The sequence below is a fragment of the Euleptes europaea genome, chromosome 12 (assembly GCF_029931775.1).
Source record: "Euleptes europaea isolate rEulEur1 chromosome 12, rEulEur1.hap1, whole genome shotgun sequence".
Lineage (NCBI taxonomy): Eukaryota > Metazoa > Chordata > Lepidosauria > Squamata > Sphaerodactylidae > Euleptes > Euleptes europaea.
This window is the reverse complement of record NC_079323.1, coordinates 27,581,170-27,869,527: the sequence shown is the minus strand read 5'-3', so window position 1 is coordinate 27,869,527 and position 288,358 is coordinate 27,581,170. Positions and strand designations below refer to the sequence as shown.

The following is a 288,358-nucleotide window of genomic DNA, read 5'->3' as shown; positions in this document are numbered from 1 at the left end:
CCATTTAGAAGCAGCTGTCTCTGTTATAGGACCATTCTTAGTCTGCTCCCAACATTTTGTGAAACTTCCTAATGTTATGGAGTTGGTCGCTGCAGCAGCCGTTTTGTGGCAATGCCCAGTGCCCTTCCTCAAAATTTGAAAACTAACCACAGGGTCAACAAGGTTAGGGACCTCTGCTCTGCCTGGAGGATCCAAGACTCTGGGTAGAGTATGGATTCTGCCAATGAGAAATTAACACTAAACGACATTAAGCTAAAACAAAACGGCCTCTTGTGGCACCTTAAAGCTTAACAGATTTATTGTGGAATAAACTAGAGCACATTGCATCAGATGCGTGAAGTAAGACCTCAGTTGGCATATATAGGTATGGATGCATGGGGGGGGGGAATCATAAATGGAGGCAAAAGGCCATTCAATACAGTGAAGGACTGTGATTTCTATCGGAAATTCACATGTACAAATGGTCATAGAGGAAAGGGCACAGCTTAATGATAGAGCACCTGCTCTGTATACAGAAGGCCTATGACATCTCTCGTAAAAGGCTTTCAGGTTAGGGTTGCCAGGTCCCTCTTCGCCACCAGCGAGAGGTTTTGGGGGCACAGACTGAGGAAGGTGGGGTTCGGGGAGGGGAGGGACTTCAATACCATAGAGTCCAATTGCCAAAGCAACCATTTTCTCCAGGGGAACTGATCTCTATCAGGTGGAGATCAGTTGTAACAGCAGGAGATTCTCCAGCTAGTATAGGGTTGCCAGGTCTGTGTTCACCACCAGCGGGAGGTTTTTGGGGCGGAGCCTAAGGAGGGCGGGGTTTGGGGAGAGGCATTACTGGGGGTTGTTGGGGTGGAGACTGAGGAGGGCGGGGTTTGAAGAGGGGAGGGACTTCAATGCCATAAAGTCCAATGGCCAAAGCAGCCTTTTTCTCCAGGTGAACTAATCTCTATTGGCTGGAGGTCAATTGTAATAGCAGGAGATCTCCAGCCACCACCTGGAAGTTGGCAACCCTAAGCTAGCACCTCTATTTTAGGTACAAGGACTTTCTCAGTCTGAGATGCTGAAGAGTCACTCCATGTCACAGTAGACTGTGCTGAACTAGATGGATCAATGGTCAGGCTCAGTGTAAGCCAGTTTTATTTTATTTATTTTTTAAGACTATTGGTTGTCACATGTTTATCCTACTGTTACTTAGGCAAAATGCAGTGTTTTCCCCTGCTCCTATTTATCATCACAATTCCCCCCCCCCAAAAAAAAAAAACCTCTGGCTGTGAGGTGGATTAGGCTGAGAAACGGTATCTGCCCCAATAAGATTCCTGGTTGAGTGGGGAGTTGAATCGGAAAGTTCCAAGGCCTCACCTAACACTCTAATTCCTACAGCAAGCTGGCTCTGTAGCTACTTTTCTCTGCAACTACATCCCAGTCTCCACTCCCATGGTCTATTGGTTTCTGCATTGGATAGCAGTGGGATGTTGGGAGGAGATCATTCGAAGCTGCAGTGATTGATGACATTGGAAAATGAGCACATCTATCTGCGTGGCAAATGTGAAAGATATTCTCCAGAGGATAGAAGCATACGAGATGTATTTATATAGTAACTGGACACACATGAAAATAGAATTTTAACAAGCCTGCTTTGGAGTATTAATTGTAATAACAAAAGTGACTGGAATGATCTTTTACCAATCCAAGTTAGGTTGTTGTTGTTTTTAATTTGATGCATCTTAAACAATTTTGTTGGCCTAGATATTAAGCACTTTTCTTTTTTACTGAAAGGAAAATTAATACAGACTTCGCTAGGGGTGTACAGCTGTAATGAAATCACCATGAATTGAATTGTTTGCTGTAAAAGCCTAATCCAGAACTGAATTTTCCCCTTAAGCTGATTCACACATTACAGAGTACAGAAATTGGGTCTGGGGACTCTCCCACAGTGTCAGATGTAACACAGTCAGATGTGAGTTGCAAGTTTCCCTTGATTTCCATGTGTGGATGTGTGGAGTGCCCAATTCACATATGGAGGGGGGGGGCGCGTCAGCCTTCCACTCTGTGCCATTTTCCCCAGCCTGAAAAAATCCAGAGGAGCACTATTTGAGAGAAACCATGTATATGCTGGGATACACATGGGTTTCTCCGACAGGCCAAATAGTGCCAGACTATTGTCGAAGGCTTTCACGGTCAGAGTTCATTGGTTCTTGTAGGTTATCCGGGCTGTGTAACCGTGGTCTTGGAATTTTCTTGGAGAAACTTTTGAAAAAACATAACCTACAAACAGTGTTTAAACCCACCAAGAAAATACAACAAATGCTACGATCAGCAAAAGACAAAAGAGACCCCCTCACCTCTGCAGGAGTATATCGTATACCTTGCAGCTGTGGAGAAGTTTACATCGGGACCACAAAACGCAGCATACAAACAAGGATAAAAGAACATGAAAGATACTGCAGACTTGGCCAACCTGAGAAATCAGCAGTGGCTGAACATGGACTGACACAAACAGGACACAGGGTCTTATTCCAAGACACTGAAAGACTGGACAATTCTACCAACTATTTTGTCAGATTGCACAGAGAAGCCATTGAAATTCATAAACATCAGCACAACTTTAACAGAAAAGAGGAGAGTTTAAGAATGAATAAGGCTTGGCTTCCTGCCCTGAAAAACCTCCAGACAAAGACAACATTCAACAATAGCCATACAGCTTAGTTTTGGATTACACACATTAATAGATCACTTCAGGATACAATGGTTCCATATTAACATACCATACCCTCATTAGCACATTATCTTGATACTTACAGGACAATACTTTTGCAGGACAATACTCAGCTCAAACCCAACCCCTTTCTGACTATATATTACTCTTCCTACACCCTTGACACTGAGAGACACTGTCCTTCAGTGTTACTACTCTGAAGATGCCTGCCACAGTTGCTGGCGAAACGTCAGGAAAGAAAATTCCAAGACCACGGTTACACAGCCCGGATAACCTACAAGAACCAGTGCCAGACTGTTTCAAGTTGGGAAAATGATACAAAGGGAAAACTGGAGCTCCTTCTCCATATGTGCTCTGGTCCTGATCCAAATTGAGCACCACAAGCACAAAAATTGAGGAGAATCTACTACTCTCATCTGCCGAAGACAGGGAAAGAACCTCAGACCCAACCTGTGTAATGTGTCAATAATGTATAGATGATCACATATGGTTAGGGCTGCCAACCGCCAGATATTAGCTGGAGATCTCCTGCCATTACCACTGATCTCCAGCCAATAAAGATCAGTTCATCTGGAGAAAATGGCGACTTTGGAAGGTGGACTGTATGGCATTATACCCTACTGAAGTCCCTCCCCTCCCCAACCCCCACCCTCCTCAGGCTCTGCCCCCAAAAATCTCTAGGTATTTCCCAACCCGTAGCTGGCAACCCTAAATATGCTGAAAGGGGGGCATTGACTGTCTGAACGCATCCTCATCTGTTAATACCGGCTACCCACCTTCCCAAAATGTATTTGCATAGTTATTTATTTATTTAAAACATTTATAAGTCTGACATTCTTTCTGATTACTAAGGTCCAAGGCAGGTAACAGCAATAAAAATCACTATAAGATACCATAAGTCTTTTTAAAAAAACCAATAGATTTAAAATAACCAGCAGAGGAAAAATCCTTAAAAATAAAGTTCAACAGACGTAGCTGTCATTCAAGACGCCCACAGAGTAATCGCCTTGAGGAACCAAATGCTCTTCTAAAGAATTCTGTTTTACAAGCCCTCCAAAACTGCCTGCGATGTATAGATCTTCTAATTTCTTCTTGGAGGCTATTCCATAATATATTTGTACCTACACTTCCACCACCCCCCCCAAATAAATCTCCCTAATTTTCTCTCTCAGATGTTCTTTTTTTATTGCTGAGTACATCAAGCAGGAGGGAGCATCTAGGAAATAGGCTGCTTACTCCAACCCACTGGTGTAAAAATTAATTCCTCACTGCCAATTCATACTGTATGAAATGATACCAACCATTGGATAGACAATGTTCATTCTGGTTTTCTCGCCTGCTTCATTATGCAACAAGGTAATATGATGAAGAGAAAACCATTTGTGATAGCACTTTCCTATGTTCAGTTTAAATAATCACGCTGTAGTTGAAATCACATCCCATAAGGAACCTATCCATGGAGTCCACTCTAGATCTTGAAGTGTTAGCTTCTGAAAATATACACCCTACCTTGAAGGTGTGCGACAATGTCTTGGCCTGCGTCTATCACTGCAAGTATGTCATCAGAATCTGGCTTACAAAGATCAGGTCCTATGTTTGCATGAACTTGGGTCCCCTCTGACTCTCTCTTTCCCTTTTACCCTTCTGAGCTCTCATCTGCAAGACTTCTTTCAGAAAGTGAATCACTGAGCTCCTGCTCTCTCTCTGCTCATTGTGATACTGCCTGGTCTAATTTCTCCTGACGTTTCTCCCGTAACAGCAACAGCAGCACGTCAGGACTAATTAAACTATCTGGTGGTCGAATCCCAGAGAAGAACGTACATCTGCTCTGATCTGCTCCTACCGAAAAAGCTGGGGGAATCTTTCCCACATCAGGGAAGGGAAAGGAAAGGAGAAGACAGGGGAACAGCAAAGTAATGTCCCAGAAAAGAAGCTGCGTTCAACCGCCACAAAACAGACAGCAACCACAAAATAAGCAGCAAAGAAGCTCTGGGAGGAAAATCAGAGAGCCGGAATGTTCTTGTTGCTTTACTTAAAGACTCAGATGTACAAGAGCAATGTTCATCATGCAGTATATGCAAATTCTGCAAATCAAGTCTTATGTTACTGTCATTTCAGAGGGCAAATTGAGACAGGTTCCAACAATGAGGTACAATGTGTACTTCACATGAATCCTTGAAGGATAACACTAGAGTTCTTGCAAAACACAAAATCCCCAAAAGAGCAATACCTATCACCTCCCCGCACCACACACACACACATTCTTAGCAAGAGGGTGGGGTGTCCCACATCGCTAGGGCTGGCTTCCCTTAATGCTTAAGAAAAGTGTTCCTCACTGATATGGGAAGTGAGATCCACTTTTCCCTACTCTTTGGGGGGAAATGTCAGTGATGGACTTTATGAACATATGAAGCTGCAATATCAAGTCACTCCATTGGTTCTTCTAGCGCTCTATTGTTTTCCCTGACCACCTTGGGACCCAAAGGTTTCAGGCAGGCAACGATGTTTTCCAACCTCATCTACTCAAAATCCTTTCACTCGAACATTAGAGACCCAACCTGGGAACTTGTGCACACAAAGCATGCACACCGCCACTGAGCTATACCCAACTTTCTACCACACTTTCCCAAAATTCCACAATATTTGGGACCAAGAAACAGAACCACACCAGGTGGTGGAACCATGCCATAAGGAGAAAGCTTGATTCTTACTGGCTGGTATCTCCAGGGCCGGGTTTCTCCTGCAAACCAATAATGAACCCCTGTGCAAGTTGAAAGCTTATTTTTAAGATTAATCAGAGCCCTTTGCTATCAGTGAATCATGCCAATTAATCAGTTGAGATTGCAATCTATTTACAAGCCTGGTTTCCAGGAATACTTACTGAAGTGCATATAACAGAAGTGATTGAAAAGGCCACACCATGGAATGTGAACTTCGTAATATACAAAGGACAACTCAGTCTGGCAACTATAACCATTAGACTGGACAGAGGCCAAGGTGGATGCTGTAATATGAAAAATGTCTGTAACATTATCCATAAAAAGCATCTCTCTACATTAATTCACTGTCTGAAGAATGAACTGGGCACCAGGAATACAGACGTTCACCATCTCTGATGTCAACTAATCAGCGGTTGGTGCACATTTATGGTCTGCTTTCTTGAAGAGGTTTTTAAAATATCAGACTGAACATTGAGTTGGCTCATCAAATGCATCTTGGTTAGCTTTAGTCAGTCCCCACCCCCCCATATCATAGACACACACACCCCTGAAATCATACAGTGGTTCTACCTGATCTTATGCTCTGCATGCGCCCGAATAGAAGGGCTTTCATCTAGCCTAGCTATATATTATTTGTTAGATTCAAGTCCAGTAGCACTTTAGAGACCAAAAAGATTTTCAGGGTATAAGTTTTCAACAGTCAAAGCTCCCTTTGTCAGACATTGTTAGGATCTGATGAAGGGAGTTTTGACTCTTGAAAGCTCATACCCTGAAAATCTTGTTGTTCTCTAACGGGTTACTGGACTCGAATCTAGCTGTTTTACTCAGACCAACACAACAACCCTCTGAAGCTATTATTCTCTGCATTTTGGTTGTCCTTTAGAAGATTCTCTTACACAAATTATAGCCAAGTTTGAAGATCCCTGGGTGACAATGTCCACCTTACCAGTTTGAATGCTGTTCCATAAGGTCTCGGTTGCATAAGGAAAGAGGCTGTTGTGTCACTAATAGCAGGCAATAGGAATAATTACCATTTATGCCGCTGAAAAATGAGCCTCAAACCTGTACCGGAAATATTGATTTCATGTCCCGCTTTCAGTCATTTCAGGATATTTCCCATCAGCGTAAGTAAACAGACAACTGCAAGCAGATGAACTTATACCTTAATAGGAATAGATTACTCTACTCAGTCTACTGTCTCTTTAAGTCTAGCTTTTTCTTTTCCTTTCTCACCAAGTTGTTTTACAGTCACAAATGTTTTTGAGGACGTTTTTAAGAGAAGTAAGCCAGAGTAGCAATATATGTAGAAGGGACCTTTTTGCAATTTAAAACTTTTCTTATTTAAGCCGCTGTGTGAGCAGTCCTGCTTACGCTTCTTCCCAGCACAGAGGTCTCTAATCACCGGGTGATTTACCGATGTCCTCCCTGGGTAGTTAGCTTCTTGTCGGTTTGTAGCTTGGGAAAACTCAGCGTCTGTCTTTTGGTCCTAAAGAGGGTGGGGGAGGTCAACTCGCTCAATACAGCGCAAAGGTTGAGCAGTTAGTTTTCGGCAGCAAACACTTTCCTTTAACCTCTGCAAGCTTATGCCTGCTACTGAAGTTAAGTTAGTGTCAGTTATGTATCTCATGCAGCCCTAAATCCCCAAGATACAAAGTTCCGTAGCAGAGCTCACCTTTCTCACTCCCACACACCCAGCTCCGGCCAGAAGTCTCTGTCAACAAGTAGGATAGTTTTGATAGAAAACCAACCACAGCCACTATTAAATTCATTTATTACATTCATGCCCCTGCTTCAGGAACTCAGGCTAGAGTGGTTGGATTATCCCAAGTCATCCTCAGAACAAGAGAGAAGTGTGATATCATGGGGGGCGGGTGAGACGCTGAGAAAGATTTTAAGCTGAAACACATCCAGTGAATTTGAAGGTTACAAATATTGGTTTGTGCATACTCCTCACCAATCTACAGTTTGGAAAGAATATTGACTTTAATTTGATGTCGTTATTGATGGCATACATGTGATGCAGCCTCCCTCTTGTTCTTGTTCTACCCAGCTTTCTTTTAGAGAACCCTTTGTTTATTGTATGCTGTTTTGAGATCCGGGGGTGGAATGCTCTGCTGTTTAGCTAGTTTTTTCTGTGTTTGGTTTGATGGTTATTTTTAACTGATGGTAGCTGGTATGCCATGAGCCAACTTTTGAGAACTGAATATGGAAAGGCAATATACAGGTACATGTACATAGAATTTCCTTGTCTATCCAGACTTCACTCAACGTCACCGTTTTATATAAGGTGTGATTTGCTTTGTGGTTTATCATGCTAAAGATGCTGTCATCCCTGATCTAAAATTCAGACTTCTAGCATCTCGCTGCAGCACTAAGAGGACAGGCACATTACTGAATTGTGTGTGCATAACAGCTGGAATGGTATATGACTGTAGAGCTGGGTACCCAAGGTTGGGTGGAGAAGGCAAAATGATATAATAGAGAAATATTTTTATTTTAAGGTGCTTATATCAAAGTTAAAAACATTAAAAATGATAAAACACAGCACAATGGCAACTCTTAGGGTTGATAGACTTAAACCACACACCATACGTGTTTCAGCCAACACGCCTTCATCAGTGGTCAAATAAATACCCATACAATGCACACACAAGTAATATACAAACGTATCACCATATATAGATAACTTTATACAAGCCCAGAAGAAGAGTTGATCTTTATATGCTGACTTTCTCTACCACTTAAGGAAGAATCAAACCGGCTTACAATCACCTTCCCTTCTCCACAACAGACACCCTGTGAGGTAGGTGGGGCTGAGAGAGTATGACTAGCCCAAGGTCACCCAGTTGGCTTCATGCGTAGGAGAGGGGAAACAAATCCAGTTCACCAGATTAGTCTCTGCTGCTCATGTGAAGGAGCGGGAAATCAAAACCAGTTCTCCAGATCAGAGTCCACCACTCCAAACCACCGCTCTTAACCACTACACCAGGCATGTATGTGGGATACATAATAAATTTCAAATTAGAAAGCCCTCTAGGTAGAATACCTGTAAATTGTTCTATTCTGGCCTATATTAGTCTCTCATACAGAACGTGCATGCTAGTATCAACCTGGGTTGCTCTGACTGCCCCTTCTTGTTCCATTTGCATCTATTGAAGTCACTGGATTTCCTGGACAGGATACAGAAGAAATCATGTTGCTGCTTCCAAAGAGGCTGTCTCAGACATGACAGAATTTATTCAACTGAGAAGATTTAGATGAATAAGGAGAGGAAGTAGGCCATTATACTCCTAGTGTACAGGGACCAGGAAAATGAGGAGGGGCAATGAATTCTTTTTGAGATGCAGAATTCAATTTCTGAGGTGCATCAGGGTTGTTGTTGTTTTAAAAAAATAGTGATAGATTATTATTATTATTGACATATTTATACCTCATTTTTCTCCCCAGACAGGACCTTAACAAGCTTACAACATAATTTTAGGTGAAGATATATAGGACCTTTTGGGCCCACTGACAATAAAGCAAAGAAGCATGGACTTATGCCAAGCCTGGACTGGTTCAATCTAAAGTCCCTATATATACAAATACACAAACACAATATCACAACTAAACACAGTGAATCAGTTCCAAGCTTCACAAAAGGTGAGCAGATAGAGTAGCCTGATGCTCTTCTCTGGTTGAGGATTGATAGCAGTAGAACTTCCACCAAAGACTTGGAGAACTCCATAAGTATGGACTAAGTGAGTATCCTAGCAGATAATCTTCACCTTGCATCTCTGGAATGGAGGGATGGTAGCTCAATGGTAGTGCATCTGCTTTGCATGCACAAGGTCCCAGGTTCAATCCCTGGTGTCTCCAGTTAAAAGAGTTATGTAGTAGGTAACACAAAATACCAGCCTCAAGAGTTGCTGACAGAGACCGTAGACAATATTGACCTCAATAAACTAAGAGACTGGCTCAGTATAAAGGCATCTGACTTATTTAATCTTTATCATGTGGTTGACCATGACATCATTGTTCTGGCATACTCCAACACTTATGACCATCAGTGGTTTTATAACTGTCAAAACTGGGGAGGGGGCAGGGATTGCAGGAAATACTCAGTTGATTTTATTTCAAACAAAAGATATTGAGGAATCAGAATTTTTTTCCTTACAGGAGTGAATGGTAGCTATTAATTTATACAGGAGAGTTTTGAAAGGTAGCTTTAATTTTGCCTCTTGCCCTTATCATCCAAGTGCTGCAGACAAGGTGCAGATTATACCTCTTCTCAACTGACTGCAGCACAATTACTTGGACTGATACAATTTAATCTGAACCTTGGGAAACTGTTCCACCCAGTAGCTTGTACCACCCCTTTGATTGCATATGACCACTCTAGGAGCCCCGTGGCGCAGAGTGGTAAGCTGCAGTACTGCAGTCCAAGCTCTGCTCACGACCTGAGTTCGATCCCGACAGAAGTTGATTTCAGATAGCCAGCTCAAGGTTGACTCAGCCTTCTATCCTTCCAAGGTCGGTAAAATGAGTTCCCAGATTGCTGGGGGTAAAGGGAAGATGACTGGGGAAGGCACTGGCAAACCACCCCGTAAACAAAGTCTGCCTAGGAAACGTAGGGATGTGATGTCACCCCATGGGTCAGTGCTTGCACAGGGGACCTTTACCATTACTTTTTACTCTAGGTTCTCTGTCTTAGAACCCCTGAACACATCATAGAGAATGTGCATACATCCTGCGTGTACATGAACACACGTTTGTAGAACATGGGGAGGAGCTGTGGCTCAGTGGTAGAGCATCTGCTTGGCATGCAGAAGGTCCTAGGTTCAATCCCTGGCATCTCCAGTTAAAGGGACTAGGCAAGTAGGTGATGTGAAAGACCTCTACCTGAGACCCTGATGAACTACTGCCGGTCTGAGTAGACCATACTGACTTTGATGGACCAAGGGTCTGATTCAGTATAAGGCAGCTTCATGTGTTCATGTGCTTAGAAACAGCCAACCTACATTCACTTTAAAAATGAAGCCAGGGACTAGTACCTGGATAAACATGGGGTTTAAACCAGACCCCCTTTCTACATCAAGTCACAGTTAACTTATGGTGACCCCATGGGTTTTTCAAGGCAAGAGACACTCAGAGGTGGTTTGCCATTGTCTGCCTCTGCATTATGATGCTGGACTTCCTCAGTGGTCTCCCATCCAAATACTAACCAGGGCTGACGTTGCTTAGCTTCTGAGTTTGGGCTATCTTGGGCTAAACCAGCCCTACACATATTGAACATGACATAAGAATTATTGAACCTGCACTCAAAGAAAAATCATGTGTACATCACGTTTACAGAAGTCTTGTACATGTTACTGTGAATGTGCATGTATAGGGTTGCCAGATCCCTCTTCACCACCAGCACGAGGTTTTTGGGGTGGAGTTTGAGGAGAGCAGGGTTTGGGGAGGGGAGGGACTTCAATGCCATTGAGTCCAATTGCCAAAGGGGCCATTTTCTTCAGGTGAACTGATCTCTATGGGCTGGAGATCAGTTGTAATAGAAGGAGATCTCCAGCTAGTACCTGGAGGGTGGCAACCCTATTCATGTAGGCTGCCAGTGAACACAGGAAGAATGCTGCTAGATCAGACCCTGAAGCTCCTCATCTCAAGCATCCAGTTTCCAGCTGTGGCCAATCAGATGCCTCTGGATCCCTCCAGCGGAGCAAAAAGGCAACAGCCCTGTGAGTCCCCACTATCTGCTCCTACAGGAAGAAGAGTTGGATGCAAACTCTTTCAACAGGCAAGTCACACACCATGAAAATTCAGTTAATGTGTGCGTCAATTTTGCATGGTATTGCTCTTGTCAACCTCGAGAAGTACTTTGAATGTTGCTAATCTTTTGTCCCTTGGGATATTTCAGGAACCAAAAGACTGTTGCATCAAGCCTCCTTCCGCAGAAACTCATCTGTTTAGTCCACAATCCTGCCTGACTGTGACCAGCAGCATATGCTTGAGAAGATCCCCTGCAAACTCCTTCCACTTGGCAGATGGAGAATAAATTGCTCTTACAAGGAGTCAGATCTTAATCTGTAGTAGCTAGAGACTGGATTTTGCCCGAAGCATCTGTTTTTATATCATTTTCAACATTTGGTAGCATTAAAGCTCTAGTTATTGTCATTATCCATGGAGAAATCTGAGATCTGCCCTTAAATCACAGTACCTTCTCGGCGTTAACTACATCTGGTGGCAATGAGTTCCACAATTCAATTTGCTTTCACCACTTCTTAAAGCAGAACTCCCTCTAGAGGTCAGGGGTGGACTACTCACTACCCCAGCAGATTCAGCTCTGTGGGCAAACAAAGGGTTTCTTACAGCTTTGTACTGGCAACCATTTTAGGTGAACGCAGTGCTTCATCTCCTGTCGACATTCCTCACCACTAGCACCGTTTTGCTGAGAATTACAGCAGTCTGAAGAATGGCATATTTCAATATATAGCCATATCAAAACATGTGTTATCCTGCAAAATGGACTGACTGAGCACAATCTTTATTCATTTCAAAAACAATACAGCAGTGATGAGCTACTGGAGGCACACAGGCCCAAACCAGCCCACGGCTTACCACCAATAACTGGTTCACCACACTGAGGGAAGACGTTTTCTAGATCTAGGCTGCCTCCTCTCTACATTTGGCACAGAAAGAAATTAGGGTTGCCAGCTCCAGGTTGGGAAATACCTGGAGGTTTTTGGAGCGGAGCCTGAGGAGGGTGGGGTTTGGGGACGGGTGTGACTTCAATGGCCAAAATGGCCATTTTCTCCAGATGAACCGGTCACTATCAGCAGGAGATCAGTTGTAATAGCAGGAGATCGCCAGCTACTACCTGGAGGTTGGCAACCCTAAAAGGAATGGACGTCACAAGTGAAGAGATACCATGACACATGTTTTCTGAAGACCCCCCTGCCCCTGCTCTTCAACTAGATGTACTCAGTGGTCCTTTGATTTTACATTTGGCTGTTGATGGCTCCTCTAGAAAACGGAGCTGGCAACCATTCAAACTGTTTTCATAAATATATATTGTTTTTCATGAAGGCTCTTGCCAAACTCTCTTACCCCCCTTTGCTAGTTTTATTGCTTATTCCTTCATGTGGCCATCCCCCCCAATCACTCAACTTCCTACACCCCCAACTTTTCTTGTGACGGATATGAGAGAAAGAAGGGCCACCGTCCGCAGAAACGGCTCCCCCTCACCTTTGTTTCATCGTCTCTTTTTCTGCCCTAAGAGCAGTAGGAAATCTTTCCATTAGGAACGCAAGCCCGTCACATCTCGAAGACACAAAGGCAGAGCTAGGAGGGAGGTGACGGGGGCCGAGACAATGTATTTTTAGTCATTTTGATAAATTATGGAGACGTGGAGTTGATAATTTATTGAAGAAGGGAAACGGGGGACTCTATGTAAATGTTTTCAGATGAATAATTAATGTGGCTTTTGAACATCAGGGGGTCTTTAATTAAAGCCTCTGTTAAACAAGGCAAGGCAGAGGAGCCCAGCTTTATGCAGCGGCTAATTGCACCTTTCCCATGGAAAGAAATGCGGCGGTTCAGAAAGGAGGTGCGGTTTCCACCCATAAAGCAAGACAGATCCCACCAAGGGAGAATGCTGTGGTGCTCTTTGTTTGGGCTGGTAAGCTTAACGTTGGCATATGTGTAAGTTGCCTAGCTCCGGCAGGAGCCCAGAAAGGATAGGGCGCTTCAGAGGGTTGGAAGCGAAGCTGGTTGACTAACCAGCGTGTAGCTGAGCCTCTGCTACTCAGTGGCTGCCTGTCCCTGGTGGGGGTTTTCCTGATTTGATGGGATGCTGTTGTATTCAATCTGTCGGCGTGTCCCCGTGCTGGAGCGAAAGAGGCTGGTCCCATTAGGAATGAATTGGGCGGATAAGGCAATATCCAGCAGTGATGAAGCAAGATTGGTCAGCTTTAAAACTGTTCCTACAGTCCAGCATTTTCTAATGTTTCTTTACTGAGTGATGGCTGGGAAACAAATCTCCTGATGAAGATCAGAGTAGGGGAGAAGATGCAAATCCCCCCCCCCACCTCACTCACGCACACACCAATCTTCTAAGTCAAGGCACTGTTCTTACTGAGGGAAAGGCTAGTTTTAGCTGACAGGAAAGTTTGTGTGTTATTGCTTCTGGATAGGGTTCCCAGGTCCGTCTTTGCCACTGCTGGGAGGTTTTTGGGGCGGAGCCTGAGGTTCAGAGAAGGTGACTGGCCCAAGATCACCTAGGCCATTTATGAAGGGTATTTACTTTGCAGTCCCTGCTGGACTGCTTCAAGGCTTCTTTTGCATTATTCATTTTACTGACCTGCAGACATGACTTCGCTCTGGCCTCGTTCTTCCCCCGCAGTTCTAAGATCCTATTTTAGGATGAATTTAAATACTGCTTCGAGCCAAGAACAACGCAAATTCCTCCTATGTCCATGCATAGCTCTTAACTTCGGGGTTCTCCCCATTTTGGCTTCTCCCTCCGACGTGTCTGTCCCTCCCATCCAACCCCTTCCCTCAAAGCAAAGCACAAAAGAGGGAGTTAAACCTTCAGGAAATGTGCAGGAAGACATTGGAAAAGGCTGCAAAGATTGGAAGGCAGCTCCCAGCAGGGAGCTGTTGCAGAAAGGTGGGAATACCCAGCAAAAGCACACCCAGCCCCTTTAAGAGCTGACCCGCCCCCTCCGAGTTAAGTGCAACAAGGCTGCATTTTCAGGGGGAGGGACTCAGAAGCAGATTTCACTGGGGATGCCTAATTAATCACAAGGTACTCCTGGAACAGGGGTGGGGAACCTTCATGCATGCGATGTTTGAAAACTGTGCAGCAAACCAAACACAAATTTCCCCTACATAAAGGACCCTAGTGAGTTTCATTTCAAACATGGATGTCAACCTAGGTCTTCCAACAACTAATCCAGCACTCTAACTACTACACTGTGCAGGTTCTCTCCTTAGAGAGGACAATGGAAAATGGAATATAAGGAAAGAAGGTTCTCAAGGCTCCAGAATCTTAAATGGCATCCTTAACAGACACTCCATATTGGAAATCTTAAACCAAAGGAGAGGAAGAGGAATGAGAGCTGACAGAGGAGACAGAAGCCTCTGAAGCATAGTAGGCTCTGAGTAACATTGCAGATGCCCACAGGCCAGGATCAAAGAAGATGAAGAAGAGTTGGTTTGTGTATTCCGACTTTATCTACCACTTAAGGAAGAATCATACCGGCTTACAATAACCTTCCCTTCCCCTCACCACAACAGACACCCTGTGAGGTAGGTGGGGCTGAGAGAGCTCTAAGACAGCTGTGACTAGCCAAAAGTCACCCAGCTGGCTTTGTGTGTAGGAGTGGGGAAACCAACCCGGTCCACCAGATTAGCCTCCGCCGCTCATGTGGAGGAGTGGGGAATCAAACCCAGTTCTCCAGATCAGAGTCCACCGCTCCAAACCACCGCTCTTAACCACTATACCACGCTGGCTACCACAACAACTTCACTCATGTCAGCAGGGGTTTCTGTGGGTGCCAACCTGCAAACGAGTTAAATCGACAACTGCCCGTACATGTGCTTTCTCCATTGCGGCCAGCCCGAGGAGGTCAGGAAAGCTCCCACTCTACTGGCTTTTCACAACCTAAGCAAAACTGAACTATTCAAGAGGGTTTCCCTGCACAATTAGGGCTACACTGTACAAAATGGTTCACAAACTTGCTTGGATAAATCATTAGGTGTGTGTAAAGTGCCTTCAAGTTGCAGCTGACTTATGGCGACCCCTTTTTGGGAGGTTTTCATGGCAAGAGACGAACAGAGGTGGTTTGCCAGTGCCTTCCTCTGCACAGCAACCCTGGTATTCCTTGGTGGTCTCCCATCCAAATCCTAACCAGGGCTGACCCTGCTAAGCTTCTGAGATCTGACGAGATCAGGCTAGCCTGGGCCATCCAGGTCAGGGCAATCATTAGGTACTGTGGTCTATTCTGCTGCACATGCATTGGTTATTGAGTGTCCCATTTTGTTGACTGTACTGACTCATGTGTAATCCACCTAGAGTCCCTGTGAGAAAGGTGAACGATAAATAAATGAATAAATTTTAAACTGGCATAAATTTAAGCTATGATGAGCAAGGCTGTTAAGGATAAGACGTTTTGGATGACATTGATTCATAGGGTCGCCATGAGTCGGAAGCGACTTGATGGCACTGAACACAGCACACTGATAAATCCTGACACAACTAATGCCTTTTCAAAAAATTCAAATATGTCCAGGAATATTTTTACAACTTCATCTGTGAGTTTTCTCATTCCTGTCATATCAACACACATGAGGCTGCCTTATATTGAATCAGACCATCGGTTAGGGTTGCCAGGTCCCTCTTCAACACCAGCAGGAGGTTTTTGGGGTGGTGCCTGAGGAGGGCGGGGTTTGGGGAGGGACTTCAATGCCATACAGTCCAATGGCCAAAGTAGTCATTTTCTCCAGGTGAACTGATCTCTATCGGCTGGAGATCAGTTGTAATAGTAGGAGATCTCCAGCTAGTACCTGGAGGTTGGCAACCCTACCATCGGTCCATCAAAGTCAGTATTATCTATTCAGACTGGCAGCAGGTCTCCAGGGACTCAGGTCTGTCACATCACCTACTGCCTGGTCCTTTTTCACTAGAGATGCTGGGGACTGGACTTCCTGCATGCAAAGCAGATGCTCAGCTACTGAGGCCTGTCCTGCTCCCCCCCCCCCCCCGTTATCTGTGACTTTCACACTAATATATTTCTCAGAGATAGTTTACATGCCCCTTGGAGGAAGGTGAGAAAAATGTACTAAATGCACTAAATAAATGGTGGGAATTGGGTCATAGAGTAGATTTTACCTTTTTTACAATGTTTGAAGAGGGGCTTTTAAACCCCCAGACTGGCAAGTTGCTTTTAAGAGCTTACCCTGTCTCAAGCATACTTTTAAAAATCAAAGCAGGGAGCTAGAGGAACATTGTTTCCTATCAATTCCAGTTCATTTAAAGCACAGACCTTGGACAAAAGTCTTTTAGAGTTGAGCATCTGCTGCTCCCTACTGGTCAGCTGGGATAATACAACTAAAAAGGTTATGGAAGAGGAATTTTCAGACCCATAAGATTTATTTGGTTCTTGTAGGTTATCCGGGCTTTGTGACCATGGTCTTGGTATTTTCCCTCAGTGTCCCTCAGTGTTACTTCTCTGAAGGTGCCTGCCACAGCTGCTGGCGAAACGTCAGGAAAGAAAATACAAAGACCACGGTCACACAGCTCGGATAACCTACAAGAACCAATGAACTCTGACCGTGAAAGCCTTCGACAATACATAAGATTTCTGTTCAAAAGGGGAGAAAAAAACTCCAAACCTTGATCAACCTTGGCTGGTCATCAAATATTGGCAGACATCAAATATTTAAACCATTTGTTTAGCATAAATGCAGCAGATACATTAATCCCAATTCAAGTTAGTTGAGAGGAAGCAAAGAAAAAGTGAATTCTAAACTCTTGTAACAACAAATATTGTAAAAATATAAATGGTAATATGACTAGGTACTGAATATCTCTTTTTGACATGTATCTACAACTCTTCGGTTTTAATGAAAGCATTAATCTGTTTTTAGCATACAAACATTAAAGACAACTCTGCACCATCTTCTCTATGACAGCCCATCAAGTACTTGAAAATGGTTATCATATCATCTCTCTGTCGTCTCCTCTCCAGGCTAAACATGCCAAGCTTCTTCAACCTTTCCTCATAGGACTTGGTCTCCAGACCCCTCATCATCTTCATTGCTCATTCATTCCAGCTTGTCTACAGCTTGTTCTTAAATTGTGGCATCCAAAACTGAGCACAATACTATAGGTAAGGTCTAACCAGAGCACAGGGCGAGATCATTATGATGATAAAGCAATACCATCCCTTTGCGTGCTCTGGACACTGTACATATGTTGATACTGCCCAAAATCGCATTTGCCTTCTTGTCCTATAATTATGCATTTGATTTTTCCTACCTAAATGCAGAACTTTACATTTATCTCTGTTGAAATGCATTTTATTAATTTTGGCCCAGTTTTCCAGCCTGTCAAGATCATCCTGTTTCCTGGCTCTGTCTTCTACCATATTTTCTACCCCTCCCAATTTAGCATCATCTGCAAATTTAATAAGCATCCCCTCTATTCCTTCATCCAAATCATTTATAAAGATGTTGAACAACCCAGGGCCCAGGACAGATCCCTGAGGCACTCCACTTGTCACTCTTCTCCAAGAGGATGAAAAACCATTAAGAAGCACTCTTTGGGTGTGATCTGTCAACCAGTTACAGATCCACCTAATAGTAACAGGATCCAAACTACATTTTACCAACTTGTCAACAAGAATATTATGGTGAACCTTTATCAAAAGCCTTACTGGGGAGGGGATTTTTGCTGATTTCCTCCTGCTGCTGCAGACCTCCAGCTCTTCTCTTATGCAGATCCTGGAGGGTTTCTCTGGCTACCTGAGGTGGCATTGGGGCCGGGGGGGGGGGGCTGCAGCAAGAGGGGTAAGGTAAGGAAGTCACCCTCTGCTGACAGAAATTACGTTCCACAAGAGGAACTTTCTTGTGTCTCCCAGCTATGGAAAGCCAGTTTTAACAGAACTTCTCTTCATGTGTGTATTTTAAGAGAAGCTGTTCTCTAGAGCACTCTTATAGAGGCAAGCACTAAGTTAGAAGGGCAAGATGCAATACAGCAGTCACACAGCTGTCACACAGAAATGTCAGACTCCTTGAAATCTTTATGATGCTTCAGCATGACCTCTCTCTATGACAGCATCATTTCTCAGCTGTGCTTGACCTGGGTTCTAGAACTATGTGGTAGCCTTTCAAAAATTGAAAGTGGAAATACAGCTCAAGGCTGTGTATTGGTCCTGCCACCTGCAGAAGAGTGTATTGATAGGAATGATACCAGAAGACTCGGATAAGGTAAATGAGGCTTCTAGCTTTCCCTGTTTTTGTTTCCAGGTTCTGTGAGGCCTTCCATATGGTAACTGTTGATGTAAGAACACCTGATAAATCATGTATCTGTGAAGAGATGGACCATTCACCGCACGCATACAACATTTAGAAATAACATAACAATTAACTATGTACTAGATGCAAAAGGTTAGCTGAGCAGTCAGTGCAAGATTATGGGTTGGATCCAGCCACCTTTTTTGCTCAATCTTGCCCAGTTCCTCCTTGCTTCAGCCCTTGTCCCACACGGCTTCTGCACAAGTAGATCTCAACGTAACATTTTTGAGTGGTCAAAGAAGATCCCCCCCCTCCACTTCTTTCCCCTTGTCAAGTCGCAGCTGACTTATGGTGACCCTGTGGGGTTTTCAAGGCAAGACATGTTCAGAGGTTGTTTGCTATTGCCTGTCTCTGCATAGCAACCCTGGTATTCCTCAGTGGTCTCCCATCCAAATACTGACCAGGGCTTTCCCTGCTTTCTTTCCGAGATCTGACAAAATCAAGCTAGCCTGCCTATCCAGGTCAGGCCCTCCAGTTATTACCACCAGGGAAAAAAAGCTGGTTGGATCCAACACAATCTCCAGTCAACATTTGCAATAGTTACCACAAGCAGGCATGGGCAGAAGTCTTAAAAGAAGCCACCAGGTACATGGGATAGTTGATGGATAAGATTTCTGCCAGCTGCCCTGAGGCCATGAGAATGGGCCTGATTCAAACCTGAGTCTCTATGTTAACGCCTCAATTCTGGCAACACTATACGTACCTTTTTCTGCTGCATCTCATTGTGATTGCCCTTAACATTGTACATGTGGTACGCAAGCAAAATAGAAGACGATTGCGGCCATTTTTGCATGGTAATTAGCAGCGCGTTCCAGGCTAAATTGCCCCACATTTTTTGAATTTTGCACTCTGAACCGTCATTCCGGAAGTGACTGCAAAACCGGCACATACCTGCTTCGCAACTTAAGAGCCCATTTAACGTGGCCTTTGGTGTTTGCCCCAAAGAATCCCCTCAAGGAACCATGCAAAATAACAGCAGTGCTTTAGCTATGCACACGCTAATGGCTATGCAAACAGGAACGAAGGACCAGACGAGTGAAAAGGTGGAATTTCTCCTTTTGTGTCGGGACCGTGAATAGGCATTTTTAAAGTCGCATTTAAAAAAAGAGCTTTGAGCAAGCATCAAAACTGACCATGCATAAATGGCCTGTATTAACTTCACACACTGTAGGTATGCGTCTTGTACTCACTAATACGTACAGCAGCCCTTAGGTGTCCGACTGCACAAAGAAATGTTCAGATGAAAATATTGGCACCTCTTCACAATGACAAATAAATGCGTAAACAGCATTTCCTGTCATTCTTACACTAATTCCTATGCATTTGCCTTACAAATATTACTGGGTGACTGACACTTAATGTTAACTCAGCACCTACAAATACTCAAAAGAACTCCCCCATATATACATTAATGCTGTCACAATATAAATTGTAATATTCGGTTTTGTGTGCTAGGCGCTTGACTATAGGAATCAAATCTATTTCAGATACAATCTGAAGGGCCACCAATATCAGTCAGTTACTGCCAAAACCACAAAATGTTTTGTGGCACCTTAAGAACTAGAAGAAAAGTTGGTTTTTATACGCCAACTTTCTCAACCACTTAAAGGAGAATCAAACCGGTTTACAATCACCTTCCCCTCCCCACAACAGACACCCTGTGAGGTAGGTGAGGCTGAGAGAGAGCATGACTAGCCCAGGGTTACCCAGTTGGCTTCGTGTGTAGGAGTGGGGAAACAAATCCAGATCACCAGATTAGCCTCCGCCGCTCATGTGGAGGAGTGGGGAATCAAACCCAGTTCTCCAGATCAGACTCCACCACTCCAAACCACCGCTCTTAACCACTACACGATGCTGGCTCTCACTACTAGGTTTATCGTGGCATGAATACTATCAGGTTTATGGTGGTTTTGTGAGCCAGAGCCCACTTCCTGAAATTCCCAATATGTTACCTACCCACAGTTAACATTTCATGTAGGTGGTATACAGGCAAGAGTATACACCATGCATCTCAAGCAATGGGTTCTGACTCGCACAAAACCTTATGCCCTGATAAAGTTGCTAATCTTTAAGGTGCCACAAGAGACTTTTTTATTTCAGATAAACATACTCTATATTGAAGGCATGAGTTTCATTGGGAGTGTGCAGTGTTAAAGTACAACCTTTGTTGTATTTAATGTATTTCCCCCCCAAAAGGGTGAACCCAGGACCGAATAGAAAGATGCACTTTCATTTCCCAGTGCAGAACCTAGTTTTTCAAACCTTTCAAACTGCAAGTAAGTTTACCATAAGTTGGACTGTAGCCTCTAAGATCCCCGCAATGGAGATGAAATTCTAGGGCCAAACTAAACATAACGGTTTTTAAAGAGCTGGGTATGTTATTTGGCTTGCATTGTTATATTGTCTGGATTTTATTTGGAAACCTTCTTGATTGTACCTTGGACAGTGCAGTTTATAAATAAATACATACTATAAATATATGACATTCATATTTTGCCGCTTGTATCCGTTACTGTGTGAAAGGACATACACATCTCCGAATGCTTTGGAACATATAATCAATATGTTTGGCACATATCCACGGCATGTTTGGGAACATCAGTCTCCCATTCACACTTGACATGTTTAGGTGGAAAAACATGGGCAGCCACATGAAGTGTGAACAGGCTGTTAGCCATAGATTTGTTGATGCACACACATTCCAAAGCCGACAAGCCGAAGCAGCTACAAAAAAAAGTAGTTAATCCTAGAACGAAACCTTGCCCCTCCAGAATGACAGCATTTGTACAAATTCAAGCTATGTTAAAGGGAATCAATAATGAGATCTGGGGTTAGACTATCAATAAGCAATTGGGAAGCAGTGTCTGGTGAAAGATGTAATTCTGAAATGCTCCCACTCTTCTTTCCTCAGAACTTTATGAGAACTTATTTTCCCTTAACTTCATATCTAAAACGGTTTAATTGTCAGCTTCTATCAAAATAAATACTCCAGTCTTTTGTATATTGCCTCTAGGGCTCCAGATCTGAAGATACATTCTAGGAAGTAAGCCCCACTGCATAACATGGGACGTGCTTCTGAGTAGACATACATAGGTTTGCTCCCTAGATCTCTTACCCGTGTGTCATCAAGTCACAGCCGACTTATGGTGACCCCAGCAAAGACCTTTCAAGGCAAGTGAGAAGCAGAGGTGGTTTGCCATTGCCTTCCTCTGCAGGGTCTTCCTTGGAGGTCTTCCTTCAAAGTACTGACACTTCTTAGTTTCCAAGATCTGATGAGATCGGGCTATAACATGCTGTCTTCCCTCCCCTCTTACCCGTAAGACCATGAAAATACTAAGAAGGCTAAAGTAGTAACAAAGCCCTGCTTTTAACTCTGGACTTTTCATCATCTCTCTCACTTTTGTTATAGCAACACACTGTTCTGTTGTGCTTTGTAAAATGTAAACCATCAGTGAGATAAAGCTATCCCAATTTTAAGGACAAAGAAATACATTTCCTGATAAATAAAATATCCCAGGCTTTTTATCACAGTCCCAGATATTAGATATTGAGCCATTTTGCAGAAACAACCTTTAAAGAATTATACAAGTTGGTGACAATTATAAATTTAGAAAATTCACAACTTTGCATGTTTTTTTAATGTGTAGCTGAACTAATTCCTTTTCAATTTTTTTTCTTTTGTTGCCAGTTTTACCTATAATTCCTTTGAGTGACTAAGCATGACATTGATTTGCAAACATTTGTATGCCTTTTTCACAAATTCAATTCAGTTTTGTAGCTGCACAGTCGTGTTCGGTTTTTATTGTTGTTTTGGCAGAATTCCAGATAATACTGGAAATGAATCATCCTTAAAGTCCACTAATCCCTAGCAGTGATGCAGAATCCACTGCATTCATAATGTTACCAGGCTATGAGCCCACGATAATCCAGATGATCTAATTCTGAAACACCGTGAAAAGAGTTGAGTTTAGGACAAGCATGAAATAATAGCTACAATCCTATGCACATTTACAGCCTACAGTAATCCAGATTGTTATGTTCCAAAATCACTGAACAGGCTTGAACGCAGAGGGACCTGCTTCTGAGCAAACGTGAATAGGAACACACTGCAAGGTGGGTCAAGCAATCGGACTGCCATGTAAGAGAACGAAACACAATAGTAGCTTTTGGCCACTACTGGGAAATATCGCATTTCAACAACTACACAAATATCATATTCCTTAAATCAAGTATTTTTAAATTGCTGTTGTGCTTCCCGACCTCAATTTTCTTCAGCTCTCTTGGTGACACAGGTGAGAATTTCCTATTAGGGAGCAATAATCGCCTAATACTGTGTTGATGTGCCAGCAGTTTAAAAGACCGAAAAGGTGATGGCTGAAATCTGGGGAACAATAATTAGAGTTATAACAATACTGCACTGCGCGAGCTTTATCCTCTTCCGTGGTTTTCGTATCACAAGTGTATTATCAGATCCCAAGTTACCTCCTGATGTGGTAAAATGGTTCGTAGAGGAGGAGACCCAAGACCGTTGTTTGCAAGAAAACCGTTATTTATTCAGAGCAGCTGCTACCCAGAGCACTCTGTGTGTGTGTGTAAAGTGCCTTCAAGTCGCAGCCAATTTATGGGGACCCTTTTTTGAAGTTTTCATGGCAAGAGACTAACAGAGGTGGTCTGCCAGTGCCTTCCTCTGCACAGCAACCCTGGTATTCCTTGGGGTCTCCCATCAAAATACTAACCAGGGCTGACCCTGCTTAGCTTCTGAGATCTGACGAGATCAGGCTAGCCTGGGCCATCCAGATCAAATCTCTGAGCCCCGATTGTACTGAGGAAGGGATATTTATCCAAATTCAAGATATGACAACCCATCAACATTCAGGGTAAAGCTGATAGCACTCCAGACATGGAGGCGGCAGTATAGTAGCAGTTTCACCCAGTTCTTGTTATGGTTTACTTGTAACCCTCCATGACTCTTGCCCCAATTCCTTAGCACACAGAGATATCCTGCCCAGCAACAAGCTATTCCCTGGCTGTTTTAAAACATTTCAATACATTTGACAGAAAGGAAAAGAGATTATTGCAAATTGCTAAATCAGTGGATCCTCCATAGTCAGGGGAAGTCTACCCTGCTGCCTCGCTCCTCACACTGCCAGCAGATCTAAATAAGCACGAATCTGAGATTACAAACTGACTACTGTATTTTTTTTAATTTAAATGGGGTTTTATCATTGCATTTCTCGTTACAAAACTGATATAAGATAGAAGGGACGCACGATTCCTAACCCCCCCCTCCCACGTGGTGAGAGATTAAAGGCGCGGAAAGAAAGTTCCCCGGGCGGGCTCGCACACCTACCAATCAATCACGACCGTGCACGTGATTTCGTACGCTTCCTCCCACTGAGAAAACGTCCATCCAAGGCACCGATGCCCGGGGACCAATCACCTGGCTCAGAATCCTGTTTTCCCCACCCCTCTCTTTCCCTGGCCTACCCGCAACCGCGCAACCGAGAGGGAGGGGGGAGAGAGGAGGTAGAGCCGGTGAGCGGTCCCCATGGCAACCGTGGCGCTTTGCCCTCCTCTACCAGTCCCCTACGGGATGCGCGAGTCCCCTACGGATAGCGCCGAGAGGCAAAATAGAGCCTTGGGCAGGTGGGCGGTGAAACGCGTCGTGGCCCAGAGATGGCGGGTGTGTGTGTGTGTGGGGGGGAGGTCAGTCAAACCGTCGGGATGGGGACCGGGCTTGGGTCAATCAGCTAGGGTTGCCAACTTCCAGGTGGTATGAAAAAAATGCTACTCAGCTCACACAAATTATGCAGAAGTGCGATATTACTATATACAAGTGCAAGAAGCCAACAATGATAGGGATACAGACAGCGGAATATATACAAGGATAAAGTGTAGCTAACAGTGTAGCTACCAATGAAGATGGTCAATTTCAACCTGAGATCTCCAGCCACCACCTGGAAGTTTTTGCTTAGCAAAAAGAAGGACTAAATACTAAATAGACAAGCTGTATGAAAAAATAGTAGTCAGCTCACACAAATTATGCAGAAGTGCGATATTATTATATAGTCAAAAAGGGCAAGAGTCCAGTAGCACCTTAAAGACTAACAAAAATATTTTTAGTAGAAAAGAACAAGAGTCCAGTAGCACCTTAAAGACTAACAAAAATATTTTCTGGTAGGGGATGAGCTTTCGTGAGCCACAGCTCACTTCTTCAGAAGAAGTATCTGAAGAAGTGAGCTGTGGCTCACGAAAGCTCATCCCCTACCAGAAAATATTTTTGTTAGTCTTTAAGGTGCTACTGGACTCTTGCCCTTTTTGACTACTGCAAACAGACTAACACGGCTACCCACACTGGATATTATTATATACAAGTGCAAGAAGCCCACAATGATAAAGGATACATACAACGGAATATATACAAGGATAAAGTGTAGCTACCAATGAAGATGGTCAATTTCAACCTGAAATGTCCTTTAAAGGTAAGTACAATGACTTTTCATAATCTATTTTTTTTCTTCTTTAGAGGTGAAAAACCTGAAGCTTCCAGCTTTGACGTGGTCCAGCTCCGTCTATGCTTCAGTTTTTTCACCTCTAAAGAAGAAAATAGATCATGAAAAGTCATTGTACTTACCTTTAAAGGACATTTCAGGTTGAAATTGACCATTGGTAGCCTGTTAGCTACACTTTATCCTTGTATATATTCCGTTGTATGTATCCTTATCATTGTTGGCTTCTTGCACTTGTATCTAATAATATCGCACTTCTGCATAATTTGTGTGAGCTGAGTACTATTTTTTCATACAGCTTGTCTATTTAGTATTTGGTGCTTCTTTTTGCTAAGCAAAAACTTCCAGGTGGTGGCTGGAGATCTCCTGCTATTACAACTGACCAGCAGATAGAAATGGAGAGAAGGACCAATTTGGGCCATTGGACTCTATGGCACTGAAGTCGCTCCCCTCCTCAAACCCCATCCTCCTCAGGCTCCGCCTCCAAAATATTTCCCAACCTGGAAGTTGGTAACCCTAAAAACCAGCGCTCCTTAGAAGAAGCCCTGAACGCTCCTACCAGCCCCCACACCTTTCCCCACCCAGGGTAGACCAGGAAGGAGCCTGGGTAGTCAGGGAAGGGGACTAGAGCCTTGGTTGCAAGCCTGCTTCTTCCATCAGGTTCTTGGATCGGTCAGTCTCTCTCAGCCGATCCTACCTCTCAGGGTTGCTTTGACAATAAAACTGAGGAGGTAGAACTGTCCCCTGAGAATGCACGTATTCTTCTGCATATGCACATATTGGGAAACTGTGATTGGAACCCCATGGGGATGGTCCACGCACTGCTTGTACTGTGATTTCTACATGGATGCTTCATGAAGACATTTGTAGCCTCCTCATGCCTGAGTGTGGGAGGGAATAATGGCGGGGGGGGGGGAGAAAGGGTGTCATTTTGAGTTTGCATGTCTTTTTGCCATGTGAGCGTCGTCATGTGACCCCATGGGGATGGTCCATGCACTGCTTGTACTGTGATTTCTACAGGGATGCTTCATGAAGACATTTGTAGCCTCCTCATGCCCGGGTGTGGGAGGGAATAATGGGAAAAAGAAAGGGTGTCATTTTGAGTTTACATGTCTTTTTGCCATGTGAGCGTCATCATGTGACCTGACGGCACAATCCTTGTCTTCTCCATAAGCTAGAGGGAAGTAGGTGCCAGTGTCAGGTCAGGTACAGATTAGTTCTCAAGGTATGCCACATGAGTGTTTGTAACTCCTGGGAAAGAAAGAACCAGCTTGATACAGCTGTTAGTGAGCTGGTCTAGGATCTGGGAGGCCCAGGTTTGAATCCTACTCTGCTAAGAATGATATATGCCAAACAGATGCTGTACCATTGAGCCCCACCCCTAAAGATATATGAAGCTGCCTTATACTGAATCAGACCTTTGGTCCACTGAGGCCAGTATTGTCTACTCATGCTGGCAGCAGCTCTCCAGGTCTCAAGCAGAAGTCTTTCACATCACCTGCTACTTTATCCTTTTAACTGGAGATGCCAGGGTTTGAACCTGAGACCTTCTGTGTGCCAAACAGATGCTTGCTGGGTGAACTTGGACCAGTTACACTCTCAGCCTAACCTACTTTTCAGGGTTGTTAGGATAAAATGGAAGGGAGAGAATGATTTTGTAAGTTCGAGTCCCCATTGGGGAGAAATATCTAAATAAATAGAATCATGCAACTTCATCAGTAGTGCTGAAATGACCCTTTTCATTCCCCCCTGTACCCATCTTCTTTGTTGTGGCTCAGTGGTAGATCTTCTGCTTGGCATGCAGAAGGTCTTTGGTTCAATCCCTGGCATCCCTAGTTAAAAACCTCTATCAGAGACCCTGGAGAGCTACTGCCAGTCTGAGTAAACAATACTGACCCATATGGACCAAGGATCTGATTCATTATCAGGCAGCTTCATGTAATGAATCCTTATTCTTTGATTTTGGCACATATTGGGGTTTCCGTGCCAGTGTACAGACCCTGAGCTTATGAAATAAAGCCATTTTCCAGTTTTGCAAGCACCTTTTCTAGATTCACTAATATTTAAGAGTAAAATATAAAAATAATAGCCAGGACCTAAGCAAAGATCTCCACTGATGAAAAGACTTATCTGCAGCCTCCTGCTGCAGACCAAGATGCCCCCAGAAATCATCCTCTTAGGAGACAGAGGATCCCCAAAAACTGCATGGCTTTACCAGCTGTCTGATTGACCTATGAATAAAAAATTGTTTCTTGAAATATTCTACAAAATGAATTGGCCATTCTTGCAAAAAAAGTCAGATTGCAAACATTTTTCAGCTTCCCGGTGGGGAAAAAATTAGAAGCTTACAAACTCCAGATCACCTATTAAGGGTAGAAAATAAATGTGTGAAAGAAGTATTAGCATGCACTCTGCCCCCCTGTGTTCCAGTAAGGCAACTAGAACTGTTTGGCAGCTAGACACATGGATAAGTACGTGGAAAGTATGGAGAAGGCAGAAAGGAGGCTGATGGCTCTTCTACCTTCTTATAGTGTCAACAGCTCTAGATTAAAGTAAATCCCTGCATCATATAAAGTATAAAGACCATACATGTGTTTTCTGTAGCTAAACTACACCTTTCTTCTTTGCTGTATGTTGTAGCTACTCTCTGGAAGAGTTCTGATCACAGAAGTTCAGGCGGACTCTGAATTGCCTGTATCCTCATTTGAACCATTTGTGGCTACATCCTAAATACTCACTGTGGGATTGCCCATGGACCAGTCAGTAGAAGCTACCGATCCAGAAACTAAAGATGAGACTGCTATTATTGGGACTCCAAGCAGGTCCTTTCCTAATGCTGCAGAAACACTTGGAAATGTGCTTGTCCAGTCTGAAGTTCCAAATGTTCTTCCTGTGCCACTAGCAACTACAGTCAGATCAGCACATTTTATTGAGGTTGTGCCTACTTCCGATGAGCCACAGGGTGCTTTGGGCCAAGCATCAGAACCACAGGTTGCTTTGGATCAAGCATCGGAACCACAGGCTGCTTTGGATCAAGCATCGGAACTACAGGCTGCTTCAGACCAAGCACTGGAATCACAGGCTGCTTTGGGTCAAGCATCAGAAACACAGGCTACCAGTTCAGAGATGCAGTTCCTAGAGGAGATGGAGCCCATGCCTGAGGTGTACCAAGATCCTTTTGAGGTCTCACTTAGGTACATGGAAAAGCATAACATTATGCAGATATTTCAGGTGAACTTTCCCTCTTGTCCCTTTTCCTGTAGCTCCTTTAACTCTACTTGAACATTTGCAAGGGCAATCTGAGTTAATTCCACTTCCTTAGATTCTGTTTCCACTCCCAACAAGTCCCCATTTTAGACACAGATTTCTGGGAACTCAGAGTTCAGGCAGCACTGGGCAGGAATTTCTTTTGGGAACATCCACCCTTTTATCCAAGCCCCAGGGATGAGGGAATTGGCCAAAGGGATTAAAGATCAACAGGGCATAGAGGCAGATCATGAGAGGGAGGGCAGGAAGGTTTGCATCAGTGTTTGGCTCTCATGGCCCTTTCTTGCATGCCCAGGGTATGCCAGTCGCCACTTCAGGATCAGGAAGCAATATTCCTCCAGGCCAGATTGGGCAGAGATCTTGGAGGCTTTTTTTTTTTTTGCCATCTTCTGGGCATGGAGTGGGGATCACTGGGGGTGTGAGGGGGGAGGTAGTTGTGAATTTCATGCATTGTGCAGGGGGTTGGACTAGATGACCCTGGTGGTCCCTTCCAACTCTATGATTCTATGATCTCACACAGGTGGCTCTCTGGCTAGACGAGGTGATCAGACCATTAAAAGCCTTGCTTTTGATGCTAGGTAATTGGAGCAAGGTCCACCCATCTGTGCCTGGCCCATTTGTAGGGTTTGTCACAGTATGGAAGGCAGGCCTGAGAGCAATGCCATGGTGGGGCTCCCCGCCCCCGTGGGGGCCTGGACTACTGGTGGTGGTGCATATGACACTGTTGGCGTACCATAGTGAAGGGACACAGCTCAGTGGTAGAGCATGCAGAAGGTCCCAGGTTTAATCCCCAACATCTCCAGTTAAAGGGACTAGGCAAGGAGGTGATGTGAAAGACCTCTGCCTGAGACCCTGGAGAGCCGCTGCCAATCTGAGTAGACAATACTAACTTTGACAGACTGATGGTCTGATCAGTATAAGGCAGATTCATGTGTTCATGGACATGTGGGTTGGCTTTCAATCCCGGCGCTTGGTTTCTATACTGGAATTTACTTTTAAAACGGGTGGTTGAAGGATCTGATTTTAGGAAGACTGCTTGTGGGGGGCGGAAGCGAACTGAATGTAGGGCTGCCAACAACCCAGAGAAAATACTCCAAGGCAACATAAGAAGAGCCCTGCTGGATCAAGCTGGTGTTTCATGTAGTCCAGCATCCTATCTCACGCAGTGGCCAACCAGTTCCTCTGGAGGTCCAACAACAGGCCATAGAGGCCAAGGCTTTCCCCGATGTTTCCTCCTGGTGCAGATATTCAGAAGTTTGCTGCCTCTGAATGTGGAGGTTCCCTTTAGTCGCCATGGCTAGTAGGCACTGATAGTCCTATCCTCCATGAATCTGTGTAATCCCCTTTTAAAGCTGTCTATGCCTCTGGCCATCACTAAATCCTCTGGCAGCAAATTCCACATCTTAATCACTCATTGAGAGCCAGCGTGATGTAGTGGTTAAGAGTAGTGGTTTGGAGTGGTGGACTCTGATCTGGAGAACGGGGTTTGATTCTGCACTCCTCCACATGAACGACTGATGCTAATCTGGTGAACTGGATTTGTTTCCCCACTCCTACACCCAAAGCCAGCTGGGTGACATTGGGCTAGTCACACTCTCTCAGGCCCATATACCTCACAGGGTGTCTGTTGTAGGGAGGGGAAAGGAAGGTGATTGTAAGCTGGTTTGATTCTTCCTTAAGTGGTAGAGAAAGTTGGCATATAAAAACCAACTCTTCTTCTTCGTTGTGTAAAGAAGTATTTCCTTTTGTCTATCCTGAATGCACTGCCCATCAGCTTCAATAAATGCCCTCCAATACAATTAAAAATATAAAATATAAAAAATTATAGAAAAGCACCCCCCCCCCCAAAAAAAACCTCTAGTACCCATATTATACTCCTGGAGAACAGAAAATCACCTCTCCCCCCCACAAAAAAAAAAAAGCCTTGGACCGCAAACCAGCTTTCATATTAAGATGAAGCAAGAATAGCAGATTGAGACAAAATTGCAAATATGTAAAAAATATAACGTTTCCCAAATAAAGGACCCACTTATCTTAGAAGTGAAAGAGTAAGTTGGGAAATGCTCTCAAGCAAATCCTCCTGTAGGAATTCTCATTCACATTTTCCGATTGTTGTTTTTTAAATCACAGTTGTGGATGTTGCTAGATGGTTTAGAAAAAAACAGGATGTGGACTATTACATTTGGTGAGTTCACAACATAATATCCCCCCAATGTACAGCTTAAGGTTTTATTGTTTTTCAAGTGTCCCTTCAAAATCAGTTTTTAAAACTGGCATTTCAGAAATGTGTCCAGTTTCATTTCAGTTTATAATACTAGACTCTGCCTACCAGGAACTTCCACATGAAACCCTGGCTGAATCTAATGTCAGTTTCCATCATTTGTGTCAGGCTGAATGCAGAATGTGGTATGTAATTTTGAAACATTCAGAGTTCACACAGACCTGATCATCTGTATCCTGAGTACCAGAATGCCATGTTTGTCTACACAGCACTTGGACCTGACTGCAAATATGTTAATACCAAGAGAGGCCAGATTAAAGATAAAAAGAGCCTTAAAGAGAACATTTTTTTGACCAAGGCATGTCAACTGCTTTGAAAGCTGGGGGGGGGGGGGGGAAGAGATTATATGAAATGTTGGTGTTAACATACATTCTGATCAGTTTCATATTGCTTTCAGATTTTTTTTCTACTTCTGAGGTCATATGTATACTATAAATGTCAATATTGTACGAATTTCATTGTCATAGCGTCCCCCAAAGGGTTCTGAGCACTGTAGTTTGGTGAGGGGTCTGAATATTCTGTTATTTGTTGCATTGATATCTCACCTTTCTTCTCTCAAAAGTACAACTCCTAGGAAGATTCTCTTATGAGTACTGACTAGAGTATCTTTTGCAAGGGGCTGTGGCTCAGTGGAAGAACATTTGCTTGGTAGGTAGATGGTCCCTCCCACATTTAATCCCTGGCATCTCCAGTTAAAAGGGATCAGGTAGGAGGTGATGTGAAGGACCTGGAGACAACCTGGAGAGCTGCTGAGAGCCTGAGTAGACAATAGTGACTTGATGGACCTAGGGTCCGATTCAGTATAAGGCAGCTTCGTGTGTTCATTTGTTTAAGGCTGCTATTCTCTCTAACCATATTCTGGGACTGTTAGAGATGTACAGCGTCTTCTCCCCAAACTATAATTCCCGTGATTCTCTGTGTAGAGGGAAAGACAAAGCTCTGAATGCACCATTTAGATGCACTTGACTTGTAAGTATAAGTTATTTAAATTCCAAGTAGGAGGAATAAGTTGCAGTAATGTTTTGAAGGGCATCATATGAGGTCTTCATTTTACCCTTTTTGCAGTACATGAATGTGTCCCATCCGTTGTTCTCTGTGCAACTGCTAGTTACTCCTACAATTTGGCATTTCATGCATTTCAGGCCAACTCTGATTTGAATAACTACATCTAGATGTACAAATTACAAGCCGCCCCTGGCTTTGGCAGTAGACTTTGGCACCCTTTCAGTACTTGCCTTCAGGTGAGAAATGTAATGCCTCATCTTTCTGTTTCAATTAGGACATCACAGAGAACTTGGTGTACGAGAAGCCTGATGACCCTTTACAATTCATGTTGAATCAGGTATGTGGGCTTAGCAGGACACGGAGGGCCTGGTTTATAAGGCACCCAGCCTCTCTGAGCAAGCAGAGAGGGAACTGAAGCTGAGAATATATTTTTACTGTTGTAGGCTGAGAAGTAAGAATTGGTGGTATCAGAAGTGAATAAGTGTATTGGTCCACAATTGTATGTTGGAAGGGAAAGACGCTGACTGATGGAAGAGATGGTAGAGATATCACACACTTCTCATTTTAAGGGGAGGGTCTTTCTTTTAAAGCGCCAGCAAAATGCTAGTCATTGGGACAAGGTGGAGGAGAGCCATCAGGGGAGAGGGCAGTCTAATGAAGAGTCAGCGAAGGAAAATGCACACTAACAGGAGGATACAGGTAGAAATCAGGGTCTTAAAAAGATTGGTGGGAGATGAGCAAAGAGCATACAATAGCCTCATGGGATGAACAGAGCTAGGAAAATTTATTTGACTTCTATCTTGCCCTTTCCCGGCACAGCTGGGCTCATAGAATGTACAATTTATCAACATTGAAAGCATACAACATAAATACATATTAATATAAATCTACTTCTTAAAAACCAACCAACCTCGTTTGATGCCGTATCTGATCAGGCACACTCATTCAGTGTACCCAAGACCTACAGGCTACATGAAGACAGTGCTAGTCCTTGGGCTGATAATCCATAGTGGCAGGGTTGCCAGGTCCCGCCCCCCAGGCCACCAGCGAGGGATGGGAGGATAGAGTAGCCAAATCCAGGTTTCATGTAGCTTGTAGGTCTTGGGTACCCTGAATGAGTGCACCTGATCAGATATGGCGTCAAGCTAGGCAGAATGCAACTATCATGCTGAAGCAGACAAAAAAATGACATGCTGCTGGTGTGACCATACCAGTTCCTGCCACACAGGTGGGATGTGTAATCAAGAGACATTAAAGAGACACTAAAGTGCAGTAAGGGGCTAACTGCAGTCCAGGCCACAGGTAAAACAAGACCTCATCCTATAACTAAGTTTTCAAGGTTTGTCAATTAGCTGCTGTGGGGGGATCTACAATGACCGACTGAACTCTTTGGGATTTTTGCTGCCCTTTAGGTTCAGACTCTGATAAACCGCAGAGAAGAGGAAGAGTCAATGTACCGGTGAAATGAAAGTCTGCACACCACAAGAGACTGTCTTTGGGCTCCTTCGGTGCCTCATCCTGATGGCTTCAGCGTATTCCAACACTGCCCCTTTCTTATTTTCTCGTGTGCAAATTCTATCATTTTGAATGGTGTCAGTGGTAACCGATTTCCTGATTTCTTCCATGGTGGGTTTTGTGCTGGGTTATTTGGGAGGATAGACAATAACCAGTTTCTTAGGAGCACAGATGCTCCCATGCCTTGTAGGAAGCGCATCACCACTGATTCACTGTCCATCTCAGTCTAGGGTTGTAGTACTTAAACTGATTCACTGTCCATCTCAGTCTAGGGTTGTAGTACTTAAACATGTGAACATCATGCTTGCATTAGTAAGAGCCAGTCTACACAGTAGGCAACAGATTCAGCTAGCGTAGTTTTTGGTGGACTGGCCCGTCTCAGATGGGGATTCATGTGTTTAATGCTCCTCTATGGGAGAGGAAAGAACCCTTCTGTGCACACAAAAAGCTAACAGGATTCCAGTATGGTGGAGGGTGGTTCATCCGGAGGAGCTTTCACTCATAATCAGCCTCTGCATAGTGCAGACGTCCGTTCCCAGAAAATTTCAGTCCCGTGGATACATAGATCAGCTGTGGATATATAGATCAGCTGTAACATTTAGAAGGAAATGGTCTCAAGATCATTTTGTAGGACTCCAGCAGTAAGACTTCCTAACATCCAGTCAGATCTATAGTTCGTACTTTGATGTAAGGTTCTTTAGCCCCATTAAGAGAACTCTGTTGATTTTAGTTACAGACCTTTTGTTTAACTGGCCTGCGAGGTGGATGGGCATACTAGCTGTGCTATTATCAGAAGCTTTAGTAGTTTAAAATCTGACTTTAACTCTGTGCTTATCTAGAATTCTGCTTCTTAGAAAAAGTCTTTGGGGTTTCTGATTGTCTCTGGCATTTAGAGGTATAAATGGAAAGTGTATATATTTTTGCTGCCTTACCATGAAATGGTTAAACCCAGTTTGTAGCTTACCCCCCTCATTTGAGAGCTGTTATGAAGGGCGAAGGTAGTCTATTGAGTCTTCAGAATATGTGAGTCCGGGTGGGAAAATAATGAGCAAACCATTTTTTCTTGGGGTCTCTAAATGAATCCCACAATCTTCAATCTGATTCAAAATTCCAAGTAGGTCTCACATTTTTATAATCTATTTAAGCCTTTTGGAACACATTTAAATCCAAAATACTTCAGTTTAGTCTCTTGGACTGATGGCATTCACTTGCCAGCGAGGGTCTCTTTGCTGGTGGTGCTTTTTCCTATGTTTACACAATACGTAGGGATCAAATACTATCATAATTTGCAGGGGGGGGGGGTTAGGCCAAGAAATAGTTAATGGGTGTTTTTTTTCCTCTCTGAAACTTTGCGTGGAATTTAAGGATGGTTCTAGCTCTCTGAACGAAACCGCATTGCCACCTGTGTACAGCCACTGATCATGTGCATATAAAATCTTCGATTCTAGTGAATAAATTTCTTTTGCTAATGTAATCTGCTGTGTGTTATTCACTAGATGGAATGTCCGGTTTAGAGGCAATAGACTCTTTTCATCTTTCTGTTTTGGGGGGGTGGGGGTGGGATTCTGCTACCTGGATATTCAGGTCTAGAGTCAGGTTTTGTGTGTGTGTGTGTTGGTGGTTGTAAGAACTAGATTTTTCAGGTTCCAACCCATAACATTCCTATACAATTAAAAGCCCCAATACAATGAGAGACAAGGCAGCGGTGGCATTTCCTGCCTGTTTCCTCCCCAGCCCTGTTTTGTACTGCCTGTTAGCATACTACCTGTTTACTATTGCAAGGGGAGGGAGGATAGAATGGAAAAGGCTGCCACTGAATTGTCTCCCACTTTGTTGGGGGCTTTAAAAGTACAGAGGCATTCCCCCGGGTGCAACCTGGCATTGATTAAAAGCTCCAGGACATGAAGGCAACATTCAACAGCAGCATCTCCTGTAAGCTAAAACTGCCCTTCTCTCCCAATGCAGCGGGGTGCAACAAAAAGAGTCCCTTCTGCTGCATCAGACAGGAAAATACAATGGCAAAGGACCCTTTTGAGAAGTCGAGTGAGAAGCCCTGTCACTGCATAAGGTCTTGCTTTCCCAGAGTTTGTAAAACAGCAGTCAGACTCCAGGAGGAAAACTGGCAATATTGTCAGAAACTGACATAACTTTAACTTTGCTGTTTGTGACCAGTAGGTGGCAGAAAGAGGTCACAGAGCCTCTTACGGAAGGCGCTTTAAATGGGAAGGATCTGGATACACTGGGACAGTTAGACCAGGTCCGACTGCAAGCCGACAGGCAAACAGTTCATGTAACCCCTACCCGAAATGGTTGGCAGGCATTCAGTCCAACGCACTGTGAAATCCAGGCTTCGTTCAAGGATTACAAATGTCACAAATCACGGCAGTGAAACCTGTTTATGCCAAATCGGAGTAGTAGTTATGGCTTCGTTTCCTGTTCAGATGCCAAAAGAGGGTGAACGTTTCTCTATGATACTTAGCACTTACAGAGTGTTCTCGAGCGCTCACAGCCCTTCACATGTACTATCTTGGGAATCTTTACAACAATCCTGCAAGGAAGGCCAGTATTATCCTTGTAAATGAAAAGAAACATCAAAATAAAGACACCCCACCATGATGACGCTGATCATTATTAAGCTAGGGCCTTTTAAACACAAAACAAAACAGTAACTTTCTACAAATGCATGCTCATACTGCATTGCCAGAACTGACAAACAAGATTCCATACTTTTCCTCTGTAATGTTTCATGGCTGGGGGATCCTGTGTCAATTTCAGAAGCTATCAAGTGCTTTTTTGAGGGTTCCATCCTTCTGCAACAGAAGAAGCTGTGGAGGAGAGCAGATCAGAGCTGTAGCTATTCATCAGACTTCCCCCAACAGTGATGCACTTCGTTTTCTCCAGATTTTTCTTTGGCTTATACAGTGGATGATTGGACTGCATCTCCTTTTTGAACCCCCACCTGGTCTCCACAGTGCACTCCAGAAGCAAAATGTTTCCTTGACACATCTCCCCGATGGTTTTCTTGAACACATGTGAACACACATGAAGCTGCCTTATATTGAATCAGACCATCGGTCCATCAAGGTCACTATTTTCCACTCAACTCGCAGCGGCTCTCCAAGGTCTCAGGCAGAGGTCTTTCACATCACCTACTGCCTGATCCTTTTGAACTGGAGATGCTGAGGATCGAACCTGGGATCTTCTGCATGCAAAGCAGAGGCTTTCCCACGTATCCATGGCCCCTTCCTTCTTTGCTAGGGAAGGTCTGCCTCTCAATGATTGAACACATGCTTTGCATACAGAAGATCCCAGTTCAATCCCTGGTACTTCCAGAAAAGGTACTTGGGTAGCGGGTGCTGGAATAGACACCTCTCTGCCGGAGAACCACCTGCAATCATAGTAGACAATACTGAACTAGATAGGCCAATGGTCTGTGTCCGTCTAATGCAGCTATGTATGTTCTCCAGTAGGAAGGAACCTTTTCTTATAAGTATTTCTGTGCAACCAAGATTTGCCTTCTTTTGCATCCTATATATTTTGTTTGTTGTTCAGGCATTTTTCTGCTGAGCAGAATTTAATGTGGGACCAAGTTGGGGTCCCCCCCCCCAAAAAAAATCGTAGTAACTGAATCTGTAATTTCCTCCAAGAGTCCAAGCATAATCCTCTCCACAAGACTCCACTAGTTATAAATTGCCCACAGCCCAAAGACTGGTAAGGTAAGGGTATTCCCCTGTGCAAGCACCAGGTCATTCCTGACCCATGGGGTGATGTCACATCCCAACGTTTACTAGGCAGACTTTGTTTACAGGGTGGTTTGCCAGTGCCTTCCCCAGTCATCTTCCCTTTACCCCCAGCAAGCTGGGTACTCATTTAACCGACCTCGGAAGGATGGAAGGCTGAGTCAACCTTGAGCCGGCTACCTGAAACCGGCTTTGTGGGCAGAGCTTGGACTGCAGTACTGCAGCTTACCACTCTGCGCCATAGGGCTCTTCCCAAAGACTAGTTTATCTTTCAAGGAAAGAGCCAAAGATAATTTGTGGGTAGGCAGTTCTTGTAACTATGAAAAGGTTCTTGGTTTTTCCACTTTCTTCTCTTTCAGTGAATAATCTTTTTCCCACTTATTCACTGGAAAATAATTCTTATTTGGATTTATCAGAGTTGTCGTATTCTGATTTCATCCTCCAGAATTCCCAGACTGCATTCTGCTTCCATCTGAAAACACCAGCTTATTCTGTGACACAGAAATGACTATTTTTATGCGCAAGATTTTCAGGCAATGCCCGTGGTTGTCAGAAGCTAAGGTCTCCTAGCAGATCTGAGAAGGACTTGGCTGCGTTAATCTGTTGCAGCAAAGCAACAATTCAAAGGTTAGGAGTAGGGTTGCCAGCTGGCCAAGAAAAATAAAACGAGCAAGCGATACTTTTTCAGGGTAGGGTGATAAACATTATCACCTACTAATGCCTGCCCATCAGGCTTTTGGTCATGCATTAGATAGAAACCAGTTTTTTAAAAAGTGCTAATTTTATAGCACCTTGAAGACTAACAGGTGTGTCAAGGATACCGGGGTCTCCCTCCTTACTGAGCCGCAGCTCCGGGAACCCTCCCACCTTGTTTTGCCAGCAACCGAGTAACAAAACTCCCTCGGTAGCTGCCACCACCGTTGCTTAAGACTTAACTCAGGCTGAGGCCAAGGGCACCTCAGACTGACCCACACGGTTTAGAACCATGCCAATTTTATAGCACCTTGAAGATTAACAGGTGTGTCAAGGATACCGGGGTCTCCCTCCTTACTGTGCCGCAGCTCCGGGAACCCTCCCACCTTGTTTTGCCAGCGACCAGGTAACAAAACTCCCGCTGAATCCACTCAGCTCCCTCGGTAGCTGCCACCACCCTTGCTTAAGACTTAACTCAGGCTGAGTCCAAGGGCACCTCAGACTGACCCACACAGTTTAGAACCGTGCTAATTTTATAGCACCTTGAAGATTACCGTAACAGGTGGTTTGTCACATTTCACAAAGCAGGCTCTGGTCCATGAAATCTTATGCCACAATCAATCCATTTGTCCTTAAGGTGACCCAAGAAGACCGTTGGTCATTTTTCCCTGGCGATGTCTTCACTTGGGAGGAGGAGGAGTCATTCCGCAAGGCCCATATGGCCTTGCCACTGCCCTTGGTTAATATGCAGGAGCTGGTTATGCAGACAGGAAGACAGGGGTGATTAATCTCCAGGACTCTCGTTTCAAAGCAGTTTGGAAGCACCGGTGGAAAAATAACTGCCTGCTTTTGCTGTTGTATACATATCAAGCCTTCAGCTCTGGTTAGTTGTCTGTGGCTTTGGAGAGGTGCCACAGTTCAGTAATAAAGCTTACTGATGGCCCCAAATTCAATCCCAGTTAAACAATCTCCAGTTAACATTATCTTTAAAAAATAATTTTCTGCCGGAGGCTCTAGGGACCACCAGTGGTTTCACTTGGTAGAAGAAGAAGAGTTGTTTTTTATACCCTGCTTTTCTCTACCTTTTAAGGAGTCTCAAAGGGCTTACAATCCCCTTCCCCTCCCCACATTGTGAGGCAGGTGGGGAAGGTGTATAAATATCAAGTCTTCGGCTCTGGTTAGTCGTCTCTCAATGTCATGAAAGTGCAGCGCCGAGTTCACTCACTCACCGTAGGGAAGCGGAGCACATTCGTCGAAATTGCCCGCAAGATAGATTTTGAGTCTCTTCTTATCTGCTGCGTCCTTCTCTCTCTCCCCACCCCATCCCCAATTTTCTTATCTCTTTCACCTCTTCCGTGTACTGAGAAAGATCTATATTGTATCTGGTACCTGCAGTGTATCACATCATTTATTATCTCTGTCGCTATCGTGGCCGTTACCCGTACAAGATACATACAAATGTGCAACAGAGATAAGAGCACGGGGATCTGTTTGCTGCAGCGCAGATAATCAAGGAAAGCCTTCCATATCTGAAAAAAGAAGTTTTGCAGCACCTGTGAAGTCTCTCAAACTTATTAGACTATTTCAATGTGTTATTTCTTATTTAGTGCTTGAATTCTATGGAGGCTTACTCTTCCAAATGACCCCATCTTTTGCTAGTTTTCTCTATGAGCATAAAGTCTGCAAAGCCAACCCGACTTTCATATTATGGCTGGGTTCTTCAAGGCACTGTTTTCTACCCTTCCAGTTTTATACTACAAAAAAAGAAACTGGGCATCCAGTCTGTGGGCATGGAGAGGTGCCACAGTAGATGGTCCCATATTCAATCCCAATTAAACCATCTCCAGTTAACATGAACTTTAAAAAATAATTTTCTGCCGGAGACTCTAGGGACCACCAGTGGTTTAACTTGGTAGAAGAAGAAGAGTTGTTTTTTATACCCCGCTTTTCTCTACCTTTTAAGGAGTCCCAAAGGGCTTACAATCGCCTTCCCTTCCCCTCCCCACAACAGATACCTTGTGAGGCAGGTGGGGCTGAGAGAGTTCGGAAAGAACTGACTAGCCAAAGTCTTCGTGTGGAGGAGTGGGGAATCAAACCTGGTTCTCCAGATTAGAGTCGGCCGTTCTTAACCACTACGCCACACTGGTTCTCAAGACTTCATTCCTCCCCCAGATGAGGTAGTATGAGTGCATGACTAAGACTGTACAGCATGCAAGTATCAGGAAGACTGAGCAGCAGTCATAGGGAGAGGCCTGGCCCATTAATCCAAAGTGTCCTGGGCCAAAATATACAGCATGGTTTCCATCAATGCATCTGTCCACGTGTCTTACTTACGTTCGTGGCACCTGACAGAGGGGAAAGGAAACATAAAAATAGCTTGGTAGGGAAATTCCAACCAAGTTTGATGAAGCTGCATCCTGAAACTATTGGGGTTATGACAAGCATTTAAAAATAAGTTTTGGGCATGGTGTGTGTGTGGGGGGGGGGGTCACATCCAGCCCCCTGAACAAAATGGTGACCTTTCAGATCAAGTTTTAGAGTTATCTTAGGAGTATTTCCCAGTCTGCCAGTCTGACATGGAGAAGCTACAGTTTTTAGTGTCTTGTTTCATTAAAAACTGGAGGCCATGGGGCCTTCATTCTTCAAGCACTGAATGTCAGGGTTGCCAACCTCCAGGTACTAGCTGGAGATCTGCTATTACAACTGACCTCCAGCCAATAGAGATCTGTTCAACTGGAGAAAATGGCCGTTTTGGCCATTGGACTCTATGGCATTGAAGTTCCTCCCCTCCCCAAACCCTGCCCTCCTCAGGCTGCACCCCAAAAACCTCCCACTGGTGACAAAGAGGGACCAGGCAACCCTATCTACTCCTGACTCGCAGGAAGGCTGTCCGCTATCCACTGCATGCATAATAGGGTACTGCCTTTTCAGTTGCGATTCCTTTTGTGTGATGAATCAGAACAGCATCCCTGTTCACCAGGCAATGGACTTCCTTCTCCCCCCTGTCCCTGTCCAGAGAGGCCCAGGCCAATTCCAGGTTTTGAGGCCCATAGCCATTAAAAAAAAAAGTTTAAAATAACAACATGTGATATGCACAAAGACAAGCTGTGGAACTTGGCAAATACTAAAATGTCCAATAAGGATGCCAGCCTCAAGGTGGGACCTGGGCATCCCCCGGAATTACAGCTCATCTCCAGACTACAGAGATCAGTTCCCCTGGAGAAAATTGATGTTTTGGAGGGTGGACTCTATGGCATCGTATCCCAATGAGGTCCTTCTCCTCCCCAGGCTACATCCCCAAATCTCCAGGAGCTTCCCAGCCTAAATCTGGCAATCCTACCCCCTATACCCCGCTGGTAGCCAGGGGGTGCCTGGCAACCCTAGTGTCCAAATATGAGGCCTCTTTTGAGCTTGAGGCCCAAGCCAAAAGGACTGCCTGGCCCCTTTGATTGGCCCTGTCTTCCCACCCATTTTTTCAGAATATTTCTTTTTGGGTGTTTTATGTTCCACCTGCCCCCTTGTGCTGATTGCTTTCCCCTCTTCTATTTCTTCTCTTTCTATCCCTAACAATGTGGTCCTCTGGCTTTTGGATGGTTTTGTGGTTTCGTAGATGTTGAAGAAGCCAGCTTTCTTGATTGACATAGGTTTGCCAGGTCCCTCTTCGCCACCTGCGGGAGGTTTTGGGGGCGGACTTCAATGACTTCAATGCCATAGAGTCCAATGGCCAAAACAGCCATTTTCTCCAGTTGAACTGATCTCTATTGGCTGGAGGTCAGTTGTAATAGCAGGAGATCTCCAGGTAGTATCTGGAGGTTGGCAACTCTAGGACTAGAGAAAAATCCCTGTCCTTCGTCTCCCATATAGCAGGTGTATAGAAAGAATACCATGGAAATGTTTCCTGAAAAACAAAGAAACCCAGGGGGGGATGGGGGCCTAAGATTGTGTGTGTGTGTGTTAAGTGCCGTCAAGTCGCTTCCGACTCATGGTGACCCTATGAATGAAAGTCCTCCAAAATGTCCTATCTTTGACAGCCTTGCTCAGATCTTGCAAAATGAAGGCTGTGGCTTGCTTTATTGAGTCAGTCCATCTCTTGTTGGGTCTTCCTCTTTTCCTGCTGCCCTCAACTTTTCCTAGCAGATTGTACTGGAATCTAATGATTCAGGCTATTTGTATATCAGGTTGGACTCTATAATCTTTTTCTCCTTGGATAGCAGTTAGTGTTCTCACATCAACACTAACGGTAGATCAGGGACTGGAGAAAGCTGAGAGACCTTCGCTGAAAGACAGTCATTGTGACTTGTCAATGTGTATGAGCCTTCGACCACACCTCTCCTTCATCCCCATAAAGCAGAGCTGTGTTGTCTTTGGTGGGTGGAATTTACATATCTATAGAAGAACATGGTGACCTTTAAACGATGCAAGAAAATCATGCAAGGGTGTGTGTGGCTAAAGCCCTGGAATTCCTTATTCACCTAGAAAGGAGGCTACAGATTGCAATATTATCATGGTATTTGAGAGCCAGTGGAGTATAGCGGGTAGAGTAGGACTGACATGGTTAGGGAGTGGCTCTTCATTCTGCCATGAAACTTCCTGTGTAATAGTGGCACCATTCTACTCTCTCCTTGTGAGGATTAAATGGAAGTGGAGGGGAAATATGTGCTTCTCTGAGAGGGAGGGGTTTTTTTTGTAAGTGACCTCACCTGGCTTTGGTCATATATGTCTTAGTAAGATCTAGGTTAGACTACCGGAACATGCTCTATGTGAGGCTGTTTTTGAAAACAATTCATAAAACTTCATCTGGTACAGAAGACCGCAACCAGGATGTTACCTGGCATTCACCAGAAGGACCAGGTTTTCTCTGTTTTGTCGCAGTTACATTGGATCCCACTTTGTTTCCAGGCCCTATTGAATGCTGGTTAGGGTTGCCAGGTCCTTCTTTGCCACCCACGGGAGCCTTCCTGTGAGTCAGGAGTAGATAGGGTTACCAGGTCTTTCTTTGCCACATGAGGGAGGTTTTTGGGGCGGAGCTTGAGGAGAGAAGGGTTTGGGGAGGGACCATTGCCATAGAGGCCAATTGCCAAATTGGCCATTTTTCTCCAGGTGAACTGATCTTTTATCGGCTGGAGATCAGTTGTAATAGAAGGAGCTCTCCAGCTAGTACCTGGAGGTTAAACCGAAAAAACAACAACCTGTGCCAGTAATAAGTAACTTAAGACAAAAGGCAGCATGGAGGCTCATGTACTATTAACCAATCTACATTCAACAGTACTCTGTCTTATAACTGAAATTTATTTACAGACAACTTAGCAATACCTCTTTTCCTGCTGCCTTCAACTTTTCCTAGCATGATTGTCTTTTCCAGTGACTCTTGTCTTCTCATAATGTGACCAAAGTGCAATAGCTTTAGTTCAGTCATTTTAGCTTCTAGGGTCAGTTCAGGCTATAACCCACTGATTTTTTTTTTTTTTTGGCAGTCCACGGTATCCATAACACTCTCCTCCAACACCACATTTCAAAGGAATCTACTTTCTTCCTATCAGCTTTCTTCATTGTCTACCTTGTACTAACTACTAATCTTTGATGCTCAGTTGTGTCAGTAGGGCAGGTGACACAGCTCTACTGCTGAAGCAATGCATCTACACAAGATCACTTGTACACCTCCCTTCCATGTCTCTGGAGCTTGTGGAGGAGAATTTCCCAGTAAATTGTGCTTGGGGAGGGAACAGTCTCTCTTAATTGGTTGATTTGTCATAAGAGAGCCAACATGGTGTAGTGGTTAAGAGTGGTGGACTTTAATCTGGAGAACCGGGTTTTACTCCCCACTCCTCCACATGAGCAGCAGACTCTAACCTGGTGAACCGCATTTGTTTCCTCACTCCTGCACATGGGGACTGCTGGGTGACCTTGGGCCAGTCACAGTCCTCTCAGAACTCTCTCAGCCCCACCTACCTCACAAGGTGTCTGTTGTGGAGAGAGGAAGGGAAGACGATTGTATGCCAGTTTGAGACTCTTTAAAGGTAGAGAAAATAGGGGAATAAAAACCAACTCTTCTTCTTCTTCTTCTTCCAGAGCCTACTTTATCAGATGATAAGAGCAAAGATTCCAGTAGCACTTTGAAGACTAACAAAATTTCTGGCAGGGTATGAGCTCTCGTGAGTCACAGCTCGCTCCTTCAGATACTTTTATCAGATGTGCTTCAAGTGGACTAGCACCATGGCACGATTCCAGGGCCGGATTTAGGTTTGATGAGGCCCTAAGCTATTGAAGGTAATGGGGCCCTTTATATGTCCAGCTGTCCTTTGTCAACAACAAATTGTTGCTGTTTTTTATGTTGAATATTTACTATATGGTAATTTATGGACCTAATAGGTATCTAAAGCCATTTGCACATAACAAAATATGTATTTTATCAAAGTAATTGTTGAACTGAAATACAATTAAGAAGAAGTATATTAATAGTGAAATAATTATTATTTCCTTTAAATTTTTTGGGGGGCCCCAAGAGAGTAGGGCCCTAAGCTATAGCTTGTTTAGCTTATATGTAAATCCAGCACTGCATGATTCAGTCTTGTAAGCACACAACTCAACTCTTCTCTGTCCAAACCCAACTCATTGTTGTTTCCTTTGCGAGCCTGGACTTCTCCTTTATCCCATCAAGCCATCACGTTGTTCCCTTGATAAGCTAGTTTGGCAGAAAGCCGCCTCTTGCCAAACAATGCTGGCAGGAAAGACACGAATTCCATTCCATTCTCCACACCCTGCTGTGTTTAAAGCAGGGGATTTCATCTAAAAACCTGCCTGAAACCTTTGCAATATTGATATACTAGCAACAACCACTCCAAAACAGCAGGAGTGCCTCTCTTTGTGGCCACAACCCTAAACCATACAATTGTGATTCATCCCTTGCGGCTGATCAGATGACCTGGGTGAGTTGTGGTTTTGGGATTGTTGGTCCCCATTCATTGTACTGTTGGCCTCTCCACTCCCTTTTGTTTAGCAGCTTTCCCCACATGCGTGAGCTCATAGTGCCTAGTTCTGGAAAGCAAGGGGGTTCCCCATTTTGGAAAGAAGCAGAATGCCACTAGATATACTGCATGACCAGTTTGGAAACTCAGTGGTTTTAGACATAAGATTGGTCTAGGAGTGGCTACCCAGGACTAGACTCCTGGGCGGCAAGCTGCTTTCGTTAAAAGGCACTTTGAAAAGAGTGTGAGGTCCGGTTGCCAGATGTCCTCTGGCCACCGGCAGGGGATGTGGGGGTAGGGTTGCCAGATCCAGGTTGAGAAACTTCTGGAGATTTGGGAGTGGAGTCTGGGGAGAACAGAGACCGAAGTGGGGTTCAATGACATAGAGTCCTCCAATGAATCCATTTTCTCCAGAGGAACTGGTCTCGGTAGTTTGGAGATGAGCTGTAATTCCAGGGGGTCTCCAGGTCCCTCCTGGAGACTGGTGTCCCTAGTGTGGAACCTCAGCCTCACTGCCTCAGCTGTATGGTCACCAACTCCTGGTTTGGGAAATACCTGGAGATTTTGGGGGTGGAGCCTGGGGAGGGCTGGGTTTGGTGAGGGCAGGGACCTCTGCAGGGTATACTGCCGTGCAGTCCATCTTCCAAAGCAGCTATTTTCTCCAAGTGAACAAATCTCAATCGTCTGGAGATTAGTTGTAATTCCAGGAGATCTCCAGACCCCACCTGGAGGATGGCAAACCTACTCAGCTGACTTGCCAGCAAGTTCTACTGCTACAGATCCCTTCTGTCAGCTGGAGAAGGGCAAGTGGAACTTCTCAAGGAGCCAGACCAAATGTAGGGTTGCCAGGTCCCTCTTTGCCACCAGTGGGAGGTTTTTGAGGCAGAGCCTGAGGAGGGTGGGGTTTGGGGAGGGACTTCAATGCCATGCGGTCATTTTCTCCAGGTGAACTGATCTCTATCAGCTGGAGCAGAGGCGGATCTACTGTGAAACTAATGAAGCTGAAGCTTCAGGGCCTCTAATCCCAGAAGGCCCCCCTGAAGCAACTTTTTTTAATGAGTGAATTTCTCAACAAAATCGATGGAGTTTTTAAAGTGATAGAATCATAAGCCAATGGGTTGAAGTACTTAATGTTGACCTTAGAGTATGCTCTAACACCCATTTCTTATGGCCTCAAAATGTCCCTGTAATTGGTCAAATTTCAAAATTTTCTTGGGGGCTTGCAGTGCTCGAACCCCCAGCTGTAAGGGCTTACTGAGCTTGCCAGGATCTATTCACAGCCTACATTTGAGCAACTGGATTGTAAGATCCTTTGTTGGTGCATGGCTTAATAGTTCTGTAGTTTTATTTCATCACTGTATGGCCCATTTTCAAGGACTCCACCCCATCACTCTGTTCTCCACCATTTGAGCCTCGAGGTCCTTGCAAGGGCAGCAAGGCCCTTTGGACCTTGGTGGATGTTTCCCTATTGTTGCTGGTTGTGAAGGGCCCCCCATAACAGTTCAAGCTTCAGGGCCCCAAAAATGTAGGTCCGCCACTGAGCTGGAGATCAGTTCTAATAGCAGGAGATCTCCAGCTACTACCTGGAGGTTGGCAACCCTACCCAAAGGCCTTCTGCTGCTGAACCCTAAAGTGGGGAATACTTAACTGTCTGTAACAAACTCTAATTCCCCACTGTGACGATTAGAAACAATTCCAACTATGGGTATTTTCAATTTTGCTTTCCTGTTGATACCCCAGCACCACCTGTGGGGTTAAACTCTCTGTTCCTGTAGAATTTCTTTTACTCTTGTTAGTGACAGTATTTCTGTTGTGCTGGCACTTTTTGAAGGGGGGTGTGCTGTCACAGCAGAGAGAGATGTCTTTACCTGTTCTCTGAAATCCATTTTCTTGCCTCCTCCATAGGGTTGCCAACCTCCAGGTAATGCAAAACAATTCACAGTGCGATACAAGTAGACTTAGCAAAAATAATCAGCACTAGGCTCAGTTCTAAACATATATTCAAAAGAAGACAGTCAATACAACAAGTAGTGTGAGAAATATCTACAAGTGAGCAATAGTCAAACAGGGGAACATAGTACAACTAATATCAAAGAACAAGATCAAAGAACAATATATATACAAAAAAATCTATGTCTAATGTTTCCCTTTGAGTCCTTGAGACTTTCCTTTTATAATATCAGTCTTTGTAAGAGCTGGTCCAGGAAGTGGAACAAATTCTTTAAAGATTTGATTAGGTCCATGTCGAAAAACGGACTCCTTAATCCACTGGCCGTGTGCAGCGGGATTTCCAAGAGGACCGAGCTGGCACTAAATGTCAAACGGAACGGAAACGTCTTCCGGATAAAGGACACTTTCACCGATAATGGTTTCTTCAGCCTTGTTACTTTGTTATTGCTACATAGTAGCCTTAGTTTAGCTCTGGGGGCAAAGTCACGCTTTGTGGGTGTGCTTCATCTTTACCCCATGCCTCCTTGAGAATATTCTGAGTGTTTCCTCCACCTCAGTACCACCACAGTACGGAGACACTGAATAGCATTTCTGGCTACCCTTTAGCAGCTTTGTAGGAAGTACAGCTCCTGGTTAGAAGGGCTTTCATCTAGGCAAGCTATCTATTATTTGTTAGGGTTTGGGGTAGGGTCACCAGCTCTGGGTTGGGAAATACCTGGAGATTTTGGGGGTGGAGTCTGAGGAAGGTGGGGTTTGGTGAAGGGAGAGACCTCAGCAAGTTTCAATACCATAGAGTTGACCCTCTAAAGCAGCCATTTTATCCAGGGGAACTGATCTCTTTCTTCTGGAGATCGATTGTAATATCAGGAGATATGCTTTCATGAGCCAAAGCTCTGACATAGGGAGATTGGACTCTTAAGAGCTTATACCCTGAAAATCTTGTTGGTCTCTAGGTTGCTACTGGACACAAATTTAACTGTCCTACTGTAGACCAACATGGCTATCCTCTGATACTATTCCTAGAAAGCAGAAATTCAAGAAATGAAGTTTTTCCCAATCTCTTGGAGATACTGTGATTAGGGTTGCCAGGTCCCCACTCACCTTCGGCGGGAGGTTTCTCTTTAGTTGTGTGCGTGCGCGCGCCTACGCAGCACTTCCGGTTGTAAACCGGGGAGGGAGAGGAAAGGCTTCCCGGCTGGCGTGTGGGCCTTCAGAGGGCAGCCTGCTCGCCCTGGGGAGGGAGGGAGAGGAGAGGCTTCCCGGCTGGCACATGAGCCTGCACGTGCATGATTGCCCGCCAAGTCTACAGTTGCCAACTGCCAGGTAGTAGCAGGAGATCTCCTGCTAATTCAACTGATCTCCAGCTGATAGAGATCAGTTCACCTGGAGAAAAATGGCCGCTTTGGCGATTGAACTCTATGGCATTGAAGTCCCTCCCCTCCCCAAACCCCGCCCTCCTCAGGCTCCGCCCCAAATATCTCCCACCGGTGGCAAAGAGGGACCTGGCAACCCTACCGCCAACCCTCAGCTGGTCGGCGGACAGAGGGGCACTTTACCGGGGGGTTGCCCGCCACCAGTGGGCACCTGGCAACCCTAACTGTGATGGGATCGCTACATGTCAAGCAAATGTTAAGCATTGCCAAGAACAAGTTGGCCATCTCACCTTTGTGGGCACCTTGGCAGACAGTAATTCCATACATGGATATCATGTAGTAAAACAATGTTTAGCCTCGTGAATAATCTGAGTGTCCATCTGACAGTGTCCATGGATGCTGCATGAGTTGCCAGATGTCAGACCCTGCTCCTGGGCCTAAGTGGACATCAGTAAACAATGAAGCTTATCTCTATGATGACATTCAGAGCTTCATTCCCACTATTTGTAGAATTGAGACCTTGTTAAAAATACATGAGAAGATAAAGCTAGTTTTTCTTCTAATCAGTTGGGAGACCCTAAATGATACCCATGTCAGAAGTCATTTGGTCAGTTCAAAGGACTCAACAGACAGTGACTTTTTCTCAGTGGGTTTAATTGGCTGAAGCGATCTTTTAAATGCTTTCACATACATTGCGGTCATAACAAGTAAGTGGAGAGTCACAACTTTGACACATATCTGGACATTTGCAAGATCTCTTCAACACCCAAAACCATAGACAAAGTCTATTTTGTGGTATTGCTTTCATCATACAAATATTTGATTCATCCCTCTAATAAAGTCTGGTAAAATTACCCCACCTCCTTTTTCTTCCTTTTTTTTATTTAGTGTTACCAAAGAAAGGAAATCTGGAGGGGAGATGTAAGCTTACATTGTCCCTATCAATAGGTAAATAAAATGGCCTTAGACAGCAAATTGGGGGCACATTTAGAGGTTGATGAACCATCTGTTTTTTGGCAATTATAGATTGGGGCTTTCTCAGGTGCTAAAATGTTAGCAGGTCCCTCCCCAGCTCATGTTCCTTGTGAAAGGATAAAGTTACAGACCAAATACTCTTTCAAACTCTCTTCTGTGATTTTACTAAAGACAGCTGGATAGTTTTTTAACGCTCCCCACTAGGAGTACTGGGGAACTGATGTGGAGTCATTTCTGAGTTTGCTGAATCTCCAGAGTGTAGGCAGTGACCTTTCTTTACATTGGTACATGAGGAGGAGGTGGGAAAGAAAAGTGTTGGCCTTCTAACTGGCTGACAAAACACTTCCCATAGTTGTTCCTCCATGTCATCTGGCTGCACCAGATGAACTTCTGCCTGTTACATACCTGTTAAAAGTACTTGCAGCCTTCCAGAAAAAGATGAAAACTTGACTTTCAAATCAATGGAAAAATTGCCACTAAATAGAATATGTTCAGGTTCAATGCTGCTGCCTTGCCTACTGGCAGCCTGGCTTCTTCCTAGGCCTGTAGCACTCTGGGAATCCCCAGACAATGCTTTTCAAGGCATGGAGAGGAGCTCTATCACCTGCCAAGTCTGCTCATCAAGCTGCTGTTCAAGGCATATCACTGAAGGCAAAAAGTTAGCAACCCTGGATCTAGGGTTGCCAGGTGCCCACTGGTGGCGGGCAAACCCCCGGCAATTCACCCCTCTGCCCGCCGACCACCTGAGGGTCGGCGGGCAAATGTGTGAGCACATGTCACTTCTGGTTTAGAACCGGAAGTTCCACCTTGCAAGGGGGCTTAGTCCTCTTAGTTTGAGCGGTAAAGGGCCTCCAGCTGGAGGAGAGGTGGGACCTGGCAACCCTACCTGGATCCCTCCTAGAGCAGTCACAACAATTACTTAGAAGTTATATAACTGGTTGCACCAACAGAAGTGTTAACTATTGATACAACACAGGCAATTTCCATGTCAAGATAGTATACACCAGTGCTCCAGTCTTGGTGTGTCTAGGTTTTTTCCCCCCTAGAATTTTGAGAACGGAGAGTAGGTGTTACCACAAAACGGCCATCATTGGGTGCTGTGGCCAATCATAAAATGTTGGTATGCTTCAAGCCAAATGTTCTCCTATAATGGAGGCTATTTCTGCATGAATGCTTCCTGGAGATGCAAAGGTTATGCCTTTTTTTCACCAGCGCAATGGAGGAAGGCTAGGACTGGCAGTGGCTATTTTCTTTGGGAAAGAAATAAGTGGGTGCCAAAAAACCTATTGGTGGGTACCATGTTGGGAATAACTGATGTTCATATGTAGCAGTTAAATGTCCATATATTTAATTCATAGACTCATAGAGTTGGAAGGGACCACCAGGGTCATCTAGTCCAACCCCCTGCACAATGCAGGAAATTCACAACTACCTCCCCCACACAAACCCAATGGCCCCTACTCCATGCCCAGAAGATGGCCAAGATGCCTTCCCTAAGGTCATAGAATCAGCATTGCTGACAGATGGCCATCTAGCCTCTGCTTAAAAACCTCCAGGGAAGGAGCACTTACCACCTCCCGAGGAAGCCTGTTCCATTGAGGAACTGCTCTGTTAGAAAATTCTTCCTAATGTCTAGACGGAAACTCTTTTGAATTTTCCTAAATGGTAGAGAGCATATTAGGCATACAAATACAGGCATCTCTAGTTAAAGAGTCTGAGGCAGCAGTTTATGAGAAAGATCTCAGCCTGAGACCCTTGGAGAACTAGTACCAGTTAGTCTACACTGGGCAAGGTAGACCAATGCTCTTCTTGGATCAAGGCAGCGGAGTAGGATAAAATTTCCCTTTCTTCTCTTCTCCAGGGAATTATGTTTTCATTATATATGCTTGGTAGTTGTTATAATTCTCAAGATTTATGTGAATATCTGTACAAGTTTTTTTTTAAAAAAATTGCCTGTTTCAAAGATCTCATATAGATGAGTCACCTGTCCACATCTGACAGAAATGCAATAGCAAGAGTTTAGTGAATGGCTCTGCGTAGAACAACATTCCGGTATAATCAGAGAATCTTACAGCCAGAGACACCCACTGGTCCCATCACAACCGAAGAACAGGTTTGACCAGATGTGGAGCTTTCTCATGTGATAGTCCCCCTACCAATCATGCACCACTGTTCTTAAGTGCCTGGGGCTCTATTAAAGAGTGATTGAGGGGAATTTACTGAGCACTGCAGGTGTGCTTGGGTCAGCAGAGGAGCAAAGAAGGTAAGTTTCCCGGGTCACTGTGTTGTGACTTCGTTTCTGATTTTTGCTCACTTAAAAGAATAACTGCAAGGTTGATAGATACTAGCAACTGGTATATATGAGGTTTCTCTCTCCCCCCCGCCTCACTTTTCTTCATGCTTCTTTCTGTTCTTGGTTGCAATGCTGTATACAGCTAAGCTGCTTCTATCTCAGGGAATTCAACAAGACTTCAAGTACCACAGCTGTGTGTAGGATTATGCCCTCAGCTTTTATTGTTTCTTGCAAGAGATGTTGCTTAGTGATAATACTAAGTGAAAAGGCTTGGGAGATGTGTTGTAGGGACAATGAAGAGCTCTCATTCCCCCTCATCTCTTTTACGAACAATCACCATCAGAAAGAGTTTCTCCTTGCTTAGTAAAGCCGACAGAAAAGTGATTATACGCACCCTCCTGTTTTCCTGCCTGGTTAACTGCTTGTAGTATTGAAAGAGCTATTTCAAGTTTTCTCTTTGCAGCAGCACTTTTTAAAAGGGGTAGGATTGATTTTTGAACAGTATTCTATTGACAAGCTCAGAACTACCTGAAGTAACCTTCCCCCCCCCCCCGCCCAAAGTCAGTGGTGTATCTTGGATCCAAGCACAAAGAGCAGTGCTCTATGTCTAATACCTGGCTACACTAAATAGGGGGCTAAAAACCAATTTCTCTAATGAAGAAACCTGTGAGGCCTGGAACTATGAGTGTTGATGTGGAAATAAATCCCTTAGCATTCAGTAGAGCTTACTTGCATAAGATGCTTACACTGGAGCAAGGAATGCATCGAGGTTGTGTAGTGGCTAGCTTGTCATTCTAGGATCTGGGAGATCCTCCTCTGCCATGGGAGCTTGCTGGGGGGACCTTGGGCCAATTATGTTCTCCCAGCCTCATCTACCTCACAGGGTTGTTTCATGGATAAAATGGAGAAAGGGAGAATTATGTTGTAAGCTGCTTTAGGTCCCCGTTGGATAGAAAAGCCGGGTAGAAATATTTAAATACATAAACATTTCAGGCTTAATAGGACTGTCAAGCGTCTAATATGTTGCCCCTGCCAATATACTCCCCATAACAAATAGATGGTTGCTGTTCTCTAAAATGTTTGAGCATTGGTATGTCCATTACAAACTCTTCTTACAAAGTGACAGCTGTCATATTATTTATATAATAATATACTGTGTGTGGAGTGCTCCTCTGTACATAGGGTGCAGCTAAGAACCTTTCAAAGCTGTTAAAAATGTTCAACACCACCCAGGGCTCTGAGCTCCCACAAGCCAAAACTTTGTGTATGCGCTTGCTTATAACGGAGAGACCCCACAGTTAGTGGGTGGTGAAGAACAGCCTCGGATGCTGACTGCGCTGTAACTTGTGGGCTCAAAAATAAGAAAAATCAGCAGTAATTGTAGTGAATAATGGCCACCTGTCATTAAGTTTCCTGCTGGAGAAGCAGAATAGTTTTCACAACAACAAAACTGTCCGACCAGCTGCTGAAAGAGGAGGTCACTGTGTGTACTCGGTGGCTGACACTGTTAATTCTGTCATAAATCCATACTTGTCTGTCTGTATGAATGGCGTGCTTCTTGCTAGTTAAAAAACATATAGCGAATCCCAATTGCTTATGGAGAGAGAGAGATCTGTAGTGACAAAGAAGCATGGAGAATAATTTAAGATGCTAAATATATTTTGGAGCTGGTATGCGATTATTTATTTAATCATATTTCTATCCCACCCTCCTCCCACCATAGCAGGGTGAACAGAGTGAATGGGATGAATGATTTCATATTTCCCATTTTCACCATAAATATCGTAAGCAACAGTACACCAGATGTTCACATCTCACGGAGCCTAGGGGCAAGGCCGCCCGATGGGAAATAGTTAAAGCTGTCAGGTCCCTCTTTGCCACCGGCAGGAGGTTTTAGGGGTGGAGCCTGAGGAGGGACTTCAGTGTCATAGAGTCCAATTGCCAAAGTGACCGTTGTCTCCAAGTGAACTGATCTGTTTCGGCTGGAGATCAGTTGTAATAGCAGGAGATCTCCAGCTAGTACCTAGAGGTTGGCAACCCTAGTAATAGTTTAAAAGTTGTATGCGGTTCATTGGCGTAACGTGGGTGTGGTTGCGAGGAAATGAAATGGGCTCAGGGCATGTTACTGCATGGCTGTTTAATGTCAGCACAGGGCAGGCTGTTTCATCTTTGTCACCACTGAGAAGCTTTGGGTTTGTTTTGATTGTGGTTGGATGGCTCTCAATGGGCTTCTGGAAGCATCGGCACCCTGCCCTGAAAGCTCATTGAAACTAAGCTCATTGAAACTAAGGAGGTTGGTGAGTAGCACTCTTGACACCCCTGGTGCAAAAACATAGGCTTGGTTCAAATCCGAGGCTGGCCAACTCAAAAGGCGCTTTCCCATGGGACTTTGCACTTGCTCAGTGTCTCATGCAAACTGGGCTGCCCACCCGTGCGAAGCAGCTGCGCATGCTCTGTAACGGCATTGTGCAAGTAGTGACTCGTTTTAAATGAGGCACTGTGTGAGTGCAAAGTCCCACAGGCAAGTGTCTTTTTCTTAGCCAGCATCAGGTTTAAATCAAGCATTAGGCAGGCTTGCTAGAGAGAGATGGTAGCTACAGACACCGTAGCCTGGAAATTCTGACATGCGGTCTGTCAGGCCCAGATCTATATAAATCTCAGTCCACTGACTTATAAAACTGAATAAGAAAAGGAAGAGTTGGCAGGATCTCTAGAAATAATTTTCAGGACAGGAGGGGGGTTAATTCTGCTAAAAAAAAGTCTATAAAGTGTGCACCCTTACTCTGACTGCTACGGGTTCCAGACTGCTTTTCTTTCCTGTTGGTACAGTAGCATCTCCTTTAAAGTGTTCTTTGTGGACTATTCACCCTCTCAACACAGTAGCCTTTGTTCAATTTGGGGTCCATCTAGAATGGACTTTAGGTATCATTGATGTGCATGGTCCTTCAGAGAGAGACTTTATATATAAATAACGCAAGGACAGGTCTCTTTCCTTGGGAGCTTACAATCTAGACCAGGGGTGTCAAACATAAGGCCCGCGGACCGGATCTGGTTCCCTTAGAGCTCTTACCTGACCCACAAGTGTGCTGAGGCAGCCCCCACTCCCCTCCCAATCTGGGCTGGTGGGGCATTGCCTGACATTTATGTCATATCCGACCCAATAGAGTTTGACACCCCTGATCTAGACAGAGGAAGACAAAGCGTGAGGCAGGAAAAAAGAGAGGCATGAGGAATAAGGTTCTCTATAATAAAAGTGTTATTCCATCTTCTTCTTCTTTTACAATTAGCTGTATGTACTTTGGGCTTCTTATCAATTACATACCGTAGTCCTGCCCTTTCTTGACTTGTTTGGATATAATTGCTTCACCATCCAATTCCCACAGTAATAGGAAGACTGACTCTTTTTCATAACTCACCTCTCGCTCAAAGCAAACATAAGCATATGTGGAAAATAAGTAGTAGTAGTAGAAGAATACCCTAACCTAATGATCTGGTCTTATGAGCCACTGTAGCCTTCCCAGCAGCAAAAGGGGTTCAAGGTTAAAGATGATGGCTTAGTATAAAGGCCCAGCCAGACTTGTGCAGTAGAAAAGGTAGAACTGGGTGATTGCCATATTTCAATTTTAATATTGACGTGCATGCTGGGAACTTACAAGAGGCGTGTTTGTTGTGTGGCTCATCACCTACTAAAGCACTAGGGTCCAGGCAACCCTATAAAGCACAGTAGCTGGTTGGCCCCATCTCCTGCCAATCAGGTTTTTTATCATACCTTTTCCTCCAAGATAGAAGTTTGATAAGCATGGCAAATAGTTCAGTGCTGGGTGGTCCTGCTGTACTTGCTAGGATCTTCTCTTGGTATCTCTCTATGGTGAAAGCTGAGTCTTTCAGGTGCCCATATGTGGATGTAGGTGAAAGTAAAGTTAAAATATACAATTTTTCCAACTTGTTAAAGCAATAGCTTCACCAACCAAGGTGAAATCCCCAACTTTATCAAACCTAAAGTTGCTAAAGGATGAGGTAATTGCATGATGGAAATTTTGCTCCTTTACTCCACCCTGGCCAGTCCATATGTGGTGCCCTAATATCGGCTCTGTTACTTTGAGTTGAATTGTGGAGAACCAACAGACTGATTAACTTAGAGGACAGGATCAGCCTGCTTTTCCCCCTTATATGGAGAAAATGTGTCTGCTTTGTACAGTGCTACTGCTGGGATCTCTGGGATGGGGAGTATCTACTTAACTAGGTTCTGGGTAGGCTTTGGTAGATAGCTGACAGCGTTTGGTCTAATGCAGGGGATGCCAATGTGGTCCTCACCAAGTGTGTTTAGAAAGTGGGTATGGCCAGGTGGGGCTGTTGCCTAGCAGGTCTTCTGACTGGCTATGCAAATTAAAATTGCATGTTTCAGTAGTAGCCGCTGCCACAATGTCTTTTGTATTCTCTCACCCCACTTTCCCAGTGTATTTTTAATTACCCATCGTCTCCCCTGCACTTGGGCTGTCTCTGCATGTGGCCATTTTATAGTTGTGCCTACCACCCTGTGTCAGAATTCCAAAGGTACCCACAGGCTCAAAATGGTTGGGGACCCTGGTTTAATAAAACATTGGTCTGATAAGGCTTGTGTAAAATCATAATGACATCCATTTGGGGAAGATAACAGAGTATCCTGTCCAAGTTAAAAACAAAAACAACAGCAGCTAATGTGCCAAGGGGCTGTGGCTCAGTGGTAGAGCATCTGCTTGGCATGCAGAAGGTCCCAGGTTCAATCCCCAGCATCTCCAGTTAAAAGGACTAGGTAGGCCGGTGATGAGAAAGGCCTCCACCTGAGACCTGGAGAGCCACTGCCGGTCTGAGTAGACAATACTATCTTTGATGGACCAAGGGTCTGATTCAGTATAAGGCGGCTTCATGTGTTCATGCTGTGTCCCAGGATCTCATGGGCTTTGGTTCATGAAAAATTATGCCACAATTCTAACTTCTATGTGTCTGTCTACAGCAAGAACTGGGACTATGCAGGCTAGAAAGTCCTGTTGGGGGGGTGTATTCTTGTACATTCTATCTTGATATTGTGCCAGTAACTTTTACTTAGAGTCATTGCTTTGTTTTGCATTCTGTTTGTGCTTGGCAAATAACCAAGCAATGCTGAAATCAGGCACATCTTGTGCTAGGGACAATAAATGCATAAAAGCATATGAGATTGGCAGGTCTGAGCAAATTTCCAGTGGGATTCTGGGGTAAATGGAAACCAAAGCCTGTCTGACTTGTAAATGAACAGGTCTGAGTAGGGATGTTTTAGTTCCGGTGACTTCCAGAACAATGTCCTCAGGTCTCCAAAGTCCTGAGGTCAAGGAAGCCAAACAGACTATATTTCTTTCAAGAGAAGAAATGCTACAGGGAAGGGAGAAAACAAACAGAAGAAGATGTAGGTGTATGAGATTCTCCCATGTACACTTCTGCTCTCAGGATTGATCTGCCTATTGTGTGCATGGGAGACTGGTGATCAAGTCTGTGTATTATATAGTGTTAAAACCAGCCATGGGGAAGAGCACAAGAGAGTGGGTTTAACCCTTGCCTCTTTCATGACCTATTTAACCCCCCTTCACTAGCAATTCACCAAATAAGGAAAAAAATAATTTTATTGTATATCTCCCCCCACTTCAAAAAACTGGCATATTAGAAATTATCTCCCCCCCCCCAAAAAAAAACCATTGGGAATGTGGATGAAGGTTATGTTATGTAGACGATTTTTATGCCACTTCTCTCCTATTCTCCCATGTTATTGCCCCAACCTAGATTTTCCCCACCCTATTTCTTAACAAGAGCTAATCGTAGCTCTCCCACATAAAGTGAATTTCAGCTGTAATCATATTTGCAGACCTACCCCCCCCCCCCAGAAAAAAACCCCTCTGGAATATTATCTTTAGATATGGTTCCTAACAGAATGTTAACAGAATTAAGCTGTTCAATGGCAGAATTAAACTGTTCAATGGCAGCTTAATGTGTGGAAATGGTCAGCTGAAGCTTTTCATGATATGCAGGTAAATAGTATCACCCGGTAAATAGTATCCCATTAAGCCTCTGTTAAAGGGACAGGACACTCTTTCTCCAGGCAGTTGTCAATCCTAACTTTTTACAAAGAGCAAGGGGACTAATAAACGGAAGAGAGGAGAACGCTGGTTTACTGTTGAAGTACATGGTTTCTCCCCCAGCAAAATGGTAACGGTAGGTCTTCAAATGCTGATTTGCTGTAATGTCAGTATGTGGATTACTTAAATTGGAATTTTCCCCCATTCCCAGTAACTGGGATTCTAAATCATGGGTTAATCTGGCACAGATATTGCTGTGGCAGTAATGCCTGCTACACTTGTGCATTTCTTTTGTTATTAATTGCAATAGTTACAAAAATGTGGTGTTCCATAATTAATAGGATAACAAAAACAAGCCCCCATCTAAACAGCCTATAATGAAAAACCGTGTTTTAAAAATTTTGTTCTAGTTGCTTTTGTTATTTTAGTCTCCATCCTCTATTGGTTTCACTTTTACAAGGCGGGTCATGATCCATGTTGTGTTGGCCCTGGTAGCATTCAAGCTGATGTTCATTAAAAAAAACTTGCCTTGTAAAAAAAAAAAATATTGATACATTCTGTATCTAAGTTACATTATAGGGTTTAAATCAGCAGGTGTGGATTTTTCCAGCACAGAAATGCTTGTCTTTTATGCATGGCTGTTTCACTTGCCATCACCCCTCTGATGACTTCAGGCTTTTGTGCATGCTGTTTCCCCCCATCAAAGATTGCCTCACTCTCCCTCTGTGTTTCCCCGTGTTTTGCCTGCGTTTTCAGAGACCTGTTTTATCTCAAATTTGAAAACATGGGCAAAACGTAGGGTGATCTCTGATGGTCAGAAATGGCATGCATAATCAGCACAAAGACCCGAAGTCATCGGAGTGGTGACAGCGAGTAAAACAGCCATGCATAAAAGACTGCAGTGATGGGAAAATGCCACTTATGTATTTCAACTTGTTAAAAGTGAAGTGTTCAGGAAAAAAGAATGTGGCAAACTTGGGTGATGCTGGCATGACGTGATGCAAACTGTATCTCTCCTGTTTACAGAGAAAAGATCATGGGCAGTATCCTACCTTAAGAGCCAGCATGGTGTAGTGGTTAAGAGCAGTGGACTCTAATCTGGAGAACCGGGTTCGATTTCCCACTCCTCCACATAAAGCCTGCTGGGTGACCTTGGGCCAGTCACAACTCTTTTGGAACTCTCTCACCTCATATGGAGGCAGACAATGGCAAACCACCTCCGAATGTCTTTGCCTTGAAAACCCTATAGGTTGACGGGAAGATCACACACCTTACCTTAGGCTGAGGGAAGTACTTCCAGCCTAAGAAAGCTTCCTCCAACTTAAGCCTGGAGGAAGACATAACAGAATAAACACATGAACACATGAAGCTGCCTTATACTGAATCAGACCCTGGGTCCATCAAAGTCAGTATTGTCTACTCAGACTGGCAGCGGCTCTCCAGGGTCTCAGGCAGAAATATTTCACATCACCTACTTGCCTAGTCCCTTTAACTGGAGATGACAGGGATTGAACCTGGGACCTTCTGCATGCCAAGCAGATGCTCTACCACTGAGCCACAGCAGACTACTGTTCTAACAGAAACAGTAATATTGCCAATATGTGTACCTGAGACCCATGGGCAGAGGGAGTGTGAATTCCACGGGGAATACCTAGGAGAGGAATGCAGGGTAGAAAGGCATTTCTTTGAGAAATGTGACTTGGAATGTTACTCCCCTGGTCTCTTATGGTCTAGATGCAACTGGTTCTTCCCATTGTCTTCTTGGGTATGTTCTGCCAGGGCTGCTGCAGCATAGTTCTGGTTTTCAACATGGGTGGGACTCTTCCACCTGGAAAGGTTGAGTCAGTTTTGTTGTGGGCTGTCTGCTGTGATATGGAAGGAAGCATCAATTGCATAGTGTATCTCATAACCCACAATAGAGAGCTTCCTAATCAATGGGAGGTTGAAAAATGATGACGCTGTCACATACCACAGCCCTAGTGTGAGAAGGAGACTATTGTGATCAAGAAGGGGAGGGGCTGTGGCTTGGTGGTAGGGCCTCTGCTTGGCATGCAGAAGGTCCCAGGTTCAATCCCTGGCATCTCCAGTTAAAAGGATTAGGCAGATAAGTGATGCCAAAGACCTTTCTCTGCCTGAGACCCCGGAGATCTGCTGCCGGTCTGAGTAGACAATACTGACCTTGATGGACCAAGGGTCTGATTCAGTAGAAGGCAGCTTCATATGTTCATGTGAGAAGCTGAGGAAGCCCTGTGATTTGAAGCAGGGATGTAGGCTTTCCAAAAAGTTGGGACCCGCTTCATAACTTGTGATGCTGTCTTCACGTTCTATTTCCATATTTTTATTTAAGTTTATTTTTATATAGCAGAAGTTCTCAAGGAGGTGTACAGGTAAAATGTGAAATATACAACCAGCAATAAAAGCAGCAGCGCTAAGGTTATAAAAATGCAATTACGAACTCTTCAGCAGCTGATAGAAATAATCTACTAGTAGTTTGCTGAAATATCAAAAGCTTTAACCTCTGCGATGAAGACCAATGCATTGGGTTACAGCAGTTCTCATGCAGAAAACAAATATACATGAGCAAGAATCTTCATATCAGAAACTTAACTGAGGGGAGCTTTCTGCGTTTTATTCATTGACATATAAAACATTTATATCCTGCTTCATGAGAGGATCAAAGGGACTTTAAAGGCTAAGTATCAAAGTACCACTTGGCCAACAAAGGTAAAGCAGCTGTTTTCATAAACCAAATGTTTACCTCACAAATTATAATAAATTAAATTGTTTATTACGGTCCTTTGACCAAACATAAAATATTTACAGGTACATTTCCCTACCCAGAACGGCAGTATAAAGCAATACATTTTAATTAAAACACTATGCAAAATGTTACCCTCGTTAAAACAACTGGTCAACAACACAACTTAAGCAATCACTCCACTCTACAACTTTTCATTCCTGTTTATATTTAGGTTCCTTATGATTAACTACTATTCTGCAAAACTTGGCCACTAACTTTGTTACCTGAGAAAATACATCCTTAAGAAGGATGTCAACTCTAACAGCTTCAGGATGACCAGTACTCTTTCTTAAAAGAGGGCCAAGAATCTTCTCCCTGTCCTCTTTATAGTAGCGACACCTAAGGAGGACATGTTCCGATGTTTCTGGTTCCCCACTGTTGCAGGGGCAAAGTCTTTGTGAGAGGGGATTTTTTTTGGGGGGGGGGGAATTTTCCTTCTAGTACTGCGGAGGGCATAGCCGAGCATCGGGCTAGCATAAATGCCCTCCTATACCTCACAAATATCAAAAGAACCGGCCACTTATCTAGTAAAAGTTATATATTTATTTATTATTTTAATTTTATTCATTGGTACTGGGCCTTTCTCCCTAATCTGCCATGATGTTTAAAGGCTCACAGCAATGTGGTCAAGGTTGATGGTGGGGTGCTGTTTTCACAGAAGAGGTCCAGCTTGGAGGTTGGACCAGCTTTGGAGGCTATGGGATGAGCCCACCAAGAAATATTTGTCATGGTACTAGTGTGATGTTTCAAGGAGACCTGAGGGATGTGCTTCTTTGTAATAGTGGTTGTAACCAGGTGTGTTATGTCCAGGCACCCGCATAGGCAAGGCTGCACTTCAGATTCATGACAGTGGACTCTATTCCTGGACTTGCTCTGGGACTCACGTGTTGATGATTTTTGAGTTGTGTGTAGTTACCCTGAAGAGATACTTTGCCTCAAGAGTCTATATGGACATCTGCTGAATATCTTTTAACCATTCATCAGCTCTTAAATTATTGCTCAGTAACCTTCCAAAGCAACTCTACAAAGGGATAAACATCATAATCCAGCTTCGAGGTAAAGGTGCAAGCACCGGGTCATTACTCACCCATGGGGTGACGTCACATCATAACATTTACTAGGCAGACTTTGTTTACGGTTTGCCATTGCCTTCCCCAGTTGTCTACACTCCCCCCCCCCCCCCAACAAGCTGGGTACTCATTTTGCCAACCTCGGAAAGATGGAAGGCTGAGTCAACCTTGAGCCGGCTACCTGACACCGGCTTTGTGGGTAGAGCTTTGACTGCAGTACTGCAGCTTTGACATTCTTTTACATTCTGCCTGTAGAATATTGCTGACAGAGACACTCCAGAAAAAGTTCTTTAGCTATCTTATTCTGATGTACACTCTGAAGTGTCTTTGTGTGTGTGTGTCATAAAAGAACGACTTATTCTTGAACTTACACTGCTCCTAAATCTGTAACTGTCCTGTAGGTTGCTGAAGATGGCTAAAGAGGAGACTGGTGTGCGATGTTTCCAAGCCTTGCTCATCATGGGCAATGTCATTATAGGGGTAAGTGAACCATGTAAGTGGGGAGGAAGGCTACTCAAGGGACTTGTGGGCTTATTGTGAAAGGTGTGTTCCTACTTATAGCAGATGTAAACAACAGACATTTCAAAGAGGTTAGTTGTTTGCTTAAGAAGACACTAACTCTTAAAAAGAATCCCGAAAAGAACACACTGGGACAGTGATGGAAATGTGGGCTGTGCATACAAACATGAGCATTGGGGTACCTTTATCTGGAGTACCTTTATCAGAAGATGAGGAGTATGTGGGTATTCTATGACTTTAGGCAGATCATGAGAGGGAGGGCAGGAAGGTTTACATCAGTGTTTGGCTCTTGTGACCCTTTCTTCCATGCCCAGGGTAGTGCCGATCGCCACTTTGGGGTCAGGAAGCAATTTCCCTCCATGCCTGATTGGCTACGGATCCTGGTGGGGTTTTTTGCCATCTTCTGGGCATGGAGTAGGGGTCACTGGGAGTGTGCGGGGGGGAGGTAGTTGTGAATTTCCTGTTTTGTGCAGGGGTTTGGACTAGATGACCCTGGTGGTCCCAATTCTATGATTCTAAGAGTATATGCAATATTTGAACATATTGGGCTCAAGTAAAATGTGTCGGTATTGTGTTAGGATGGAATGCCCACTGTGTGTGTCTCTTTGTTGTAGCTCTGTGGCCTTGCCCTGATGGCAGAGTGCATATACTTTGTGTCAGATCAACACTCATTGTATCCTCTGCTGGAAGCTACTGACAATGACGACATCTATGGTGCTGCCTGGATTGGGATCTTCACTGGCTTTGGTTTCTTCTGTATGTCTATCCTTGGTATTGTTGGAGTCTTGCAGTCAAGCAGAACAAAGCTGCTGGTGGTAAGTTGGATGCTAATCAGCAGTGGGTGAGTCCTCCTGATTGAAGGGACCAGTCAGCTGGTTGAGCGTTGGTGTATTCCTGGCTTTTGCACAAAGGAACTTCCCAAACAGTGATAAGTAAATGTGTGGGAGACTCTATTTCCTTGGCAACCTAGTTATTCGCTCTATCTGCAGAGTACCAGGACCTAGAATAATCGTGAGCTTCGGCACTTTCTGAACAAATGAAACTTGCTATTTCAGCTGCCATGCTACTGCATGCCTAGCAGGAAAGAGGTAGACACCGTTTTCTAATTAGACACATATGCAGAGCTTGCTGTCAGTCTATGAAAAGTACAGCACAAAAAAAGTTGAGAAATTTCATACTCCGAGTAGATGCTTATACCTTGCCATTGTCAATTCTTAATTTGGTTGCAACACAAGAATACTGTTGGTGAAATTATAGCCATATGCCTTTACTTCGATGGGGGAAACCTTTCAGTTGCTTATGATTCAAATTGCAGTGTAATGTAAAGGTAAAGGTCCCCTGTGCAAGCACCGGGTCATTCTTGACCCATGGGGTGGCGTCACATCCCGAAATTTTTTAGGCAGACTTTGTTTTACGGGGTGGTTTGCCAGTGCCTTCCCCAGTCATCTTCCCTTTACCCCCAGCAAGCTGGGTACTCATTTTACTGACCTCGGAAGGATGGAAGGCTGAGTCAACCTTGAGCCGGCTACCTGAAACCGACTTCCGTCGGGATCGAACTCAGGTCGTGAGCAAAGCTTTGGGCTGCAGTACTGCAGCTTACCACTCTGCCCCATGGCACAGTGTAATGTAAGGAACCATATATTAAAACTTAAGCTCCTTTCTTAGGGAGGCATTAGTTCTTTAGTGGAAGAATAAGGTGTGACGCTGATCTTTATGCATAATTAGGAGTTGGTGTTAAAAAATGGATTTCCACAATGTATAGCAAACTCAGGCAGCCTTCTCCTGTCACACTGAGGGAGAGTTCTGTGTGAAGGATGAAGGATGAACATGCTTCTAGTGAAATATTGAGACACAAGCCAAGTTTGGATGCTTTTCTCAAGTTTAGTCTTCATCTCGTAGAATTCTTGTGCTGACGCTTACCAGAACCTTAGTATGGCAGGGAATTGGAGTGATCTAAGGACCAGTTTACATATGCATCATCATCACATAATACTGCAGTGGTAGCAAGTGAAGACTTGCAGGTATGAGTTGATCATGATAGGTTGCATGCCATAGATAAGTACAGTATTTTGAGCTGATGTAAGAACTCTCAATAGTTAATATTTGAGACTTGTAGGTAAATGTGAAGTGGTGGCAGAAATCTTGTCAACTTTGCAGATTACGCAAAACTGGCTGGAATAAATGCCTTAGAAATAACATTTGAATAATTTGTTAGTTTCAGCCCAGTTTTTCAACCTGACAAATGCAAAGTTCTCCACTTACTTCCAAAGAATCTAATGCAGTAGGCACAGAGCCAGGGATACCTAGCTTGGCAGTACTATGTGTGAAAACAAAGTGAACATGAATCAGCGGGGCCATGTGGCTGCAGAAAAGGACAACAAAGTTTTTAGGTTGCGTTAATAGAAGGAGCCCCTTGGCTCAGAGTGGTAAGCTGCAGTACTGCAGTCAAAACTCTGCTCACTACCTGAGTTCAATCCTGATGGAAGTCTGTTTCAAGTAGCTGACTCAGGGTTGACTCAGTGTTTCAACCTTCCGAGGTCGATAAAATGAGTACCCAGCTTGCTGGGGGTAAAGTGTAGACGAGTGGGAAAGGCAGTGGAAAACCATCCCGTAAACATAGCCTGCCTGGTAAACGTTGTGATGTGATGTCACCCCATGGGTCAGTAATGACCTGGTGCTTGCACAGGGAACTACTTGTGCCCTTTACTAATACCAGTGTATCATCCAAGTCATGAAAAGCAATAGTTCCACTCAGCTGCATGCTAGTCAGACATCATTGGAAGTTCTGTATCAAGTACCATCTTTAAAATAGACAAACTGAAACAGGGTCAGAAAAGGGGAACAAAGATGGCTGGGGTTTGGAAAACCAGTCCTACGAGACAACGTAGAAGAAATTGGTATGTTCAACCTGGAGAAGACTGAAGGAAGAAATAATCATGCTGTTCTAAGAGACTGGCACATGGAATAGAACACAGACTTGTTCTGTGATGCATAAGCAATAAAACTATATCTAATGGATCAAGGTGGATTTCAGTTGAACACTAGATATTTCCTAGTAGTGAGAATAGTTTAACAATAGAATCAGTTGAGTGGAGGTAGACTGCACTGGAGGTCTTCAAGCAGAAGGCATCTTCACTCTGGCTTATGATTTCCTGCATTGAAGAGGGAGGCAAGGACCTATAAGGCTCCTTCCAACTCTAACTGGTGGTCTACTGAAGTTTTTTGAAGTTCTAACTCTCTGATAATTTATAGTTCAGAAAAGAGAAAGTACTCCCAAAGGCATGTTTGCTGCTTGCCAGGGGGATCTAAATTTTGGATCTAACTTTTCCTACCATTCTGGGTGATGTGTTTTGCTTTTGTATTCTAGTATATCTGCTTGATGCTGATTATCTTTGCCTTTGAAGTGGCCTCTAGCATCACAGCAGCTGTGCACAGAGACTTTGTGAGTATTCCCTTTAAAGTTTTTTTTTTTTTGCTATTGTTTTGTTCTCCTAGAGTTGCTTGATTTCAGCCTTGAGACAAAAAAGATGTATGGTACTTATCTATACAAGGTTAGAAACTCCAAGCAGAAATGAAAGATGACAGCAGTAAGGATGTATGTGGAAGACTTGCCAGATCTTTAAAAAAATTGTTCTCCTCTTGTGATAAGATTTATTTTTAAAGAAGAAAGTAACTTGGAACTATATAATTCTAGCATGGTGGACATATCTCAGTAAGAGCTTGAGCAGTCTTCTGCTGAGTAGGGGGGTGCAAAAGAGACTGGTCTCAATTAATCTTCTTCTAACCAACAGGATGACCCAGGCTAGCCCAATTTTGTCAGATCTCAGAAGCTAAGCAGGGTCGGTCCTGGCTAGTACTTGGATGGGAGATCTCCAAGGAATACCAGGGTCGCTATGCAGAGGAAGGCAATGGCAAACCACTTCTGTTTGTCTTTTGCCTTGAAAACCCTACTGGATTTTCATAAATCAGCTGTGACTTGATGGCATTTTACACACTCATATCCAACAGGGATGTAGAGGGCTTTGAGTTTTCCCATGATCCCTTTTCACTGGAAGGGAATGCCCTTCTGATGATTATTTTGAAACTCCATTCTGCTCTAACTGTGTGCCTCCTTCTCCCTTTGCTTTGGCACCCAGCTCACTCCCAATCTCTTCTTGAAACAAATGCTGGAAAAATACCAAAATCCCAGCCCAGTCAACAATGATGACAACTGGAAGAGCGAAGGTGTTACCGAGACATGGAACCATCTCATGTTGCAGGTACTGATGACTCATGGTCAGCCTGGGGCTTTCACCTTAAGTCTTGCATTAAGGAATGGGCTTCTAACCACTCATGACTTATAAAATGAAGTGCTCATAAATGCACTTTATTTAAAAAATGCAGTAACAATGTTGAGGCTGAAATGGATGTCTTGATTGCAAAGAGGTTGAGCTTTTGGGTAAGTTTCTTAATGTTCCACTGCTTGGAATATAGGGTGAGAGTATTGTGGACTATTATTTATTCAAAGAGGCATCCTGCTTCTCCCCTGAAGTGCCAAAGGCTGCTTACAAAAGAGAGAATTAACAGCAGGAGAGCCATATTTTTCAATTCTGTTAAATCCCACTGAGTTCTAAAAACACTTCAGTGCTTTTCATGCTCCCATATGTCTAAGCAGACCAACTCTATCGATACATCTTTAGCCTGTCTTCAGAGCCAACATTCCTACTAGTCCTAATATCTGTTCTACTTGTGCTTCGTTTTTTAATTTGACTTCTTAAAAAAATCTGTCACCTCTTGGCACATGGCTCCCAGGGAGGCTAATAACAGAGTATAAATAAAATAAAGCATCATAACATCACGGCAATCCTAAACTTGGATATCCTACCTTCTGCCAAAAGAAAAAACAGCAATTCTAGAGAAGAGGGTGTATATATGTATGTATATATGTGCATATACCATGGGAAGCACAATCAACCCCCTGAATGAAAAGAGATGTATTCCACCCCCACATGTATTCCACCCCCACATCTATCAGATTGAATTTCTGCAGGCAAAGACCCTGTATCTGTAACCAGAAAAGGCCCTGGATCTGTGACCGTCCAACTCACAGATGGGAATGCACAGAGAAGGGTCTTGGTGGTAAACGATCACACTGTATAGAGGTGATCTGAACCAAGCCTGCAATTCAGCCAGTGTGGTGTAGTGGTTAAGAGCGGTGGACTTTAATCTGGAGAACCGGGTTTGATTCCCCACTCCTGCACATTAAGCCTGCTGGGTGACCTTGGGCCAGTCACAGTTCTCTCGGAACTCTCTCAGCCGCACCTACCCCTCAAGATGTCTGTTTTGGGAGGGGAAGGTGATTGTAAGCCACTCCTTTGAGACTCCTTAAAGGTAGAGAAAAAGCAGGGTATAAAAACCAATTTTCTTCTTATACTTACCTAGGAGTTATCACAATTGAAATTGGTGTGACTGACTTGCGTGTGACTATGCCTAGGATTGGGCCATTAATGGCATGGGAATATAAGCACTGAATCTAAATTTGGCTGAGATACCGTAAGACTGATATCCTGACTTACCCTTCTTCTTAGAATTATGTAGACTAGCACCATCCTTCTATACCAGTATGCAATTAATATTACACCAATTGATGGCTTAGATTATTCCCAAATATTCAATTTGTTACTCTTTATTTTCAACTTCCCATCTACGTGAATTCCACAGAAATGACTTGGGCTATGTTTAGGGTTCATCAGAAATTTCTGTTGCTTTTTCCACTAGTAAGTTTCTTTTTTTGCAAAGATTATTTGAGTTAGTGATGTCCTGCAAGCTCTCTTCTTGGAAGAAACATTAATGTGGAGAGCCCCCTGATGTTTTCTCTCTCTTCGCCCTGTCTGGTAGTGCTACATTCCTGCAATATTCTCATGTGTAACCGGAAAGTTGACCCTGACTGGGCGCCGCTCTGGTCCTTTTCCTTCCCAACCAAGTTGTCTCCTTTTTTTCCTGAATGATCACTTAATCTCTGTAGTCCTAACATACAATTTCTCTTTCTTTCTTCTTGCCTCCCCACCCCCAAACCAAGAGTAAGTGTTGTGGTGTGAATGGGCCATCAGACTGGCAGAACTACACGTCTGCCTTCAGGACTGTGAATAAGGATGCAGATTTTCCCTGGCCGCACCAGTGCTGTGTCATGGATATACTAGGAAAACCGATCAACTTGGATGGCTGCAAATTAGGGGTGTCCGGCTATTTTCACAACATGGTAAGAATTGCTCCTCTGTTTTTTATTTTAACGGTAATTGAAAATGTAACACTAGCTTGGTACAGCACAGGGTCTAAAAGGCTGAACTGTGAATCAAGAAGTGCATCCTCCACCCGGTCCAGTTCAGCTCTACCCTTTGCCATGAAATTAGTAGGTGGCCTTAGGGAAACCTCTCGTCGTTCTGCTTCAGCTTTCCCACCTGCAGTATGGGAATTATCATACTGACCTACCTTGTAGATAATGGGCTGAATCCCATTGAAAGAGTGGAGCAGTTTTGGTCAATTCCTCCAACTCCCCCTCATGCCTTGGCTGGGGGTTTCACTACCCCCAAGAGCAGCATTGTGGTGGGAATTTCAGGCTTGTTGGAGGAGAGGAGAGGAAGCTGTGCTTCCCTGAACAGAACTTTTTGACAGGATCCATCGTGATGTATGGGAACTTTTTGAAAGCACTATACAAATGATTGATTGTTATGATACTCCTGAATGTCAGTAAGGGGCTGCAACCAAACTGTATAGTATATTATTAAAGCTCTAGGATTGGAAAGGCTGCTTCTCTCTCTTTCTCATATATTGGTTTCCCTTATTTTTGCGAAAGAAGCACAATAAAGGAGACAGGTTGCTGAAAATCATGAGAGGAGTAGCATGTGGTACTAGTCAATGTATTGCTTGAGAAAGCTCTTTAAATATGAAAGTCCTTTACTAGACTGGAGAAGAGATCTTTGTCACCACTGATAATTCTAAGTGGTTTTGGCATGTGAGCTATGGTGGAGATTCCTTCAGCTTGTCAAATCTTTGGGTGTTGCCCTTTGGGTGTTGCTACTCCTCTACAGCCTAGACCTAATTCCAGTAGGCTGTACCTCAAATGGGATTAGTGGTGTGTAGTAATTCAAAACACAAAGAGAGCACTTGATATGGTATTGTTGACTCTGAGCCTTGTGAAGAATTGCAGGTTGGAAGTGACCTCATCCAACGAATACCTTTCTTTTAGGACACGGCCAAGAACTTTCACTGTATTGGTCTTCAATCTTTTGAGACCTCAGATCAGCAGCAGCATGATTCCCACAAGCATATGACAGTGCAGTCATGCGACTTGACAGGGGAGCCAGAATGAATGACCTCACAGGAGACTAGTATTTTCTCTTTTTTTGTCATCAAGTCACAGCTGACTTATGGCAACCCCGTAGGGCTTTCAAGGCAAGTGATGTTCAGAGGTGATTTGCCATTGCCTGCCTCCACATTGTGACCCTGGTATTTTTTTGAGGTCTCATATTCAAATACTTACCATGGTCGAGGCTGAGAGTGTGTGACTTGCCCAAGGTCACTCAGCACGTTTCCATGGCAAAGTGGGAATTTGAACCTGGATTTCCCAGATCCTAGTCCAAAACCTTAACCGCTACACCACACTGGCTCTCAGTCTCTATAAAAAAGATAGCTGGAGATGGGAACAACAAATTGTATCATAGCAAACAATAAGCCATGGCTTATGGCCGTAGAGAAATCTTCTTCACCACTGAGTTACCTCCCCTCGTGGTCCTGCTGTTCTTCTCAACTTGCATGCAAAAAGAGAAAGGAGGTATGCACCCAGGTGTGCTAGCAGCACGTTCCCCACCCCAAAAGGCAGCTCCATAGAGACTTGGGACCCACCTTAGCAAGCCAACCCATGGGTTGAAGACACTGTTCTGGTGTACTTCCCTGAAGATAACAGAAATTGGGGTGGTGTTAAAAACCTCTCAGGATCGTTGGTGCTACAAACCAAGAACATAAAGCTGTACATGACATGTTGGTTCCTATCCAATAACTTGCCATGCCAATAGATGGTGCTTTGAGAATCGTCCAGTAGAAGTAGGGATTGGAGGTACAATTCCGACTAGCATGTTTCGACTGGCATTGTCCTGCATCATACAGTGTGCAGAGTGTGAAAACCATGTATTATACTACTTATTCTGCATAATTCTGACAAGGTACCTATCTGAATTCTATTAAGATGTGAGTAGTTTTCTTGTTCAAATATTGAATATTCAAAATGGCTAGCTAATGGTAGGAGATCATCCCCAGACTAAGGTTTCCTGAAATGTGTTGCTAAGTTATTGCAAGTGACTTTCTTTCTTGGCTGATTCTTTAGGGCTGCTATGAATCCATTGCTGGCCCAATGAATAGACACGCCTGGGGTGTTGCCTGGTTTGGCTTTGCTATTCTCTGCTGGACTGTGAGTATCTCAAACTTACCACATCCTGGATTATGTTTTGTTCTATGAAAACACACAGGTTCTTTCTTATCTGGCTGGGACTGCTCCAGTTTAGAGCAGAACATGCTCAAGGGCCACAGCTCTCGGCCAATGCAATTTCCAGTTATTGAGAACCAGTTTGAATTTACTTTTTCTGCAGTGATACGACCAAATCAGATTACTTTTGATAGGTAAACCTTGTCTTCTGCATCTGCCTCTTGGTGTTCTTGTGCATTCACATGCCATTTCTTAGAGGTCCTTGTTTAGGAGTTTTGGCTGCCTGGAGCCAAAGATTTGCTACTGATAATGAGAACATAAAGGGTTTGGTGCTGATGTTTTGACAGAAAAGTTTCATATACATGGTATATGATGGTAAATTTGTGCCTTTTTACTGGACTTCAAGCTTTTGGTTTAACTGTAGTTGTGGACCCTGGTCTATCCTGATCCCTGGAAATGGGGTTTGGGGAGGGGAGGGACTTCAATGTCATAGAGTCCAATTGCCAAAGTGGCCATTTTCTCCAGGTGAACTGATCTCTATCGGCTGGAGATCAGTTGTAATAGCAGGAGACTCTATCTGCATAGGGTATTTTTAAGAATCTGCCACGAAGAATCACCGAGGGCAGTGTGTGGGTTCTGGCTTGCATAAAAGTTTTCCTGAGCTTAGGATTGTCAAGGTCTTCCAGGTATTTTGGACCAAGATTTGGTGGGGTTCCACCAAAGCCTTCCAAGTTGGCAGCCATCACCACATCTTGGGGAAGGAGTTGTAGTCTCTTTACAGTTTGGGGCGTTCAGTGAAATATGACAGAAGATTGAGTTATATTCCCAAATTAAAGGTGGAATGAATCTCCTTTGGAGTGGGGCTGGGGGAATTCCATCTCCTTCCTTTGAGCTTCTGCCATCCCTTCTTTTCCCTGACTTTCCTGAATGCAGTGAAGGGTTGCTTATGGAAGGTTCTGTACTTGAATCTTGGGCCTAATGCTACTCTGTTGTGAAAAGTTTAGGCAGGGCTAACAAGGGAACGCAGGAACAACATAGCCTATGTTTCCTGGAAGCCTTAGATACAATTGCAGCCTTCTAGTGCTTAGTGGAAGTTGAACTCCCCCCCCCCCACTCCCCAATTGTTGTATCTATAAACAGTGCCCTATCGTTGCACTATAGCCGTTATTTGCAACTGGATTTTCCTGTGTGGACAACTCAGTCCAGGAGGTGAATAATTATGGTAGCAAACCAGTTGTACAATATTCAGCAATGTATAGGTGTAGCCCCTCCTGCCATTCCTGCATCCATGTAACTTCAGGAAGGGACAGGGTCTTTATTCCACTAGAACCCCAAACTGGACCCAGTATGATTGTTGTTGCATTTCTGGAATTCATTAAGAAATTTAAACAAATCCCCTAGAATTGTTCCCGCTGCAGTCTTGGGGAAAGTTTGTCATAACTTCAGATAACAAGGGGTAATGGAAAAAATACTTTTTTTCTGCCTTGCAGGGGGGATTCATGATAATTTAGAGCATAGAGGCATAAACACTGGAGGTTGTGTGTGTTTTGGTGTCAAGTCACATCTGACTTACGGCAACCCCGTTGGGTTTTCAAGGCAAGAGATGTTCAGAGACTGTTGGCCATTACCTGTGTCCGCTTCACGCCCCCGGTATTCCTTGGAGGTCATTGATACAAATACTTGCTAGGGTCGAGGCTGAGAGTGTGTGACTGGCCCAAGGTCACCCAGCAAGTTTCCATGGCAGAGTAGGGATTCGAACTTGGTTTTCCCAGATCCTAATCCCACACTTTAACCACTACACCACGCTGGCTTTCACACTGGAGGCTAACAGAAGATAATATCCAGGTTGATTTGGGGGCCGTGAGCAGAAGGAATCTAGACTTCTGGATGCTTTCCTATAAAGTTCATATGAGTTTGTTTCTAGCACATAACTATATTTCTCTATAGTGGGTACAATATCCACAGTCCCGGGAGAAATTCCACTCCACATAATTATGTTGTTTGTATAGGTTTACTGCAGGTTGTTCTACTGGTTGGTGGAGTCTTGGTCTATAAATTCTGGTCAAGATAGCTAAACAAGATGCTGCAGTGGCAGATGAATGGCCATTCTTGATTTGTTTGTTTTTTAACCTTTTCCTTTCAGACTTGGGTCCTCCTTTGCACCATGTTCTACTGGAGCAGAATTGAATATTAAAAGAGCCGCTGTCTACCAACCCATCCTTTTTGGAATCTGCAAATTATTATTTTTTAATGTGATGCTGTCGCCTCTGTTTCATTTCTGGAGATTCTGAAGAAGTTTCCTTAATCCTTCTGTCTCTCCTCGGTGGTGACCCCCTTCCAACCCCCCTCATTTCAAATACAGCAAACAAGTACCTGCAGTGGAGTGGAGGGACGGGTGGTAGAAAGGGGAAAGCTTCCTTCATCTCTCATGCTGTGTTCCAACAACTTGTGTTCAACACCCTTGGATAGGTATGCAATGCCCAGAGGTAGCAGTATGGAGGTAATTACCCCAAACACATCAACCAATTTGAAAAAGAGCAAGTAAATGTTATGTTTTCGAACACTCCTTCAAGAGTATTAACTGCAATTATTTCCCTCTGCATTGTAAGCACATATTAGCATTTCTTTGCAGAGGTAAAAACCACTTTACAACGTTTCAGTTTTTTTTCTGATGGATGTGATGGATGTAAGTCGAACTAGGAAATATGGCTAGTCTGTTAAGATCTCTGATCCATGAACTACACTCAACGGCTACCTCTTTTAATGGATCACAAGTCACCTAGCAATGGTATGCACACCATCCTGTGGAACTGGGCCCAACCCCTACTCTGTTTGTCGAATGACTCACCTCAGAAGAGCCGTTTAAGCAACAGAACGTAGTAGTAGAAAAACTGTACTGGCAAAACTGCTAACTGGATGGTTACGTTAAAAATTTCCCCTCTTTTTTTAAGTTGGTCAGTATTCAACAGAAGACCAAATGATTATTTACTTATTGTTGCTCATGTGTAACCAGCCAATTATATAAGAAATCTCTTTTTTTTAACATGGCCCAGTGTGATTTGATATTTTATATCACTTAGACCAACCTGTGTGCCTTTTTCGTGATATTTTGTTCATTGTACATAACTTTTTAAAGACAATTCCCCCCCCCCTCCGCAAGGGGTGCAACTAAATAAGGTGCTGGTGATCCTGCTCAGATCTCCAGCAGACTTTATTGTTCTTTAAAAGAAGCTTCAGGGAATCCATTTGGACGGGTCAGGGGACAGTGAGCATTTGGGAAGGTAATCTTTCTCCCTTGTGCTGTTTCCCTGGTGCCCAAATGGGGAGGGCCCAGTCTCTGTTAATCTGATATCTAATGGGGCTAATAGAACTCAAGAGGCTTGCAAAAAACGGGTGGGGGGATAGTTCTTGCCTACCACAGCCCTGAGTCAAATCCAGGACCTTTTAAGGAGAATTAAAGACCCCTGGGGGGTACAGTTGCAGATCCTCAGAGTCTCATTTAGTTGCACCCTCTGTGTACCCTACGTCAGGGCCAGTTCCAGGTTTTGAGGGGCCCTGGGCAGACAGTTCCCAGAGGCCCGTTTGCCCACCAGCAAGCCTTGCACTTTTCCACTCCCTACCCATGTGCCCCCCCCCATCCTCTCCCACTTGCAAGCCCTCCCACTGGGCATGCTCAGTTGCCTGCACCACCAGTGCACCCTTTCCCAAATGCACCAGGTGGGGCATGCAGCTGGGAGTACTGCGGTCATGGCCACCAGCAGTATCACCTCTGTGTGCCCGCTGTGAGCACGGGTGGTAGAGCACTTCAAGCAAACAGATGGGGAAGGGCATGCTGAGAGGTGGCAAGGGAGGTGTGTGTGTGGGGGTCAGCAGCAGTGGGCCCCACTGGGAGCCCTGGGCCCTGGCAGCTGCGCCACCTCAAGGTATGCTGAAGCCAGCCCTGCCCTGAGCGCCAAGAACATGCCACCTACTCTGTTTGAGAGTTCCTGTGTATTTGTTGTTCAACTTTTAACAATAAAGTGGAGTTTCAGAAAAAGAAAGAAATGTCTAAAAAAATGGAATTTGTTGATGCGGATTCTGGGCTGTCTAGATGATGTCACTGTATGTTCTAGTGTGTGGAACTCAAAAATCTGGCCCATGAAAATTCTTCAGCTTTAAAGAAAAGAAGGGAGTCCTCAAGGACGAGCTGGGCCTTGATGGCTACACCAGAGAGGCGCCATGGCTCAGTGATAGAAAATCTCCTTGGCATGCAGAAGGTCCCAGGTTCAATCTCTGGCATCTCTGATTAAAAGGGTTGGGTGGTAGATGATGCAAAAGGTCCATATCCAAGGCTCCAGAGAGCTGCGGCCAGTCTAAGTACACAGTGCTGATCTTGAGGGACCGATGGTCTGATTCAATACAAGGGAACTTCATATGTTCAAATGTCTGACTTTATGATGAAAAGTAGTATCTCCCAAGTTCTAGCATAGAGCTTAATACTTCCATATTATTTGAAATATAAGTCGGCAACCTCGCCTTTTGCTGGAAACATCTGGATCTTGAAGAACAAGCTTTATATTCGATCTGTAAGTTGAAGGCAAGACATTAAGTAAATGAAGACTAGATGTATGGTATGGGGAGATTACTATGGATGATGGCTGGCCGTATCAGTTTTAATGTGGATATGTGCTAGCACGTATCTGAGTACATAATACTTTTTCATAGCTTAAAAAAAAAAAAAGACCAATCCCTGCCCTCAAGGAGTATGCAATCTAAATGACCTTTTATTTATTTGTTCTTTTTCTGTTCTGGGAGACTGAAGCATAACGAAGCTGACACACCTCCTTTCACCCTTTGCGGGGAGAGGAAGCAAGATCAAGCTTTCCCACCTTGCTCAATGGATCTTACCTTATTTAGGGAACTTGTATGTTGCCTCCCCAGAGAACCACACACACACACACACAAACTACTTGTGCACTGGCACACAAGAGGAGTTACACTAATCTGATACTTCGTACACTTTGCTCTGAAAGAATTTTTCTGATGAGTTTTTCCAAGTGTGCTTTCGACAGCTGAAGAACTGCTATGCTGCCATTGTAGAAAAGGGTTGGCAGGCTTCTAGCTTCTGCCCAAGGGTAGTTGACTGTATCAGATTAAAAGAACCCATCAGTCCCTGCTGTATGTATGAGATTGATATGTTGGTATGAATCCCATCAACAGTGTCCTTTGTGAGGCTTGTCACTTCAGCACTACAAGGAGAGTAAAACAGCACAAACATTATAAATGGATAGCCAGCGTTCTCGATCAAAGGCAGAGCCATCTCGACACTTCTGCCGCTGACCGATTAGGCATAGTGCCAATACTTTTGTGAAGAGTGAAACTGAAGTACCTCTCTGAAGACAGCAGAGGTGATGAGTCCCTGTTTCTAGCAGTCCCTTGCTGCCCTTCGATAGCACAAATGACTAGTGCCAGAATGCTGTCAGGCAGGCTTATCAGGAGTATCGGTACTGTCTGCCCAGTCCTGTTTGCTTGCTCTTGCAATGATCTCGTTCCAGTTTTTACTGTCGTACATGTCCTGTCCACTTCATCACCCGGAGATGGAGGATTCCACTGTAGGGTGGGTAAAGATCAGGGCAGAGGTGCAAAACAAGAGGGAGAGGAGAAGATGCAGGCTAACATGCTTTGTCAAGAGACCCATAAAGTTCCTCCTCTTTGTATTAAGGTTACGGTCTCTCTCTTTTGACTGTTCTGTAAGACAAAGGCCAGCTCCCGAACTGCTGAAGTGGCCACTAACGTGATCCTTCGTTAATATAAGCTGTGGCAGCTGGACCACACCAAGAAACAACTGACCAAGATCCTATGGTCCCTTGCAGGCATGGAGACATCAAGATGCTCACAAACCTTCATTGGTTCCAAGATCATGTTTTCCTCCAGGGGAATTTCTATGACTTGGCCATCCCATGTTTTCTGCAGACACTCTGTGAGAAAGATACTCAAGCCTATGTAAGGTGCTTTCTCAAACAGCCAGGTAGATTTTGCTGGGTGATGCTTTGCACATTTGGGCTTCTCTGAGAATAATTCCCACCAACTTACCACACATCAATACAGGAAGCAAAAAGTTGAAAGGTGGCTGTTGCCCTATGCTACATTGGATCAATTTATCTGATTGTCTTACTCTGACTTATAATAGCTCTCCTCTTTCTCAAAAATCCTTTCACTGGCGATTCCCGGTGCAGAACCTGGGCCCTTGTGCATGCAAAACATATGCCCTACCACTGAGATATGACCACCTTCAGTCAAAATGAATTTATGCTTTACATTGCCATGCTTTACATCATTTATTCTTTCTTGAGCTGAATATGGGTTTTCCCCCCTTTTAATTGTGCCTGAATGCTGGATTAAGCAGGAAAAGCTGGACATGTATGGGTAGTGTTTCACTATTACCCTTCTTCTCCTGTCCATCACACATTTCTATGCCACCATGAGAGCAAGAGAAACTGTTCCACAATGTATGTGATAGCAGGCATAAGCATGAGTACTAACTTTGCTTCTAGGACCTTCTTGATTAGCTGCTTCATGGAGGAGCTATAAACACATGTTTTGAAAGATACTAAACTCTAAAGAGTTGCTCATCAAACCAATTTAATTTTAAAGCTATAGTAATTCCTGCATTGCTTGATAAGATTTCCAAGATTCCCAAATTCAGTGCTGGTGAAGAAGAAGGAGAAGAAGAAGAGTTGGTTTTTATGTGCTGACTTTCTGTACCACTTAAGGAAGAATCAAACCAGATTACAATCACCTTCTCTTCCCTTCCCCAGAACAGACACCCTGTGAGGTAGGTGGGGCTGAAAGAGCTCTAAGAGAGCTGTGACTAGCCCAAGGTCACCCAGCTGGCTTCATGGGTAGGAGTGGGGAAACCAACCCGGTTCACCAGATTAGAGTCCGCCGCTCATGTGGAGGAGTGGGGAATCAAACCCAGTTCTCCAGATTAGAGTCCACCACTCCAAACCACCACTCTTAACCACTACATCACAAGGCAGGTCAGAATTGTATTACAGTTGCCTCACATTGGTGCTGCCGTGTGGCACATGATGATGATAGATGCTTCTGTTTCTTTAGGTATCTCAAGCTGTACCTTTTTTGGTTAGCTACATCATTGATTCAACTGTTTTGACTGGGTTCTTCAGCTTCCTGTGTATCACATCTGGTTTCTTTCATGTTGGTTGTATGCCTTCCATTGCTTGACTGAAGAAACTATTTCCATTTGTGCAAAGCAAGGGGCACAATAAAGTAATCAATAAACAGATGATAATCACCACTAACTGTATTCTGAATGTACCCCCACAGTGTAGAGCAAAAAATCTGCTCAATGGGGCCAGGAAGGAAAAAAGATGTTTCCACAAATGTGGTTAGAAACCTAGGTTGTTTTTCAAACAGTCTTAAATTTTTGAAGAATAAAGGAATGGATAAAATGTTAAAACCTTTAAAATAGCAGGACTGTGGCAGGCATTTTGAGTAGGCAACTATCTGCAGTTGGTCTAGGTAATTCAAAACAGTTGCTGCAGTTTACTTCACCTCACCTGAAGTTGGTGAGAAGGGAAGAATGTGTAGGCAGAAAATATAAAAAGGAAAACTGAGGAAAAGAAAACGGAGGAGAGGAAGAAAAGCCAGACTTGAGAAAATGGTAAAAAGTCTGTACTTCAGAAGACATCAGGTCTCAGCACGCTAGGAACTCAGCAGTGTCCTGTTCTTTTTATGGCTATGCCCAGAGCAGTGTGTATTTTGTGCTCAGTATCTTATCTTTAGATTCTGTGCCAAGAATGGCTAAATTCAACAATCTGTACAAAGTTAGCACAATTCGACTTCCCTTCATGGTTTTTTTCTGTGATAGCAGAACTGCAGCTGGCACACACGCCTGCCTCATTCCAATCCTGATTCAAATCTGATATTTCCAAAGGGGAAGTCAAGTTTCTCTCAGACCAACTTGTAGTAGGGTTGAGCACAATTGTTTTGGTTAATTTTGGGGGGGGGGGATTTTTGTTTAAACTATTCATTAAAAAACGTTGTTGTTTTTCCTCTTCTTTCCCTCCCTTTACTGTGCAAACTAGATTGGTGCTGGGGCTATCTAAGTCAGCCGATGCAGGTTGAAAATTTTCCCACTCCCCTTACTGCCCCCTCCCCACAATGGCTAGTTCTGATATGTCCAAGGTGCTGGGTCTCAGTGTATTGTAGGACCGATAGTTCCAGGGTGCCTAACATGATTTGCTGGGGTGCATCCAAGGCATGGGGGAAGGGGAGAAGATATTCTAATTCCTTGCTTGTCCTGGCAGGGATCTCAACAGCATCACCAACTCATCCTGTATAATACTGGAAGGGCAGAGAAGAAAAACACCTCCAAATTACCTCCTCTCATTTGTGAGCTCTAAATTAGACAACGATGTGGTAGAATAAGAAAGAAATATTATTTATTTAGGGAATGCCACCTCTTCGGGGTCCTGCTCATTATCAAGACTATTAAAACATGGCCTTTTCAGTTTATGAATGTATATCCTTAACTGTGGTACTCTGGTCCAGCCACCCAAATATTTCCCTGCCTGTGCTTAGTGGTTTTAGAGTACCAGAGTTTTGTTTCCTCAAATCCAAATTTCCCAAAGAAGTCTTCAGACAGTAACTGATCAGCTGAGCCAAAGTATGAACCTCAATTTCCCAATCAACTAGTAGCTGAATTTCACTGGGAAGCCTCGCCCTTTGGGACAAATAAGCATGGCATGTTTCTCATGGGGTGAATCTCCTGTGGAGTTTCTGTTTGTTCATACAGGCATACCTCGTTTTATTGCGCTTTGCAGATATTACTTTTGAGCAGCATGTGCTCACTTCATGTCTCTGTGTCACATTCTGGTAATTCTCTCAGTATTTCAAACTTTTTCATTATTGCAGTACCTTGCTTCTTCTTGTTTTAAACATAATGCTATTGCACACTTAATAGACTACAGTATAGTGTAAACATAACTTTTATATGGACTGGGAAACAAAACAACAGCAAAAATTGTGTGACTCGCTTTATTGTGGTGGTCTGGACCCAAACCAGCAATATCTCTGAGGTATGCTTGTAAAAAGAATATTTCCAATTGCCATTAAGTTGGTTTGAACATACTGAGGTGGGTCTGAGTGCTGCGGGATGAGTGGGAAAGAGTCAATTTGGTGTTAGAAAGCTCACTAGGTGACCTTGGGCCAGCCAAACATCTCTCTTTCTCTCTCAGCAGCCACTTAGATTTACTGTGAGGATGAAATCGGGGGGCGGGGGAGACCATGGACTATTCCCTGCCCTCCCCTGAAGAAGGGCAAGGCAGAGGTGTATGTAGGCAGAGCCAAGCAGGTTCCAAATCAGGGATCTTCTCAGAGCAATGAGTGTTCCAGAGCCCTTTCAAAGACAAGAACAATTCTAGCCACTTTTTAGAGCAAAATTCCTACAACAAGCAATCGCCTGAGGCAGCAGCAACATGATATCAAATGCTGAGTATTGTATATATAAAACTATTTTTTTGAAAAACCTTTGGGGTTCCCTGGGTATTTGAGAGCGAATGCAACAGCTGGCTTCTGTTTGCTTGTTTCCGTTGTGCCTTTCTCAAAACTGTTCCTTGTTCAGGCCACTTAAACTCCGTTATTTTATCCCCCCTGCTCCTGTCTTTAATCCCATGGTTTATTCTTCAGCAGCTGCTGTATTTCCTTTGAAGTGCTAAGGTCTTTTCCTCTTGCCAAAATTAAATATTTCTGGAACAGGGATTTACTAAAGCCAAGAGAATGTGCTGCATTCCCTCGGTCTGCCAGCATCGTTGAGATTCTATCAGAGAAAATTATAACAACTGCAGTGGCTATGTATTAAAGATCAGAAATCCAGGGCGGAATCTGTATTCCAAATCAGTTCTAATACATAGGGCCCGGTGTTAAACTATGGGGCTGCCCAGTACTGTTCTTGGAGTATTTATCTTCCCCCGTTTAAAAATATATCTGGGATTTTCAATTTGATTTTATCATAATCAAATAAAAAATGTAATTCAAAACTTAGGGTAAGCCAAATCAGGAACAGAAAGACTAGGTAGTTTGCTTTTCTCTTCTTTTTTTAAAAAAACCCTTCTTGTGAAAGGCAGCTCCCTGTTCTGACAATAATGTGAGGAAGGGCTTTGGGAGAGAAATATTTTGTGGTTCAGAGTGAAAGCAGGGACCATGGCTCTTTCTCAGATGTAGGCTTATGATGCTCTTACATAGCTATGTAGATCTGATTAGCTACGTGGTGACATACTGGCTACATGATTCTTAATGAACAAGACCATATAATCAGCAAGAATAACTACATTTTTGCAAAGAAAGTAATATAAAAGCAGCTAAGGCCAGCAAACACAGGCCAGTTAAACTAAAAATGTGTATATGGGAAAAGGGGTGTCCGATACCTCAGGGCCTTCCAATCTCCATTTTTTGTCTTGAAAATGTTTGTTCATAAAATTCCAGCTCAGGCCTATGTAACATTTCCTGAACTATTTGTCTTTTATAATGAGGGAGTTGATAAACCATATTTGGGACCAATTGCTAGATAATGCCTTCCCCCCCCTAGGGCTACCATTCTCTTACTGGGTAAACAGAAGGAAAAATTCTGTCGTGGGCCATTTGCTCAGCCCGAATACAATGAGTGAAGTTATGTCAGTTGAAATTCTTCCTTGTAGGGAACTTCAAAAGGCACAAATGTCCCCTGGCTTTAGTGCATGTGGAAACCACCAGGAAGTGGTCATGAAAGTCAACACATACAGGATTTCACCGGGTTGGATTCAACCAGCTTTTTCCACTACATCTCGTAGTTCCCCTCTTGTCCCAAGTAGTGGACATGTTCATGGAGGAAAGGGCTATCCATGGCTTCTAGTCAAAATGAAAACTAGTCATGATGCATACCTATTCTCTCTAGTATCAGAGAAGCATGCCTATTATATTAGGTGCTGTAGAACAGAGGCAGGATGCTGTTGTGTCGATATGGTGACATCTGATGGTGAAGCACTCAGTTCCAAATCAAGTCGTCTTGTTTGGGGGCTTCCTAGAGGTACCTGGTTGGCAACTGTGTGAACAAACTGCTGGACTTGATGGGCCTTGGTCTGATCCAGCATGTTTTTTCTGATGTTCTTAGTTTTTGTATATGCACGTGGATCCCACAATCCCCAGCATAGCCTTTTTTGGTGGTGAAAGGGAGCCCTCCCTTCCTTTTACACCAGCAGAAAAGTCAAACAACGCAAAAGGAAGTGGCAGGCAGGATGTAACAGACACAATAGCTGTTGCAAAGGAGCCAGCTGGAGCATCTCTCCTCCCCCCGATTTGGTAACCCTAAGTGCAGCACTCAAAGAACAAAACTTGAGACACAAGAAGGATCAAGGTTCTTGTGTCTTCCTTTTAAAAGATATGTAAATAACCTTTCTGGCATTTAGATTTTTCATACATCTTAAGATACGTGAAGGATCCCAAGAAACACAGATATGTTTTCAAAAAGTGTCAAGAAACCATTGAAAAAGATACTTGAGACTATTAAATCACTCCTAGTCATGAGCTTGTGATGACAGCAGTCAAGATGGATGCTTTGTATAAGAGTGTGAAGTTCTGCTGACACCTAATGTAATGCTAGATTTATTTTAGTTGCTGTGGAAACACAGCAGAATGATATTCTAGTAATTTGCATTTAGGGGAATATACTGGGAAAGCTGGGGGATCCAGGGTTTCTCAACCTCTGGCTGCCTCCTGATGGCTCTCATGAACAGGTCGGCCACAATGCACTTGTGTGGCCAAGTAGGCGTGGTCTATTCATCTTGCTTGGCTACTCTCTTCCTCACTATGAGAAAAAGTTATTAGGTTTCGCTGGGATTATTCCAGCCAGTCAGGGATCACGTAGCAATATGATGACACGTAGTCATACAGCCAACCAGTTTTGGCTATGTGATGATGTCACAAAGCTAAGTCAGACTCTGACAATGCCCCTCCCTCAGTTTCAAATCAGTCCTAGGAAATGCCCCCAGTCTTCAGCCCCGTCTTTTATAAAGGGCCAGGGATCTTTAGTTTTTCATGCCCTGAAAGGTTATGTCTGACACCGATGAAAATTTTCCCAGAGATGTCGTACGGTGACATATGATGGTGAAGCACTCAGTTCCAAATCAAGTACCAGGGACCACAATGGAAGTAACAGAAGCAGTGTTCATTATAGTTTTTCGGATCACAACGAATAAGTATGTTCCCAAACATCACCAGGACACAGATCATTTTTTTAAAATATAAAACTCCAGTTTAATCTCATGGCTGAGACTTGGCAAATCTCTAAAGCGATAAAGGCACAAAAGCAGATAGTCTGCACAAACAACAACATTCCATGAAAACAATACCCACCAGGACTGTTCACAATTGTCCCAGACCTCTTTACCTTTTGACAGATTGTGTGTGTCTCTCTCTCTCCCCCTCTCCTCTACACCGAATGGGGGTTAGTCAAGGTAAGGAGGGACTCGGTTTGGCCACCTCAGTTTACAGACAGGGAAACGGAGCTTTAAGATAAGGAGAATGTTAAACAATCTGAAAAAGATTTGCTCAGATGCTGTTTCCCCCCCCCCCCCAGTTGATGTCCTCAGTGTACACGGATCTCCAGCTTTTACTAAGCTATATAAGAAAGAGCAGCACCCCAGCAAACCCTGTGCTAGGAGTGTAGGGTATAGACCATTTCCTTCTATGTGAAACCCTTGGGTTCACATTATGGTACAAGATCACTAGGTGGGGGGGGGGAACCTTGGTGTGTGGTTTTCTGTATGCCTGTCTCCATAAGGAATCGCTTGCAACTATACTTTCAGGTTTCAGCCCATAGTTAACCACGTTTCAGAGGGTTAGGTCTGCTGTAGTTCAAATGGCCTCAACATGAGCAGGGTTAGACTCAGTGGTTAGGGTAGGCTATGAAGTTCCCAGCTGTGAGGATACAGCAAGGGTAGGCAAAAGCATTTTGCTTGGCACTCAGGGCCAGATCTCTTCCCCAAACAAATGAGGTGCTGGCATCATTTTCCAGACCTGCATAGCCACTGGCTAAATCCAAGGTGAATTCCTGAGATGCTGTTAGTGCCGCTGGGTCAAGTTCAACCCTTCCTCATTTTTGGCCAGCTTACCAACATTCTCACAGGTATGAGTGTTTTCCCAAAACTTGGGCCCAAAAAGGTTGCCTATACTTGGTACAGAGACAATTAGGGATGCCATAAATTTCCCAGCAAACCTGTTTGACAGCCAAACTTACCTTGTTCGACACTCACAGTCAGACTGCAAGCCAATCAGGGATATGTCCGGATTGCATCCATCAACTCAGACAGTTGCTAAACAAGTTTGTAGCTGTCTGCTGGTCAAAGGTTGACCCTCCCCCCAATTGGCTGGGAATTAGGATCTCATCCAGACCCTCTCAAAAAAAAAAAAAAAGCTACACAGTGAAGTTGCAAGAGGGAGAGAAGGAAGAACTTCCTCCCCTTCAAGCTGGGCTGGACAAAAGCAATGCTTTTGATCTGCATTGCAAAAGCCAGAGGAGAAAGAGCTCTTTTCTCTCTGCAGCCCAAACAGACAGTTTGGGATGGGAGAAAAGAAGGGAAATCAGCTGGGCTTCTGAACACCCCCTCCCTCTGCTGCATCTCAGCAAGTCACCGACCCAGCAGCATGGGAGATTAGAAGCTGGTACTCAGCTCCTGATTCTCCTCCCCCACACAAAAAACTTTGCTGGGTACACAAAAAACCTGCCCCAGCAGGAGATCAGATGCTGACTCCCAGCCGATCCCTCAGCAACTGGGAGTTGGCTTCCGATGATTGCAAGTAGCCTGTTCCTGTTGATTAATTGTCTGCTTGATCACCACTGGTGGATGAGAAGTGAGCTGAACTGGCAGGTATTTGAGCAGCCCTGGAGATAACGCAGAAGAGGCCAGACAACAGAGATTTATTCCTGACTGGTGGGATTAAAACATCGCTCCTCAAAGTTATGCTTTATAAAAGATGTGGGAAAGAAGAGTTTTCAGTGAAGAATAATTTTTGTATATCCAAACCACTCAAGATTCATGGATGCGATGGACGCTTCTGAAACAACTTAGTTTTTAATTACACTTTAGCATATTTATATATGTTTTGTTTATATATAAAATTTAACACAAAATTAATCAGCTCAGCTATTTTTTAAAAAAACTCTGAAGACAGAAAAGGCTAGCGATAAGTTCTCGTTTGCAACTTGAGGTTTTTCAACAGCCGTCAGTGGAAACTGCTCAGGCCTCGATGCTGCTCTTGCATGTTATCACTTGAACATTTGCTGAAGCCTTGACATTTCTCTGATGTTGACAGATGAGTCACAGGTCTGAAGCAAATCCTAGGTTTTTGTTTGTCGAAGGGGCCATCCCTGCCATCCAGGTGAGTCTTGCGCACCTCCCTTCCCACGTAGATAAGCAGTTCATCCATTCTGCCTAGACAGGTAAACTTTCCCTGCTATTCACGGAGAAGAATACCACACTAATCTCCTTCCTTCTATGCATACAGCTTGTTTCACTCGTACACTCATTCTACCTTATTTGCACTTAAGAGGGTTGCCGAACAAGGCTCCACCCTGTGCACCTGCAGACACAGAAAAGACATCCCTTGAGTCTCCTTCGCTCTCTCTTCGAAATCTTATAAACAATGTACTGCGCCATGACTAAACCTGATAGCACATGCATGTGCCAAAAATTCTGACAGATACCCTACGCTCTATGAACTCAACTTGCGTCAACCTTTGGATGGATCTAATATGTCACAGTAGCTATGTTGTCCATGGTCATCAGAAAACACAATGTATTCATAAGAATGGGTGGAAAGAAAGGCAGTATCACCCTTTTCTCTCTTACAAACCAGGAAACAGCATGCTCTGGGATTGACTGAACTCCACCACCTACCAGAGAATTTTGCAAAACAAACTCAAGGTTTCCTAATGAGAGGGGAGAAGAGGGGCTGTGGCTCAGTGGTACAGCATCTGCTTGGCAAGCAGGATGTCCCAGGTTCAACCCCCAGCATCTCCAGTTAAAAGGATCAGGTGGTAGGTGAAGTGAAAGACCTCTATCTGAGACCCTGGAGAACTGCTGCCAGTTTGCATCGACAATACTGGCCTTGATGGACCAAGGCCCTGATTCTGGAGAAGGCAGCTTCATGTGTCCATCCAGACCATTGGAGTCTCAAATATGGGGCATCCATGTTGCTTCATGAAGCAGTCTTTTACAATGAGGGCTGCCGACACCAGGTCAAAAGTAGTTAGTGAGCTGCAGGGGACTATAGAGTTTTGGCACAAGGTGCAATATTGCAGCTATCCTATTCAAACAAGACTTTTTGTAGCATGCTATAATCTTACATTCTAACAGCAAAATCGGCCAAAATTGGGGGTACTTAAATCCAGTGATTGGAGCTGTGAACAGGCAAGACAGATTTTTCCAAAAACCTGAAAAAGGTCCCAGTTTGCAGAAAAATATGTGAAATTAAAAAAATATACTTTGGGGAGTGTCAAATGATCAAAGGAGTGTCTGTAGCTTTAAGCAATGGATTGCCTTAGTGGCTGTTGCTAGGCAACCACATCATTCTAGGCTTGGAGTTGCTGTGAGCAAAAGGCAGGAGGAGGGGGCAGGGTCCTTTCCATGCCTTCTTTTTTGGCCTTTGAGGGAGGACACATTGGGGCCAGGACTAACTAGGTTTGCCAGCGCCAAGTTAGGAAATTCCTGGAGATTTTGTGGTGGAGTCTAAGGAGGGCAGGATTTGGAATGGGAGGAGGCCTCATCGGGATATAATGCTGTAGAGTCTGCCCTCCAAAGCAGCCATTTTCTCCAGAGGGACAGATCTCTGTCATCTGGAGTCCAGTTGTAATCCTGGGAGATTTCCAAGTCCCACCTGGAGGTTGGCAATCTGAGGCCTGGCAGCAACCACTGGGTGGCTTGATACCACCTAATTTGCACAGGTTAACAGGTCTAGCTGCTTGCTGCTGTTCAACAGCAGGCACCCTATGTAAGCCAGTGTGGCGTAGCCGTTAGAGTTCACAGTAGGGTCTGGGAAACCCAGGTTCCAATCCCCATCTTGCTATGGAAGCTCACTGGGTGACTTTGGCCCTGTAGCATGCTTTCAGTCTAACCTACCACACAGGGTTGTTATGAGGGTAAAAAAGAGGAGGAGAGGAGAATAATGTACACTGCTTTGGTCCCCACTGTGGAGAAAGGTGGGGCATAAATGAAATATATAAATAATAAATATAGCTGAAGATGGGAGGTAGATTAAAGGTAGGTTGGTGAATTGCTGAAAGGAGGGAAAGAGACAGGAAAAGGGGAGAGGATGTGGGGGCTGCCAGGAGGGGGGAAAGAGGAAATAGTGGGGAGGGGACACAGGGGAAAGTAAGGTGCCCCCACAAGTCCTTGAAGGTTCCCTTCATGCAAGTGGGCCTGGTATAGTGCCCAGCACCATACAACTGGGCCATTCATTCAATTTCATTTATTTGATTTGTATGCCACCCTTTCCTGACTTACAGCTAGGTACAGCCTGTTAGGGAGGGAAGCAGGGTAGAAGGGAAACCTGAAGACAAAGAGGCAGGTAAATGTAGGTTGGCTGTTGGGTGGGAATGGAAGAAGGAAGCAGGAAAAGGGGAAAGGCTATGGGAAGGAGGAAATAGTGGGGGAGGGGAAAATGGGATGCCTCCTGCAAGTCCTTGCGGATTCCCACGTATATTCTAATCCACACTACAACATGCCTTATCTACATCTTCTTTATGTGCAGCCAGGTCTGAAAGCCACCTACAATGTATCCTGGAGGGAAAAAAATGTGAATGTAGATTGCAACTTTGTGATCTACACCTTGTTCTTTGACAAGATGGAATTTAGGTTTTTTTTAAGCCTTGAAGTCTCCACTTAGTGACTCAGCCATGAATTAGCACCAGGATTTCTCCCCCCCCCCACTAATCAGATCCTACATCCTTGCCACCTACAGCCCCAACGATGCCAATTAAACGGCAGCTTAAAGAACAAGCTCCTTCTGAACAAACAGCAGCAACACTTCTTATGGAAGAAAAAGAAACCCTACTGGGATGGTCCTCAAACAAAGAGCTGCAGACTTTAAAAAAAACACAGCTATTGCAACTGCCCTGGCTACCTGTCCTTTAGAAGATACTAAGATCTGTGGCTGCCATGGCAGCAAAAATTAGCAGGGTAGACAGTGGTTTCTAGAAGGCCCTCAATAGGATCACAGCAAAGGGGTCTCTCTTTGGCACTGCATTGCTAAAGGCACCAATCATTGAGGGAGCAAGTAGTTTTAGATAGCTATTTGTATAATTCCGTATAGTCAATTAATATAAACACCCTGCAGTTAGCTCTACATCAACAAACAAAAGTTTCGAGGAAAAGATGCTACAGGAACAAGCCCATCTAAGCAAGCAGGGGCTTACCTTCAACAACTGCCTATCAGTTTAGGGCTTTAGCTCAAAGACATCATATTCCCCCTCCAATTCCTTATCTGAGTGCCCTTCAGACTCATCATTCTCATGACAAAAGTTTCTTATAAGTTTGTACATAAGCAAGTAAAAGGAGATGCTGACTGGGGTTACAGGAATACTACCAATAGTGATCAAACACGAAGTTGGAGTTGTTGAGATGATCCCTGCAGTTCTTATCTACTGCTGGAATGTTACTGAGAAGCTATGGGATGAGGGAAAATCTTTGGCCGACGAACAAGGACCAACTGCTACTTTACTTGACGAAGAATGTTGCTTTCACTGAAGTGTCCTTTGCTCATGTGGACGTGAGGCCAAACCCATGGAAAGCTCTGCCTGTCAATTCAAAGTGACTAACTGTAAAATAAGGGTCGTTGGGAGTTGGCAAGCAAGTTCTGTTTGAATCGTAGGGGGATAACAACAGTGTCATTATCCTAGTTCTCAGTGTGACCATTCCCATCTCATCCACCAGGGAAGAGAAGTCATGGGAAGTGGGCATCATTCTATCTGCCTCCCACTTCTCCCATCCAGAATCACCGACCTCCTCTGGGGCTGGTAAAAACAGCTTGTGGAAGTCTCTAGTCTCTGGCCATTTTTTGGAATGGTCATCTTGTTCCGAAGAGTGACCCCCTCCGGGGTTGTCCCTGACAAATCATCAGAAACAAGACCTGGAGACGTAGTTTGTGAGGGGCTTCTTATGGGAGAAAGTAACACCCTGGAGTCTGCAGAGGAAGACGGATGGTCCATGATGGGAAAGGGAGGACTGAATAGGATAAGGCTCTGAGGTCTCCCCGGCCTAGATCTGTATGAAGGCTTGGAAACCCCCGATGGTCTCTCCATTTTTGAGCACTGCGGGTTGTCCGCTCTGGTCTCTCCTTCAGAAGTACGCTTTCGGCGAAGAACGGGTATATCCTGTGTGGAATTATGATTGGAGAGGGATGGTTCTACCTTTCCAGTTGCTGCTGAATCCATAAGGGTTGCACTGTTATTTTCTTTCCCTTTCCTGTCTCCCTGTGGACTCTTGGGGGGCTGCCGCTGACCCTGAGAAGTTTGAGTTGGCTTGCGTTGGCCTAGGTTGGCTTCTGCTTCCTTGTTTTCTTGACCCCTGAAGTTGGGGTTCTGTGTCTGCAGAGGCTGGGGGACCTGAGTGTACTGAATCTTGGGTGGTATCACCGGCACGGCTCTCGCCTGGCACATCTTCACCATGAAAGATGTCCTCACAGCTGAGACACTCACTGGTGCCGAGTTACGGCGCCCTGTAACAGCATGAGCCATCATGATGTAGTCTAGGTCTAGGTCTTGGTGATCAAAACGAGAAGCCCAAAGGTCTGCTTTATCCCTGTTTGGGCAGGCAACAGGTAACGATGGGACAGAATCACTGCCCCTAATCTCTTTTGGCCCACAGACCATGTTCCCGGATGGAGTGGGCACAGAAAGACTCTCAAAGTTTAAAAAGTTGGCAGCTGGAAGGACAGATTCCAGATTTAGAGAAGTGGGCCTTGTTTTCCCTTTCTGCGGGATGCCTTCGTTTTTACCGCTCTGTGATTCTTTGGCACAGCATAGATCTTTGACGACAGCAGTGGCAGTGCTGCTACCCTCCTGAACTCTAGATGCACCTTTTTCTGGACTGCTTGAACTTAAGCTCTCTTCGGAATTAAACGGCAGTGAAGGAGACTCAGGCTTTAAGACTTCCTGGTTTTCCTTGTCCTCATATGTTTCCTTCTCCTCCAAGAGCTTACGGGTGACAGGGCACAGTCCCTCACATTCAGACGGCAGTTCTTTAGCTGCGAGCCCTGCTTCACGGCTCAGAGGTTTCCTGCTTGATTCATCTGGTTTGGAAGGTTCCTCTGAAAGATTCAGCCAAGCTTCTACTCTGTCACTCCCTCTCCACAGTGCTTGTGAGGGCTCCTTGATCCCTGATAGGAAGTCCTCATGAAGATGCTCCTTGTCTGTACTTGTGAAAGGCAGCGGGATAGCCCAGTGCCTCCTCACAGAGTCCTTACTGTCTAAGGAAAAGCTACGGCTGAAACAAGGCTTCTTGAAGTGGGCCCTGCCCATTCCTTGGCATGGTGTCTGAAACTCATGAAGTGTCTCTCCTTGGGTGTCCTTGAAGGTGGGGGAATGGAGAGGACTAGTGACCCAATGGTGATCTTCCCATGGCTCAACCAGCTCTAAGCTTTGCACATGGTCTGTCCATGTGTCGTCGTCTTGCTGGTCCAGAAAGTCTTGGGCTTGATCATTCATAATGCCCTCTCTGAGCTGGTGGGCTCCAATGCTACTTAAACATGCCAGACCCCTTTGATCTGAAAATGTTTTATCAGTTTTTTCTGCCTGAGTTACAGCTGCACCTTCCTTCTGTCTTTGATGTAACACAGTGTTATTTTCCCACTTTAATTGGTCTACATGCTTTTCTTTGAGATGTGATGACTTACCTTTTGAAAGAGTTATGTTCTCTTTTAGTTCTAATGAAAGCTTCCAGTCTTGAAGCTGAGATGGAAGGTCATTCCTGGTCTCTGCCATCTCCAGACATTCCTTCGGACAAGATAGTTCATGTGGGATATTTTCCAGTTCTAGTAAAATGGAAGAAGCACCATCCTGTTTGCTGAGCAGCTTGGGGCCGCAGGCAGGTGACTCTATCGATCCTTTAGAAGAGGCACCAAACAAAGGAATGTGAAGTACAGCTGGTAGGGTTCTGACTGGGTTCTCTTTGGATGGTGTTGGAGGTAGCACCAAACTACGTGGTAAACTGTTTGCTTCTGGGGATGAAAGGGATGCAGGACTGGGTTTAAACTCTTGCTGTTTCTGGGCTGTCTCTGGAGCAAGTGTCAGTGGGAATGATGCCTCCTCTTCAGACTCAACAATTTTCAGTTCCTGTTGTATTTCTGGCCACAATGGTTCCATTACAGCATTGGAATGATTGCCATCAACCTGGAGAAGAGAAATGGCATTACCAGACAGCTCCATCTTTTGCTTTCCCTTGTCTGTATTCACCAACTCTCTTTTTTACATTCTAGATACTTTTGGGGGAGGGGAGGTGGCATGTTGTAGCCTGATCTCATCAGATATTGGAAGCTAAGCAGGCTCAGTACTTGGAATGGAGACCACCAAGGGAGACTCTGCAGAGGAAGGCAATGGCAAACCACCTCTGCTTCTCACTTGCCCTAAAAGCCCCTTGTTGGGGTCGCTATAAGTTGGCTGGGACTTGACAGCACTTTAGACACACATATGCTTTCTGGAGGATAGTAAGACTAAAGATCAAAAGATACATGATTAACACTATAAACAGTATGTTGTGCACACATGCCACGCCAATCCATATTGGGACTGCACAGGGAAAGATTTAACTCCTGAACTCCTGGGTGTTTTTGATAATCAAAACCAGGAATGGAGCTGTTATCTGTGTTTTAATGGAAAAAATACATGTCCTTTTAAAGTTTTTGTTTTTTGCTTTTCAAATGCTTCTAAAATCTTGTTTTCCCCTTTACAAAGCCTAATTATGTTTAGTTAACCCAAGTTCCCTTCCCATGTAGGCCTGATCCAACCTGCGGCTATGCACACTCACAATTTACCTTTTACAGACTGATCTTTTGTCTTCATCATGCCTGCTTTAGGCCTAATTTGCATGCGTGTGATTATACAAATAAACCACACAAACCATTGTTACCAGAATATGTCCATTAGCAAATGCATTTCAAGGGAAGACTTGCAGAATAGCAGCTAAACATGTGCCTTGTTGAGTGAATTTCCTTCAGGCCTTTCATTAGCTTTCTCCATTAAAAAGACTGCCCATTAAAAAGACATATACCCTTAAGTGAAACCTTGACAGATAAAGAGTTCATCCACTGGAAGCAGACTACTCAAACTGCACTGCTCTCTTTGGAACTAATGCTAAAAATCCAGAATGTGTTTGGGGATTATGAAAGCAGGGAAGTAGAGTGCCGCCACTGACCCACTGAAATAATTTCAAAACTTTCTATGGACTACGAGTTTAAAGAATTAGAATTGCCCGTTGAAACAACTCAGTGAACAATTATTCTCAAACAGCAGTTGTGTCCCAGTGAAGGCAAGGAGGGGAACCATGGAAGCATGAAGAAGACCTGGACTGAGCTTCTGTTTCCCTTCCTGCTACGGTTGCCACCTCCAGGTTGGGAAATACCTAGAGATTTGGGGGGTGGAGTCTGAGGAGGGTGGGGTTTGGAGAGGGAAGAGACTTCAATGCCATAGAGTCCGATTGCCAAAGCGGCCATTTTCTCCAGGGAAAATGACTTCTATTGCCTGGAGATAAGTTGTAATAGCGGCAGATCTCCAGTCACCACCTGGAGGTTGGCAATCCTACTGTGGGTATTTAAGTCTCAGCATAACCAAGAGGCGAGTGCAGACAGGTATGGTATAACCCAAACTCAGAAACCAAGCAAGGTTGGTATTTGGATGGAGGACCAGCAAAGAAGACTGCTGAGGAAGGCAATGACCAACCATCTCTGCCTCTCATTTGCCTTGAAAGCCTCTTGCCGGGGTCACCATAAGTCAGTTGTGACTTGGCGGCACATACATACATATGGCCAAGAAGCAGGAGCCTTTTGGTACAAGATGAAGGGCAACAGCCAAAGGTCTCTTGGGCCTTGGTTCTTAGCTGATGGTTCAGGGCCTGTGTCCTATAGTAGGTTGCCAACCTCCAGGTGGTGGCTGGAGATCTCCTGCTATTACAACTGATCTCCAGGCAATAGAAGTCATTTTCCCTGGCCACATTCCGGGCCGGTTCAGGAGTTAGCTGTGTACTGGGTATTTTTGTTGTTGTTTGTTTGTCTAAATTATATTTTTCTGTTTCTTGTAAGCTGATTTGAGTTCCCAGTGGGGAAAGAAGTGGAGTAGAGATGCTTAATTAAATAAAGAAGAGTGAACTTCCTTATCAGTCGCAGCTTCCAACCTCTCGTGCCTGATCCTAGTTTACCAGAGTGTTTTGATTAGTGCTAGACAGACCTGTGATTAGCACCTTTTTTTTTACTTCTCAGTCTCAGTAGCCTTTGGTACCATTGTGAAGTTTATTTTGTACCAGGCACTAACTAATCCAGATAAGTCTGACATCCTCTGTTGATCTGTTTTAAGATGCTTGAAACTGCATTCTGCATCATATCCTGAAATCTCTCTCCTTTAAAAAAAATTTGTTCTGAACATCCCATCCAATGAAAAGTGAGAGCCAGTGTGGTAAAATGGTTAAGAGGAGTGGACTCTAATCTGGAGAACCGGGTTTGATTCCCTACTCCTACACATGAAGCCTGCTGGGTGACCTTGGTCCAGCCACAGAACTCTCAGAACTCTCTCAGCCCCACCTATCTCACAAGGTGTTTGTTGTGGAGAGGGGAAGGAATTGTAATTGTAAGCAGCTTTGAGATTTCTTAAGGTAAAGAAAAGCAGGGCATAAAAACCAAATCTTCTTAATCTTCTTCTTCTGAAATCTAAAGGCTTGCCCATTATTTTGTGACTTTTAGGTTGGTCCTAACAAAACGGTGTTACAGGTTGAGTATCCCTTATGTGGAATTCTGATATCCAAAAGGCCCCAAAATACAAAACTTTTTGAGAGCCCACAAAGGTTAATAAAATGGCATATGTACAGGTCGATCGTGCCAGCCATGATGCCTCACATGCACAAAATTATTTAAAATATTGTATAAAATTACCTTTAGGCTATGTGTATAAGGTGTATATAAAACATGAATTTTGTGTTTAGACTTGGGTCCCATGCCCAAGATATCTTATTATGTATATGCAAATATTCCAAAATATGGACAAATCCGAAATACTGAATACTTCTGGTCCCAAGCACTTCTGATGAGGGATACTCAACCTGTACTTGCCTATTTATTTTCCCTACCCTACGGAGTGCCTCTTTGAATTTCAGCCTCAGCTCCACACTACAGATCCCTGAAACTCAGGGCCAAACTAAACATGGTAGCTGCTGCAAATTTAAAGACATTTTTAAAGGCAGCAGGGGCCCGGTGTGCTTGTCCCCCCTCCTTGTGCTTTTTCAAATGTGTTTGACAAGCCCCCCCCCCTCACTCAGCTGTTTCAGCACTTGAAAAATGGCAGGGGAGGGGAACAAGAATGCCACACTGCAGGCTAGGGGTGCCAGGTCCTTCTTCGCCACTGGCGGGAGATTTTTGGGGCGGAGCCTGGGGAGGGTGGGGTTTGGGGAGGGGAGGGACTTCAATGCCATAGAGTCCAATGGCCAAAGCGGCCATTTTCTCCAGGTGAACTGATCTCTATCGGCTGGAGATCAGTTGTAATAGCAGGAGATCTCCAGCTACTACCTGGAGGTTGGCAACCCTACTGCAGGCCCAATAAGGATCAGGCTCTCAGGGCATTTCAAAATGTCTTTAAAATGGCGGTGATGTCCTTGTGGTGGTCATGAGGACGCCATCATGCTTAGTTTGGCCCTCACCCAGGGAGGAAATCTAAGCAGGTCTACTCAGATGTTATTCCCATTTTATTCACTGGGATTCACTCCCAGGAAAGTGTCTTTAGGATTGTAGCCCTATAGATCTCTTAAACTTGGCAATGGTTCCCTCTGCTAACTCCAGGCCACAGGCCTTACCTCTCTACACACCCACTCATCTGTCACCCTTATCCAGACCAAACATTCAAATCACTGCTACCCTATCAAAAAGAGAAGAGCTCCAGTCATCTGACAAGCAGGGACAGGCTCAGGAAACCTGCCAGACTGCCTAGTTTGATTAGCTAAAATGATGTCTTCTAATCCACTAGGGCAGAATCAAGCACTGGGCAATTAGCCAGCGCTGACTAATCATGCTGACCAACATGAATAGGCTACCAGGTACTAATCATCTGGTGGGTTAACCAATTGAGTTAACCAATTTGCAGAGTTAACCAATTTGCAGGCACACCTATATGGTAATTGACACTTCAGGGGTAGTGTCAAGTGAGTGCCGTTATAGCTGAGGGGCACGTAGGGAAAGCAGAAGAGATTGCGGAGGATTTTAATGGAAGAGAAGGCAGGGAGTGGATAGTTAAGAGATAAGTGACCAACAAAGTTCTGCACTTGCTTATTCACTTCACTTCAGCACTGCAAGAGCCAAAGCTGCTTGGCAGGCGGTGAGCACAAGGGCAGGGGGCATCACTAGGGTTGCCAGGTCCATCTTCGCCACCGGCGGGAGGTTTTTGGGGCAGAGCCTGGGAAGGGCGGGGTTTGGAGAGGGGAGGGACTTCAATGCCATAGAGTCCAATGGCCAAAGAGGCCATTTTCTCCAGGTGAACTGATCTTTACTGGTTGGAGATCTCCAGCTAGTACCTGGAGATTGGAAACCCTAGCCATCACAAATGGAAGTTGCTGAGGATTTGGACTTTCTCTGCATAGTGGCTCTTCTCCTAAGTCATTCCACCAATGAAACAAAGGGCTTTGTTCAATGGCTTCTCCTTACCTGCTCACTTAGGAGTGAGGAGTCCTCGGCTCGACTGCTTGGCCCTTCCTGCTGCCAAGAGCCTGTTCCTGGGCTGTTCTTCAACTTGAGCCGAATGGCTTCATCTCCATCTGTTTGGGGTTTCTGTTCCTGGCTATGTTGCTCTCCTAAAGCTGAGTTCTTGACACTGCTCTTGGCTTCCTGGATTGTGGCAGCTGGTCGAAGAACACCTAAGGACTCAGGCTTCTTAGCTGTTGTTATTTTTTCAGCAGTAGCATCTGTATTGGAGGCAATAAGTTAAAAAAACTAAGAAAAAAACAAACACAGTGAAACAAACATCTGTAGAATTAGCACACGTGTCTGACCACAACCCAAGACATGGCCAAACCACACAGTCAGGAGGGCCTCCACCTGTGATCTTAATTCCCTGGCAGGGATATATAGGAGAAGATGGTCCTTCAGACACCCAAGTCCTAAGCCATATATGGCTTTCAAGGACAAAACCAATACCTTGAATTGGGCTCAGGAGCAGATCAGTAGCCAGTGTAATTGCTGTAATATCAGGGTCATGGGTCATGACTGGTCAGAAACCCTCACAAATGTGTAGTTCAAACATTTTTACATTTTACTGTTTAAAAATGTATATCCTGTCGCTTTAAAAAACTCAGTGAAGCGCTGTAAGCCAAACATTCTTAATAGTACAACATTAAACCATGGGGAGGGGCCATGGCTCAGTGGTAGAGGATCTGCTTGGCATGCAGAAGATGCCAGGTTCAGTCCCCAGAATCTCCAGTTAAAGGGACTAGGCAAGTAGGTGATATGAAAGACCTCTACCTGAGACCCTGGAGAGCCGCTGCCAGTCAGAGTAGACAATAGTGACTTTGATGGACCAAGGGTCCAATTCAGTATAAGGCAGCTTCATGTATTCATGTGTTCAAAGCCCTAAAAGGAACCTGAGGGAGGGGCCCAATATGGATTTTTTAAAAAGGTACTCATATCGTGCCGGTCTTTTTCTATTCCCAGGGATTCCTCGGAGCAGCCTGAGGGTGGGTGCATTTCCAATCTGGGAAATGGCACCTGGGGGTGGGGGTAGAATTTAACCCTTCCTCCCCCAGAACCATGGTCTGAATCTGTATTCTTCCCACCCCAGGCTGCTCTGGAGGCCAAAAGATGTGCCTGAAATTCCACAGGTACTTGGGCCCTCAAAGTTAACTGTGATTTGAACAACTTTAAGCTTGTCTGGTGTCCCCTCAGTGAAGCCTATCTACAATACGTCTGAGTTTGCACAGGCCAAAAAATTGTGAAGATGTCCCTTTTATTCACGCGATGCTGCCAAGTTCGACTATTATGGCTAAATATGAAAGGACAATCTACTCCCGATATTACTGGAGCATCTTCATGCATGTCATCCTTTGAACAAACCTATCCCTGCTTTCTTCTCCCAAGCTTACCTGCTCCTGCTTTGGACTCCACCTTCTTTTCCGCCTTGACTGTGGCATGTTCTGGCTTAGCTCCTTCTAGGGCTGTAGAAAGGGCACCATCTAACCCCAAGAAAGATGATTCTTGTAGACTGGAGAGGACAGCCTTTTCCTTCGCAGGTGTGCGGCAGGGGGTACTGTTGATACTGATGACAGCGGACACTCGAAGGGGCACCGAGACAGCAAAGGGCTCCGAGATATTCAAGGCTTTGCGCTGGTGCCGGGGGGAAGCCTCCAGGGGGAAGAGAGTCCCATGGAATCCTGGTTTGGTAGCCCCGTCATTGGAAGTGTAAAACATTCGGTACATCTTTGGCGAGGTCTGCTCACCCTCCAGGTCTTCTATGGGCCGGAACACTTTCAGCTGCTCAGGGAGGGGCCTGATTTGGGTTGGCTGAGAAGCATCTTTGTCTCCGCCATCCTCTGCACCCCCTTCTGCCCCTTTCACGGCTGCTGGTGGACCCCGCTCACTCTCCAGCCTGTTGAGATCAGAGGAGCCACCTGGCCCTCCCATCTGTGGCTTCGTCGCTGGAACGAAAAACCCTCCCGCAGCGGCGGCACGCTTGAAGCGGCCTTTCTCGGCATCTCCTGAGGAAGGGAGGGCGCAAAGCAGAAGAGCGTTAACAAAGGAACCCTGATCCTCAGTTATCCTAGGCACGTTTACGAGAAAAGTAAAAACCACTGGCCGCATGCAGTTCATCAGGATGCCTCCTCAAGGACCTTCTCAGAGATGAAATTCCCTGAATTCACATTAACACCAACACATCAACTCAACAACTTTTTTTCGCAGTGTGTGGAGCAGTTCTGGTTGACTTCAGTAGTATCTTTGAGTACAAAACACAAACTGATTCCTGAGCACGAAACATGAGCAATCACCGAGTCCGCTGCAGCCGGAATTGCCGTTTTCCATCAACCGCATTAAATGCTTTGAATGGCGGTGAACAGCAATTCCCCACGATGCAGCATCATTTACGAATGGTGTGCACGCACGCACATATAAAAACTGAGGATTTCCCCCAGCTAAATACTTGCTAGAAGGGAAACTCATTTTTTTACTGGGCAAGCAGGTGAGTTTATTTGCAGTAGAAAAAAGGCCATTTATATATGTGTGTGCTATTTATAAATGACATTTCCGCCCATTTTTCTAGGGTGATGAATGATACGTTAGTGTCACAGGTAATTATTGGATGATGCCTGTGACACCCGTGCAAGCTCTATTACCAATCCCACATCTACCAGCTCATTCCTGTTTAAAAGGTCACCTGCCCATTAAAAATAAAACAGAGAGCATTTTCCCATTTTCTGCCTTTTCCCCCCCATGGAGGTGTGTGTGTTAGGTCCAGAAATATGAAAAGGCCCGCTATCTCTAAACACAACCACTGTTCCTGGCATCAAAGCGAGACTGCCTATCATGGCCAGGGCTCTACAGGGAGGTGAGCTGGTGGCCTCAGGCAGCAGATCTGGGACGGCAGCAGCTTTGTCTCCACACCCTGCTTTGACTCTTGTTTGTGTGCTTCCTAGAGGCACCTGGTTGGCCACTGTGTGGACAGACTGCTGGACTTGATGGATCTTGGTCTGATCCAGCCTGGCTTTTCTTATGTTCTCATGTTTTTATGACTCCACTCCCACTGCTTCCCACAGGCCATCGCTGCCCAAGAGCCTGAGCAGTTAACACTCCTTCTCAGTCCTGGTTCCTCAGACAAGTGTGGCAAGTTTGCCATATTCTTTCTTTCTTTCCCCCTGTGCTTAGACCGAGGTCTTGAACAGTAAAGCCATAAAACTTAAATAAGACCCATCTCTAAAAACACCTCCCTTTGTCTCTTCTCTGTAGCCTCCAAAAAACGAGCAACAAAATAAGTATGCAGTCCTCTAAGAGGAACTGAACCTTTTGCTCCAAAGTTGCTTGAGAAGATGTGGACCATTTGTTAAAACATTGTATAATCCATTTTAGCCTAACTTGGTATATGTAAGGGCAATGCAAAAGGATATGTACCAAGGAATGCATTGACTGAAGAGGGCAGGGACACAGCCGGTCTGAAGAAGGGATCTTTAGCATACATCCCAGCAAAACCATTGAAAAGGGGCAATTAAATCTTGAAAGCATAGTTGGCCATATTCAATAGGGCTTCCTGGTAACTTGTGAAAGGTGTGGGGTGGGTGGAGGATGAGGGTGAAGTCGGTAGAGAGAGGTGGCAGTGGAAAAGGGCAGTCGGGGCAGTGGTTACCTCTGGTGACACCCCTTTCTACTGTAGAGTTTTGCTCGAATACCAGAGCGTCCCCATGTTGCTGGCAACGTGATGATGTCACTTCTGGAGCACGCCGGAAGTGATGTCGCCATGATCCCAGCAATGCCGACCTAGGCTTCTCTTTGCTTCTGGTAAGCCCACCCACCCCCGCTGCTGCCATCACCACACATGTACATGCTTGGTATGCAACAACAGTTCTGCCATGTTTGGTACAAACAGACAATACCTCACCTTCTACTGGAATCGAACACAGCGAGTCCATGCTTTTGGCTGGCCGAATAGTTGCTTTTTCTATAGAGAAAAGGATTACAACACAGTTTAGGCTCTGGAAATGTCAATGTGGAACACAATATATTTAAAAGAACCTATGCATCCCCAATGTAGTTACAATGCAGAATTGGATTCTTTCCCTAAAGAATACACACAACAGCCTCATCTGTGGCTTGGAGACTGTCCAGATTAGGAAACCACAAATCTTTACCTATTAATTTTATTTTATTACACTTTTACCCCGCCCTCCCTGGCCCAAAGGCCAGGCTCAGGGCGGCTGATTTTGCAAATGTGTCTATCTCTTTGTCGAGTTTCAGAGGGCAGTTGTGTTGGTCAGCAGTAGAACAGATAGATTTGAGTCCAGTAGCACCTTAGAGACCAACAAGATTTTTTGCATATAAGCTTTCAAGAGTCAAAGCTCCTTTGGTCTCTACGGTGCTACTGGATGTGAATCTAGCGGTTCTCCTCATCAAGTAACTCTGTATGTTCAGCACATTTATCCACTTAGGTGAACATAAGTGTGCACTGTTCCCAACGCAATGTGCTGGCCACACATGATACTTAACAAGCTCGACCTCTGCACATCCTCCCCCACTCTGTACGAGTTACTTGATCGCACAACATTGGAGAGAACTGCTCAGACCTGTTTCGTTATTTGCTGCACTTATCTCTAGCCGCTAATGTGTAATTTTCACATCAGGCCATTGGCCATATCAATAGTCCAGATGACATTGCAAGAGAACTTTCTTCAAATGCTGATTTTTCCATAACCAAATCTGGAAGAAGAACTCTACTCCGCTTGACATGACTCAAGATGGGGTGCCTAGTAGGGGTAGGGCTGTGGATCTGTGACAGAGCATCTGCTTTCCACAGAGAAGGTCCCCTGGTTCAATCTCCAGTTAAAAGAATCAGGCAGCAGGTGATGTCAAAGACCTCTGCTGAGATCCTGGAGAGCCACTGCCAGTCAGATTAGACAATACTGACTTTAACAGACCGATAGTCTGACACATTATAAGGCAGCTTCATGCGTTCAGCATCCCAACCATTCTAAGCCTTTGTAACAAAAACAACTAGTGTAGACATATCCTTAGTAACACAGCTATGGAAGACTTCTGTGACCTCTGTAGATGCTTGCATCAAACTAGTAAAGGAGACGCACATTCACCCCAGTCCTATAATGGGGAGTATTCACATGAGCCAGCTGGTATGCCCTGGGCTATGACTGCCTTTCATTGTCCCACTGGAGTGATGGTCTGCATGATGCAAGAGGTCAAATATGTGATCTGTTCTCTTCAAAACCGTTTCACCCTGTCTGAATTCCTGTCAATTTACCAGCATGAATGGTCTTTTTTTTTTCAGGGTGCAGAAACATTTCCATATTGCACAAGAGAGGTACAAGAAGACCAAAGCAGTGGAGAAGAGAAAAGCCCCGTCAGTGAAGCGAAAGGATGGTCCTCACCCGAGAGCTTCTGCCCTCGCACAAACACACTCCCATTTCGGCTCAGTTTTGATTTGGATTCTGATCCGGACCGACCCAGGTTGAATATAGACTTCCATTTCTTGGATTTTGTGGATAATTTTCTCCTGGAAGAGAAAATTGATAAGGGATTGAGAATGGGCCCGATCCTTAATCATAAAGGCAGGGAACTTACCTTCTCAGTCTCTCTCATCAACCTTGCCTGCAGATCTCTTTTACAACCTACAGCTTTTAAAAACAAATCCTAGCCTTTACAAGTTATGGTTTTCCAAAGCTTCATGCCAGAGGCCTTTATATGGAAGGAAGGACCCAAATCCCCATTCCTCTTTCAGTGGAAAGAGGAAAAGGTACCAACATTCTTTTAAAAAATTCAAGCGCTGAATTTGATTCTTGTTTCAAGATTCAGGGGTTCAAAACATACTGGGCTGGTACTTATGCTCCCCTCTGCTGATGGCAGAGCCTTCCACCAACACAAGGCCCCTTTCTCCAGTGGAAGAGACATGTCTCACCGGCTAAAAGTTCCTCATGTTAGAAAGCTCCAGTGCAAGCGGAACAGATTATTAAGATCCAACCCGTGGAATTTACCTGAACAGGATTATTGTAAAACAGAGCTGCATCTCTCGAGATGAGGGCTAATGGCTGATTAAAGAAATCTTAAATGATATATGAGTTTTAATTGATTTGTTAATTAACTGATTACATTTGCATTTGAATAAAAGTGGTGTTTTCTAAAGCAAAAAAGCATACTTCCTTTGTTGATCACTGATGCACATATGCGCATCATAGTGGGTGTCATCTTTAGAGAGGCATTGTCTCTTGGCTGTGAGAAGGACTGCTGGTTTTAAGATGCTTTCTGCCATCTGCAGTTTTTATAAGTACTTAAATGTGTGTATGTGAATATGTGTATTCACACACACTCTCTCTCACACACACACATATACATTTGCTGTCCTATGAATCACAGCAACTGATCAAAACATTTCCATCATTTAATCTAACCAATATGTTGATTAAACAATGCGGCCCAACATTTCACCTCTCCCATGCTGAATGCATCCTGTGCTCAATAAACCTCATATTCTGGTGGAAACAAAAACAGGGCTGACGGGTTGCATTTACTATGAGGGGTCACATGCTTTGCAGGCCTACTCTACTGATTACGGAGATAATGCATTTGGAGCCTTGAGAAAAAAGCAATATACAAATACTATTATATTTGTCATCTGGCCATTGGGGAAATGAATGTGAGAGATAGGACCATTGCATACATACACATTCTCTTCCTTCTTATACTGAACGTGCTTCGACAGAGGGAGATATCATGCAACCCAAACATACCTAGGGTTGCCAGGTCCCTCTTTGCCACCAGCAGGAGGTTTTTTTTGGGGGGAGCCTGAGGAAAGTAGGGTTTGGAGAGGGGAGGGGCTTCAATGCCATAGAGTCAATTGCCAAAGCGGCTGTTTTCTCCAGTTGAACTAATCCCTATCGGCTGGAGATCAGTTGTAATAGCAGGAGATCACCAGCTAGTACCTGGAGGTTGGCAACCCTACAAATTCCTTATTTTGCATGAGTATGCTCCGAAGCCAAGATTGGCTTGTGGCTCCCAGTGCATGTACATACAGAGAAATATATGTGTACAGTCATCACTAACAATACATATGTTGGTTGGGCGGTAAACATAACAAGTATGGGATGGCTACCCTCATGGTTTGTGGACAAGCTGACTGACACCTGACCTCAGCCTTCTTAGGGTTCATAAACTCGTTACTACAGCCTCACAAAGAGGTTACAATGCAGTGTTCACATGAAGCTGCCATACAGGGAATCCAACCCTTGGTCCATTGAGGTTTGTGTAGTCTACTCTGGGCGGGGCTCTCCAAGGTCTTGGGTCAAGCTCTTTCACATTACCAACTATATGATCCTTTCAATTGGAGATGCTGGGGACTGAACCTGGGCATTTCCGCATGCAAAGCAAATGCTTTACCATTAAGTCACAGTTCCTCCCCAGTGGCCATAATCTACTAGATAATATAGGTGATGCTGTGTATCAAGGATTCACACCGCACAATTTAAATAACTAAAAGGCAATACTAACAACTTCATCAAGGCCAGATGACATCAGTGTTTCATTAGTACTTTTGCCATCTAGCTATAATTCCTGTGCTCGGCAACAGGAATGAATAGTAGAGCTTATCGACCATCCTTTGCACACAAGAACAACTACTATGTGTGAGAGTTATGCAAAGATGGATATTGCTTGTGCAGTTGAGACAGGTCACCAGCAGGTGGCTCTCTTCTAACAGCCATCCCAAGGCCTATTTGGCATTCGGTTCACGTTGATAAAACCTTCTAAATGAAGCAAAGCACCAAAAGCGATTCCTCCAGAACACACCTCCATCCATCTCCTTTATTAAACAATAAAAGACTTGACGCTAGTGAGAGACCATAGCACAGTTGTTGCGCGTATGCTTTGCATGCATAAGGTCCCAGGCATCTCTGCCTAAAATAATTTCAAGGGCCAGGGCTGGGAAAGACCTCTGCCAAGACTTTGAAGAGCCAGTGCCAAACAACACTTGGCAAGATGGATCCGTCGTCTGTCTCCATTTTATGGATTCATAATACAACACTAAGCAAGTTGCTCAGACTACTGAAAATTAAAATGTATACGGATTATTATTATCCTCTCGGCAATGTTGAGGTGCCAAATGGGATGTAGAGCATAAAGAGGAGGCCTATCAGCTTTTACATTCTGCTTTGAAATAAGAACATAATGAAAGCCATGCTGGATCGGACCAAGGCCCATCAAGTCCAGCAGTCTGTTCACACAGTGGCTAACCAGGTGCCTCTAGAAAGCCCACAAGAAAGATGACTGCAGCAGCACCATCCTGCCCGTGTTCCAGGCATGCTCCTACTTATCAGAGCTACCTGCCTACATAGCTACTGGACTATCAGGGTGGTACAGAAGATTCTCCCCTCTTCCATTTTACCTTCACAACAACTCCGTGAGGTAAATTAGGCTGAGAGAACTACTTTCCCAAGGTCACCCAGAAGGTTCCCCCAATTCTAATCCGACCCACCAGCCACTGTACCAGACTGGTCTCTTGAGATGCAGCCACTTACTTGCCATCTGGTAGGTCAAGTACGGTGTGAAAGAAAGAGCCTGTGACCGGGACAATCTCTGGCAAACTGTTCTCCCTCCTCTCCTTGCGGGCAGGGTGGCAAGCTGACAGGCTTCGAGCCTGAGCTTCTTCCAGGCTCACCAGCTTCATGGGAAGAGAGGCGGAAGGCAGCGTCATGCTCTTCACAATGGGCTTATTCTCTGGAAAGCAGGAAGGAAAAATGACAGACTCCTTGCCTCGCTCTGTGGCGGGCGAGCGGGAAAAGTGTAGGGGAGAGGGGGAAGGTTCTTAGCAGGTCTCTCAAGCATTTTCCCTTCTGACTAAGTGCTTAAAAGAGAAAACAGCATTTAGAATCATGTTTCGCTGGTAAAATCCTCTTCTTTCCCAGCAATCTGATCCAGCGCCCTGGCTTTCCATCCCAGCAGGTCCTTGGTCCCCAGCCAGACTACACAGTCCTCTGGCATGCTTCTTCTGAGGATGGGGCAGGAGGGATCCCTGGTGGACTGAACTCTGGGAAGACTCCGCTCCAGAGGAGGCCTTTGAGGCTAAATGGCCTCCTCGCCCCTTCCCAATTGTTTCAGGGCATTTGTTCTGAAATCTGCCATCGTTTCCCCCCTATTTATTAATGACGACTATGGTTATCAGAAGAGCCAAAGTTCCAACCCTGAATCGCAAAGAAATACTGTTGAAAAAAACGACGATAGAAGTTTCCTCATTCCAGAGGGTTCTTTACAGATTTTGCTAACAATATTAATTACTAGCAATCAGCACAATGGATGGTAAAAGATCTTTTGTCACCAAAAACACCCTTCACAGAGCTGCAATAAAAACAACAATCCAAAACAAAAAGCCAGAGAGAACTGTGTGGGAATGGAGTGTGTATGAGTCTACGCAACAATTGCTTTGATCGTTTCTGTTTACCACGTATGGTCCTCGTTGGCCAGATTAGAATCTTTCAGAGTTATAGCTCACATTTTGTGGAACGGCCTTTCCCAAAAGGTCTACAGAACTCCCTCCTTACCAGTTTTCTCCAGGTTATACAAGGTAATCCTTTTCGGGAGAGCTTTTAGTGATTAATGGCAAGTGTCCTGGTTTATTATTGTTGTTTGGAGTAGGTTATTGCGATAATCATTCGTGATTTATGGCTGGTGCTGTTGTTAGCTGCCTGGTTTTAATTTTTTTATGGATGGTATCCTGTTTTAAACTTTGCTACTTCTAGAGAGCCGGGGTATAATTTTTTCAAAGAAATAAATAGTTACAATTAGATAAAGCTTTGGTAGGTTTGGAAATCTTTACTGTTGACATAGAAGAAAATAGTTCAGAAAGACTCACCCTCAGTCTCTTTTGGTCTGTCAGAGACATGGTCATTAAAGATTTCATCCATGTGGTTCAAAATAAACTCAATCACCAACTGCTGGACCCGCACCTCCAGAAATGCTGCATCTCCATTGCACCCCACAGCCTCAATTTCCTTTGACCTGTATCACAGAAATGGAGACCATTGTGAGAACCGTGAGGAATCACTTCTTTAAGAAACTGCTTGTGAGGAGGGGAACAGATCTGACAACCTGTCTGCAGCCTCCCTACAGATATATATCATATTACTGCAAAGTAGGAAGAAGAAGAGTAGGTTTTTATACCCCGCTTTTCTCTACCTTAAGGAGTCTCAAAGCATCTTACCATCACATTCCCTTCCTCTCCCCAACACAGGCACCTTATGAGGTGGGTGAGGCTGAGAGAGTTCTGAGAGAACTGTGACTAGCCCATGGTTACCCAGCAGGCTTCATGTGGAGGAGTGGGGAATCAAACCTGGTTCTCCAGATTAGAGTCTGCCACTCTTAACCACTACACCATGCTGGACGTTTTTATCCACCAACTGTAGACGACGATACCACTTCTCCAAGTTCTCTCATTTTGATTTCTCTGTGATTTCCTCAAAAAATGCAGGCACTGTACAGTTTAAACACTTTGTTTTATTTTCTCTTTGGCATACAGAATATGAATTCAGGTTTTTGTTTACAGAAGAAAAACACAGTAACTTGCTGATGGAAAGATGGGAGGTGGTGGTTCAGGTTAATCCCCCAAGTCCAATAAACCATTTTCATTAGCACTGTTGTATAGCAAATACTTTTCTACATATTACACAGTCAGCCACTCACAGAGTCTATGTATTGCTCAATTTAGCTAACTTCAGGTAAAGTGTCCCTAATCTGACTGAGCCTGTGGGCACTTCTGGAATTTTGAGAAGAGGGAGTAGAGGTCACCACAAAATGGCTGACATGGGAGGATGACTGTCAAGGGGAGCTGGGACCCATCTCAAAACATTGTGAGCTGAATATCCTCCTGCAATGGAGGCAACTGTTTCTGAATGAGTGCTCCCTGAGACACAAAGGTGTCTACTACTCCAGTGAGGTGGAGGAAAGCCTGGACTGGCTCTTTGCTTTAGAGAAGAGATATGTTGTCAAAGAAACAAATGTGTGTGTGTGTTAAGTGCAGTCGCTTCCGACTCATGGCGACCCTATGAATCAATGTCCTCCAAAATATCCTATCTTTGACAGCCTTGCTCAGATCTTGCAAACTGAGGGCCATGGCTTCCTTGATTGAGTCAATCCATCTCTTGTTGGTTCTTCCTCTTTTCCTGCTGCCCTCAGGAAATAGGCATCAGGAAACCTATTGGGGGGTATCATGGTGCTCAAAGACACCACAGTGGGAGACCACTGCTTTAGGAGATACAGGTGACAGAATTTGGTACAGGGCCAGATTGCAGGTATTATATTTTGCTCTTTGGAGAATGTTTACTGTTTTTGTACTTGCTAGAATCATAACTTCATCCTGCACTTTTGATAGCACCTAGGGGATTGTACCCTACCACTCAACTCAGCTAAGCAGAGAATTGTCCTCCGGTGCAAAGAGCTTTCCTCCAGTGGAACTAGCTCTTCCTCTGGAGGAGGGATTTGTTGCGCCAAGGGAAGGTTTTGCACTCAGCCATGTGGAGAATCAGGATGCAGCCCACTGTCTACGCATTTGTCATCTTCTGTGTGCTTTGTGAATTTTTGCCCAGAGCTTTGGGCTACCGTAACCATTTGAGCTTAACCACCTGAACACATGGACACATGAAGCTACTTTATACCATGTCAGACTACTGGTCTATCAAGGTCAGTGTTGTCTACTCTTACTGACAGCAGCTTTCAGGAAGAGGTCTTTCACATCACAAACTGTTTGATCCTTTTAACTGGAGATTTCAGGGATTGAATCTGGGACCATCTGCATTCAAAGCAGTTGTTCTACAACTGAGCCACAGCCCTTCCCACTGCATCCACAGCTTCAAGGCCTAATGCTTCCATGTGTTCCATGTTTCTATCATCCATTTTAATTAGGGTTGCCAGATGCCTGTTAATAGTGAGCAGTTGCCCGCCAATTAATAGGCCTGCCTGCCTCCCCTCAGCTGGCCGGCGGGGAAACAGGCCAGCTAGAGTTGCACAATAATGTCCCTTCCGAGGTGAACCTGGAAGCGATGGGGAGTGGGGGTTTCCATAGAGTTTTTTGAGGGACATGCTAGCGCATCCCTGTCACTTCCAGGTTTACCGAAGAAGGGACATTATTGCATGTGCTCGCAAATTGCCCCGCCCCCCCGAACACCAAATCTCCCGCTGATGACAAGGGGGACCTGGCAATTTTAGTAAAAGGTACAGCATCCTGAGGTAAAAAATCCTGTTTCTCTTTTTCCCTTTTCATGGTTGCTCTCCTTATATGCTCTTCACCCCCTCTGCTGCTAAATGTAAACCTAAGGTTTTTGTGGTAACAGTAAAGTTATTCAGAAGACTGAGTGGGAGCAGTTAATGGAAACCTAGTTGGGATGTTGTGGAATTTGCTAATGGAATGCTCAGCCTGGAAATGCCGCATGGATGTGACATTGTTCCAGGCTGGAAGGGAAGGCCCGGGAGAGAGTTCAGGGAACTGAAGGCATGCCAGATTTCCTCCCCAAAAACAGCTGAGCAGTGAATGTGATCAGAGCTGAATGTTATATGCCCAGCTCTTTCCACAAACGCTCTCGTTGCTAAAGCTGCACCCAGCAGGGAGACAGGGAAGGCTCGAATGTGGGGCTTAAAGAACTCATGGATGTGATGCATTCTCCTATAGCAATCACTGATAATATTCCCACTGATTTCACTGGGCCCATATTCAATCTTATGTAATTTATGATCAGTCCTGGTGGCTGGAGATCTCCCGCTATTACAATTGATCTCCAGGTGACAGAAATCAGTTCACCTGAAGAAAATGATTGCTTTGGAAGGTAGACTATGGCATTGTACCCTGATGACGTCCCTCACCACTCCAAACTCTACCCTCCTCAGGCTTCACCCCCCCCCCCCAAATATCCAGATATTTCCCAACCCAGAGCTGGCAACCCCACATTTGAGGCAGTGAACTGAAGAAGCAATTCACAGAATACCAAAGAGTGTGTTTTTATCTTGATCTGAGGGAAATGCCTACTTTTCTGCTATGAGAGCTGATATGTTCCAGGTCAGACAGGATATTGACACAAAGACCTTTGGCAGTTGAATTGTTGGAGGCCTCAGGAGTTTCAGAGACCAGCCCCAAAGTGCAACTACCTAGTATATCTTGCCAGGGGGGCGGTCCTCACAAACAGTTCCATTCTCCAAGCAAAATACTGCTCTTCAGCTGCTGCAGCAGTGCAAAAGCCTGCTACAGTTGCTACAGCTTAAGCTGATCTGTAGGATTTAGCTTATCTCTGAACAGACCCATCACATCAAACCAAGATCAAGTAGGGATGGAAGGGAAAGCATCAGTTGTGAACACCACAACTCTTTTTGATGGATTTTGTGTGTTGGTGCTTTTTTATGGCCGCCTCACGTTTTCCATCGCCCACCGCAAACCGCCAAACCAATCCCTTCTCTCCCACCCCCTCAGGAGAAGCAGAGAAGCTGTTTCTTATCTTGACATGCCAAAGTGTTCCTGAAGGAATTATCTCTGGGCAATGGATCCTTTGTAAAGTTAATGGCTGGAGTGCTAGATAAAACTCAGAGGGGACTTTGCAGAGGGATAGCCATGTAAGGAAAAGAATGGCTGTGCCTCCGGCTTTTTTAATTGTTCTCCTTGGGACGTGGATTTTTAAAGAGAATCTGACTTCGACAAATGGTAGTTGGAATGAAGCTTTTCCCCCCAACAATGTGCGTTTAGTATCTTTGATATCACTTGTAGTCATGGGACCAGATCTACCCGAGTTGCAGTGGTAAAGAATGAGGTTATTTATTCAGGGCTATTTGGCCAGAGGCCAACGTGTCTAATTTTGTCATGCAACTTTTTCTGTTATCTTAGTCCTGGACCACCTGTATGACTAGCGAGGATTCTTTCATACCGCTATCTGTCGGAGTGGGCCAAAAATTGCCAACATACACCCGATGGACACACAGTTGACCAGGAATTTCTTTTTCACAAGATCCATTAAAATGGATGGGAGTTATCCAAGTGTTCTGGTGAAACTCCCACTCATTTTATTGGGTCTTTGAAGAGATATACCTTCACAACAATATCCAGTATTGTTCACAGAACATTCCCAAACTTATTTCTGGTCAGCAATTGACTTGTTCTTTCAACCTCTACCAAGAGCTATTCTGGTTGCTCAGGAAATGAGAAAAAAAGCAAGAAGTGCACTTTCTATTTCAGATGTGAAGAAAAGATTCATGATTTCCCCCCTAGGCAAAATCCGTAAGTCTCAAAGGAACTCAGAGTAATAAGTCTATCTATCCCTCCCTTCCTCCCCCACTTTGCTTCCCGGTGGGGCCCCAAAGTGCTTACAACATTCTCCCCTTCTGCATTTTACTCTGTCAACTAGAGTTTCTAATTCCCTGGTGGTGGCGGGTAAACTACCTCCTATCCACCGGGCTGCCTGCCAGCCAGCTAAGGACCAGCAGGCACTGTGGGCACGCGCGCGCGGATGCGGCGTACACATCACTTTTGGGTAAACCCGGAAGTGACACGGACGCTCTAGCAATCCCGGTCAAAACTCTGTGGAAACCATAGAGTTTTTGGCCAGGATTGCTAGAGCGTTCCCTGTTTAAACCGGAAGTGACATGGCGCATAGCGTCAGGTGCGCAGGCACGTTGCGAAAGGCGCACGCAGGTGAGCATGCGTGCTGTAACAGGCGTGGGCGCGCATTGTACACTAAGGCCACGGGCCCGCGAAGCTCCCGCCAGTGGAGCAGCGGGGCCTAGCAAGCCTACTGTCAACAGCAACCCTATATGGCAAGTTAGGCTGAGAGAGAGAGAGACCGGCCCTCACCCATGGCAGACTGTGGATTCAAACCCGGGTCTCCCAAATCCTAGTTCAGCATCCCAACCACCACACCATGCTGTCCAATCTATTTTTAAATGTGTTGCTGCGGTAAGCTCTGAACTGAGCTGCAACATTTCAGACTATGAAGAATGGTTTGCAGTGCCAGCACTATCCAATATGCAACCGTCTGGTAGCCATAAAGCTCTTTTGTATCTTTGCTGGGTACAATAGTTTTTCCTCTTCTCACTTTCCCTGTTCTTGGGCAAAGTATCCTCTAGCTCAACCATAGGAATTTTACCCCCACCCCCCCAAGAAAGGGTCTGTTTATTTATGTTCTTCAACAAACATAAGCTCCCATGAGCCGCGATTTAAGTCAAGTGACATATATACAGTCCACAAGGACGGTGTTCCATGGCCTGCCACCCCAGTTCCAACACTGTTTTACAAAACCACCATATCATGCAACCACTTTTATGGAACCAGGACTTAGGCAATTATGACTCAACTGAAGATTCAAAAGGGACTCCATGAAGGATGTTCTTCATAATTCATCTGAAGCGAGCAGACAGCCCTGGTCAGTTCCCCCATCCACTATCTAGTCAGATGACATTATTGTGACACAGAACAAGTCAGGAAGTATAAAGAGAGCCAGTGTGGCGTAGTGGTTAAGAGTTGCAGACTCTAATCTGGTGAACCGGGTTGGCTTCCCCACTCCTCCACATGAGCACTGGACTCTAATCTGGTGAACCAGGTTTGATTCCCCACTCGTCCACATGCAGCCTGCTGGGTGACCTTGGGCTAGTCACAGTTCTCTCAGAACTCTCTCAGCCCCACCTACTTCCCAAGGTGTATGTTGTGGGGAGGGAAAGGGAAAGCAATTGTAGGCAGCTTTGAGACTCCTTAAAGGTAGAGAACAGTGGGTTATAAAAACCAACTGTTCTTCTTCTTCTAAAACATTGATCATCTGGAACTGGCTGAATTCCAATAGTGTGGCTATTAATGACTGGTTGCTGCCCAGATGGGGAGTCTGGATGCTGACATTCATACTTTTTCTTCTTCTTTCAGCTAGATTGCTCCGGTAAGTAGCTCTCTTTTCTTCTATTTGCAACTATCCAACATTCCTGAGAACTGGCCCCATCTTGAGAAACAGAACAGGAAAGGCTCATACAGTACCTGAGCAGGTTAGGGGCCCACACCAAGGCCAAATTCCTGGCGTGCATGTTGGTCATGCTGCTGAAGGATGCTAGATGAGTCAAGTGCTTGATCAGGTATTCCAGTGTCCTGCAATGATTTGGTTACATAAAATGACTCTTGCCTAAAGCTTTGTGCCAATGATCATGTCATACCCTACTGGCTACATGCAGAAGGCAGGGAACAAGGAGGCCAAAAGTTCCCAGGCCCAAAAGCCACACGGGAAGCATCCTGACTGAACAAAGATCTATGGCTTTTGCTCCTGATGCTATGCCACCAACCATATCCTTTTCACTGTTAGTTTCCTGTCTCATTCCATCCACCCCTCAAGCCCATATTTCTTATCCTGCCAGTTTGCAGTCAGTCTGCTACTTCTGCTGTCTGGTTCAGGGGCTGAGAGGGGAGGGCTGTTCAATTTCCTCCCCCATTTCTTTCAGTTAGAACATAAGAACATAACAAAGGCCATGCTGGATCAGACCAAGGTCCATCAAGTCCAGCAGTCTGTTCACACAATGGGCAACCAGGTGCCTCCAGGAAGCCCTAGACTGAGGCTTCCTGCAGCAGCACCATCCTGCCTGTGTTCCAAAGCATCTAATATAATAGGCATGCTCCTCTGATCCTGGAGAGAATAGGTATGCATCATGACTAGTATCCATTTTTTTACTAGTAGACATGAATAGCCCTCTCCTCCATGAACATGTCCACTCCCCTCCTTCCTTCCAAGTTGTAGGGACAAGCAGATTCTCCCAGGTACAGCTGAGGATTCATTCTATCTTTATCCCCACATTTTTGTTCTGATGATATATCAAACATAATGCAACTTCAGTCAGATCAAAAGGACTGAAGAGAGTGCTCTCCCCTTTCCCCCGGAGTTCATGGTGTGTACAGGCCTCAGTACAAGCTGCCTTGTACTGAGTCTGACCATTGGTCTATCAAGGTCAGTACTGCCTACTCTCACTGAGACCAGTTTTTCACATCACCTATTTCCTGGTCATTTCGACTGGAGGTGCCAGGTATTGAATCTGCTACCATCTGCATGAAAAACCGATGCTCTGTTACTGAGCTGCTGCGCTACCTCTCAGATGGATTTCATTGATGCTGTTTTTGCTTGTTTTGGTTTGCTGCTGTTGTTCTAACTGTTATTTTTAATTTTAACTTCTTTTTGCATTGGTTTATGCAGTTAGGCACCTCAAGAGATTCTGGACAGAAAGGGCTTTTAACATTTCCATAGGTGTACAGTTTTGTGCCCCCAAGAATTCTGGATCCCAGGTAAAGTGTGCTTATGTGTTGTAGCATAAAAAGAAAACAAAAATCAAAACAACCTCTTGTTATGTTGGAAAAATGAAAAACTAAACCTTTTTTTGGCACGCACAATGCTAGTTCATTATTCTGTTCTATTCTATTTGCCCATTTCTGTGGTACAGAAGATCAGAATTGTGTTCTTACCAAAGAATACAAAAAATTATAAGTTCTTTCCTGGCTAGCTCTTTGTGTGCGGGGGAAAAAATTAAAATATTGTTGCATGCAGATGGTTAATTTGGAAGAATTCTTTTTTTAAAAAAAGTTCTGTGTCGTAGAAGAATCCAATCACATTCTTATGAATCATAAAATCAAACAAAACCAATTAGAACCTCTTTCAAAAGTTGGCACAAATGGCTGAGTGCATTTTAGGGGCTCCAGAAGGCTGATTAAAGAAGATCCTGGCTAAGGAAATCAACGGTTTGCTTCATGCAAATAGAGAGAGGGAAAACAAATGTGCCCCACTTGCCAGCTCAAACCAATGCATAATTCCTGCTGGGTGGAAAGTGCCCTCAAGTTGAAGCCAACTCATGGTAACCCTGTAGGATTTCCAAGACAAGAGATGTTCAGAGGGGGGTTGCCATTGCCTGCCTTTGCGTTGTGACCCTGGACTTCCTCGGCGGTCTCCTATCCAAATACTAAGTAGGGTTGGCCCTGGTTAGTAGCTGGATAGGAGACAGCCAAGGAAGTCCAGGGGAAGATCTGAGATCTGACAAGGCCAGTCTGGGCCATCCAGGTCTAATTCCTACTACAGCAGATATCACCAAGATCACTCTCCGTATCTTAGAAACTGGTGTTTTACCTGTAATGAGACGGCGGAAGTTCCTGGATAGCATTCTGAATTTGGACCAATTGCTCTTCCTCTGGGAAGCTTGAAACTGCCTCCTGTGGGAACACGGTCGAGAAGAAAGTGGTCAGAAGATAGAGAAATTAAGCTCGGAAAGAAGCAATCCTTCAGTGGAACCAAGGTGTGTCAGTTGAAGTCTTTCATCATGCTGGGAGATTCAATCAGAACTCAAGAAAGTCACGGAGGGAAGTCACACGGCAGAGGGAGATCCACTTACTGTCGAAGCATATTCTATCGAAATGAGTTCCAAACACATTTTAGTCTTGGAGCTACACCTCCATGGGCCCCTTTTCAACGATCAAGCAAAAATAAAATAAACAACAAAGGGGCGCAAAACAGTGAGTGAATCTAAGAGGCAAGGTACTTGAACTAGAACAAAAGATGTTTTTTAAGTGTTTCCCAAAGTTTTGATAGCTGAGATACATGTCTTTCCTGAACTAAAGCTGGAGGCGTGCATTGCTCTTGCACCTAACCTGCAAAAAGGACAGAGCAACAATGCTGTTTTTAATATTTATGATGCGCATCAATGGCTTGGCAGCGTGCTATATTAAAAGGAACAAACCCTGCCTGCAGGCCTAATTAGTAGTTAAATGAATTGTGTTTTATTTTATTAGACTGCAAGTTGCTGGCAGGAACTAGTTTTTGTTTTGTACAGCACCTAGCGTTAATATCATAGGCTGAATAAATAAATAATCGTCATGAAGGCTGTTTGCTCAGAGGCAGCGTTCCAAGTGTAATCCAGAAGGCTTGAAACCCTACAGCACATCCTAGCCATGTTTATTCAGAAGCAAGTCCCACTGAACTCGGTGGAATTCACTCCTGGATAACTGTGCTTAAGAGATGTTATCAAGCACTGAGAAAGTGAATGTTATGCAGAAGCAAAACGTGTAGCCAACATGGTGCAGTGGTTAGAGTGTAGGGCTAGGATCTGGGAGATCTAGGTTTGAATCCCCACTCTACCGTGGAAGGTTGCTAAGTAACCTTGGGCCAGTCTGGGGTTGCGAGGTAGCTCTTTGCCTGAGGTGGGCAGGGTTTGGAGAGGGGAGGGACTTCAATGCCATAGAGTCCAATTGCCAAAGCGGCCATTTTTTCAGGTGAACTGATTTCTATCAGCTGGAGATCAGTTGTAATAGCAGGAGATCTCCAGCTAGTACCTGGAGGTTGGCAACCCTAGGCCAGTCACACATTTTCAGCCTAAACTACCCCAGGGGTTTGTCGTGTGGATAAAATGGAGGACAGAAGAGGGGTATAAGTCACTTTTGATCCCTACTGGAGAGAAAGGCAGGATATAAATTAAGGAAATAAATAAAAACAGTTACACAGGGCATTTGCACTCCATTTTAAATTCTTGTCAATATTCGAATGCTCTGTATTTCTGTGCATTGTTTTGTGCTGTGGGAACACAGAAAATGTGATGACCAGGGAAGGGGATGCGGCAGCCGGGCACCCAGCCACCGGGCCTGGATCCAGCCCAACTGAGAATCCTCTCTCCAAAGAACACTGGCAATGGAATTATTTTTTTCATTTGCGTTGGGCTTTGATTCCCGTGTGCCACTTTAGGAGCTAACATTTGACTAAAAAGTGGGTAAAATATAACTAATTAAAGGTAGATGTGCACTGCTTTCAGCTAATAGGGAAGAAACTACCCTCTACTGTTCTTTAAACCTTTTCAAAAGAATATTGATCTCTAACAACCTTATCCCACCCCTTCCTCCAAGGTGCTCAAGGTGGTGTTACATGCTCCTCCCCTCCCTATTTTATCCACACAACAGTCCTGTGAGGTAGGATAGGCTGCGCGTGTGTGACTAGCCCAGGGTCACCTAGAAGAAGAAGAAGAGTTGGTTGTTATATGCCGACTTTCTCTACCACTTAAGAATCAAACCGGCTTACAATCACCTTCCCTTCCCCTCCCCACAACAGACACCCTGTGAGGTAGGTGGGGCTGAGAGAGCTCTAAGAGAACTGTGACTAGCCTAAGGTCACCCAGCTGGCTTCATTTGCAGCAGCGGGGAAACCAACCCGGTTCTCCAGATTAGAGTCCACCGCTCTTAACCACCGCTCTTAACCGCTACACTGCACTGGCTCTCTTCTCTGGCAATGTGGAATTTTGAACCATGGATTTCACACAACAACCCTGTAAGGTAGGTCAGGCTGAGAAACAGAGCAGTTGGCCCAGTTAACTTCATGGCATAGGGTAGTTGCAGACCAGCTTTACCTAGTCCTAGTTAGACCCCCCCCCACCAGCAATGCAATCCAATGGAGAGTTCCTCTGGGGTTAGGGTGGTGTAACTCTGTTCAGGAGTACACTGTGGGGAACATCTCTTTCGCAGCTTAATCCGATTTCTTCTTCCTGCCTCCCTCAGCTCACATTCCAGGGCATTTCGTGTGCCAAGATGCAAAGAGGTGTCAGGATTCGGGAGAGACTGCCCACTGCCCCTCTGCAATGAGTCGCCGGTCTAGGCGTTCCTCAGGATCCCCAGACCAGTGGCTCATGCAGAGACTCAGAAGGTGTCTTTCCCTGCAGGAATGTCATTCTGTGGCTTCTCTGTACCAGCTGTGCTCAAGAGTTCCGTCATGTCAGGCCTGTGGATGCTGTCAACTTCCCTGCCTCCGCTCTCTTCTGTGGGTGGATCCTTAGGGGCGACCAATTAATTTCCCATGGCATATTAGCATTTCTCTAACAACGGAGTCGTGTGCTGCGTCACACAGTCTGGGAAACTTGGCTTTATACCAAACCAGACCAGTGATTCACACAGCCTAATAGTAATGCTATTTTTAAAAAAAAAAAAAATTGTTGAAAACTTTAGTTGGCTACACTGAAGTTTTCGGTGGAAACCCTTTGAATTAGTGCCCTGACTTGTAAAAAACAAAAACCTAAATGTCTCTTTATATTATTAAAAACATTAAATCTCTTGTCATTTTTCAAACCCTGATATATTTGCTAAAAATGCAGACAAAAAACCTATGAAGTATACAAAGAAAATGCATCTTTTTAAAAGTATCATTAAAATAAAGAAAAAAGTAAAGAGCTCCCTGTAAAGTCCTTTGGGATGCAGGGGAACAGAAATCTATGCTATATTAAAATAAAGCAGCAGTATTCTTTAGTTATTATTTTGTGTTTATTTAAAACATTTCTTTGGCACCTTTCCATCCAAACAGGGCCCTCAAGCCTGCAAACATCAAAACATTAAAGCATTCCAATATTAAAACAATGGCCCGAAGAGCATCCTGCTGTCCTCAACCAGGGTCAGGGCCTTTTCGACTCTGGCCCCAGCCTGGTGAAACACTATGCAAAGCAAGATCAGGGCCCTGCAGGACCTTAAACAGTTCTGCAGGGCCTGTAAAACTAAGCTGTTCTGCCAGGCATATAACTGAGGACAGCAACTGCTTCCATCTTGCTTTCCTCCCTTCCCTTCCCATTTTTTCCCTTCCTTCCGGTTATTTTTTCCCCCTGGATTATATTGCTCCTTTTCCCTCTGTATGGCTCCCATTGTTGTTATGTATTTATGCTGCTTATGATTGAGCGTGCCTGGTTTTCAAGTTTAAATTATTAAATTAATTTTCATTGTAAATTATGTTTATTTAAATGTACCTGACATGTTGTGAGCCTCTCAGAGCCTGACCTAGTTAGGAATGGGCAGCATACAAATCCAATAAACAAACAAATAAATAAAATACATATACAATAAAAACATATAAACACATAAAACACCACAACCAGGGAGGGGGATCAATAAGAGTTAATGGGGGTATGCCAAACAAACCCAAAAAGACTCCACCTGCAGGTGAAAGACATCAATGGAGGAAGACAAGTGAGTCTCCTGGGGAAGGAGCTCCAAAGTTTTGGCACCACAACTGCGAAGGCCCTTTCTCGGGTTGCCACCCATCTAGCCTCAGTGGGGGCACCCGAAGCAAGATCTCTGAAGGTGACACATTGGGTTGACAGATATGAATACTGCAATTTATATGATGTAAAACTGTAAATTAAATACTTATGGCAACAACCAATTTAGGAATGTAATAGAATAGTTAGGCAGATGTGTACATGTTTCTCAGGCAGTGTCCCATTGCACTGACCATTCCTAGAGCACTTTGTTCTCACAACAGCTCAATGAGATAAGGCCTTATGATTACTCCTACTGTACTCATTTATTTACTTCATTTATAGAAATCTCTTTCGCCCTGAGATTTTACAGATTAAATGAAATGGGATGAAATGATTTGGCCAAGAACAGCTGGGAACCTGGGACTAACCAGGCCAAGAAAGCCATTAAGGTAGAAACAAACTCGAGCCTATTATGCGGGCCAAAATCTGTGGTAGAGGACTTGTCTCTATTCTACATCTGTTAATCGTCTTTCTTAACTCTAGGAACTCTGTCACATCGATTTCCGTGACAGAATTTCTGGTCTGTGTTTCTGACCCCTCCCTCAATCTGCCCACAACTTTAGAGTTAAAGTCATACATAATTTTTACTCAGTACCTCCCCCCACCCCCCGAACCATCTTGCATTAAAGTTGTTTGGAGATTTCTGCTTGGACTATTTCCGCCCACACTCACTTTCTGCATTCATGGCATGATCATTTCGAACCTGATTTTCCACGGCTCGACACCTTGACTCATTAACTTCTACCAAAACAGGGAAGGAATCAGAGCCGCTACATCAGAATTATGCTGCTTTCATCCACTTTGCACCAGATTAAGTCATAGAGAAGTCTCTTGCTGATAAAATTATAATAAGAATCTGTTGGTTTGGGAGGTGGAAGAGAAATTACATGTACCCTGCTTGGAATACTGTTAAGAATAGAAATAGTGTCTATTCTTACTACTGCAGAGGCGCTGAAGAAGTCTATGGTCATCAGATGCCATACTCCTTGGAAAAAAAACTTTAATAATGTGCTGATTATTGAACTTACAGCATTATTCTACGGACTGTGATTTTACCTACATTATTTATTTCCTTGTTTGTTTTTGTCCTTCATGATATAAAATTGCAGGGGGAACTTTTATTACACTGATCTAATCCCTCATTTGAGTTAACTACCATTTGGGGTTATATCAGAGGTAGTTTATGGCCATTTAGATAGCAAAAAAATAAAAAAACAGAGCTGAGAAAATTTTTGCTGTGGGGGCCAAGGAAGTTCACAGTCAGACATGTCTGTTAGATTTTAGCAGGGCAGACTTTAATGAAGTCCATGGGCAAGAATGCTGGAAGGGAAAGGAGCAAGTGAAGGGTGGGCTCTCCTAAAATAAAAGCTCTTGCAAACTGAAGCCATCACCATTCCAGCAATATGAAAATATGGCAGGGGATCCAAGAAGCCAATGAGGCTGAACAGAGAACTCCGGGATCAGCTAAGGAAGAAAAGGGAAATGTTCAAGAAATGGAGGGAAGGACATACCTCTAAAGAAGAGTATCTGAGGGTTGCTAGGTACTGTAGGTCAGCCATCAGAGAGGCCAACGCCCAGGGAGGCTCGCTACAGCAAGAAAGGCTTCTTCAGATATTTGAGGAGCAAATGCAAAGTAAAAGAGGCCAGAGGCCCACTGTTGGGTGAAAATGGAGAAACTCTGACAAAGGACAGAGAGAAAGCAGAAAGCCTCTATGCCTATTTTGCCCTCATTGTGGTGACTCTCAGAGGCCTTTCACATGCTGACTCCCAAGATATATGATCTCAAGAAGGAGAGGTTGTTATGGGATGTCAATATCTTGTCAATACTCCAACATGTTTGGGGACTACTGCTAAATGGAGAGGAAAAAGGTTGGGAACATCTTTTTTTGCCAGCTGAAGATCTCGGCTCAGCTTCTGCTCTTCTTATGCTACTGGTTTTTGTCCTGGGTGTGGTGAGAGGCGTAAGCCTTTGCCGCAAGCCCTTTGGCTCTTTGCCAGTGGCTTGTGGCCTTGAAGGAGTTGACCTCTACTGAAACCAGCACCAGCCTAGGATGTTGCAACAACATATTGTATGCATATTTTTTTGTTGAAATTGTATTTTTGCATGTTGTAAAGTGGTTTGAGTCTCCAGACGGGAATAAAAATGAGTTATAAATGCCTAAATAAATAGATAAACCCCATGGCTTGACACATTTCCAGGGTATGTCGTACGCAACCATGATATTCATGGGAGTGCTAGTGGTGACTTTACCACACGGCAATCTCATAAACTGCATGTGCATGAACAGGACATCAGTGACAAATGGTGTAGAGGGAAGTATATGGAAGGTGTTTCTTCACCTGAAGTCAAAACATTGGGGCTTCTCAGTATTGTCTACTAGGATTGGCAGTGGCTTTTGAAGGTTTCACTATCATAATCTTTCCTAACCCCAATTCCAGATCCTGAAGATCTTAGAAACAGAGAACCAGGGACTGAAACAGAAATCTATGCATGCAAAGCATGTGCTCGACCACTAGCTTCATGCCACAGGGAAAGCATGAACTAAAAGGTGGGAATAAGAAGTGCTTCATTTCCCATAATCAGTTTTGCATAGGCTTTTGGTTTACCATGAAATCCTCTGCCTAGGAAGCCCTTCCTCCTAACCCTAAGTAAGTGAATTGATTGAAGCTAGTCTGTAACACGAAGAAAAAGTATTTTATTTTACAAAATTTATACCTAACCTTTGTGCCCTCATAAGCACCACCAAGACAGCAAACAAACTAAAACATATATAATGAAATCATATCTTAAAAACCATTAAAACCAACCAAAAACACATAATTAAAACAAAACCAGAGGTAATGTACATACAAAACATAAAAAACAACAATTAAAACATTGGTGAGGAAGGAAGGATCACTGAGGGAATGCCAAACAAACAAACAAAAAGTCTTTACCAGTTGGTGGAAGATGGCAACAGAAAGGGACAGATGAAAATCCCTGGTGAGTTCCAGAGTTTTGGTGCCACTACCAAGGAGGCCCACACCCAGGTTGCCACCTCGTAATCTCAGAAGGCAAGGTCACCCAAAGCAGAGCCTTTGAAGATGACCATAGTGGTCAGATAGTTCACAAAGAAGTAGGAAGTGCTTTAGGTATTTTGCTCCCAAACCATATAGGGCTTTAAAAATCAACATCCCAACCTCGAATTGCGCCCAGAAACAAATTGGGAGCCAGAGTAGATGGGCCAGGACTGGAGTCATACGGTCCCTATGACTCACTCCAGTCAACATCCTGGCTGCAGAATTCTGCACCAATTGACGTTTTCAAGCACTTCTCAAGGGCAGCCCCACATAGAATACACTGCAGTAATCAATGCTTTCTACTTGTTCAAAAGTGGTCTGCTCTATTATTATTTCACAAGGCCAATGGGTATGGAATAGGGGTCACTGGGGGTGTGGGGAAGAGGTAGTTGTGAATTTCCTGCATTGTGCAGTGGGTTGGACTAGATGCCCCTGGAGGTCCCTTCCAACTCTTTATGTTTCTATGAATAATGGAAAATGAGTTCCAGGGATAAAACCTTTTTCGCGTTAAGGCCCGGAAACAAACAAAGATTGAAATGCGGAAAGAACAGAGGGTGCACACAAAATAATGAAACAGAAAAAAGTGAGGGAAATGATTCTTCCCCCTATCTGCCCACCACAAACATACACAAAAATGGAGTAATGGAAGGAGGAGACCAAAACTATAACAGTTTTATCCTCTGGGAATCTCCACCCCGCCCCCAAACAAAACAGTTATATGTGTGTGCCAAACTGGGAACAAGTCAGAGAAGATCTCACCGTGAATTTCTTGTAAAGTTCATAAGTGAGGAGGGGATTGGGCAGCTCCCGGAAGTATAACTTGCACAGTGACCCCACACAGTGAATGTCCTGCAGGTAAATTTCCCTTGTCAGGTCTGGGCACTGGTCGGAAGCAAACTCTTGCCTGAAATAACAGAGATGGAGGCATAATGGTGTTAATGAAGAGGAGCTGGAAAAAAATTGTGTCTGATTTCTGTCACAGTAAAAAAGAGAAAGAGAGAGAGAGAGAGAGAGAGAGAGAGAGAGAGAGAGAGAGAGAATGAGAATATTCACTGATTGGGTAGCGTCAAGGTATAATGTGTTTTCTCAGTGATGGGGAACCTGTTCAGTACCAAGGATCACCATGGAAACCTATACCTTGAGGGCTGCAGTGATTATGCATATTCTTATATCACATAATTTACATATTTAAATGCCATTTGCATGAAGATGATACATTCTAAGCCACATTTGAGATAGTTTTATGAGATCTGTTTGGCCGGTTGACAGACAGTCAGCCCTGATGGCTGCATTCCACATTCAGCATTTCACAGGCGCGCGAACCTTTCCGTCCCCCGGTACAGAATGTTCGGAAGAATTTGCAGGCAACAAGATCTCACCCACAAGATCCATCCTCCCACTTTCCCTTTCTAAATTCAATGTTATCCATCACAACTAGAAAACAATACGATTAAACTCATCTTCCGTATTTCTTATGATTAAGAAGATGATATTGAAAAGATAGAACAAATTCCATTCATGATGAAAATGACCAATCCCAGTGTATAAGAATATTGTTTTGTAATATAAATGAATACAGGAGAGTATGTCTCTGTCAAATGTTTATGTTTCCTGTTAGAACTGCCCCAGAAAAGTAACTCAAATACTTTCTTTAGCCATTCTTGTTTATTTGGATTGGACTGTAATCTCCAGCGCCTAGCAAAACAGATCCAGTATAGATTTCAAAATGATAACGGCAATGACTTTTAAAAGAAAAATCTTGGTATTGAAAGGTAGTGGAATTCTCAACATTTCTTCAATAGTTCTTTGGACTAGAGTCCCCTCCCCCAAGATGGTCGCTCTGCTTCAGATCCATGTGACAGAAACTGGCTTTCCTTTGATGGGAATGCCAACATGCCTCAACTCCTGAGTTATAGTTTATAGATATATTTCAAGGTGCAACAGAGCACCGAGCTGCCATTTTTAGTTTTCACTGATACAGAGTCTAATGATCCATCCAAGTCCTTTCCTTAAGAAGACAAATGAAATTTATGGGGCCCAAATTGTGTATCAATGTTAGTGTGTCTTCGTTTATACCAGGGATCCCCAACACCATGGGCACCATGGCACCCACATCCCCCTTTTCTGGAGCCACTAAGTGTTTTTCAAAAGTGGGCAGGGCTAGGCATTTCCCCAGAAAAACTTCTGATTGGCTACTGGAGAGCTGATTGGCTGAGCAGATTTTTAAAAACATTACTTTGGCTGCAAGGATCTTCACTGTGTCACTGAAGGAAAGCCGTGTCAGAATTCTAAAGGTGCCCCCATACTGTAATAGACTCGGAACCACTGGTTTATAGCAACCATTCTTTGTAGCGAAGGGAGCATGATCCCAAAGCTCACTGCTGTAGCCTGCTGTATGTAGAACATAAAAACCATGGAAAAACCATGAACAAGATCTTCAGAAATAATGAATTGTACTTGATAAATATGAGACTGGAAGAGACGAATGTGTGCTTTCTTAAAATCTGTGCTTGACCTTGATTCAGAGCCCCAACAGCACATGGGGGGGATTGTTAAGGGTTATATAAAACTATAATGTAGGTTAACTATCCTGCATTCAAAATGCACGGTAAACTACAAACAGCACAGCTCGTGTGATAAAACCCTTAAACAGTGAGCTTCAAGGTTTCCTTCAAGTTTGTCCTCAGATTTTCTATTCGTTGCCCCATAGCCACCACTTTACAACAAGAAGCCAGTTCAATCCATGCATTCACAGACGGCTCTCCCACAATGGATGCTAGCTGTCTCTCGTATGTGGACTCTTATCCCCCTCACCTCAGCTTCTGAATGTTGGAGGTCACTCCAGAAAGTCGGTAGATTCCGTCCACGATTCCGTGCGTCTCTATGAACAGGGCACAGCTCTTCAGAACTGGGGGAACTATGAGAAGGAGAGAGAAAGGCCATTTTTGCATGGTAATTAGCAACGCGTTCCAGGCTGAATTGCCCTGCATATTTTTTTAAAATTTTTCACACTGAACTGTCATTCTGGAAGTGACTGCGAAGCTGGCGCATACCTGCTTCACATTACTAAAGAGCCCACTTAACGGGACCTTTGGTGTTTGCCAAAAAAAAAGAAAAAAAAGAATTGGCACAGAGGGAAGAGATCTTTCCCAGATGACCTCAGACTGGATCACCTCTTAGGCAGCAAGCACTAATGGAACTATGGTGGACAATCAAAAAATAAAAAGTAGAGTTTCATGCACTGATCAGTTTAACTTAGTTTGCTAATTGAAATCCTCATTGGTGGGACAATCAACACAGAACGTCGGCACCCTCCTGCCTGGGCGAAATGAAAAATAAATGTACTGTATATAAAGCTGCCTTATACTGAGCAAGATTGCTCATCCACCCAGATGAGTGTGATCTAATTTGAACGGCAAGCATGTTCTTCAGCATCTTAGGCAGAGAAAGGTCTTTGCCAACACCTACTACCTGAGATACGTTAACTGGATATTGAACCTAGGACCTTTGGTATTCACTGTTATGTGTTGTACCACTGTACAACATCTTTTCCCTTTTCTGTCCAGCTTGCACACATAAACACATTTCTAGATTCAGAGGCATTATACCTCTGATTACTGGATTAACTAACAGACACAGAGAAAGATATATTCATTTATATTTTAATTTACTTCACTTATGCCCCACTTTTCTCCCAGTGATGACCCAAAGTGGCTTACTGTTCTTTCCTTCTCCATTTTGTCCCCACAACAAGCTTGTGAGGTAGGCTAGGCTGAGAGTGTGTGACTGGAAACAGAAAGTTCACATAGGTGGAGCCCAGCCTGATCCCACAGAGCAATTTTTGTAGTCAAAGAAGATATTTGGCCTTTCAGGTAAAACTGCTCTAGGGATTATTCTGAATTTCTCTTCTCTGCTGTTTGGCTCTGAAAATTACCATTTCAATTTTGCTTCCTCCTGGTGTGGAGTGGAACTCTGAATCTTTGTTTTCATGCCATTCTCTATATCCTCACACTTACCCCACCCAAAGGTATGCAGTTTGCATGATCTATGTGTCAATAAATCAGCATTATACATATAAATGACATGCTTTGAACATATAAATACTGTATATCTTATTTATAAAATCTATACAACATACATAATACCAATTGATATACAAACCTGACAGCAAAAAAGATGAGCACCAAAGCAATGACAAAATATAAACATACATTTTAAAATATATTAGGAACATTTGCTCATTCCTAGAAACCTCTATGAGCATTTTTCCCAGCAACACCCCCCCCGCAGATTATGGAAATTGACAATGATCCATTCAAATCCATGTCAATAAATCTTTTAAATCTGGGGCTTCTACAATATGGATGGTATTTGGACTTGTTCGTGTTTGAAGGAAACATGCTTCTGAATGTGGTCATGGTGGTTCTGATTGGGCAGTAAGGCGTGATATACCGTATGTTTTGTAAAACAAATATATGTGTTTGTATGTTGCCTTGAAAGGATAAACTTGCACCTAGCACTTGGATACACCACAGTTTATGCTTCACTGAGTGAGTATAAAGAACTTTCTTTTAAACATGACAATCACATCGGTAATTATACCTGTCCTGCATATTGTCAGCTAAAATGATAACTATGCAGACAAAAGCTTACGTTAACAAAGATGACAGTATTTTTTTTTTTGCAGCCAGTCCCTGAAACCTTGCCTGCACTTGAAATGAAACATAGATTTCTGAAAGGTAAAAGTGAAGGTTGGTACAGATTCTGCCGTGCATGAGAGAACAACCTCCATAAACCTTAGACAGCATAGTCACACAGGAATCTTCTCCCATTCCCAGTCCATGCTTTAACACTGAACCCTAAGGTTGATAAGAAAAGGTATGATGGTGTGTTGTGTGAGTCTGTGAAGGAGGAGTATTCGGGTGGCATGCCTGGCATAAAATCTACAGTTTCACACATCTGGTTCCATGGGGAAGGGCCATGGATCAATGGTAGGCCTTTTATGCATGGGTTGTTCCCATGGAAATCATCCCCCACACTACTTCGGGGCTTCATTTTCATTATGCATGTCTTTTCCGACCTTTAGAAATCATTTCGCTCTCTCCCCACGTTTTCTGGATGCCGCCAGAAACAGCACCCAGGAAATGCGGGGGAAATGCGGGGAGAGAGTGACTGCTAAAGGTCATAATGAAAACGAAGCCCCAAAGTAGTAAGGTGTGTGTGTGTGTGGGGGGGGTGATCACCACAGAAACAACCAGTGCATAAAAGGCCATAGTGTATCGGCTTTGCATGCAAAAGGTCCCAGGCTTAAACCCCTAGCATCTCTGGTTAAAAGAGAATCTGATACTTGATGTGAAAGATCTCAGAGAGCCACTGCTAGCCAGAACAGACAATGATAGATCAATGGTCTGATTTAGAATAAGGCAACTTAATGTATAGATGGACCGGCACCGAACAAGGGCAGTTTGTTCCAATGGCATGCAAGTCTTGAAAAAATATACCCAAGGTACGAAATCCTTCCTTGTAAAAGCACTCTTTGTTGAACACACGTTGCTGGTAAAGTGCAGTCTTGAAACAAAACCAGAGCTTCTCGTTTTGGGCTCAAATGAAACATGAGACCAGGACTGCCGAGAGCCACCATGAACCCCTAGATACAGATTCCACCTGGGGGCCCCCATATGGCCCTGATCCAAACCAAATATCATAGCAAAACAAATCACTTGGCAGGGTGTTACCATTAGTCTTTAGTAATAAAAGAAATGGCTTGTCCATCTATCTGTCCATTTGTAGCAGGCAGAACTCATCAGAAAATAACGTTACATGTCTAAAAACTGGCCACCAACCCCAGAATTATAATGGAAGCTGCAGTGCCAAAAATGAAGGTCATTAGAACACCCTGAACCAGGTTATCTTCAAATAAGCAACTTGTAAAATAAGCAAATAAGCTTTCAAGGAACCTGTCACGTGTTTCTAATATTCAGATCCCCAATCCATCATGGAAGCTTGCTGGACGACACATTCTTAGCCAAACATACCTCACAGAGTTGTTGTGAGGATAAAATGGAGGACAGGAGAACAATGCAGCTTTGGGTCCCCGTTGCGGAGACAGAGTGAATATGACATTTGTTATAAATCTAATTTTACTGACATTAAAACGATTACAGCATTTGCCCCATAGTAAAGTAGCCTTTACAAAGGGCTACTAAATCTTCCACCAGCACAATAATCATGGTAACAAACTAGTGCCTGAACTGGGAGTTCTAACTTCTGTTCCATGTGTATAACCACTAAAACAGATTAAGGGCCCATCGCCGTGCATGTAAAGCAGGGGTGGGGAACCTTTTTTCTGCCAAGGGCCATTTGGATATTTATGACATCATTTGCGGGGGCCATACAAAATTATCAACTTAAAAATTAGCCTGCTATATTTGGTCAAACGTTTAGCCAAGAGGCATGACTGGAGAGCGACTTGCTTTTGAGCTCTGCCGTCCCCAGTTGGGCCCAAGAGATTCAGGCAGGGCAGCATCCTTCTGAGCTAGAGATAAGCCAGGACCCATGGAGGGCCTGACCAAATGATTTTGCGGGCCTTATACGGCCCCCGGGCCTGACGTTCCCCACCCCTGATGTAAAGGGTGGAGGAGGGGGTAAGCATCATTTTACTACTTTGTTAGATCATGAGTAAATATTAACATATTTTTATCTTGCCCTTCCTCCAAAAAGTTCGGGGAGATGCGCATGGTTCGTCAGATCTTGTTAGGCCTCGGCGCATGTCCACAGAGGATGTTGCTGAATCTCAGCAGAATTCTGCAATCCGTAGAACAGTTTTTGGCAGACTAGGTTTGCTTTATTCCAGGATCCGCCTACATCCTTGCCCCTTTAGCAAAGCTACACCTTCCCGTGTGGCTGTCCCCTCCAACCTTATTGGAGACACCTCAGCTATTCTGGTTCTTAAGCCAAACGTTCTTAAGAAGTATTTGCACTATCTCTCCTCCACCATCCCCCCTCCCAGTTTACCTCAGTTTTGACTTGTAATGCCTATTTGACATGGCAGTGGCACATATCCCATACCGCAGTAGTCCCCTGCTTCCTCAAACTTTACACACACTATTTCTTGCTGTCCCAGTCCTTGAACTTTACTAAGCCTGCAGCGGTTTTGTGACGTTAAAAAAGAGAGCGAGAGAGAGTTCACTAGGGACTTGTTTCGCTTGTTGTGACCAAAAATTACAGTCTTGACCTCATGTCTCTGCAGACGAAGGGCTAGGCATCAATTTCCTGCATAGCGAAGCTCCTCAAAGCCGTGATTGTATGAACCGAAAGCACAAAACTATTCTCTTTTAGCACAGCTGAAATGCAGTAGTTTGCTCTCTTGTTTGGTAACACCAGCAAGGGATGGGGCTAAAACATTAGAAACTAGACGATAGGTACGGAGATAATTTCTTTCTGCTTCCCTGATTTGTCTCCAGCAGTCCTGCGTGGAAACGAACCACAACCAAATTGTTGGTTATAATTTTTCACTGGAAAAAAAACACAAGCCTCAGAGCCATGTTGAAATTTCACAAAGGTCCTTCTTCTGTAACCATATGTATAGAAGCCCTCAGCTGAAAACCCTTTATTTTTTAATCAAAACTTTTTCATTTCTTCACGTGTGTAGTGGAAGGGAGTGGGGGGAGAGGGGGGAGGGAGAAAAAAGAAAACATTTGTTGTGTTGGGGGGGAAAGGAGGGATGGAGCTGGGTGTCCCAACCTTGTTGCGCCCATAATTGAAACCATACCGGAGGCTTGAGAGTTGGAAGAGGCAGTTAGTGTCACACAGTTCCCGCATGTTCTGCCAGGCAGCCAGAATATCCTCAGTTTACAACTACAATAGAAACCAGATGCAAGAAGAAAGAGAGAGCGTGGACCCCAGGCGTCAGGCGGGGGGGAAACGGAGTTATAATGAAAACACACCGAGAATATAGCTTTTATTTTCTTCTTCTTGGACAAACATAAAACCAAAAGGGAGATCAAGTGGTTCAGAACCACTCTTAAAGCGAGCATTGTGTGAAATATGCATCTCTATTGTGCACTGTTCTCATCTCCCCTCTGCTCCCGTCAATCTTCTTATGAAGCTATCACATACCAGAAGTATTTATTTAATTACATTTTCCTTCTGCCGTTCCTCCTAGGAGTTTGGGGAAGCGAATATGCTCATTCTGTTCCCCTCCTTTCATCTCCACAACAACCATGCAGGGTATAGGAAGCTGCAAGCATGTGACTGGCATTGGTAGGCTTGATAGCCGAATGGTGATTTGAACATGGTTCTCTCTAGCCCTAGCCTCACTACACCACACTGGCTATTATGTCTCCTCCTTTAGGGTGGGTATGCCACAGTTGTTAGGAAAACCTTGACTTGTAAGTTTCACCTTGTGGAGTACCCTCCTGACCCAGGCAGACCAGGATTTCTCTCTTTTTACTCCCTCCACCAGAAACATTTTACCTATTTTAAATTGCCAGTTTGCAGATAACTGGCACCCTAGGATGGGTTTTATTCTGCACAGAATGCACAGTTCGGTGTTGATATACTTGAAATAAGCAAAATGTTAAGCATAAGATTGGGGTAATTGAAATGTATGTGTTTTTTAATGTTATAAGATAGCCTGGAAAACGTTACCACCTATAGTGGGCTAGGGTTGCCAACTGCCACGTAGTAGCAGGAGATCTCCTGCTAATTCAACTGATCTCCAGCCGATAGAGATCAGATCACCTGGAGAAAAATGGCCGCTTTGGCAATTGAACTTTATGGCATTTAAGTCCCTCCCCCCCCCACCCCTGCCCTCCTCAGGCTCTGCCCCAAAAATCTCCCGCCAGTTGCGAAGAGGGACCTGGCAACCCTAAGTGGGGCTCATAACAACATACCAAATGCTAAGCAATTTACATAACAATCCTAAACAGAGTTATATCCTTCTAAATCCATTGAAGTGAATGGGTTTAGAAGGTGTATATCTGCTTAAGATGACACTGTCAATGAGGTCCTTGATATCGTTCCCCCCTCAAGAAGGTGTCAACCTTCAGTTTAAAAAAATAAGTTTCTAGTCCTCTTGGCCACCATCTGTGATGTTACATCAGCACTTTTCACTCACAATGAATAATGCACTTTCAGTCCACTTTCAATACACTGGATTGTGAAACAGCAAGATCCACTAGCAAACAATTGCTAAAGTGCACTGAAAGTGGATTGATAGTGCATTATTCCATGTGTGTGAGTTGACTAGGAAGTTACAAATTATAATATATATTGAGAGTCTAGACTCTATGTGGTTTGCTTTGATTTTTGCTGTCAAGTCACAGCTGACTTATGGCGACCCCATAAGGTTTTCAAGGCAAGAGATGTTGGGAGGTGGTTTGCCACTGCCTGCCTCTGCATCATGACCCTGGTATTCCTTGGAGGTCTCCCATCCAAATCATAGCCAGGGTCAGGGCTGAGAGTGTTTGACTGGCCCAAGGTCATCCAGCAAGCTTCCATAGTGTGAGTGGGGATTTGAACCTGGGTTTCCCAGATCCTAGTCTGATACCTAACCACTATATACCACACTGGCTTGTCTATGTGGTTTGCAGGGGGTAGAGTTTATCAGTTATAAAGTAGAACTTTTTCAAGTTTAGTACTACTACCTTTCACTGATACCCTGTCCTGCATCAGCATGCCCATTGTCCTCCTTCTCGTAACTAAAGGTAAAGGTCCCCTGTGCAAGCACCGGGTCATTCCTGACCCATGGGATGACGTCACATCCTGACATTTACTAGGCAGACTTTGTTTACGGCGTGGTTTGCCAGTGCCTTCCCCAGTCAGCTTCCCTTTACCCCCAGCAAGGTGGGTACTCATTTGACTGACCTCGGAAGGATGGAAGGCTGAGTCAACCTTGAGCGGGATACCTGAAATCATAAGAACATAAGAATCGACTTCCGTTGGGATCGAACTCAGGTCACGAGCAGAGCTTTTGACTGCAGTACTGCGGCTTACCACTCTGCGCCACGGGGCTCCTTTCTTGTAACTCACTCAACTCAAATCCCAAATCTAAACGCATACAATTGTACATAATGAGTTAGCCTTTATGACCTAGAAATGGTGATACTCTTGGGATAACAACCTTCTATTAAGAGTTGGAAACACAAGAAAAATGTATTTTCACTTTTTCTTATAGAGTTCACTGTGGTGATATACAGCAATTTTATTGTATATGTTGGAATATACAATTTCCATATTATAGCAAAGCACTTTTTTAAAAAACCAAACACTTAAATTTGCCAGAAACAATACATGCTGCATCAACTAGAGATGTAGATGGATCTTTCAGGTATCCACTCAGGCTCCCTTAAATGTTTAACCAAGAATTGACAAAATAATTCATGTTTAATCTCTCTATCTTTTAATTCAAGGGAAGGATGTGCATGTGTGTGCATGTGCGAGAGACAGAGAAGGAGAAAGCGGCTGAGGCATTAATCCAGTACAGACTTCAAACACACTCAAATCCCTTTGACATCAAATGAGGATTAAGCACCGCTAACCATGTACCAGGTTTGCAGTTCTCTGTTTATAATTCAAAGGGCTCCTTTAAGCAGCACAAAGCAAACCTCACACTCTCTTCAGCATGAACAAAAAGGAGTACTGTAGCACTTTTAAGATTAAGAGATTTATTACAGTGTAAATTTTTGCGGACTGGAGCCCACATTATCAGGGGCTACCACAGATCTAGTTAGATTGAGAGGAACAAGAATCTCACACAGCTACCCTTCTCACAGCAGACTTAGGAGCTCGGCAGAATGTGACATTTAAATATCCCTGACATGACACCGGCAGGACAGAAGAACTTAACCGGTGTGAAACTGCGTGCAGCCCAACCTCTTGTTTGAACTGGGCAGATGCATGTGAAACCCATTGTTTGAGCAACGTTAGCATACCAATGAAATGTCCACTTGGCCTACAGGCTTCCAGAGTGTTACAACTGCCCGCATAGTGGCTGAAATCTCAAGAAGAAGAAGAAGAAGAAGAAGAAGAAGAAGAAGAAGAAGAAGAAGAAGAAGAAGAAGAAGAAGAAGAAGAAGAAGAAGAAGAAGAAGAAGAGGAGGAGGAGGAGGAGGAGGAGGAGGAGGAGGAGGAGGAGGAGGAGGAGGAGGAGGAGGAGGAGGAGTTGGTTTTTATATGCCGACTTTCTCTACCACTTAAGGAAGAATCAAACCAGCTTAAAATCACCTTCCTTTCCCCTCCCCACAACAGACACCCTGTGAGGTAGGTGGGGCTGAGAGAGCTCTAAGAGAGCTGTGACTAGCCCAAGGTCACCCAGCTGGCTTAATGTGGAAGAGTGGGGAAACCAATTCAGTTCACCAGATTAGCATCTGCTGCTCATGTGGAGGAGTGGAGAATCAAACCCGGTTCTCCAGATCAGAGTCCACCGCTCCAAACCACTACTATTAACCACTACATCACTCTGGGAAATTTTAACAGAAAGAGACAAACACCACTTGCTAAAAATTCATTTCTGTTGTCGCAGCAGTACACCTGATGAGCACACTATCACAGTATGGCATCGTTTCAAAAGGCAGACAAAAAGTAAAATGCACAAAACAGCACAGGCTGTTGATTTTATTTTTATTTTTTTTTCATTTTATTTACTTCATTCTTAGCCCGCTGCTTTCATTGAGACTCAAGATGGATTTCAAAGCAGGGGGGAAATCCATCAAACAGCATAAGACATAGAATAAGCTATGTAGCAGGACTAGGGTTGCGCTGGGTCACTGTCACTTTTGACACCACACACAACAGCCAATAGTACCCCGCCCTGATAATGGACTTGCTAGCAAGGAGAAGAATAACTTTTTCCTAGGTTTAAAAAGGCACACTCAGAAATGCAGCATCCTTACCACAGAAGCATAATGTTAAAAGACACAATCTGAATGTTGAGTAACAAAAAGGTAACAACTATACATTTTCCCACTCAAAACAAGGTTTGGCATTCAGCTAATTTTGAATACCTGCTGCTTATGGACACATCCACCCATTCCAGATTTACGCATATTTGGGAGGAAGAAATCTATCAAAGGACCTCACAGGAAGGCAGATAAGGACTTATCCTATTCAGAGACACCATCTGGGGGCATAATATCAGTGTGAACAGCCTTTTGCCCCACGGACCTGCATGCAGACAAAAGCCTTCAGTCTCGACAACTATTAACGTAAAATGCAGTTTTAGAAGCAAAAAGTAACAAAAGGGCCAGCCCTACTGTGCTCATGTTGACTCTAGCAGTGACGGCTGAGCTAGAAGTCGCAGACACCTGTGTTTGAACAGTGAGATAACTAGCCAACATCAAACAGGTCTTAAAATCATGAACCCCCCTTCTGAAACATCCATGCCGCTTCCTCTTTGGCTACCCTGCACTCCGCTTGAAAAGCGAACAGGCATGTTGGCACTGGGGTTGCCAGCTCTGGGTTGGGAAATACCTGCAAGTTTTGGGGGTGGAGCCTGAGGAGGGCGGGGTTTGGGGAGGGGTGGGACTTCAATGCCCTAGAGTCCAATTGCCAAAGCAGCCATTTTCTCCAGCTGAACTGATCTCTATCGGCTGGAGATCAGTTGTAACAGCAGGAGATCTCCAGCTAGTGCTGTTCATTTCCTGCAGTACCTGGAGGTTGGCAACCCTAGTTGGCACTGTTGTGATACTGCCTATGCAGTAGCTGTTGCTGCTGCAATCCTCACACTTCCCCAATTTGCCCTATTAGAACCGCTGCTACATCAGGAGGTTGAATCTACAATATCCGCAAAGTCAATTTTGAGCCCTTCAGACCATTAATTAGAACAAGTATCACACCCAGAAGACTTACTTTAAAGTCTAATCCAACTTTAATCCAGCCCAGAACAATATTTTCTTTAAAAATTACTAATCCAATACATTGCAACCTCAAATTTTCTCTTCCTCAGATGACCCATAGATCAAGAACAGTTAAACCATGGGTTCTCAACAAGGGGGGAATTCCCCCCAGAGGGGGGATTTTAGGGTTCCGGGGGGGGGGGGGGATTGGGACCACTATTCAGCAAAGTGTGATGCCCTGTAGATTATGTACAATCTGTAAAATTGTAGTTTGTTTTCAATAACTGATAGACTATTTTGGGAAGGGGGGATTATATTCTGAACTATGGTGAAAGGGGGGAATGGAGCAAAAAAGGTTGAGTGGACCAAACTAGATATTATGAGGAAGAGGCATACATATATACGTATTCCCAGCCTACCGTTCGCCAGTTGGAAAGTGAGGGGTGGGGTCTTTTTATTTATTCATTCTTCTTTTTTTCATTCATTCATTCGGACCAAATGAACACATGAACAAAGGAAGTGAATCTTGGGCTTTGTTCTGTACGTTGCCCAAAACAATTTTATTTCAGCCCAGATTATTTCCAGTGTCAGAGTGGGAGAAAATATCAGTATGCAGTAATGTCAGGTGGAGAAGAGACATGGTTTAGATATTCTCACCCATATCCAATATTTTTTTAAGGTATCCCACACTTCAAGAGCAGGTGCAAGAATAAATGGATACAAATGGATCCCCCTGTCATCTCAGCCCTCCAAGTTACACTGCTATTATACAGTGATCAATTGTATTAACATCCACTGTAGCAGAAACCTTTCCAGTGATACGTGTGTTATTGCAATTCTTACTTAATGACCACTCAGGGTAGCAGCCCGGACTATACCAGGAAAGCAGCACCGCAGCATTAGCAATCCACCATTCTTTTGGACTTTCATTTCCAGACTCGTTTGAATCCACAGAGCGTGAATGTGTCTTAAAATGCACTTGTCAGCTTGTGTGTCCTCCTCCCCTTAACTGGCTACTGATGCACATGAGTGCATATGTCCATGGATTAAAGCACTGCCCCAAAAGGGATCTTGATGTGATTACATATTCACAGCGCGACTCCTTTTGGTGTCACAGTTTTAATCAATGCACACAAACTTTCATCCACTTGGGAACCTCTGCGGATGGGGGAGAGGGAGAAACCAGAGATTGTACATGCACTACTACCAAAAGCTGTTTGTTTTTATTGTTGTTTTGCCGTCAAGTCGCAGCTGACTTATGGCAACCCCCGTAGGGTTTTCAAGGCAAGAGACATTCAGAGGTGGTTTGCCATAGCTTTCCTCTGCGTCGCGACCCTGGTACTCCTTGGTGGTCTCCCATCCAAATACTGACTAGGGCCGACCTTGCTTAACTTCTGAAATTTGACAAGATCAGGCTGCCCTGGGCTATCCAGGTCAGGCCACCTAAAATCTGTACCAATACCAAAACACGCATCAATACTAAAAATTAATGTCAGAAGTTCTCCAAGTTACAGCACAAAGACAGAGCAGAATGGAAGACACAGAAGCAACTCTCAGAACAGTAGCAGAAAGGGATGGTGGATATCTGCTCAGCACTACACATAACAGCTGTCACTTCTTTCCATATGACACGCTTTCCCAAAAGCACCGAATCTGCACCATGGACAGGTGATATCCACCATGGACAGGTAGATGGTGGCCTCTCCTTCTTTGGAGGTTTTTAAGCAGAGGCTGGATGGCCACCTGTCAGCGATGCTGAGTCTGTGAACTTAGGCAGTTCATGAGAGGGAGGGCAGAAAGGGTTGTGTCAGCGTTTGGCTCTCGTGGCCCTTTCTTACGCGCCCAAGGAAATGCCGATTGTCACTTTGGGGTCAGAAAGCAATTTCCCTCCAGGCCAGATTGGCTAGGGATCCTGGAAGATTTTTTTGGGCCATCTTCTGGGCATGGAGTAGGGGGTCACTGGGGGTGTGGTGGGGGCAGGTAGTTGGGAATTTCCTGCATTGCGCAGGGGGTTGGACTAGGTGACCCTGGTGTTTTAGCCTGCAACAAAGGCCACTGATCCCTTTTCAGTCCAGGGCCAAAGTACGTACATGCACTCCTGGGACTATGCTGAGGATGGGACACATGTTTAATATTTACATATTTAAATACATGCAGATTTAAAAACCAATCTCCACTCATTCCTTTGCTGGTGAATGTGAGGATGTTTCTTTAATGCCGGACAAGCGGGGGAGGGGAGTCAGCATCTCGTGCTCTTTGGACTAGCGTTCGACATTTTCCCTTCTGCAAATCTGACTTTCCCATGGACACTGCTATATTCTGCTTAGTTCCTTGTTTTGTTTTCCATTTGACAAATCACAAGCTCAAAAGCCTGTCGTAAGGGAAAACACGGGCTTTTCTCTCTTTGCTATCTCGGCTCCATGTCAGACCAGGTAGCGCTTATCGTTTCCTCTCTACTACACACGCCAGCGCATATTCATTTCCTGCTAGCCCGCTCTAAATTGCTGGCAGACATTGTTTGAGAGGCCTCTCTCTCTTGAACACAGCAGCAGCTAGGCTGGACGCGGCTTCCTGTTGATGTCAGGCCACACTTCCTCTTAAAGCAGTGGGGCTTCCTGGTAGCATATGTAACCTTTTCCATGAAGGCCATTTGCCTACAGCAAGAAAGAAAGAAAGAAAGAAAGAAAGAAAGAAAGAAAGAAAGAAAGAAAGAAAGAAAGAAAGAAAGAAAGAAAGAAAGAAAGAAGGATAGCAAGAGAAGGCAAAGGGCGAAAACGCATGGTCGCTTTAGCCTCCTTTATTCTCTGTTTCAGCGAAAATTCGGCCAGGATCGAACCCACGTTCGGCAAAACGCACGCGTTCGATCCTGGATAAATCCTGGCTGAAACAGGGAATAAAGGAGGCTAAAGCGACCATGCGTTTTCACCCAAAGTTTCTCTGGTTTTGCTCGGTCTTCCACATGGAGCCCAGCACTCACTAGGGTTACCAGGTTCCTCTTCGCTATCGGCGGGAGATTTTTTGGGGGGAGGAGCCTAAGGAGGGCGGGGTTTGGGGAGGGGAGGGACTTCAATGCCATAGAGTCCAATTGCCAAAGCGGCCATTTTCTCCAGGTGAACTGATCTCTATCGGCTGGAGATCAGTTGTAACAGCAAGAGATCTTCTGCTATTACTTGGAGGTTGGCAACCCTAGTAGAGAAAAATCAGAGATGACAATCTTGACCACGAAGATACCGTGCTCTAACCCGACTCTCAGTGCAGGAGACTGGGCCCTTTCTTATCACCCGCAAGCTCGGGCAGACGTGTTCACCCTAAGGGTCTGGAAGTTTATCTTGTGACCTGTTAATTCTCAGAACTTTGAATTTTACTTTGTATATTTTCTCGGGACTTTCTATTGACACCATACCTTTGTTCTGCAATGTTTTATTTTGCCTGTTATTTTGAATAATCACCAATTAGCTATCAGTGCTGTCTTTTGTCTTTAATTACTTGGAGGTTGGCAGACCGACCACTCACCCATCACATACTGGTAACAACGTAGTCAGGTTTTTGAGAAACCTGGGCTTACAAATGATTTCCTGAGATATGGACTGGTAAAGATTAAGAATTTCCCACTGGCGTGTAGCATTAATAGTGTTATTTCCTAGCTGAATTTTTGACCAGTCTGGTTAAGCAGGAGTTTGGAATACAAGCATTTGGGAAAGCTAGTTGTGCAGTTGTCTGGAGGAAGGAGGGGGCCACATTAATGTGGATGCCATGCACACACTTTGAAAAGTATGTGCAATAATGAAAGCTTTAAATTGCATACTATGTATCTTGCTATGGCCAGCCACAGGGCACACAAGCGGTATTCATTACAGTGTCTATGGATACGTTAATCCTTCAGTAGCAGCAGCACAGTGAACTAACACGAGCACATGAAGCTGCCTTAGGCTGAGTCAGATCATTGGTCTGTTAAGTATTGCCCACTCCAAATGACAGCCGCTCTCTGGGGTCTCAGGTGGAGGTATTTCACATCACCTACTATCTGATTCTTTTGTCTGGGGATGCTAGAGACCGTGTGCATGCTAAGCAGATGCTCTGCCACCGAGCCACAGCACACCCCTTGGCACACAAGCATCAATCACTGCGGACCCCAACCACTGCTAGCCTGATACGAGAAGAAATGACACTGTGGATGACTTCAGGACTAATGGCTTCATCTCTACCACCCTGCATAACCCAAGTAACAATGCATGCTTGGAGCCTAGGGTTGCCGCCACCGGCGGGAGGTTTTTGGGGCTGAGCCTGAGGAGGGCGGGGTTTGGGGAGAGGAAGGACTTCAATGCCATAGAGTCCAATTGCCAGTGGTCATTTTCTCCAGGTGAACTGATCTCTATCGGCTGGAGATCAGCTGTCATATCAGGAGATCTCCAGTCACCACCTGGAGGTTGGCAACCCTATTGGAGCTGCAATTACCTTACCGCCTTTTGATGAATTTTAAAATAATGCAGAAACTTACCAAGCCTGTTAAAAAGAGGTGAAAGTGGGATAAATGTACACACACCAGGCAGTGATCCTGTTAGCCTTCAACTTTTTGGGGGGTGGGGGGAATTGTATTTTCTGCTTCCAACACTACACACATCTGCTAAATCAGCCAGAGCTACAGGAGAACAATCCAGAACCATCACAAAGGCATGCATCCAACACCCCAGACTGCATTTGAATAAAGAGAGGGCTTGGAATTATTAAAACAACTGGCGTGCCCCATTCAAGCAGGCAAGGCCAGGTAGGAAGTCCAAATGACTAATGTCTTTTTCCCAATTTGGGGAAAGTAAGAGTATCCAATTACGACTGATAGGAGTGCTGTTCATTTTGTGAGCAAAAGTGGACAAGGAAATCAATCATAAGGTGTAGGATAAATTGAGAGAGGCAATTGGGATGCTGGGTGTGGATGCAAACAATACATCACTTTTCACGCTAACTGAATTAGAAGTGGTTCTGAAGGCTTCGAGAGGCTGAAAAGGCACAAGGACCTGATAAAATCCATCGCAAGTTCCTTTATCATCTTGAGCCTTATGTCAAAACACACTTGTATTTCCCTTGGTTTCTTAATAACTGCTCAGATTACTGTATTACTGCTCATATTTGTTGGGAAGGCACAATTGATTGCAGTGCCTGGTGATCCTTTAGGTGGTGCAAAAAGTTATCATCAGGCTACTTTATTCTACGGAAATTGATGTGATTTTTTTTAAAAAACATCTGTCTTGAGAACAGAACCACAGAATTCAAGATCAGTAGTTGCTATTCTGAGTTTCTCCACTCCTTCCTCTGCAAGAAGCAGCAGAGAAAGTCCAAGCATGATGATGTCAGGTCATTGGTTCCCCCCCCCCCCCCATACTTCAGCAGGAAGGGTGGCAGAGGAAGTGGTGCTGGGCCACCGTGCATCTTAGCAACATCTAGTCCCACCATTATTTTGGAGAGTATGGGATATTGGGAAATCTTCTTGAATCTAGCTGTTCTAATGCTGACCAACACGGACTTGAATCTAGCTGTTCTAATGCAGACCAACACGGCTACCCTCTGAAACTATGCCTAGCTTGTTAGCTTCCTGAAGGACCTGGCCAGTCGTTGCTGGAAACGGAAACCTGGGATAGATGGATTTGGTTTGACTAAGCAAAGCAATTCTTAGATTCCTAACTCTTCCCAGGCTGCCCAATCTTTATGTCAGCTTAATGACTCAAGCTGCTGCAGTGGAAGAACATTCTGGTGCTTGGCAAGCACAGCAGACCCAGTAAAGAACTCTTGGTGAATTATTATAATTTATGGTGGTTCAGATTTGTACCAGTCTCCACGGCTCCTTTATGACAATAAAAGCCAACAAATCCTATGCAAGAGGGGCTGAAGGGGAGGCTCTTTCTCTCTTCAGGTATCTGACTTGGGCTGTTGCAATAAGCCTTGCATTTTGCAGCTTGCTCACAAGGAAAGATTTGCATCAGTACAAAGAATTGGAACATTATTTTATGCAACAGCCAACATTCGACATCATAATGTGGGAAGTGACTTGGCAGTGGTTCTTTTTCCTTTCTGACCACACATAACATAAGGAAACAAAACAATAAATGATACATAATGTCTCTATGCTTCTAGCCAGGGCATTCCATATAAAATTAAAAGAGAGGTGCCACTGGAATGTGGAATCTCTCTGTTTCGTGTAACATTTAAAAACAGATACGTCTTTCATTATGAGGGAATCTAGAGACAAATTTTTTACCATGACTTGGTTAACATTACACAAGATCAGCGCAAGTCAGATAAGTCATTCAAATAAACAGTTCCTTTACAGGGGTTAAGAACATAAGAACATAAGAAAAGCCATGCTGGATCGGACCAAGGCCCATCAAGTCCAGCAGTCTGATCACACAGTGGCCAACCAGGTGCCTCTAGGAAGCCCACAAGCAAGATGACTGCAGCAGCACCATCCTGCCTGTGTTCCACAGCACCTAATATAATAGGCATGCTACTCTGATACTAGAGAGAATAGATATGCAGCATGATTAATATCCATTTTAACTAATAGCCATGAATACCCCTTTCCTCCATGAATATGTCCACTCCCCTCTTAAAGCCTTCCAAGTTTGCAGCCATCACCACATCCTGGGGCAGGGAGTTCCACAATTTAACTATGTGTTGTGTGAAAAAAATACTTCCTTTTATCTGTTTTGAATATGTCACCCTCCAGCTTCAACAGATGACCTCGCGTTCTAGTATTATGGGAGAGGGATTACCAGTTATCCATCCATGTCTTACCCTTTCTTAATTTCAAACTGGGATCTCAAGTTTAAAAACAAAACATCCAGCAGCCCATAAGATCATGCTGATGATATGAAGTCAGAAATCACAAAAACTGGAAAAAATAATTTGAACAGAGAAGGAAAGTTGAAAAGACGAATATATGCCACTGGATACACACACAGAATGATGAGCTGTGCTCACTCCCTTCCTTAACTGCCTCTTTTTGTGCTATACGTGTAATGCCCAGATATAAGGGCTGGTATAAAATACTATGGCCCTGACCTGGATGGCCCAGGCTAGCCTGATCTCATCAGATCTCAGAAGCTAAGCAGGGTCAGCCCTGGTTAGTATTTGGATGGGGGACCACCAAGGAATACCAGGGTTGCTATGCAGAGGAAGCACTGGCAAACCACCTCTGTTAGTCTCTTGCCTTGAAAACCCCCAAAGGGGTCGCCATAAGTCGGCTGCGACTTGATGGCACTTCACACACACACATAAAATACTATGTACTCATATGCACACACATGGAAGCTTTGGGAACGTTGGCATCCACAACTATAAGAGGCCAACAGATTACATTGCTTGCCTGGTACGGCCTTTCACCAGTAGAGAAAACAGTGACTTTGAATTACCTTCATCCTTAGGAATGTGGTTTTAGTTACTAAGATCACAAGACCTAGCACTTGCTTAGAGAAGCCTTCGGGCAATATCTATAGGCTATGCTAATTAATGTGGAGTAGATACCTAATGTGTATTGGTGCTTTTGTGTATCAATCTGCTTCTCAGCAGATTGGGCCTGCCCCATCCGAATGCATAAATGATACTGAGCTTCCTTTGTTCTCTGGTGAGTAACTCTACATCTTATCTGTGGGTTATTTCACCCCAGGTCTGTGTTGAGGTAAATAAAGAACTGTTGGGTTTAACTTTAACCTCCTTCTTGTTGACTATTATTGGACTCTATAAGACAACCAGGCACTTCATACGGGGACAGAGGAAGGACATGTTTAGTTCAAACTGCTGAAAGCCTCCATAGTATACCTTTTATATTTTGTTTTGAATTTATACAGTTCAGCAAGGAGTGCAACTGCACAATCTAGAAACTCCTGCAATGCCAGCAGTAGATACAAATATTAGCCTCAGGGTTGAATAAGAGAAATATTTCCAATTAAAGTATTTAAGAAAGTATTAGCTATCCAAATAAGAGTTCATAAATGCATTCACCCAGAGAGGCATGGGTTTTAATTTCATGAACAGAGGGACAGGCCTATTTGCCCAGAAAAGACCATAGAGATTATGGAGATTTCTAGAGCATCACCTGGAAGTGGAATCATGCCCATTGACCCTCCACCTGGAAGTGATGTTAGGTCCTTCATGTTGCTCTAGGAATTTCCTAAATCTTTATGGTAGTGACCATACATATTGGGGAAATCCCTAAAGCACCTCCTGGAACTGACGACACGTTTGCTCGAAACTCCAGAAATCTTCACTCATTTGCTGGCACAGGACTGGCAACCCTACAGACAGACAGTCTACATATTGTAGACATTAGGACCAATGAATCTATGATATCCAGGAAGCAAAAAAAGCACTCAGTTATGTAACGTTATATGTTTATTTTGATGAACAATCTACAAAATGCACTCAGATTGCTATTTTGACCATAAATAGTTTGGAAGCGCAAACTACTGTTACTTCTCTCTTTTGGGTTTTCAGAGATTTCCATTCCTGAATGACAATATTGGTTTCTGGAACAATCTAGTCTTTCACCTACAAGAAAGACACTCTTTACTTTGGTAAACTTTGGATTCAAACAATTCTGCATCAGTAGACCGAATCACACATGTATGGTAGAGCACAGCAAGGTTGGAATGAAATTGTTTATCAACTTTCTTGCATGGTCATATCAATTCAGAATCCTGGTACAAGCACATTCTGAACTATCTGGGGTTTTTTTCACACATCGGCAACCAGATCCTCATGAATTTAGAACTGCCTTTCTGTATTCCACATGAGAACAGCACCAGCAAGAGAAGGGCTGGCTGGTGCTTCAAGTATCATATGTAATTACAGCTTTCATCTAGACACGAAGTTTGAACTGAAGATTTAAAACATTCCCAGTCAGCCCTCCCTCTTTGGTTTTCCTCTACGGTTGCCAACTCAGGGCTGGGGGGCCACAGCCTGGGGAAGACAACGTTTGGGTCAGGAAGGGAGCTCAGCCCGGATGTGATGCCATAGAGACCACCCTCTGAAGCTGCCATTTCCTCTGGGAGAACTCATCTCCGTACTCTGGAGAGCAGTTGTAATACCACAGAAACTCTACCCCCACACACACACACCTGGAAGTTGGCAACCCTATCTGAAAGCAGCATTTTTAAAAGCAGCATTCGCCTGCACTTTATTACCTACAAGGAAGTATGAGGAAGACAGATGCCCTGACCTGGATGGCCCAGGCTAGCCTGATCTCGTCAGATGTCAGAAGCTAAGCAGGGTCAGCCCTGGTTAGTATTTGGATGGGTGACCACCAAGGAAGTCCAGGGTTGCTGTGCAGAGGAAGGCACTGGCAAACCACCTCTGTTAGTCTCTTGCCATGAAAACCCCCCAAAAGGGGTCGCCATAAGTCGGCTGCGACTTGATGGCACTTTACACACACACACATGAGGAAGACAGACATTTCTCATTATGACACTCAATTGAATTGTAAGGCTGCTTGTAAAATGCTATTTCTTTTCCACTTGGCACCTCCATTGTTCTGAACATGGCTGTATCATACCACAGACCTATAATGGCACCTACAGTATAGTGCCTGTGAAGTTTCACATGACAAAGAATTAATTGCGTCTCTTCTATGACTGCATGATTTTTGCGGACCTGTTGCTGCCAGGGCGAGCACTTCTTCCCTGACAAGCAGGAGTGCTTACATAGTCTCATAAAAGTAGCAAACATGAACCACGGTTACCCTCGTCCTAGCAACAGGAGTGCAAATTGGGGGAGGTATTTTCATTTCTCTTAAAAAGTTATCTTCTGTAGATACTCATGGTGCGTTAATCTTTTCCTGCATGTTTCAGAACACTACTTTGAAAGTATAGTAAAATCTGTGTTATCCGCCACTCTCAGGGAATGGGGGTTGCTGGCTAACCAAATGTGTTGGATACTCAAGCTTGTTGCTCTGTCCCGCCCCCTACTGAAAGGAATCCAAAACTACCAAGTACCACCATATTGGGAATGGTGGGCTGGGGTAGCCCCTACTTGCTCTTTCCTCCAAACCAAGGAGGCCCTGCTATGCAGCAGGGAGACAAGAGGGCCACCTGTCCAGGAACCTTTTGACAGAGCTGGTTCCTAACAGCTCAAGCAGGCTGAGGGGGAAGGAGGCACCCAAGAAAGATGTGAGCTGGGAGGATCATCTGTCATAAAGCAAGAAATGGCTAGAGGCATCTAGTTGGCCAGCCTGAGAGGAAGGATGTGCGCAAAGATACAAAGGTATGGTGGCTGAGGGGGAGGAGTTTGCCGTCTTAGCAACACCAGTTAACTGAGGCTTTTTATGCAGGGACGTTTCCCCTCGGTCACCCCTGCCAACTGCTTCGGTGCTTCCTTTTGATTATGCATGCCTTTCCCAACTGTCAGAGGTCACCTCGCTCTCCTCGCGTGTTTTGCCCGTGTTTTCCAGATGCTGTTTTAGACAGATTCTGGAAAATGTGGGCAAAACGCCCAGGGAGAGCCAGGCGACCTCTGACAGTCGGGAAAGGCATGCATAATGAAAAGGGAGCCCCGAAGCAGTCGGCGGGGGTGACCAAGGGGAAATGTCCCTGCATAAAAGGCCTGAGTCTTCTGGGTAATTAAGTGCCAGATGGCAAAGCTTTTACTGCCCTAGATGATAAGCATTCTGTAAGTAAGTAAGAGCTCAAGGTTGACTCAGCCTTCCATCCTTCCAAGGTCCATAAATGAGTACCCAGCTTGCTAGGGGTAATGTGTAGACAACTGGGGAAGATAATGGCAAACCACCCCAGAAACACAGTCTGCCTAGTAAACATTGTGATGTGATGTCACCCCATGAGCCAGTAATATCCTGGTGCTTGCACAGGGGACTACCTTTACCTTTAAGTAAGAGCCACAGAACTGCCTCCAAATACTACAGAACAATATAGAGAATGAAATCCTACATTTGTATACTGAGAAGAAAGTCCCACTGAGGTTAATGGGACTTACTCCTTAGTGAGTGTATTTAGGCTCGCAGCGAGATTTAAGTAATGCACTTTCTGTTCCTTGGAAGAGAAACTGCACATATAATAAAAACATCTTACAAAAATAGACTAGCAATCACCACAGAAACTCAATTTTTCCTTTTGCAGGCTCTGTCCGTTTTTCTCCCTACTTATTAGCACAGATCCCTATTCTTGAATGAGTTACCTCAATCCTTCTTAAACAATATACTGGCCAGGAAAAGGGTGTGGGGATTATTAATGGAAAAATCCTTGAATCCTTTAACCCAGTGTTCTGCTCAGTTACAACCATAGAGCTAAACAGGATACCCTGCTGTGTATGGAGAAGGATAAAACGCTGAAACTCAATGGAGGAATCTAAAACTATAAAAGTAATAATTGGGGCAGATAGGTCAAATTGCAATGGACATAAAGGAGGGCGAGGAACATTTAGTGCCTGTGAATGTTAGAGGAAAGTTTGTGGGTGTGAGCTTTACACAACGGAAAAAAAACTACACTGTTGTGGTTTTATCCAACTGATTCATCTTCCAAACATATAAGAAAGGTCACCTAGGACAGATTCAACAAGTGGTGACCACCATGAAATTAGTTTCAGGAGGATAGCCAGGTTGGTCTGCAGTAGAAGAGCCGCATTCGAGTCCAATAGCACCAAATAGACCAGCAAGATTTTCGGGGTTAAAGCTTTGGAGAGTCAAAGCTCCCTTTGTCAGATACTACAACAAAGGGAGATTTGACTCTCCAAATCTTACACTCCTAAAATCTTGTTGGTCTCTAAGGTGGTACTGAACTCGAATCCAGCTCACCATGAAATTACTTAGTTCTATGGTTCTAGCACTGGAGAGGACAGTCAAGTCACAGACACCAAACTCTCGAAATAACCATATTCCTATACATTTCAAAAGGACATTGTTGGGTTTCAGGGATATAACTCAGAGGGAAAATGTTGTATTAGGAAGGGACTGCTAAGAAATATCCAGGCTGCAGTTTCGAAGGGTAGTGTAATTACAGCTTCTTAAATTTTGCCTCTAGAAGATCTCAGATTAAGGCTCCCAAGTTCCAGGGCTAGGAAAGACCTATGGCAGAGAGCTTGGAGAGCTTCTGACACTAACAGTGCAATCCTGAGAGGGGGGGGTTAGTAGGGGCATGTCCGGAGATGGCACAACTGTGCCGCCACCTAAGAGGGTGTGTGGCCCCACACTGAAGGGGAAAATGTATTCCCTCCCCCCGAAACCTCATGTCACTGCCCCATTGAGTTACAGGGGGCCGTGCCATGGCTTTTGCAGGTTGTTTTGAAGCCTCCGGTTTGGCGGGGCTGATGGGGGAGCACAGAGGGCAGCCCCAGCAATTGAGACTGAGCCGGGCCCCACCTCTAATGGCAGGTCATTGGCAGAGCCCGGAGTGGCCCCATCTCCAGGCAGGCATTTATTAGGCATGGTCCCAAGGCAAAGGGTAGACCAAGAGTTGGGGAAAGAGGGTTAAGGGTGTTATAAATGCCCCTCCTCCCCTTTGCTGAGATGCATGTGGGATATGCTAAAGAAAGGAGGACGTTGGCTGGTGTACCCACCCCAACCGCCAACCCCCCAGGAGGCAACGTCTGACATGGTCTCAATCTGAATCAGGGTCAGTGGGCTTTGGAAATGAATTCCCTGCAGGCTGACATGCGGTTGATGGTCTGAACGTCACATTGGGGGACCCAGACCCAACTCAAATTGTCTCATCTATAGGGTTGCCAACCTCCAGGTGGTGGCAGAAGATCTCCTGCTATTTGGATCTCCAGCCGATAGAGATCAGTTTGCCTGGAGAAAATGGCCGCTTTGGCAATTGGACTCTATGGCGTTGAAGTCCCTCCCCTCTCAAACTCCGCCCTCCTTAGGCTCCTCCCCAAAAACCTTCTGCCGATGATGAAGAGGGACCTGGCAACCCTACTCATCTACAATGGCCCAAAGATGCATGTGCTAATGTAGCATAAGGTGCTCTCTCTCTCTTGCATTGGGTGCAACTGCGATTTGTAGAAAAAAGCATTTATATGCTAAGTTACAGATGATATATTTTATGGTAAAGTAGAAAGATAAGTTTAGGCTTGATAACAAAGGAAGTATTACATATACTTCATTTTTTCCCTAAAACTTCACATGCACACACAGCTTTCCCCACAGCTTCAAAAATTCTCAGGATTTTACTTCTTGGCCCTGGCACCAAATTTACAATCTTCTAGGTACCTGGTGAAGATGTTCTCATTTATGCAACTCTTTTAACACATTTATCCCCTATTTTTGTGAAATTTTATTAGCTGGCTCATTTTTTCATCGATGGATTTCTGCCAAGGATCTTTATCAGGTTTTACGCTATGTTATTGTTAGAATTTTTAGAGATCCTCGTCTTCATTTTAATCTGACATTTCTTCAATTTCTGCTATCTTTTATCTTGTTTGTTCCAATTTTTAATATTCCGTAGAGTGTTTTATTGTATCTAATGTTGTATTGCTATTTATTATATTGTGAACTGCCTCACAGACATTTATATGAAAAAGCAGGGTGAAAATATTATCAATAAATACACAATAAAATAAAATTTATGGCATGGTTTTATCCATCATATTCCTGAGCTCCTTACTCCCATCTTTTTTTACAGCAAAGACTTCATTGGACTCTCAGGAGTTTTGCTGAATGCACCTTCTTTAGAGAGCAGAGTTGGGTTGGATCCTATGGATTGTTCCACCAATAGTAGCATTGTCCTCTGGAGTCCAGCACAAGAAGGCTTCCACTGTTGCAAGAGGGGTTTAAGAAGTGAAACACTGCCCAGGCAAAATCAGACCGAAGATTTATCTAGTCTAGTACTTAAGAGAGCAGCCCCACACAGGTCTTTTCAGAAGTACACCCCATTACATTCAACGGGGCAGCCTCACAGGGAAATCTTAAGGACACTTTCCTGGGAAGAAGCCCCACTGAATAGACTCGAGTAGGATTCTGAGCAAGTCCGCTTAGGATCGCTCTTGAACAGTGCAATAAGAACACTTTCCTGGGAGGAGGCCCTGTTTGGTAGGCTTGAGTAAGATTCTGACCATACCTACATAGGATTGTTCTCTTAGTCTTCAAAAGATTTTGAAAGTCTTGAAAGATCACTAGCAGAGCAAGATGGTGACATCCATTCCCTAGCACAAGGATCCCCAAACTTATTGAGCCTGCAGGCATCGTTGGAATTCTGACACAGTGCAATGGGTCCAGCCACTAAATGGCTGCCACAGGTTACCTTCAGTCACACAGTGAAGATCCTTATACTGTGGCGGCAGCTGCTGCCAAAGCTACATTTTTAAAAATCTGCATAGCCAATCAAATATCCAGTGGCCAATCAGAAAACCTGCCAGGCAAAAACGACATCCGGCAACACCCACTTTCTAGAAATACTTGGCAGGCACCAAGAAACACCAGGAAAGGTGTTGGTGCGCACCATGGCAGGGGACACTGCCCTAGCACCATGCTGGGGACACTGCCCTAGCACTTGCCACCAACTTCTACCAATCAAGTTCTGAACATGGAAGATGCTTTTAGTTCTCGTGGCTAATAGTCACTGACAGGGTTGCCAACCTCTAGGTGGCACCTGGAAATGACCTGCTATTACAGTTGATCTCCAGGTTACAGAGATCAGTTCCCCTGGAGAAAATGGCTGCTTTGGAGGGTGAACTCTATGGCATTATACTCTGCTGGTGTCCCTCCCCTCCCCAAACTTTGCCCTCCCCAGGCTCCATCCCCCAAATCTCCAGGTATTTCCCAACCCAGAACTGGTAACCCTACTGACAGACCTGCCTCCCCTGTATTTGTTCCTTTTACAAAAAATCTAGGACATCAGCTAGTCATCATCAGCATCTCTTGCGATAAGGAATTCTATATGTTAAGCATACATTATGTGGAGGAGTGTTTTTGTCAGTTTTTACAACTGATAAATCTTAAAAGACAAGGGTCTTCACTTCCCTTCCTTGAAAAAAAACAAAGGAAAGCCGGAGGCGGCTACATGGGAAAGCCTGAGAAGGTAAGAAATATAGGTCTGAAAACTATAAAATATAAAAGGAATTAACTTGCTGAGATGTGTGCCGTCCATGCCGCTGATCTTGCTGAACAGTTCTGGGCAGAGGTCGCTGCCCCACTGCCGAATAAACCATCAAATACCCACAGAAATGGAGCAAGAAGCAACCCCTGAGATTGTAAAAGATAACACAATCACAGAGGAAATCCCAGGAATTTATGAATCTGGCGTTACTGCCGGTGATCCAAGAAAGCACCATAAATCACCTCAAAGAAGCCATGTTGGCTGAAAGAATACAACAGCTCGTAAAAACCCAGAGAACATCCATTATATGCTTAGCGGGTGACATTTAAAGCCTGTAAAGTCTTACATTTTGTACATCTATTTTGTGCGTACAGCATATATGCCTGAGCGTGACTCTCAAGAAGAAAGTGTGCTGTGCTTCATCACCTTTTAGTGGAATTCAGATCAGGTATTTTCTCTCCCCATAGGTGCCTGAATGGTTCAAAGTGAAACCACCACTCTAGGCACAACTGGTGAAAGAAAAGTGTGGGGTAGGGGATATTTTAGTAATGTGGAAATTATTTTTTTAAGTCCCCCAAATGTTGTCAATTAATTCCAACATCATAAAAGTGGGTTGTGTTCATTTTCACAGAAACAAAATGTTTTTTTAACTTAATAAAGGCAAAAATTGTAATGTAACATTATAAAGAAGAAGAGTTGGTTTTTATACCCCGCTTTTCTCTACCATAAGAAGTCTCAAAGTGGTTTATAATCGCCTTCCCTCCCCCTCCCCACAACACACACCTGGTGAGGCAGGTGGGGCTGAGAGAGCTCAAAGGGAACTGTGACTGGCCCAAGGTCACCCAGCGGGCTTCACGTGGACGAGTGGGGAATCAAACCCGGTTCTGCAGATTAAAGTCCACCGCTCTTAACCATTACGCCACGCTGGCTCTCAATTAATGGAATCAAAATTAAGGCTGGAAGTAAACATTATGAAGAACAAATGGCTCATGGCTGCCACGGGCAATAGCTGCCTTGCTTCTCTCTCCAGCAATATATAATTCTACCAAACAGAAGACATAACATCACTGCACTTTGAGCTTCCCCATGTCTTCAAGCAGCATCCAATGAAATAGAGCAGCGACCAAGAAAGCCAAAGTATGTTGGGGAGGGGCTGTGGCTCAGTGAAAGAACATCTGCTCAGCATGCAGAAGGCCCCAGGTTCAATTTCTGGTATTTCCAGTTAAAATAAAAGGATCCTGGCAGGAGGTTATATAAAAGACCTCTGCCTGAGATTCTGGAGAGCCACTGCACATCACATATTGTACGGTGCACCATCTCTTGCTTTTTTGGCACCAATTATCCCCCCTCCCTTTTTGCTTGCATCGATATTTGAAGGTGTAAGAGCAAAAGCTATGGGGCAGAGAAAAGCAGAGTGGAATTGGCTAATATTTTCTATAAGGGGTACCCTGGGTGGCAAACCTGGGTATGTTGCTGTGGTATATGTAAACAGGGTCTTGGTTTTTGTTTTTTCCCCTCAGTCTCAATATTGTCCATCACTCTTACAATATGAGACTTCTGTGGATCTTGGTAAATAAATACCAATGGACTCATCCCCAAATGCCTAGGCTGAATAAGTCTGCAGACTGTGACATCGGTAGTATCAGGAACCCAACTGAAACATCCATTATGGTGCGAGCAGAAACTAAGGGCACTTTCACACAGCCCAAATAATGCACCTTCAATCCACTTTCACTGCACCTTAATGATCGTTTGCAAGTGGATTTTGCCAGTTCATAGTAAAATCCACCTTCAAAGTGCATTGAAAGTGGATTGAAAGTGCATTATTTGGGCTGTGTGAAAGAACTCTAAGCCTTATCACTTTGCCCTGCTTGATCCGTCATTCCACACAATGACATCACTGAAATAATATGCTGCTAATAGCTCTTTAAAACTCTACATCGCAACAAAAAAAATTTTTTTTTAAGTTGGCATGGAAGCAGTTCCCAGCAATTCAAGCTTGCTAAGAACATTTTTAGTGCTAAATCAGACATGAAAACAATACGAGAAGAAACTATGTATGAATTGCCTTTTATGACCAAAGAGCCATGCTGTTTTCTAAACTAAACTAGAAAAAAAAGTCTTTAAAGAGAGAATTCATCTACATGGATGAATAAGACTTTCCCCTTGCTTAGATGGCCTCCCTACCCCCACTTATGTTACTGAAATTTATGGGGGCCCTGATTGCCTGCAGGCCCTGCAGCGATGCCTATGTTTTCGATGAGCACCATCTGTTATTTTAATTGTTAAATTGTTTATTATTATGTAGTTTTGTTGGGATTTTATTTTATACTGTTTTGTTGTAGTCACTGTATGTTGTGACCTGCCCTGAGTCCGGCCTCAGCCAGGGCAGGTGAGGGAGTGAGGGTGGGGTACAAAACTAATTAAATTATGATGATGATGATAAAAAATGGATGGAGAAGACATCTCAAAAGTCCCAGTGCATATATGGAACTGCTCTAGAGTACGCATCCCTGGCTGGGACATCTAGAAAGTAGAGGTGAGTAACAGCTCTCCACCTCCTGAGGTTGGTTAGGGTTCCCTTTTGTCCTCCTTCCCCTTTAACATTCACACAGGCCACTAGCAAAACTGTTCAGAAACAAAAGAGTCCATGAGGACGTTTGGCTGTAATTATCCTGCTCATTTTGCCCAGATCCTGCATTCTGCAAGCTCTCCCAACGTCTGGCTAAATTTGGAAAGTACATAGACACCTACTGAGAACGCACACATTTAAAAGTGAAATAATTAATTACTGGCCTTACCACCTCTGGAAGGGGGTAGGTGGGACTGTTAGAGATTTACAGTGCAATCCCAAACTCAGTGGTAGAGCATCTGCTTGGCATGCAGAAGATCCCAGGTTCAATTCCTGGCATCTCCAATTAAAGGGACTAGGCAAGTAGGTGATGGGAAAGACCTCTGCCTGAGACCCTGGAGAGCCGCTGCCGGTCTGAGGAGACAATACTGACTTTGATGGACCAAGGGTCTGATTCAGTATAAGGCAGCTTCATGTGTTCATGTGTACTTTGGTCATGTTTGTGCCATAGATTGGGAGGGGGTGATATATGTTAAGAAAGTATCATTTAAACATTTTGTTTCCAACACAAAAACCCTGATGCAAGGCAAGGAACAAATAAAATCAATGAAATTAGACTTCGTTTCTGTGGCTCTCAGGCTGGGGCCACATTACAGAAAAACTGTGATAAGTGTGGACCCAACAAATAAAAATTGGATCCGTGAGACGTACGTTAAAACCCTATCAAGGGCACGTAAACTCTTGGGCAACACTCTTTTGGCCTCTGTTCCCCATTATGTTGAATGGGACTAATAAGGTTCGAGCTCAAGGGACATTGTAAAGGCAAACTCCGATTAAAAATTAAAACTGCAACAGTCTATTTGAAGACAACTATAGTAACAGTAGTACATAACAGGAAATCTCCCCAAGGTGTACCAAAGCTAGTGCTTGGCCAGTATTTTTTATGCTCTACTGTTTGTTTGTTGTTGATTTTTAATATTAGCAACACTGGCCGGTATCTAAAACACTTCTGAAAACAGCCAAGACAGCAACGGCTTCCAACTGCCCTGAATAAACACTCTCACATGGATGTCTCTGTACTCTGGGTCATTACATTGCTAGCAGAACTCAACAACGCTGCTTTGGCGCAGGCAGATCTAGGCTTATTGCCCACTATAATGAGAAAGATGCATCTATTGTATGTTCTGGAATGACCCAGAGTAGCAGAGGCTCTCTGCTTTAGCGTCTCTGATTAAAGGCCCACTATTCAGAGATCTATATTAAGATCCCAAAAATGCACAGATCTTTGCCTTGCAAGCCTAGGCAAGAGTTATACCCTTCTAAACCCATTGACTGCAGAGGGTGTAACTCTCCTTAAGACTGCACTGTAGGGGTAGGGTTGCCAGATTCCAGGTAATTAAGGGGCTGCCTGAATTCCCTCAGCTGGCCGTAGGGTTGCCAGGTCCCTCTTTGCCACCTGCGGAGTTTTTTGGGCGAAGCCTCAGGAGGGTGGGGTTTGGGGAGGGGAGAGACTTCAATGCCATAGAGTCCAATTGCCAAAGCAGCCATTTCCTCCGGGTGAACTGAACTCTATCGGCTGGAGATCAGTTGTAATAGCAGGAGATCTCCAGCTAGTAGCTGGATGTTGGGAACCCTAGCTGGTCGGCAGGCAGAAGCGGGCCAGCTGAGGGGGGAGGTGATTAACATCACTTCCAGGTTTAACCCAGAAGTGATGGGGACGCTCTAGAGCATCCCCATCACTTCCAGGGTGAACCTGGAAGTGACATTATTGCACCAATCAGCCCCACCACAACAAAACTCCTGCCAGTGGCAAGGGGGGACATGGCAACCCTATGTTGGGGTAGTAGGAGAGGGACAGTTGCTGTTTAAAAATACAGACCATACAATTCTGTTGCTAATCCAGTAGTAGGGTTGCCAACCTCCAGGTAGTAGCTGGAGATCTCCTGCTATTACAACTGGTCTCCAAACAATAGAGATCAGTTCACCTGGAGAAAATAGCCGCTTTGGCAATTGGACTCTATGGCATTGAAGTCCCTCCCAAACCCCGCCCTCCTCAGGCTCTGCCCCCAAAACCTCCCACCAGTGGTGAAGAGGGACCTGGCAATCCAGGAGTGACTAGTGGTTTTCTATCAGTGTGCTCCTAAGCTTTGTCTGCAGACGTGGAATAAGGAGAACTGACATCGAAGCTGGGATAATCAAAGGGCCAAATTTATCTTCATTGCTCAAGAGGGATCTGCAGTGCATAGGGGCCCAAACCCTCAGAGCTAATTGCAGTGTGGGCAATTGGTGGGATGCAGACTAGTCAGGCCTCCTCTGTTTTGTGCATTCCAGGTCTTTCAGATATTTTGGCAAACCTGGGTATTATTCAAGTCTGTAGAGAGACTTGTCTTAGAATCATGGAATCATAGAGTTGGAAGGGACCACCAGGGTTATCTAGTCCAACCCCCTGCACAAATGCAGGAAATTCACAACTACCTCCCCATACACACCCCCAGTGACCCCTACTCCATGCCCAGAAGATGGCCAAGATGCTCTCCCTCTCATCATCTGCCTAAGGTTATAGAATCAGCATTGCTGACAAATGGCCATCTAACCTCTTCTTAAAAACCTCCAGGGAAGGAGAGCTTACCACCTCTCGAGGAAGCCTGTTCCACTGAGGAACCGCTCTAACTGTTAGAAAATTCTTCCTAATGTCTAGACGGAAACTCTTTTGATTTAATTTCAACCCATTGGTTCTGGTCCGACCTTCTGGGGCAACAGAAAACAATTCTGCACCCTCCTCTATATGACAACCCTGCAAGTACGTGAAGATGGTTATCATATCCCCTCTCAGTCTTCTCCTCTTCAGGCTAAACGTACCCAGCTCCTTCAACCTTTCCTCATAGGACTTGGTCTCCAGACCCCTCACCATCTTTGTTGCACTTCTCTGCACACGTTCCAGCTTGTCTACATCTTTCTTAAATTGTGCAGGGCCCAAAACTGAACACAGTACTCTAGGTGAGGTCTAACCAGAGCAGAGCAAAGCTCATGGCCCCAGTCTCTGCAGTTAAGTATCCACAGATTTGGCCATGTAGAGAATTAAGATATATTGATGATGACAAGAAAGAGAGAGGAGATTACAGCTCACTACGAAACACACTCCTTGCTTGCAGAAAGACGCAGGTGTAATCCCCGGAATCACTGTTAAACATTTAGCACTAATTTTCATGCAACTAAATTCGCAAGCAGAACATTAATCCATGTTGAGTTTAGGATGAGGTGTCCTCTGTAGCAGCCTTGTTTGGAGTGTATACAGGTCTTTAAAACAAACAACTTTAAAATCTACACCGTAGCAATTAAAATTAGAGGCAAATAAACCTAAGCTTTATGATCATCATAAAGTGTGCATAGTGAATATATTGAATATCCAGTGGGCATAATTTATTTCCCCACTTGATGATTTTATATCTATGGCTTTTTTGTTGTTTTGCATATTATATTAAGTCATGGGAGGGGAGAAATCTCTGCTCTCAGTCAATTAAAATCTTAATCTGCCACTGGTCTGACTTTTGAGGTTTCAGGAGGTATTGCCAACACACTCTTAGACTTTTCTTTGTAACTCTAAGGGCTAACTACTTGCCGACCCAGCATTTAATTGGGGAGTGGCCAGAGCTGGCTACACTGAACCTAACCCCACAACAAAACTGTAGCTTGCAAATAAGAGCTCAGACACATTGTTGGGATAAAAATGGCCACAACTTTTATTGGTTACAGAATAAGGGCATTGGCATAGCATAGGGGTTGGATCCCGGGCATCGGCTGACCTGACTGCCAGCCAATGATGTACCTCCTACTCTCAGCCCACCTGCTGGAGAGTAGCCTGTGAGGATCTCCTACTCCCAGCCCACCTGCTGGGAGTAGCCTGGGATGGCAGTATGCAGGATATCACTTGGACATGAGCCACTCTGTGAATCCCCTGCCACTTGAAGGGAGGCCACCCTGACAGCCCCCCGATCTGGGCATGTCTCCTGCCAGGCCTCCCCCAAAATCCCTTATTGGGATCCCCAGAGTGGGGAAAAGGGTGCACGCCGGCCGTCTTTTCCCCCAAACTGGATCTAGCCCCATGCAAACACCGCCAATAAGTTGTGACATGAAATAAAACAAGATAGAACAAGCTGCAATGCCAAGTAAAGGGAGGGAGGGTGGGACAAGCCAGGAGGCTGAATGCGTGGGGAGGTGAGCGAGGGCCAAAAAACTGAGGCGAGCGAGGGCTTCATTTATATCTGACTGGTGGACCCACGTGAAGCCCACAAGCCCGCGGTCTGCTGGCCCTCCCTGATTGGCCCCCTTTGAATCAGGGCCCTTACAAAGAATCAAACGGCCGGGTGGGAAAGTTAGCTAGCAAGCCTGCGCAGATGCAGCAGGCTTCCCAGACAGCCGCCACCATTGCCAGGAGTGCCTGCCCGGATCCTGGGGAGCTGGATACTCTACCCTGCCGCCCACTCCAGCCACCCCCCACGCGGGTCAGCAAAATGTGGCGAAGGTAATTCCTGAGCCAGTGCTTACTATTTGAGGGGGGGGGGGATAAAGTCTTGTGAAGCTCAATTCTGTGCCTGCTACTGCTAGCACATTCTTCACTTCTTTTCTGGCCCCTTGCAACATATGTGCAAACTGTGGTTCTAACATTACGACATTCCAAATTGCAATCAGATAAACGACTTCTATCTGCAGTGGCTCTAGGTTAAAGAACATTAATGCTATATACTTTCAAAGGAGATTATCAATTGACTATTACTGCTGTTGCAAGAACGTTATAGATCAGAGAGACATCCTCAAGTTAAGAGACTTGACGGGGGACTACTGTAACAAGAAAGGCACGATCTTAAATGTCACTCTTCCATTTTCCAACCACAGAAAGGACACTTTATGGCCCTTTAGGGAACATTCCCCAAAATAAGTTTTTCTTCTTGGACTGCAGCTTCCTAACTAAAACACAGGTTGTATTCCTCTCATAAGAATTTGAAAACACAGTTTGAGGAAAGCTAGAACACTATTTTGCTTCACTTCCAATCCTTCTCCAGTATCATCATTTCCAGTGTTATTGCTCAGTCCTTCCCAAAATGATAACTTGGACCATGCTATTTTTTTTTTTTTGCTGTCAAGTCACAGCTGATTTATGGTGAAGCCATAGAGTATTCAAGGCAAGAGTTCAGAGGTGGTTTGCCATTGCCTGCCTCTACGTCACAACCCTGGTATTCCTTGGAGATCTCCCATCCAAATACTAGCTAGGGCTGACCCTGCTTAGCTTCTGAGATCTGATCCAGGTCAGGGCCCATGCTATTTACGACTGTGCTATTTTTTGTTTCCCATTGCATAATTACTAACATGAGAAGTCATGCCCTCTGCCCTAGAAGACTTGCAGTGCAATCCTAAGCAGAGTTGCAGCTTACTAACTTCATTGAAATCAATGGACTTAGACGGATGTAATTCTGCTTATAATGGCATTGCTAATTCTCTCCTCTCCCCCATATGTGTGTGTGTACACATACATCAGCAGTAGTAATCATACTCATCAAGTCTGCCAAAAGCCACTCTGAATAAAAAATGTCTAGCCTGCTATCTCAAAGCCAGAAGAGACCAGGACCCATGAATTAGGCAACAAGTTTTGCAAACAAGGTGACACCACTGAGAAGGCCCTGCTACTTGTACCTACACTGCTCATCTTAGAAGATTTTTGTTTTCCTAATTTTGGAAAAAAATGTCTTGTGCCATATTTTGAATTCTATACCACCTGGAGGTTGGCAACCCTACAGGTTACTCATGTCAGAGTCCTGATTTTCCAGTGACAAAAGCTTAACAGAGCTGAGTTTTTCAGGAACAATTCTGGGAGACAGACGACAAGGACAGAATAACTGGCCAAGGTCACCCAGTAAACTCTATGTGGGTGGAATGGGGATTTGAACCTGAGTCTCCTAGATCCTAGTCTAACTCGGTAACCACTAAACCCAGGAGTGGACTGGCTGTATAAATTACAATCAGCAGGCAGAGTTAAGTCCAAGCAGCTTTGCCAGCCCTGCAGAGGACGCTTGGCTCAAATAATTCGGCGACAACGACAATTGGTATCAGTTCAACAGATGCTTCCCCCCCCACACACACACGGCCATTCGTTGGAGGCAATGGGAGAGCCGATTACCAGTGTCAGAACCATTGACAGAATGTGAGCTGAACGGGCCCTATAGTTAGGGTTGCCACATCCCTCTTCACCACCAGCAGGAGGTTTTAGGGGCGGAGCCTGGGGAGGGTGGGGTTTGGGGAGGGGAGGGACTTCAATGCTATCAAGTCCAATTGCCAAAGTGGCCATTTTCTCCAGGTGAACTGATCTCTATCGGATGGAGATCAGTCGTAATAGCAGGAGATCTCCAGCTAGTACCTGGAGGCTGGCAACCCTATCTATAGTGCTGGCTAACATCCCCCACAGCTTGGTTTGCTCCTGGGCCCTTCTCACTTCCCAGTTCCCCCAATGGCACCACACTGGCTCTTAACACCTTTCCTAGCCCTTTTTATTTCTTTGGCCTTGGTGTTATCAAGCGGAGCTTCCTCCTACTTTCAGCTCTCTTTTTTCATCTTCCCCTTTGAGATTTCCCTCGTTTCTTACAATGGCCTCAACAATTGGCTGGGTGGTTTCCAAGCAAAAATCCAGGAACTGTTCTGGATGACTCAGTAGGTCAAACACTTCTGGATGAATCAGTACTGCACTGTGGCACTGTCGTTACTATGCTACTGGAGTCCTTAACATCCATGAAGGAACACAAAACAGAGATATTGTTCCCTGAAAGCTCTTGCTGCTTATCAGAGTCATGGTAAACTTGACAATGTCTTAGCCCAGTTCCAGGCGATCCTCCTTGCTATTTTACTTAGACACAGTAGAGTTTTCTTAATGTTAAGCAGTAGGCTGCTAGTCGCGGAGTCCTATTAATTAAACTGAACCATATTCTTCTTGAGAAATAAACAGTCCAGGTTCACAACAACTGGCTGTTAAAAGGGTGACAAGACTTTCAACAGCAGGGCATGATAAAGTCCAGCACAGTAGATTTCCCTCTAAATTTTTCACAATTGGCTATTTAAAGGTGGATACATTATTATGCAGATACTGGTTTAATGTAATTGGCCAAACCCACTCTTCTGGAGGAAATATTTAATAGGGGGACCAAATGTGAATTTGAGTACATCCTTGCCCCTGAAAACAGCAACCTTGTGTACAGTCCCCAGTTTTCTCAGAAGAAACCTGGTGCGGCGGCAGGGAAATGCACAACGTGATAACACCAAAAGGAAAGAAGGGGAGATCGGACATGAGACTGCTGTTTTCAGCAGAAATCCGTGATGTAGTTCAATCATTAATGTATTCTGTAAAATTTCTAACAGTACCCATTCTGAATGTCAAGCACTACCACTAATTTAAAAACCTGCATGGATTTAAGGGGGCAAGGCAAGAATCGCTACCAAATCTGCCTCTCCGTTTTTATCCCGCCTTTTCTCAAAGGCAGGGTACATGCTCTCTCCCCTTACGAAGAACTCTAATTTTATCCCAACAATCCTGTGAAGTCGGTCAGGCTGAGAGAGCTACTGGGTCAAGGACATCCAGTGAGATTCATAGCAGAGTTGTCTCCCGGGTCCTAGCCCAACACTCTAAGTATGCCACGCTGGCTCTCTGCAGCCTTAGAGACAGTCTCATTAAGCTCTCAGTCTCTCTCTCTAGAAAGTTAAAACCAATTTGGGGAAAAATACAAACGGAAGACAGGATTTTTATAACTCAGCTGCTGAGATTTTAAATGATTAGATTGTAAAAATTAATCAATCTGCTAATTTGTGGGGCTCAGATATGTTTTAAAAAAATCAGCAATATATCAGAATGAGTACTGTTCGAAATTTATGCTATGAAATTATACACCTATTTTATTCGCAGTTAAAGAAGGGACTGTATCCATCACGAAGCTCAGACCCAGATCTCTGAACTTGAGTTGTTTGTGATCCATCTTTCAGATGGGAAATAGTAGGCAATGGGCAGATGTCAAATAAAACTTTGGGGTGAAATGTTGTTATTTTTTTGGAATGTGAAGCAGAAGTCCACACACTGAGCACAGAAAAAGGAGGGGGGAAAAACATTCCTACTTATTGAAGTTGGTTCAGATGCCACCATGCATTTTCATGAACAAAGGGAAGCTCTGTTTGAACGGATGCTTTTGAAACTTGACAGTGATTGACTGTAATTTTCCCTACATTTTATTTTCAAGAAAATGCATGTCTCTCACCCATTCTAGAAAACATGGGAACAAAGTGTTTAAAAAAAAAAAAAAACCTTCTCAATATAACAATGATCATGTTTTAGCACAGCGCACTTTTATTGTGGGCATTTGGTTCCCCCCTCAGTTTTTAAACCTTGAAGACAAGCCATACTACAGAGCATGTTAACAGCAGCTTTTAGTCACCCTAGGTTAACTTTTAGTTGTGTCGCCCACCTATGCTAAACCAGGCCTAACCCCACAATCAGGAAAGACAAGGTGGTTCATCCCATGTGATGTTAGTCATGACACCTGTTCCTTATTTGAAGAACAGTTCCTTTTTTTAGCATAGCAGTACTCAGAGATGCGCCAGAATTGCAAAAAGCAACGTTAATTCTAAGACAAGGATAGTGTATTCTAATAATATACTATTAATATTCTGACACATGTAACACATCGTTTTCGTACTGTCTCACAATATGTCCCTTATTTTGCAGCTTTTCAGATGGCAACCCTATTTCGTGTATCGTTTAAAAGACATAAACTACCAATTTTTCCATTAATTATATAAAGGCTTCCTTTGGATTTTCTGCCTTAGTCTCCAATATACCATATGTCAGGTCTAAAGAACTAGTCCCCTGTGCATCTACTCTCAGGTGCACAATTAAAACCATTACATAGGCCAAAACCACTCAACCTTAACAGGAACTGAATGGGTTATATTGCGGAAGTATGGCTTCACAAGGCCCCACCCCATGACATATTCAGGTCTTGCCCCAAGAAATATCAGGGTTTGGGATGTGGGGACGGGGTTTGTCGACACTTTGGGTTCAAACGGAGGAGACGAAGATCACAATCTCGTTCCACAGAAAACTGCAAACTGCAGGATCCTGCAGCCTCAATTTGCCTCGGAATTGTGTGGGGAAGGAGAGGAAATTTAACCCTTCCACTCAGTTTCACTATTAAAGGGGGGGGGAATGTCCTGGTATTGTCGCATCTTGGCAGCTTGCCCGAAATTTGCTGCCTATCTAGGGTTGCCAGCCTCCAGGTAGTTACACAAAGTCTAACACAGAAAGGCTTCATAAACCATACAGCTGCAGCTGTATGGTTTACGTAGCCTCTCTGTTAGAGTTTGTGTAACTACATTTTATACACAGAAGTGTCAGTTTTCGTCACAGCCTCCAGGTAGTAGCTGCGAATCTCCTGCTATTACAACTGATCTCCAGCTGATAGAGATCAGTTCACCCGGAGAATATGGCCACTTTGGCAATTGGACTCTATGGCATTGAAGTCCCTCCCCTCCCTAAACCCCACCTTCCTCAAGCTCCGCCCCAAAAACCTCCCACTAGTGGCGAAGAGGGACCTGGCAATCCTACGCCTATCTCCTGTGGCACTGTTTCATCGGCATCCAATTACCTGGAGACTTCATCGGCATCCAATTACCTGGCTGCTGCTTAGATTGGCAGCCAATCAGGGGCATGGAGTCCCGCAATGACTGCTGAGTCACCCAATTGCTGGGGAGTGGGACTGCGGTGCACATATAACCCCCAGGACATACATGGTGTTCTCCGGCCCTATCGGAAAGCAGAGCCCCTGGAATGGGGTCTCACGTTTCCTGCAGGGGAGAGCCAGTGGGTGACCTTGGGCCAGTCACAGTTCTCTCAGAACTCTCTCAGCCCACACAGTGGCAGGCAATGGCAAACCATCTCCGAATGTCTCTTGCCCCTACGGGGTTGCCATAAGTCAGTTGTGTCTTGACAGCACACACACCCAGATTCATCCAGTGTTGTGGTGTCTGGAACAAGCTGCTGTCAGGAAAGAGTAAATGGGGCACAGAATGAGGGAAGAGGAGGTAGTCCTCCTGCTCAAATTATTTAATCTCCATTCTGCCTTTCTACCAAACAGAACCCTAAATAAGTTGTAGTATCTATTTGCCACAGTTCATAAATTCTCAAATGCAGTAGCAGTATGCACAACATTTAGATCTCCCTCTCTAATACTAGAATGCGGGGTCATCTGCTGAAGCTGGAGGTTGAGGGATTCAAAACAGATAGAAGGAAGTATTTCTTCACACAACGCATAGTTAAATTGTGGAACTCCCTGCCCCAGGATGTGGTGATGGCTGCCAACTTGGAAGGCTTTAAGAGGGAAGTGGACATGTTCATGGAGGAGAGGGCTATTCATGGCTACTAATAAAAATGGATACTAGTCATGATGCATACCTATTCTCTCCAGGATCAGAGGAACCTATGATATTAGGTGCTGTGGAACACAGGCAGGATAATGCTGCTGAAGTCATCTTGTTTGTGGGCTTCCTAGAGGCACCTGGTTGGCCACTGTGTGAACAGATTGCTGGACTTGATGGACCTTGGTCTGATCCAGCATGGCCTTTGTTATGTTCTTATCTGTTCTCCCCATACCTTCAACAGGTAGCTGATGTAATATTAGGGAGTGGGAGTCCCAGAAGGCAGAGGGACAACTTCAAAAACGCCGGTATTTGCTGGTATACCTTTTTCCCGCAAGCTGAAATCTGCATGGATCAGCTTTTGACTTTTGACTGCAGAGCGGTTGCAAATGAGTGTCAGAAGCCCATCCCTATGAACTTAATTCTAAAACCCAGCAGAGGATCCCTTCGGTGCGGGGGAGAGAGGCTGCTCATCTGACAATTCTGCCACTGGTAGCTTAGAAGAAAGGGCTGCACTAAAATTGCTGACATGTCTCAAATTCCCCCCAAGCGGCAATGCCGGCCCAAGCCAAGCAAGTTCAAGGAGCCATTTGGCTGAAGTTGCAGCATCCACGTGCCAGCAGCCTGCTCCTCGCTCCCTAAACGGGGATAATTGGACATTGTTTCGTTGCTGAATCGACGCTCTGTAGGTCTGCGCACTCCTGACTTATAGACAAGCTAATTAACATGCAAACTGCTTGAGGAAAGATCAGGTCAGAGAAGGCCTCACCTCCTTCCCTTACCAGATAATAAAGAGAAGGATTATATGTAACCAGAGCTCCTGTTGGTGCTGGGAAAAGGAATGCTGCATGAGGAATAGAGAGATCCACTGTGAAACATTTTTCGAGAAGCTGCTGCTTGATAGCCCAGGGGGCCACAGCTTTGAGAATGGAGTTAGTAGTACGCTATTATTTACAGTTGTTGCAGATCCCTGTAGAGGATGGGGGAAAGGGCCCAAAATGAAGGCGTAAACAGGTTTATGTTACCAGGCAGTCAAGAGTTCCAAGCCTATTACCACGATATGGTCTATTTACAACTTTTCAAGAAACAAAGCAGAACTTTCCTCTTATGACTCATGTATGGGATGGGGGCCCAAGCTGTATGTTTGGACGGCGGCCAGAGAAACGATGCCTGGGCATGGACGGGGGAGGGGAAGGTCAGTCACTCAAGTTTTGTCTCTTTTGGAGTTCAGGAGGAACACAAGTCTCTCTCTTGCTGCCTCTCACTTTTCCTAATTCCTATCACAAAGAGTCCACATTTCACTACTTCTGCCTTGCCCAAGCTTGGCAAGAATGGATAACCCCTCTCTTGGGTTATCTATATGTGCCAGAAAACACATGAAGCTGCCTTATGCTGAATCAGACATATGGTCCACCAAGGTCAATATTGTCTAGTCAGACTGGCCTGTAGGGTTTCAGACTAAGATCTTTCACATCACTTGCTGCCTGATCTTTTCAACTGGATAGGCCATGGATTGAACCTGGGACTTTCTTATGCCATGCAGATGCTTTACCACTACTGAGTCAAAACCCCTCCCCAAAGATACTCTATGAGAAGGGGCTGGTTTTACTCTCAGTATTCAGTTACACATCTCCTTCCCTCAGAGATTCCAGGAATGCAAGAAGTCCCTCTCTTCACGCTTGCTACATGTGGGAAGGCAGTCTCCAGGATTAAAAGTTAAAGTCAAGTTACATCTGACTTATGATGTCCCTGGTGGGGTTTTCAAGGCAAGAGACATTCAGAGGTGGCTTGCCATTGTCTCCGTGTCATGACCCGGATATTCCTTGCAGGTCTCCCATCCAAATACATGCCAGGGTCGACCCTGCTTAGCTTCTGAGGTCTGACGAAATCAGGCTAGTCTGGGCTATCCAGGTCAGGGCAAAATTTTCACTACTAACCTGCACAACTTATATGCGAACTCCTGCCGAAGAAGTTACAATGCACAGAATCTGAACCAAAGTTCAAATCCCTACTCACCTTGTGTATACTGTCTCTCAGCCTAGCCTATTTCAAAGGGTTGCGGCAAGGATAAAATGAGAGACAAATTCTCAAATTATACACTAATTTGCATGGCAGTGTTTAGACCGCAACTGAGAGGAATGATGTTTTATAGGTATACACATGCTATTTTTATTTTCAAACACCTTAGACAAATCTTTGGATTTGCTGCTTTCATTTCTCCTGATTCGTTTAGTCCCATTTGCCTTGATCTTTGCTTACATAATGAGGCATGAAGTAGCATAATGATGTAATTCTCTCATATACTTAGTATCTGTCTAGAGGTGTGAAGATCTTTAAAGCATTGTATAACATGTGCTATATTTAGTAATAATAGCATTTTACATTTGACATATATCAGTTCAATAATCCTAAATGCAAACCCTGTAAACTAGGCTAATATTATTATCTTCATGTTGCTTTGGCTAAAGACGCCTAGGAATACCTTGTCTAAAGTTACCACAGTTCAAAGACGAAGGAAGATTCAAACTAGGAAGCCCCATTTTTTATTCACAGAGCAGTCCCTTTAATCATTTCCCTGCACAAGCTCTCCATGTGGCTGAAGTATATGATGTCTTGTTTGGTGAAAAATGCCTTGCTTACAAAGCTTAATAATGCTGAAGAGAATTTTGTATTCAGCCTACTGAGAACATCCCAAAATCAAATAAATATCCCTTATCTGGACATCTGATATCCAGACTGATCCGAAAACTGGACGTTTTGAGCCAGCATGCAGGCATTACTCACAGGCCCTCAGCAGTGCCACTGATGGTGTTTAAAGTATATATAAAACATATATAAAACATAAATGAATTTTGGGTTTAGAATTGGGTCCCATTCCCAAGATATCTCATTATGTATATGCAAATATTCCAAAATATGGAAAGATCCAAAATGTGGAACATTTCTGGTCCCAAGCAGTCCAGATAAGGGATACTCAACTTGTATTACAGTCTCCCTAATTCCTCACAGACCAAATAGCCCAGCTTAGCCAGGGCTTGCCAGAGCTTGAGAGCTGAACAGGGATGGCAATGGTTAGTACTTGGATGTGAAATCACTAAGACTGGGGTTGCTATGTGGAGGAAGACAATGCCAAGCCACCTCTGCTCATCTCTTGCACATAACGCTCCACGGATAGGGTTGCCATGAGTTGGTTGTGACTACGGAGAAAATGGCTGACTTTCAGGATGGACTCTGTGGCATTGTACCCTGCTAAGGTTCCCCCCCTCCCCAAGCGCAACCCTCAAAATCTTCAGGTATTTCCCCACTCAGAGCTGGCAACCCTAGTTATAACTCAATGGCAAGTTCTTCTTATTCTCCAACATGTGAGAAATTCTAAAAGCAGGACTTCCTGGATGGGTTCCCTTTGAAAGGGAGAACCCTGGAGACTTATAAAATTTTTGTAATGTTGTTTACTTCATGTACAAATATACAAGTAAATCAGGTAGAGGAGTATGAAGGTGAGGAGGCAAAAAGGCGTTCCTCCAGGACAGCAGATGCACTATCCCACACTTCATCCCCAGAAAGAAAGATTCAAAAACCCCAATGTGCTTCAACTAACCCAGCTCAAATCTCTCTCCCTCTTTCTCTCTCCCCCAGCCCTGTATACACACAGAGAGACACGGGTCGCCTCCCCTCAGCTTGGAGAAGTCACCTCCCTCCAACTCTGATACCCAAACAGACTCATTGGGGAACCATCTTCTAACAATCATCTCCTATTGATGAAACTTCTACAGTCTATTGACTTTCTTTTTTCATAGGCGCCGGCTCCAGTCCCTGTAGGCCAAAAACTGATGAGATATCAACCAAGAGGAATATCTCAGCTATATGAAATATTCTGTCATCTATTTCTTGAATACCTCAGAGACTAGTTGCTTTGAGAGCTTGTTACCAGTCTCACCGTTCAAATGTTCATTCACCTTCTACTGCTATTTTCTAACTATTCTATCCTCTTCTATTCTTCTCTCCTACTGCCCTTGATATTGCAAAATTGGGAGTGGGTTTAAGGGAGTGAGGGCTGGGGAAATAGGGGGAAATATGTTACAACTGGCAATCACTTTTCAGTTAATTATGTTTGCTGTAAAAGAGAATCCTTTTTTAAAAAAAAGGAAAGGTAGAAGAAAATTATTTTTACATTTTTAAAAAGGCTTACCAGGAAATCATCAGAAAACATATTTTTGTGAAAGGAGTTCCAAGATTTTTAATTGACTGCAAACATTTTTAGAGCTTCTCCTTTACACATCAGCTAAAGAAACTTGGAATGCTCTCATCACACCATGGAGAAAAGTACTTGGTCACTAAAATTACTTCCTACAGTACTTCTCCTTAGTGAACCACCATCAAAGAATAAGGTTGCCAACCTCCAGGTTGTGGCTGGCGATCTCCCGCTATTTCATCTGATCTCCAGGCGACAGAGATCAGTTCACCTGGAGAGAATGGCTGCTTTGGACTGTATGGCATTATGCCCCATTGAAGTACCTCCCCTCCCCAATCCATGCCCTCCTCAGCCTCCACCTCTAAAATCTACAGGTATTTCCCAACCTGGAGCTGGCAACCCTAACCTAGCCTGACTTGGCTTATTTTACTAGTGGCATTAGCATAGTGTTTGACTCCAATACTCAGGAGGCTGTCATATTGGGGAGGGGAAGGGAGAGTGGAATCATTAATCTCCCTTAGACTGATTATTGTGACAGAATGAGTGACAGATGGCTATTTAACTAGGATAAAATTGAGACCTAATTAGGAATTGCCACTTTCCTGTCTACCGATTAGATGCTTCCTTCCCTTCCTTTGAAGCAAACTAATTGATATCGTCAGGAAGGGCGCAGTCTGCAATTTGAAGCCATTGTTTCTCAAAAGATGTGGGACTACAGGTTCGGCATAATATTTTATACAAAGCAACCGGTGTGATGGGATGGGATGGAGAGTCAGTGTTCAATCCCTAGCTTCATGAGACACTACTGAAGCCTCTCTCCCAAAGCCTCGGTATCCTCATCCACATGCTATGCTTTGTGTACCCATTACCTCAAGACAACATACCTACATGCAGGCCATGAGAATCTCTGGCAAGCTGCTATGATTATTTACTCAGAAAAGAATAGCAGCAGTCATGACACAGTGGATACTTTTTTCCCATTGTTCCTGTTAAGCTTGCCATAGGTATGGACATAGTATCATAGAATCATAGAGTTGGAAGGAGCCATACAGACCCTCTAGTCCAACCCCCTGCTTAATGCAGGATCAGCCTAAAATATCCCTGACAAGTGTTTGTCCAGCCTCTGCTTAAAGACTGCCAGTGAGGGGGGAGCTCACCACCTCCCCAGGTAGCTGATTTCACTGTCCAGCAACTCTTCCTACAAAAATTTTCCCCCTCATATCCAGTCAGTACCTTTCTGCCTGCAATTTAAACCCAGTGTTGCAAGTTCTATCTTCTGCTGCCAACAGGAACAGCTCCCTGCCCTCCTCATCTTGTGTTTGACCTGGCCACCCAATAATTTTACTGAAATGAAAACACCAGGCATCAGGAAGAAGAAATAATTTATAGGTGAAATAAAAACAAATTACCCTGCTTAAATGTTCAGTTTGTTTGTTTAATTAAAATCCAAGAGCATTAAAATTGGTTTCCTACTGAAGACTACATACAGACTCAACTGATATCGGGCTTCTTTACTTCTCTCCTCACAACTCCCCTAGTGCTCCTTCTTGTTTCTGTGGCTTGAAATCCTCTCCATTAAATATGGGCATGCTCATTTTCAGGAAATTTATCTCTAGTAGTGAGTAGGTACAAACTCTGCCTCAAAGCAAATTGGACTAAATGATCTTCAGGTTCTCCTGCCAGTCCTCTATTACTGTCGCTATCCACTGATAAATATAAAATTGTACTCTACAGAGAAGTCCTAAGCAAAGTTGCTCCCTTTCTAAGTCTGTTGAAATCAATGGGCTTAGAAGGGTGGAACCTTGCAACACCAATAAATCTTCAGCCTTTTAGGACCCAGGACCACTTTTAACTCCAGCGTGCCGCATGAGAGTCATGTTTATCTTTTTAACCATCAAACATGCCAATTTTCCTGCTTTTGTCTAGGGTAGGGGTTCCCAAACCTTTTGGGCCACCGATCCCTTGGTTCGACAAACTCAACCCCAGTGCCCCCTACCCTATCCTATAAAAAGCATTATTCAAAATAGGGGTTCCAAAACAGTAACAATTAATTGCACATCTATTCAAAATCAAATTAAAACTTTTTAGCTGAAATTTATTCAACAAAATTGATGAACTTGATCCAGTGGTACCAGCTCTTCAAAGTCTGGAAAAAAATTCTGATACTTTCCACCAACTTTGCTAGTATGGTACCATAGCTTGATCGATTGTAAATTAGTGAACAACACAATTGAAGGGGCCCACTTCTATTGCCTCCCTGCTGCCCCCTTGCCTCTTAGTGCCCCCAGGTAATCCCACTGCCCCCCAGGGGGTGGTACAACCCACTTTGGGAACCACTGGTCTAAAGTGACAAGGTGCGATGAAGAATTACTTCTTTAGCTGCACAGAAGATGGAAGGGAGGATGTGTTGTGTTAAGTCCACGTGGGGAGGACACACGAGGTCGGGAGACGGAGTTCAAATGGCAACCACTTTATTGAAGTACAGGAACAGAATTGGGGAACTGTGTAAACCGGCCCCGCTTATATGTCCCCCTGGCCACCTGCGGCCACTCCCCCCCCTGATCCGTGATAGGGGGGAACAACCCCCGGGTCGCCAATGGAGCGTCCCGGCTTAGGGCCAATGGGGCGCGCTGGCTGGGGCCAATGGCGAGAGCAGGGTCTAGGAGCCTTCGTCGGAGACTCAAGCTCCTAGGTTTCCCCCTGCTTACTTGCCTAACTATTTACATACATACAGTGAGGGGGAAAAGTATTTGATCCCCTGCTGAATTTGCCCGTTTGCCCTCTGATGAAGAAATGACCAGTCCATAATTTTAATGGTAGGTTTATTGTAGCTGTGAGAGACAGAATAAGAACAGGAAAAACCCCAGAAACCCAGAAGACAAAAGTCAGAGATTGATGTGCATTATAATGAGTGAAATAAGTATTTGATCCCCTATCAACCAGCCAGATTAGGGTTAGGGTTCTGTGAGAGACAGAATAAGACAGAATAAGAACAGGAAAAACCCCAGAAACCCAGAAGACAAAAGTCAGAGATTGATGTGCATTATAATGAGTGAAATAAGTATTTGATCCCCTATCAACCAGCCAGATTAGGGTTAGGATTCTGCGGCTTTTAATGATTTAGACTTTATGTATTTAATTGCACTAAGAATCAAACGTACGTTATCTCTCATAAGTCTCTTTGGAATAAATCCGGTTTGGTCTGGATGTACCAATTTGCCAACATATTTTTGAAATCTTTTGGTAATTATAGAAACAAAAATTTTGTAATCAATGTTCAACAATGAAATTGGTCTATAGGCTTGAGGAAGAAATTGATCTGTGCCTTCTTTTGGAATCAGAGAAATATGTGCTTCCTGCCAGGACGAAGGGATCTTACCTTCTTCAATTACTTCATTATAAAGAGAAAGTAAAACCGGAGTCAGTTGTTGTTCAAGCAACTTGTAGAATTGTGGAGTAATACCGTCCGGACCTGGTGCTTTATCTGGTTTCAGATTATTTATAGCGTCTACAATTTCTTGAGTCGATATCTTCTGGTTAAGACTCTCTTGATCTTCTTTTGATAGCTTAAATAGTTATGCATCTGATAAGTAAGTTGTCAATCCGTCTTCTTGCAAATCGTCCTTCGCATATAGTTGCTTGTAGTAGTCAACAAATATTTTTTCAATTTCTTCTTGTTTATTATGAATTATTCCATTAGCCTTAGCCCCAGTAATCTTCCTTGTTTTCTCTTGTTGTCAAAGTTGATTTGCTAAAAAACGACCAGGTTTATTTGCTCTTTCAAAAAGTCTTTGCTTGGCATATTTGACTTTTATTTGGATTTCTTCTGTTTCTATCAGCTCGATTTGATGTTTGGTCATCTTAATACTTCGTAAAGTACTTTTATCTAATCTAGTTTGAACTTTTTTTTCCAATGTTCTTAATTGGTCTTGGAGATCTTTAAGTTTCTTCTGTTTATCTTTCTTGATTTTGGTATTCAGAGCAATCATTCTCCCTCTGATAAAGGCTTTACTTGCATCCCAAATTACAAAATCAGACATGCCTGGAGTTTTATTTATTGTAAAAAACTCCTTCACTTCACGTTTACATTGTTCAAGTATTTGTTTCCTCCGCAGTATTTGATCATTCAAACGCCATCTTCTAATGCCTATTCTTCCTTTTAACAGAGTCAATTCGATTGGGTTATGATCTGACAGTATTCTAGGTACAATCTGTATTCTTTCCACAGTTGTTATCATTGAACTGGAGATCCAACACATGTCTATTCTAGAGTGTGATCCATGACGATTTGAGTAAAATGTAAAGTCTTTTGTTCTGGGATTCTTCATTCTCCATATGTCAATTAAGTTGAATTCTTTCATTTGTTTGAGAACATTCTTCGGCAATTTTCCAGATATACTGTTGTGAGTCTTATCTATTATAGGGTTCACAACCGCATTGAAGTCTCCTAAGATTATAATTTCTCCTTGGTGATATTCTGCAAGATTCTTAAAGAGTGTTTCATAGAAGACTTCCTTAGCAGCATTTGGAGCGTAAATATGTGCTACTGTGAAGCAAATTCCGTCTGGCCCATGTAGAATCAAAATTTGGTAGCGTCCATCTGGGTCTGCTATATGGGTCTTAACAGTCAAGATCTTCTCGTTAACATAGATAGCTAGGCCCCTCTTCTTCTCTTGGGCTGAAGCAAGATAAGGAGTTCCAAGCTGATTTGTCTGTAAAAGTTTTTCATGTTCTTTTTTAATGTGAGTTTCTTGAAGACAAACGATGTCTTTCTTTTGTTTTTTTAAGCTATGAAAAACTCTTTTTCTTTTATTAGGGGAGTTTAGGCCGTTGATATTCAATGATACAATCTGTAGATAATTCATAGTGAAATTAAAGTTGAAATCTACAATGCTGCTGCTTGGTCTAATTTGTCAACTTCAGTAGTCTTCTTGTTTTTTCTAAGTTCTCGTTTTTTGTCTTTCTGAGTCGGTTGTGACGTACTTGGACCTGCTGCCGGAGTGTCTTCGGAGTCTTTTGGAGAGGAGTCTTCTGGGGTTTTTAATTCTTCAAGTAAGTCTTTTGTTTGAAGTTGATTGTGAATTATTCTCTTCCCTTGTGGCAATGAGATCTCTAAGGAATATGGAATGAGCCAACGAAACCTGATCTGGTGCTTGGCCAATTCTAGCTTTAGTTCGTTGTACTCTTTCCTTTTGGATAAGACGTTTCGCGGGAGATCAGATAAAATCTGTATTGTACTTCCTTCCCAAATCAGTGGGTCGTACCTTTGTGTCTTCAGCAACAGAACTCTGGTTCTTTTATGAACAAATCTCACCAATATATCTCTTGGTTTATTAAATTTAGTGGCAAAAGATGAGTTTATTCTATAGCAAAATTCCAAAAGGGTATCATCTTCTTCAAAATCATAATTGTCATGAAGTAATGTCCTGAGATCTGCCTCCAGGCTATCTTTTCCGAAACGTTCAGGAATCCCACGGAATTTAATATTCTTATCTCTAAGCTTCACTTCATGTGCATCAGCTCTAGTTGAAAGGTCTTGAATTATTTTTGATTGTTCTAAGAGCTCTGTGGTGTGTTGTGTTACTGAAGTCTCTATATCTTCTTGTTTCTGTTTAATTTTAATGATTTCTTGAGAATTGGATTCAAGCTTTTCCTCAACTTTTGCAATACTTTGAAGCACCTTCTGTTCAGAGTCTTGAATTGACTTCTGTAGAGAAGTTTTCATGTCCAATATCATTTCTTGAGTACGCAAGAAAAGGTCCTGACTTTATCCATTACCGAGCTTTTCGCCTGAGGCTTATCTGCTGTAGATTTAAACTTCGCCACATCAACGTCTTGGCCTTCTTCTTCTGACTCCTCAAATTCTTCCAAAATTTTTTGTTGTTGTTTGCCTTTCAGTTTTTGGGATTGTCGGTGCGCAAAGCTGGTAAATCTTTTCCTCATAATATTTAAGGACCTAAAAACCTAAAAACATATCAACTTCAATTTTGCACATATAAAGTTTTTATCATCTTCCTTTTCCCAGCTTCATACAGGCTCAACTGAAGACAGCACATGTACAGGCCCGTCTGCAGTTTGCTAATGCACATCTGAATGACCCAGAGGAGAACTGGGTGAAAGTGTTGTGGTCAGATGAGACCAAAATCGAGCTCTTTGGCATCAACTCAACTCGCCGTGTTTGGAGGAGGAGGAATGCTGTCTACAACCCCAAGAACACCATCCCCACCGTCAAACATGGAGGGGGACATATTATGCTTTGGGGGTGTTTTTCTGCTAAGGGGACAGGGCACCTTCACCGCATCAAAGGGATGATGGACGGGACCATGTATCGTCAAATCTTGGGTGAGCAGTGAGCACCTCCTTCCCTCAGCCAGGGCATTGAAAATGGGTCGAGGATGGGTATTCCAGCATGACAATGACCCAAAACACACGGCCAAGGCAACAAAGGAGTGGCTCAAGAAGAAGCACATTAAGGTCCTGGAGTGGCCTAGCCAGTCTCCAGACCTTAATCCCATCGAAAATCTGTGGAGGGAACTGAAGGTTCGAGTAGCTACACATCAGCCTCAAAATCTTACTGACTTGGAGAGGATCTGCAAAGAGGAGTGGGACAAAATACCTCCTGAGATGTGTGCAAACCTGGTGGCCACCTACAAGAAATGTCTGACCTCTTTAATTGCCAACAAGGGTTTTGCCACCAAGTACTAAGTCATCTTTTGCAAAGGGATCAAATACTTATTTCACTCATTATAATGCACATCAATCTCTGACTTTTGTCTTGTGGGTTTCTGGGGGTTTTCCTGTTGTTATTCTGTCTCTCAAAGCTACAATAGACCTACCATTAAAATTATGGACTGGTCATTTCTTCGTCAGAGGGCAAATGGGCAAATTCAGCAGGGGATCAAATACTTTTTTCCCTCACTGTAACATGTTGTGTCATATAATGGTGAGGAAAACTACATCTGCTAAAAAAAATCTATTAATTTAAGGGTGCAGGACGCCTGTCCTCCAGCCAGCATAGTGTAGTGGTTAACAGCAGTGGTTTGGAGCGGTGGAGTCTCATCTGGAGAACCGGGTTTGATTCCCCACTCCTCCATATGAGTGGCGAATGCTACTCTGGTGTACTGGGTTGGTTTCCCCACTCCTACACACAAAGCCAGCTGGGTGACCTTGGGAAAGTCACAGCTCTGTTAGAACTCTCTCGGCCCCACCTACCTCACAGGGTATCTGTTGTGGGGTGGGGAAGGGAAGGTGATTGTAAGCTGGTTTGAGTCTCCCTTAAGTGGGAAAGTCGCTATATAAAACCAACTCTTCTTCTTCTTCTTCTTCTTTCTTTGGGCCTTTGGCCACCCTTTCTCTTTAAAAGAAGCCACAAGCAAAGGAAGAAACGAGTGACGATGGCACTGTCACAACCCGCCGCAGATTCAGCTGCAATGCAGCTCGCTCATTGAAGGCCACCCATTTACCCCACTTCATCCTTTTCAAGCACTGTTAACATATTTCAAATGCGGTTGGAATGTGTGCTGGTAGCTTGGGATTCTAAGATTGAAAAGATACATGCATTACAAAGCACAGGAAGGCCAGAATGCAATTTTTAAATCAATCTTCCTGCACGGCTGGCTACCCATTGAGACAGAAGGTGACACATGCTTATGTAAAACTGCCTTTTTGTTTCTCACGCATTGAGGCCCAACAGCAGCAGCAAAGTTGAAAAATGTCTCCAACTTATTAAAAGTTAGTGCCAACTCCTTTCTCAAGTTTGTCCACCACACAGGATAATTTCTTCACAAAACTGGATTCCCAGAAGGTTACCTGGTATGTGCTACTGAGAAGCGGATGAGAGCCACAGCACAGTGTGAATCAAAACCAACATCAATGTTTTCTGTGGGTCTCAGGAAGGGAGTGAAGAACTCTTATTGAGAGCCAGCATGGTGTAGTGGTTAAGAGCAGTGGTTTGGAATGGCGGACTCTAATCTGGAGAACTGGGTTTGATTCCCCACTCTTCCACATGAGTGGTGGTCTCTAATCTGGTGAACCAGGTTGGTTTCCGCACTCCTACACATGAAGCCAGCTGGGTGACCTTGGGCTAGTCGCAGCTTTCTTACAGCTCTCCCAGCCCCACCTACCTCACAGGGTGTCTGTTGTGGGGAGGTGAAGGGAAGGTGATTGAAAGCTGGTTTGATTCTTTAAATGGTAGAGAAAGCTGGCATATAAAAACCAACTCTTCTTCTTCTACTCAAAAATCCACGAATAAAAAATTATATTATTATTTTCTTTTTTCAACATTCAGTGTTTCTTCCATGCAGGGACCTTTACATTTCTCTTAAAATTTCATGTTGGAAGAAATTTGGTGGCCCATCTAGGACCCCAGATGAGAAGCAACTACATGTTTATTATATGGAGAACTGATTACTCGGACAGGCCACCTGCCCACTACACTGTTAACGTTCGGACTCAGCGTCAGAGATTCGGCCAATCTCCTCCTGAACAAGGCAAAGCTGATCCATAAACCCTTCTATTGATGGAGTCGTAACTGGGAAGAGTGGAGGGGAAACCCAGGGACTAAAAAGTCATCTTTGTCTGGTTTGTTTGTTTCTTTGTTTTACAATGGCATAGTTGAAGAAACAGATAAAAAAAAAATTCCTGATCCACTTGATAAATTTTACGGATGCCACCAGCCTTCTGCGGCGTGTCGGATAATGGTGTCTCCAAAGACAGCGAGAGCGAGAGCTGCTCAGCCTTGAACACAGCATCAGTAAGAAGTGAGAGCAAAAGGATGGGGTGGTGTGTAGGGGAGCAGCTAAAGATGAATGGAAGGGAACCCTACTTAGCTACAAGGGCAGAATGCGAGAGCCTCAGCAGGCAGCTGAGAATCTAGCAGCAGGACATTCCCCCCTCCCCTTTTAGTATTACAGAGAAAGGGTGTATTAGGATTGTTACTAATAAAAGGTATTGTGGATTGTGTTGTGTTTGGGGATTTTACTTTCGGACCAGCAAGGCTGCAAACAGCTCTTATATATAATAAAGCATCTCCAGAGGAGCCCGGGTCTTGTACTAGATGTAGGAGCGCACAGGATCACATTGAAGCAGAAAAAAAACAAATCCAATATTAATTGGGCAGGGAAGATGCTACAGGCACCAGGAGTTATTTCCTTGGGACAAAGTTGTGCACAAATAAATCATTACATGTTAACAAAAGAAAAATTGGGTAGAGACCATGACTCAGTGGTAGAACATCTCCTCCTTGGTAGGCAGAAAATCTCAGGTTCAATCCCCTGGCATCTCCAGTTAAAAGGATCAGGTAGTAGGTGATATAAAAGACTCTGTACCTGAGACTCTGGAAAGAGCCACTGCCAATCAGAGTAGACAGCACTGACCTTGATAGAACAATGGTCTGACTGAGTATAAAGCAGTTTCATACAACAAGGCTTTGACACTATGCCACATTTACTAACTGCTGCAAACACACACACGATACAAATTCTGAGAATCAAAATGAAACACAAGTGTGTTCAACAATGCTCCACATCAGCCAGGCTTGAACTCTCCAGTTCACAAGTTTCTACGGTCTTTTATGCAGGGCTGTTTCCCTCGCCATCACCCCATCAGGTCTTTGTGTTGATTATGCATTCTGTTTCCGACCGTCAGAGGTCGGTTTGCTCTCCCCCTGCCTTTCCCCTCGTTTTGCCCTCTTTTTTAGAGACCTGTTTCATCTCAAATTTGAAAACGCGGACAAAACGTGGGGAAAGGCAGGAGGAGAGAGAGGCGACCTCTGACAGTCGGAAACGGCATGCATAATCAACACAAAGACCCGAAGTCATCGGAGGGGTGACGGCGAGGGAAACAGCCTTGCATAAAAGACCTACGTCAATTTATTTCATACCTCCACTACACAAAGAAGTCAATCATCCTTTATTTCAGCCGCTAATGAGAATTAAAAATTCAGTTCTTATTTCTGAAAAAGAGATAAGGTCAATAAAATATCACCATCTGTGAAGATGCTGCAGCGGAATTAATAGAGAGGAAGGCTTTCACAGTATCATATGATCATACCATACAAAGCTGCCTTATGCTGAGTCAGACCATTGTTCTATCAAGGTCAGTATTGCCAACTCTGCCTGGCAGCAGCTCTCTAGGGTCTCAGCTTTAGAGTCTTACTTAGCATCTGTTAAATGCTCCTTTCAAGTGGAGATACTAGGGAATGAACCCGGGACCTTCCACATACGAAGCAGATGCTCTGCCTCAGCCCCCAGCCCCTCCCCATTAGGCTACCAATGCAGGCATTGTGACTGCATTGTTCTAGAACTCACTGAAAACATACAAACCTGCTATTAACTGCAGATTCATACATTATTCTGTGCAAACAGATCTTTCGTAAATAGACCATTCATGCCATCAGTTTTTTAGGGGTAAAATAACATATGAATCATTCTGTGCCTGGACTAGCATTATCATAAAGCTTGGTCTATAACCTTGTCAAGGTAGCATTCTTGGACTGTTTCCACTAACTGACAAATCCAAGCATTCCATTTTAAATCAGCAGAGGGCTCCTTTAAATATTTATTTAGGGCCAACTGGGCATTAAGCCATTCGTTTTCAAAAAAATATTACTAGTCAAAGTATAATTCAACTTCCAACTAGTGATCCACTCCTGTTTTTCAGACCTCACCTCTCTCTACCCTTTCCCCACTAACAAATGCTTTCACATCTGTGGACCTGCTCTTTAGCTCAAGATACTGAGAAAAAGTAGCCTGTCCAAATAATATTTGAAAATTATAGGCAGAAACCATTGGGAAGCCACTAGGGAAGATGGATTTTAGAGTTGGGAAATGCCTGGAAATTTCAAGGGGGGTGCAGTCTGGGGAGGGTGGGGTATGGGGAGGGACCTCAGCAAGGTGTAATGCCATGGAGTCCATCTTTCAAAGTAGCCATTTTCTCCAGGGAAACAGCAGTCTGGAGATCAGTTGTAATTCCAGGGGAACTCCAGGTTCCACCTGGAGGTTGGCAACCTTATTTTGGATACATGCCAATGTAGAGTTACGTGAGCTCAAGTTCTATACTAGCATCAATAAGAAGATTAAGCACACCTAAAAGTATGTAAGGCTGTTCGCATTGTCTAAACCAAACATGAAGATTAGAATTTGTGCCATCAACACACAACCTACCGTAATTGTCTGAAGAAACCCTCCTAAACCATTTCCCAATGTGTGAGCTTCACATTCTGGAAAAGTCTGCTCTATTTTTGGGCCAGAAGAGAGTGTTATATTCAGCTAAACATGGAAAATAAACAGCTGCCTTGCAAAATGCACAAACCTTTACATTTTCTTCATGCTAAATATCTGGGGCATAACTATTTTATTTATTTTATTTTATTTACATTGGTAGTATATGTAGCTAGACATTCATATTGCCAGGGAAAAGAAAAAACATTTGAGACAGGAGTAAGGGAATGAAGCAGAAGAGGAGACAGAAACTGTTTGGCACTAATATGAAGATAAACTGTGGTTACCCAGGAGCAGACAAAGTAACTGAGCCAGAAGTACTGATGAAATCTGTATGGATTTTGTTGTTTACAGTTCCATACATAAATTGGAAATCACCGCTACGGTTGTGCTTTTAGTCTCATAGCAAACCACGTGGGCTTAGTGACTCTTTCAACAACTACAAAGACTTTAGAAGCACACACATACATGTTCTCTCAGCTATAGCTCCAAGTGATGATTGTGTGTGTGTGTAAAGTGCCGTCAAGTCGCAGCCGACTTATGGCGACCCTTTTTGGGGTTTTCATGGCAAGAGACTATCAGAGGTGGTTTGCCAGTGCCTTCCTCTGCACAGCAACCCTGGACTTCCTTGGTGGTCTCCCATCCAAATACTAATCAGGGCTGACCCTGCTTAGCTTCTGAGAAGATCAGGCTAGCCTGGGCAATCCAGGACAGGGCAAGTGATGATTAGCATATGTCAATTAGCCACCACAGAACTTTCACTGCCCATCAGGTCAAACATGGTGCTTTTCAGTGGCATTCACCTGGGAGTGATGACGTGTGGCATGATCAAACGAAGGGTGTGCATATGCAAACCAGCACTTAAGTGAAGAGATCAGACCGCAACAATTAAAATAGGGGGGCTGAGGGTTGCCAACCTCCAGGTAGCAGCTGGAGATCTCCTGCTGTTGCAACTGATCTCCAGCCAATAGAGATCAGTTCACCTGGAGAAAATGGCCTCTTTGGCAATTGGACTCTATGGCATTGAAGTCCCTCCCCAAACCCTGCCCTCTTCAGGCTCTGCCCAAAAAACCTCCCACTGGTAGCGAAGAGGGACCTGGCAACCCAGGGGGCGGGGGCAGATTTCATAGCAGCTGCTGCCATCTGATGCAGCAAACCACACAAAAAGTTGTACTTGCTGTATCTCCTGGGTCAAACCCTCAAACCAAGACCACAAAGTATCCCGTTACTTTTATCTGCCTTCACTCATTTAGTATATCTGAACTGTTTTAGAGTTAAAAACATCCGATATGCACAAGAACATCCATTTAGCTTGCGTCTTATGTAAGTCACCCCCCCAACACACACACACAAATTTAAATGCCTTCTCTTTGAAAAATGTGCCGTCTGTGCAATCTAGTTTTGAGAGTATGCAGCCAAAACATGTGACTTCTTTAGCAGCCTGGAAGGGGAAAGTCGGATGATACATTCAAACAATACACGCACCTCACACAATAAGGGAAATGTAAAACAGGAGGCAGTGCGGTGAAACACAGAAGCATGCAAAAGGAAATGCAGATAACAAAGCCGAGAGCTGTGATAGCAACACAATCGTTTCCAAATGCAGCGACTGTTAAACCACAGCTCCCAGGAAATGAGAAGCAGATTGAGGAAATAAGGAAAACATAATCCCAAACACAAAAGGACAGTGAGGGAACAACAGTAAACAGATGGATTTGATTCCCAGTGATATTGGATGTAATACATAACTTTGATTGGTATTGAACTGTATTAAATAAATTTATTTATTTACATAGCTTTGATTGACAGGTCTTGTCAGTTTCCGTTCCTTACTACAGAGCTAACTCCTCTCTCCTTCTCTGTTGAGAAGCTGCTAGCAAAATTGAAAGGGAATGCCTTTTTCTTGTATTAAAAATTCCCATCCTCTCTTCTGGTGTAGGAACTAAAAGGCCTCCCTCACCGAATGAGAAACACAAATATGTTTCCACCTCCAAGTGATTAACATTATTCGGTCCTTTGGCTCTTACTCACCAAATAGTGCAGGCTTGTAAAAAGCCATTCCTCTGATCACCTGTGACAAATAACAATTGCCTCCAGGTGAGGAGACAGCTTTTGTAAATTAGAGTAGAAATGGTGTATGCATTTTTCTTTCTTTCAAGCCATCCATATGCCACAAATTACTTACACAGGCATATGGCTGGGCTGACCAGTAAAACTCTTGAGCTGGTCATTTTTGTGAGCTTATGATAAGTCTGAATTTCCCTTCTGAAAGGTGCCCTCACCTCTAGACAGCCTCGACCACAAGGGGCAACAGCTAAGGTTTGAATCCTATACTCTGCTTCTGCTACTTCTGCTCTTTGTTTTTTGAGGAGGCAGCCCTCCACTGTAAAGCGTGCGTTCAGTAATAGGCACTTCCACTTGCACAAGACCAAAGGAGTTTCCACATCGCAGGTTTCCCCCATAGTTGCCCTGCTCCAGTCCCCTGCCAGCGGCCGTTCCTCTCTGCTACCCTACCACGGCCTTTTCGGGTATTTCCCCCCATTTTTTAAATGATGATGGAATCTACAGTCAAGTGGCAGCTGACTTATGGTTAGGGTTGCCAGGTGGGTGATTTTGGCGGTCAATTGCCCACCAATCCACCTAGCTGCTCCAGAGTGGTAATTGTGTATGTGTGCGGCCGCACACACATGATTATGTCACTTCCGGGTTTACCCCCTAGAAGTGCCACATCGGCTGCGGCAATGCGGCACTTCCAGGGGTAAACCCGGAAGTGACGTAAATGCATGCAAACAGCCCCGCGCACACGTGATCACCCAGCCTCCTAAAACCTCCTGCCAATCGAGGGGGGACCTGGCAACCCTACTTGGGGTGGGCCAATAAGGTTTCAAGGCAAGAGACATTCAGAGGCAGTTTGCCATTGCCTGCCTCTGCGTAGCAACCCTGGACTTCCTTGGTGGTGTCCCATCAAAGTACTAACTAGGGCCGAACCTGCTTGGCTTTCAAGATCTGATCATATTAACCTGCGTCATCCAGGTCAGGCTTCAAAAAAGATAAGCATTTTAATATGTTATATTGATATACTATTATAACAATACGTGTAACAAGTTCTCTGAACTACCAGCTTAAATTTTTAAAGTATGTTTCTACCCCCTTTGTTTGCAGAGACATGCCTTTCCCCATCAAGGACAGGTGCTAAGGACTTACTTTTCTTTTCCAAAGTATGCTGGGGATTCAATGGGACTGTTACACATATTGTTATAACATTATATCAATATAACAATATTCAGTTGCTGATTTTGGACACATAGACACATGAAGCTACTTTTTACTGGATTGAAGTCTCTTTTTACCATTAATCCATCATGGTCAGTATTGTCTACTTGAACTGACAGCGGCTCTCCAGGGTCTCAGGCAGACAACTTTCACATAATCTCCTAACTGGTCCTTTTAACTGGAGATTCAATCAGGGATCAAACCTGGGACCTTCTGCATGTCGAGCAGATGTTCTACCACCGAGCCATGGCTCCTCCCCTATTAAAAATTTTTTAAAAGCCCCCTCCCCATGGCAGGGAGAGGAGACTGCCACCAAGTGGATAGTGGCAAGGGAAACTGCTGCCATGTGGATGGGACCAGAACAATCCAAACTTTCCTGTCCACATAGTAGCCATCCAGGATTTGCTTCAATATTTCCCATAACTTTGGAACAAAACAGGTGTGGGAAAGATCAAGGGGGAGCCAGGGAAACCCCAGGAGGTGCACAAATACACCACAAAGGGGGGGGGGAACCGCACTTTACAAAAGCATCAGTCCTGAGACAACCTGTGTGGAAACCCACAGACTAGGGTTGCCAGCTCCAATTCGGGAAATACCTGGAGATTTTTGGAGCGGAGCCTGAGGAGGGCGGGGTTTGGGGAGGGGAGAGACTTCAATGCCATAGAGTCCAGTTGCCAAAGCGGCCATTTTCTCCAGGTGAACTGATCTCTATCAGCTGGAGATCGGTTGTAATAGCAGGAGATCTCCAGCTACTACCTGGAGGTTGACAACCTTACCAAATACACAAACTTCTAGAGATAGTTTGCACATATACCAAAATCTACTGCAGAGCACGCCTACAGAGCATACTTAGTGCAGCCTAAGAAGCAATTTGCATTCAATTATGTGACATAAATAAGGAATTGCTTGCTTGCACACGACGCTCACCTAATAGCATCATTCTCTCTAATAGTAATATGGGTGGCCTCCATACTGATCAAGAGGACAGAAAAAGGAAGCTACCCATCGACGCGAGGGCAGAGAAGGGTAGCACACAAAATTTTTATTTTTCAGATTTAATAAGAAAAAGCCCCCTCCCCCCACGCCATGTCAAGGGCTATGCCTGCTCATTGCCCTGCAGGTTGAAGAGAATGATTGATAGTAGAAAACTGTCCTGATTGAGCTTCCCCCAATTAAAATTAGCCTGCCCTTGGAGCTGGAAAGGGACAGACCCCTCCTAACAGCTGAATGGTAATAGCAGAAATTGGGGTCGAGGATCTACACCACCAGCCCAACTCAGTCTACAACGCTGTAAGCTTTTAAATTTATAAACTGTGCTCTTTTCACAGCTAAAAGAAGTTGGGGGGGGGGGAGAGATTAATTAGGATTGGAGGAAAATCACTTCCTGTGACCCTAATTAATCCCAACCCCCAGGACTCTTTAAGCTGCAAGAAGTGCTAAGTACCTAACAGCTTAAAGTATTCTAGAAAGGGGAATGGATGGATGGGGAGAGAAGGAGGAATTAAGGTCAGGCGATAATGTATCGGATACTGCAGCGGAAGACCGCATTTAAGCATACCACCAACACAGGAAATCCACAGAAGGTTTTGAAGACAAATGAACAGCAGCCTAGGCAGCCAGCCTAGGGTTGCCAACCTCCAGGTACTAGATGGAGATCTCCTGCTATTACAATTGATCTCCAGCTGATAGAGATCAGTTCAACTGGAGAAAATGGCCGCTTTGGCAATTGGACTCTATAGCATTGAAGTCCCTCTCCTCCCAAACCCCATCCTCCTCAGGCTCCGCCCCAAAAACCTCCCACCAGAGGTGAAGAGGGACCTGGCAACCCTAAGCCAGCCACAACCTGAGCGCTGTAGTTCCAGTTATACTGCAACTGGTAGGCATTCAGTCATAAGACATCCTACACAGCTCGTGCTGTGTATTAATTGGGATCCGAAGAGCTTTTTCTCCTTCAACCTTAGGCTGAGCCCCCTGCCGGTCCTCGTGGGACCCCAATTTGTATGCATCAAATGTGCATTTATCAGTGCATGAAACCAGTACAACAGACAAACGTACACACAGAAAAAAAAACCATCTAAATACATTCCTCCCATCCCATACACACAGCCATGTAACCAAAGAAGAATACATCACTTTGTCATAAAAGCATACTGCAAATACAGGCGTAAGCATGCAGAGAAAGAAACCACATGATACAGACAACTGAAACCCACATCTGGACTGCAGGTTTCCAACTTGGCTCAGAGCAGAGCTTCTCCTCAAATCTGACTCCACAGAAGGTATCTCTGTTCATCAGAACAAAGAACATAAATACAAACTATGCAACAAACAGAATGGAGCTCAGTTTCCTTCTCGCAAGCGCCTGATGCCAAGATCTGTTGATCTCTCCTAAGGAGGGACTAAGGGCGAATGGCTAAAGACCTGGACAGGAGCCAGCATTTCCTTTTGTACTACTTATTATTCTCGGCACCACATGCATGGAAACACAAGGCTGCAAGGAACATGCAGCTTCGTGCAAAGAAAGAACGTAGGCATCGAAACTGAAGCCTCCCATCCCTGCAATTCATGTCGAGGCTTCACTGCTGCCAGCCACAGATCTCCTAGGCACAATAACAGGGGGATGAGAATTATGATGGCAGATTCCTCACACCCGCCCGCGTTCATGTGGGTCTCCCACAGCTTGACTATTCCCATTATAGAAAACTCTTCTTTCAAGTTTATGATGAAGCTACAGTCTTCCTGCTGCCCAAACCCTTAGCTACCTGTCTGTCCCTAAACGGCCGCCGAGAATCAATGTGCTGGATCAGCGGTTCTTAAAAATTAACCACCTGATGATTCTAGTTTTGATTTAAAGGTTCTCAAAGAACCACCCCAATGCCCTCCCATACTTCCTTGCCAGCGCATGCCATACATCAGAGAGCTCCTTTTTCTTATGTGTGGGCAATCTTGACATGCCCGCGCTGTCAGGCTTCCAGCCTCTTACATCCATCAGATATTTACTGTCTATGCACGCAGAGTGACATCTCTCGATCTCTATGCTGAGATACTTAGGGTATTTATGCAAGGGTACTTTCACTCACGTTCACCCCCGTCTGTCTCGGTTGTTCCTTGGCATTATGCATAAATTTGCCCTCCATTAGGGATGACCTAACTGCCAGCCCTCACAAATCCCAGGATTTCCCATTCCTCTGTTAACCCGATTCTTCCCTCTCCCCTGTGCTCAGCCAAGGTGAAATCCCCGTGCATAAGGCAAAACGCGGGACACACAAGCTTGGTTTCTCTCACAGCCAATTACAAAGCAGCATGTCCAGAGGCAGGGATTCAAATGCTTCCTGCTTTCTGAGCAGAATAAAGGCTTTTTAAAACCGAGGCTTGGATTTCTCTCCCCCTTTCAGATTGCTCCTTTTTTTTGGTTCTTAAAATGCTTTTTTATGCAGCAATTGGGTTTGGGGGGGATTTTCTCTCACAGTAAGCTCTACAAAGTAAGCCAATTACAAAGAAGCATTTAAAGGGGCAGGGACTTGATTTGAGCTTGGAGACTGCTGGTGCATAGATTCCCAACAGGAAAGTGTGGGTCCAGCGAGCAACGAACCTCGGGGAAAACTGCCATGCATAAATGACCTTAGCACTGGAAAACAGGGTGGAAACCAGTTCAAATATATACCGGAAGTAGCCACGATATATTTGGACAGTACTCCCCTGCTGCCAAACAGCTAATCAGAGTGGCTAGGGCTGAACTACTGGATCCCAGAGACCAAGCAGCACATCTCCTGGCTAGTGTCCTGAAGCGATCTGGTAGCTAGGTCACTATGGGCAGTCACAGTTCCATCAGCTCCCACCTGTCTACGGAGGGGGAAGCTGCTTCTGTCCCCTTCTCCTAAGGTAGATATTTTCTGTCCTAATTCCCAGAAAGTTTTCTGGGAAATCTACCAAATATATCGTGGCTACTTCCGGTATATATTTGAGTGCTCCATTTTCACACTGGAGGATGCAAGAATAGCTCAAGCTCTGTCCTTAGAAAGGACTCATGGACTCCCTGGAACAGCCCTACAGACACTCCCCCCCTCCCCCGCAGTTTGAGAAACACTGGGCTGGATCATGTTCTCAAGCTCTTCATTATTCTTATCATATTTCTAAAGAAGAACTGCATGCAGCAGGGGCAGGTCAATTTTTTAAAGGTGGCAGAAAACAGCAGGAAAAAGATCCAGAGAATCATAGAAGTTGCAGGCAAGATGGGGGGGTTGACCATTCTTCTGCCCACCCTTCCCAATACCCACCCAGCCCCAGGTCATTTTCACCCAAACCAGGCTCACTTTCTCTCTCAAAGTCCACCAAGCTGAAAAGCACCTAGAAAGATGGCAGCAGAGTTAAAAGCAGTGGCATAGCCAACACCCACACACCTGTGTGGTGATTTGTATTGGGAACTGCCACTAGGGCTTGCCAACTTCCAGGCAGAGCCTGGAGACCTCCTAGAATTACAATTGATATCCAGACTGCAAAGATCAATTTCCTTGACTGCTTTGAAGAGTGGACTCCACGGCATTATATCCCACTGAGGCTCCTCTCCTCCCCAAACCCTGCCCTCCCCAGGTTCCACCCACAAAATTTCCAGGGATTTCTCTACTCTGTTGATTTCTACTAAGCTTCCGCACCCCCTGGTATGATGCAGAATGAAAAACTGCACTACAAATGCTTGATCCCAAAGTAAACAAAGTATAAAATTTGCCCTCTTCTGCTGCTCCTGATAATGTCTCCCCAAATGCTGCTAGCCTTTTCAGAAGGCAGCATGACTTGTTATTTGCTTTACAATCCATCTAAGACCCTAGATCTATTTCAGCAAAGGCAACCATCTGGCTAATTATAAATATGCTGTCTTTTCCTGATGTTTGTCTTTCTGAACATTTCATTGTAGTGTTTATCTCTATCTAGATCACTGGTTCCCAACCAGGGGTCTGTGGACCCCAGGGGTCCGCGAGAACTAAATTAAGGTCCGCGAAACAAAGTTATAAACCCATAATAAATTAATATTTTCAATTAAAAGTTCTCTATTATAAATATATATATATATATTCAAATATTATTCTAAGTTTAATGTTTAACTAACAGTTATGATTAAAGTTTATTTTCAAATTGATGGAATTTCTATTTTGAACCTTGGGGTCCCTGCACCGAACAAAAATGTCCTAGTGGTCCCTGGTCAAAAAAAGGTTGGGAACCACTGATCTAGATGCTCTGTTGGACCTAGGGCTGTCGATTCGGTTCGGCCCGAACCGAAAAACAGCTGAATTTCCCCCGATTCAGTGGTTTTTCGGTTCGGATTGAACCGAACTCAAAAAAGGGGGGGAAACGGGGAGCCGAATTCAGTGAGTTTGGGGTGTTCCCGAATAAATTTGGTGAATTTGGGCCCTTTAAAAAGATCTGCGCCTTCCAGCTGGAAGGCGCAAATCTGTTTCCCCCCCCCCCCCGCGCGCGCCTTCAGGGAGCTTCCCTGAAGGCGTGGGGGGCCCTTTAAATAGATCTGTGCCTCCCGGCCGGGAGGCACATATCTCCCCCCCACCGCCTGCCTTCAGGGAGCTTCCCGGCCGGGAGGCACAGATCTATTTAAAGGGCCCCCCGCGCACCTTCAGGGAAGCCTCCTGAAGGCGCGCGGGGGGGCGAATTTTCCCCCAAACTCCGGATCTCGCCCGAATTTCAGGGATCCGAAGTGGGGAAGTTCGGACTTCGGCACAGCCCGAATCAAAACGGGCCGAATTTTGCCGAATCCGAATTATACCGAATTTTTTTTTCAACAGCCCTAGTTGAACCTAAAACTAGGCAGGGTTAGCCTATTCATGTTTACTTAGCAATATTGTCCACTGTGCCCAAAAGGCCTGCTGCTCAAGCCTGCGCACCAGGATTGCAGCCTTAGTCTGTTTACTTGGTCATCATTCAGCCACTATAAGAGCAATACTGAGGATCCTACGGTCTATTCAGAATCTTCCTCAGGTCTACTCAGCGGGGCTTACTCCCAGGAAAACCTTCTCACAGTTGTACTGTAAATTTGTTCTTGCCAACCTCCACATTGACTCAGCCTTCCATCCCTCCGAGGTCGGTCAAATGAGGACCCAGCTTGCTGGGGGTAAAGGGAAGATGACTGGGGAAGGCACTGGCAAACCACCCCATAAAACAAAGTAATCATCGGGATGTGACGTCACCCCATGGGTCAGGAATGACCCAGTGCTTGCACAGGGGACCTTTACCTTTAACCTCCACATGGGGCCTGGAGATCTCCTAGAATTTCAACTGATTTAGAGACAACAGAAATCAGTTCCCCTGGAGAAAACAGACTAAAACGCATGGTAACTTTAGCCTCCTTTATTCCCTGTTTCAGCCAGGATTCAACCAGGATTGAACGTGTGCGTTTTCGCCAAACGTGTGTTTGATCCTGGCTGAATCCTGGCTGAAACAGGGAATAAAGGAGGCTAAAGCAACCATGCATTGTCGCCCGAAGACTGCTTTGGAGGGCGGACCCTATGGAATTGCACTTGAACTCCCACCCACCCTTAAACCCCATCCTCCCAAGCCTCCACCCCCAAAATCTCTAGGAATTTCCCAACCTGGAGTTTGGAGCCTTGCCCAAAACCCTGATTTGTGATAGTTAAGCGAGTGCTCATTTTGCTTTGCAGAAGAAACTGTGGGCTAGCTCTCATCAGAAAAGGCAACTCTGGAAAAGATGTGGGGTTTCCCCTTGCAAACGGCATAACAGGGGATTGTGGCCTATATCACTGACATAAGCAATTAACAAACTAAAACCCCAAAAAAAGGAATACAGAAGTTTCCATCTCTTGTGGTTGCTAAATAAAGTTTGAAAAAGTATCTTGAACCGCAAGTGTTGCAACAAAGCTGTTAAATTTCCTTTTTTTATATTTAAAGGAGAAAGAGGAAAAGGCCTGTTGTCATCACAAATTGCCCAACTTCACAGTCAACTAGTCCTAATCATGATGAAACCCCCCTCCCCAGGAACTCAGGTGGTTTCAGATGTTATGAGGAAGAGGAGAGAATGGATAACAAGACACTTATGAATCCCATTTTTACACTTCTGCTATAATGTACAAAGAGGGAAAGTTGAATATTTTTCTGTGGGCGAGATGCAAGGGGACCAGATGTTGCATCTGAGCTGTGTAACATCCTTCCTAGCACATTTCGTTCTCTAAGACATTTTTACCCCCCCTTTCCATCACTGAGTCTTCAAAGTGGCTTACAATAAAAAAAAAAGGAAACTCAAAATCCATATGAATTAAAACAATCTAAAATGCTTTCAAGACAGTAACGGAACCGGCAGTAGTAAGACAGGCAAACAACAAAATAGGATGGGAAAGACAAACCATGTTGTTACGTGACAAAAGCCTGATAGAGTAAAACTGGCACTGGAAGAACAAGAAAAAAAACCACGTGGATATTTGCGCACCCAAATCCTCTCCTTGTACTTTAGGTTACTAGCAAGGGTTCAAAACCAATTGGAAAGCCACGTCCTAGGTAGAGAGATGGTGGGGGTGGGGGAGTGTATTCAGACCTATCTTTGAGGTGCTATAGATTTCTCTTCAACTCTCTGGACTATCTTTTGGGCCGTTCTAGACAGAAAAAGCCCAAGAATCCCTGCAACAGGAACAAATGCAACATTTGCTCTTTAACAACAAGCTGTCAGGAGGTTACGTCAGGCATCTCAACCTCAAACAAGCTGTTATGGGAGCACAGATTCTTCCTCTCCTTGGCCCTTCACATATGGCTAGGGGTGATTACGAAGAGGTGACCCAGAGGAAAGCCACAGAGTTCTGCCAACATCACTTCCTGTGACTGCCTCAAATGATTCCTTTTCGTAGGGATCTCTCTTCCAGCCACAGGGTTTCTCAGTGGCCTTCCCTGAATCATAAACAAGCTGGAAAGATCATCTCATAAAACAACACCAATGCAAGATGGAATAAAGCAAAGACAATGTGACTTGATAACACCAACCCCACTGACCCCCCAACACACATGCACACACACACACACACACACACACACATACACACACACTTGCCTGTTGTTCTGATTAATCCTCCTGAGTGCATTTATATATAAAAAAAATAATTTTTTAAAAGGTCTTGACCTCAAATAGTCCCTGTTCTGAAAGTTTCTTCTGGATACAAAGTGCCAATGCGCTAGCCCTAAATTACATGTGCAATCCCACTGATTAAATACGGTCTCATTTATCCCAAATAGCTTCCATACAAGTGAGTAAATTGTCAGGTCCGTCACTGAGTTTCTCTACCCCACACAGAAGATAAAGTGAACACATAGCATAGTCATGTTTTCCTACCCAACCATTGGTAAAAAAAAAACCAAAAGAACACCTCTGCCTTGAAGTTTATTGCCTGGCCCCCACGCTGGTGTTAATGTTTCACATAAAATTACCCACTGTTGGCCAATTCCCTATCACAATTGATGTAATTTCAGCTCAAAAGTTTCAGTCAGGGATCTCTGGAAGGTTACAAGTCTTATGCCACCGACATTTGACTCCCCACTGCCACCCCCACCTGCCCTCACAGCTGCCTAGTGATAATGGCCTTAATATTATTCTACCTGCTTGCATTGCTCCATTGAACACAGGAATAAAAACTCCCACGTCTCTTTCGCTGCCTGTTATCCTTACGATTTAACCGACACCTTAAGAGATAACTCCCATCCTTTTAATGGCTTCTGGCCTAATAACGTTTTTCGTTTCTGGATCACGCAGTTCCGGCCCAGGGGGACATGCCAATCGACATGAAGAAGAACACAGTTTCTACCTATCCCGATCCTCCTAACGAGGCATACCTGATGGGACTTAACCGTCCTGCAAAAAGAAGCTGTTGACAAAGTACCCATTCACTGGAGCTGTACAGGGTCCTGTTATACCTCTGATATAACAAATAAAAAATGGATTCTCATTTCTGTTTCCACGGCTGCACTCAATGGAGAGAAATGCAGCACAACTTGTGACCAGCAGCCCACCAGGGGTTCCGATCTATTTTTTGCTGCCTGCCAAGGTCTGCGAAATCAGAAGGGTTGTGTCATAAAGGCACAGTGCTGGTGCTTGGCTCAGTAGGCTGCCCAGACTTGATCTTCTAGGCCAGTGCTTCCCAGCCTGGGGTACACGTACCCCCAGGGGTACAAACCAGAACATTTAGGGGTACACACACAAAAATGAATAATGGTGGGGAAAGGCATTTGAAATAACAGCAACTATATTAATTACAAACATTTTGGTAACCTGAGGGGCACAATTTATGGAAATGGGCTGTCAAGGGATACGCAAGTGAAAAAAAGGTTGACAACCACTGTTCTAGACCTTCTCCTGGAATTCATCCTAATCCAACATTCGCATGCCTTTCCTGCCCTTGGTGCAAAAAGCCTGCATTGTTGCTGTGGACAATCTAAGGGAAAAAGCGGCACACCTCAGCAGGCTGCATTTAGGCACTGCTTGCGATACATACGACCATGCTGGCCAACGTAACACCACACACATTTGTCAAATGCATTAAGTTTGTGTTATGACTCATCGGGGGTGGGGGGATATGCTTTGTGCAATGGCCAGGAGTAGGAGAACAACACCATGCCCCTCCAGCAAGCTACACCACTGTGTAACAGCAAAGATCCTTTTCACTTCTATACGTGTACTCCCCTATGGAGGCGTCCATTCCACAGAGGACAGTCACAACGGTTTATGGGATAAACAGCCTTTATAATTGTTGCTGAAGCGGCCTTGCCCTGGAAACTCTGAGTCTTAAGAATTTTAATAAATCTACTCTGGGAACATCATGTCTACGCAGATGGCAAGGAAGAAAGCTTCAGTAATTTCCCATCAAATTTTTAGTTTCTAAGAAGGGGGGCACACCACCTCCTTCTTCCCTTCAAAGAAGCAGCAGCATGCGTCGTCACTCAGCCCACTTTTAATAAAGCTAGTCTGTTTCTTCTCTCCATCTCCGACCATTCCTTTCCAAACCAAATTGGCACTGCCACCTCCCACGGTCTGACGCACCATATGCTCATCTGAAGAAATGGATCACAGGCGAGGCAGGGTATGGGTTTCTGGTAAGAAACACAGGAAGTTCTGCTCCCACTTTATCTGAACTCCCCCCACCCTTCTCTATTGTTCAAGAAAGAAAATTATGGGGATTTTTGCCAGGAGCTATGAACCACTGCTTATTCAGAAAGAACTGCCGAACCATCTTCTATTCCCACTTATTTCAGTGAAAGTTCAAGGTTCGGAGCATCTGGGGAAAAGAAGTGCTGAGACCTTGAAGGACAAATCCTTAGTGAGGTCTTGAAGTCTCCTGTGCCCCACCCCAGGATATGAAAAGTCTTAATCATTCCTTCTCTGAATACATCAACTTGGAAACCTTGGTGGTACGTACCTAACTTTCCTCACTCTGCCACACAGTAAAACATTTCACCAAACTAGGGGAAACTGTTGGTTGGTCACTTCTGAGGAACAAATCAGTAGGCATTATTCGCATGCTTTACAGGAGTAGACCAAAGAAAAGGTGGACCTTTAATCCTCCCTATCTAAGAGGACCCATCGCTAGACAACGTAAGAAATAAAGAGGCCATTTTTATTACCATCTTGTCCAGAGCTCTCCAGATATTCCGTCAGATCACAGCCAAATACGCTCGTGGCTCCTTTCCTCTTGAGTTTCGGCTTTCCTCCCTTGTTCTTCATGAGTTAGTTCCAAAAAGAGGTTTGCCCCCCCTGCTTCCTTCCCCCCCACCCCCTTCGTTTTGCCTGGGACAAGTGCAAAGGTCCCCCTTTTTCTTCAGATCCTCGTTGCCCGGGTCCCGTTTTCAGTCAGCGACATCGAAAGTCCAGAAGAACTTCCAGCCAAAAGGATCAACATTAATCCCCACCAGATGTTGAGCTGCTGTGGCCGCTGCTCTTGCAGGAGAGAGAGGTCAGGACAATACAGTGATCTCCAGCAGGCAGCAGCAGAGAGATCATAGCCCAAGTTCAGAGGGGTTCTCCCAAGTTCAGAGGGGTTCTCCTCCGAGAGGTGGATGGTGGTGGCCACAGTGAAATGGGCAACAGGGGCCAGATGTTAGCTGAGGGTGTCGCTTCCTTGCCGTTGACTCCCAGGAACCTCCAAAGCCAAATCAAGCAGGCAGTCCACTTACATCAAGCTGGATCTCATCAAATCCCTCCGAGAGTAGTTACCGGACACTTCAAATTCTTGCTTCCATGAACTTGTAAAAGAGAAGAAAAGAGGAGGGAAATGAAGGAGAAAGCCAGAACTAGGCAATTACTCTTCTCTGCCCCCCCCCACCGGTTTACAAACAACATTAGGAGAAAAAGAAACGGGTTTTCTACATTAATGCCCTCTCTCCCTAGCTTTCCCCTTTCCCCTGTTTTTACAAATCCTGGGATTATCCAGCTCAGGAAATGCTGGAAGGAAGTTAGCTGGGGAGGGGGGCGGAGGATGGACTTTTTTGGCAGTGGTGTGTGTGTGTGTGTGTGTGTGTTTAAGAAAAAGTGAGGGCAGGGGAGAGGCAGGCAGAGGGCTTTCAGAGCAGGGAAGGAGGGGGGATGTCCTGCCTGCTCAAAGATAACGGGACAGCCTGGAAGGAAATCATTCCACTGTGTAGGGGCCCGGAGCAGCTCGGAGCTCTGACGTTTCCTGTTCCACAAATGGCCAGCTCTGGGGGAAAAAATGCCTAGGGAGGGGCCGGGGAGGAGGAAAGAACATAACTGGTTTCAATAAACAGCCAAGACTCCTTCTTCACTGTGGCACCTCTCAGCCCAAATGCTGCTTTCTACAGTCTTTGCTTCTCTCTCCTTCTGCAACCAAAGCAGCCGGGAGGAAAAAAAAAAACATTGGTCAAGCAGAGGAAAAGAGTTGTGAAACTGTGAAAAGAGAGGGGAGAGAAGGATGATCCGGCTGTCCAGCGCATAAAGGCACATGTGCACACACACACACACACACATGTTCTTACAGACCAGAAACAGATGCTCTCTGATCCTGAATTTGCATTTTTGAATCAGTTCACAGCCCCCTCTCTTCAGCTCGGAGGCAGAGTAAAACAAGTTAGGACCGAAGAGAAATTCAGCAAGCTCTGAAAGGCAGGGAAACAACCACCCCACTTTCGCTTCACTGTTCTCCAAGCCTCTGCCGAACACCAATATTTCGTATTTCCAGAACTTCTTTAACTGACAGGTGCTATTGTCCTTCGCAGGAACAGTATGAATGGAAACGTTTGTTGAAAGCGTCTGTTGCTTTCATTTCACATTTGGGGGTAATGAAGGGCAGGGCTCTACCTTATAGTTTGTACCATTTTATTTCCTGTTTGATGAATTTCTATCTCATTTTTTCCCCAATAATTAAAAATCTAGACAGATCATAAAGTTAAAATGTACCAAATGCTGAAATTATCACAGAAACTTTCATGTACCTATAATTAAAAACACAGCATAAAATACCTGTACCTATAAAAGACCTTACTTCTCTTTTACACAACAGATCTGACACCTCCAAAAATCTCTCTGCAGTCATCAACTAACTCTGCAGGCACATTTCCTTCTCATGTGTATCATTCCTAAGATGTCAAGAGATAACAGTACTATCAAGCACTTAGCAAACTAAAAATATTACATTGCAATTGTCATTAATGTTCCGAAACAACATTTTATTCTTGGATTTTTCAACAACTGTTTCCTCCGTCTTTCCTGGGAAATTCCATCTGTGTCCTGTATTTATTTCAAACTTCTTAAGAGACCACAATGTTGGGTCGTCACATGAGGACTCGGGCCTTATGACATACAATGTTATGACTGTATGAGATGATAAAACAACATTCTGGTGGGAAGACTTGTGTACTGTAACTGATGAGGAATGAGCTTCAAAAGGGTCAGATGTCTGATTCAGACAAAGGACTACTAAGAAGCAGATATTCCTCTGAGCGTTTTTTATTTTAAGATAGGAGCCAGCCAGTGACTCAGTTTCCATCTTCACACACAGAGCAGATGTAATTCACAAAATAAAAAAATCTTGACACTAATCCAAAATGAAGCCCTATGTGGACAACAGGTTTGTTTGTCTGAACTTTTGCACATGTGTTTCGATCTTATTTCACAATCCTGTTACGACCAAGTGTTACCAAAATACTACACTAGCTGTGCCATCCTAACAACAATTTTCTGTGAGTAAGCCCCTTTGAGTAGACCTGAGTGGGATGGAGTAGACCTGCTTTAGGACTGCTTAAGCATGTTTTAAGCATATCACGGCAATCAAAATGGCCTACAACACAAAAAAGGAAACAGAAGCTATGGCATGGTTTACACATATACAATGTTGCTCTCCCATCAAGCTTGCTTGGGTGTTTGGGCTCATCACTGCTTCTCAACTCAACCTACTTCACAGGACTGTTGTGTAGATATATTGAAATAACAACATGTAAGCTATCCTGAGATTCTTGGAGGATACAAATACTTTAGAAGAAGAAGAAGTTGGTTTTTATATGCCAACTTTCTCCACCACTTAAGGAAGAATCAAACCAGCTTTCAATCACCTTCCCTTCCCCACAACAGACACCCCGAGAGGTAGGTGAGGCTGAGAGAGTGTGACTTGCCCAAGGTCACCCAGCTGGTTTCATATGTAGGAGTGGGGAAACAAATCCAGTTCACCAGATTACCGCTGCTCATGTGGAGTGGGGAATCAAACCTGGTTCACCAGATTAGAGTCCACCACTCCAAGTCACCACTCCAAACATCCTCTCTTAACCACTACACCACGCTGGCTACACTACTCTGGCTCATACTTTAGATAAATACTCCTCCTCCATTTTGTCTTCCTGCATCCCATATTCTGACTTCTGCCTGTGAGTGGTCCAAATCAGCAATGATGGTGCACCCCAGATTGAAAAATGCAGTGCAGCTTCTCCCTTTTACTTATTTTTGTGAAGGAATAGAATTCACTGTTCCTCTGGATTGGTCCGCCAGAGGTTAGAAAACCCCATGGTTGTCCCAAGTCTCTGCTCAGTGCTGCCATTACTTTCTCTTGCTCCCCTAGGATGCCAAAACCAAGTGGGTAACTCTCATGCCACCAGCAACTCTGAGAATATTTTCTGCTAAACGGAGTTGAATATCTAGAACACTGTACCTAGGCTCCGCCTAGTTGCCATGCCTGCCGGCTTCACTCCTACAACCTAACATGGAGACGATCTATTACAACTTATCAATTTTGAGCTATCATGCTCCAGTGATGGTGAGCTTACCCACTGCCCCTCCCTTTTACCACACTTCAGACAGCAAGACCAAATAGGTGTGGAGTGTTTCCAGAGATGAGACTTAGAACAGTCAAAATATAAGAAATTATCATAAATGAATAAAAAGAATACACATGGTCTGGCCAAGCATTTAATCTGAGCAAGGAAACAAAGAAAAGGTGGAAACATGCATCCCCCTTCTACACTTGTTACTTATTTTAAATGATGTTTAAATAGGACAGGCTAGTATTACTTGAAGTTGCAGCAGTTGTTCAGCATTACCTTAGTTCTCATGATTGGAAATTCTCCCCATCATCACTAATGCATGGGCAAGATGAAATCCCTAGGTAGAAGGTTAGACCATCATGGCTTGTGCCCATCCAAGGAGATGCTCCATGGGAACCTCCATGTTCAGAAGCAGTAAACCTCTGAATCCCAGTGCCAGGAGGCAACATCAGGAGAAAGCCTCAGCCTCTATGCTCTGTTATTGGACCCCCAGAGGAACTGGTTGGCCATTGCATGAGGCAGGTTGCCAGACTAGATGGATTATTGGTCTGATCCAGAAAGGCTTTTCTTATGTTCTTATGCTCCAGATAAAACAGGAAATGGAATAGAGCTTCTTCATTGAGTCTTGGTAATTTATAATCTCCCTTGGGGAGTCCATTGAACCATTTTGATTTTCCTGCTTCGAGAGGAAGATAATACATTCTAGCAATTTGGCTGGTTCCCTCTCTGCCTCTTTTGAGTATGACATTCTACCAGGGTGTGATAGAACCCCCTCCTTTCTGCCATCTACTGGACCGCAGATGGGTTCCTGAGCCCTCACAGAGGGTAGCCCTAATAATATGGGAGTGAATTCTAGGGTGGAGGGTATTTCTCCTCAATTTTCATACACTCACAAAAGCACACCCAGTAGATGAAGTAAATACTACAGCTTGGTGTGGCTGTAATATTGCCCAGTTGCCAATCCAGTTACCAATCATGTACCAACCAAGGCTCTTTCAGATACCTGGAGTCAAACAGAAGAGTCTTATACAAGCAAAAACACTATTTTATGTTACAATGAAAGGAATCACATCCTTCACTCTGAAATGACTGCTATGCTATCAACAGAAAAAAGGAACAAAGATTCCTTGCAAGAAGACTGCAGAACAGTATAATTATTTTTAAAAGATTATTTTATCCTATTCCATACAGAAGGCCTTGAATAATGTGCAAAACAAATTTCAGATAGGAGTTCATCTTCACAATTATGAGGTTTAGAAACTTGTTTGTTTTGTTAAAAATCCTGACTACTGCCATTGTAAGACAACTATCGCATTCTAAATAGGGGGAAAAAAGCACTGTGGTACACAGCCCAGTCACAACCAAGAAAGCTTTCTGTCCATTTGAAATAAATGTCTGTAAAACTGATCGATATCCAGTCCAAACTACATTGGGGGGCTTGAGAGGGGGTGGCTTCAGTTCACCCCCAGTGGTCCTCTGAAATGTAAAAATAGTTTTGGATTTAGCTGAAGTGTAATGGGATATTTTAGATCTTTTTGTAATGTATCTTTTTTTGTCCAAAGCTGTCAAGATGGCCCGTGCTGTAATTTCCAATAAAGTCGCTAAAATAAAAGAAGCAGCTTTTTGAAGAATACTTGAGATGCTTCCTGGCTTTTAAAATTTTTTTTGCTCAGTTTAAAAAAATCAGTCAGTACTTTCTTAAGTAATTGCCCAGGCTGAAAAGCTCCCGTGTAGCGAGATGGGATCTATCAGGCGAACCTAACCTATGACATCCAGCCACCCCAATCACTGGAATGGCCTCTCCCAATCAGCCAACTTGCCAGCCTCAATTTCTACAGACCACTTTGCAAGAATCAACTGGGTTCGATAGTGACTGTGATCTGCTCTAACTTGACTCACTGCCTCACTTGAGAATCCCAGTAATAGAAACATTCTGAAGGACTTCATCTCCACTTCTGCTTGTAGCATTTCTTAGATTGGCATGAAACTCATTTCCACTCCACATATGAGCTGTTACATCTCCACCTATCTGCTAGGCGCCTTCTAAAGCAAAGGGAAGGTAAGAGAGGAGAGCTTGAGCTACAGGGAAAGAGAGTGTGCTATCCTAAATATAGCTCTGCAGTTAGGATTATTTTCCTGACACAGACAATTCATTGTTAGACCATGACACGTCACAATGACCTCCCTCTTCCAGCCTCTTCCCCAACTTTCTTTCTCTCCCCACCCCCTTGTCCAATTTCCTGTCTGCCTCTGAGTCACATTATTCCAGAACTTAACTCCACCACAGAACACGTGCTTCTTTAGAGTTGTAGCAGACCTCTGAAATCCAGATAACTTTTTTTCCTATAAGATAAAGAAACATCTGGAATGAAAAGGAACTAAAACTCTAAGCTGTTTGGCATTGTTTTAGGCTGGGGTTTTTTAATGCCCTTACTTGTTTTTGTATGATGTAGATTTTATGACTTATTTTTATGCTGCTGTTTTTATGATTTTACTGTACTGCTTTACTTGGGAGCCACCTGGAGAGACAGCATGAAAACTTTCCAAATCAAATTATTGCATACATTGCTGCAGAGCACAGAATAACACTAACACATGGAGTTGTTCGACAGTGGAACCAGCTACCTAGGGAGCTCCGCCTCACTGGCAGTCTTTAAGCAGAGGCTGGACAAACACTTGTCAGGGATGCTCAAGGCTGATCCTGCATGAAGCAGTGGGTTGGACTAGATGGCCTGTAGGACCCCTTCCAACTCTATGATTCTATGATTCCAAACCCCCTTACATTAATGATAAGTTAGTTGTTCCTGACAACAAAGGAGTTCAACCAGTCATGTTTTTTGCTAGTAGAAGAGACGGGGGCATTTGTCACTGTTTTTTATTCCAACTCTTCCCTTCCAAGGCAATCAGAATTTATTTAACCTCTGCAATACAGGCTAGGTCGAAAGTGCTGAATTGCTCAAGGCTTTTCACTCAATGAAAGCTGAGTTTCCCACTTTCCAACATAACACTCTAGCCCAGGGGTGTCAAAGAGGCGGCCCGTGGGCTGGATCCACCCCCCAGGGGGCTGGTCTCCGGCCCGTGAGCTGAGGCCCATGCCCTCCCTGCCCCCGCCCTTTCCCAGGCACACTCAGGCCCCCACAGAAGCCAGGCCACCCTCCCCGTCCCCGCTCCTGGCCTTTGCCGGGTGCAGCCTGGCCCCACGAGGGCCTCCATGGGGGGGTGGGGGAAGGGGTCCCTATCGGGAGGCCAGGTCTACTGGCATGCAAGCCAATGGGTAGACCTGTCCTCTGTGGGGGAACCACCATCTCTGTCCGGAGGCCAGGTCTACCCATTCTCTTTCTTTATCCCTCTCTCTCTCTCTCTCTCTTTCCCTCTTTCTCTCTCCCTTTCTCTCTTATCTGTTTCACTCTTTCTGTCTCTCTCTCTTGCTCTCTCTTTCTCCCTGCCTTTCTGGACACCACCACCCCATCCAGATCTGGGCTGGCGAGTCCGCTGCGAGCTCGCCAGCCAAGGCAGTCGCCCCCACCCCACCTCAGTTTTAAAATGAATGCAAGGGATTAGAAATATTAACTTTATAGAGGTCACGGGCAAAGCCAATTAATGATATTATTTTTTACTTAATTTTTTACTTCAAATACAAACATTCTTAAAACAATAATAATAAGACTGTTAAATAAAATAAAATGCTGTAAGAATTGTATTGTTGTAAACTTGTTTGTGTTTTAAGTAAAAAAAACAATATTATTAATTGATTTTGCCTGTGTCTTCTATAAAGTTTGTATCTCCAGTACCTGGCATTACATTTTATTTTATTTATTTGTTTATTTATTTGTTACGCATCTGCAGCCCGACCAAGAGACATTTATTTTATATCTGGCCCTCCTCACAAATGAGTTCGACACCCCTGCTCTAGCCATTAGGCCATGCTGGCTCTGTCTTATCTTCTTTGTTTAATGCACTCATCCCAAGCACCCTCTTACCTTACAGATCTACTAGATTGCAAAGAAGAGCATAGTTTGTAGAAGGCACGTTTCAAGAGACTATAATATGTTCAGATGGATAAACTGGCAGGCGCAACAGATTTATAATGTCACCCTAACTCATGTTACAACCTTTTAAACCCACTAGCTTCCAAGGAACTTAGATGGGTGTAACTCTGCCTAGGACGGCATTGTCAGCTTAGTGATTTTAAGCCATCTGTTCAGAGTACCCTAACTGGTACTCTCCCTCTGAACATTTGGATTAAAGGACGCTGTAGCATGGAAATAGAAGGTTTTAGAGAAGCGTAACTGTTTTTAAATATCTATCTTGCACACTTACTTTAAAAAGCTGCTCTTCCTACCACAGACAATTCCCTTTCACCCCAATTGCTCCTCTCTGCTGGAGTAAAGGAAACTGCATTTAGTCCTCAAGGGAAAATTGCTAGGCTGAGACTATGAGATATTTACATATGTAACTTTCAGTATTATTCTAAACTTTTCAGTCATTCTGAACACAAGGCCCTATTTTTGACAGAACAGAAACAAATTGAGCTTTTGTTTGCCAATGTTCATATCCAATTCAAGCACTTGGATAAAAGCTGAATTTGCAAAGGAGTTTAATTCAGACTATATTAATTCTCCACTTTGTAAAGTTAAGGGTTCCCAAATGCAGCCTAGAATCCTGCAGGCCACCAACCAGATAATACTCTGGGCGAGACCAATGTATATACAGGGGCAACAAATACTTATGAGGAGAAGCAAAACATACGAACCGGAGTCAGGGGACATTGTCATTGGGCAATGGAGTAACATCAGTCTGCTCTAGGAACCGCCAGAAAAGCTATGATAAAACCATAGAGTTTCTGGCAACTCCTAGAGTGGATTGACATCACTTCTGTGCATTCCCTGGAACTGACATCATGCCATCACCCAATGGTGACCTTTTCCCTCCTGCCAACCCCCAGGATGGCAGCAGGAAACAGGACTCATGAAACAGGGGATTCCCCACCCCTGGTCTGGGTTGGGAGCCATGGTACTAAGTACAGCTGGAAACTATGGATTGGGAAATTCCTGGAGACTTTGCAGATGGAGTCAGAAGGTGGAGTCTGGGAAAGGGAGGGAATTCAGCAAAGGTGTAATGCCACACAGTCCACCCTCTAAAGCATCCATTTTCTTCAGTGGAACTGATCTCTGTAGTCTGGAGATCAGTTGTAATTCCATGAGATATTCAGGCCCCACCTGGAGGTTGGCAATCCTAATACCAAGTAAGGCATTGTTACTAGGGTTGCCACCTCTGGGTTAGGAAATACCTGGAGATTTTGTGGGCGGAGCCTGAGGAGGATGGGGTTTGGGGAGGGACTTCGATTCCATAGAGTCCACTTGCCAAAGTGGCCATTTTCTCCAGGTGAACTGATCTCTATTGGCTGGAGATCAGTTGTAATAGCAGGAGATCTCCAGCTAGTACCTGTAGGTTGGCAACCCTAGTGCTCAGAAATGCACAGAGTTGGTGCTGGTGCAGAATACTGAAAGTCAAATGATGAGGAACCACGGCCTGTGTTTATCCTTATCTGTGTCTTGCTCAAAGGAACAAGTTACCAGCAGTCTTATGGGTGGCTCTGAAGACTGGTTCTACTTCCTATAGGTGATCTCTCCACACACACACACACACCAAAGCCCTGGATCTCTCAGTCACAGGAAGGGATGATGCTTCTCTCTGCATGCAAGCTGTATGTCTGTCTTCCACAGCTGAAGGGGTTTCTCTCCTACCTCATGTTACTGGAGAAATCCCAAGGGTCAGGTGAAGACCTTCAGCTGATTGCCTCAGCACAAACAGTGCTGGAGAATGATGGCTATGTCTGCAACTAATATCCACACTGCAAACCACCTGAACTGTTAAAACACAAAATAACTGCACACAATCAAGGCTTCGATCCTGCCTCCTTTCAGCCCCAGAATATTTCCAATGCCAAGGAGGAGCACTGGAATACAGGGGGTAAAAATGAATGTGCCTATAAACATGTAGCAGATTTGGGTGCTACAGTGGGGATCTAACAGGGATCTGCAGAGCGAAGGGATGGAAATTGGCACAACCTTATATAAAAGTACTGGTAACCTTTTTAAAAACAAACAATGGATCTGCAAGTGTACAGATTGATGTGATAACAACTACACAGTTCTGCAACTTCTCCTCACTTGAGAAGTAAATTCAATTTATTTGTGGGGATTACTTCCAAGTAAGTAACTAAGCCTAGACTTGCAGCTCTAGTTTTCAAGGATTATGGGACTGCTTCTACACGGATATTTTGCTCCACCTTCCCCTTCCTTACAACGGCAATGTTCTCAAGAGCATCCACAAATCCACATGATGTCATCCTTTATTTCATCTGCTTCTGTGTTTTCTTCCGCTTTGCTGCAGCCTTCCCCAAATCTGATATGGTATGACCCTTTCTGAAAGATTGCAGTGAAAAAGCTTTCAGATGCTGTGTGACTGTGGACAGCAAGGTGTGCATTTTTGCAGGTCCCACCCTCATTAGTGCTATTTTCCTTGGCTCCCCCCCCCCACCCCAATTTCCACCACACATGCACCAGATAGGTTTTGGGGGGGGGACTTAAAAAAAACATGGACTTGTTATGCCATTATAACAATCTGTTGACATGATCTACTAGTTCCCAGGCTGCAACAAAAAAGGACTAGAGATTTACTTTAAAAAATGAAACCTGGGAACTAGTAGATAGTAGAAATAGATCATCAAAATGTTTTAATACTATAGCAATCTAGGAACTCCTGAGTATTTTTTAAAGCCCTCTGGTGGAGGATGGGGGAATGGTGGCTGCAGGGATCTGAGGCAAAGAAGATGCAGGGAGAGCTGTTGTGTGGGTGTTCTATTGCCGCTGCAAATGCTTCTGCAAGATGCTGGTATTGACCTATAGAGGCCTATACAGGCTGGGGCCAGCTTACCTTAAGGGACTCCTACCCTCATATGAACCTATTCAAACTCTCCGGTCAACTTTGGAAGCCCTGCTTCGGATGCCCCTCCCATCGGAGGCTACCCAAGAAAGGGCTGCCTTGGTCATGGCGCCAAAACTTTCAAACTCCCTCCCCGGAAAGATTCATCTGTCTCCCTCTATCATTGTCTTCCACCAGTGGATGAAGACTTTTTTTTTTTGGCGTTACTAGCCCTCTTCCCTGTTTGTTTATATGTGTTTATGTATTTTAATTGTTTTCTGTGTATTTGTTTTCTATATATAAAATTGTTTTCTGTGTATTTGTTTTCTATATATAATTGTTTTCCAGATAATTGTATATTTGTTTTATTTATAATTGTTTTCTATATATTTGTGTTTTAAATTCTTTTTTGAATGTACTCTTCTCTGTATCGTTCCAATTTTTGTATTCGTGCTGCCGAAGCGAGCACAGTTCTTTTTTGAATGTTCAAAAGGTTTTTTAATGTTTGGCGTGTTTAAATTTTTGCCTCCTTTTGGGACCCTCAGTCGGGTCAAAAGGCGGCATGTGGAAGAAACCTCCGATGGAAGCCACGGAAGTACGCCTGTTGCTGCATGCCGAACTCTGTTTTTGGCACTCCGTTTCAAATGTGTACGAGCAATAGCAGGGTGAAAGCTCAAGCCAGCACCTCGTAGCAAATGTGCACCACCAGCTCAGCAGCACCTGCTGGGTGTAGCTAGGTTACAGGCTATTTTGTTTGGTTTTGTTTTGTCTTCCCCACAGTCACAACATGCTCAAGTGGTCCCGAGAAGGGGCCCTTGTTCAGTTTGAATTGCTGTCATTCTTCAGAGGATGCCAGCCAAAACAAAACACACACACACACACACACACACACACACACAAAGTCACCAAGGAATAAACTCTTGCCTATAATCCCATTAGATTCTTCACTGGCTATAAAGAAGTATAGGGGAGAAGTCCCGGAGTTTTATTTCAAGAGGCACCACAAGGCTGAGGCCTTAATATATAGATACCAATTATTCCATTGGCATTATTCATCACAGAAAAAGGTTTTAGGATTGCCCCCCCTTTTTTGTACTTAATTGCATCATGTAAAGAATTACATATGAACATTTGAAGCTGCCTTATACTGAATCGGAGCCTTGGTCCATCAAAGTCAGTATTGCCTACTCAGACTGGCAGCGGCTCTCCAGGATCTCAGGAATTACACGTTGCTCCTCATTCTTTCAGAGATGAGGAGAGTTTGAAATACTTGTAGACGGGACTTAACCTGTTGGCTACCTTTCCAGGGTAGAAAAAAAGAGAGGGTTACGCAAGCTGGGTTCCATCCTTTCTTCATTCGCAGGGGAGGGGCAGAGTGGAGAGGGGGAACAGCGGAGCCTCTTCACGGCAGGGATTCCCTCAGCTGCATTCTCAGGGTTATATTTAACAGGAGGGAGACCAAAAAGGGGAAGGAAGGGAGGCAGGCAGCTGGAAGAGTTAGGCTTCCCCCATCCTCTCAGATCAGCAGATGAAGGCTGCATACCCTTTTTTACTGATGCAAGAGAGCCCAGAGCAGGGCAAACGGTTACCCCAGAACATGGTTATGCGCCACGCATACAGTTCTGTGAAGTATGCTAGACTCCATAGCTTGGATCCCACGGAGGATTTCCAAGGGTGGAATGATTCCACCCTCCCACTGTAAACCTCTATTCCCCACCCACCGACCCACCCAATACACACAAACTGTATGTTTATTCAATATTAAGTTTATTCAATAGTAAGGTCCAGTATAGTTAACACTCAAGCATTTGTGCATAGAATCACTGCTCGAATGGAATTCAGTCTTAAATTTGCTTTGTAAATATTTTGGGGTTGTAATTCTGCTGCTAACTGTTATTTTGACAGTGCCATCCTAAACAGAGTTAAATCCTGCTAAGTCCATCGAAATCATAGTGGTTAGAAGCGTGTAACTCTACTTAGGATGGCACTGTGATTCATTTACAAGCGATATATCATCTTAATGCTCTGTTTTATCGTATGTCACTTCAGGAATTTGTAGAAAGTAACTAATCAGTTTCATCAGTAGCCCTGTTCACAAGTTACGGTGAAAGTGCGTACAATCCATGCCAAGTATACACTTGACATTTCTTTACATGTGAGTTCAGTACTTGTCAGGTTACATTCAGTGCATGTATGACTGAATGTGTGGTTGAAACCACACATTTATCCAGGTACTACTCCCCGATTTCACTGGCAAAATGAATGCACGTTGACTCTTTCTTACTAATAAGTGTATGCACATACATGTGGGTTGTACATGAGTTCACTGGAATGTGTGAACAGGTCTAGTAAATTCTTAGTAAGTAGAAATAATTTATTGAAGGGATTATCAAATAGTAGTAGAGAAACCCCAGGTGTTCCACTCAGGATACTTGATCAGGAGACACTCACACAAATCGGTATAATACCAAGTGGGATTATTATCTCCAAGGTTCTTTTATTTTATTCAGTAATTGCATATGGTGATAAGAGGAATTGTGCCATGGTAGTTTTATTCACCACAGTATATTCGGTTATCAAATGAGGAATGGTAATGCAGGAATTCATTCAAATTAATAAACACCGCATTAATTAAAAAACGGACTTGTTTTCATACAGTCCTCACCTGCAAAAATCACAGGCTGCAAGTAAATTTAAAACAAGCAAAAATTCACACTGCTGCCTACACTGGGTTGAATTATGGCAATGTTATTCACAAACAACTGCAGGTCAGGCTCTCTATAGCGCACTGTGTTGTTCTTGTTGGGATAATTCAGTATGGATGGTCCAGAGGGATTTACAGCCATCTGAGGCAAGAATGTCCTGAGCAAAGTCTGTTTCTGAGTTTCCTTCAGGGAAGGTAGTAGAGTTTTATCAGTGGAGGAAGCTCCAGTCAAGAAGCTTGGCTCCCTGAAGCTGCCTTTCTATGTTTAGCCTACTTATGTGCCCACCCAGTGCTGTTCCCTTTGTTTATTTCCTAACAAACAATGAGACCTGAAAGAATTGCTTGGAACACAGCCAGTTTTCTGGACGATGAAACTGTCCGCTTCCAGGCCAGCCCTCCAGCAGCCTTTTGTAACCTTTGAGGTTGTATGAAATCGGATGGCAATGCAATTTGCGCTCCATGACAATGCTTGATTGTATCCCTTACTTAGATTAGAGGATAAGAAAATGACTCCAAAACAAGAGAGGGGATTTCTGGGAACATGTCTGCCACTTGGCACAACATCTAGGCTGAGTTTCTGTTTCCCTTCCTGTTGAAGGTATCTAAACTTGGTTGTAGCCAGGAAGGTGTGCCTTTTGGGAAGGGCCAAAGGGCTCTTGGCCAGTGGCTCACAGACTGGGATTGAGCGTATCTAGCCTAGTGGATCTGGAATAGGCTCGTTCCCTATCTTTCGGAATTACAACTGATCTCCAGACTACAGAGTTCACTTTCCCAGGAGAAAATGGCTGTTTTGGAGGGTGGACTCTATGGCTCCACCCACAAATCTCCAGGAATTTCCCAACCCACAGTTGGCAACCAAAATCCAGGACCAGCCCCAAGTGTCAGTGTATTTTTATTTGATCTACTTATTTTAATTGTTTTTTCCTCTATTTAAATTGTTTATTTCAACTGTATTTTGGTATTTTTGCAACCTGCTTTTGGGTCTCCTTTGGGGAGAAAAGTAGGGTAAAATAACTATATAAAAACATACAATAAAAGCTGTACACCACAAAAATATTTCAGATCCGCCTTGCAGCCCATCCAACCTCTTTTAAAATTCATCTAAGAAAGGAAATATTAAGTGGACAAAGGGAAAATTGGACAAAAGGAAAAGCACAGAATTTCACCTTCTTGATCATCACTGTTACAGAACTAATCAGCCAATCACATTTGAGTCCAGTCATATTTGGAGTTGACTACCATCTCCAATTTCCTAAGTTACCCTCTCAGTTTCTTCCATATTTCCACTTGAATCTCAGTGCCTTGTGCTTTTACCATAGCGATTTTGGTGGTTACTAGAGCACTGCAGCAACGCATGATGTTACTTCTGATCACGTGACCATAAGTGATGTTGTAGCATGGCGCAACTCCTAGTCCCAACCCAAAAAGCTCCTGTGTATTGCTAGCTCTTGACTGGTAGGCTTACACATTCGCACATATGTTTTCATTACCCCATCAAGCCTGTATCATGAGCACACTATAGCTTGCCAGTGGGAAATTAGGGTTGCCAACCTCCAGGAGGTGGCTGGAGTTCTCCCACTATTAAAACTGATCTCCAGCCAATAGAGATCGGTTTATCTGGAGAAAATGGCTGCTTTGGCAATTGGACTCTATGGCATTGAAGTCCCTCCCCTCTCCAAACCCCACCCTCCTCAGGCTCCACCCTCAAAATCTCCAGGTATTTCCCAGCCCAGAGATGGCAACCCTATGGGAAATACACAACAAACGTCACAGAATTGTACCATTCTCTTGCATCACTTCACATGGTTTTTACATGTAGATCATTTCCACACAGGAATTCTGTCCCATGTTGCAAATGGGGTGCCCCACACTTTTTCTGGGAGCTACCACATGACATCACACTCTTTCAGAGCACCTCTCATAGGGAACCTGGGGCTTTCTCTTTTCATCTGGAGCAAAGAAAAATCTCATTTGCTCGGACTTGAAGAAGAAATGGAGGGGTGGCTGCAGATGGAGCCTCCGTATGAAAGTTCTTCCTGCAACCAACCATGCAGGGGGGCGAGAACTTAACTCCACCTTCAAAAAAGTGGAGCTCAGTTCCATTTCCTCCCAGCTTCTGCCCTTTAACAGGCTTTTGTTCTTGTTGTTCACTGTTGAGCCACGGTGTCCCTTAAACTGTGGCTCAGCTGGGAAGTGGGAAAGGGGCTGCCCGACAGAGGGGCTCATGGGGTTTGTTCCCTCAGTGCTTCTGAAAAGAATTGCTGGGGGAGCTCCCCAATGCTTCCATGGTGGGTGCACCATTTTTCGCCTCCATGTGCAATGCACCCTAGATGATTATATAGCCTTTTCTCTGGGAGAAACTGCAGAATAAGTAAAGCAAGAAGGAAGATCCAGAAGAACAGGAATGAAGATCAAGAAGAAACAGGAAAAGGGGATGGGACTCCCCACCTCTTTTAATCTGGACCACATTTGAGAGCAACGAGCTCAGAAAGTCTGCCTGGGTCCATTAACACACTCAAATTCTATATCTCTTTTCTTAAGCTGCCATGGTGAACACGTATCCTCCCCAGACCCCAGGAAAACAGGAGCATGCCTGCAACACTCCTATTTTCATTATATTGTGAAAGCTCTACTCTGCTTGCTGTTTCCTGTGTTAGTTTACTCGACAATTGCCTGTCCTCCACTGATTTAAAGGCCCATGTGGTGTTTGTTTTTCCTGCTTAAAACAGTGAAAACATAATTGTCCTATATGGCATACTGTCAGCAGTTTAAAATACACCGGCAATGTATGATAATAGCAAACTGTACGCTCAATGGCCACCTTAGCATGCACACGCACTTAACACCCATGCACACTAGGGACAAGCGGCACCACCCACAACCTATTTAAAGATTTAAGTTCTGGAGACCCTCAGAAGGAAACAAAACCTCTAAAGAATGACAGTTCCAACATCTTATGCAAACAAAATTTTAACAAGGCGAAAACAGCTCCAAAAAGAGGCAGCAGTTTATAAGGAACAGCTAGAGACACGGAGCATATATGGAGCTAGGGAGTCTGATGGCTGTTTTTCATTGCCCAGATGAACACTGTGTAGAAACTGTACACTAGACCCTCTTGCCCCTCCCAAAGCATCTCTTCATCCCTTCCTGGTAACTACTTGAGCTTTTCAATCTGTCCTTGACTTTCTGGAGCCATTGTATAGGGCACAATAGCAGTGGCTGAAAGTACGAAATGGCAGAAACACAAAAGTTTTAGAAAATGCTCACACATTAGAAACGAGAAGATAAAAATAAGTCATGACAGAGCCCTGACATCCTCAGGCAGAGTATTAAAAAAAAAAAACATGTCAATTTTTTATTTCCTCATCACCATCTATAAGCTTTATTGTTGATTTTGGGGTGACTGAGCAAAGTAAAGAAGGACGTGGTTACAGAGAAGTCATCTTCCATTTTCAAATGCTGAAAAAAGACAGAACACTGAAGGGAAAGCAAGCAAGAATCGACTGTGCTAAGGATGATGGGTTAACCTAGAAAAGTAAATAAATGGTCCTCCTACATATATAAATTCTGAATCACAGGTTTGTCCCATGTTTAACCAGGAACATGTTTTGTTTGTTTGTTTGCCTATGTGCAAATAATCTAAGGGTCCATCCTGTGGGACCAGTATTGTCACATAAAGACCCCGGCAATATAAAACACATTGCAAATCTAAGCAAGCTGCTGTACCTGGATAATGTCATGTTCCAGCCTATGTACATGTGTAGCTGCAAGTAGTTTGTAGCTGCTTGAGTATGCCATCCAGCCTATTTGTTTCTGGGCACAATTTCATAGACTCATAGAATCATAGAGAAGGAACCACCAGGGTCATCTAGTCCAACCCCCTGCACAATGCAGGACATTCACAACTAGCTCCCACACACACACCCAGTGACCCATATTCCATGCCCAGAAGATGGCCAAAATGCCCTCCCTCTCATGATCTGCTTGAGGTCATAGAATCAGCATTGCTGACAGATACCATCTAACCTCTTCTTAAAAACCTCCAGGGAAGGAGAGTTTACCACCTCCTGAGGAAGCCTGTTTCACTGAGGAACTGCTCTGGTAGAAAATTCTTCCTAATGTCTAGACGAAACTCTTTTGATTTATTTCAACCTGTTGGTTCTGTTCCGACTTTCTGGGGCAACAGAAAACAACTTGGCACCATCCTCTATATGACAGCCCTTTAAGTACTTGAAGATGGTTATCATGTCCCCTCTCAGTCTTCTCTTCAGGCTAAACATACCCAGCTCCTTCAACCTTTCCTCATAGGACTTGGTCTCCAGACCCCTCACCATCTTCGTTGCCCTCCTCTGGATGTGTTCCAGTTTGTCTACATCCTTCTTAAATTGTGGTGCTTAAAACTGAACACAATACTCTAGATGAGGTCTAACCAGAGAAGAGTAAAGCGACATCATCACTTCGCATGATTCTGTTGATTCAGCCCAAGATCGCATTTGTCTTTTTAGCTACCACATCACTCTGCTGACTCATCTTCAGTGTTTGGTCTACTAAGACCCCAAGATCCTTTTCGCACACACTACTGCTCAGACAAGGTTCTCCCATCCTATAATTATGCATTTGATTTTTCCTACCTAAATGCAGAACTTTACATTTATTTTTGTTGAAGTGCATTTTATTAGTTTTAGCCCAATTCTCCAGCCTGTCAAGATCATCCTGTATCGTGGCTCTGACTTCTACCATATTTGCTACCCTTCCCAATTAAGTATTATCTGCAAATTTAATAAGCATCCCCTCTATTCCTTCATCCAAATAATTTATAAAGATGTTGAGCAACACAGAGCTCTGAAGTACTAAGAGTCACTTCTCTCCAAGTGGATGAGGAACCATTAACAAGCACACTTTGGGTGCGATCTGTCAAGCAGTTACAGATCCACCTAGCAGTAATAGGTTCTTTTCTTTAAAGCAATAAATGGCTTGAGGCTAGGGTTGCCAACCTTCAGGTACTAGCTGGTGATCTCCTGCTATTACAACTGATCTCCAGCCGATAGAAAAAATGGCCACTTGAGCAATTGGACTGTATGGCATTGAAGTCTCTCCCCGCCCCAAACCTTGCCCTCCTCAGGGACAGTGTACTTGAAGGGCCAGGGTACTTGAAGGACCCTCTTCTTCCATATAGTCCAGCCTGCCAGTTAGCATCTGCCTCAAAAGCCCTGCTCTATGTGCCCCCACCTTCAGAGGTGAGGCAGGCGGTGACCAGAGACAAAGCTTTCTCATTAGCGGCATCATGCCTTATGGAATGCCCTCCCGCTTTCAGGCTCACATGGGCATTTACGCTGTTCCTTTTAGGTGTCAGGCCAAAGTATTTCTGTTTACCCAGGTTTTCAATAATAGGGTTGTTCTTTTAACACCATCTTTATAGTGTGTTATAGTCACTGTTATTCATTTTAGGCTGCTCAATGATATATTTGCTTAAGAACATAAGAAAAGCCATGCTGGATCAGACCAAGCCCCATCACGTCCAGCAGTCTGTTCACACAGCGGCCAACCAGGTGCCTCTAGGAAGCCCCCAAACAAGATAACTGCAGCAGCATTATCCTACCTGTGTTCCACAGCACGTAATATCATAGGCATGCTCCTCTGGTACTGGAGAGAAAAAGTATGCATCATGACCAGTAACCATTTTAACTAGCAGCCATGGATGCCCCCTTCCTCCATGAACATGTCCTCTCCCCTCTGAAAGCCTTCCAAGTTGGCAGCCATCACCACATCCTGGGGCAGGGAGTTCCACAATTCTCTGGCTTGGTTTTTAATGCTGGATTTTAATTAACAACTTTTAGTGTTTTTGTTTTGTTTTACAAAAAGGGAACCTGTAAGGACTAGTGGGGGTACCTCATTTCCCCTTGTATCCCCCTCCCTACACTATTCCCTCTTTCCCTCCTTCTGATAGTCCCCATATGCTCTCCCCTTTCCCTGCTTCGTTCTCACCTTACCATCCACCCACCCACCAACCAACCTATGTTTTATCTGTCCTTACAGTCTTCAGCTTTATTTTCTTCATTTATACCCATCTTTCTCCTCAATGGAGACCCAAAGCAGTTTACACCATTCTTCTCTAATCCAAGTTATCCTCACAATAACTCTGTAAAGTAGATTAGCTAAGAGAGAGTGACTGGCCCAACATCACCCAATATGCTTCCATGGCAAGAGTGGGGATTTGAACTTGGGTCTCCCAGATTCTAGCTCAACACTCTAACCACTATACCATGCTGGCTATTGTGTGGTGACTGCAGTTAAATAGTAGAAAGCTGCTAGGTGGCTGCTACTGGATCTGGGTGAGTCACACCAGTCACATGGCAGCAAGTCACCCAGTGGGTATTGCAAGGCCTGCTCCATTGATTCCTCCCCTCAGGAGGACAGAAACCAAGGCTCTTAGGTTGGCAATGTTGTTGTGGTTGCCTAGCAATCAGTACAATGATCACTGAGATGGACAGCCCAATCCTGAAGGGGGTGGTACTAAGGCACCTGGGGACAGTGAAGGTGGACCGCCTCCTGAGTGGCTTGCGTTGGCGTAGAAGGGGGGAGGTTTTCCCCCAAGTCCTGTGAAACTTGCCCGTAAAATTTCATGGGGCTACAGCAGGGGTTTTGTAGGCAAACTCTATGCCAGTAAAAAGTAGCATTCCCGGGCCACTAGGGCTCAGGGATCTGACCAGCTCCGCCCCCAGGAACGCCCCCTAGATGCCAGCACAAGCATTTACGCTGGAAAAATGTCACTAATGAGACAGTGCTGGCTCCCAAGTCTAGTATGCCAGTGTAAGTGCCCTTGCACCAGTGTCCGTGCCACTTTGGACAGCACAAGTGGCACTTCCGCCAGCCCTTAGGGGTCATGCCAGCTCCTGAGAAGCTCCGTCCCCCTTCAGGATTGATCGATTAGAGGATACTCCTTTCGTAAAGCTACAGGAGCTGCTTCTATTATTTTGGGAAGACTTAACACCCCAATGTATTTCTTTTAGAAAGACGAGGAGTTGTCAAATAATATGTATAAGCAGGCAAACCATGTGGTGATGGTATTCCGAAGAACTGGGATGAACAAACGCGGCGAGCACGAAAAGTAGTGCTGTTATAATCAAGCTCTTTAATGTGCTTTTTAATTTTGGTGAAAGCTTCAGTTTTCCCAAGATCTAATAACATATCCTGCGAGAAGCCCAACAATGACAGTCTCTCATCTAAGATTTTTTTCCATGAAGATTTAAAAGGGTCGTGCTTCAGAGAAGCTAGGAAACCCTCAGTGCTAAAGCACAGTTTAAGGTGTAGTTTAAAGGTAGCCAACCATGCCCTAGCTTCGAGTGACATTTGGCCAAACTTGGAACGAAGGGTAACGCCAGCAACACATCGAGGGGTGTTTAGGAGTTTTCGTAAGAACTGAAGCAATGGATGATCTATAGATTCATTGACAACTGTTATCCAGGTGGCAACACCAAAAAGAATAATTGGGATAATTTTTAGATTAAAAACCTGAATAGCCCCTGGAATATATTTGCCACCTTTGATGTGGAAAAAGTTGACAATAGCACCAACCCCAGGTTTAATTTTGTTGGACACTGCTTTTTGATGGGCATTCCAGTTTAGGTAATGGGAAAAAAGAAGGCCAAGGTAAACAAACTCCTTGACTTGGTCAACCTCAAATACCCAGCGAAAAAGAGGCATCTGACTCCATTTTGTAGATTCAGTGATCATGTAATCTATAGTCTAGATATACAGATTTTGCAAGCACCCTTGAGCAGGTTCCCTAGAGAGGCAGAACATTTCCCCCCCTAAATCTATCAGTGTGTGTGTGTGTGTGTATAAAGTGCCGTCAAGTCGCAGCAGACTTATGGCGACCCATTTTGGGGTTTTCATGGCAAGAGACTAACAGAGGTGGTTTTCCAGTGCCTTCCTCTGCACAGCAACTCTGGACTTCCTTGGTGGTCTCCCATCCAAATACTAACCAGGGCTGACCCTGCTTAGCTTCTGAGATCTGACGAGATCAGGCTAGCCTGGGCCATCCAGGTCAGGGCCCCATAACAGTACAACCAATATAGCTGTGCTGCTGTGGAACCTAACATTAGGAGAAATGGCAGTAGTTAAATGTTATTTTAGAGCTCATTGACCAGTTCATGGGATCAGGTCGCAAAGGAACGAATTATTATTTGACTTGTGCCAGAGTAACTATCTGTCATGCTATTGTAACAACCTGCTGATGCTTGTTGTAATGTTCTCTTCAGGTGGAGCCTGAAATCACCTGGAGTTACAACCCATCTCCAGACCATAGAGATCAATTCCCCTGGAGAAAAATGGCAGCTGTGGAGGGTAGACTCTATGGCATTATATCTTGCTAAGGTCTCTCCCTTCCCCAAACCCTGCCTTTTGCAGCATCCATACCCTAAATCTCCAGGAATTTCCCAGCCTGGAGTTGGCAACCCTATGTGTAACTGTATGTGAGATTGCAATCATAGTTTCATGTTCTCTATATTTGGAAGAAGAAAAAACCAGCAATGATTTGAATTAGTACATTGATTTAGCAATACTGGTAACCTTTATTGCTCTGGAATGTTTGCAAAGAGGTTATGTATGACTTCCTTGTGCTTTTTAGTTGAAATTATTCACAGGAGCATATTCTGTGTGTGCGTGGGAATGCTGAACGTTGCTGATTTCCTGTTTAAGCTGGCCTTCAGTTAGGTTTAACTGGTTGTGTTTCTGTTGAATGGACCCCTTGTGTGTAGCTTTAATGGCTGGTTTTTACAGATCCTCACAGCATTTTGAAATTTAGCCACTGAAAGTGTTTCTACGAGTATACTTTGAACAGTCAAGTATCTATACACGGCAGCTACAACAAATGGGCCACTATTGAAAATATGACCATAAGAGGAAAGCCATTGACACCACCACCTCCAGAAGCCCTATAAAGCCACTACTAAAAAGGCACCAGTGTGGCAGATATTACAGCATTGGTATGCAACTGATGTTTCATGACACATCAGACCTAAAATGAGCTGCGCCAGTGGCAACACCATAGATTTTGCTTTTACAATAAGAAGACAAGGAAGAGACAGAGAGAAAGATGAGGAGGGGGAAGGCAGAAGGAGGAGGAGGAGGAGGAGTTGGTTCTTATATGCCAACTTTCTCTATTGCTTAAGGAAGAATGAACCCGGCTTACAATCACCTTCTCTTCCCCTCCTCACAACAGTCACCCTGTGAGGTAGGTGGAGCTGAGAGACCTCTAAGAGAGCTGTGACTAGCCCAAGGTCACCCATCTGACTTCATGCGTAGGAGCGGGGAGACCAACTCGGTTCACCAGATTAGCATCCACTTCAGACAGAAATTAGCATACAGTTGTTCTTGTTATTTATTTCATTCATACCCAACTTTCTTCCCGATGGGGATCTAAGCACAGTCTCCCTTCCTCCCTTTTATCCTCCTCGTCTTTATTTTATACTCAATTTTATCACTGTTGTGTAGGTTGGGTTGAAAGTGTGTGACTGGCCCAAGGTCACCCAGCAAGCTTCAGCAGCAGAGTGGGCATTTGAACCTGGGTCTCCCTGATCCTAGTCTGACATTCTAATTACTACACTACACACTCTCTCTTAGTCCCTGCCCATCATGTTTACAGCCTAAATTAGTTAGAAGGAGAGGTTAGGGTTAAGTGTAGTAGAGAACAAAAGAATCACGTATGCTTTGAGCACTGGAGAAATGCCATTTCTTGCAATAGAAGCACTTCCTGAAGGAAAGGCATTGAAGCAGGGTGGCCATCTCATGACCAAAAACAGGACAAGAACCCTCAAAAAGAACGAAAAAAGGCAAAATTGGTACAGGCTAATTTACATTCCAAATGCAAATTTGCACAATTCCCAGAATTTAAATAGAACTACAACTGTTGATTCGAATAGGCTAGTCACTCGTTTTAGTACATCCCCTGTAATGTATTTCAGTGGAGTCAATGCAAGTCAACTGACATTCCCCTCTCCCATTATCTTCAATGGGCTGGGCAGCCTCTCCCATTGCTTCCAATGGGCTGATTTGTCATTTGTTTTAGTACATCCCTTTTAATGGCTTTATTCCAATGGGCAGATGGGGGGGACCCCTTCCGGGCCCCATAACTCAGGGCCCCCTGACCCAATCTTCACAAATCTTGGGGGTTCTTGCAAGAGGGGTCCCCTCAAGCTACACTGAAAGTTTGGGACCTCTACCTCCAAACATGCCCCCCCCGGAGCCGCGGAAAGGAGCAAATGTGCTTTAAATGGCTTTATTCAGCCGAATTTTTTCTCGAACTCCGAGGATCCGAATTGGGGGAATTTGGACTTCAGCATTTCCCGAATCAAAACGGGCTAAATTTTGCCGAATCTGAATTTTACCGAATTTTTTTTTCCCAACAGCCCTAGCTCTGGATACCCTGTTGCTGTTCAGGAATATAGCCTACACAACCACTTCTGCTGATTTGACTGGACAGCAGCAGAACCTGCACATTTCACAGGACAAGCTTCAAAAAAGGGGGAACCATCCCCTGAAAAACAGGACATTTAGTCATCCTGCATCTGGTTCTCCCATTCCAGCTACTTTGGAAGAAATACACAGGTTGCTCATTTTTGTAGCAAAATAAGGCCATTCATGTCAAGTGAAATATACAACAGGAGAGGGGCTGTGACTCAGTGGTAGAGCATCTGCTTGGCATGCAGAAGGTGCCAGGTTCAATCCCCGGCATCTCCAGTTAAAAAGATTAGGCAAGTGGGTGATGTGAAAGACCTCTGGAGAGCCACTGCCAGTCTGACTAGACAATACTGACTTTGATGGACCACATGAATATATGAAGGCTACCTTATACTGAATCAGACCCTGGGTCCATCAAAGTCAGTATTGTCTACTCAGACTGGCAGTGGCTCTCCAGGGTCTCAGGCAGAGGTCTTTCGCATCACCTGCTTGCCTAGACCCTTTAACTGGAGATGCCGGTGTTTGAGCCTGTGACCTTCTGCATGCCAAGCAGATGTTCTACCACTGAGCCACAGCCCCTCCCCTCTGATTCAGTATAAGGCAGCTTCGTGTGTTCGTGTGTTCAGTCCAGAGCAACCTGCACCAACAGGCTCAGGCAGTTGTCCAAGAGAGAGAAGATACAAAATGTAGGACGCTGTCAATCACCCCCGGGTTCCTGTGAGCTTGGAAATTCTGTCAAATCCTCATTCTGACATTTGCTTCTTAAAATGCTCCTGCGATTGTTTCCCTGCAGTTTTGTTTCTGCCATTTGCTATCAGCACCCTCTTTGCTCGTTCCCTGCAACTACCAGGAACATTCCGGACTGCAGTCTCTGCTATGTCTTCTGTATCTTGTTTTACAGGAGAAGAAAATGGATATTAACAGGGCATCAGTACTACCAGACAGTAACAGGGAATGGATGGCTGGAGTGAGCAGAGAGATGATGAAGTCTGTTAGCTCGTGAAGAACTGGCACTGGCAGCCATAACTAAAGCCATTTAACCATGCCGAGCATATTTCTGCTGAGAAAAATGAAATCGGCCCTTGAGCTGAAAAGGGCAGCGACAGAAGTGCAAAGACGCCTCCTAATACGCTCCTTGAGGCACAATTGGGGGGAATCGGGGCAGCAGAGGTTGACATCTAGTGGCAGCAAATACTGCAGAGATTGCACACAGATGCATAAAGATGAGTTATGTCACAGGACTGCAAGTTTGCTGCGTTGACTGGGGAGGAAAAGGTTGTGGAAGAGCTTATCAACCATACCCCTGCCCCCTTTCCAGAGCAGCAACCAGAACTGGACTTTCTTTGAATCCAGAGCAATTCAGACCCACTGCATCGACTTGAAACCAATTGAGGCAGCTGCCTCTTAGGACACTGCCTTGGACAAGTCACCTTATAGGGCATTTTGTGCTGACCTGGTATGTAACATGTTCCCTCTTTAGGTCCCTGCTTTTAGCTTTGGAGTGGTCTGGACATTGATGTGGCGACAAGAGAGTTCTAACAGAGAGTTTTTTTTCTAACAGAGTGGTTCCTCAGTGGAACAGGCTTCCTCGGGAGGTGGTGAGCTCTCCTTCCCTGGAGGTTTTTAAGCAGAGGCTAAATGGCCATCTGTCAGCAATGCTGATTCTATGACCTTAGGCAGATCATGAGAGGGAGGGCACCTTGGCCATCTTGGCATGGGTGTATGGGTCACTGGGCATGTGGGGGGAGGTAGTTTGGAATTTCAGGAGGTTGGACTAGATGACCCTGGTGGTCCCTTCAAACTCTATGATTCTAAGAGACAGTCAGTAGTTGACTACAGCAAGAAATGTATAGAATAGTGTAGAAACATATAGAACAGGATAGTTCCTTGAGTGACAATGTGAAGGCTGTTACCAGTTGTGTCTGGTCTAGAAAACCAGCTGCAAGATTTCTGGACGGAAGCAGTTTGGGATTTGATGCTGCTTTCTGATAGATAACTCAGGGAAATGCTGTAGAATTGAGGGGAGGGATTGTAAGCACCTAAATGGGTTCTTTGGATCCCAGCCATTATTATTTTTTTAAGCTTGGGGCTTTTAATGCCGTCTCATGATATTTGAAAGGCACAAAACAGATAAGAAAAGCTGGTACCTGATATTGTGCTGGCTTGCATTCTTTGGAGCTTCGCAAAGGGCTTACCTTTAATCCTTTGGGGTGAGAAGAGGTGAGGGGGCTATCTTTAAGGGCACATTCTGCAGAGAAGAGATGCACCCAAGTCTCTGCGGCTTTGTGGACCTGGCCAGGGACCTTCGCTGGACCACAACAGACACACTTAGGGGAGAGTACCAGAACTTGTGCACACTCCTCTCCCCCTCCAACTGCAGCTCCCTCTGCTGTGTTGAAAGGCATTAAAGAGATGCTTTTGGCAAGATGAGACTCAAAAAGTGTCGCTGCTTACCGAAAGACCGGTGCTTGGTTCATTGCACTTCAGTCTATACTGAATAATAATTAAGTGCCATAAGGTCGCAACTCACAGGAGTGCCTCTTTGCCTCCACTTATGCTTTGCTTATGGGTGTAATCAAATACTACGAAGACATCATTAGTGTTCATTGATCTCTCATCCAAAGGAATCCAAACACAGTAATCCTTCTCCTGGCTTGGGGAAGTCAGGAGTATGTACTGTCATAAATATATTACACTGTGTTAAATTTTACAAGCCATTATTCTTAAATGCTTATTCATGATTCATTTACTGTATTCATGAATTTGTTGTATATTATTGGACATTTGCAAAGTTGGGGTTATGAACCTCTGTTTAACTAACCTGTTGCCTGCTCATGCTGCACTCAATATTTCCAGATCATTCAGGTCAAGTTTTTCTGAGTATGAGTCCTTTCAAGAGCACCTCGTGCCTCTTCAACGGGCAGCGAAAGGTCTGCAGCGGTTTTATAGCGATATCAGAAATAAATGAAATGTAAAGTCACTGACATTTACTTAAACAGTGCCAAGGTTGCCTGAAGTCAAAATTCTGAAGTCAAAATTCTGAACGGACACACTCTTGAATTTAAAGGCTCATCTAACAAAAAGAATACTCATGTTTGATTTGCAAATTTGGAAAACACATTTCCTGCCCCCAGCTAAGGCCTTTTCCTCATTCTCATTTTCCTGGCTTGTAAATTCCTGTTTCTTGTGGGGGAGGGTCTATTCTTCACGCGTTTTGCTCCCTCTAGTGATCAATTCGTTATTACACCATTTTACATCCATCATTAAAACCTGCAGTTTAAATCTGCAGGAGGATGTGCTGGATATAAACATGTGTGATATCAAAGTGACCACTAGAGGGAGCAAAACACTTGCAGAACAGAACCCACCAAGAAACAGGAACTCACAAGAGAAGAAAATGAGAATGCAGAAAAGCCCTAAATTAGGAGCCCTGTGCATTTGTTCTGCATTTGGGATGTGCTTAAATTTCTTGTGATGTTCCGGTGATCATTTAATTATTTTTAAAGTATCTCAGGCCTGTTCACCTTTCACACCCATAATTCTTTATGAACTCCAGAAGTTTGGTGAAAGTTAGCTGAGCCACACAGGTACAGTATCAGAGAACAACAGGGAAAGGGCTCACCCTGTAGCTTCAACTGGGAAACCGCCTACTTTAGCCTTGCTGTTCTCTGCCCTGGAAAACCAACACAATGGCTTGCATACAAACCTCTGGAGGCAGAGGTGTGCTATATCTCCCATCCATGGACAGACCCATCAAAAAGTCAGCATGCAGTCGCAGAGTTTGTGTTATGTTTACAAATGTCCTATACAAGACGTTAACTCAGTGCCTCCCCTAGAGGCCTCCTTGAAATCTTTCACCTTGGCTCTGCCTCCACCTTGGCTTTCCTTTTAAAAAAATTAAGTCTCTAGCTTCTTTCATTGTGGAGATATCAAGGAAAGGCATATCTCTGCCATGCCATTTTTTTTAAGCTGGGGATTCAGAGAACCTGATACACACGTTGTTATAACGATCTAACGATACTGAATCGCTGACTTTAAAAAGAAAAGAAAAGGCCCTGGTGGTGCAGGAGGTGGGGAACGGCCACTCCCAGTAGACTGGGATAGGGGAACTACGGGGACCCCTGCCATGTGGAAGCCCTGTGGTATCTGTGCTGTACTGGCAGCCACAGCAGCAATGGGGAAACCACCCAAGCCTGTCCCCATGCAAAAGACACCTCTGCTTCTGTATCTCTCATCTCCATTTCTCCCCATTCCCAGGTCTTTTTTTCATGGCTGTTTCACTCGCAGTCACCCCTCCGACGACTTCGGGTCTTTGTTTGGATTGTGCCATGCCGTTTCTGACCCTCAGAGGTTGCCTCCCTCTCCCTCGCCTTAAGCTGAGTGACCTGTTTTATCTCAAATTTGAAAACGCAGGCAAAATGCACGGAAAGGCACTAAGCCACAACCCCCGCCCCCACCTGTGCTTCCACAGTGGGAGCATTGAGCAAAGGATAAAAGGAAGCTGAGACATACTTCACTAGATTGTGCAAGACAATCCTGCCAGCTGCTTCATGTTATGCTTGCTGATGTGTCTTTAAGATGCAAGTAAGGAAGTGGGGGGAAATGGCTGGTCTCCCTAATAGTAAAAGGTAAAGGTCCCCTGTGCAAGCACTGGGTCATTCTTGACCCATGGGGTGATGTCGCATCCCGACATTTTCTAGGCAGACTTTGTTTACAGGGTGGTTTGCCAGTGCCTTCCCCAGTCATCTTCCCTTTACCCCCAGCAAGCTGGGTACTCATTTTACCGACCTCGGAAGGATGGAAGGCCGAGTCAACCTTGAGCAGGCTACCTGAAACCAACTTCCGTCGGGATCGAACTCAGGTCGTGAGCAAAGCTTTGGACTGCAATACTGCAGCTTATCACTCTGCTTCACAGGGCTCCTTCCCTAATAGTACATAAGAAAGGCCAAGCTGGATCAGACCAAGGCCTATCAAGTCCAGCAGTCTGTTCACACAGTGGCCAACCAGGTGCCTCTAGGAAGCCTACAGCACCTAATAGGCATGCTCCTCTGACCCTGGAGAGAATAGGTATGCATCATGACTAGTATCCATTTTTACTAATAGCCATGAATAGCCCTCTCCTCCATGAAGATGTCCATTCCCCTCTGAAAGCCTTCCAAGCTGGCAGCCATCAACACATCCTGGGGCAGGGAGTTCCACAATTTATCTATGCATTGTGTGAGGAAATACTTCCTTTTATCTGTTTTGAATCTGTCACCCTCCAGCTTCAGCAGATGACCCCACGTTCTAGTATTATGAGGGAGAAAATAGTGGAATTGGTAGATGTGAGGCTAGCAGGGAACTTGCAGAGTCTAACCAATTGCATTTCTCAAAAAATCAGAAGCAAAAAAGACAAACTGGCGTAATCATAAAGCAATTATCCAAAGCTCATTTTTTAAGAGGTAAAATTAGATGCAGTCAGTGGGCCAGGCTCCTGAATTCTGGAACCTTTACTTGGGAGAAAGAAGCTGGGGAGAGAAAATTGAAGAAAGCAAAGTTAAGTTAACTTATTCCATGGAAGCCCATGTTTGGGGTACTACAAGCACATGTATTATTGTGATCTATATAGCAACATCTTTGATGTTTGTTATGGTTGGGGATGGATTGGGAGGTTAAAGTGTACCTGTGCATGCTCCTAATCCACATAAAAGGCACAGCTTAATACATCAATTTAATGCCTAGTTAAACTGTGGAACTCCCTGCCCCAGGATGTGGTGATGGCTGCCAACTTGGAAGGCTTTAAGAGGGGAGTGGACATGCTCATAGAGGAGAGGGCTATCCATGGCTACTAGTAAAAATGGCTACTAGTCATGATGCATATCTATTCTCAGTTTTCCTCATTTCTCCTTCCCTGTTTTTTTCACTAGGTTGTCTGTTACTTGTTTTCTTTACATATCCTGGTCCTCTTCCTTTTTAACTAGGGGAATATCTATCAGGACAGGCAGGATGGATCCAGAGCAAACTTGTAACACAGTAACAAACTTGTAACACAAAAATTGACACATGTCCCTTCCATTAGGTGAAATTTACCATGGGGTCCAATCCTACACACACACACACACACACACACACACAGTATCATCAGTTATTACATTAAAAATAACATTGCCTCACTAAAAGGACATATATAACTATATCACAATATGTAACTTAGGCCCCCTTGGACCACACTAAAGAGTTCCCACTTCCTATTCCCTCTCCCAGTGTCTGGGACTTTAATATTGGCTTGCACATCCTATAGAGGATCGTGCTACCAAGTTGAAGGCTGCATTATAGATCTCCCAGTGCCCCCACTTGAACAATATAATTACACTTTGTATTTATTTGGTATTTCAAATGTTCAGATGAGAATATTATTTACAAGCAGTAACCCGCAGGGACTCGCGGGGGGCATCTCATTTCCCCAGATCTGGCCACGGTGAGAATTAGATTGTTGTTGTTGTTGTTGTTGTTAGTCTACCATTCTCACTGAGACTCATTTCTTAGTATACCAAGGGGGGTGATAAGAGTCTTCATCTCTCTGCAGAAGGAATGTAAAATGACTGAATAAAGAAGTTGTTAAGTTACTGAGACCCTGGGGTGCAGACTTGTTTGTGAGAGACCAGATACAGGATAGTCAGCATCAAAATGCTCTACTGAGTTTGTGAACATGGTAAACAACAGCAGCAGCAGCAAAGTGTGTCTTATCTCTCCCCCCCCCCGTGCAGAAGTCCCCTTTAGCCTTAGGACCATACCCTATCTCTGCAGAGACCCGCTTGAGTGTTTCTAAACTAGCAGCATGAATTTTGACATGCAGCAATTCAATAAATTCAGGAATATTTCATTTTGAAAAATATACTTGCTTATTCGGCATTCTTACTTTCTCAGCCTGACATTTGACTTTCTGTAGGAGTTGGTGCTATAGTAGGAGGCATGGTATGCAGAAGGCTGCTGCAGTGCATGAGACGGGTCCTGATGGACAGATGGGTAAGCATGCAAGACAGAAACATCAATCAATAAATCTAATTCTCAACTCAGCCAAATCTGAGGATACTTACATATGGAGAGTGGAGCCGTGAACGAGCAAGATAGATCACTCTACAAACCTGAAAAATGCCCCACACTGTTCAAAGAAGCACCTGTAGCTTTAAGACACAGATGCTGTTGGTGGCTGTTGCTTGAAAACCATAGCAGTTTTGCCAGCAACCTATAAGTAAAAGGCAGGGGGAGGGGGCAGAGTTCTTTTAAGGGCTGTTTTGACCTTTGAGGTAGGACTCATTGGGGCCAGGACTGGCAGCAACCACTGGGCAATGTGATAACATGTGACTTGCATGACTTACCCAGGACTGTATGCTTGTTCCTGTTCAACAGCAGCTACCCTATGAAAGCCAGTGTGGATTTCGCAGTTAGAGCTTCAGACAAGGGTCTGAGAGACCCAGGTTCAAGTCACTAGTCTGCCATAGAAGAGCACTAGGTGACCTTGGGCCAGTCACATACTTTCAGCCTTACCTACCTCACAGGGTTGTTGTGAGGATAAAAAGGAGGCCTGGAGAATGACACAAGCTGCTTTGATCCCCACAGTAGAGAACGGCAGGGTATACATGAAGAGATCCGTTGTATTTCCAGGACATCTCCAGGCCTCACCTGGAAGTTGGCAGCCCTAGCCAGACCCTCCTACACAACACCGGCTGTTTGTGTGGAAGCCTTGTTCAAATTATGTTGCTCCCTTGAAGGGGGGCAGCAGGAACTGTGAAAACAAGATCTCTGCCCACCTGGACTTGTATATTCTTTGAGACACAGAATGAAAGGAAGCAATGCAAGTTTTCCCCTGGTACTCAAGCTAATTATGGTGTGTGTGTGTGTGTGTGTGTGTGTGTGTGTGTGTGTGTGTGTGTGTGTGTGTGTGTGTGAAGTGCCATCAAGTCGCAGCCGACTTATGGCGACCCCTTTTTGGGGTTTTCATGGCAAGAGGCTAACAGAGGTGGTTTGCCGTTGCCTTCCTCTGCACAGCAACCCTGGTCTTCCTTGGTGGTCTCCCATCCAAATACTAACCAGGGCTGACCCTGCTTAGCTTCTGAGATCTGACGAGATCAGGGTACACATAAGAAAATGCAATGCTTGCCCAGGAGGTGCTGTTAATTCTTGTAAGGAAGTTCAAAATCCTAAAAGCTCACAAGGTGCTTCCCATTGTGTTTAAAGATAAGTTTCTTTTATATCATTTTGAACCCAACTACCTGATTTTGAAGTGGTGCTGCCCAGTACAATGTATGGTTAGAAGGCAGCCTGGTAGAAGCTAAAGTAGGTCTAGTCATTGCTTAGAAGGGAGACCTTCTGGGAATCTATCCAGTATCTTTCTGTTACCCCCTTCCTCCAAGGAGCTCAGAGCAGCATGCATGATTCTTCTTTCTGAGCTACTATGAGACAGGGAGATTGGCTAAAGTTCACCCAGCCAGCTTCAAAGCTGAATGGGGATTTGAACCATGAATCCCTCATGAACCGCCTTGAGTTCCACAATGGAACAATGGCAAAATATAAATATAATAAATACATTAAAATCCTGTACAGTTAGTGGCTCAATTTATGGTATTGGCTATCATATACAAAGTCCTTCATGGTCTTGGACCCTCATATCTGGAAGACCACCTCTCCTCCTATGCTCCGCCATGACAGCTTTGCTCATCTGAGCAAGGTCTTCTGCAGGTGCTAACCTGTAAAGGGGCAAAATCAGCAGCTGCCCATACATGTGCCTTCTCCATTGTGGGCCCCACCTTGTGGAATGGCCTGCCTGAGGAGGTCAGGAAGGCTCCCACTCTCCTGGCTTTCCACAAACTATGCAAAACTGAATTGTTCAAGAGGACTTTTGTACACGGGCAATAGGATAGCCCTGTACAAGACAATTCACAAAGCTATTTGGATAAATTAGGGACTGTGGTCTACGCTACTGTGTTTAGCTTGCTGAAACTAGGATCCTAAGATGTAATTTTTGTATCATTTTATGTGTCATAGAATCATAGAGTTGGAAGGTACCTCCAGGGTCATCTAGTCCAACCCCTGCCCAATGCAGGAAATTCACAACTACCTCCCCCCAACACCCCCAGTGACACCTGCTCCATACCCAGAAGATGGCACAAATGTTAATATTTATGCTTTGCTACAGTTCTGTTTTTAGATTTCTGATTGGTCCTACAAACCTAATCATGTTGTAATCATGACCCATTCTGTCGATTGTATTGACTCACTCTGTATAATCCACCTTGAGTCCCACTGAGGAAGGCGGACTATAAATAATGTAAATAAATAAATAGTAAAATTACTTGGAAATCACTCCCACCGTGTTCACTGGGGCTTGCTGCCTAGTACATGTGCATAGTCATTTAGCCTTAATTTTTTTAAAAATTAAGCCTGCATAGTCATTTAGCCTTTTTTTAATTGCATGAGATATGAAGCCAAATCATCCTAAAAGAATTCAGCAAAGACAGGTTTTTAAAATGATTAATTCTTAATAGATATAAATAAGCACAGCAGAAGAGCGGGGGAAAACCATTACATTTCATCTGCTTCAGAGGAAAATAAACCTCCCATGATTGCCAGTCTCTGCTACTTGGTGTCAGCGACATCTTTGCGCTCCTTCTAATTCTCAAAGCAATCCCTGAGAGATTGCCAGAAATGTCCCCAAGTCCTGGTCTAGGACAGCTCCCTGCATTGTGATTACAAATGGGCCTTCTGTCCTTCCCATGTACTTGAACAGCATTAAAAATCAGGTTGTCTTTTTAGCCAGTCAACCAACATGTTTGTAACCCACAATGTGTCAAAGCCTATGAACTGTAAATGGAAGGAGTTATCAAACGAATCTGCTCCGTTTCCCCTGCAGCCACCTACACTTCCGCTGCAGCCACCTACACTTCCCCTGCAGCCACCTACACCTACACTACCCCAAAGCTACTCCTGAAGGTCATGGGATCCTTGGGGCCACAGGAGGATGCAGTGTGGGGAACTGTTCCTTGAGGGGATATGGACAGCAGTCATCCTCTCTTGCACAAGCTTCCCAGTGAATGGAGAAAGTGTGAACACTAGAGGCGGGCAGGAGATGATTTCTACCATGTCCTCCTCCTTTCTATAGCCTTTTCCCCCTACATCACATCCCACTCTGGTCTCCACGGCTCCCTGCCTTTCTGGAACCACTTTTGGGAATGCACAAGAGGCAGCAGGTAGAAGGGGGGCAAAATCCCTTCACTCATAGTTCATAGGATCCATGTTATTATTCTGAGCCAAACGGTGTGCTGTGATCTATTCCATAGCTGAAAGTCAAGTTGGGGTGGGGTGGGGGGGTCAGCTTAAGACGTTGATGGGGAAAGTGCCCAGGGCTTGTGTCACTTTGACTTTTACATTATGTGGTGTTATCATTTAATATTGCCCTGACCTCGATAGCCCCAGGCTAGCCTGATCTCATCAGATCTCAGAGGTTAAGCAGGGTAGGTCCCGGCAAGTACTTGGATGGGATACCTCAAAGGAATAACAAGGTCGGGACATGAAGGCAGGCCATGGCAAACCACATCTGAATGTCTCTTGCCTTGAAAATCCTACAGGGTTGCCATAAGTCAACTGTGACTTGACAACAAAAAAAATAATTTAATATAAAAGGAGGTAGGGGTGCACATTAGGGGTAAACATTTGGCAGCTAATCACAAAGGCTTTGGAAACCAATTTGTGAGTTAAATGACTGGTCTTTTCATTGAGGGGTTATATTATGAGCTTTAGGTTTCAGTTACGTTCCCTGGAGTTTCTATTGTATTTAAGGATTCAAAAAACTAGACTAAAAGGGTGAGGCAGGAGAAATTGTTCAACTAGGACTGAGGAATCATACCTACCTGCTAAGACCGAGGTTGAGACCAATGATCTGCCTCTATGTGGGGAAGGTTTGGGAGAGGGAGAAAAGAAGCAGTTTCCCACTGAGTCAGAGAAAGAAGTTCAAATTTGCAGCGAGCTGTTAAGAAGCAACCTGGGGAAGCTGCAGAGTTACAAAGGGACCTCAGCTTTGTAGTAGTGCAAGCTCCACATTGAGACACCATGGCAGAGGCAGTATATGTCCTGAAGTAGGGTTGCCAGGTCCCTCTTCGTCACCGGCGGGAGGCTTTTGGGGTGGAGCCTGAGGAGGGTGGGGTTTGGGGAGGGGAGGGACTTCAATGCCATGGAGTCCAATTGCCAAAGCAGCCAGGTGAACTGATCTCTATTGGCTGGGGATCAGTTGTAACAGCAGGAGATCTCCAGCTAGTGCCTGGAGGTTGGCAACCCTAACAGTGTACCAGCAGCACAGAATAGAACGGGGACTGATCTAGTCTTAATACACCCTGTGAGGAAAGGGGGTAATTGCAGCTGCCTTCTCCCTGAAATGTCATCCCATCATTAATAAATGGGTCCTAAAGAAGCACTACAAAAAAGGCATCCCGAACAAGCCTCCCTAAATCAGGAAAACAATCAATACACCCTCCATTAGTCTTTGATCTGACCTGCCATAGATTACAACAATAAACAATCCCCAGGAGGAACAAAAATCTTAAATCAATGCTCAAATCTTTAAACTTTTGCCAAACCTCTTTGTAGTTTATAGAATCCAAAGCCCTCTTCCGATCAATAAAGGCAGCACAAAGCCCTTTTTTGCCTTTCAAATGATTGAATTAATGGGTTAGAGAGGACAATATAAAAGAATTGGAACTGCTCCAAACCTGCCTGTTCCTTTACTAATAAATTGGTGTAGACACCTAGCTTTCCACTGGTAATAATATAAAACTCATATTCTTTCCCCACAGTACTTAGGCTAATAGGTCTAAAGAGGGAGTTCTCCCCACGCCACCACACTATTTAAAAGTAAACAATTTAATGGTAGAGCCGAGCCTAGGCCGGAAAGGAAGAGAGTCAGTGGAAGCCAAGAAATAACGTGTCATCATAATTTGTAACACAAGAACACGATGGTACGCACAGGCTGCTCTCTGGGCCACTCCTTAGCTGGCGGCTCCATAATCAGCTCATTCGGCACACTGGGAACATCCAAACTGGTGTATCCTAAAGTAGGCATTAGGGCTGCCAGGTCCCTCTTCACCACCGGTGGGAGATTTTTGGGGTGGAGCCTGAGGAGGGGAGGGGTTTGTGGAGGGGAGGGGCTTCAATGTCATAGAGTCCAATTGCCAAAGTGGCCATTTTCTCCAGACGAACCGATCTCTATCGGCTGGAGATCAGTTGTAATAGCAGGAGAAATCCAGCTCCTACCTGGGTTGGCAACCTTATAAAGTAGGTGTTCACATGACTGGTGTGCCTGCAGGACCTAGTCTGAATCGGAGATCCCACAATTGTCCATCAGACCTTGTTCAAAGTGGCAGAGCAGAGGCCGGCACAGTGGAGGAAGACCCCAGAAAACCCAAAGAAGATGTGTGTCTTGCCAAGGTGTCAGACTTCCCCCCCCCCCCAATTATCATAAAGCCAGGTGCCTTTATCAAAACTTCATCTGCAGGCATTAGCCGGTGGTTCCTGACATCAAGCTGCTGTTTAAAATCACAGGAGCAAATTATGCTGTATTTTTCTACTCTGTTGGCATCTTCTACAAGCAAAGTGACAGAAAGACTGTACACACAGACATGGATTCCTAACTAAAACTAACTGAGAAAAGTCAAAAGGATCTCTCTTGCAAGCTCTTTCCATGGAGACTGGGGGAAAAGGTTCTCTTCTGGTAATGGGAAAGGGTTGAAACTTTTTTTTTTTTAAGAATGGAGCAGCCACCTGGGGTTAAGCAACATGATGGACATGTGCAGGGCCGGTGCTACCGTTAGGCAAACTAGGCGGTCGCCTAGGGCGCAGACCTCAAAGAGGCGCAGAACTGACCTGAGGGGCAATTTAAAAAAAACAACTAGCAGTTTCAAGTTTTGTATTTTTCAAGTTTTGTATTTTGTATTTATTTTTTTTATAAGACATTTGTTTCTGAAAATTGGTTTGCAATAGGGGGGTGCAAGTAGTTAGCCTCGCCTAGGGTGCAAAAAATCCTGGCAACGGCCCTGGGCACAGGGCTAGAGAAAGCAAAAATAATTTTTCATCTTCTGCCTACACAACTTCACCTTAAAAAGTGAAAGGAAACCCTCTGTTAGAATATCAGCAAATCTGTCGCAATCTCCACACACCCTGCTTGCTGTGCTTTACAGCTAATCTGTAACAATTTTTTAAAAATCCCACTAGGTTTCAAAGGCAACATTTTTGGATTACCAGTTTGAGAAGTTCCAGGCTGGAAACAAATTTCTGAGTCCAACGGAAATGACTGCATTGCACAAAATGCTTCAAGTGAGTTATGTCCAACCTGTGAGGTTTGTGGCAGGTGGGGGAAAGGGCTGGTATTAGCATCTCTGGGAGAAAATTCTTGTTAGGCCCCTAGAGGCACATGCCTCTCCTCTCAAGTACGTGAATAAGAACCACCGCGTACATCTGGGGAGTTTATTGGCAGGTTGACCAGCTCCTGGCCACCAGAGGGCAAACAGTCCAAGAAAACGCTAATCCCTGGAGTGGGAAATACCGTTCGCGTGTCACAAAATCCCTCCCCAACAGTGCCGGATTTAGATGAAGAGATGCCCTAGGCTATTCCACTTGTGAGGGCCTTCCCAATCCCCCACCCTCACAGCTAGAAGAAGATGGAAGAGTGTTGTAAACAAAATTCAGTGAAGCCGAGGATGATGACGGGTGTTTAAAATATCGCAATTCACAATTCCTCCTCTAAAGGACATAAGATGTGATTGTTAAATACCCTAGTGATTGGGGGGGGGATTATACACCTTGGCCGGAGGCCCCCTAGATTTTGAGGCCCTAGGCTTCAGCCTACCAAGCCTATAAGTAAATCTGGCACGGTTCCCCACCATATTATGGAATGAGGATTTGTTTTTTGGGGTGTGTTTTTTCAGAACAAAGAAAGTGACATGAAATAACATGGGCAATCCCCAATCTCCAGTCATAATTTTCTTCAGAAAAAGAGTGTACATAAACACACTTCTGCCTTCTAAAAGACATATCAAGTGTCCATCAAGATAAAGGTTGTTTTAATCAAGGTAGATCTCATATCCCTCATGCGAAGGTCTAAGTAGCCCAATCCTATGCAGTTAGGAGTGCCTAAGGCTACTGATTTCATTGGGTTTAGGAGTGGCTACCTCTACACAAGGTGATAACAGCGCTCTGTTAAATCGTCATCCACTGCAGAGGCAGACAAAACTAGTCCGGACCCCTGGGTTTCTTGCTCAGAAATTAACTGTACTTCTCAGATAGACTTGAGAGCCCATTTCAGGACCAATTGGTGTATTATTGGGCACATTGAAACTATCTAAGGAAAGGGTACTGGGGTGAGACTCAGGGCCTCTGAAAGGGGCACAAGGGCAACAAAATTAAAGGGTTTTTTTTTAACAGGAATGAATAGAAATTATGCCTTGGCTGTAAGCCACCTTGAGCCCAACCACGGTCAGGAAAGGGTGTGTTAAAATAATAACAAGAAGAAGAAGAAGAAGAAGAAGAAGAAGAAGAAGAAGAAGAAGAAGAAGAAGAAGAAGAAGAAGAAGAAGAAGAAGACGACGACGACGACGACGACGACGACGACGACGACGACGGCTCTAGTCACTCCCGGGGCCTGCGATGTAAATTACTTTTGTATGATGTCTGGGTTGGATGGAGATAGGATGAAAGGATCCATGGGGGGCTGAATTCTAATGGTTTATGGTGGTTCTTGGCAGTCCTGGTGAGGGTCAGCTCTTATAGAACCTCTCAAAGCACAATGGCACAAGTTCAGGGGGAAAAGTGGAGGCCAAGATGACAGAGAAATGCTGCACCCACAGTAGTCCTCCATGCCCCTGGACCTTCTATGTTTCTTACCTGCCTGTAATCTCTTCGTTCCGATGTTAAAGAAGTTTTACATCTTCACCTGGTGTCTCTCACAGATAGCTTGGCCCCGGAATCTGGTTGATAAAGCAAAACCACAGCATCCCACAGAGAAGCATCATCCAGTAGCCCAGCCTTCACGGTTGTGTCCTGAGTAAAGTGCAGAGGCAGAGAAGAATGCCAGGAGCTGTGCCCTAATTGTCTGGCAGCATCATGACCACTCCGGAAACTGCAGGGATTGTTTTCGGACATGAAGAGAAGAGTTATAGTTGTTTACGTCCCTCCCTCCCAAATAACCTCCATTGTCACCTTTTCCTACACTTGTCGAACTTAAAGTAAACACAGATCCCTGAACGGCAAAAAAATATTCTTCCAGGATAGAAGCACTGTAATGTCTCAATACGATTTTGAAAATGAGTCATTTTCTCTCTGCAGGAACCTTATAATTCTTTCTAATGAAGCTAGTGGCTGTTCCAGTTCTAATTCTCTCTGCTCAGCTTGAAAGTGGTTTCAGCATGCCTTTGATCTACACCCAAGGGCCGATGGGAATAATGAAGCCTATGATCAAAAAGGCCTAAATGAGAAAGGTGGGAATCTCAGCACTCAACGAACTGTTTCTCTCTGTTCTAGGCCTCCACCCAGGCCAACATACTCATAGGTAATTTCCCAGTCACATGACTACGTATATGTTTCTGTGAAGGTTGAGTACGGTTCATACCCTCTCAAGTTCCCTTACATGAGACAGCAGAGCCTAATAGTGAAACACTATGTATAAAGAATCCATTTAGCCATCTAGCCCAGTAGCCTTCCATAAGAGTTTTATTCCTTAAAGTAGGGATTTTCACTTTGGGATATTCTGAGGCCCTAAGATATGTCAAGTTTAAGAGGCCCCAAAGGATTACCAACAAACAAAAAGGTAATTTAGTAATTGGAAAATAATGCAGGGGTTGAAAAATTAAATCCCCTCTCCCCTCCTTGGTTTTGCCTGCAGCCTGGAGATCTTTCAGAATTTCAACTGATCTCCAAAATACACAGATCAGTTCCTCTGGAGAAAATAGCAACTTTGGAAGGCTGACTATATGACATCACATCTCCACTGAGGTCCCTCCCTTCTCCAAACTCCTCCCCCCCCCAAGCATGTGCCCCAGATCTCCAGGAATTTCCCACACTGTTGTTGGCAACACTTTACCCTTACAAACATTGTGCAAAGCAGGACTCCACTTGGCTGCAATGTACTTTTTTAAATGCTGGGAAGGGCACCAATCGTCTACCCTCTTGACTAAAGTGACCGAATTACACATGAACTACAGAAATGTTGTTGTGGTGGATATCCTGGGGGCTTACCACGACACCACATAGGATTTTCTCCTGTTATCACAATTTTAGTTTCTCGCCTACCCCATTGCACTAGGGTTCCCAGTGAGAAATTAAAAAGAATATAAAATGGGTTTTAGGGGATAACATCTGGGCCCAAGATAGGGTTACCAACTCTGGGTTAGAAAATTCCTGGAGATTTTGAGGTGGAGCTTTTTTTACATACTCCATTTACACTTAAGGTGGATTACAGAATTTCAACCCAAAGATAAATAGTACAGGCTGAAGAACACACGGAAACTAAGCTTTGGAAATAGGGAAATCTGATGGGTCTTACAGCACCCAATTAAGAAAAGCTGACTCATTCCTTAAAACCGGTGTTATGAACACTTTAGGTCTTCCAAAGAACCATTAAAATAAAAGCCAACAAAATGTACATGGAAACCAATGAGAAGCAATATAATCAGATTTTCAGATGAATGAAACCACACATGCAGGCACACAAAAGAGAATGTTAAAAAGAGAGGGGAAATATATAGGTGTTTATTTATGTGTAAATGATAGACGCTAAAGAGCCATTGTGGGTGAAGTAGAACCCTTGGCATTTAAAGGAGAACACAGACAATCACAGGCATTGCAGAAAACCTGTTGGGACAATTAAAATCAATGGGATGCCAATATCCCAGGGTATAAAACTTAAAGGGAAAGGAAGAGTAGGTTGTTCTGGAGGAGGGTTGATCCTGTATGTTCAAGGAGGCATATAATCAAGTAAGTATGCGTTAGAAAAGTTAAGCAGAAACAAAGCACAAAGCAAAGTCACTGTGGGTAGAATATTAGGGACAAACCAAAATTGTGGAAATGATCTTGAGTGGAAAAAGACAACTCATTAGCCAAATGGCAACTTCGGTCAAAAAGTTCCTGGTTCATATCTCACTGCAGCAGCCACAAATCTACTATGTTTGCTTGGATGAGCCACTGATGTCTCAAAGTCACCTTAGCTGCAGTTGGGAATAATATCAGCCTAACTAACAGGGCTATTGTATGGATTCTGTGAAGATGTATGTGAAACATTTGAATCTTGTTAAATATCACAATGATGAGGCTGGGGGGGGGAGATAAAAATAATAAATGAATGTGCCTCTGTTTTAAATTACCCATTTTGGCATTCCACAGCTTTGTAACTTAGTAATGGTGTTTCTAATGCAAAACTCAATTGATCATTAATATTAGAATGTAGTTTGGTACATATATTCAGGACACTGTTCTATATTTCAAGACTAGGGTTACCAGGTCTGGGTTGGGAAATACCTGGAGATTTTGGGGGCTGAGCCTGAGGAGGGTGGGGTTTGGGAGGGGAGGGGCTTCAACGCCATAGAGTCCAATCATCAAAGCGGCCATTTTATCCAGGTGCCCTGATCTCTATCAGCTGGAGATCAGTAGTAATAACAGGAGATCTCCAGCTAATATCTGGAGGTTGCCAACCCTATTCAAGACTGACTAACCGCTTACCTCACAGGGTTGTTATGATGATAAAATGGAAGAGAAGGTAATGATGTAAGCTGCTTTGGGTCCTCATTGGGGAGAAAGGTGGGGTTATAAATGAAGTAAACTAGTAAATAAACAATTAAATAGCCATGGAACTGATCTGGATGAATTTACAGTGGAGATCGCTTGCTAGATCTCAGAGGAGCAAGTAAAGTTACTGCTACACAGATGGAAGATGGGGCATGAGGTGAGACTGGGAAGTAATAAGCTGATTATAACAATTTTATACAGCTGAGGTACGGCTGCCAACTCGAGCTTGGGAAATACCTGGATATTTGGGGGATGGAGCCTGAGGAGGGCAGGGTTTGGGGAGGGACTTCAATACAGTATAGTGCCATTGAGTTCACCTTTCATAGTGGCCATTTTCTCCAGGGGAACTGATCTCTATCTCTATCGGCTGGAGATCAGTTGTAATAGCAGGAGATCTCCAGCTAGTACCTGGGGGTTGGCAGCCGTATTCAAGACTTACTAACCACTTGCCATTTTCAAAGTGGGACAGAAAATTTTAAATGGTTCTTGAGTAGGCCTGCTCACCTTTTTCTTCCAGATAAACTTGTAGAAACCATAAACTAAGGCTAGAATGTCCCTCCCTGTCCAACCCAAATAGTACCCTATAGGCAGGGTGATACAGTGGACATAGAGTAATCAAAGAGCCCTAAGACAACAGATCCCATAAGGCTATAAGAATATCAAGCGATAACTGCAATTATCCCATGAATAAAAGATCTTTTTTTGTCCAGGAAACAACTGAGTAATAGGAAAAACTCTCCTTTGTGCATAAATATGCTGGAAACAGATGTTCCTCAAATGTTAATGTGAAATCAAAGGAACTTTGATACGAATGCTCAGAACTAGCAGATAAAAGGGATAAAAGAGGATGAACAGAAACAGCTGCTCACAGTTTGAATGAATAAATAAATAAATTCTTGCAAATCGTGTTTTGGCTGCATCGTTTCTGTTGTAAATGTATAGTTGGCATAGATGGGTGTGAATGGACAAGCAGACAAACAGCTTCCCTTAAGAGTCTGAGCCTTTAGTTACATTTTCCAGTTTGTTTGGCAGACTGATGTATTTTCTATACACTGTAAAAATGTAATAGTATCTAGAGTGGACTGCTTGAAACTAAAGCAGTTGTGTCCAGTTGAACGTCCTTTTTAATTTTAGCTGCACTTAACATCTGGGAGGTTATTTGAGAAATGTATGCTATCTCGTGCAAAGTGTTTCAATAACAATTTTATCATTCTGTCAACATATCCCTAAACAAAGCATGCTTTGCTCAAACTATATCTTGCTTTTAATGACTTCATTTTCTGAGCATTTTCCATAGTTATCTAGGATCTCTAGTAAATGTGCAGACTACTTGGATAAGTGTGACCTTCCTCCCACCCTGCCATGGGTTTGCCACCCTCTGCCACTGTGTTGGAGGTCAGGCCACCTCCCCTGAGTCCTCAGAATGGGAAGGAGAGGGGGTTACATCACCCAAGTCCTCTTCCTTCCCAAGTAGGATTGCCAGCTCTGGGTTGGGAAATACCTGGAGATTTTGGGGGCAGAGCCTGAGGAGGGCGGGATTTGCAGAGGGGAGGGACTTCAATGCCATAGAGTCCAATTGCCAAAGTGGCCATTTTCTCCAGGTGAGCGGATCTCTATTGGCTAGATATCAGTTGTAATAACGGGAGATCTACAGCTACTACCTGGAGGTTAGCAACCCTATTCCCAAGATTGGCTGGCCTCTCTCTCTGTCTCTCACCTGTATCCAATACCCTTCCGTCTGCTCCACCTGGGAGGCTATAAAAGGAAAGGGAAGCCTTCCCTTTCTCTTCCCCCTGCTGCCTCTTGCTCCTTCTCTCCAGTGTGGTGTAGCGGTTAAGAGCGGTGGTTTGGAGCCGTATTCTAGAGCATCCCCATCAGTTCTGGGTTTGACGGGTTTACCCTGGAAGGGACATTAGTGCATGCATGCTTGCAAATTGGCCTCCCTACTGAAGATCCCGCCGATGGCAAGGGGGGACCTAGCAACTCTAACTAGTATCAACCACCATGGCCACATATGCCCCGCTGCTAGCATACAAATCAGAATAAGTGAACAAAGAGGGCAGGAGCACAGGCAACTTGCACACTTGTCCTAAAGTCCTTTCAGGGAGGGAGCCAGATGCTGTGGCCACAATCCAAAACTGAGTAAAGAGAAGCACTTAAAGCTTGTCTAACTGTGTGGGTTTTCAGCCATTAGCCTCACCCAACATGCTTAGTGCAATTATACTTGAGATAACAAGATGATAATTAAGGTAGAGTAGCAGGTCAGACTTGCAGCATTTAGTTGCTGCTATAAAACAGTTTTTTCTTTCTATCATAGCATCACAGGAATGCCAAAAAAATTTACAAATACAATTTCTTTTTCTTTTTTAAAACATTTTTATTAAATTTTCCAGGATACAGAAAGGAAAAGTAAGGGAAAGGGGGGGGAATTATACATCACATCTTTATATAAGAAAGAAGACAAGTTATCTAACACATCTACAGCTCTCTTCTTTCTTATATAAAGCCCTAATCCTTTTCTTAAATAAAGCATTCACCCATTGTTTCACTAACATTACTAATTATGTTCAGTAATAATAAATTACCAATTCACTTAACTCCAATTAATTATTACAACCAGTTGAGAATAATGTATTTTGGAAGTTCATGCAAACATAGGGCTCCAGTTGAGGTAAAGGGACCCCCTGCTCCTCCTGCCTGCTGCCACTCTGAGCATCAGTGGGAGAAAAATGTTAAAACCCGCAACACTGGCTGTAGTGTCATGTTGCTTCTGGTTAAAAAAAGGAAGTGAGATAAGGTAGCCCTAGGAATCACTGGAAACTCGATGGTAAAACCATTGAGTTTCCAGAAATTCCTAGAGCAACCTGTGCCTCTTCTGGGGCTGCTATACCAGAAATGATGTGATGCCGCAGCCAGTACTGTACCCCCCTCCCCCTTGAATCTTCTTCCACAGCCTTCCCACCAGTTACCAGTTCACTGTCTGGCAACCGTGCACAAAGTCTGAAGACCTTTTTCCCAACATGCACCAACAAGGAAAGCCATTCATAAAGGCAGGTGCGGAGGTGTACCTGCACACGAAGCATTCAGTCTATGAGGAAACAAGGTCTCTGACAAGAAAAGCAGATATAGTTTGAAACATAATTTCAGGGAAAGGTGTTATTCTTAACTTTCTTTTGTCTATTTACAGAGGTTTTGTGAGGGGAAAACCAGGAGGTTTCAAAACCTTACAATGTATTTTCAGTTGGTGAACCAAGTGAATGTTGCGCTCAGGAAATTAAAAGGTCACTAAGAGGGCTATAAATCACCAGACAAACCATCAAATAAATAAATAAGGGCTTTAAAGCTCAGGATAGGATTTCAAATAGGAGAGACACTTCGAGGGGATTCCAGAACCAACTAGAACAAGGCTTGACAAGTGTCAGCAGCTGGTTGGACAGAACCTTCCTGAGTAAGTATAAAAGGGGCAGTAGCGAGAGAAAGCTGCCAGCAGTTGAAGCAGGTGGTTGGAAGGTAGAAAATCATCAGAAAGAAGAAGCTACCAGCCAAATTCTTCCAAGTCAGGCACTGAAGGCAAGAAGCCTTCCCCATCAAAGACAAGACAGAAGAAAAAGCAGTCAGCCTAAGATGGCTGAGCCTGTCTAAAGAGATGGGAAGAAGAAGAAGAGCAACACATTTGCAACCATACAAACCATGCAAAGCAACATGTTTGCAACCATGCAAACCATGCAAAGCAACACGTTTGCAACCATGCAAAGCAACACCTGACACCTGGGAGTTTGCAAACCATGGAAAGGGACAGAGGCAGCTGGCTATGCATAAGGAGCAGGAGGGGGTGGAATTTCCCCTTTTGCATCGGACTCAGGACCAGGCAAATGCATTCTTTAAGTCACAATTTGAAAACCAGTTTTGAGCAAGCATCAAAATAGACCTAACCGATCTTATGAATGAGGCAAAACCTGAGGACACACAACTGAAGCCCCCCCCCTCAAACCAGGGAGAGAGAGACTCAGGGGGCACCCCCCCCCCCGCAGAACAGGCGAAAGCCCCCTTTGGCTTCCCCCCCACCCACAGAAACTGCTCCCTCCCCACACACACACAGACTCTGCTTCCCCCCCCACACACACACACAGAGGTAGGGCTGTCAAAAAAATAATAATTTGGTACAGTTCGGATTCGGCCGAATTTGACCCTTGTGGGTTTGGTACGTGCCGAAGTCCGAACTCCCCCGCTTCAGATCCCCGGTAATTCGGGGGGATCCGGAGTTCGGGGGGAAATTCGGCCCCAGCGCGCCTTCAGAGGGATTCCCTGAAGGCGCGCGGGGGCCCTTTAAACTGATCTGCGCCTCCCAGCTGGGAGGCGCAGATGAGTTTAAAGGGCAGCCCGCCCCCCTTCAGCGGGCTTCGCTGGAGAGGCTCGGGCTGCCCTTTAAACTCATCTGCGCCTCCCGGCCGGGAGGCACAGATGAGTTTAAAGGGCAGCCCGCCCCCCTTCAGCGGGCTCCGCTGGAGAGGCTCGGGCTGCCCTTTAAACTGATCTGAGCCTCCCAGCTGGGAGGCGCAGGTCAGTTTAAAGGGCAGCCCGCGCCTCTCCAGCGGAGCCCGCTGAAGGGGGGCAGGCTGCCCTTTAAACTGACCTGCGCCTCCCAGCTGGGAGGCTCAGATCAGTTTAAAGGGCAGCCCGCGCCTTTCAGCGGGCTCCCCTGAAGGGGGGCCGAATTTGCCGAATTTATTCGCGAACTCGCGAACTCGCTGAATTCGGCCCCCCCGGTTGCCCGCCAGTTTTGAGTTCGGATCCGTCCGAACAGAAAATCACCGAATCAGGGGAAATTCGGTTGATTTTCAGTTCGGACCGAACCGAATTGACAGCCCTACACAGAGGAGAAAAATTATAGAGAAAAGCCCCAAAATGGGTCTTACTGTGGATGTCTTCTGTTCCATCAGGGGGCACACAGGAAACTCTCCGGGAACAGTGAACTGGCGGGAAGTCTTGGTACGCTGCATAGCCACGCCTATCACTATGTCTTATTTTCGGGGTATGGCTTATATTGCGCAAATGCTTAGAAATCCTCCTACGGCTTAATTTATGGGTATGTCTTATTTTCAGGGAAACACGGTATTAGGGTCAAAGCGAATGGAAAGGAGTGGCAGCAAAACCCAGAATGGAAGTGCCCCTGTGAAGGTAGGTTAGCCTACTCCTGGCGTTTTGTGTTAAAAACCTGTTTGGACTGGATCTGAGTATGAGTAGCATGGTGGATCAATACAGTGACTTCTGGTAGGTGGGGCTGAGAGAGCTCTAAGAGAACTGCGACTAGCCCAAGGTCACCCAGCTGGCTTCATGTGTAGGAGTGGGGAAACCAAACTGGTTCACCAGATTATCCTCCCCCGCTCATGTGGAAGAGTGCGGAATCAAACCCAGTTCTCCAAATCAGAGTCCACCGCTCCAAACAACCGCTCTTAACCACTACACCACCCGTTTGAGTCAGCCAGCTACTAACATCACAACAGGAAGCTGCACAGCCAATTTGGACATCATTCTTCATCCACCAGTATGTACAATAAGTACTGGCAGGGGTGAAGGCATAGAGAAGTCTGCCTCTTTATTTCAGTAATCTCTATCAGAGCCTTACCTTGGTAACAGTCCTTTACTGAGGGACAAAATTCTACATACATTTCATTTGCATTTCTTTTTAAATAAATATTTTCCCCCTATTTAAGACTTAAGGTTTTGTTTCCAGGGGACCTGACCAATGACCTGGTGAGTGTTACAAACCATTGGGGGTTGCCGTGTCATCGCACAGTCCACCCCATTCCCACTGAAGTGCATGTATGGGATGGTTGTGCTAATCCCTCCTGAGTCCTGCATCCTTATTTTTTTTCCTTTCAGGCCTTGATTCATGCACAACTATGTTGACCATGACTGTAAGTTTATCAGGCCCTTTGTATTTACGATCCCCACCGGAAATGCCGGTGACTTTGTGAGACAGGTCCTAAGCATTCAAATCACACAGATGTTGAATGTAGATGCAGCCACAGAATTGGCCCTAGGGAATCCAATTAAGAAATACGCCAAGTAATTCATTTGGCTGACCTGCACATAGAAATGTCTCCCACACCCACTTTCAGAGCTCTAATGAAGATTCTTCCAGGTGTGATTCATCCAAGCGTGTCTACACACACAAGCAAGTTTATTTATCTCTTAGGCCCTATTCTAACTACGAGGACTTCAGAGCAGCTAGCACGTGGTTTCCATTCAGGCAGCCAGATCACCTTTGCTTCAGCGGAAGAACGGTGCTGCGTGCCTTCAGACCATTCTTTAGCACTTCAAAAGGCTTCTTCCAAGAGACTCCCCCAAAAGCGACTTGCATCTTTCTAAGCAAAGGCATTTTGGGGGGTGGGTCACCTCTCCACTTCCGGCAGTTGCACAATGACCATTTAAGGAGTCACAGATGGCGACTCATAAATTACCGCTTGCAATATGAATTAATTGTAAAAATGTAAGCTCATTCGCCACCTGGTCCACCTCCTTTGCTAGTAATTTCTCTGCTCACATCTGCCATTCCCAGTGAATCTGCCTGTTAAGTGCTAAAAACCTTTACCATTTGGGAATCAATGTTGAGCTACAGACACGGAGGCTCAAGGGGCTAATTCCAGTGGTACATTTCGACGACGCTTCTCCATAGAGTACCCAGAGGGACGGCAAGTCTTTTACCTCCTGCCGGCCTTGTGTCGCAGGATGAAAGGGTCTGCGTCTGCCCCGTCATTCAAAGTCCTTCCCATGTTGCAATGAACCTGATATAGAGAAGGAACAAAGGGAAATCATAACTACCGAGGCCCCAAGGGGGGATATCAGGGAGCGGGCTTTCAAGAGGAGTTCTCATTTTCCATCCCTTGCTCAGACTGGCAACAAAGAAATCTGCAAGAAAAAGTTCTCATTTAATTCCCCCCCCCTCCCCGCTACATAAAGCAGCACGCCCTGCTTTCCCCTATGCTTATCTCTCCTATTATTCCTAGCCTGTTGCTTGCAGAGGCCCAGAGGTAACATCCACAAAAAATGCAAAGGCTCGGATAATTGAAAAGATGTTCTGTGATTGGCAGCCTGATCTGATGTGAGTTTACTCAAAAGTAAGGTCTGCTGCATACACTGGGGCATGCCGTCTATCTCTGAGGAGTGCAGCCTAAGGGTCAAAACAGGCAAGATGTTGAGAGAGCCAGCTTGGGATCGTCCCAGTAATTTTTAAAAATGCTCACAGAAGCCATGCTGGAGAGAGTGGCTGATGTTGATGGAAGGGAGTTTAACTCTTTCATTTCAGTGCATTTTCACTGATCAAACCAACCCTACTCATCCCTCAGTCAGTTTTTAGCTCTCAAAGGAAAGGAAAGGCAGGTAAGGGTATACATAGGGTTGCCAGGTCCCTCTTCTCCACTGGCAGGAGGTTTTTTGGGACGTAGCCTGAGGAGGGTGGGGTTTTGGGGAGGGAAGGGACTTCAATGCCACAGAGTCCTATTGCCAAAGCAGCCATTTTCTCCAGGTGAACTGATCTCTGTCACCTGGAGATCAGCTGTAATAGCAGGAGATCTTCAACCAACACCTGGAGGTTAAGCAATCAAACAAATTATCGAGTGCCAAACATATAGTTGAACAACCACAAAAGTACTACTGGCAATAAATACACGATGCATAATATGCCAAGTGACTCTATTAAGCAAGTCGCATAACAACAACAAGCATTCCAACAGTTGTCATAAGTGGTGCATGACGCAAAGTTTCTTCCAAAACAAGTATAATCTTTAGAAAATGCAGTATGTCAATCAAGTACAAATTTCATAGTTGCCAATATAATGGGTATCCGGTAAATCTTCCCATTTCGCAGCAGCTTCTTCAATAAAGGCAATCCTAACTTTTCATAGGATTGCCTTTATTGAAGAAGCTGCTGCGAAATGGGATTTATTGCCAGTAGTGCTTTTGTGGTTGTTTAACACCTGGAGGTTGGCAACCCTAGGTATACAGGAGGGGGAAAGCATGCAACCCCAATCAGGCTTCTGTATGGCTTCTAATTTGCATTTTTAAAATATGGAGTAGATACAGGCTTTGATTTTTATACCCCTGAATGACTTGAGGTCCTGTGTAGAACACAGGGAAGGGAAGGTGATTGTAAGCCAGTTTGATTCTTCCTTTAGTGGTAAAGAAATTTGGCATAAAAAACCAACTCTTCTTCTCTTTTGTTTTACTATAATTTCAATAATAAATGCAGATTTCTGTGGGCACCAGGAGAGAATGGAGGAAGTGAGTTACCTACTCTCCTGTGCCTTTCCTCTATCAGTCAAAATCCTACTTGTTCCTGAAATATCCCCAAGGGCACAGGGCTCAGAGTAAGCTCACAGCTACAGATGATGCTGATCTCATCCACTTTGCAGAAGAAAAACGACACCACTCAGGCTGGGCAGCTTCTGATTTGTTTATTTATGACCTCCAGCTTCCGAACTGCCCAAAACTATCCGGGTGCTGTAGAAAGTTAAAAAGCAAAGACAATCCCTGCTCAAGGGCTTGCAGTCTAAAATGAAGAGGAGGAAAAGGTAAGTCAAAGAGGAGCAGAACCTGGGAATTCCTTGACGCCCATTTCCTATGCTAGGGTTGCCAGCTCTGGATTGGGAAATACCTGGAGTTTTAGGGGTGGAACCTGAGGAGGGCAGGGTTTGGGGAGGGGAGGGACTTCAATGGGGGATCATGCCATGGAATCCACCTTCCAAAGTGGCCATTTTCACCAGGGGAACTGATCTCTGTTACCTGGAGATCAATTGTAATCCCAGGAGATCTTCAGCCACCATTTGGAGGTTGGCCACCGTATCCTATGCCCAGGTGAAGGCAATCAGGGTTGGTTGGCACCATTTCAAAGAATAGAAAGGCTGCTCAGAGGGTGAGAACTGATGCATCTGTCACTGGGGATGCAACTCAAGTTACACCTCATCTAGCTTCTGGAGGAAAACCTATGCGTTTGTTGAGATGGAAGTGCAGGATCTGTTTCTTCTTGGAAATAAAGACTTCCAGTGCATGGAGGAGATGGGCTTTCACCTGATTGTGCCTTTATCACAGGCCTTGGGGAATATGAGGCATGGGTGCATCTTCAAATCTTTGCTGAGCATTGTTAGGCCACCCATCTCTCACCCCTGATGTGTGCTGCAAAACACACTACAATTACACACTATGCCCTTTCCACATCAGAGGCCGCAGGCAGGCAAAGTAACATTCTTGCACACCTCAGGTATGTGCTTGCAAGCTCTAAGATCTTCTTCAGGTGCAAAGTGGCCTATTACTCATGGCTTCACACTTATTTCATCAGCCAGAAGCCATTAAACATGAGGCCGTGTTTTTACCCCAGCTTTTCTATACCAGTAATTATTGGGCACCCAAGACAAGGTTCAAGTGTAGCCCAGGGATGGCCCCGGGATAAATGAGTCCCCTTGCCTTACATGCCATTTCCTTCCAATACTGCGAGGGCCAGTGTTTTTACCATCTTCTCAGGGTGTTGGAGGCCCAGCATCACTTTGCATATCCCTTCAATAAATGAAAGAAACCACTCCGAGGGCACTTTCACACATACTGAATAATGCACTTTCAATCCACTTTAACAATCATTTGCAAGTGGGTTTTGCTGTTTCACACAGTAAAATCCAGCTGCAAAGTGGATTGAAAGTGGATTGAAAGTACATTAATTGGCATGTGTGAAAGTGCCGTGTCTAGCATCCACTCCAGAGTATTTGTGATTAGGGTTGCCAGGTCCCTCTTCTCAACCGGCGGGAGATTTTGGGGGCAGAGCCTGAAGAGGGCGGGGTTTGGGGAGGGGAGGGACTTCAATGCTATAGAGTTCAATTGCCAAAGTGGCTATTTTTCTCCAGGTGATCTGATCTCTATCGGCTGGAGATCAGTTGAATTAGCAGGAGATCTCCTGCTACTACCTGGCAGTTGGCAACCCTATTTGTGATGCAGAAATATAAACTTGTGAAGAGCCACAAGATGGTTTCATTCATCTCTACCTGCCATTGAAAAAAGACAGCTATAATTTGTACATGTTCAAGGATATCACAAGGCCCATTTGTACATGCCTCCAGTGCTTTGGGACCTGCTTAAGTAGGCTTGTGAATGCCAGATTTCTGTTTGTGGCATAAACTCCATTGATCAGTTTCACCTAAGCTTCGATGTTTCTCCTGCTTGGGAAAGTCCCACGCTGGTCCATGTGGTTCTGGTATTCACATACAAATCATGTGATGGAGAAATAGTTCCCACGACATCAGAGGAATATGGAAATGGCAGTTCATTGCTGGTTGATACAGTTGATGGGTAAATGCACAGTATTTTTCATTATGCTGGAATTTGCATGATATGATTTTGCTCACAAATGTATCTGATGCAGTAGTCTCCAGCCCATGAAAGCTTATGCTCCAATAAACCCCAAGACTTCTCCTTGTTTTGATTTAGAAAGTGATGCTGTTCTTCCTTCCTTCTGTTATGATATTCTATCTCTGTGATTAGCTAATGCCAGATGCTTCAGAGGGGGAAAAAGAGACCTTCCCTTTCTCCTCGCACATTTACTTTTTTAGCTGTTCTACCCTGAGAGGATTTTTCCCCCCATCGTTCCCATCTGCCGATCAGTTTAAGCCCAGAAGCCTGACAACTGAAGATGTGGCTGAATGTTTTCCCCTTGACAGAACTCTTGTGTTTGCTGTTTCTGCTGACAAAGTTCTAATGCTCACTAATGCTTCGTTAATTGGTGCTCACAACTTAATTCAGAGTTGCGTGTGAATCTAGCATATGTAGCCCTTTTTTCAGTATAAAACGTTAGTGATGGTTAGAGATGAACAGCAGTTGTTTGCCATTGCCTGCCTCCACGTCACGACCCTGGTATTCCTTGGTGGTCTCCCATCCAAGTACTAACCAGAGCTGACCTTACTTAGCTTTTGGTCTTTTATGCATGGCTATATCACTCGCCGTCACCACTCTGTCGACTTTAGGTCTTTGGATTATGCATGCCTTTTCCGACAGTCAGAGGCCCGCATTTTGCCCGCATTTTGAGGGACCTGTTTTATCTCGAATTTTTTTCGATGAGTCCCAGGTTCTCATCTCCTCTCTGCCTCAGGAGATTTCTGGGTGACCATGGGCCAGTCACTTTCTCTCGGCCTCACCTATGTTGGCACAGCAATGAACACAGCAGAGGTTCACACAACTTGATTAAAGTGTACATAATGGGAAAAGACGCATGGTCGCTTTAGCTTCCTTTATTCCCTGTTTCAGCGAGGATTCAGCCAGGATCAAACCCACGTTCGGCGAAACGCATGCGCTCGATCCTGGCTGAATCCTGGCTGAAACAGGGAATAAAGGAGGCTAAAGCAACCATGCATTTTCACCCAATGCTTTATTCAGGAATTTCCATACTGGATAGTGAAAAGACGAGACAGAGACAGGGCCCTAGCTGCATCACTAGCTGAGAGAGACAGAGTGTGTGAAACTTCCCAGAAGAAGCAGGATATTGCCCTAAAAGTAGCAATCTGGACATAGACAAGAAATGACACTTTAACAGGAGAGAAGGTGCTGACCTCACTATCCTATCTAACTGTATGCTTGCTTTTTCTTCTCTCTGTATTCTTGGTTTTCTTCTCTCTTCTTTGCACACCAGGCACTGCCTATTCCAACAACCTACCTCACAGTGTGGCTGTTGAGAGGATAGAAAGGCAGGGAGAATGATGTTGTAAGCTGCTGTGGATCCCCCAGGTGGGGGGAGGAGTATAAATAAATTCTTGCCTAACTGGTGAGCTTCTTGTAACTTTTAGATTCATCCTCTTGTTTGAGTTCAGACATTTCTTCATGTACAATTCTGTAGTCTGACCTTCAGGATCACAGTTCCCATGGGATTTCAAAAGAAGAGGAAGAAATGGATGAAAGAGAAAGGCAGGGGCTGTAAGCAAAAGATGACATAATCAAGCAAAGTTGTTTATGTTTTAAACCCTGCCTATTATGTTTTCTTGGCAAGGGACAAGATATTAAAACTTCCCAGGGTTGGCCAGAGATCAGATAGGCTTGCTCTGTACCCTGATCTACCACAATTATTTTTATGATATTATGTTTCAAGCCTGTCTTGCCTGGTGCTCAGGCTTCTGTGGTATTTTCTTGGTTCCTAAAACATGCCGGGAGTTCTCCAGCTGATGGCCCTTACCATTCCTCTCTTAGAAACATTTTCCCTCCCCATTGCCTCACGACCACTGTGCTCAATCTAATACAGTGCCCTGTAGCCATGGCTTTGCTAGGAGACCATATGCGCTGGAAAGATGTGAAGTCTGTTTAGTATCCATGCCTCAGGGAGAGAGTGGCTGAATAAATGGCAGAAGGGTTATGGTGACTTTCCCGACTATAGTTCAAATCCTGCTTGAATCTGCAATAACAAGAAGCTGGCGGATTCTACCACTCCGTAACAGTCTAGACGGCACGAATCAAACTGATCTCAGTACAGATTAAAGTTGATTCACCCTTGAGAGCCAGTGTGGTGTTGTTGGTTAAAAGCGGTGGTTTGGAGCGGTGGACTCTAATCTGGAGAACTGGTTTGATTCCCCACTCCTCCACATGAGCGGCAGATGCTAATCTGGTGAACCGGGTTGCTTTCCCCACTCCTACACATAAGGCCAGCTGGGTGACTTTGGGCTAGTTACAGCCCCACCTACCTCACAGGGTGTCTGTTGTGGGGAGGGGAAGGGAAGATGATTTTTAAGTCGGTTTGGTTCTCCCTTAAGTGGTAGAGAAAGTTGGCAAATAAAAACCAACTCTTCTTCTTCTTCTTCTACTACTACTACTACTACAGGCCTGGAGTGGAAAAATGATTTCTTCTCAAGATACATTAGACTATTGTTTTTTGTTTGTTTTTAGTCATTAGTTGACTAAACAGAAGAGCATGCATGTTTGTCAACTCCAGCTTGGAAAATTCCTGGGCATTTGAGGGCAGTGCCTAGGAAGGGTGGAGTTTGAAGAGAGGAAGGAGCTCAGTGGGGGGGGGTATGCTTCCATAGAGGCAACCCTCCAGGGGAATGAATCTCTGCAGTCTGGAGATCAATTATAATCCAAGGAGAACTCCTGGCCTCATGGTAACCCTAGGTGCTGCCCACAATCCTTCTGAGACATATTGCTGCCATTTCATCTGAAACACAAAATATATGCGGTATCCCATTTCAGACAAAATGGCAACCAAGGATTGCACGTAGCACACGCTGCCATCTGCAGGTTGGGAAAGTCCTGGCGATTTGGGGGTGGAGCTTGGGGAGGGTGATGTCATAGAGTCCACGCTCCAAGGCAGCCATTTTATCCAGGGGCACTGATCTTTGCTGCCTGAAGGCCAGTTGTAGTTCTGGGAGATCTCCCGGCCCTACCTGGAGGTTGGCAACGCTACCCCAAACATCATGACTGAGGAAAAGATTATGTTGCTTGGTTAAGCATAGAAACATCTCAATCTGCTCTTCCTACAATAATGGCTCCTCCTCTTATATCAGAGCCAAACCCTTGCAATGATACCAGGTTCCAGAGATGGCCAATGGTGAGTGTTCTGCTTAAATATACATGTTTGATGCCTCTGTGTGGCTATAGGATGACTGGCATATCTTTTGGTAGGGTATGAGCTTTCGTGAGCCACAGCTCACGAAAGCTCATACCCTACCAGAAAATATTTTTGTTAGTCTTTAAGGTGCTACTGGACTCTTGCCCTTTTCTACTACTGCAGACAGACTAACACGGCTACCCACTGTGGCATATCTTTGAGAGCCAGTGATATATAACGGTTAGAGTGTTGGACTAGTATCTGGGTGAGCCAGGTTTGAATCCTCACTTTGCCATGGATTGCTGGGTGACCGATCAATTGCTCCCTGGAAAACCTACCTCGCAGGGTTGTTGTGTGGCGAAACAGAGAAGAAAAGAACAGTGTTCTAATCTAATTTGGTCCCCATTGCTAAGAAAGTTGTATACAAATATCCAAATAAACAAACAAACACAGGATAGATTCCTATGACTTTTCTGCATGGGGATACATGAGCTTTTTTATCTGCTGCCGTTTTTGTCCTAGATTAGACTTTATTCATGGCAATTTATTTTTCCCCAGAATCGTGCCTGACAAATTCCTCATCATTTTAACAACTTGTTGAAAAGAGAGAATTCGTATTGTGCCCCCTCACATACACACAAACAGCAGCAACAAGAACTAATTAACCCGAATATGAATCCATAACATCATGCAACAAAATTTGCATATAATTAGAGATTGAGGGGTATATTTAAGCAAAACGAGTGTTAACGTTTACAAAAATAACTTTCCTACACTGATTAAAAACATTCATGAAGACACTGCTGTGTAGCAAAACTTGAAAATATCCTTTTAGACAGTATTCATGCAGTTAAAAGCGAATATTCTCTCGAAGCTAACATTTTCTTAGGAAATCTTCCTATTATGTCATCAGGGGGAAAAAGTTTTAAAAAGCGACAAAAAAGCTGAACAAGTTTGTTTGCTTTCATGAAAAAGGAGTTAAAAGGAAAGCAATGTGGGACCGATAGGGAAATGGTGGTTTAGGGAAGCTAAATGATGATTAGTGGATACAGAGTGGATGCAGTTCTTGTAGGTTATCCAGGCTGTGTGACCGTGGGCTTGGTATTTCCTGACGTTTCGCCAGCAGCTGTGGCAGGCATCTTCAGAGGAGTAACACTGAAGGACACTCTCAGAGACACTGTCCTTCAGTGTTACTCCTCTGAAGATGCCTGCCACAGCTGCTGGCTAAACGTCAGACAGCCCGGATAACCTGCAAGAACTGATAAACTCTGACCGTGAAAGCCTTTAACAGAGTGGATGCAGTTCATTCCTAGACACTTGCAGACTTCACATAGACTTCAGTCGTTCTATTGCACCTGCATGGCATCTGTGTACAACCTATGCATGTCACCTGTTTTACTGCCTGCGCACAATCATTCACACATCCAGACTCAGGGGTATCATCACATGCCCAGTGTTTGCATGCACACCCTGAAATTGCAGCATCCCACATTACAGGGTAGCGTTGGCAGGAATAATTGTCGCTGGTGGTAGAGATGTCCCCTGGCGCAAAGCCCGGCATTCCATTTTCGCATGCCACTGGTACTATTTTTTTGCTCGAAATACACAAAACACATATTCACCCAGTATAAGCAAATCAACAAATCGATATGCAGTTTTGAGGACCGGCATAATTGTCATTGGAAAGACATAAGGCTGGGCTTTCAGAACTCCCAAACCATGAACACTGATCTAGGTTGTTGTGTTTGTCTTAGGGCAATGTGTAACTGTTGACTTGCTTTGCAGAGACTGGGAGAGCTATAGCATATAAAGTTCGACCCCTAATGTTGGGCAATTGCAATTAGGTTAAATCATAATTTGGTCACTTTTAGTCCATTATAAATCATTTGGAATTTTTAATTAGTAATGTTTTGGTTGAACTGCTATAGTTTTTTACCTTTTGTATAAATGACACATGTGTTTTACTGGCTTATGCTGTATTAATACTAAATCTGAATCTGGGAGTGCTACCACTAAACAGATGCATTTTCCTTCTGGACCACCTGTACTGTAACCATGAATATTAACTAAACAATTGCCTTTGCTTCAAGATACCATGTAACTGTTGACTTGTGTTAGACATCATTGTAAATAAATGTATTGCAAAGAAAAAAATCATAAGCCAATAACAGCCTATGCCTTAACTTAAACCTTTCTTTCCTACATATACGTTTTCCAAATTTCACAGGAAGGATAGTTGAAAATGAGAAAGAATCTATTATTCTGGAATATCTGACCATCAGCTTCAAAAGTTAAAATAGGCCTTTATGTCCTTGTGCATTTTTTTTTTATTTTAGGAGTGATGAAGAGGCAGAGGAATAAAGCATCTGCACAATTTCTGTCGTAATGCATTCTGGCTAAATGGTTACATTAAAAACAATATATTTTCCTCCCTTGATTTGTTATACATTTTCCCTTGTTATGTAAAAAGTAATTGTTCTTTGTAAAAAGTTGAATGTTCTTACTGTGATTTTGGTATGAATAAAGATGTTAACTGTTGCCGTCGAATGAAATTTGCTAACAGAGGTGTGCTTCTGGGAGGCACAAAACTCCCATTGCGCGTCTGATACAAAGTCCTTGTGTTGCTCCCCACCGAACATGAGTTCACTGTAATGTGTAGGTGGAGCCTGATTCCATTTCTACCTCCGCACTTGTCCTCACAGTCTGCATCCAAGCCCTACCCAGAACTTCAAAGCTGTCACTCACTGATGGTAGCCAAGTCCATAGGTATAGACCCCTGGACCTTCACATCTCTTCTTCTTTTTTTGAGCCCCACAAGGCACTCTGGTGCACCATCAACTTAAGTGATCACTCTGTGCTCATGGATGGAGGTGGCGAGAAGAAGAAAAGAAGACAGGAAAGAGCTGCATTATGGGTGGGTTCCACTATTCTATAGATTTGACCCAGCAACCGTAATTTAGACATCTGGATAATTTTGATCAATGGGAGAAATATAGACTGGAGAGGTATATTGACCTAAATGTAGATGGTGTTTTGAAATCTTATAGTGAACTAATGGTAAGTGTCTGTGTCCTTTTCTGTCAATATCTTTGCGGAAAGTTGCTCGAATGTTCCAAAAAAGGCGACATTGCATTCAAGCGGACTTAACAGCTTTCAAAAAGATTGTATTAAAATGCTATAATAACATTCTCAAAAGTGTATCCTCTTGAAGAGGAAAAGTCTTCTGTTTGGCAGGAAGCTTATAGGTTGAAGGGGGGACAAAGATATGCAGTGCAAAATCAATGACCTTCTCTGGAAATTTCTATTTACTATTTTCAATCTGCTTAAAATCCAGAGAGGAGTGTTGTAAGACGGCAAATCGATGGCACAGAATGCCCTGGGCAATTCATAAAATTTATAAAACTAGCTCAGGGAAATGTTGGGCTTGTGATGCAACGAAGGGCAATTTCTTATATCTGTGCTGAAAGGGCACGTGCATTTGGAAGGAGGATGTTTAGTGCAATGAATGAAATTATAAGTATAAAGCTATAGCATGAGCCATTGTTAAATTTCATTAAAAATGATGTACAAAGGCAATAGCAAGCTGCGAGAATAAAGCACGCAAGATAATGGAGAGGATGAAATGAGCCGAAGAAGAAAGACTGACTGCCAAAGGTGCGGGAAATTATTAAAATGGTTACCAGCATTTAAAAAAAACTCCTGGTAATATATCTTACAGGAAGAGAAATCTAAAGACCAGATAGCAGCTTGTCTCCAACAACAGTTGCAAAGGTCTTTGGAAGAAATGGCAGCGATTTCAACTGCAAAACTCCACTATTTTGCCTCTCTACACTATTCCAGAGGGCAGCATAGGAAACAAAAATTGGGGAGGGGCTCAGTGGGATGGAACAGAGGGGAGAGTAAGAAAGTCAGTACTAGGAGGCAACATCAGGGAAGTACCTTGACCTGTATGCCAGGCTAGATGGATCCAGCAGGCTCTACTAATGTTCTTATTTTCAGGATGCCTTGGGGCATACATGACAATGCCTACTCTTATTATATCAATTACATTTTCATTTACCAGAAGCAAAAATTCATTTAATAAATTCAGGAATCACTCAGGGTACTTAAGATGGGTAGAGGGTTAAGCAGCTGAGTAATTTCTGAGCTTGTGCCAACAAAATGGCAGCAAAAAACTAGTGGCCTAATGTGATGAAAGCTGTAGATCAAGGCATGCAAATTATATCTCATTTGAAATTGCAGACATTAATAATTTGAGAGTATCTCAGGGGGAAAAATGAGTATCACAAACAGGGAAATTCATATTACAAGGATATTATTTGTGAGTTTCTTGGCATCCCTAGTTAGCGTGTGGTTGATTCATGGTTATTCAGGATGATCTATGGTCCCTTCCATTCGTATGACTTCATGACAAATTGCTATTCTTTACTCGTTTAAATTAATCTTTGTATTTGGGTTCTAATTTGACGCTGTAAGTTGCTGACAGAAAAGCTCTGTTGTAACCACTATTGTTCTATGGGGGAGGGAATCTTATTCGTAGGTGTATGGAGCAATCCTAAATCCAATTTTATTCAATAGGCCTTCCTCCCAGGGAAGTGTCCTTAGGACTGCAGCTATAAGGTACAATCCTGTGCACATTTACTTAGATGTAAGCCCTATTGAACCCAATGGGATTTACTTCTGAGTAGGCCAGTTTAGGCTTGCTCCCATAAAGGCATTCTCAGCATGTATGTTCCTGTGGAACTGTTGTGTATCAAGTCTGCATATTGCTGTTTTGATTATCCATTGCATGGTAAAATGGGCGAAATGGATTGTTTTATTACTTATCATGGAGTTTTGCCCCCTTGTGTGTTACAGAAAGTTAATTGCTTGCTAAATTTTTAGAAGTCATTTATTCAATTACATTTCCCCCCTTTCTCTCCAATAAGATTATAATTGATTGGACAGATCCTTGGAAATATTCTTTTGTTTTTATGTTCTCTGTCTGAGGATTGAATGTTTGTTATTACCATCCAATGTGGTTTTTTAAATATCTTTTAAAATATCTTGTAAATACAGAAACACTTCTGTGTTTCTTATTATTTTGTGCCGGTTGAAACAAATTAACCAACAAAATGATAAAATATTATTTCTACATTGCGGTAAGTTTTTTAAACCTTGGTGAAATATGAAAAAGGATTGCTATCTGGTGACATATGAAAGCTCTCTGCACCAAAGCAGTTTAATACACACTTCTCCTCTGTATGCATTAACTCTGCCCATGTTCATTTATCTACTTAGTGATTTTGATAATCTATGCCCTGTGTAGCCACCCTTGCCTGGGGCTCTTTGATTTGTGTCTGAACATGTATGAGCTCTTCCTTTTTTCACGTGTGGTTTTATAGTTTTTCTTGTACCTTATTAATACAGCTAGTAATTTCAGCTGTCATCTCGTGAGTACAGATACTTTATGGGCTCCTGTTGGGAATTCCCACCTTGTCCAACCTGTTTAAATCTGTGGCACAAACTACTGGAGCTCTTTGATTCTCTCACGGAAGGAAGGAAGGAAGGAAGGAAGGAAGGAAGGAAGGAAGGAAGGAAGGAAGGAAGGAAGGAAGGAAGGAAGGAAGGAAGGGGCTGATTAACCCTTCACCCTCTTGTCATATTGCAGCTCAAAATCACCCTCCCCAAGTCACTTTTTCCATTCACAGAAGAGGAAAAAAATAGGAAAGATATTGTGATTCCACATTTCCCCTTCATATGGATGAAAAAAGAAGCTTTGGGGAGGGTGATTTTGTGATGGAAAAGGATTGGAGGGGAAAGGTAAAACAGCCTCTCCCCGCCCACTCTTCTTGTACTCCTAAATAGTCTGTCCCATAGGGTTGCCAACTGCCAGGTAGTAGCAGGAGACTGCCTGCTAATTCAACTGATCTCCGGGATCAGATCACCAGGAGAAAAATGGCCGCTTTGGCAAAAGGACTCTGTGGCATTGAAGTCCCTCCCCTCCCCAAACCCTGCCCTCCTCAGGCTCTGCCCCAAAAACCTCCCACTGGTGGTGAAGAGGGACCTGGCAACCCTACCCAGGCTGCTTGGGGTTGAAAGAAATGCTACAGGAGGAAATAATTGAGGAATGTGTGATTTCAGCCTGTAAAGAAGAAAATCCCCATTCTTCTGCCTTTTATCAGAGTTGTGGCCGGGCTTGCTTGCCACCGTGAGGAAGACAGGGTTGCCAGCCTCCAGGTGGTGGCTAGATATCTCCCACTATTACAATTGATCTCCGGGCGCAGAGATCAGTTCACCAGGAGAAAATGACCACTTTGGCAATTGGACTCTATGGCATTGAAGTCCCCTCTCCAAATCCCACCATCCTCAGGCTCCACCCCCAAAATCTCCAGGTAATCCCAAAAGTGGAGCTGGAACCCTAGGAAGGCATCGTGCTGCAAGTAGTTTACATATCAGGGTAGTAAACAAGAAAGCAAACTGTCCCAAATCCAGTGGTTTTAAAATATTGAATTTATGGGTTCAATCCTACCTATTTTTCCACTAGCACACAGAAGCAGGAGGGGTGATCCCACCTGTTCCCCTTCCTCGCTGAAGCCCTGTCCTGTATGGTTTTTTATCGTTGCAGGTCCCACAATTCCAAGGACAAACCTTCGGGTCAAAGGGGACCCCTCTGCTTCTTTAACCTGTGGAAATGCTGGTAGAATTCAGTCGGATCCCTCCGGCAGGGGCTCTTGTTTGAGCCAAAACACAAGAAGGTCATTGCAAGTGGGCCTTGTGACAAGGACCTTTGATTGTGTCACATCTTGCATTTCCACTTGTACAAGACATATTGCAAGGTATATCTCAGTACACACGCCCCACTGGCCTCAGGTACTTTCTGTGATCAAATTGTATCATAGCTCCCAATGGGACTGTAATGACTGCATCAGATAGCCTTTTGATTTTTCTACACAGCAACACTATTCCAAAATGCAAAAAAAAAAAAAAACCTTGGCCTTTCAGTAGCTCTTGTGCAATTTCTTATGCAAACAGAACTGCGTGTAGTAAAACTTCTCTTCTGCTGTCACATGGCCCGATCCAAATCTGTATGTTTACAAAATTTCAGCTTTCTATCTCTGGTGGAAGTGCCTTAGACATTTTGGTAATTCTGACAGCGAGTGAAGACTGAGCATGCATGCGCATGTGTTAAAACTCACACACATCTGATCCTCAGGGGCCCAACATCTCGTGGGTGTCCTAACTGAGTCCCATAAGGTTTCACTTCCACATAGAAATAATAGGGGAGGAATCGGCATGAAAAAAATGTCATAGTGAATAGCAAACTCTGTGTGCAGTTGGTAAGAAAAAACAAGAAGTTAGAGCAGCAAGACAGAATCTGTTCTCCTACTGATATGAACAGGGTTATAGTTTTAATGTCTGAACAATTCAGTTTCCCCCTCTTCTGTATTGTTTATTGGGTGAATTATACTGTTTTAATTTCCTTATTCTCTCATTATATAATCCAGTTTTATTGCACTGCTTGTTGTATGTATAACATGGTCTTTAAGGCGTTGTTTTCCAATTTTTAATCCAACTTGAGTGTCAGTGAAAAAGGCGGACTATAAATGAAGCAAACAAATACATGATACTCTGTTTTGTTTTATCCTGCTCATCCTCTAAGTGCTCAGAGTAGGGTTGCCAACCTCCAGGTACTAGCTGGAGATCTCCTGCTATTACATCTGATCTCCAACCAATAGAGATCAGTTCACCTGGAGAAAATGGCCACTTTGGCAATTGGACTCTATGGCATTGAAGTCCCTCCCTTCCCCAAACCCTGCCCCCCTCAGGCTCTGCCCCAAAAACCTCCCACCAGTGGCAAAGAGGGACCTGGCAACCCTAAGCTGTCCTGTCTCCACTTTAACCTCACAATAACTCAGACAGAGAGAGACAGACAGAGCCACTTTGGCTCAAGGTCGCCCGGCAAGTTTCATGACAAAGTAGGGATTTCTCAGACTCTAGCCCAGCACCACCACACTGATTCTTCTAATGGATCTCACAAATGTATCACAATTTTCACATAACAGTCCACCCTGGGTTTAAAAAAAAAAAATCATGTCAAATCTTGCCCCCGTGGTATAAGAAGGGCTGTGAAGGTCTCAGTCGGGCCATCCTGTCCACTGTGATGATTCCAGAAGGAACAACCTGCCTCTGCATTGCTCCAGAAGCTGCACAATTCATGAGCGATGGATTCCTTCTTGCTCAGGCTGCTGTGAAACTATTTGCCTCCGGTGCTGCTGACAAACCGGCTGCAATTAATGCCATTCAGATGGATCTGGGCTCTCCGCTGTGCCTTAATGAACAGGCTTTCAGTAGAAAAGGCCAGGGAAACAGCTGATGTGTCACTTCCTTTGATACACTGTTTTTAAGAGCTTGACTCAGCGGAGAGGTGACCAAGTGTGTCCTGACTGATTTTCCACTGGCTCTTTTACGGGAGGGGGGGATCTCTCTAGTTTTGAGCGATGCTGTGATACGCTAGTGATTGACGAACACACATTTTTCTCCGTTAGGTGCTCTGTGTTAAGAAAGAAACCTGCACGAGGTTTGATAAAAGTGCTGGTCCACAGGGCAAATGAAGACAAACTTCACTTCCTTCCCGCAGGCTTCTGTTCCTTGCCAAGCTCTATTTAGAAACACATTTGTATGACTGCCTTTTTTGGCGGCTTTTAAACAAGCCCAGCTGTTGTATCTAGGGAGTTGTTCACCCTAGATTACTACTAGATTCCTCCCCACTACTATACACACGTTAGGGTTGCCAACCTCCAGGTGGTGGCAGGAAATCTCCTGCTATTACAAATGATCTCCAGCTGATAGGGATCAGTTCACCTGGAGAAAATGGCCACTTTGGCAATTGGACTTTATGGCATTGAAGTTCCTCCCCTCCCCAAACCCCACCCTCCTCAGGCTTCACCCCCAAAACCTCCCACCGGTAGCAGAGAGGGACCTAGCAACCCTAACTCTGGGGGATCTATGATCAGAACCTCCCAGTAGTTTTTAAAAGCAAATTTAAGTGTTCCCAACTCCAGGTTGAGATGGCTTCACAGAATGACAGGGAGAAAGCACCAATACACAATGTCACTTCCAGCACAAAAATATTAAGTGTCACTATTGCATTGGGATTAACCTCAGAATTTCAGGTGAATCCTAGAGTATCATTGCCCCAGCACAATGATGGAGACCAAGTCCTATGAGGAAAGGTTGAAGCAGCTGGGTATGTTTAGCCTGAAGAGGAGAAGACTGAGAGGGGATATGATAACCATCTTCAAGTATTTGAGGGGCTGTCATATTGAGGATGGTGCCAAGTTGTTTTCTGTTGCCCCAGAAGGTCGGAACAGAACCAACGGGTTGAAATTAAATCAAAAGAGTTTCTGTCTAGACATTAGGAAGAATTTTCTAACAGTTAGAGCAGTTCCTCAGTGGAACAGGCTTCCTCGGGAGGTGGTAAGCGCTCCTTCCCTGAAGGTTTTTAAGAAGAGGTTAGATGGGCATCTGTCAGGAATGCTGATTCTGTGACCTTAGGCAGATGATGAGAGGGAGGGCATCTTGGCCATCTTCTGGTCACTGGGGGTGGGGGTGGGGGACGTAGTTGTGAATTTTTTGCATTGTGCAGGGGGTTGGACTTGATGATCCTGGTGGTCCAACTCTATGATTCTATGATGTCACTTACAGTTTTGTGCCAGAAGTAATATCACAAATCGTTGTGATGCCAGCATGACGGTCCTTGCCCCCAGCATCTCCCAGCATTACTTAAAGAGGTAATGGTTGTAATGTTCCCCTTTCAAGGCATCCAGCATCAGGCGAGAGTACTCACTCTTGGGTTCACTCTTAGGTCCATTCAACAGGGAAGAGCCAACTACAAACAACAGCTTTTATTTGTACAGCAACAGCTCCAACAAGCCCCAGCTGTAGCCCACAGCAACATCAGCAAAAAACTAGAACCCAGTAACAAGAGCTCCACTCCGTGGGACCTAACTAACTCACATACGTAATGGGGGAGGAGCAGACTGTACCATTATACACATATATAGTGTTACCAACCTCCATGTACTAGCTGGAGATCTCCTGCTATTACAACTGATCTCAAGCCAATAGAGGTCATTTCACCCGGAGAAAATGGCCGCTTTGGCAAGCGGACTCTATGGTATTGAAGTCCCCTTCCCAAACCCCGCCCTCCTCAGGCTCCGCCCCAAAAACCTCCTGCCAGTGGTGAAGAGGGACCTGGCAACCCTACACATATATCATAGTAAATATACCACAATGATAGCGAGGATGTTCAAAGTGAAGAACAGTGCACATATTGTACTAGTATTCCATAGGGGCCAGTAGAGCTAGGAAGGTGAACCTTATTTACCTAGAATGCTAATCTCAGGGACTTCCTTTCTTCCAGCTGCTTCCTTCTCTCTTTCTCTCCTTCATGAGAGGAACATGTGCTCTCAATCTCTCTCCATCTTAACTTAGATAAATAGCTAGAATACCTAAAATGCACTTCCTTTTACAGTATGGCTTTCTTTAACAATAAGAAAACAGCCGTTTCTTTAAAGCAACAAGCTTTGTGCGGACTTTATTCTAAAAGCAGCCTCCCCCTTGTGCTAGTGCACAACCAGCTCCTGCTAACAGAGGGGAATTGGTTTCGATGGGAGAAACAGACAGGGGAGGATGAAACTTTCCCTCTGCTGCACTCAACCAATTCACCATGCTATTTTGACTGACATGGCTGCCTTGGGGGAAAAATTCACTGGGAATATCTTTTCATACATCTCATCAATTACTGAAGTTGTTAATGGTCTGCACTTCTCTTGATTGCATTTGAATTTTACATATTCATGGCCCTTTGACCCTGCTGTTTGCAATTTCCCCCCTTCATAAACTTCTTATATAGAGAGACGAAGGCCCCTCTACTTACTCCTCACCATTTTGAAAACTACGTTCACTCCTACATCCTGCTTATTTTTGTAAAGCACTTACTGAGCTTAGCCATCATTAGAGAACCATCCTGTTCTCTAATGATAGCTAAGTTTCTCCAGAAGCTATTGATGAGGGACTTCAGCATTTTTTCTTAAAGAAATCCAAGTATATTTTAGACCACCATTATCTGTTTGCTGAAACACTCAAAGATTTCTAAAGGGTTGATGGTAGGACTTTTCTTTGCAGTAGCAATGCTGATATTTTTCCTCAGCAAGGTTTCTATCTACTAAAAAAAATCCAGTTTTAATAACACCTTATATCAATTTACCAGAGATAGATGTTAGACTAACAGATATTTAATTTTAAAATCCCATTGTAAAAATTATTTTTCCATTGACTGCATTCCAATTCTTCTGTAAGAAGGCCAGTTTTAATAATATGGTTTGTTTGTTTTTATTAGACGATCAACAATTTTCTCTCTGAGTTCTTCAAGAACTCTTGGAAATATGACATCCAGACTCAGTGTCCTTGAATTTCATCTCTTATAACTTCTATTGGACAATTCTTTATGCCCTCTGTGGGAAAAAATACTAGTTCAGGCATAGGTATCTTATGCAATGAAAATGAATGCTATCAGTTCATTTAGCTTCTCTGCAATTTCCCTAACTTTCTTCAGATGTCTTTTCACACCATAGTATTTTAATAATCCAGCCTCTGTCCTGAATGGTTTTGTGCCTCCAGCATATTAAAATAAATGTTGACTGTATCTTTGCCAAAAAGGCAATATAATCTTCAATTTGTTATGCTTCTTTTGTTGTCACCTTGCACTTGTCTTTCTCAAGTCTGTGCTCCTTTCCTTTCCTTTCTTCCATTTTAGCATGATTAACACTTTACTCCAGTTGCTAACTACACTAGACTTGTCTGAACCGTCCCTAACCTGTGATGTAAAGTTTATCTGAGTTTCTGTTGCAGTAGTTTAAATATTCTCCAACTTCATGAACAGATTTGACCTTCCTAGTTCTTCTTTTCATAAACCACCTCATTTTTAATGTTTCTTCTTCTGAAATTAAATGAGGCCATGCTGGACTTTCTCAGAAACTCCCACACTTACACATACGTTGAATTTGAGAGCCTTGTGGTCACTCAGTTCAATACCTCTTTCCACTCTAGGTTGTCAGGTCCCTCTTTGCCACTGGTGGGAGGTTTTTGGGGAGGAGCCTGAGGAGGGTGGGATTGAGAAGGGACTTCAGTGCCATAGAGTCCAATTGTCAAAGCAGCCATTTTCTCCAGATGAACCGATCTCTATCGGCTGGAGATCAGTTGTAATAGCAGGAGATCTCCAGCTAGTACCTGGAAGTTGGCAACCCTATTCCACTCACACCAGGTGATGGCATCATTCAGTTTCAGTCACCTTTATTGGCATGATAATAATAAGAAGAGTGCATACATGTACTCCATCTCACTCAGAAGGGTCTCACATACAACGATATAACTAAGTTGGTTTTATTTATTTATTTCCTTACCCTCTTGATTCTGTCTTTTAATAACAATTGACAGAAATTCTGCCACATGTTCGGAAACAACAGGTGTCATGTCGGCTAAAATGTGAGATGGCATCACTCAAGATCAATCATGGGTCACCTGACTAACCATGCTATAATACAGTCATTTCTTGTGTCTAGAAATTGTGTTTCTTGTTATGTTACTACCCAATCAATATAAAGGCAGTTGAAGTTTTCCATTTCCTTCCTTTGTTTGGGAACATGTCCTCTTTGCCTGCCTCCCTAATGTTTTTCCCTATGGAAGGAAGGGGCTGTGGCAAAATTCAAGCTTTGCATGCAGAAGGTCCCAAATTCATTCTCTGGTATCTCCAGTAGTAAGCATTGGGAACGTTTTTCTCTAACCTGTGGTATAAAGGTTATCTGGAGAGCTGCTGCCAGTCTGAGCAGGCAGTACTGAGGTAAGGTGGATTAAAAGCTTCATATCTAGAGATAACCCTCAGAATTTTTGTCAGTCAGTGTGATGGCATTCCCCTAGTGTTATGTTACTTCATGGTCTTGGCTTTTCTACCCACAGTGATTTTGTGAATTCATGTTGGGTCTCTTATTGATCCTTATGCCTTCTTTGGCATATAGAACACCACCACTTTCAAAATGCCCTTTCCTGACCTTTCTATATATTTTATATCCACGAATAACCCAATGCCATGGAGAGCCAACAATATATATTGGTTAACCATGGTGGACTCTAATCTGGAGAACCGGGTTTGATTTCCCACTCCTCCACTTGAGTGATGGACTCTAATCGGGGGAACCAGGTTTGATTCCTCTCTCCTCCACATGACGCCAGCTGGGTGACCTTGGGCTAGTTACAATTCTTTCAGAACTCTCTTGGCCCCACCTACCTCACAAGGTGCCTGTTGTGGGCAGAGGAAAGGAAGGAGATTGTAAGGTGCTTTGAGACTCCTTATGGTAGAGAAAATCAGGCTATAAAAACCAACTCTTCTTCTTTTCCCCATGGTGCAGAGTGATATACGTTATTATGAGGAAAATAAATAAACTAGGATCTGGGAGTGTCTCTCTCTGTGTGTGAATGCAGCCCCGTAGGGTTTTCAAGGCAAGCCCCATAAGGTTTTCAAGGCAAGAGACATTTGGAGGTAGTTTGCCATTGCCTGCCTTCACATCATGACCCTGGTAGTCCTTGGAGGTCACCCATCCAAATTCTAATCGGGGCCAGCCCTGCTTAGCAGCAGAGCTCTGACAAGATCAGTCTAGCCTGGGGCTATCCAGGAGCATGTCCACACTTTGCGTTTGCAGCTCCGATTTCTGCGGGCTTTCCTTGCATGTTCGCACTTCATCTCAACCGAAGGATTCCGGAGACGTCTCCAGAGCACAATTTCTCTGTGTTAAGAGCGTTCGCTTATACAGCGAATTAATAGAAATGTTTTCCTCGCCAGGAGCCTTAAAGTGCGAACAGAAAATCTGTCTTCACTCCACTTCCTGCTGCCAGTCCACCCCCACTCCTCCCCCACCTCCCTAACTGCCCACACTCGTTTCCTGCCCTTTTTTCCACTTTGCAGAAAAGCGCAACCGTTTGCGCGAGCAGCAGCAAGTTTGCTACCACCTCATCAATTGCAAAGGGCATTTTTTTCATTGCTTGCACGAAACGCCATGAGGTTGTGTCATCTTTCCTCTGCTCAAAATAAATGGAACGTCTGCGGCTTGCGCTTAAGCCCACGTCATGTCGTTTAATCGGGAGGGTTTGTTGGAGGCGATATGCAACATCTCTTTATTTTTGACCGCTTAGGCAAAGGCAGATGTGAGGGTGGGATGGCGGCAAGTTTTGCTTTCCCAAAGTAAAACTCCTTCCCTGAATTACAATCACAGGTTTTGTTTGTCCCCTTTTTGCCGCCCTTTTTTAAACTGGCTTTCCCACAACCGTTATGAAGTGCCCCGCGAATTTTCCTTAATTTCCCCTGGCACTGATGCTGGACCAATCGCAGTCCTTGTTTCGAGCACCGAGTGGGCAAGTGCGGCAGGCTACCACCTCAGCCAATCACAATGCTCCTTCGAGCTGGCGCGTGAATGCTGCCGCGCATGGGTGGGAATTTGACAGCGGTCATTACTGTGATGGCAGAAGCGCTGCCCCCATTTCTCTTCCAATAAATATGCTCTAAATCGGGGAGTGCGAGGGGAAAACATACAAATTTTATCTAATACAGCGGAGGAAGGCGTTGCGGTGGGAACAGAAATTTTAAGTCGTGTTGGATGCTTGTGTACTGGACACATTTAAATTGTGAGGGAAGTTGCTAGTGCGTTCACGGGCCAGGTCAGGGAGACCCCAGTTCAAATCCATAGCCTGCCCCAGAAACTTACCTGGACAACATCACCAAGGGCAGTCACTGTCTCTCAGCATAACTATATTCACAGAGTTGTTGTAAAGATAAAATGGAAATGGGTAGAACCAAGTTGTGGGCCTCTTTGGGTCCCCATTGGGGAGAGAAGAAAGATATAAATGTCTAAATAGAAATAAATATAAATAAACTGACAGCCGCCAGATATTCTGATCCTAACATCTATGTAACTGACACTGCCTACGGTGTTGCAGCCAAATCACATGGTTTTTGCAATGTCCCCTCCGAGATTAAAGGAAATTGTCATCATGACAGCAGATGTTTGTTTTTCCAAAATTTCAGTTGTGTCAGGAATTTTTTTCTGCCACCAAAGTGTCCGTTGCTTAATTTCCCGTAGTTATTTCATATACGTTTCATCAACAGCAAAACACCCACATGTTTAATTTCAGAGGGTTTTTTTTTGAAAAATGCAAAGAGAATGTCAGCAACAATTTCAATGGGATCATTCTCAATGTAGGAAGTGTTGTTTTTTGGTCAGATTGTTTTCCGGAGAATGGCATCATTGTTTACGACTGGCACTCCTCCATCTACTTAAGAAAAAGCTGCGGCATCGAGGTTAAAATGAATAGATTCTGCTGTCGTTCATTATACTGATCTTAAATTTTTGAAGGGAAAAAAGCTAAAGAAAAGAAAGCCAGTTTTAATTCAGCTGCTGCACATAAATCAAAGTTGGTGCTTCAGCATTTCCAGAGGAGTTACAAGGTCCTCTTAGGACTTGTGTTTCAATCTGATGAATCAGCAATGTGTCTTTCATTCACCCCCTCTTTCCTTCTGCTTTTTTGTCTCCTTTCCCCTTCCCTTTGCCTCCCTTGCTCTCTCATTACTTCCATTTCCTTCCAGTTTGTTTTCCCGTCCTTCCATTAATGGTCCCTTCCAGATGATTAGAGCTTGTTTGTTTTCATGATAAATGCACTGGTTATGTTTGCTTAACTGTTGCAAGGGATTCAGATCAGATGTCATCCTTCCATAGGGTTGCCAAGATCTGCTATTACAACTGATCTCCAGCAGATAGAGATCAGATCACCTGGAGAAAATGGCCACTTTGGCAATTGCACTCTATGGCATTGAAGTCCCTCCCCTCCCCAAACCCCGCCCTCCTCAGGCTCCACCCCAAAAATCCCCAGGTATTTCCCAACCCAGAGCTGGCAACCCTATCCTTCCAGGAAGCACCTCAAGAAACAAAGCCCTGCAGTGAACCCCAAAAACATCTCCATTCCTTCACCACTAGGGTTGCCAGATCCCTCTTTGTCAATGGCAGGAGGTTTTTGGGGCTGAGCCTGAGGAGGGCGGGGTTTGAGGAGGGGAGGGGCTTCAATGCCATAGAGTCCAATGGCCAAAGTGGCCATTTTCTCCAGGGGAACTGATCTCTATCAGCTGGAGATCAGTTGTAATAGCAGGAGATCTCCAGTTAGCACCTGGAGGTTGGCAACCCTATTCACCACCCCTGAATGGCCGTATTGTCAAGGCCTCCTTCTTCTGCACATGTGTGGCCATCATATATGACATCATCTACCATGAATGCCTTTGTACAAGCCAGGCAGCACAACCCCTAGAATAACTATCTCCCCATCTACTATTTTAGAATTGCAGCTTAAACAGAACTATTTTAAAGGGTAATTAGAAAAGGAGACTCATGCACTAGAATCTGATACTAGGATTTTAATTAGGTCTTTAGGTAGGTCACCCATTTCAGGAAATTAAACTCCTTTCCATTTAACACTCCAGGACTCAAGATACAACAAAGCAAAACAGAAGCCCAGTGTTACCTTAAAGACCAACAACACTTACTCCACTATGAGCTTTCACAACAGCCTTGTTGAAACTAAGTAGGACTGGGCTTGTGCCGGGCTGGGGGATCTCCTAGGAACTATACATACATCCCCTTGTGTAGTCTGTTGGAACACAGCTGGTATTTAACTGTAATAGATAAAATAAGGGTGGGAGTGTTTTTTTAAGCTGATAATCAGTGCCATCCTAAGCACAGTTACATTCCTCTAAATCAGTGGTTCCCAACCTTTTTTTGACCAGGGACCACTAGGACTTTTTTGTTCAGTGCAGGGACCCCAAGGTTCAAAATAAAAATTCAGAGAATTTGAAAATAAACTTTAATCATAACTGTTAGTTAAACTTTAAGCTTAGAATAATATTTGAATATATATTTTTCTAATAGAGAACTTTTAATTGAAAATATTAATTTATTATGGGTTTATAACTTTGTTTTGCGGACCTTAATTTAGTTCTCGCGGACCCCCGGGGGTCCATGGACCCCTGGTTGGGAACCAGTGCTCTAAATCCATTGATTTAAATGGATTTAGGAGGCTGTAACTCCAGTCAGAATGGCATAGGAACATAAGAAGAGCTCTGCTGGACCAGTGGTTCATCTAGTCCAGTGTCCTGCTTCACGTACTGGCCAACCAGTTGTCTTGAAGGGCCAACAAACAGGAAATGGAGGCCAAAACCTTCCCCTCGTGATGCCTATCCTCCATGAATCTGTATAATCCCCTTGAGGAGGAGGAGGAGAGTTGGTCTTTATATCCCACTTTTCTCTACCTTTAAGGAGTCTCAAAACGGTTTACAATCACTTCCCTGCCGCCCACAACAGGCACCTTGTGAGGTAGGTGCAGCTGAGAGAGTTCTGAGAGAATTGTGACTAGCCCAAGGTCACCCAGCAGGCTTCATGTGGAGGAGTGGGGAATCAAACCCAGTTCTCCAGATTAGAGTCTACCGCTCTTAACCACTTCCCATGCCATCTATAAGTTTAAGCACTATTAATTTAATAGCAATGATACAATTGTCTACAGTTAGGTAGGAGGTCCCCACTTCCCATCTCAACTCTGCGATGAATATAATAGATAGCCTTAGGAAGCCACTATGTCTACAGTATGGGGATAATAATACCACCCTGCTGTACAGAAATGCTGTAAAGAAGAGGTTCCCAAACTGTGCTCCATGGAGCACTTGGTGCTCTGTGAAACATCTCCTAGTGATCCATGAAGAGATTGGAAAGAAAAATACTACTGTCATTCGGCTGAGTATAGAGGTGCTAGGTGAAAATTAGTGCTCCATGATTAATTTCTCTCCTGAAAAGTGCTCCATGACTCAAAAAGTTTGGGAACCTCTGCTGTAAAGTATGATAATGTATGCCAGTAGATAGCAATGTCAGGCTGTTGCAATAAAAAAAATATCAGTGATTGCATCGATTAAAGTAGACTAATGCTCACAAGTGTAAAGTGTTAGACTAGGACTGGGCAGACCCAGGTTCAGATTCCCCCTCTGCTGTGGAAGCTTCCGTAGTGAACTTGGGTCAGTCACTCTCTTTCAGCCTAACCTACCTCACATGGTTGTTGTGAGGATAAAACGGAGCAGAGGAGAACACTGTAAGACATTTTAGGTCCCTATGGATGATAAAAGCAGGGTATAAGTGAATTAAGTGAATGAAAGCTTAAACTATAATAATTTTGACTTTAAGGTGCTAGACAATCTTTATTTTGTTTAAGATAACATAAAGTGTTTGACACTCTAAAGCACTCTAAATCTATATTTCAGACTCCATTTATGTGATTCAAGCCAGAAAAGCGAAGGCTCGGTATACCATAGCTCTCCTTAATCCATTTTAGTTCATTGTCATTATTCTTTTCTCATTGCACTAGGATATTCCTGTGCCACTCTTTGTTTGTTTGCAATATATTACTTTTTTGGGGGGGACCCATACAGGAATACTCACAGGTAGCTCTTGAAGTGTTAGGCTAGAGTGTTTATTTACCCTTGAAATGGAGCAAGTAGCAGAAGTGCTCGCAGGCAAACACCTGAGGCTGCCATGGAACTGCAGATCAGGATGCTAAATTTGAAAAAATATCAATCACACGCAGGAATCCCCAGCTTGCTGATTCACATGGCTGAGAAAAGGCATTCTAAAAGTGGAGAGGGAATTTCTTCCCCCAAGCATACTGACACCTGTCCCAGACTTCTGTCGCATTCACATCACCAGTTTGAACAACAGTCCCAGGTTGTGTGGTTCCCATACCTTAGTCCACTGGTGTCAAACATAAGGCTGCCACCTCCCCCAGTCCCGAGGTGTCAATTATCAAAGACTTTTAAATAGGGGAGGGGCTGTGGCTCAGTGGTAGAGCATCTGCTTGGCATGCAGAAGGTCCCAGGTTCAATCCCCGGCATCTCCAGTTAAAGGGACTGGGCAAGTAGGTGATGTGAAAGACCTCTACCTGAGACCCTGATGAACTACTGCCGGTCTGAGTAGACAGTAGTGGCTTTGATGGACCAAGGGTCTGGTTCAGTATAAGGCAGCTTTGTGTATTCATGTATGTGTTCAAAAGAAAATACTGTAAGAGTGTTAATGTTTTGAGCATGTTTGTATTTTAAGTAAAAAATAAAGGAAAAAATAATGTCAATAATTGGCTTTGCCTGTGTTTTCTATAAAGTTTGTCTCTCTGGTACCTGGCATTAAATTTTATGGTACACAGGGCCCGGCCCAACCAAGTGACAATGATGACATATCTGACCCTCATAACAAATGAGTTTGACACCCCTGCCTGAGTCCCTGAGAAAGCTCAACTCCTTCTCTAAGACTGGTCACCCTTAGGCCTCAACTCTGATCCCTGCAGTGAGGGAAAGCTCAGTAATGGGTGCCAGCATCTCAGTACCAAACTATACGAGAACTAGAAGAGACCCATGATCAGCTTTCTCTGTTTCTGTTGTTCTTAGAGACAGCCAGCGTGATGTAGTGGTTAGAGCGATTGTTTGGAGCGGTGGACTCTGATCTGGAGAACTGGGTTTGATTCCGCACTCCTCCACATGAGTGTTGGACACTAATCTGGTGTCTGTTGTGTGGAGGGGAAGGGAAGGTGATTGTAAGCCAGTTTGATTCTTCCTTAAGTGGTAGAGAAAGCCAGCATATAAAAACCAACTCTTCTTCTTCTTCAACACAACCTGGGGGGCAGGGAGTTTTGGACTGGGGCCACAGTGCTAGGTGAGATCTGGCGATGCCCCAGAATCTCCAGAGATTGGTTCCTCAAGAGAAAATGGATGCTTTGGAGGGTAGATTCTGTGGCATTGTACCCCACCGAGATCCCCATTTTCCCCAGGATCCATCCCCAAACCTCCAGGAGTTTCCCAACCTGGATCTGGCAACCCTACCCCCTCCTATCACCCGCTGGTGGCTAGGGGAAACCTGGCAACCCTTGTGCTAGGGAAGGTGGTTACCAGTTTCCCCGTTGTCTCCTCTCCTGTACAGTTTCTAGGGGAGATATTTAGATGGATGGAGGACCTGTATGTTTTGCCCCACAGGTGAAAAAAGCAATCGGGAACAGTTAAACCCCCCTCCCAACCATCTTGATCCAATTTTGGAGGGGATATATAAAAAATTAGTAGGGTCATCCAATCACAGGCTTCCCTGAATCTTATTTAGTTTAGTATTCTCTCTCTCTAATACTCATTCAAAGCATATAGTAATCCTTTCCACCTTGTCTGCTTCTCCCTCTCCTACTCATCTGTGTCTTGCCTGATTCATTCTTGCCACAGCATCTCTCGCCTTTCTCACTTCCTTCTTTTCTTTGCCCCTGTTTCTCACAGTCTTCCCTTTTCATTCCCTCCTCTCTGTTGCTTTTACTGTTTTCCTTTTTTTTTGCTTCCTGCTGTACTGAGTTCCGACATCAAAAAAGTAATATCTTGCTGAAAAATAATAGAATTGTCGCCCCAAGCTGTTTAATGGCAGCCAAGAGTACACTCCAAGAATGGCTTGCGAGTCCCTGAGGAAGAAGTAATATTTTGTATTAATATTTGATATCTTATTTAGGATGTGAAATCAGAAGCACGAAACCGACAGGGCAACAGCGAAAAGCAATTCTCCATTAAAGAATACAGTGTTACAGCTGGTGCAGCCTGCATATTCCCCTGTTCTCTTGCTGCCTGACCTCACTGATAGCCTTCCAAACTGACTCAATTTTGCTTCTGTTCCGCACAAATTAAAGTGAATATCACTACTTTTTACTACAGAGCTTTGATGTCAGTAACTACATTTATTAAGTGCCAGCTGTGTAACCCCCCCCCCCCCCATTATGATATATATGTAAAAGCCCCTCTGGATCATAACCATCTAGTCCAGCATCCTGTATCTCACTGTGGCCAATCAGATGCCTCAAGGAAACCCACAAGCATGAAAAAAGCTATCCTGTGATATGTCCCCCTACCCCCAACAACAGAGAGAGTGTACTGGGAGGGATCACTTGTATGTTGCAGGGACCCCTAGGTGTGAACATAACATAAGAACATAAGAATGGCCCTGCTGGATCAGACCAAGGTCTATCAAGTCCAGAAGTCTGTTCACATAGTGGCCAACCAGATGCCTCTAGGAAACCCATAAACAAGGCAACTGCAGCAGCACCATCCTGCACCTAATATAATAGGCATGCTCATCTGATCCTGGATGCTATGTATCTCTGCATACTTGCTCCACAGTGGGACATGCACATCTCCTCTGCAGAATGTCCGTCACTACAAACCAAGCTAGCTGATGTGAAAGGTGAAGTGCAGGTTTTGCCCTTTCCAAAACAGTGTCTCTAACTTTTCCCTCTAGACATACATGGTCTCTATTCACCTACAAAGGGGAAAGGAAAAAGGTGCACTCAGAGCTTACCCCCCTCCACTTCTCTAGTGACCCAATGTAGCATAGCAGTTAGTGTGTTAGACTATGATCTGGAGACCCAGGTTCAAATCTCGATCCTTCCATGGAGCTTACTGGATTGCTACAGTCAGTCACACACACTCAGCCTGACCTACCTCACAGAGTGGTTGTGATGACGAAATAGGGAGGGAAGGCCCATGTATGCTGTCCTGAGCTCCTTAGAGGAGGGGTTGAATAGAAATGTACTAAATAGAAAAATTCTAGCTGTTAATAACCCAGCTGTTAAGAATCATGCCTAACTGGACGGTTCCTTCTCGGGCTCTACTTCATGGTCATAACAGAATGGGGCAGAATATAGGAAACTGTCATATTTATATATAGTCCAGGTCTATGCCAAAGGCCCTTGTAGAAACTGCATTCCACCTAAATCCAATGTATCTGAACCTGGGTGCGGATGCCAGCTTCCTGCACCAGGATGTAGAGAGACAGAGAGAGAGAGAGAGAATAATGGCTATATACAATATCTACACAGGACACAGAGGGAGGTGAGCAGCTTACACTGTCCTTGCTCCCTTCTTTCCACTTGCAAAGAATTGTTGGTTGTCTTATTTTACTTCCATCTGTCTCCCATATCCTTTTTTGACAAGAGGAAAACTTATTCTGAAATGCCCTGGAGTTGTCCTGTTCCGGACCGAAGAGAGGATGGAATAAGAATTTCAATAGCTTGGTGAAAAGCTGAGATGTTTCTGGGGACGTGTTTTAAGGCCAGAACGATGCAAGTTGTATATATCAACAGAGGGGCTTTAGCTGATGTGACAGGTGCAGGGAATTCATGACGGCCAGCCGTGATTGCCGGCAGATGGAAAGCATAATAGCTAGAATGTTCAATGAAATGTGGCTTGGCTGAGCATGTGCAGATGGCTTTAGAGGACTGCAAGTTGGTGCAATTTCAAGGTCTTTTTCCCCCCAGGATGATGGCAAATAGAGAGCACATTTCTAGCCTGAGGTGGGGCCTTCATACCAGATGTCATAGCTTGATTTCAGAACTGGAGAGTTTTTCAAGCTCCTTGAGCTACAAAACTGCTTAGTATACCTTGACCTTATTCTGAAAAAAAAGGTGGGGGAGGAAAGCCAAATAATTATGGGTGAAAATTGGATCACACACCATGAGAGTGTTTGAATTAACCCTCTGTCCGTTTGTGGAGGGTAGGGGAAGATTTTGAGTTGAAAAATAGCCTAATGAGAAAGCACACAAGCACTTCTAATCACAGGTGTTTCTGGTCAAGATTACTGTCTCCTGCAGCTGTGGCTCATTAAAGAAAAGAATGTCAGGGCAAAGTTAGAAAAAACTATGCATCCTGGGTTAGGTGGGTTGTTAGTCTAGCCATGTTGTAAGTAACAGAAAAGCTTCCAATGGAGGATTCTACCAGAGTTCTGCAAAGGACTGCTACTTGTGGTTCTGCATGGACCTTATAGAATCATAGAATCATAGAGTTGGAAGGGATCACCAGGGTCATCTAGTCCAACCCCCTGCACAATGCAGGAAATCACAACTACCTCCCCCTCCACACCCCCAGTGACCCCTACTCCATGCCCAGAAGATGACCAAGATGGCCTCCCTCTCATCATCTGCTTAAGGTCATAGAATCAGCACTGCTGACAGATGGCCATCTAACCTCTTCTTAAAAACCTCCAGGGAAGGAATGCTTACCACCTCCCAAGGAAGCCTGTTTCACTGAGGAACTGCTATAACCTTGCTCAAAGCAAGCCAAGTTTTTTGGGGCAAGAACTCCTGCTGTAGTGGGGATCATCACCAGAGCATAGTGTTGCCAGCTTTGGGTTGGGAAATGCCTGGACATTTGGGGGCTGGAGCCTGAGGAGGGCATGGTTTGGGGAGGGGAAGGACTTCGATGCCATAGAGTCCTCCTTCCAAAGTGGCCATTTTCTCCAGGTGAACTGATCTCTGTTGCCTGGAGATCAGTTGTAATAGCGGGAGATCTCCAGCCACCACCTGGAGGCTAGCAACCCTACTGTGGCACCCACCAGTGTGCTCTTCTCCAAAACAAAGACCCAACCCTTGCTTTTCTCTACCTCACTAGAGGAGGAGGTGGCTTCTAGAGAGCCCAGAATGAATCTGCAGGGAATGCCCATTTGGAAACAGCTGCATCCAACATAGGAAGCTGCTTGGCTTGGAACCTCCCAACATTGGCTCCCTTCTTGGCAGCCATATTGTGACTGGTGCTGCCTATTTGGTGGTGGCACCTGCTACTCGTTCTCAACATTCCAAAAGTGCTCAATGAGGTAGGGTAGGCCTAAACTATAGCATGGACTGAAGAAGACTCTTGGCAGTTCTTCATGATATGTGCCTTACAGTTGGGTGGATACATAGTGCCATCCACACTATGTCCAATGTTCTCTCGCTGCTTAGCTCTTCACTACCCATCCCCCCTTGCAAGTCTGTGTCTCATTAAATAGGTACAGTCCTTCTGTGACTGGGCTACACAGAAGTCTTACACGATCCCTTTTCTAGGATATCGTCCTTAGGTTTAAAACGAAAGCAGAAAACAGGACACTTCATCAGGTCTGTCATATTAATGTGGAGAAATGTTAGAATCTGCCTCAGAGCAAATCAGTTGAACCAAGGAGCTATTAAGATGCAGAATAGTCTCCCATGAGAAAATCTGAAACTCGTGCCTTAGGTGACTTAAGACAAATGGGATTGTGAGGTGGAGAATACATAGTTAAGTTTGCTTTTGTTGTCTTTTCTAGCTGGGGCTGATTCACGCAATGGCAATGGCTCATGGGGATCATCAGAAATGCACCAGAAATGCAGCATGTACCAGCCTGTGAACTGCTAAATGTGTTCATGTGTCGAATTAAGCTTCTTGCAGATTATAACAAATCACTGTAACCAGTTCATATTAATAGTGGATCATTAAAGGCTATGGATGGTTTTAAAAGAAATGAGTGTGCCACAACATCCAACTATTTTGATGCACAACATGTACTCTGGACAAGAGGCTACTGTTAGGACAGAATATGGAGAAACAGAATGGTTTCCAATTGGCAGAGGTGTCAGACAAGGATGTACTTTATCTCACCATCTGTTCAATCTATATGTAGAACATATCATAAGGAAAACTGGATTAAATTTAGATGAAAGGGGAGTGAAAATTGGCAGAAGGAACACCAACAATCTGAGATATGCAGATTATACCACATTGCTGGCAGAAAATAGTAAAGACCTGTAATGACTACTAATGAAGGTTAAAGGAGAAAGAGCCAAAGCAGGATTACAGCTGAACATCAAGAAGACAAAAATAATAACTACTGAGGAATTATACAGCTGGCAATGAAGAAACTGAAATTGTTAAAGATTTTCTATTCCTTGGCTCAATCATCAACCAAAAGGGAGGCTGCTACCAAGCAATCAGAAGGAGATTGAGACTGGGAAGGGCAGCCATAAAGGAACTAGAAAAAATCCTTAAGTGTAAGGAGGTGTTGCTGGAGACCAAGATCAAGATAATTCATACAGTGGTATTCTCCATTACTATGTATGGGTGTGAAAGTTGGACAATGAAAAAAGCTGACAGGAAGAAAATTGATTCATTTGAAATGCGGTGTTGCGGGGGGTGGGGGGGGAGATTTACTGCCAAAAGACAAATAATTGGGTTCTAGATCAAATCAAGCTGGAATTTTCACTAGAAGTTAAAATGACTAAGCTGAGGCTTTTTTACTTTGGTCACATCCCCCGAGAAGACAAGACTCAATGGAAAAGACAATGATGCTAGGAAAAGTTGAGAGCAGCAGGAAAAGAGGAAGACTCAACGTGAGATGGATTGACTCAATCAAAGGAGAAACATCCCTCTGTTTGCAAGACCTGAGCAAGGCTGGAGGTTATTAATTCATAGTTTTGCAGTAAGTCAGAAGTGACTTGAGGGAACTTGGAGGCCCTTCTCACTGCTCTTCCAACTTTTACTGTGCCAGAACAACCAGCAATTACAGACAGGCTGGAGGAACCACAGGAAGTGACTTGAGGGAACATATCACACACATATTAAGTGCTAAACAAATAATAAACGATGTTGGCAGAGGTTTATGGTGGCACAGCTGGAAAGCTGAATCCTGGAGATAGGTTCCATAAATCATGTTTTAGTTATTTATTTTCTGCATTTATAGTCTGCCTTTCTCACTGAGACTCAAGGCAGATTACACAATTAAAAACAATGAAATCATATCAGTATAACACATACAATCAGCAAAGCAATGCAATGGGATAAGAAAATTAGCAAGTAGTGCTCTAAAACAGTATAATATCTACAGTAAAGTAACATAATGCATAGCAATGAAACAAAATGAAAGAAACAGTGCAACTTGCATAGGTTGCCAACCACCAGCCCTCTTACCATAAGAAGGTACCTGGTAACCCTAGTTCCCCTGGAGGAAATGACAGCTTAGGTGGCACTTTATGCTAAACAATAAAGTATAAGAGAAACGGAAGTCCTAGAGTGACATCACTTCTTTGTTGAGCTTCCACCTTTCCCCGAACTTCCCCTACCCCCAGCACCAACTGCAAATCTCAAGGAATTTTCCAATCCGCTGTTGGTAACGCTACAAGCATGCTTATCTCTTGTCTCTCTTTCTATCATCCAGTATTGTTTGTTCCTACATTATTTTGATCCTCAATCAGATTGTTTGATTGATGTTGTGTCCTTATTCTGCCAAAAGGAAAGACGGGACAGAGGCCAAGATTTAGGTCCCTTATGCACACACTCATTTGGGAGGGAGGAGAAATAGGTAAAGCAGAGGGCTTTAAATGTGAATTGGAGACTATGGCTGTCCCCCGGGGTTGCCAACCTCCAGCTGGGACCTGAAGACCTCCTGTCATTGTAAGTGATCTCCAGACTACAGAGTTCAGTTCCCCTGGAGAAAATCGGCTGGGACCTGAAGACCTCCTGTCATTGTAAGTGATCTCCAGACTACAGAGTTCAGTTCCCCTGGAGAAAATCGGCTGCTTTAGAGAGTGAACTCTATATAATGTCCCCTCCCCAAATGCCACTCTTCCTAGCCTCTCTGCCCCCAAATCTTCAGGAATTTCTCAGGCCAGAGTTGGCCGCCCTATTGCCTCCATCATTGCTGGTGTGGACCGGAACAGGATACTGACCCAAACACTTTTGCACAACTACATACTAATAAACTACAAACATGAGCAGAACGTATCTGATTTATAAACAGTATTCAGATACCGCAGACATCTCCGGCCATCTGTTCCACATTAATAACAGAATTATCATCTGGATCTCTTAAGCTCTGCTATGCATTTCATAACATCCATTCCTACTTAGAATCATAGAGCTGGAAGGGACCACCAGGGTCATCAAGTCCAACCCCCTGCACAATGCAGGAAATTCACAACCACCACCCCCCTCCACTCCTAGTGACCAGAAGATGGCCAAGATGCCCTCCCTCTCATCATCTGCCTAAGGTACTTGACTCCTCCTTCCCCAAATTGCTTCCCTCAACAGCCATTCCTCTTAACCATATCACATTCTCAGTAGACCTGCTTAGGATGGCACTGTAAGGCCTAAGTGTCAGTACTGGAAGCTGTTTATCTGTCTCTTCCCTTCCTGTCTGTTTTTCCTTTTATGTCGTATTATACTGTAGGCAGCTTGTTTGAATAGTTAAACCCCCTTGAATGCAATGTGAGAAGAAGTGGTATACAAATCTCTGTATTAAGTGCTGTCAAGTCGCTTCCGACTTATGGCGACCCTACAGATTAATGACCTCCAAAATGTCTCATTGTTAACAGCCTTGCTCAGAACTTGTAAACTGAGGGTCGTGGCTTCCTTGATTAAGTCAATCCATCTCATGTTGGGTCTTCCTCTTTTCCTGCTGCCTTCCATTATTTCTAGGATTATTGTCTTTTCCAGTCACTCTTGTCTTCTCATAATGTGACCAAAGTACAATAGTCTCAGGTTAGTCATTTTAGATTCTAGAGAGCATTCAGGCTTAAACTCTCCCTAATGAGAGCCAGCATGGTATAGTGATTAAGGTGTCGGTGTAGGACCTGGGAAACCCAGGTTCGAGTCTCCAGGTTCAAGTTCCCACTCGTGCCATAGAAGCTTGCTGGGTGACCTTGGGCCAGTCACACATTCAGCCCTGACCCTGGCTAGTATTTGGAGAAGAGACCTCCAGGTAATACCAGAGTTGTGATGTGGAAGTAGGCAATACCAAACCACCTCCTAACATCTCTTGCCTTGAAAACCCTGCGAGGTTGCTGTAAGTCGGCTACAACCTGATGGCCAAAAATAAAAGTATCACATGAATAAATCATAAGCATGGGTGGAAGATCTGTTAACATGAGCAGTCGCTCTGAGCATCTTCTCCAGAAGACTGGGGCCACCCCCTTCTCCTTTTGGCATTATTTTATCCAGGGATTCAATCCCCCCTTGAATTATTCACTTTTTACTGATTGTTGGGGAGCTTTCACACATGCTGAATAATGCACTTTCAATTCATTTTCAATGCACTTTGCATTTTGCAATTCATTTTCAATGCACTTTGCAGCTGGATTTTACTGTGTGAAATGGCAAAATCTACTTGCAAACAATCGTTAAAGTGTATTGAAAGTGGAAAGAAAGAGCATTATTCAGCATGTGAGAAAGCGCCCTTGGTAATGAAAGTGTCTTTTCCTAGGCAGAATATTTCCTATCTTGTCGAAAATAGGTGTTTCTAAATGGGTGAGGGGTCCTTGGATCCAGACTACAATGCACTGACTAAGGCATTTAAGAGTGTGGCCTCCAATTCAGACTGGCAAAGAATACCTGTGTCCTGACTGCAAAAGAAAATTCAAATTTACAGTGACATTTGGCACTGCAAGAGCCTGAAACAAAACCTTGACTGGGACTACCTACATTTGGGGTTGAGGTCAGCTGAATCCAGATCATGTCAAGGTCACGTATGAACACGTGCTGCTTGCTCATCGCTAGCCAAAGGGACAGAATGCAGAAACGGCTGCCAGTTTCTACCACAGACTGTCTCCCCCATAGGCAATATCATTTGATACATTTAGTTCATTTACAGCAAAGGCTCATTGAGTGGGAACATGAAACCAATTCCTCTAAATGAGGCTTTGGAAAAATACAGGGATTTTCAAATGCTACCAAAGCAGCTGGCTCGTGGTGTGAGATTCCAGTTCTGGTCGTTTGTATTTAATTACACACCTAATATCACTGCTCCCCCTTCTTTGTGCAGTTTGGATCAATAACAACAACCATTAAGCTAAAAGTATATATGGGGAGCGGACGGCCTCTCTCCCTCATGCTTCTATTCATGCAAGGCTGCCTCTCGTCTATGGCTATATCGCACAACAGTAATAATTCACAACCAGATTTTCCTGTGAGGAGAAGGAGGAGAAGAAGGAGGAGGAGGAGGTGTTGGTTTTTACAGAGTAACGATATTTTGATACAGAGTAACGATAGTGCAACATCCCTCAATGTGTGGATGCAGCTCGTCATGTAACCTACATATTACAGTCAAAGTCAATGGAAAGGAGTTGCAGCAAAACCCAGAATGGAAGTGCCCCTGTGAAGGTAGGTTACCCTACTCCTGGCATTTTGTGTTAAAAACCTGTTAAGACTGGATCTGAGTATGAGTAACATGGTGGATCAATACAGTGACTTCTGGCAATCTTAAGAACATAAGAATGGCCCTGCTGGATCAGACCAAGGCCCATCAAGACCAGCAGCCTGTTCACACAGTGGCCAACCACTATACCATATAGAAGCAGTCGTGCTGGCTCAGGCCAAACAGCCATCCATTCCAGCACCTTATTTCCCACACTGGCCAGCTGGAGGACCCCAGAAGACCAACAAGCAGTTTACAAAGGCTAATGCTGTTGCATCCTAGGAAATGGTGCAAGATTATCAGGGGATCTTCATGGCCCATGGTCACCCAGCTGGCTTCATGTGTAGGAGTGGGGAAACTCTATGGCATTGAAGTCCCTCCCCTCCCCAAACCCCGCAGTCCTCAGGTTCCACCCAAAAACCTCCCACTGGTGGCAAAGAGGGACCTGGCAACCCTAGTTCACCTGGAGAAAACAGCTGCCTTGGAATGTGGGCTCTATGGCATTATTCTCCAATCCCTGCCCTCCTCGGGCTCCACCCCCAAAATCTCCAGGTATTGCCCAACCTGAATCTGGCAACCCTACTCATTGGCCACCACTGCTCCAAGCAACAGTGGTTTTTTTTTAAATAAACAGTGGCATTGCAAGTAGGGTTGCCAACCTCCAGGTACTAGCTGAAGATCTCCTTCTATTAGAACTGATCTCCAGCCAATAGAGATCATGGCCACTTTGGCAATTGGACTCTATGGCATTGAAGTCCCTCCCCTCCCCAAACCCCGCCCTCCTCTGGCTCCACCCACAAAACCTCCCGCCGGTGGCGAAGAGGGACCTGGCAATCCTAACTTCAAGATTTTGTCATAGAGTTTCCAACAACTCCTAGAGTGTTGTGACATTGCTTCTGGTTTCCCTCAGAAGTGAGGTCATGGCATATGGATGCTAACATCCCCCCCCATGTACCTGCCCCCAAACTCCTAGCAGTTGCCAGGCAACCCTATTGCAGAAGGAAACAAAAAACAAGGTTTGTCTCAGGGGCTAATTTCTAAAAATTGCAGGAGCTGTGTCTCAAATTTGCCATTTCATCTCAAAGCCTTAAACCCAAATCCCAGATATATATGAGATATGCTATGGTGGCTCAGTGGCAGAGATGATGCACTCTGCACATGTTCAGAGGCATTCTTCTTTCCTCCTGCACTCTGGAGCTAATTCACAAGGAGCCCTGGCTCAAATTCAGACTCCAGTCTTCTGCTGGAAAGCCTCCTCCTTTCAGGATTTTCCATTCCTGAGCCCAGCAATCTGTGTTGGGTACCGAACTGATAATTTGGCATGTCAAACACATCCTCTTTTCAGACAAACCAATTTGATAGCTAATTGCAAGTCTGGTAATTGAGGTTTTTACTGTTTTAGTGGTTTTATTTAAAGCAGAGCAGGAGATCCTCTGTGGCTCGTTGCCAGGTCACACTCTGCAGCCCCTCTGAGTGCCATAAGCAGAATACTTCTCTGCTCCCCCCCCCTTTCTGAGGGACAGAAGCGCTTGAAGACAGTGAAGCACCTGCATGCTTTCATCTAACAACATAAGAGGCCTCAGCCTCACCCAAGGCGGAATTCCAGCCACTGGAGGTCTCCTTTTATCAAATGGAGCAGAGATGCCTCTTTCATAGCTGTTACCATGGATCCGGTTAATGAGAGGTCATGAAGAATCCAGCCATAGACTTTAGGCCATCTGCACCAGGAGTTTGACAAAGGACAGCAAGACTGCCCAAACCCAAATTATTGTGTGAAAAGTCCAGGCCAGCTCTCCAACTTCTTCGCATACCTAAGGGGCAAACTAAATGAGACACTGGAGACCTCTGACTACATCTCCTATCTCTTTGAGAGCCAGCACTCTTTAAGAATACAAGTACTGAATTAGGATCTGGGGGAGACCCGGGTTCAAATCCCCACTGCACCATGTAAGCTGTCTCTATCTCACAGAGTTATTGTTATGAGGATAACATTGGAAGAGGGTCTAAGCCAGGGATGTCAAACATAAAGCCCGTGGACCGGATCCGGCCCCTTGAGAGCTCTTATCCGGCCCCAAACCAGCTGAGGCAGCCACCCCCTCCAGTCCCGATCTGGACTGGCAAGGTATGGCCCGGCCTGACCAAGTGACATTTATATCTTATCTGGCCCTTGTAACAAATGAGTTTGACACCCCCGGTCTAAGCTGTTTTGCGTCCCCATTGGGGCTGGGGAAGCAGGGTATAACTATCCAAATGGACACATTTAAACTTCTTTAAATGGCCCAGGTGATGGTGGGGATTTGGACAGGAACATGGTGCTTAGGGTTGCCAGGTCCCTCTTCGCCACCAGCGAGAGGTTTTGGGGGCAGAGCCTGAGGAGAGCGGGGTTTGGGGAGGGGAGGGACTTCAATGCCATAGAGTCCAATGGCCAAAGCAGCCATTTTTTCCAGGGGAACTGATCTATCAGCTGGAGATCAGTTGTAATAGCAGGAGATCTCCAGCTAGTACCTGGAGGTTGGCATCCCTAATGGTGCTGTGCAGGAAGGGTTAACGCTTCCCTTGCTGCACCCTTTTCCTGAAATAAATCATCCCTCCCAGAGGTGTTATTTAGGCTAGCAGCATTTGCCTTGCAAAGGCAACAAGCACCTTCATGAGACTAATTTCACTGAGAAAAGGATGTGGGGTGGAAGGATTTAAACTCCGCTTCATCCAGCGCGATGATGATTTGAATCCCAGCACATATTCCACTACCGCTACTAATAGAGGTCAAAAGCAATAGGAAAACCAATCATGGTTTTACAACGTCACATCTAGTTTGGCCCTGAGAATTGAATCGCTTACATTTGGTGCTTCTCACGCCCTTTATGGATGCTGGAGGCCAGGATGCCAGAGACTTGCTCATTATCAAAATTAACCACACAGATCCTTCTAACAAATAAGAAGTGACAGATCAGGGTGGGGGTATCAAACTGTCGACCCATTCCCCATTTGGACCTAGCGAGGGTTCATTTGATAAGCTGAAAAACTCCATTGCTTGTGGCACCCTGTAATTTTGGACGTTGCAGCTGTGTTCCCCACCTCCCCACCCCCAGAACCCAGATTCCTGGTATGAAAACTGGACAGCTGATTAGGAAAATTGCTCCACTGGAACAGTGCTCAGCACCATTTAGAACAGGGGTGTCAAACATAAGGCCTGATTCGGCCCCTTGAGAGCTATTATCCGGCCTGTGAGCTAGCCGAGGCAGCCACCCCGCTCCCCACTCTCGATCTGGGCTGGAAAAGCCTGGCCCGGCCTGACCAATTGACATCTATATCATATCCGGCCCTTGTAGCAATTGAGTTAGACTCCCCTGACTTAGGACCAGGCCACTTCAAACTTCTGTAGGGTTGCCAACCTCCAGGTGGTGGCAGAAGATCTCCTTCTATTACAACTGATCTCCAGCCCATAGAGATCAGTTAACCTGGAGAAAATGGCCGCTTTGGCCATTGGACTCTATGGCATTGAAGTCCCTCCCCTCTCCAAACCCTGCCCTTTTTAGGCTCTGCCCCCAAAACCTCCTGCTGGTGGCGAGGAGGGACCTGGCAACCCTAAACCTCTGGCTTTCTTCATAAGTAACATGATTCTTAGCAAAACGCTTTGCTTTGATTCACCTTCTGCAGTTCCAAAAACTCCTTATGGAACACCCACCATGGTGCGGTTGGGGTGGCCCTGGTGGGAGGTCGCTCCTTCAGGCCATCTGCCCACTGGACCTTTTCTTTGGTGGTCATAATGGTCCATCCCTCAATGTTACAAAGCCTTTACCTGGCCAATGGGAAGCTCTCCCCGTCCACCCTATGCTAACCCTCAGGGCATAACTACATGATACACCTGAAATGTATTGGGTCATGGGTAAGTGACTGGACTTGCAGTCAGACATACATCAGGGGAACTCACCTTATTTTTATTATTACTTGTGTTATTTACAGCCCCCTTTCTCACTGGGACTCAAGGCAGATTACTCAGAGTGAGTTAATACAATTGACAGATGGGGCATTCAATAAACAATGCAATAGGATTAGGTTTATAGAACCAACCCAAAGTCAAAAATCAGAATTGAAGCAAAGCATAAGTATTAACATGACACATCCAGCATGGTGTAGTGGTTAAGAGTGGTAGTTTGGAGCAGTGGACTCTGATCTGGAGATCCGGGTTTGATTCTTCACCCCTCCACATGAGCGGCGGAGGCTAATCTGGTGAACTTGATTTGGTTCCCCACTCCTACACACGAAGCCAGCTGGGTGACCTTGGGAAAGTCACGCTCTCTCAGCCCCACCTACCTCACAGGGTGACTGTTGTGGGGAGGGGAAGGGAAGGTGATTGTAAGCCGGCTTGATTCTACCTTACGTGGTAGAGAAAGTCGGCATATAAAAACCAACTCTTCTTCTTCTTCTTCATGATGCAAAATTCCATAATAGGGCCCTAGTTTCAACAGACTATACACAGTAGTATAGACCACAGTCCCTAATAATTTTTCTAAGTAACGTTGTGACTCATTTTGTACATTGCTATCTTATTGCCCACACAGAAAAACCCTCTTGAATAATTCACTTTTGCATAGTTTGCGGAAAGCCAGGAGAGCAGGAGCCTTCCTGACCTCCTCAGGTAGGCCATTCCACAAGGTGGGGGCCACAACGGAGAAGGCACACGTACGGGCAGTTGTTGATTTTGCCCATTTGCAAGCTGGCACCTGCAGAAGACCCTGTTCCAGTGAGTGAAGCTGCCATGGTAGAGCATACCTTAAACTGAGCCCTGCAACTGATGTGCAGCCGGTGAAGTGCTTCTCATTTGCTTGGAACCATGAGAGAGTTCTGAGAGGAGGGAGAAGGATTTTCTGGTTTCCCTCCCACCTCGCTATTGCCAGCAGAAAAGGTGGCAGGCCGGCCACCCTCTCCGCTGGTGAAAGCAGGGTGGGAGGGAAAACAGAAGCTCATTCTTCCCCTCTCAGAGCTCCCTCACAGCGCTTTCTAAAGTGAGTTCCACCAAAATATTGTCAAAGGCTTTCACGGTCAGAGTTCATTGGTTCTTGTAGGTTATCCGGGCTGTGTAACCACGGTTACACAGCCCGGATAACCTACAAGAACCAATGAGTTCCACCAATTTATGCCTGACTGCAAGTCCGGTCACGCACTGGTTATCTGACACATGTCGAGCATATGTCTCGTTTGGCCCTCGGAAAGCCAGCCAACTTGAGGGGGAAATGAAGAAAAGTTACTAGAACAAACATGGTCAAACCCGACTAACCGCTGTGCCAAGATGCTGAGACATAGGATCAGTGCATGGTTATGTGATCCTAAGCACAGGACTAGCAAGCTATTGGCACAACAGTAAAGGATTACTGGGCTGAATGGTCAGTTAAAGCAAACAGCCATCCAGGCAAACTAGTAGTAGTAGAAGAAGAGTTGGTTTTTATATGCTGACTTTCTCCTACCACTTTAGGCAGAATTAAACCGGATTACAATCACCGTCACTTCCCCTCCCCACAACAGACACCCTGTGAGGTAGGTGGGGCTGAGAGAGCTGTGACTAGTCCAAGGTCACCCAGTTGGCTTCATGTGTAGGAGTGGGGAAACTCATCCAGTTCACCAGATTAGCCTCCGCTGCTCACATGGAGGAGTGGGGAATCAAACCCGGTTCTCTAGATCAGAGTTCACCTCTCCAAACTACCGCTCTTAACCACAACACCATGCTGGCTCCTAGTATGCCAAGGCCTCTCTGCCTTGTACATAGGATTATTGAAATGGAGAACAAATAATCTCTTAGTAATGGACAACTAATAACTTTCAACCCTCCCCCCCCCCAAAAAAAAGCTCTAGTCCCAAACTGAACAACACTCACATCATTCCATGGCTTACATTCACTTAGCTCATCAGCTGGTTTAACAACTCAGGCTTCACTTGATGAGGTCTTTACATGATAACTGAAGCAGATGGAAAATCAATAGTGTTTTCAGTGGTGAGAACTCTCCTTTATTCAGTCCGTAAGCCTCTCTTTATTAGAAAGTAGCCACGTTTACCTAGCCCTAGCCACCGGTGAAAACTCCTCGAGTCTAATTTAAAAGGGCTTATTTCTGATGCGTGTTCTTGCTCTCAGCCTTTCTCCCTGGAGCCTGATAAAACAGAAGTCCAGACGCACCATAAAGGCTAACGACGTTTATTCCAGCATGGCCATTAATGAATCAGAGCTCACTTCTTTAGATGCTACAGGAAGGGAATAAATTGGACATTTGTATAAGAAAAGTTACAGAGGGAGGAGGGGAGGAGTTGGAGCAAAAAGAGTCTTGGTGTGGATCCTGTTGTAAATATTTCAGGTGTGATTCTGTGTAGAAGGGAATGGAATGGATTTGGTTGTTACACGCAGTGGATGATGAGACAGGTCAGAGGTTCCAGCTACCTATGAGTGGCAGACAGATATAAATGGCAGCTTAGATAAGACAACTTAGATAACTCTAGCCAGTTCAAATGAGTAAAGTGGTCAGTGGCAACAGAAAGGGGTGCTTGGAGACTGGAGGCCTTCTTTGGGCTCTTTGTGGGGGTGTATGTGGAGACAACCCTAGAGGTCAAAACACTGTGCGTGCACATGGGGCAAAGGAGAGCGTAGTATGGGGAGCAACTGGTTGAGCTGGAGGAAGTTGGCACCCCCAAACCGAACAACTTTCATATGTTCTATGGGAAGCACTAGAAAATGATTGAAACAGCACAGGTTGCTGAAACTCCGAACAGAGGCAAACTTTTCAAGTGGATGCTCTCCTGTTTCATCAATATATCCATGGCACACTTTAAACCAGTTTCAAAGCCGTGAGTGTAAATGCATGGCTCCCAGCTAAAGATCCCTTGAAACTGTAGCTCTATGAATAGAAAGGGCTGGCAGCCTTTCACAGAGAATTCTTAACGCCCTTACAAAGCAACCTTTCCCATGGCAATTCACAGGTAAGTCATGATTAAAGAAATAGCTTCCAACTCTCTTTAATATGTAATGTGAATGTGCCCTTGAGTACCTTACCTCTTCAATCCCTGTCGAGTGGCTAAAGCCATTGGGTTTGGATGTGGGACCCTTGGGGTCAGATTCCTATTCAGCTATGAAATTGCACGGTGGCTGGGACACACATTCTCAGGCTTGTTGGGAGTCTAAAATGCCACTCGGGGTACAGGCCACAAGCATAACAAACACATAGAATCCCACTCCCAAAATGCTGCTATGCCTCCTGAAAGTAGTGCAATGTACTTTATTAACCATGATTCCTAGGTGGAGCCTCCATGTACAGAGGCAGTATACCCCTTAATAGCAGTTGCTAGGGAACAACAATACAGGGAAGCTTTTGTCTCCATGCCCTACATGTAGGCCTTCCAGGTGCCTCTGGCTTGCCACTGTGGCAGGCAGACGACTGATCTGAGCAAGCAAGGCTGTTGCATTCTTCCGTATTCAGAGTTGAGGATACTCTCAAGTTAGTGTAACATGTGCATGAAAGTCTAGCTTCCTATTTCATGAGAGGGACAATACAGGAAGTGTGACTCTCATTCATTTGACGTTTACAGTGACTAGGGTTGCCAAGTCCCCCCTGGCCACCGGACTTGCCAGATCCAGATTGAGAAACTGCTGGAGATTTGGAGATGGAATCTGGGGAGGACAGGAACCTCAGTGGGATACAGTGCCATGGTGTCCACCCTCCAAAGCAGCCATTTTCTCCAGGGGGACTGATCTCTGTAGTCTGGAGATCAGTTGTAATAGCCAGAGATCTCCAGGCCTCACCTGGAGGTTAGCAATACTACCTCTGACTCAGATGGTTTCTACCTCCTTTTTTTCTCCTCTGAACTCTCTCTTTTTCCCTGGATAGGTTCATATGGGGAAAGGCAGTCCTTAAGTTATGTTGGTCCCAGGCCATACATGGCTTTAAAGATCAATACCAGCCCAGAAGCAAACTAGTAGCTAGTGTACGTGGAACACGACTGGAGTGATATGGTCCCTACAACCCACTCCAGTCCACGCTCTGGCTGCAGCATTTTGTACCAACTGTAGCTTCCGAACAATCTTCAAGGACAGCCTCACGTAGAGCGCACTCCAGTAATCTACTTTAGGTATTACCATTGCATGTATCACAGTGGCACGATCTTTTTCTGCCCAGGTAAAATCTGGTTTTGTGTTGACGTTGAATCTGTTAATATGTTTGCCTGTTTGACATACCCCATGTCCCAAATGGATGCATTCAATGAATAGCTATATGAAGGCTGTGAACTTAGATCATTAGAGGGAGGGCAGGAAGGGTTACGTCAGTGTTTGGCTCTCGTGGCCCTTTCTTGCATGCCCAGGGAAATGCCAATTGCCACTTTGGGACCAGGAAGCATTTTTCTTCCAGACCAGATTGTCCAGGGATCCTGGAGAATGTTTTCCCCATCTTCTGGGCATGGAGTAGGGGTCACTAGAGGTATGTGTGTGTGGGTGGGGGGGAGTTGTGAATTTCCTGCATTGTGCAGGGGGTTGGACTGGATGACCCTGGTGGTACAACTCTATGATTTTATGATTCTAAGGCCAGCGCTAACAAAAGGGTACTGGTGAAGTCCATTGTGATCATAAGACAAAGAGAAAATGGCCTGCCACCCTGAACGCCAACCTCAATTTCAGAGGATGTTTTTGGGATACACAGATGACAGTTGCAGCATTACCTAGATTGAATATTTCACATACCTTTGGTGGGCCCTCCAGACATTACACAAGGTTGGACTGAAGTCCAAGCCAAGCAAGAGCTCTGGAATCTTGGGTTTGTAGCAGATGGAATGAATGACTCTGAAGTGGAGAGCCTACATAGGTCTTCCATTTCTTAGTGCTGGTCATGTATTACAACCAATTTCTGGAGGAGGAGAAGGAAGAGCTGGATTTTATAAACACTTTCCCTCATGGTTTGAGGCCATTATAGGGAAGGAAGGAAAAGGAACTACCCTGCCCAAGGCAAAGAGGACAGTTCTTATCAAACCTCCCCCGTCACAAGCTTTCCACAAATCAGAGAGCAAATCTGACAGGGAAAAGAGTCAGCATGTATTGGCCATGCTCTGGTGACTCACATGTAGGGTTGGCCAGCTCCGGGTTGGGAAATACCTGGAGATTTTTGGGGTGATGCCTGAGTAGGGTGGGGTTTGGGGAAGGGAAGGACTTCAGTTGGGCACAATGCTATAGAACCATCTTCAAAAGTGGCCATTTTCTCCAGTAGTGGGAGATCTCCAGCCACCACCTGGAGTTTGGCAACCCTACTCACTTGCTCCTTTCCAAGCTGCACTGTTGAAATTACCCTACGAAGTTAGATAAGGATCAAAGGCAACCTACCTGGACTGCACTCGCACATCACTGGAGACTGCATTGTGGTAATTGTTCACGACTGGATTGTTTAGTCCGAGCTAGAAACTCCAGTTGCAAACGATTACCGTAACACCATATCCGACGATATAGAATAATAGAATCATAGAGTTGGAAGGGACCACCAGGGTCATCAACCCCCTGCACAATGCAAGAAATTCACAACTACCTCCCCACACACACCCAGTGACCCCTATTCCATGCCCAGAAGGTGGCCAAGATGCCCTCCCTCTCATCATCTGCCTAAAGTCATAGAATCAGCATTGCTGACAGATGGTCATCTAGCCTCTGCTTAAAAACCTCCAGGGAAGGAGAGCCTACCACCTCCCGAGGAAGCCTGTTCCACTGACGAACCGCTCTGTTAGAAAATTCCTCCTAATGTAATGTCTAGATGGAAACTCTTCTGATTTAATTTTAACTCGTTGGTTCTGGTCCAACCTTCTTGAACAACAGAAAACAACTCAGCACCATCCTCTATGTGACAACCCTTCAAGTACTTGAAGATGGTTATCATATCCCCTCTCAGTATTCTCCTTTTCAGGCAGATGCAGCCTTGGGCATGAGGTAAGACAGCAACCTTGGCTGGTATTTGCTGTGCCCGCTGGAGGGTGGAAGGCAAAGAGATGTGGCCAGTGATGCACAAGCCACCTGGTTCCCTCCTCTACGGCTCTCTATTCATTTCAAATAGGCTTGTGTAGGAGAACACATCCGTGGATTGTGCTTCGATTCTCTAGTGCATCGGATATGAGTGTGGGAGGAGATTTTCCATTTCAGGCATCGAAATGTCCTGGGCGGGCTGTATAGGGAGAGGTGGTGGCCTTTTACATTCAAATGCCCCCACGCACGAATAAGAAGAAAGCAGGGGATAGAACTGTGCGTGAAATCAGCAAATCACAAACACCCCTTCCTGCCGTTCTTTATTAAAGTAAATCCTAACCTTGCACAATAGCTGCTTCCCCCCCCCCCCCGCAGGGCCTGTGTAGGAAAGATCCTCACCACCAAAGAAGCCCAAAAACTGAATTGCAGTTTCAGCAGCCTACACAGGGTGGCCTCTTAGTCCCAAAGAAGAGGTCACGGACAGGACAGACGTAGGAGTGGTGTGGTGAAAAAAAACTGGCACGCAAAAATTGATTGAGCTGGAGCCAGGATGGTTTTTAGCACACAGTTTTGTCGAATTCCTTTCTCACTTGGTGAACAATGAATGGAGGTACTGGGGTGGGAAGCCTTGCTGTAGGCAAATAGACCCTCTTAATTATTAAAAAAAATCAAGGGATACATTCCCTTCAGTGATGGAGAATGAGGTTCCAGGTAGAGTTAATGAAGCAGCAGTGAAGTGCCAGAGACCTGAGGTGGTAGAATGGACTGAAGCACCTCATACAGCAGGAGGAGGACCATGGAGGATCACACTGTGGAGCTATCAGGGCTTCCGCAGGGTGCAGAACCCCCACTTCAGTGGCTCAGCAGGGGGACCCCCAAAACAGGCTGCATTTGAAGTAGACATTATCATCCAAAGGGGAGCTGAAGACTATTAAGTTCATAGTCAAAAATTACTTAACTGCATCATTGCATTTGGGAACGTCCCCTCTCCATATTAAAAACTCTCTGCAAATAGAAAGCTGGGACACCAAGCAAAGGGAGAGGGTTGGACCTTTCTGCCTGCTGTGCTGGTTTTCTGTTTGAAAGGGGTTTTTTTGTAATGAGAAAGAATGTACAAAGCTTGAATCGCCTACCTGCAGCCTGAAGTGGTATATAGTCCATTCTACCGCCTCAGCATTCTATTACCTTATTCTCCTGCATGGGGACAACAGAACTGCAAGGAACAAGGTTTAAAAAAATATTTTAGAAACTTAGTAGGTAACAAAATGACGGGCCGCTGCTGCAGAAGGGTGGGGATTGTCCATCTAGCATTCACCACTTTTGAATAAAAAACCAGATACATCCACAACTAGGTGCAAACTGCTTTTCTGTGGCGGCTACACAATATGCATCACTAGGGTTGCCAACCTCCAGGTACTGCTGGAGTAAACAAACAGCATATAAACAACTTTACCGGTTAAAGCCATATAATCGCATTATAGGAACACAATCCCAACAGAAAGAACACATAAATATCGTGGAGGCGTACCTTCCAAACCTATAAATTCCTAACTAAGCTATCTAACACCTAAACACTTTAAGGAAGGCTGAACAAAAAAAATCCTTAAAGGTATATTGCCTTCAAGATGTGGACACAATATGCGTCACTAGGGTTGCCAACCTCCAAGTACTAGCTGGAGATCTCCTGCTATTACAACTGATCTCCAGCTGACAGAGATCAGTTCACCTGGAGATAGGGTTGCCAGGTGCCCGGTAGTGGCAGGCAAACCCCCAGCAATTTGCCCCTTTGCCCACCGACCAGCTGACGGCCAGCAGGCAAATGTGCACGCGCGTACATACCGCTGCAGGTCACTTCCGGAAGTCCCGCCTCGCGAGGGGCCTTATGCCACTCAAACTAAGAGTTAATGAAGAGTTTGAGTGGCATAAGGCCTCTTGCGAGGCGGGACTTCCAGTTGTAAACCGGAAGTGACACGCATGCATGTCGGCGCGATCCCGAGCTGTGCCTTAAAAGTCTCCCGCTGGAGGAGAGGTAGGACCTGGCAACCCTACCTGGAGAAAATGGCTGCTTTGGCCATTGAACTCTATGGCATTGAAGTCTCTCCCCTCCTCAAACCCCGCCCTCCTCAGGCTCTACCCCAAAAACCTCCTGCTGGTGGCAAAGAGGGACCTGGCAACCCTATGTGTCCCACTTACACCTCAACAGCCAATGACTCCTGCATAGGAGAGGTATGGAAGGGGAACATGCAGAGCAATAAGTAACATTTTAAAAAAAAGAGAACTTGTATCCCCCTTGTCACTGATCAAGTGTTGAATAACCCCTGTGTAACCGCATAAAACTTGGGAGTTACAGTTTCACAATGTGTACCCTCTGAAGGAAGAATCATATTTTCCCCAGTTCAAACAGTACAACTCTTGGAAAATGTGGTATCAGCAGAAGTAAAAACTCATGGCATGGATTCTGTACTGCTCACACATATTGAAACCATCACACATTAAGCATTCTACAAATGGGTCATTTGGGATGGTTCTAAGGCTGTATTTACACTAATAGCCAGGGAGGAGATTTTGGCTGTACAAAACAACTCTAGAACAGGCTCAGAGAGAAGGCCAGAGACAAGGAAGAAACTAAATACCTTTCCATCATGCCTGGACCCAGAACTCACCCAAAAGGGCTTCCCTGAGCACCTTTTATGGTATTTTATGTATATCTGTATTGAAAATTTCTTTTGACCAATCTTTGGGAGTCACATTTGGGTTAAGATCACTATATACAGGAGTTTGCCAGCACTAGATACCATGGCCAGTCATGAACGGCTGGGTGGGGGGGCTGGTTGTCCTTCTCAGGCAGAGATTCAATCTAAAGTACCTCCAACTGAACCAAATGGCAAAACTGATGTGCGCAGGAGCTGTCCAAATGCTAGGGAAGCCAAAGGGGGTCCTCTTGGACCTCTAACCCAGTGGTTCCCAAAGTGGGCAGTACCACCCCCTGGGGGGCAGTGGGATTACCTAGGGGGGCACTGAGAGGTAAGAGGGGAGCAGGGGGGTGCTAGAAGTGGGCCCCTTCGACTGTGGTGTTCACTAATTTACAATAGATCAAGCTATTTCACCATGCTGGCAAATTTAGTGGAAACTATCAGCATTTCCCCCCAGACTTTGAAGAGCTGGTACCACTGGATCAAGTTCATCAGTTTTGTTGAATAAATTTATTGAATAAATTTTGTTGAATAAATGATTTTGAATAGATGTGCAATTAATTGTTACTGTTTTGAAATGTTATTGTTATTATCTTCTTTAGTGAGTCATGCAAACCCTTGTTTTGAACAATGCTTTTTATAGGATAGGGTAGGGGGTACTGTGGTTGAGCTTGTGGACCAAGGGGGCAGTGGCCTGAAAAGTTTGGGAACCACTGCTCTAAACACTTCAGCTCTACAACAGGATGCTTTCATGGGACACTTGTATAGAATTTATATTAGTCCCACCTTTGGGGAGGGGAGGGGAAGGCGATTGTAAGCCGGTTTGATTCTGCCTTAAGTGGTAGAGAAAGTTGGCATATAAAAACCAACTCCTCCTCTTCTTCTTCTTCTTCTTTGTACATTGGCCCAGGGCTTCCCTTGGACCAACCCTACATCCAAGGTCGGTGGACAAGACGAGTCCTCGGGATCCATATGAATTGTTGATGAGGATTTTGTTTCTAGGACGCAGCAGTGCTGCATACCAGCCGCTTCAGCTTGTGCACGCATAGCTGTTTGACCCTTCTTCAGTCTATTCATACCCTCCATACAAAAGGCAGTCTTGTTCAAAATCCATTTTGATGAAAGTCAGCAAGCAGAAAGGAGCCAGGGAATAGAAGCGACTTCCTCATATATCAGGGCAGCTGGGTGACAAGCGCCCTCAGTTCAGATATTTTTCCCCTTCTCTTCCCCTTCTGAGCTATACAAAGG

The 288,358-nt window shown here is 44.4% G+C and overlaps 2 protein-coding genes across 2 annotated transcripts; one reads left to right on the top strand and one right to left on the bottom strand.

The window, feature by feature from the left end:
* Positions 1 to 61,407: 61,407 nt before the first annotated feature.
* On the top strand, positions 61,408 to 72,237 carry UPK1B (uroplakin 1B). Its single transcript, XM_056858541.1, has 7 exons — positions 61,408 to 61,482; positions 62,136 to 62,336; positions 64,889 to 64,963; positions 65,658 to 65,780; positions 67,580 to 67,759; positions 69,881 to 69,964; positions 72,123 to 72,237. The coding sequence occupies exons 1-7, from the start codon at positions 61,414 to 61,416 to the stop codon at positions 72,171 to 72,173; spliced, it is 783 nt and encodes a 260-aa protein (XP_056714519.1). The 5' UTR covers positions 61,408 to 61,413; the 3' UTR covers positions 72,174 to 72,237.
* Positions 72,238 to 87,907: 15,670 nt separating this feature from the next.
* Positions 87,908 to 190,369, bottom strand: ARHGAP31 (Rho GTPase activating protein 31). Its single transcript, XM_056858540.1, has 12 exons — positions 190,240 to 190,369; positions 122,867 to 122,969; positions 120,812 to 120,956; positions 113,062 to 113,144; positions 110,943 to 111,050; positions 104,805 to 104,950; positions 103,474 to 103,672; positions 100,336 to 100,460; positions 98,838 to 98,897; positions 96,337 to 96,948; positions 94,907 to 95,163; positions 87,908 to 90,401 (listed from the first exon to the last, which is right to left on the bottom strand). The coding sequence occupies exons 1-12, from the start codon at positions 190,337 to 190,339 to the stop codon at positions 87,972 to 87,974; spliced, it is 4,368 nt and encodes a 1,455-aa protein (XP_056714518.1). The 5' UTR covers positions 190,340 to 190,369; the 3' UTR covers positions 87,908 to 87,971.
* Between the last annotated feature and the right edge of the window lie 97,989 nt (positions 190,370 to 288,358).

Bases quoted from the DNA above. Each gene is read 5' to 3' on its own strand.
- ARHGAP31 (XM_056858540.1), bottom strand. From the start codon at position 190,339: ATGAAGAACAAGGGAGGAAAGCCGAAACTCAAGAGGAAAGGAGCCACG. The intron at 122,970-190,239 runs GTAATAAAAATG...TCCTTCTCATAG, and splicing joins GGAGAGCTCTGGACAAGATG to TTCCCCCAGTTCTGAAGAGC. The intron at 96,949-98,837 runs GTGAGGTATTGT...TCCCTTCCTCAG, and splicing joins GTGTTCGATTCCAGTAGAAG to GAGATGCCGAGAAAGGCCGC.
- UPK1B (XM_056858541.1), top strand. From the start codon at position 61,414: ATGGCTAAAGAGGAGACTGGTGTGCGATGTTTCCAAGCCTTGCTCATC. The intron at 61,483-62,135 runs GTAAGTGAACCA...TCTTTGTTGTAG, and splicing joins TGGGCAATGTCATTATAGGG to CTCTGTGGCCTTGCCCTGAT. The intron at 65,781-67,579 runs GTACTGATGACT...CCCCAAACCAAG, and splicing joins GGAACCATCTCATGTTGCAG to AGTAAGTGTTGTGGTGTGAA.